This window comes from Somniosus microcephalus, chromosome 15 (assembly GCF_052327205.1).
Source record: "Somniosus microcephalus isolate GS21.2 chromosome 15, FLI_Smic_1.0, whole genome shotgun sequence".
Lineage (NCBI taxonomy): Eukaryota > Metazoa > Chordata > Chondrichthyes > Squaliformes > Somniosidae > Somniosus > Somniosus microcephalus.
In genome coordinates, this window is record NC_141001.1 from 7,720,168 (window position 1) to 7,928,646 (window position 208,479).

General features: G+C 50.8%; 1 protein-coding gene across 1 annotated transcript; it reads right to left on the minus strand.

Moving 5' to 3' along the window:
• Positions 1-21,134: 21,134 nt before the first annotated feature.
• On the minus strand, positions 21,135-200,515 carry LOC147106531 (uncharacterized). Its single transcript, XM_086007491.1, has 11 exons — positions 200,428-200,515; positions 199,182-199,289; positions 196,097-196,192; positions 194,562-194,660; positions 132,958-133,030; positions 129,841-130,077; positions 125,577-125,628; positions 32,257-32,453; positions 28,252-28,342; positions 23,243-23,419; positions 21,135-21,627 (listed from the first exon to the last, which is right to left on the minus strand). Exons 1-11 carry the CDS (start codon positions 200,443-200,445, stop codon positions 21,180-21,182), a joined length of 1,596 nt encoding a protein of 531 aa, XP_085863617.1. The 5' UTR covers positions 200,446-200,515; the 3' UTR covers positions 21,135-21,179.
• Between the last annotated feature and the right edge of the window lie 7,964 nt (positions 200,516-208,479).

Genomic DNA, 208,479 nt, shown 5'->3' on the forward strand with positions numbered 1-208,479 from the left:
CCCCGGTATTTCTGGGAGGTTATTTGTGTCCTCCTTTGTGAAGACAGAACCAAAATATGTATTTAGTTGGTCTGCCATTTCTTTGTTCCCCATTATAAATTCCCCCGATTCTGACTGCAAGGGACCTACGCTTGACTTCACCAATCTTTTTCTCTTCACATATCTATAAAAGCTTTTACAGTCAGTTTTTATGTTCCCTGCAAGCTTACTCTCATATTCTATTTTCCCTTTCTTAATTAATCTCTTTGTCCTCCTTTGTTGAATCCTGAACTGCTCCCAATCCTCAGGATTATTGCTTTTTCTGGCCAATTTGTATGTCCTCTCCTTGGATCTTATGCTATCCCTAATTTCCCTTGTTACCCACGGTTGAGTCACCTTTTTTGTTTTATTTTTATACCAAAATGGGATGAACAACTTCTGTAGTTCATCCATTCGGTCTTTGAATGTTTGCCATTGCCTATCCACCGTCAACCCTTTGAGTGCCATTCCCCAATCAATCCTACCCAACTCGCTCCTCAGACCATCGTAGGGGGGAGGAGGAGGGGGGGAGGGGGGGAGGGGGGAGGAGGAGGGAGGGGGAGGGAGGGAGGGGGAGGAGAGGAGAAGAAGAGGGGGAGGGGGGAAGAGGAGGGGGAGGAGAGGAGGGAAGAGGAGGAGGAGGGGGAGGAGAGGAGGGAAGAGGAGGAGGAGGGGGAGGAGGAGGAGGGGGGAAGAGGAGGAGGGGGGAAGAGGAGGAGGGGGAAGAGGAAAGGGGAAGAGGAGGAGGGAAGAGGAGGGGGGAGGAGGAGGGAAGAGGGGGAAGAGGAGGAGGGGGAAGAGGAGTGGGAGGAGGAGGGGGAAGAGGAGGAGAGGGGGAAGAGGAGGAGGAGGGGGGAAGAGGAGGAGGAGGGGGGGAGAGGAGAAGGGGGGAAGAGGAGGAGGAGGAGGGGGGAGGAGGAGGAGGGGGAGGAGGAGGGGGGGAAGAGGAGGAGGGGGAAGAGGAGGAGGGGGAAGAGGAGTGGGAGGAGGAGGGGGAAGAGGAGGAGGAGGGGGAAGAGGAGGAGGGGGGGAAGAGGAGGAGGAGGGGGGGAAGAGGAGGAGGAGGAGGGAAGAGGAGGGGGAAGAGGAGGAAGAGGAGGGGGAAGAGGAGGAAGAGGAGGGGGAAGAGGAGGAGGGGAAGAGGAGGAGGGGAAGAGGAGGAGGGGAAGAGGAGGAGGAGGAGGGGGAAGAGGAGGAGGGGGAAGAGGAGGAGGAGGGGGGGAGGAGGAGGGGAGGGAAGAGGAGGAGGAGGGGGGAAGAGGAGGAGGAGGGGGAAGAGGAGGAGGGGGAAGAGGAGGAGGAGGAGGGGGGAAGAGGAGGAGGAGGGGGGAAGAGGAGGAGGAGGGGAGGGAAGAGGAGGAGGGGAGGGGGGAAGAGGATGAGGAGGGGAGGGAAGAGGAGGAGGAGGAGGGGGAAGAGGAGGAGGAGGTGGGGGGGAAGAGGAGGAAGGGGGAAGAGGAGCAGGGGGGAGGGGGAGGGCAAGGAGGAGGAGGGGGGAAGAGGAAGAGGAGGAGGGGGTAGAGGAGGAGGGGGAAGAGGAGGAGGGGGAAGAGAGGGAGGGGAAGGAGGGGGGAAGAGGAGGAGGAGGCGGGGGAGGAGGAGGAGGGGGGAGGAGGAGGGGGGAAGAGGGGGAAGAGGAGGGGGGAGGGGGGAAGAGGAGGGGGAGGGGGGAAGAGGAGGAGGGGGAAGAGGAGGAGGGGGCGGGGGAGGGGGAAGAGGAGGATAGCAGAGGAGGGGGAGGGGGAAGAGGAGGAGGGGAGGGGGGAAGAGGAGGAGGGGGAGAGGGGAAGAGGAGGAGAGGGGAGGGGGGAAGAGGGGGAAGAGGAGGAGAGGGGAGGGGGAAGAGGGGGAAGAGGAGGAGGGGGGAGGGGGAAGAGGTGGAGGGGAAGAGGAGGAGGGGGAGAGGAGGGGGGAGGGGGAAGACGAGGGGGGAGGGGAAGAGGAGGGGGGAAGAGGGGGAGGAGGAGGGGGAGGAGGAGGGGGGATGGGGGAAGAGGAGGAGGGGGGAAGAGGGGGAGGGGAAGAGGAGGTGGAGGGGGAAAGAGGAGGAGGAGGGAGAGGAGGAGCGGGGAGGGGGAGGGGGAGGGGGAAAAGGAGGAGGGGGTAGGGGGAAGAGGAGGAGGGGGGAAGAGGAGGAGGGGAAGAGGGGGAAGAGGAGGAGGGGGACGGGAAGATGAGGAGGAGGGAAGAGGAGGAGGGAAGAGGAGGAGGGAAGAGGAGGAGGGGGAAGAGGAGGAGGAGGGGGAAGAGGAGGAGGGGGCAGGGGGAAGAGGAGGAGGGGAGGAGGAGGGGGGAAGAGGAGGAGGAAGAGGAGGGGGAAGAGGAGGGAAAGGAGGAGGAGGGGGGAAGAGGAGGTGGAGGGGGAGAGCAGGTGGAGGGGGGAGAGGAGGGGGGAAGAGGAGGAGGAGGAGGGGGAAGAGGAGGAGGGGGAGGAGGGGAAGAGGAGGAGGGGAGGAGGGGGAGGGGGAGGAGGGGAAGAGGAGGAGGTGGAGGGGGGAGGAGGGGGGTGAAGAGGAGGGGGAGGAGGGGAAGAGGAGGAGGTGGAGGGGGGAGGAGGGCGGTGAAGAGGAGGAGGTGGAGGGGGGAGGAGGAGGAGGTGGAGGGGGGAGGAGGGGGGTGAAGAGGAGGTGGAGGGGGGAGGAGGGGGGTGAAGAGGAGGGGGAGGAGGGGAAGAGGAGGAGGTGGAGGGGGGAGGAGGAGGAGGTGGAGGGGGGAGGAGGGGGGTGAAGAGGAGGAGGTGGAGGGGGGAGGAGGGGGGTGAAGAGGAGGAGGTGGAGGGGGGAGGAGGGGGGTGAAGAGGAGGAGGTGGAGGGGGGAGGAGGGGGGTGAAGAGGAGGAGGTGGAGGGGGGAGGAGGAGGAGGAGGTGGAGGGGGGAGGAGGGGGGTGAAGAGGAGGAGGAGGGGGAAGAGGAGGAGGGGGAAGAGGAGGAGGGGGAAGAGGAGGAGGGGGCAAGAGGAGGGGGAAGAGGAGGAGGGGGAAGAGGAGGAGGGGGAAGAGGAGGAGGGGGCAAGAGGAGGGGGAAGAGGAGGAGGAGAGGGGATGCTGTATGCCTCAGAGACATGGACCATGTACAGCAGGCACCTCAAAGCACTGGAGAGGTACCACCAACGCTGCCTCCGCAAGATCCTGCAAATCCATTGGCAGGATAGGCGCATCAACGTCAGTGTTCTTGCTCAGGCCAACATCCCCAGCATCGAAGCTCTGACCACGCTCAATCAGCTCCGATGGACGGGTCACATTGTCCGCATGCCCGATACGAGACTCCCAAAACAAGCGCTCTACTCGGAGCTCCGGCACGGCAAGAGAGCCCCAGGTGGGCAGAGGAAACGCTTCAAGGACACCCTCAAAGCCTCCTTGAAAAAGTGTAACATCCCCACCGGCACTTGGGAATCCCTGGCCCAAGACCGCTCAAAGTGGAGGAGAAGCATCCGGGAAGGCGCCGAACACCCCGAGTCTCTTCGCCAGGAGCAAGCGGAAGCCAAGCGCAGGCAGCGCAAGGAGCGCACGTTAACCCAAGCACCCCACCCACCCTCCCGCCCGCCCCTTCAACCACCGTTTGCCCCATCTGTGACAGAAACTGTAGATCCCGCATTGGACTCATCAGTCACCTGCAAACTTATTTTTAATGTGGAAGCAAGTCATCCTCGGTTCTGAGGGACTGCCTAAGAAGAAGAAGTACGACTGCAGCAAGACATCCTTGCTCCTGTACTCGAATCCTCTTGCTATGAAGGCCAACATACCATTTGCCTTCTTAACCGCCTTACCTTCAGCGACTGGTGCACAAGGACACCCAGGTCTCATTGCACTTCCCCTTTTACCAATCTATTGCCGTTCAGATAATAATCTGCCTTCCTGTTTTTGCCACCGAGCTGGATAACCTCGCATTTATCCACATTGGGCAGATGCATGGCAAATGCAGTATAATCACCCAACCTGTCCAAATCGTACTGGAGTTTCTCTGCATCCTCCTCACAGCACACACGCCCACCCAGCTTTGTGTTGTCTGCAAACTTGGAGATATTACATCTAGTTCCCTCGTCTAGATCATTTATATATATTGTGAATAGCTGGGGTCCTAGCACCGATCCCTGCGGTACCCCACTAGTCACTGCCTGCCACTCAGAAAAAGACCCGTTTATTCCAACTCTGCTTCCTGTCTGCCAACCAGTTCTCTATCCAAGACAGTACCTTACCCCCAATCCCATGTGCTTTAACTTTACACGCTAATCTCTTATGCGGGACCGTATCGAAAGCCTTCTGAAAGTCCAAATACACCACATCCACTGGTTCTCCCTTATCTATTCTACCAGTTACATCCTCAAAAAATTCCAGTAGATTAGTCAAGCATGATTTACCTTTTGTAAATCTATGTTGACTTTGTCCGATCCTGTCACTGTTTTCCAAGTGCTCTGCTATTACCTCTTTTATAATGGACTCTAGCATTTTCCCCACTACCGATGTCAGGCTTACCGGTCTATAACTCCCCATTTTCTCTCTACCACCTTTTTTGAATAGTGGGGTAACATTAGCTACCCTCCAATCCATGGGAACTGTTCCAGAGTCTATAGAATTTTGAGTTTAACAACTTCAGACCTTAACCACCACTCCCATTTTTCTTGGACAGCAGGTGCTGGCAATGTCGGATTGTTGTACCAGCGCTTCTGGGAATGGGAGAGGTAGTGGGTTGGTGTTTGGGGTGGGGATCCCCTATCGGAACATGGCCGCACCCCCAAGTTCCCCTTCAAGCCACACACCATCCTGACTTAGAAATATATCGCCAATCCTTCATCGTCGCTGGGCCAAAATCATGGAACCCCCTCCCTAACAGCACTGTGGGAGTACCTTCACCACACGGACTGCAGCGGTTCAAGAAGGTGGCTCACCACCACCTTCTCAAGGGCAACTGGGGATGGGCAATAAATGCCGGCTTTGCCAGCGACGCCCACATCCCATAAACAAATTTTTAAAAAGCAGTGATCATTTACCCAATTTAAGTATTGGAATGGTAACAAGTGATGAATTGTACCAGTTAACACACTGGACTGGTATCAGTGACTGTGGTTATGTTTTGCTGTGGGGCTGGTTATTCTTTCTGCTCAGTTATATATTGAGATAGTAACAAGGCAATTTTACCACAGTTACATATTTAGGTGGTGAATACAGAGTAAAACTCCCTCTACACTGTCCCATCAAACACTCCCAGGGCAGGTACAGCACAGGTTAGATACAGAGTAAAGCTCCCTCTACACTGTCCCATCAAACACTCCCAGGGCAGGTACAGCACGGGTTAGATACAGAGTAAAGCTCCCTCTACACTGTCCCATCAAACACTCCCGGGGCAGGTACAGCACAGGTTAGATACAGAGTAAAACTCCCTCTACACTGTCCCATCAAACACTCCCAGGGCAGGTACAGCACGGGTTAGATACAGAGTAAAGCTCCCTCTACACTGTCCCATCAAACACTCCCAGGGCAGGTACAGCACGGGTTAGATACAGAGTGAAGCTCCCTCTACACTGTCCCATCAAACACTCCCAGGGCAGGTACAGCACGGGTTAGATACAGAGTGAAGCTCCCTCTACACTGTCACATCAAACATTCCCAGGGCAGGTACAGCAGTTTGCAACTCACCTTTTAGTTTGACAGTTTATGCTAAATTAGAGATGTTTTGTGCTGTGCCCATTAGTAAGTGTATTGAGGCTGCCCAATGGGAGTCTTATAGCCAACAGAGGAGACTCTCATCCCAGCTGTGTGACTGAATTTAAACCAAGGTGCATGAAGTGGAAGGCCATATTCTGACCCAATATAGCGGCCAGTCCCCATCAACTTAAATAAGCACTCCCGCCTCTGAGTCAGTCAGTCGTGGGTTCAATTCCCAAACCAGAGAGCTGAGCAAAAAATCTAGACGGACACTTCAGTGCAGTAGTGAGGGAGAGCTACACTGTCGGAGGGACCGTCTTTTGGATAAGATGTTAAACTGAAACCCCATCTGGGTGTAAAAAATCCCATGGCACTATTTGAGGAAGAGAAGGGGCGTTCTCCCTGGTGTCCTGGCCAACATTTATCCCTCAACCACTCACTAAAACAGATTATCTGATAATTATCACATTTGGGATCTTGCTGTGTGCAAATTGGCTGCTGCGTTTCCTACATTGCAATAGTGACTACACTTCAAAAAGTACTTCATTGGCTGTGAAGCGCTTTGGGACATCCTGAGGTCCTGAAATGCGCTATTTAAATGCAAGCCAATTTTTTATCTGCAGTGTCTGTTTGGATTTGGGGCTAGCATAAAAAAGACCAAAGAAAAATAGGAAAGAATTTACAAAACGAATATATTGGCCCAGAAATTCAGGTCCCCACGGGTGACTACGCGCTGGGTACTCACACGTAGGCCCAACGAAAGTGCCGGTTTCGTGCATGCACTGCACATGCGTGGGAAACCGAAACTTCCGCTGCAGTTGTACAGGGCCTTGGTGAGACCACATCTTGAGTATTGTGTGCAGTTTTGGTCGCCTTATCTGAGGAAGGATGTTCTTGCCATGGAAGGAGTTCAGCGAAGATTCACCAGACTGATACCTGGGATGGCAGGAATGACGTATGAGGAGAGATTGGGACAATTGGGCTTGTACTCGCTGGAGTTTAGAAGAATGAGAGGGGATCTCATTGAAACTTAGAAAATTCTGACAGGACTGGACAGACTAGATGCAGGAAGGATATTCCCGATGGTCGGGGAGTCCAGAACCAGGGGTCACAGTCTAAGGATAAGGGGTAGGCCATTTAGGAAAGAAATGAGGAGGAATTTCTTCACCCAGAGAGTGGTAAACCTGTGGAATTCTCTACCACAGAGGGCAGTAGAGGCCAATTCAGTAAATATATTCAAGAAGGAGTTGGATATATTTCTTAAGGCTAAAGGGATCAAGGGATATGGGGAGAAGGCAGGGACAGGGTACTGAATTTGGATGATCAGCCATGATCGCATTGAATGGTGGAGCAGGCTCGAGGGGCCGAATGGTCTACTCCTGCTCCTATCTTCTATGTTTCTATGTTAAAGGAAGGGGTTCACAGGTTGAACACGTGCGCCGGAGAGGCAGCGCGTACGCCTGGAACTTACGTTTTTTTTGCAGCTTTCTCCGGGAGTTACACTTTTAAAAAGCAGTCGCAAGGCCTGCTTTTAACAAGGTAAGTGGTGAATTAAGTAAAATTAAAACATTTTTTCCACAGGTTTATTATTTTTAAATACTTTAAGGAAAGGTAAGTTTATTTTTAGCCCCGTTAGAAACTGTAATTAATTATTTCAAAAATTTAAATTATTGTTTAAAATTGTTACTTTATGTAATTTATAGTTATTTAAAAAAAAAAATTATTTGAAGTTTTAGTTATGTTTTGGGGCTAATTTGTTTTTATAGTTTAGGCAGCTCCTCCTGTCAACTTTATGAATGGGCATTTCCCTGCTACCATTGGCTCCCCATGGCCCACGTGGTCCCAGGGGACGCATCGAACTAACTGCGCCCCTGGGATACGCAAGCACTGCGCGCCGGCAGTTGGAGCAGGCCCAGGATCGGAATCCCACGCGGGCCCACAGCTCAACGCCGGCGCGCTAGGTAAGTGCAGGTCGGGGGCTTGCACCCGCGGGAAGCCCCCAACCCGAATTTCTGGGCCATTAGAAAGGTATTTATTTGAATCTTCCAATTGCACATTTCTGACAGCTTGTTGCTGTGAACAACCTCAGATTGACAAAGCAGTGCAGGCCCCAGGCCCCAGGGATACTGCAGGATGCTACTGCCTTTCTGTGGTTTTAAACTTTTAAACAACTGTAAAGCTCCATCGTTCTTCAAACTCTGTTTTCTGCCACATCAGCATGTTTAATGATTAAGTTGCCATTTTTGTGTTGAATTGTCAGCGAAGAGCTGAAGGACAGATTGGGACACTGCTGTGTCCCGGACCTGGCGAAGCTCTCTGCAACTCTTAGTCTGTACGGTTCGTTAGTGACTGACAGGGCAGGGTAGCACTGACCTCAATCCACTGGGACCACATAGTAACCTGAGTCAGTGCAGGATTCGGGGCTCAGTACCACATTTAATCAATACACGGATGGGAATTCAGTAAAGACATTGTCAATAAGGATGGGAATTCAGTACAGTCCCGGGACGGGGACAGTGATTCGGTGCAGGATACAGTCCCGGTATGGAGTCAGTGATTTGGTGCAGGATACAGTCTTGGTACGGAGTCAGTGATTTGGTGCAGGATACAGTCTTGGTACAGGGACAGTGATTCGGTGCAGGATACAGTCCCGGTACGGAGTCAGTGATTTGGTGCAGGATACAGTCTTGGTACAGGGACAGTGATTCGGTGCAGGATACAGTCCCGGTACGGAGTCAGTGATTCGGTGCAGGATACAGTCCCGGTACAGGGACAGTGATTCGGTGCAGGATACAGTCCCGGTACGGAGTCAGTGATTTGGTGCAGGATACAGTCTTGGTACAGGGACAGTGATTCGGTGCAGGATACAGTCTTGGTACGGAGTCAGTGATTTGGTGCAGGATACAGTCTTGGTACAGGGACAGTGATTCGGTGCAGGATACAGTCTTGGTATGGAGTCAGTGATTCGGTGCAGGATACAGTCCCGGTACAGGGACAGTGATTCGGTGCAGGATACAGTCCCGGTACGGAGTCAGTGATTCGGTGCAGGATACAGTCCCGGTACAGGGACAGTGATTCGGTGCAGGATACAGTCCCGGTACGGAGTCAGTGATTCGGTGCAGGATACAGTCCCGGTACGGCGGCAGGGATTCGGGCTTTCTTTCACAGGCTGGTGTCGGGAGCGGTGAGACCGGAGACCCAGTGAGTATTTAAACTCACTTTCGCGGGCTTTCTTTCACAGACTGGTGTCGGGAGCAGTGAGACCGGAGACCTAGTGAGTATTTAAACTCACTTTCGCGGGCTTTCTTACCAATCTCGCAGACTGGCGGCAGCGTTCCAGAGCCACGTCACGATAATCTACATCCTAGGGTACTTAAGGAAGTGGCCCTAGAGAAATAGTAGATGCTTTGCTGGTCATCTTCCAAAATTCTATAGACTGTGGAACAGTACCCATGGATTAGAGGGTAGCTAATGTTACCCCACTATTCAAAAAAGGTGGTAGAGAGAAAATGGGGAATTATAGACCGGTAAGCCTGACATCGGTAGTGGGGAAAATGCTAGAGTCCATTATAAAAGTTGTAATAGCAGAGCACTTGGAAAACAGTGACAGGATCGGACAAAGTCAACATGGATTTACAAAAGGTAAATCGTGCTTGACTAATCTACTGGAATTTTTTGAGGATGTAACTGGTAGAATAGATAAGGGAGAACCAGTGGATGTGGTGTATTTGGACTTTCAGAAGGCTTTCGATAAGGTCCCACATAAGAGATTAGCATGTAAAGCTAAAGCACATGGGATTGGGGGCAAGGTACTGACTTGGATAGAGAACTGGTTGGCAGCCAGGAAGCAAAGAGTTGGAATAAACGAGTCTTTTTCCGAGTGGCAGGCAGTGACTAGTGGGGTACCGCAGGGATCGGTGCTAGGACCCCAGCTATTCACAATATACAGGAAACTTTGTGCTATCCGGCACCCACGGGACTGAGCTGCTGCCGTTGCCTAAAAAGTGCCGTACTCTCCAGAGTTAATGTTGAGAGATACGAGATTCTTATCTCCGTATTTGACAACAAACACTGTTGCTTAGCAACAGCTTCTAAACACTCGGGTGTGGCCCTAAAGCTCTGTAGCTGAAGCTGTTGCTATAGCTACAGACCTTGCACAGCTTGACTGTTCAAACAAAGCAAAAAAAACAAACAAAAAGAATAAAAAACGGCTGCTGATTTTTGCCGGTGGCTCCAGATTGCCGGATAGCTCACCTCTGGATAGCACAAAGTTTCTTGTATATATTAATGATCTCGACAAGGGAACTAGATGTAATATCTCCAAGTTTGCAGACGACCATGTGTGCGGGAAATGCATCCAGCTGCAGCTACTTGCAGACCGCATTGCGGCGCTCGAGCTGCAGGTGGATGAATTTTGGAGCATGCGCGATGCTGAGAGGCTCGTGGATAGCACGTTTAGCGAGTTGTTCACACCTCAGGGCAGGGCAGCACAGGGGGTGACCATCAGGCGGAGCAACAAAGGCAGGCAGGTAGTGCAGGGAACCCCTGCGGGCATCCCCCTTTCAAACAAGTATACCGCTTTGGATACTGTTGAGGGGGATGACTCACCAGGGGAAGGCAGCAGCAGCCAACTTCCTGGCACTGGGGGTGCTCCTGCTGCCCAGGAAGGGGGGAAAAAGAGTGGGAGAGCAATAGTGGTAGGGGATTCTATAGTAAGGGGAACAGATAGGCGTTTCTGTGGCCGTAGACGTGAATCCAGGATGGTTTGTTGCCTCCCTGGTGCCAGGGTCGAGGATGTCACTGAGCGGCTGCAGGGCATTCTGGAGGGGGAGGGTGAACAGCCAATGGTCGTGGTCCACATTGGTACCAACGACATAGGTAAAAAGAGGGATGAGGTCCTGCATCAAGAATTTAGGGAGCTAGGTAACAGATTAAAGAGCAGGACCTCAAAGGTTGTAATCTCTGGATTACTCCCAGTGCCACGTGCTAGTAAGTATAGGAATGGGAGGATAGAGCAGATGAATGCGTGGCTAAAGAGTTGGTGTAGGGGGGAGGGTTTTACTTTCCTGGATCACTGGGCCTGCTTCTGGGAAAGGTGGGACTTGTACAAGTCGGACGGGTTGCACCTGAACCAGAGCGGGACAAATATCCTTGCGGGGAGGTTTGCTAGCACTGTTGGGGGGGGTTTAAACTAACTTGGCAGGGGGATGGGATACAGAGGGGAGCTGAAATAGGGGGGGATGTGCTGCCAATTATAGAGAAAAAAACAAGTCAGCTTGGTAGACAGGGCAAATATATAAGGGCAAGGCTGGATGGCATCTATTTTAATGCAAGGAGTCTTGCAAATAAGGTGGATGAACTGAAGGTGTTGATAAACACATGGGAGTATGATATTGTTGCTATCACGGAGACATGGTTGAGGGAAGGGCAAGACTGGCAGCTCAATATTCCGGGGTACAGAATCTTCAGGCGAGACAGAGGGGGAGGTATAAGAGGAGGGGGTGTCGCAATATTAATTAAGGAGTCAATTACTGCAGTAAGGAGGGATGATATATTAGCAGGGTCCTCTAATGAGGCCATATGGGTGGAGCTTAAAAACAAAAAGGGGGCAAGCACTTTGCTGGGAGTGTACTATAGGCCTCCAAACAGTCAGGGGGAGATAGAGGAACAGATATGTAGGCAAATCTCAGAGAAATGTGCAAATAATAGGGTAATAATAATGGGGGATTTCAACTTCCCCAATATTAACTGGGATAGTCAGAGTGTGAAAGGCTCAGAGGGTGTAGAATTCTTAAAGTGCATCCAGGAGAGCTTTTTGAGCCAGCATGTAGAAAGTCCTACAAGAGAGGGGGCGGTACTGGACCTAATTCTAGGGAATGTGGCCGGCCAAGTGGAAAAAGTGCTAGTAGGTGAGCACTTTGGTGATAGTGACCATAATATGGTAAGATTTAAGGTGGCCATGGAAAAGGACAGGGATGGGCCGGAAATAAAGGTTCTAAATTGGGGGAAGGCCGATTTTAATAGGATAAGGAAGGATCTGGCCAAAATGGACTGGGATCAGCTACTTGTAGGAAAATCCGCATCGGAGCAATGGGAGGCTTTCAGAAGGGAGATTGAGATCATACAATGGCAACATGTTCCCGTAAAGGTCAAGGGTGGTTCCAAAAACCACAGGGAACCTTGGATGTCAGGGGATATACGAGAATGGATTAGGAAAAAAAGGAGGGCTTTTGGTAGATACAAAAGGCTAAAGACGGAGGAAGCCCTAGAGGAGTACAAAAAGTGCAGGGGGATACTTAAAAAAGAAATTAGGAGATCAAGGAGGGGCCATGAAATAACACTGGCAAGCAAAATAAAGGAAAATCCGAAGATGTTTTATAAGTATATTAAGGGTAAGAGGATAACTAGGGAAAAAATAGGGCCCATTAGGGACAAAAGTGGCAATCTGTGTGTGGAGCCGGAAGATGTAGGAGGGGTTCTAAATGAATTTTTTGCATCTGTTTTCACTATGGAGAAGGACGATGTAGACATAGAAATAGGGCGGGGGGACTGTGATATGCTCGAACATATTAACATCGAGAGGGAGGAGGTATTGGCGGTTTTAGCTGGCCTAAAAATGGATAAATCCCCAGGCCCGGATGAAATGTATCCCAGGCTGCTGTGTGAGGCAAAGGAGGAGATTGCGGGGGCTCTAACACATATATTCAGGACCTCTCTGGCCACAGGGGATGTGCCAGAGGACTGGAGAACCGCTAATGTAGTACCATTATTCAAGAAGGGTAGTAGGGAAAAACCGGGGAACTACAGGCCAGTGAGCCTAACATCAGTGGTAGGAAAATTATTGGAAAAAATCCTGAGGGACAAAATTTGTCTCCACTTGGAGAGGCAAGGATTAATCAGGGATAGTCAACATGGCTTTGTCAAGGGAAGATCATGTCTGACTAATTTGATTGAATTTTTTGAGGGGGTGACTAGGTGTGTGGATGAGGGTAACGCAGTGGATGTGGTATACATGGATTTCAGTAAGGCCTTCGATAAAGTCCCGCACAGGAGACTGGTCAAGAAGGTAAGAGCCCATGGAATCCAGGGTGCCTTGGCACATTGGATACAAAACTGGCTTAGTGGCAGAAGGCAGAGGGTGATGGTCGAAGGTTGTTTTTGTGACTGGAAGCCTGTGGCCAGTGGGGTACCACAGGGATCGGTGCTGGGTCCCTTGCTGTTTGTGGTCTACATTAATGACTTGGATATGAATGTAAAGGGTATGATCAGTAAGTTCGCGGATGATACAAAAATTGGTAGGGTGGTAAATAGCGAGGAGGGTAGCCTCAGTCTGCAGGACGATATAGATGGGTTGGTCAGATGGGCGGAACAGTGGCAAATGGAATTTAACCCGGAAAAGTGCGAGGTGATGCACTTTGGGGGGACTAACAAGGCAAAGGAATACACAATGAATGGAAAGACCCTAGGCAAGACGGAGGGTCAGAGGGATCTGGGTGTGCAAGTACACAGATCCCTGAAGGCGGCGGAACAGGTGGATAAGGTGGTAAAAAAGGCATATGGGATACTTGCCTTCATTAGCCGAGGCATTGAATATAAGAGCAAGGAGGTTATGATGGAGCTGTATAAAACACTGGTTAGGCCACAGCTGGAATATTGTGTGCAGTTCTGGTCGCCACACTACAGGAAGGATGTGATCGCGTTAGAGAGGGTGCAGAGGAGGTTCACCAGGATGTTACCAGGGCTGGAGCGCTTCAGCTATGAAGAGAGACTGGGCAGGTTGGGTTTGTTTTCCTTGGAGCTGAGGAGGCTGAGGGGGGACATGATTGAGGTGTACAAAATTATGAGGGGCATAGATAGGATGGATGCTGAGGAGCTTTTTCCCTTAGTAGAGGGGTCAATAACTAGGGGGCATAGATTCAAGGTAAAGGGCGGGAGGTTTAGAGGGGATTTGAGAAAGAACTTTTTCACCCAGAGGGTGGTTGGAGTCTGGAACTCACTGCCTGAAAGGGTTGTGGAGGCAGAAACCCTCACAACATTTAAGAAGCATTTGGATGTGCACTTGAAATGCCATAGCATACAAGGCTACGGGCCAAATGCTGGAATACGGGATTAGATTAGACAGGGCTTGATGGCCGGCGCGGACACGATGGGCCGAAGGGCCTCTATCCGTGCTGTATTACTCTATGACTCTATGACACAAAGCTGGGTAGGCGTGTGTGCTGTGAGGAGTTTGACGAGAAACTCCAGTATGATTTGGACAGGTTGGGTGATTGGGCAGATGCAGTATAATGTGGATAAATGCGAGGTTATCCACTTTGGTGGCAAAAACAGGAAGGCAGATTATTATCTGAACGGCAATAGATTGGAGAAGGGGAAGTGCAACGAGACCTGGGTGTCCTTGTGCACCAGTCGCTGAAGGTAAGCATGCAGGTGCAGCAGGCGGTTAAGAAGGCAAATGGTATGTTGGCCTTCATAGCGAGAGGGTTTGAGTACAGGAACAAGGATGTCTTGCTGCAGTTGTACAGGGCCTTGGTGAGGCCACACCTTGAATATTGTGTGCAGTTTTGGTCGCCTTATCTGAGGAAGGATGTTCTTGCCATGGAGGGAGTTCAGCGAAGATTCACCAGACTGATACCTGGGATGGCAGGAATGACGTATGAGGAGAGATTGGGACGATTGGGCTTGTACTCGCTGGAGTTTAGAAGAATGAGAGGGGATCTCATTGAAACTTAGAAAATTCTGACAGGACTGGACAGACTAGATGCAGGAAGGATATTCCCGATGGTCGGGGAGTCCAGAACCAGGGGTCACAGTCTAAGGATAAGGGGTAGGCCATTTAGGAAAGAAATGAGGAGGAATTTCTTCACCCAGAGAGTGGTAAACCTGTGGAATTCTCTACCACAGAAGGCAGTAGAGGCCAATTCAGTAAATATATTCAAGAAGGAGTTGGATATATTTCTTAAGGCTAAAGGGATCAAGGGGTATGGGGAGAAAGCAGGGACAGGGTACTGAATTTGGATGATCAGCCATGATCGCATTGAATGGTGGAGCAGGCTCAAGGGGCCGAATGGCCTACTCCTGCTCCTATCTTCTATGTTTCTATGTTAAAGGAAGGGGTTCACAGGTTGAACACGTGCGCCGGAGAGGCAGCGCGTACGCCTGGAACTTACGATTTTTTTGCAGCTTTCTCCAGGAGTTACACTTTTAAAAAGCAGTCGCAAGGCCTGCTTTTAACAAGGTAAGTGGTGAATTAAGTAAAATTAAAACATTTTTTCCACAGGTTTATTATTTTTAAATACTTTAAAGAAAGGTAAGTTTATTTTTAGCCCCGTTAGAAACTGTAATTAATTATTTCAAAAATTTAAATTATTGTTTAAAGTTGTTACTTTATGTAATTTATAGTTATTTAAAAAAAAAATTATTTGAAGTTTTAGTTATGTTTTGGGGCTGATTTGTTTTTATAGTTTAGGCAGCTCCTCCTGTCAACTTTATGAATGGGCATTTCCCTGCTACCATTGGCTCCCCATGGCCCACGTGGTCCCAGGGGACGCATCGAACTAACTGCGCCCTGGGATACGCAAGCACTGCGCGCCAGCAGTTGGAGCAGGCCCAGGATCGGAATCCCACGCGGGCCCACAGCTCAACGCCGGCGCGCTAGGTAAGTGCAGGTCAGAGGCTTGCACCCGCGGGAAGCCCCCAACCCGAATTTCTGGGCCATTAGAAAGGTATTTATTTGAATCTTCCAATTGCACATTTCTGACAGCTTGTTGCTGTGAACAACCTCAGATTGACAAAGCAGTGCAGGCCCCAGGCCCCAGGGATACTGCAGGATGCTACTGCCTTTCTGTGGTTTTAAACTTTTAAACAACTGTAAAGCTCCATCGTTCTTCAAACTCTGTTTTCTGCCACATCAGCATGTTTAATGATTAAGTTGCCATTTTTGTGTTGAATTGTCAGCGAAGAGCTGAAGGACAGATTGGGACACTGCTGTGTCCCGGACCTGGCGAAGCTCTCTGCAACTCTTAGTCTGTACGGCTCGTTAGTGACTGACAGGGCAGGGTAGCACTGACCTCAATCCACTGGGACCACATAGTAACCTGAGTCAGTGCAGGATTCGGGGCTCAGTACCACATTTAATCAATACACGGATGGGAATTCAGTAAAGACATTGTCAATAAGGATGGGAATTCAGTACAGTCCCGGGACGGGGACAGTGATTCGGTGCAGGATACAGTCCCGGTACGGAGTCAGTGATTTGGTGCAGGATACAGTCTTGGTACAGGGACAGTGATTCGGTGCAGGATACAGTCCCGGTACAGGGACAGTGATTCGGTGCAGGATACAGTCCTGGTACGGAGTCAGTGATTCGGTGCAGGATACAGTCCCGGTACGGCGGCAGGGATTCGGGCTTTCTTTCACAGGCTGGTGTCGGGAACGGTGAGACCGGAGACCCAGTGAGTATTTAAACTCACTTTCGCGGGCTTTCTTACCAATCTCGCAGACTGGCGGCAGCGTTCCAGAGCCACGTCACGATAATCTACATCCTAGGGTACTTAAGGAAGTGGCCCTAGAGAAATAGTAGATGCTTTGCTGGTCATCTTCCAAAATTCTATAGACTGTGGAACAGTACCCATGGATTGGAGGGTAGCTAATGTTACCCCACTATTCAAAAAAGGTGGTAGAGAGAAAATGGGGAATTATAGACCGGTAAGCCTGACATCAGTAGTGGGGAAAATGCTAGAGTCCATTATAAAAGTTGTAATACTGTAGCAGAGCACTTGGAAAACAGTGACAGGATCGGACAAAGTCAACATGGATTTACAAAAGGTAAATCGTGCTTGACTAATCTACTGGAATTTTTTGAGGATGTAACTGGTAGAATAGGTAAGGGAGAACCAGTGGATGTGGTGTATTTGGACTTTCAGAAGGCTTTCGATAAGGTCCAACATAAGAGATTAGCGTGTAAAGCTAAAGCACATGGGATTGGGGGCAAGGTACTGACTTGGATAGAGAACTGGTTGGCAGCCAGGAAGCAAAGAGTTGGAATAAACGAGTCTTTTTCCGAGTGGCAGGCAGTGACTAGTGGGGTACCGCAGGGATCGGTGCTAGGACCCCAGCTATTCACAATATACAGGAAACTTTGTGCTATCCGGCACCCACGGGACTGAGCTGCTGCCGTTGCCTAAAAAGTGCCGTACTCTCCAGAGTTAATGTTGAGAGATACGAGATTCTTATCTCCGTATTTGACAACAAACACTGTTGCTTAGCAACAGCTTCTAAACACTCGGGTGTGGCCCTAAAGCTCTGTAGCTGAAGCTGTTGCTATAGCTACAGACCTTGCACAGCTTGACTGTTCAAACAAAGCAAAAAAAACAAACAAAAAGAATAAAAAACGGCTGCTGATTTTTGCTGGTGGTTCCAGATTGCCGGATAGCTCACCTCTGGATAGCACAAAGTTTCCTGTATATATTAATGATCTAGACAAGGGAACTAGATGTAATATCTCCAAGTTTGCAGATGACACAAAGCTGGGTAGGCGTGTGTGCTGTGAGGAGTTTGACGAGAAACTCCAGTATGATTTGGACAGGTTGGGTGATTGGGCAGATGCAGTATAATGTGGATAAATGCGAGGTTATCCACTTTGGTGGCAAAAACAGGAAGGCAGATTATTATCTGAACGGCAATAGATTGGAGAAGGGGAAGTGCAACGAGACCTGGGTGTCCTTGTGCACCAGTCGCTGAAGGTAAGCATGCAGGTGCAGCAGGCGGTTAAGAAGGCAAATGGTATGTTGGCCTTCATAGCGAGAGGGTTTGAGTACAGGAACAAGGATGTCTTGCTGCAGTTGAACAGGGCCTTGGTGAGGCCACACCTTGAATATTGTGTGCAGTTTTGGTCACCTTATCTGAGGAAGGATGTTCTTGCCATGGAGGGAGCGCAGCGAAGATTCACCAGACTGACACCTGGGATGGTAGGAATGACGTATGAGGAGAGATTGGGTCGATTGGGCTTATACTCGCTGGAGTTTAGAAGAATGAGAGGGGATCTCATTGAAACTTATAAAATTGTAACAGGACTAGACAGACTAGATGCAGGAAGGATGTTCCCGATGGTCGGGGAGTCCAGAACCAGGGGTCACAGTCTGAGGATAAGGGGTAAGTCATTTAGGACAGAAATGAGGAGGAATTTCTTCACCCAGAGAGTGGTGAACCTGTGGAATTCTCTACCACAGAAGGCAGTGGAGGCCAATTCATTAAATATATTCAAGAAGGAGTTAGATATATTTCTTAAGGCTAAAGGGATCAAGTGATATGGGAAGAAGGCAGGGACAGGGTACTGAATTTGGATGATCAGCTATGATTTCATTGAATGGCGGAGCAGGCTCGAGGGGCCGAATGGCCTACTCCTGCTCCTATCCTCTATGTTTCTATGAAGGCTTCCTCGAGGCGGCTACGGCTTAACACCTTGTTCAAGTTTAGCCTCTGAGGTGGCTGACGACCTAACACCTCCAACAGCTTGAGGGATGACCCAATGGAAGTGACCGCTGCAGCAGACTGCAGGAATCCACCCAATCCGGGACCACCGTACTGCCTCTCCGTCCGTCCGGTTGTTTCGTTCCGATCCGGGGCCATAGATCGCCCTCATCTGTCATGGGTTATATGTCTACTGTATCTATATCAATCACATGCAGTAATGTCTGATTATGCTTTAAACTGTAGCTCTTTAATAAAAAGTCTTACAACTCTTAAGATCCTTTGGGTAATGTGTGTGTGACCTGTGATCAAAATGTTACACTGTTAATGGGTCATTGAGATTGGCTGGGGCTGACCTACGGCAGACCCGTCAGCGCCCCACCCAGACAGGAAATGGCCAAAAGAAGAAGTTTACAGGAGGATGAAGTCATTTACAGTATAATATGCTGATCACCACCACTGCACAGGTATCATTCAAACACTCACCAGTACAACAATCAGTAAAAGAAAATATATAATCATTTTAAAATTGAATCTTTAAAATTTGCTCCTTCCTAAAATATACAACTGGAAATTTTCTTTTCCCTGAGGTTGAAGTTCCAGGGGTGGGGGTGCAGGTGAAGTGGAGGGTTCGTGCGGGGCGGGTGAAGCAGGCTGGGTGAAGTGGACTGGGTGTGGGTGAAGCTGGGTGTGGGTGAAGCTGGGTGTGGGTGAAGCGGGCTGGGTGTGGGTGAAGCGGGCTGGGTGTGGGTGAAGCTGGGTGGGTGTGTGTGAAGCTGGGTGCGGGTGAAGCGGGCTGGGTGTGGGTGAAGCTGGGTGGGTGTGTGTGAAGCTGGGTGCGGGTGAAGCGGGCTGGGTGTGGGTGAAGCTGGGTGGGTGTGGGTGAAGCGGGCTGGGTGTGGGTGAAGCGGGCTGGGTGTGGGTGAAGCTGGGTGGGTGTGTGTGAAGCTGGGTGGGTGTGTGTGAAGCTGGGTGTGGGTGAAGCTGGGTGTGGGTGAAGCTGGGTGTGGGTGAAGCTGGGTGTGGGTGAAGCTGGGTGTGGGTGAAGCGGGCTGGGTGTGGGTGAAGCTGGGTGCGGAGGAAGCTGGGTGTGGGTGAAGCTGGGTGCGGGTGAAGCTGGGTGAAATGGGCTGGGTGCGGGTGAAGCTGGGTGAAATGGGCTGGGTGCGGGTGAAGCTGGGTGAAATGGGCTGGGTGCGGGTGAAGCTGGGTGCGGGTGAAGCTGGGTGCAGGGGAAGCGGGTTGGGTGCGGGTGAAGCTGGGTGCGGGGGAAGCGGGCTGGGTGAAGCTGGGTGTGGGTGAAGCTGGGTGTGGGTGAAGCTGGGTGCGGGTGAAGCGGGCTGGGTGAAGCTGGATGTGGGTGAAGCTGGGTGCGGGGGAAGCAGGTTGGGTGTGGGTGAAGCTGGGTGTGGGTGAAGCTGGGTGTGGGTGAAGCTGGGTGTGGGGGAAGCGGGCTGGGTGAAGCTGGGTGTGGGTGAAGCTGGGTGCGGGTGAAGCTGGGTGTGGGTGAAGCTGGGTGTGGGTGAAGCTGGGTGTGGGGGAAGCGGGCTGGGTGAAGCTGGGTGTGGGTGAAGCTGGGTGTGGGGGAAGCGGGCTGGGTGAAGCTGGGTGTGGGTGAAGCTGGGTGTGGGTGAAGCTGGATGCGGGTGAAGCTGGGTGTGGGTGAAGCTGGGTGTGGGGGAAGCGGGCTGGGTGAAGCTGGGTGTGGGTGAAGCTGGGTGTGGGTGAAGCTGGATGCGGGTGAAGCTGGGTGTGGGTGAAGCTGGGTGTGGGTGAAACAGGTTGGGTGCGGGGGAAGCTGGGTGTGGGTGAAGCTGGGTGTGGGTGAAACAGGTTGGGTGCGGGGGAAGCTGGGTGTGGGTGAAGCTGGGTGCGGGTGAAGCTGGGTGTGGGTGAAGCTGGGTGCGGGTGAAGCTGGGTGCGGGGGAAGCTGGGTGTGGGTGAAACAGGTTGGGTGCGGGGGAAGCTGGGTGTGGGTGAAGCTGGGTGCGGGTGAAGCTGGGTGTGGGTGAAGCTGGGTGTGGGTGAAGCTGGGTGTGGGGGAAGCGGGCTGGGTGAAGCTGGGTGTGGGTGAAGCTGGGTGTGGGTGAAGCTGGGTGTGGGTGAAGCTGGGTGCGGGGGAAGCTGGGTGTGGGTGAAGCTGGGTGTGGGTGAAGCTGGGTGCGGGTGAAGCTGGGTGCGGGTGAAGCTGGGTGTGGGTGAAGCTGGGTGCGGGGGAAGCTGGGTGTGGGTGAAGCTGGGTGTGGGTGAAGCTGGGTGTGGGTGAAGCTGGGTGCGGGTGAAACAGGTTGGGTGCGGGGGAAGCTGGGTGCGGGTGAAGCGGGCTGGGTGAAGCTGGGTGTGGGTGAAGCTGGGTGCGGGTGAAACAGGTTGGGTGCGGGGGAAGCTGGGTGCGGGTGAAGCTGGATGCGGGTGAAACAGGTTGGGTGCGGGGGAAGCTGGGTGCGGGGGAAGCTGGATGAAGCGGGCTGGGTGTGTGTGAAGCTGGGTGCGGGGGAAGCTGGGTGAAGCGGGGTGGGTGTGTGTGAAGCTGGGTGCGGGGGAAGCTGGGTGCGGGGGAAGCTGGATGAAGCGGGCTGGGTGTGTGTGAAGCTGGGTGCGGGGGAAGCTGGGTGTGGGGGAAGCTGGATGAAGCGGGCTGGGTGTGTGTGAAGCTGGGTGTGGGGGAAGCTGGGTGAAGCGGGGTGGGTGTGTGTGAAGCTGGGTGTGGGGGAAGCTGGATGAAGCGGGGTGGGTGTGTGTGAAGCTGGGTGTGGGGGAAGCTGGATGAAGCTGGGTGCGGGGGAAGCTGGATGAAGCGGGCTGGGTGTGTGTGAAGCTGGGTGCGGGGGAAGCTGGGTGTGGGGGAAGCTGGATGAAGCGGGCTGGGTGTGTGTGAAGCTGGGTGTGGGGGAAGCTGGGTGAAGCGGGGTGGGTGTGTGTGAAGCTGGGTGTGGGGGAAGCTGGATGAAGCGGGGTGCGGGGGAAGCTGGGTGAAGCGGGGTGGGTGTGTGTGAAGCTGGGTGCGGGTGAGTTAACCCAGCCAGGTGACGAGACACGGTTTGTGTGGTTAATTGACGGTGCTGGTGTTTTGAGGCTTTGCACAGTGTGTGGGCTGCTCGCCCTCCTCCCACAGGCAGGCGGTGGACAGTTGGTGTTTGAGGGTTTCCACCAGTGAGTTCCGTTTGACCTTCCTCTGCATCTCGCGCTCCGAGTCCTTGCGCTGTGGTTCCCGGGAGTTCCTGTGCGGTGACCGCCCATGCCCATCTGTGCCACCTGCCATGGTGGAGTCCGGTGGCTGCCTCTCGCTTGCCGGTGCCCTGCTGGCCTGGTGCATTGCCACTGTTTTCCCGCTCACCGCTGTGGGTAGTGACAGCCTGTGGGCTTTTGACGAGATTTTCTGGAGTCTCTGTATCTTGTCTCTCTTGTGGTTCGCTGCGGTGTTGGTGCTTTGAGATGTGTGGGGCTCGGGTGGTGGCAGGATCTTATCGAGCCCCTCCTGAATATTGCCCACGCCTCTGTCAAGGTGACACATTTTGCACGTCATTATTGTACACTAAAAGCACTGTGGCCCGCATTTCTGATCAGTCACTTTAACACCGTGGCAACTCAACAGGTTAAAAGGTGAGTTGCAAAATGCAGGCTTTAGATCAGACGGTCCATTTTCCAGGCCAGTGACAACCATTCCCCGCCACCCCACCCCCCCAGCAACCCCTGCACCTCCCCCTCGGCACTTCCCCCTCTGCGCCTCCCCCCCGCCCCACCCCACCCCACCCCCCGCACCTCCCCCTCGGCACTTCCCCCTCCCCCCTGCACCACCCCACCCCCCCAGCACCTCCCCCACCCCCCCAGCAACCCCCGCACCTCCCCCATGGCACCTCCCCCCCACCCCCCGTCCGTCTCCCCCCCGCCCCACCCCACCCCACCCCCCGCACCTCCCCCTCGGCACTTCCCCCTCCCCCCTGCACCACCCCACCCCCCCAGCAACCCCCGCACCTCCCCCATGGCACCTCCCCCCACCCCCCGTCCACCTCCCCCCCGCCCCACCCCACCCCCCGCACCTCCACCTCGGCACTTCCCCCTCCCCCTGCCCCACCCCACCCCCCAGCAACCCCCGCACCTCCCCCCCACCCCCCCCGCCCCACCCCATCCCCCACCGCCTGTACTGCAACAGGCGTATGTTTCACAAGTGAAGGTCGTTGGCACTGGCCCTTCACTCGCCCGCATGTGCAGGAGGGGTGAGGGTGAGGCATGTCCATGGGAAGCTAGTTCTGTGATTGCCAGGCTCTTTAGTCATCCCTCTGTGGAAGTACAGTTTCTCACTTAGACATAAAATGGCTTCCTGGGCATAGAATAAAAACTTTAAATGGCCAACAGCATGATTCACTAATCATGTTTCAAGGGAATGAGACAATTTAGGAATGCTACATACGTACTCCTTATTCTGTGATAAGCTTAACAAGGAGCCTCATTTACCAAACAAACAGCCAAGGACATGATAAGGTAAACATTGGCCCACAGGCCCAGTTGGTACAGTGAGAGAACAGAAGGAACAGAGGGATCCCCTCTTCCCCTCCCCCAACCCAGACCAAGGGGGTATAACCTTAAAACTAGAGCTGGGCCATTCAGAGGTGATGACAGGAAACACTTCTTCACACACAGGGTAGTGGAAATCTGGAAAACTCTTCCCCAAAAAGCTGTTGAGGCTGGGGGGATGTGGGGGTCAATTGAACATTTCAAAACTAAAACTGATGGATTATTGTTACAGAGCCAAGGCGGGTAGATGGCGTTAAGATACAGATCAGCCATTAAATGGCGGAACAGGCTCGAGGGACTGAAAGGCCTCCTCCTGTTCCTATGTTCCTAATCAGGCATGGAAGGTGTAAGTCCATTCAGCGCACGCTGGCCTTGTTCCATCACTCCCCACGCCCCGCCACCTACTTTAGGCCCTGAGAAGAAAACTTTGCCAGAGCAAGGGGTTCAGAGGGTTAAGCTGTGCCTTGGCCCGTCTTGGGGGCATGACCGGGCAAGCCCTGCCCGCCCAGCCTGCCGTCCCACGGACACCAGCTGCCAGTACGGGTGGCTTCATTCTCGCCCGTGATCAATCAGCACCAACTTAATAAAACCACTTACCCCTTCTGCTCCAGCACAGTGTCCATGCTGACCAGTGAGTCTGTTGCCATGGTGAGCAGGCCTCCAAGCCCTCGCATTTCTCTGTTGTTGTCCTGTGCCCTGGATCCGCTGCTACTGCGGGCCCGCTGTGCTGTTTTGAGGGATTTGCTTACGTCAGGAGATGCTGCGAGATTCTTCCTGTACACAGAAGGTAGTCAAGTATTTTCAAAGTAAGTTCTGGAAGTGAGGAGAATGTTTTGGGCCAGAGGTCTTGGCTCGGGCCTAGTGAAGCATAGCACTATTCACCCGATCGTGTGGCCACTAGATTCTCCAAGTGACTGCCCAGCGGTACGAAACCATACACAAGCTGGAGTGTTTCAGAGGTTAAGGCTCCCTCTGCTAAATATATCTTCATCCTGAAGTGCGTATACATGCATTGTGCAGGTCTGGGGGAAAAGAGGAAACAGGTTCTGCTCCCAGGCCTCAGGGATAGCTTGGGGACAGTGACATCTCCCTGGTTGCCTCGTGGGGACATGCTCCCAGGTCTGGCTGCCGCGTGGGGACTTGCTCCCAGGCCTGGCTGCCTCGTGGGGACTTGCTCCCAGGCCTGGCTGCCTCGTGGGGACATGCTCCCAGGCCTGGCTGCCTCGTGGGGACATGCTCCCAGGTCTGGCTGCCTCGTGGGGACTTGCTCCCAGGTCTGGCTGCCTCGTGGGGACTTGCTCCCAGGTCTGGCTGCCTCGTGGGGACTTGCTCCCAGGTCTGGCTGCCTCGTGGGGACTTGCTCCCAGGTCTGGCTGCCTCGTGGGGACTTGCTCCCAGGTCTGGCTGCCTCGTGGGGACTTGCTCCCAGGTCTGGCTGCCGTGTGGGGACTTGCTCCCAGGCTTGGCTGCCTCGTGGGGACATGCTCCCAGGTCTGGCTGCCGTGTGGGGACATGCTCCCAGGCTTGGCTGCCTCGTGGGGACTTGCTCCCAGGTCTGGCTGCCGCGTGGGGACTTGCTCCCAGGCTTGGCTGCCTCGTGGGGACTTGCTCCCAGGCTTGGCTGCCTCGTGGGGACATGCTCCCAGGTCTGGCTGCCTCGTGGGGACTTGCTCCCAGGCTTGGCTGCCTCGTGGGGACTTGCTCCCAGGTCTGGCTGCCTCGTGGGGACTTGCTCCCAGGTCTGGCTGCCTCGTGGGGACTTGCTCCCAGGTCTGGCTGCCTCGTGGGGACTTGCTCCCAGGTCTGGCTGCCTCGTGGGGACATGCTCCCAGGTCTCACAGAGCGACACAGGGACAGCTCAAGGACAGTGAATTCTCCCTGAAGAGAAATTCCTAACCCTCCATTGGCAGCCACTCCGTAACCTCCTCCTCAGTGGGGACCCGTGGCGACAGGCTGGCCTGATACCAGGCTCATCACAAATTACTGCCCCAAACCAAATGGGGTAGCACAGCGTAACGAGTGGTCACTAAACTCAGCAGGATCCTGCTAACCCCTGGACCCTGGAACCCCAGCCTCACACAGAGACCGGTCTCTCTACCCCCGGAACCCCAGCCTCACACAGGGACCGGTCTCTCTACCCCCAGAACCCCAACCTCACACAGGGACCGGTCTCTCTACCCCCAGAACCCCAGCCTCACACAGGGACCGGTCTCTCTACCCCCAGAACCCCAGCCTCACACAGGGACCGGTCTCTCTACCCCCAGAACCCCAGCCTCACACAGGGACCGGTCTCTCTACCCCCAGAACCCCAGCCTCACACAGGGACCGGTCTCTCTACCCCCGGAACCCCAGCCTCACACAGGGACCGGTCTCTCTACCCCCAGAACCCCAGCCTCCCACAGGGACCGGTCTCTCTACCCCCAAAACCCCAGCCTCACACAGGGACCGGTCTCTCTACCCCCAGAACCCCAGCCTCACACAGGGACCGGTCTCTCTACCCCCAGAACCCCAGCCTCACACAGGGACCGGTCTCTCTACCCCCGGAACCCCAGCCTCACACAGGGACCGGTCTCTCTACCCCCGGAACCCCAGCCTCACACAGGGACCGGTCTCTCTACCCCTGGAACCCCAGGCTCACACAGGGACCGGTCTCTCTACCCCCAGAACCACAGCCTCACACAGAGACAGGTCTCTCTACCCCCAGAACCCCAGCCTCACACAGAGACCGGTCTCTCTACCCCCGGAACCCCAGCCTCACACAGGGACCGGTCTCTCTACCCCCAGAACCCCAGCCTCACACAGAGACAGGTCTCTCTACCCCCAGAACCCCAGCCTCACACAGAGACCGGTCTCTCTACCCCCGGAACCCCAGCCTCACACAGGGACCGGTCTCTCTATCCCCGGAACCCCAGCCTCACACAGGGACCGGCCTCTCTATCCCCGGAACCCCAGCCTCACACAGGGACCGGTCTCTCTATCCCCGGAACCCCAGCCTCACACAGAGACAGGTCTCTCTACCCCCAGAACCCCAGCCTCACACAGAGACCGGTCTCTCTACCCCCGGAACCCCAGCCTCACACAGAGACCGGTCTCTCTACCCCCAGAACCCCAGCCTCACACAGAGACCGGTCTCTCTACCCCCGGAACCCCAGCCTCACACAGAAACCGGTCTCTCTACCCCCGGAACCCCAGCCTCACACAGAGACCGGTCTCTCTACCCCCGGAACCCCAGCCTCACACAGGGACCGGTCTCTCTACCCCCTGGAACCCCAGCCTCACACAGGGACCGGTCTCTCTACCCCCGGAACCCCAGCCTCACACAGGGACCGGTCTCTCTATCCCCAGAACCCCAGCCTCACACAGGGACCGGTCTCTCTATCCCCGGAACCCCAGCCTCACACAGGGACCGGTCTCTCTACCCCCAGAACCCCAGCCTCACACAGAGACAGGTCTCTCTACCCCCGGAACCCCAGCCTCACACAGGGACCGGTCTCTCTATCCCCAGAACCCCAGCCTCACACAGGGACCGGTCTCTCTACCCCCAGAACCCCAGCCTCACACAGGGACCGGTCTCTCTACCCCCGGAACCCCAGCCTCACACAGAGACCGGTCTCTCTATCCCCAGAACCCCAGCCTCACACAGAGACCGGTCTCTCTATCCCCAGAACCCCAGCCTCACACAGGGACGGGATTCCCAGCCTCACACAGGGACAAGATTCCCAGCCTCACACAGGGATGGGATTCCCAGCCTCACACAGGGACAGGATTCCCAGCCTCACACAGGGACAAGATTCCCAGCCTCACACAGGGACGGGATTCCCAGCCTCACACAGGGATGGGATTCCCAGCCTCACACAGGGACAGGATTCCCAGCCTCACACAGGGACAGGATTCCCAGCCTCACACAGGGACGGGATTCCCAGCCTCACACAGGGACAGGATTCCCAGCCTCACACATGGACGGGATTCCCAGCCTCACACAGGGACAAGATTCCCAGCCTCACACAGGGACAGGATTCCCAGCCTCACACAGGGACAGGATTCCCAGCCTCACACAGGGACAAGATTCCCAGCCTCACACAGGGACAGGATTCCCAGCCTCACACAGGGACAGGATTCCCAGCCTCACACAGGGACAGGATTCCCAGCCTCACACAGGGACAGGATTCCCAGCCTCACACAGGGACAGGATTCCCAGCCTCACACAGGGACAGGATTCCCAGCCTCACACAGGGACAGGATTCCCAGCCTCACACAGGGACAAGATTCCCAGCCACACACAGGGACAGGATTCCCAGCCTCACACAGGGACAGGATTCCCAGCCTCACACAGGGACGGGATTCCCAGCCTCACACAGGGACAGGATTCCCAGCCTCACACAGGGACAGGATTCCCAGCCACACACAGGGACAGGATTCCCAGCCTCACACAGGGACAGGATTCCCAGCCTCACACAGGGACAGGATTCCCAGCCTCACACAGGGACAAGATTCCCAGCCTCACACAGGGACAAGATTCCCAGCCTCACACAGGGACAAGATTCCCAGCCTCACACAGGGACAAGATTCCCAGCCTCACACAGGGACGGGTATCCCAGCCTCACACAGGGACAGGATTCCCAGCCTCACACAGGGACAAGATTCCCAGCCACACACAGGGACAGGATTCCCAGCCTCACACATGGACGGGATTCCCAGCCTCACACAGGGACAGGATTCCCAGCCTCACACAGGGACAGGATTCCCAGCCTCACACATGGACGGGATTCCCAGCCTCACACAGGGACAGGATTCCCAGCCTCACACAGGGACAAGATTCCCAGCCTCACACATGGACGGGATTCCCAGCCTCACACAGGGACGGGATTCCCAGCCTCACACAGGGACAAGATTCCCAGCCTCACACAGGGACAGGATTCCCAGCCTCACACATGGACGGGATTCCCAGCCTCACACAGGGACAAGATTCCCAGCCTCACACATGGACGGGATTCCCAGCCTCACACAGGGACAGGATTCCCAGCCTCACACAGGGACAGGATTCCCAGCCTTACACTGGGACAGGATTCCCAGCCTCACACAGGGACAGGATTCCCAGCCTTACACTGGGATGGGTTTCCCAGCTTGGTTTCTATATTAACTGAACTACCTGATCAGCTTGGGCCGCTCTGGAGTAGCACTCTCACTTTTGAGCCAGAAGTTCATGGGTACAAGCCCCATTTCAGAGACTTGAGCACATAATCTATGCTGACACTCTAGTGCAGTACTGAGGGAGCGCTGCACTGCCAGAGGTACCATCTTTCGGATGAGACATTAAACTCTGAAGTCAATGGGAAGGAAAATCGGCCAGAGTGTACAATCAGCGGCTAATTCAATATCGTTCAATGTGCGCTATCGGCCAAAATTAAAATGACCCCCATTTCAACACTTCGAGATGCTTTTGGGAGAGAAGACTGAACTGAGCAGTCATCACAACCATGGAGGCTGTTGCAAAGGATCTCTGGGGGTAAAAGGTACTTCCCTGTCACACCCTGCGATGCTCTGTACTAGGAGAAGGGCCGGCAAGGGAATGGAAAATAATGCTTCCTCCTGGCCTGTCTGCTCACCTCGATGGTACATCTGTTGCCATACTCATCTCCTGTGTCTCATTGCTCTGTGCCAGAGAAGCTGTCTCCCCAACTCTCAGATACTCTCCAGCTAAGAAAAATATATTAGAAAGTAAGATATTTAAATAAAACTAATCAGGTCACAGATCAATAACAGAGAAAAAATTAAAACGCCTCAATTGCCTGTATTTTGGATCTGAACAGGTGCTGCACTCTGCTCCTGATAGTACCTGGTACAGGTGCTGCACTCTGCTCCTGATAATGACTGGTACAGGTGCTGCACTCCGCTCCTGATAGTACCTGGTACAGGTGCTGCACTCTGCTCCTGATAGTACCTGGTACAGGTGCTGCACTCTGCTCCTGATAGCACCTGGTACAGGCGCTACACTCTGCTCCTGATAGTACCTAGTACAGGTGCTGCACTCTGCTCCTGATAGTACCTGGTACAGGCGCTACACTCTGCTCCTGATAGTACCTGGTACAGGCGCTGCACTCTGCTCCTGATAGCACCTGGTACAGGTGCTGCACTCTGCTCCTGATAGCACCTGGTACAGGCGCTGCACTCTGCTCCTGATAGTACCTGGTACAGGTGCTGCACTCCGCTCCTGATAGTACCTGGTACAGGTGCTGCACTCTGCTCCTGATAGTACCTGGTACAGGTGCTGCACTCTGCTCCTGATAGTACCTGGTACAGGTGCTGCACTCTGCTCCTGATAGTACCTGGTACAGGTGCTGCACTCTGCTCCTGATAGTACCTGGTACAGGTGCTGCACTCTGCTCCTGATAGTACCTGGTACAGGTGCTGCACTCTGCTCCTGATAGTACCTGGTACAGGTGCTGCACTCTGCTCCTGATAGTACCTGGTACAGGTGCTGCACTCTGCTCCTGATAGTACCTGGTACAGGCGCTGCACTCTGCTCCTGATAGTACCTGGTACAGGTGCTGCACTCCGCTCCTGATAGTACCTGGTACAGGCGCTGCACACTGCTCCTGATAGTACCTGGTACAGGCGCTGCACTCTGCTCCTGATAGTACCTGGTACAGGTGCTGCACTCTGCTCCTGATAGTACCTGGTACAGGCACTACACTCTGCTCCTGATAGTACCTGGTACAGGTGCTGCACTCTCCTCCCGACAGTACCTGGTACAGGTGCTGCACTCTGCTCCTGATAGTACCTGGTACAGGTGCTGCACTCTGCTCCTGATAGTACCTGGTACAGGCGCTGCACTCTCCTCCTGACAGTACCTGGTACAGGTGCTGCACTCTCCTCCTGACAGTACCTGGTACAGGTGCTGCACTCTGCTCCTGATAGTACCTGGTACAGGTGCTGCACTCTCCTCCTGACAGTACCTGGTACAGGTGCTGCACTCTCCTCCTGACAGTACCTGGTACAGGTGCTGCACTCTCCTCCTGACAGTACCTGGTACAGGTGCTGCACTCTGCTCCTGACAGTACCTGGTACAGGTGCTGCACTCTGCTCCTGATAGTACCTGGTACAGGTGCTGCACTCTGCTCCTGATAGTACCTGGTACAGGTGCTGCACTCTGCACCTGACAGTACCTGGTACAGGTGCTGCACTCCGCTCCTGATAGTACCTGGTACAGGCGCTGCACTCTGCTCCTGATAGTACCTGGTACAGGTGCTGCACTCTGCTCCTGATAGTACCTGGTACAGGTGCTGCACTCTGCTCCTGATAGTACCTGGTACAGGTGCTGCACTCCGCTCCTGATAGTACCTGGTACAGGCGCTGCACTCTGCTCCTGATAGTACCTGGTACAGGCGCTACACTCTGCTCCTGATAGTACCTGGTACAGGTGCTGCACTCCGCTCCTGATAGTACCTGGTACAGGTGCTGCACTCTGCTCCTGATAGTACCTGGTACAGGTGCTGCACTCTGCTCCTGATTGTACCTGGTACAGGTGCTACACTCTGCTCCTGATAGTACCTGGTACAGGCGCTGCACTCTGCTCCTGATATTACCTGGTACAGGCGCTACACTCCGCTCCTGATAGTACCTGGTACAGGTGCTGCACTCTGCTCCTGATAGTACCTGGTACAGGTGCTGCACTCTGCTCCTGATAGTACCTGGTACAGGTGCTGCACTCTGCACCTGACAGTACCTGGTACAGGTGCTGCACTCCGCTCCTGATAGTACCTGGTACAGGCGCTGCACTCTGCTCCTGATAGTACCTGGTACAGGTGCTGCACTCTGCTCCTGATAGTACCTGGTACAGGTGCTGCACTCTGCTCCTGATAGTACCTGGTACAGGTGCTGCACTCCGCTCCTGATAGTACCTGGTACAGGCGCTGCACTCTGCTCCTGATAGTACCTGGTACAGGCGCTACACTCTGCTCCTGATAGTACCTGGTACAGGTGCTGCACTCTGCTCCTGATAGTACCTGGTACAGGTGCTGCACTCTGCTCCTGATAGTACCTGGTACAGGTGCTGCACTCTGCTCCTGATAGTACCTGGTACAGGTGCTACACTCTGCTCCTGATAGTACCTGGTACAGGCGCTGCACTCTGCTCCTGATAGTACCTGGTACAGGCGCTGCACTCTGCTCCTGATAGTACCTGGTACAGGTGCTGCACTCTGCTCCTGATAGTACCTGGTACAGGTGCTGCACTCTGCTCCTGATAGTACCTGGTACAGGTGCTGCACTCTGCTCCTGATAGTACCTGGTACAGGTGCTGCACTCTGCTCCTGATAGTACCTGGTACAGGTGCTGCACTCTGCACCTGACAGTACCTGGTACAGGTGCTGCACTCCGCTCCTGATAGTACCTGGTACAGGCGCTGCACTCTGCTCCTGATAGTACCTGGTACAGGTGCTGCACTCTGCTCCTGATAGTACCTGGTACAGATGCTGCACTCTGCTCCTGATAGTACCGGGTACAGGCGCTGCACTCTGCTCCTGATAGTACCTGGTACAGGTGCTGCACTCTGCTCCTGATAGTACCTGGTACAGGTGCTGCACTCTGCTCCTGACAGTACCTGGTACAGGTGCTGCACTCTGCTCCTGATAGTACCTGGTACAGGTGCTGCACTCTGCTCCTGACAGTACCTGGTACAGGTGCTGCACTCTGCTCCTGATAGTACCTGGTACAGGTGCTGCACTCCGCTCCTGATAGTACCTGGTACAGGCGCTGCACTCTGCTCCTGATAGTACCTGGTACAGGCGCTACACTCTGCTCCTGATAGTACCTGGTACAGGTGCTGCACTCCGCTCCTGATAGTACCTGGTACAGGTGCTGCACTCTGCTCCTGATAGTACCTGGTACAGGTGCTGCACTCTGCTCCTGATAGTACCTGGTACAGGTGCTACACTCTGCTCCTGATAGTACCTGGTACAGGCGCTGCACTCTGCTCCTGATAGTACCTGGTACAGGCGCTACACTCTGCTCCTGATAGTACCTGGTACAGGTGCTGCACTCTGCTCCTGATAGTACCTGGTACAGGCGCTGCACTCTGCTCCTGATAGTACCTGGTACAGGCGCTACACTCTGCTCCTGATAGTACCTGGTACAGGTGCTGCACTCTGCTCCTGATAGTACCTGGTACAGGTGCTGCACTCTGCTCCTGATAGTACCTGGTACAGGTGCTGCACTCTGCTCCTGATAGTACCTGGTACAGGTGCTGCACTCTGCTCCTGATAGTACCTGGTATAGGTGCTGCACTCTCCTCCTGATAGTACCTGGTACAGGTGCTGCACTCTGCTCCTGATAGTACCTGGTACAGGTGCTACCTCCTACCATGTCGGCCAGCTCACAGCCACATGAGCTGCATCACCTGCTGTTACATGAACTGAATGGTCAGACAGGTGAAACAAGCTGTGGATGCAAAGTGGGAGGTGCTCTCTACCTTAGTTATTTTACATATTCCAAACATCCGCTACGCCTCTAATTCCCTCATTACCCACAGCCCCACCATCACCCAAGCCCTCTGCTCTCTCATTCAATGACTGGCTCTCCTCTCCTTCATTCTATGAATCACAGCAACAGTACCTGTCTCTGCAGTTGAGTCTGGCTTGGGTTTTACTTCAGTCCTCAGTATGGGTGTAAATCCATCAGCAGCTGGACGTGGTACTTCAAGTGGTCTCAGTCCCTTTGGTCCGCCCACGAGAGGAGCCGCGGACCAAGAACTGAGGCGGCTGTTCGTTATCAGAGGCCTGGAGTTGGATGCTGACCATGTGCTCAGAGACCTGTGCAGGCAGAAGAGCAATGGTTACAATGACACTCCATGCTTAGAGCCACATGGGAATATCCCAGTCAGTGTCTGCACCCCGAGACATCCCAGTCAGTGTCTGCACCCCGAGACATCGCAGTCAGTGTCTGCACCCCGAGACATCCCAGTCAGTGTCTGCACCCGAGACATCCCAGTCAGTGTCTGCACCCCGGGACATCCCAGTCAGTGTCTGCACCCCGAGACATCCCAGTCAGTGTCCGCACCCCGAGACATCCCAGTCAGTGTCTGCACCCCAAGACATCCCAGTCAGTGTCTGCACCCCGAGACATCCCAGTCAGTGTCTGCACCCCGAGACATCCCAGTCAGTGTCTGCACCCCGAGACATCCCAGTCAGTGTCTGCACCCCGAGACATCCCAGTCAGTGTCTGCACCCCGAGACATCCCAGTCAGTGTCTGCACCCCGAGACATCCCAGTCAGTGTCTGCACCCCGGGACATCCCAGTCAGTGTCTGCACCCCGAGACATCCCAGTCAGTGTCTGCACCCTGGGACATCCCAGTCAGTGTCTGCACCCCGGGACATCCCAGTCAGTGTCTGCACCCCGGGACATCCCAGTCAGTGTCTGCACCCCGAGACATCCCAGTCAGTGTCTGCTCCCCGGGACATCCCAGTCAGTGTCTGCACCCTGAGACATCCCAGTCAGTGTCTGCACCCCGGGACATCCCAGTCAGTGTCTGCACCCCGGGACATCCCAGTCAGTGTCTGCACCCCCGGACATCCCAGTCAGTGTCTGCGCCCCGGGACATCCCAGTCAGTGTCTGCACCCCGGGACATCCCAGTCAGTGTCTGCACCCCGAGACATCCCAGTCAGTGTCTGCACCCCGAGACATCCCAGTCAGTGTCTGCACCCCGGGACATCCCAGTCAGTGTCTGCACCTCGAGGCATCCCAGTCAGTGTCTGCACCCCAGGACATCCCAGTCAGTGTCTGCACCCCAGGACATCCCAGTCAGTGTCTGCACCCCGGGACATCCCAGTCAGTGTCTGCACCCCGAGACATCCCAGTCAGTGTCTGCACCCCGGGACATCCCAGTCAGTGTCTGCACCCCGAGACATCCCAGTCAGTGTCTGCACCCCGAGACATCCCAGTCAGTGTCTGCACCCCGGGACATCCCAGTCAGTGTCTGCACCCCGAGACATCCCAGTCAGTGTCTGCACCCCGGGACATCCCAGTCAGTGTCTGCACCCCGAGACATCCCAGTCAGTGTCTGCACCCCGGGACATCCCAGTCAGTGTCTGCACCCCGGGACATCCCAGTCAGTGTCTGCACCCCGGGACATCCCAGTCAGTGTCTGCACCCCGAGACATCCCAGTCAGTGTCTGCACCCCGAGTCATCCCAGTCAGTGTCTGCACCCCGAGACATCCCAGTCAGTGTCTGCACCCCGGGACATCCCAGTCAGTGTCTGCACCCCGGGACATCCCAGTCAGTGTCTGCACCCCGAGACATCCCAGTCAGTGTCTGCACCCCGAGACATCCCAGTCAGTGTCTGCACCCCGAGACATCCCAGTCAGTGTCTGCACCCTGGGACATCCCAGTCAGTGTCTGCACCCCGGGACATCCCAGTCAGTGTCTGCACCCCGGGACATCCCAGTCAGTGTCTGCACCCCGGGACATCCCAGTCAGTGTCTGCACCCCGAGACACCCCAGTCAGTGTCTGCACCCCGAGACATCCCAGTCAGTGTCTGCACCCCGGGACATCCCAGTCAGTGTCTGCACCCCGAGACATCCCAGTCAGTGTCTGCACCCCTGGACATCCCAGTCAGTGTCTGCACCCCGGGACATCCCAGTCAGTGTCTGCACCCCGAGACATCCCAGTCAGTGTCCGCACCCCGGGACATCCCAGTCAGTGTCTGCACCCCGAGACATCCCAGTCAGTGTCTGCACCCCGGGACATCCCAGTCAGTGTCTGCACCCCGGGACATCCCAGTCAGTGTCTGCACCCCGAGTCATCCCAGTCAGTGTCTGCACCCCGAGACATCCCAGTCAGTGTCTGCACCCCGTGACATCCCAGTCAGTGTCTGCACCCCGGGACATCCCAGTCAGTGTCTGCACCCCGAGACATCCCAGTCAGTGTCTGCACCCCGAGACATCCCAGTCAGTGTCTGCACCCCGGGACATCCCAGTCAGTGTCTGCACCCCGGGACATCCCAGTCAGTGTCTGCACCCCAGGACATCCCAGACAGTGTCTGCACCCCGTGACATCCCAGTCAGTGTCTGCACCCCGAGACATCCCAGTCAGTGTCTGCACCCCGTGACATCCCAGTCAGTGTCTGCACCCCGAGACATCCCAGTCAGTGTCTGCACCCCGAGACATCCCAGTCAGTGTCTGCACCCCGGGACATCCCAGTCAGTGTCTGCACCCCGAGACATCCCAGTCAGTGTCTGCACCCCGGGACATCCCAGTCAGTGTCTGCAGCCCGGGACATCCCAGTCAGTGTCTGCACCCCGGGACATCCCAGTCAGTGTCTGCACCCCGTGACATCCCAGTCAGTGTCTGCACCCCAAGACATCCCAGTCAGTGTCTGCACCCCGAGACATCCCAGTCAGTGTCTGCACCCCGGGACATCCCAGTCAGTGTCTGCACCCTGGGACATCCCAGTCAGTGTCTGCACCCCGAGACATCCCAGTCAGTGTCTGCACCCCGAGACATCCCAGTCAGTGTCTGCACCCTGGAATATCCCAGTCAGTGTCTGCACCCCGAGACATCCCAGTCAGTGTCTGCACCCCGAGACATCCCAGTCAGTGTCTGCACCCCGGGACATCCCAGTCAGTGTCTGCACCCTGGGACATCCCAGTCAGTGTCTGCACCCCGAGACATCCCAGTCAGTGTCTGCACCCCGAGACATCCCAGTCAGTGTCTGCACCCCGGGACATCCCAGTCAGTGTCTGCACCCCGAGACATCCCAGTCAGTGTCTGCACCCCGAGACATCCCAGTCAGTGTCTGCACCCCGAGACATCCCAGTCAGTGTCTGCACCCCGGGACATCCCAGTCAGTGTCTGCACCCCGAGACATCCCAGTCAGTGTCTGCACCCCGAGACATCCCAGTCAGTGTCTGCACCCCGGGACATCCCAGTCAGTGTCTGCACCCCGGGACATCCCAGTCAGTGTCTGCACCCCAGGACATCCCAGTCATTGTCTGCACCCCGAGACATCCCAGTCAGTGTCTGCACCCCGGGACATCCCAGTCAGTGTCTGCACCCCTGGACATCCCAGTCAGTGTCTGCACCCCGAGACATCCCAGTCAGTGTCTGCACCCCGAGACATCCCAGTCAGTGTCTGCACCCCGAGACATCCCAGTCAGTGTCTGCACCCCGGGACATCCCAGTCAGTGTCTGCACCCCGGGACATCCCAGTCAGTGTCTGCACCCTGGGACATCCCAGTCAGTGTCTGCACCCCGGGACATCCCAGTCAGTGTCTGCACCCCGAGACATCCCAGTCAGTGTCTGCACCCCGAGACATCCCAGTCAGTGTCTGCACCCCGAGACATCCCAGTCAGTGTCTGCTCCCCGGGACATCCCAGTCAGTGTCTGCACCCCGGGACATCCCAGTCAGTGTCTGCTCCCCGGGACATCCCAGTCAGTGTCTGCACCCTGGGACATCCCAGTCAGTGTCTGCACCCCGGGACATCCCAGTCAGTGTCTGCACCCCGAGACATCCCAGTCAGCGTCTGCACCCCGAGACATCCCAGTCAGTGTCTGCTCCCCGGGACATCCCAGTCAGTGTCTGCTCCCCGGGACATCCCAGTCAGTGTCTGCACCCCGAGACATCCCAGTCAGTGTCTGCACCCCGAGACATCCCAGTCAGTGTCTGCACCCCGAGACATCCCAGTCAGTGTCTGCACCCCGAGACATCCCAGTCAGTGTCTGCACCCCGAGACATCCCAGTCAGTGTCTGCACCCCGAGACATCCCAGTCAGTGTCTGCACCCCGAGACATCCCAGTCAGTGTCTGCACCCCGAGACATCCCAGTCAGTGTCTGCATCCATAGAAACATAGAAAATTCGGAGCAGGAGTCGGCCATTCGGCCCTTCGAGCCTGCTCCACCATTCAATATGATCCTGGCTGATCCTCTATCTCAATACCATATTCCCGCTCTCTCCCCATACCCCTTGATGCCTTTGTGACTAGAAATCTACAGAGTGATCGAGTTATACAGCACAGAAAGAGGCCCTTCGGCCCATCGTGTCCGCGCCGGCCATCAAGCCCTGTCTATTCTAAACCCATTTTCCAACACTTGGTCCGTAGCCTTGTATGCTATGGCATTTCAAGTGTTCATATAAATGCTTCTTGAATGTTGTGAGGGTTCCTGCCTCTGCCACCCTTTCAGGCAGTGAGTTCCAGATTCCAACCCCCTCTGGGTGAGAGAGTTTTTCCTCAAATCCCCTCTAAACCTCCTGCCCCTTACCTTGAAACTATGCCCCCTGGTTATTGACCCCTCTACTAAGGGGAAAAGTTCCTTTCTATCCATCCTATCTATGCCCCTCATAATTTTGTACACCTCAATCAGGTCCCCCCTCAGCCTTCTCTGCTCCAAGGAAAACAACCCCAGCCTGTCCAGTCTCTCTTCATAGCTGAAGCGCTCCAGCCCAGGTAACATCCTGGTGAATCTCCTCTGCACCCTCTCTAATGCAATTACATCCTTCCTATAGTGTGGCGACCAGAACTGCACACAGTATTCCAGCTGTGGCCTGCCTAGCGTTTTGTACAGCTCCATCATAACCTCCCTGTTCTTATATTCTATGCCCCGGCTAATGAAGGCAAGTATCCCATATGCCTTTTGAACCACCTTATCTACCTGTCCTGCTGCCTTCAGGGATCTATATACATGCACACCAAGGTCCCTCTGATCCTCTGTCCTTCCTTGGATCCTACCATTCATTGTGTATTCCCTTGCCTTGTTAGTCCTCCCAAAATGCATCACCTCACACTTTTCAGGATTAAATTCCATTTGCCACTGTTCTGCCCATCTGACCAACCCGTCTATATCGCCCTGTAGCCTGAGGCTTCCCTCCTCGCTATTTACCACTCCACCAATTTTCGTGTCATCTGCGAACTTACTGATCATACCTCCTACATTCATATCTAAATCATTAATGTACACTACAAACAGCAAAGGACCCTGCACCGATCCCTGCGGTACACCACTGGACACAGGCTTCCAGTCACAAAAACAACCATCACCCTCTGCCTCCTGCCACTAAGCCAATTTTGGATCTAATGTGCCAAATTGCCCTGGATCCCATGGGCTCTTACCTTCTTGACCAGTCTCCCATGCGGGACTTTGCCAAAAGCCTTACTGAAGTCCATGTAGACTACATCAACTGCACTACCCTCATCCACACACCTAGTCACCCCCTCGAAAAATTCAATCAAATTGGTTAGACATGATCTCCCCTGACGAAGCCATACTGACTATCCTTGATTAATCCTTGCCTCTCCAAGTGGAGACTAATTCTGTCCCTCAGAATTTTTTCCAATAATTTCCTTATCACTGATGTTAGGCTCACTGGCCTGTAATTCCCTGGTTTATCCCTACTACCCTTCTTGAATAATGATACTATGTTAGCTGTCCTCCAGTCCTCTGGCACCTTCCCTGTGGCCAGAGAGGTTCTGAAAATTTGTGTCAGAGCCCCTGCAATCTCTTCCCTTGCCTCACATTGTAGCCTGGGATACATCTCGTCTGGGCCTGGGGATTTATCCACTTTTACGCCCGCTAAAACCGCTAGTACATCCTCCCTCTCAACACTAATTTGTTCAAGTATATCACAATCCCCCTGCCTGATTTCTATGCCTACATCGTCCTTCTCCATAGTGAACACTATCTATCTCCTTCTTAAATATATTCAGTGATTGGCCTCCACTGCCTTGTGTGGTAGAGAATTCCATAGGTTCACCACACTGAGTGAAGAAATTTCTCCTCATCTCAGTCCTAAATGTCTTACCCCTTATCCTGAGACTGTGACCCCTCGTTCTAGACCCCCCCCAGCCAGGGGAAACATCCTCCCTGCATCCAATCTGTCTAGCCCTGTCAGAATTTTATACATTTCAATGAGATCCCCTCTCATTCTTCTAAACTCTAGTGAATACAGGCCTAGTCGACCCAATCTCTCCTCATATGGCAGTCCTGCCATCCCAGGAATCAGTCTGGTGAACCTTCGCTGCACTCCCTCTATGGCAGGTATATCCTTTCTTAGGTAAGGAGACCAAAACTGCACACAGTACTCCAGGTGTGGTCTCACCAAGGCCCTGTACAACTGTAGTAAGACATCTTTGCTCCTGTACTCAAATCCTCTTGCAATGAAGGCCAACATACCATTTGCCTTCCTAACTGCTTGCTGCACCTGCATGTTTGCTTTCAGTGACTGGTGTACAAGGACACCCAGGTCCCTCTGTACATCAACATTTCCCAATCTATCACCATTTAAATAATACTCTACCTTTCTGTTTTTCCTACTGAAGTGGATAACTTCACATTTATCCAGAATAAAGCTCCCTCTACACTGTCCCATCAAACACTCCCAGGGCAGGTACAGCACGGGTTAGATACAGAGTAAAGCTCCCTCTACACTGTCCCATCAAACACTCCCAGGGCAGGTACAGCACGGGTTACAGAGTAAAGCTCCCTCTACACTGTCCCATCAAACACTCCCAGGGCAGGTACAGCACGGGTTCGATACAGAGTAAAGCTCCCTCTACACTGCCCCATCAAACATTCCCAGGGCAGGTACAGCTCAGGTTAGATACAGAGTAAAGCTCCCTCTACACTGTCCCATCAAACACTCCCAGGACAGGTACAGCATGGGTTAGATACAGAGTAACATAGGAAAATTAGGAACAGGAGGAAGCCATTCAGCCCCTCGAGCCTGCTCCGCCATTCAATTAGCTCATGGCTGATCTGTACCTCAACTCCATTTACCCACCTTAGCTCCATATCCCTTAATATCCTTACCTAACAAAAACTCCTGAACGGCCAAGCTCTAATTTTAAGATTATTTGGTCATGAAAGGTGCTAAATAAATGCAAGTCCTTTCTTTCTTTATATGTGACTCCAGTCCCACACCATACCTGGAGTACTGTGTGCAGTTTTGGTTTCCTTACCTAAGAAAGGATATACCTGCCATAGAGGGAGTGCAGCGAAGGTTCACCAGACTGATTCCTGGGATGGTAGGACTGTCGTATGAGGAGAGATTGGGTCGACTAGGCCTGTATTCACTGGAGTTTAGAAGAATGAGAGGGGATCTCATTGAAACGTATAAAATTCTGACCGGGCTAGTCAGACTGGATGCAGGGAGGATATTTCCCCTGGCTGGGGGGGGGTCTAGAACGAGGGGTCACAGTCTCAGGATACGGGGTAGGACATTTAGGACTGAGATGAGGAGAAATTTCTTCACTCAGAGGGTGGTGTCCTATCAAAATGCACACTCCATCTTCTATCCATAATTAAGATAACATACTTCTACCTCTGCAACATCACCTACCCTCAGCCTTAACATCCCCCATCCCTGTTGAAACCCTTATCCATGCTTCTATCCCCTCCAAACTCAACTTCTCTGGATCGCTCCTCTCAGGCCCCACCCTGCACAATCTCCAAGTTGTCCAGTACCTTGCCCTCACATGCTATTCTATAATGAGTCCTGCTCCCCACCCATACGATCCTCATATCCTCAACTCAAACCCCATCCCCCAGGGGACTGAATTCAGACATGAGTCCAGTGTCGGAAGGAGCAGAGAGCGGCGGTACAGTGAGTACTGAAACTAACTTTCACAGGCTTTTTTACAGAGGCTTACCAATCTCACAGACCGGCGGCGGCATTCCGGAGCCACGTCACGATTCAAAAAGTGACACGGGCAAGAGGAAGCAGCTGATTGGGTGAGTACAGCCAGGTGAGTATTTATACTACTCTATAGTTTGACAGTTAAGATTAATAGTTTATAAAACTTAGACGGTCTTAATTTTTGTGGTTATAGTTTCTAAGGTCTCTGTTGTGTATCGGGGAGTGCTAGTAACCAAGGGCCCTTGAGTATTTCATTTAATTGAAGTGTAATTAGTGGTATTGATTTGATTTAAATTAATTAAAATTAATTAAAGGGTAAGTCATGGCAGGACAGCTCGGCCCCGTGGCATGCTCCTCCTGCGCTATGTGGGAAATCAGAAGTGTCCCTGACGACCATGTGTGTGGGAAGTGTATCCAGCTGCAGCTACTGACAGACCACATTGCGGCGCTGGAGCTGCGAATGGATACATACTGGAGCATTCGCGATGCTGAGGACATCGTGGATAGCACGTTTAGGGAGTTGGTCACATCGCAGGTAAAGGCTGCACAGGCAGGAAGGGAATGGGTGACCACCAGGCAGAGTAGTAGGTGCAGGCAGGTAGTGCAGGGGTCCCCTGTGGCCATCCCCCTTTCAAACAGATATACCACTTTGGATATTATTGAGGGAGATGGCTTATCAGGGGAAGGCAGCAGCAGCCAACTTCCTGGCACCATGGGTGGTTCTGCTGCACAGGACGGGAGGAAAAAGACTGGGAGAGCTTTAGTGATAGGGGATTCTATTGTAAGGGGAATAGATAGGCGTTTCTGCAGCTGCAAATGAGACTTCAGGATGGTATGTTGCCTCCCTGGTGCAAGGGTCAAGGATGTCTCGGGGCGGCTGCAGGGCATTCTGGAGGGGGAGGGTGAACAACCAGTTGTCGTGGTGCATATAGGTACCAACGATATAGGTAAAAAATGGGATGAGATCCTAAAAGCTGAATATAGGGAGTTAGGAGGTAAATTAAAAAATAGGACCTTAAAGGTAGTAATCTCAGGATTGCTACCAGTGCCACGTGCTAGTCAGAGTAGAAATAGAAGGATATTTCAGATGAATACGTAGCTAGAGGAATGGTGCAAGAGGGAGGGATTCAAATTCCTGGGACATTGGAACCGGTTCTGGGGGAGGTGGGACCAGTACAAACTGGACAGGACCGATGTCCTAGGGTGCGTGTTTGCTAGTGCTGTTGGGGAGAGTTTAAACTAAAATGGCAGGGGGTTGGGAACCTGTGCAGGGAGACAGAGGAAAGGAAAGCAAGGATAGAAACAAAAGACAGGAAGGAGAAAAGCAAAAGTGGAAGGCAGAGAAATCAAGGGTGTAAATCACAGGGCTACAGTAAATACTAATTCTAAAAGGACTAAGAGTGTTAAAAAAACAAGCCTGAAGGCTTTGTGTCTTAATGCGAGGAGCATTCATAATAAGGTGGATGAATTAGCTGCGCAAATAGATGTAAACGGATATGATGCAATTGGAATTACGGAGACATGGCTCCAGGGTGACCAAGGCTGGGAATTCAACATCCAGGGGTATTCAATATTCAGGAAGGACAGGCAAAAAGGAAAAGGAGGTGGGGTAGCATTGCTGGTTAAAGATGAGATTAACACAATAGTAAGGAAGGATATTAGCTCTGATGATGTGGAATCTGTATGGGTAGAGCTGAGAAATACCATGGGGCAGAAAACGTTAGTGGGAGTTGTATACAGACCCCCAAACAGTAATGCTGAGGTTGGGGATGGCATTAAATGGGAAATTAGAGATGCGTGCAATAAGGGCACAGCAGTTATCATGGGTGACTTTAATCTACATAGAGATTGGGCTAACCAAATTAGTAACAATACTGTGGAGGAGGAATTCCTGGAGTGTATACGGGATGGTTTCCTGGCCCAATATGTCGAGGAACCAACTAGCGATCAGGCCATCTTAGACTGGGTGTTATGTAATGAGAAAGGATTAATTAGCAATGTTGTTGTGCGAGGCCCCTTGGGGAGAAGCGATCATAATATGATAGAAATCTTCATTAAGATGGAGAGTGAAGTAGTTGACTCAGAGACTAGGGTCCTGAATTTAAATAAAGGAAACTATGATGGTATGAGGCGTGAGTTGGCTAGGATGGATTGGGGAACATTACTTAAAGTGTTGATGGTGGATAGGCAATGGCAAACATTTAAAGATCGCATGGATGAACTACAGAATTTGTTCATCCCTGTTTGGCATAAAAATAAAACAAAAAAGGTGACTCAACCGAGGCTAACAAGGGAAATTAGGGATAGCATAAGATCCAAGGAGAGGACATATAAATTGGCCAGAAAAAGCAGCAAACCTGAGGATTGGGAGCAGTTTAGGATTCAGCAAAGGAGGACAAAGGGATTAATTAAGAGGGGGAAAATAGAATATGAGAGTAAGCTTGCGGGGAACATAAAAACTGACTGTAAAAGTTTCTATAGATATGTAAAGAGAAAAAGATTGGTGAAGTCAAGCGTAGGTCCCTTGCAGTCAGAATCAGGGGAATTTATAATGGGGAACAAAGAAATGGCAGACCAATTAAATACATACTTTGGTTCTGTCTTCAAAAAGGAGGACACAAATAATCTTCCAGCGATTTCGGGGAACATAGGGTCTAATGAGAGGGAGGAATTGAATGAAATCAGTATTTGTAGGGAAATGGCGTTAGGGAAATTGACGGGATTGAGGGCTGATAAATCCCCAGGGCCAGATAATCTACATCCTAGGGTACTTAAGGAAGTGGCCCTAGAAATCGTAGATGCTTTGCTGGTCATCTTCCAAAATTCTATAGACTCTGGAATAGTTCCCATGGATTGGAGGGTAGCTAATGTAACCACACTATTTAAAAAAGGTGGTAGAGAGAAAACGGGGAATTATAGACCGGTAAGCCTGACATCGGTAGCGGGGAAAATGCTAGAGTCCATTATAAAAGATGTAATAGCAGAGCACTTGGAAAGCAGTGACAGGATCGGACAAAGTCAACATGGACTTACAAAAGGTAAATCATGCTTGACTAATCTACTGGAATTTTTTGAGGATGTAACTGGTAGAGTAGATAAGGGAGAACCAGTGAATGTGGTATATTTGGACTTTCAGAAGGCTTTCGATAAGGTCCCGCAAAAGAGATTAGCATGCAAAGTTAAAGCACATGGGATTGGGGGCAAGTTACTGACTTGGATAGAGAACTGGTTGGCAGTCAGGAAGCAAAGAGTTGGAATAAACGGGTCTTTTTCCGAGTGGTAGGCAGTGACTAGTCGGGTACCGCAGGGATCAGTGCTAGGACCCCAGCTATTCACAATATATAATAATGATCTAGACGAGGGAACTAGATGTAATATCTCCAAGTTTGCAGACGACACAAAGCTGGGTGGGCGTGGGTGCTGTGAGGAGAAACTCCAGTATGATTTGGACAGGTTGGGTGATTGGGCAGATGCAGTATAATGTGGATAAATGCGAGGTTATCCACATTGGTGGCAAAAACAGGAAGGCACATTATTATCTGAACAGCAATAGATTGGGAAAAGGGGAAGTGCAACGAGACCTGGGTGTCCTTGTGCACCAGTCGCTGAAGGTAAGCATGCAGGTGCAGCAGGCGGTTAAGAAGGCAAATGGTATGTTGGCCTTCATAGCGAGAGGATTCGAGTACAGGAGCAAGGATGTCTAGCTGCAGTTGTACAGGGCCTTGGTGAGACCACACCTTGAGTATTGTGTGCAGTTTTGGTTGCCTTATCTGAGGAAGGATGTTCTTGCCATGGAGGGAGTGCAGCGAAGATTCACCAGACTGATACCTGGGATGGCAGGAATGATGTATGAAGAGAGATTGAATCGATTCGGCTTATATTCGCTAGAGTTTAGAAGAATGAGAGGGGATCTCATTGAAACTTATAAAATTCTAACAGGACTAGACAGACTAGGTGCAGGAAGGATGTTCCTGATGGCGGGGGAGTCCAGAACCGGGGGTCACAGTCTAAGGATAAGGGGTAAGTCATTTAGGACTGAGATGAGGAGAAATTTCTTCACCCAGAGAGTGGTGAACCTGTGGAATTCTCTACCACAGAAGGCAGTAGAGGCCAATTTATTAAATATATTCAAGAAAGAGTTAGATATATTTCTTAAGGCTAAAGGGATCAAGGGATATGGGGAGAAAACAGGGACAGGGTAATGAATTTGGATGATCAGCCGTGATCTCATTAAATGGCGGAGCAGGCTCGAGGGGCCGAATGGCCTACTCCTGCTCCTATCTTCTATGTCTATGTTTCTATGTTAACAAATTGCTCCATTGCCTTCCCATTCTATCTCTGCACCATCCTCCAACCCTCCATCGCAGCCTGTGCACTTTAGTTCTCCAACTCTGTCCTCCTCTCTCTCCGCTATCAGTGGTACAACCTTCAGCTGTATTGGCCCTACTCTCTGGGACTCACTCCTTATACTATGCTGCCTTGCTACCTCTCTCACCATCTTTTAAAGCCTGTTTAAAATGCAATTTTTGGATCATTTCTTTTACCTCTTCTACATCAACTCATCAGTTTCTTCTCTTTCAAGTGCGTTGGGATGTTCACTGCACTAAATGCAAGTATCTGGCAGGGAGGAGACTTTCACTCTCTCAGTTTGGGCAGGACTTAAATATAGGTCACAGAAGTTGAAGGCCAGTATCTGACCCACTGCACCAGCCCCCTTGAAATGAAGTGTCTGATTGAGGATAGCCAAGAGAGTTGGAGGGTGGCTTTTATTGTCAAGAGATGACTGGTCCTAACAGACAGGCCACCAGTGCAAAGTCACACTGCCTGCCCAAAGTGCACACAGTCACACCTACTCACCACCACCAACATACCACCATGGTGACCTCCCGAGCCTTGATCCCCACCCCGCTTCCCAGCCACCCCAGCCTTGCTGCTAGTTGCTCAGGCCTGGATTTTCCAGTGGATTTTATTTTAATGTTGCTATTGGTCGGAGCGCCTAGGCCCGAGCCACCCCCAGTCTTGTCTGTGTTGGGACCAGTCTCCTCCCCAGTTGCTTCCCCGTGTGCCATCCTCCTGGGCCGCTCCCCTTTAGAACTGGCCATGAGATTCTTTTCCAGCTCCCTGTGAGATGATGGGAAGTTTCTAATGGGAGTTTCCTCCAGACAAAACACAAAGTTCCCAGGCTCGGCCACACTGGGTTCGCTGATCTGTCAGTGCTGGTAGGGACACTTATAATAATCCTCAGTGACTTGGCGCGAGAGAGGGGAAGATCAGCTCTTAATCACGATCCAGGGTCCCCTGCGGGAAACATTTGTGGGACAGAGCAGGCTCAGCTGCGATGCCCTCCACAGTTAAATACCCCGCCATCACTCGCTAGTCTCACACAGGAGAAATGACGACTTGGGCAAGGTACTGGTGTGTGGCCATGGAACCTGACCCCACAGCAAGAGTCAGCACTCTCAGGGGTGAAAAGCAGAAAAAAGGGAAATAAAAGGTTTGTGGGTAACTGAAGAATTGGGGGCTAACTGAAGAATTAGGAGTAAGAGCAGTATGAAAGATCATAGCTAACTGAAGGATTGGGGCAATTGAAGCATTGGGGGCAATTGAAGCATTGGGGGTAACTGAAGCATTGGGGTAACTGAAGCATTGGAGTAACTGAAGCATTGGGGTAACTGAAGCATTGGGGTAACTGAAGCATTGGGGTAACTGAAGCATTGGGGTAACTGAAGCATTGGGGTAACTGAAGCATTGGAGTAACTGAAGCATTGGGGTAACTGAAGCATTTGGGTAACTGAAGCACTGGGGTAACTGAAGCATTGGGGGTAACTGAAGCATTGGGGGTAACTGAAGCATTGGGGGTAACCGAAGCATTGGGGTAAATGAAGCATTGGGGTAACTGAAGCATTGGAGTAACTGAAGCATTGGGGGTAACTGAAGCATTGGGGGTAACTGAAGCATTGGAGGCAACTGAAGCATTGGGGTAACTGAAGCATTGGGGGTAACTGAAGCATTGGGGTAACTGAAGCATTGGGGTAACTGAAGCATTGGGGGTAACTGAAGCATTGGGGTAACTGAAGCATGGGGGTAACTGAAGCATTGGAGTAACTGAAGCATTGGGGTAACTGAAGCATTGGGGTAACTGAAGCATTGGGGTAACTGAAGCATTGGGGTAACTGAAGCATTGGGGTAACTGAAGCATTGGGGTAACTGAAGCATTGGGGTAACTGAAGCATTGGGGTAACTGAAGCATTGGGGTAACTGAAGCATTGGAGTAACTGAAGCATTTGGGTAACTGAAGCATTGGGGTAACTGAAGCATTGGGGTAACTGAAGCATTGGGGGTAACTGAAGCATTGGGGTAACTGAAGCATTGGGGTAACTGAAGCATTGGGGGTAACTGAAGCATTGGGGTAACTGAAGCATGGGGGTAACTGAAGCATTGGAGTAACTGAAGCATTGGAGTAACTGAAGCATTGGGGTAACTGAAGCATTGGGGTAACTGAAGCATTGGGGTAACTGAAGCATTGGGGTAACTGAAGCATTGGGGTAACTGAAGCATTGGGGTAACTGAAGCATTGGGGTAACTGAAGCATTGGGGTAACTGAAGCATTGGAGTAACTGAAGCATTTGGGTAACTGAAGCACTGGGGTAACTGAAGCATTGGGGGTAACTGAAGCATTGGGGGTAACTGAAGCATTGGGGGTAACCGAAGCATTGGGGTAAATGAAGCATTGGGGTAACTGAAGCATTGGAGTAACTGAAGCATTGGGGGTAACTGAAGCATTGGGGGTAACTGAAGCATTGGAGGCAACTGAAGCATTGGGGTAACTGAAGCATTGGGGGTAACTGAAGCATTGGGGTAACTGAAGCATTGGGGTAACTGAAGCATTGGGGGTAACTGAAGCATTGGGGTAACTGAAGCATGGGGGTAACTGAAGCATTGGAGTAACTGAAGCATTGGGGTAACTGAAGCATTGGGGTAACTGAAGCATTGGGGTAACTGAAGCATTGGGGTAACTGAAGCATTGGGGTAACTGAAGCATTGGGGTAACTGAAGCATTGGGGTAACTGAAGCATTGGAGTAACTGAAGCATTTGGGTAACTGAAGCATTGGGGTAACTGAAGCATTGGGGTAACTGAAGCATTGGGGTAACTGAAGCATTTGGGTAACTGAAGCATTTGGGTAACTGAAGCATTGGAGTAACTGAAGCATTTGGGTAACTGAAGCATTGGGGTAACTGAAGTATTGGAGTAACTGAAGCATTTGGGGGTAACTGAAGCATTGGGGTAACTGAAGCATTGGAGTAACTGAAGCATTGGGGTAACTGAAGCACTGGGGTAACTGAAGCATTGGTGTAACTGAAGCATTGGTGTAACTGAAGCATTTGGGGGTAACTGAAGCATTGGAGTAACTGAAGCATTTGGGGGTAACTGAAGCATGGGGTAACTGAAGCATTGGGGGTAACTGAAGCATTGGTGTAACTGAAGCATTGGGGGCAACTGAAGCATTGGGGGTAATTGAAGCATTGGGGTGACTGAAGCATTGGGGATAACTGAAGCATTGGGGGTAACTGAAGCATTGGGGTAACTGAAGCATTGGGGTAACTGAAGCATTGGGGTAACTGAAGCATTGGGGTAACTGAAGCAATGGGGTAACTGAAGCATTGGGGTAACTGAAGCATTGGGGTAACTGAAGCATTGGGGTAACTGAAGCATTGGGGTAACTGAAGCATTGGGGTAACTGAAGCATTGGGGTAACTGAAGCATTGGGGATAACTGAAGCATTGGGGTAACTGAAGCATTGGGGTAACTGAAGCATTGGGGTAACTGAAGCATTTGGGCAACTGAAGCATTGGGGCAATTGAAGCATTGGGGTAACTGAAGCATTGGGGTAACTGAAGCATTTGGGCAACTGAAGCATTGGGGTAACTGAAGCTTTGGGCAACTGAAGCATGGGGGTAACTGAAGCATTGGAGTAACTGAAGCATTGGGGTAACTGAAGCATTGGGGTAACTGAAGCATTTGGGCAACTGAAGCATGGGGTAACTGAAGCTTTGGGCAACTGAAGCATGGGGGTAACTGAAGCATTGGGGTAACTGAAGCATTGGGGTAACTGAAGCATTGGGGTAACTGAAGCATTGGGGTAACTGAAGCATTGGGGTAACTGAAGCATTGGAGTAACTGAAGCATTGGAGTAACTGAAGCACTGGGGGCAATTGAAGCATTGGGGTAACAGAAGCATTGGAGTAACTGAAGCATTGGGGTAACTGAAGCATTGGGGTAACTGAAGCATTGGGGGTAACTGAAGCATTGGGGGTAACTGAAGCATTGCGGGTAACTGAAGCATTGGGGTAACTAAAGCATTGGAGTAACTGAAGCATTGTGGTAACTGAAGCATTGGGGTAACTGAAGCATTGGGGTAACTGAAGCATTGGGGGGTAACTGAAGCATTGGGGTAACTGAAGCATTGGGGTAACTGAAGCATTGGGCAACTGAAGCATTGGAGTAACTGAAGCATTGGAGTAACTGAAGCATAGGAGTAACTGAAGCATTGGGATAACTGAAGCATTGGGGTAACTGAAGCATTGGGGTAACAAGCATTGGGGTAATTAAGCATTTGGGGGTAACTGAAGCATTGGGGGGTAACTGAAGCATTGGGGTAACTGAAGCATTGGAGTAACTGAAGCATTGGGCTAACTGAAGCATTGGGGTAACTGAAGCTTTGGGTAACTGAAGCATTGGGGTAACTGAAGCATTGGGGGTAACTGAAGCATTGGAGTAACTGAAGCATTGGGGTAACTGAAGCATTGGGGTAACAAGCATTGGGGTAACTGAAGCTTTGGGTAACTGAAGCATTGGGGTAACTGAAGCATTGGAGTAACTGAAGCATTGGGGTAACTGAAGCATTGGGGTAACAAGCATTGGGGTAACTGAAGCATTGGGGTAACTGAAGCATTGGGGGTAACTGAAGCATTGGAGTAACTGAAGCATTGGGGGCAATTGAAGCATTGGGGTAACTGAAGCATTGGGGTAACTGAAGCATTGGGGGTAACTGAAGCATTGTGGTAACTGAAGCATTGTGGGTAACTGAAGCATTTGGGGTAACTGAAGCATTGGAGTAACTGAAGCATTGGAGTAACTGAAGCATTGGGGGTAACTGAAGCATTGGGGGTAACTGAAGCATTGGGGGTAACTGAAGCATTGGGGTAACTGAAGCATTGGGGTAACTGAAGCATTGGGGTAACAAGCATTGGGGTAACTGAAGCTTTGGGCAACTGAAGCATTGGGGTAACTGAAGCATTGGAGTAACTGAAGCATTGGGGTAACTGAAGCATTGGGGTAACAAGCATTGGGGTAACTGAAGCTTTGGGTAACTGAAGCATTGGGGTAACTGAAGCATTGGAGTAACTGAAGCATTGGGGTAACTGAAGCATTGGGGTAACAAGCATTGGGGTAACTGAAGCTTTGGGTAACTGAAGCATTGGGGTAACTGAAGCATTGGAGTAACTGAAGCATTGGGGGTAACTGAAGCATTGGGGGCAATTGAAGCATTGGGGTAACTGAAGCATTGGGGTAACTGAAGCATTGGGGGTAACTGAAGCATTGTGGTAACTGAAGCATTGTGGGTAACTGAAGCATTTGGGGTAACTGAATCATTGGAGTAACTGAAGCATTGGAGTAACAGAAGCATTGGGGGTAACTGAAGCATTGGGGTAACTGAAGCATTGGGGGTAACTGAAGCATTGGGGGTAACTGAAGCATTGGGGTAACTGAAGCATTGGAGTAACTGAAGCATTGGGGGTAACTGAATCGCAGAATCACAGAAACCCCACATTGCAGACAGAGGCCATTTCGGCCCATCGAGCCTGCACCGACACATATCCCACCCGATCCCCGTAACCCCACGTATTTAGTCCCCCTAACACTAAGGGTCAATTTTTTATCATAGCCAATCAACCTAACCCGCATATCTTTGGACTGTGGGAGGAAACCGGAGCACCCGGAGGAAACCCACGCAAACACGGGGAGAATGTGCAAACTCCACACAGACAGTCACCCGAGGCCGGATTCGAACCCGGGTCTCTGGCGCTGTGAGGCAACAGTGCTAACCACTATGCCACCATGCTGCATTGTGGTAACTGAAGCATTGGGGTAACTGAAGCATTGGAGTAACTGAAGCATTGGGGTAACTGAAGCATTGGGGTAACTGAAGCATTGGGGTAACTGAAGCATTGGGGTAACTGAAGCATTTGGGGGTAACTGAAGCATTGGGGTAACTGAAGCATTGGAGTAACTGAAGCATTGGAGTAATTGAAGCATTTGGGTAATTGAAGCATTGGGGTAACTGAAGCATTGGAGTAACTGAAGCATTGGAGTAACTGAAGCATTGAGGTAACTGAAGCATTGGAGTAACTGAAGCATTTGGGGGTAACTGAAGCATTTGGGGGTAACTGAAGCATTGGGGTAACTGAAGCATTGGCGTAACTGAAGCATTTGGGGGTAACTGAAGCATTGGGGTAACTGAAGCATTGGGGTAACTGAAGCATTGGGGTAACTGAAGTATTGGGGCAATTGAAGCATTGGGGTAACTGAAGGATTGCGTAACTGAAGCATTGGGGTAACTGAAGCATTGGGGTAACTGAAGCATTGGGGGTAACTGAAGCATTGGGCAACTGAAGCATTGGAGTAACTGAAGCATTGGGGTAACTGAAGCATTGGGGTAACTGAAGCATTGGGGGTAACTGAAGCATTGGAGCAACTGAAGCATTGGGGGCAATTGAAGCATTGGGGTAACTGAAGCATTGGGGTAACTGAAGCATTTGGGGTAACTGAATCATTGGAGTAACTAAAGCATTGGAGTAACTGAAGCATTGGGGGTAACTGAAGCATTGGGGTAACTGAAGCATTGGGGGTAACTGAAGCATTGGGGGTAACTGAAGCATTGGGGTAACTGAAGCATTGGGGGTAACTGAAGCATTGGGGTAACTGAAGCGTTGGGGTAACTGAAGCATTGGAGTAACTGAAGCTTTGGGGGTAACTGAATCACAGAATCACAGAAACCCCACAGTGCAGATAGAGGCCATTTCGGCCCATCGAGCCTGCACCGACACATATCCCACCCGATCCCCGTAACCCCACGTATTTAGTCCCCCTAACACTAAGGGTCAATTTTTCAATCATAGCCAATCAACCTAACCCGCACATCTTTGGACTGTGGGAGGAAACCGGAGCACCCGGAGGAAACCCACGCAAACACGGGGAGAATGTGCAAACTCCACACAGACAGTCACCCGAGGCCGGATTCGAACCCGGGTCTCTGGCGCTGTGAGGCAACAGTGCTAACCACAATGCCACCATGCTGCATTGTGGTAACTGAAGCATGGGGGTAACTGAAGCATTGGAGTAACTGAAGCATTGGGGTAACTGAAGCATTGGGGTAACTGAAGCATTGGGGTAACTGAAGCATTGGGGTAACTGAAGCATTGGAGTAACTGAAGCATTGGAGCAACTGAAGCATGGGTGTAACTTCAGCACTGGGGATAACTGAAGCATTGGAGTAACTGAAGCATTGGGGGTAACTGAAGCATTGGGGTAACTGAAGCATTGGAGTAACTGAAGCATTGTGGTAACTGAAGCATTGGGGTAACTGAAGCATTGGGGTAACTGAAGCATTGGGGTAAGTGAAGCATTGGAGTAACTGAAGCATTGGAGTAACTGAAGCATTGGGGTAACTGAAGCATTTGGGGGTAACTGAAGCATTGGGGTAACTGAAGCATTGGAGTAACTGAAGCATTGGAGTAACTGAAGCATTGGGGTAACAAGCATTGGGGTAACTGAAGATTTGGGTAACTGAAGCATTGAGGTAACTGAAGCATTGGGGTAACTGAAGCATTGGAGTAACTGAAGCATTGGGGATAACTGAAGCATTGGGGTAACTGAAGCATTTGGGGTAACTGAAGCATTTGGGGTAACTGAATCATTGGGGTAACTGAAGCATTGGGGTAACTGAAGCATTGGAGTAACTGAATCATTGGAGTAACTGAAGCATTGGAATAACTGAAGCATTGGGGGTGACTGAATCATTGGGGTAACTGAAGCATTGGAGTAACTGAAGCATTGGGGGTAACTGAATCATTGGAGTAACTGAAGCAATTGGGGGTAACTGAAGCATTGCGGGTCACTGAATCATTGGGGTAACTGAAGCATTGGAGTAACTGAAGCATTGGGGTAACTTAAGCATTGGGGTAACTGAAGCATTGGAGTAACTGAAGCATTGGTGTAACTGAAGCATTGGGGGTAACTGAATCATTGGAGTAACTGAAGCATTTGGGAAATTGAAGCATTGGGGTAACTGAAGCATTGGGGTAACTGAAGCATTGGAGTAACTGAAGCATTGGAGTAACTGAAGCATTGAGGTAACTGAAGCATTGGAGTAACTGAAGCATTTGGGGGTAACTGAAGCATTTGGGGGGAACTGAAGCATTGGGGTAACTGAAGCATTGGCGTAACTGAAGCATTTGGGGGTAACTGAAGCATTGGGGTAACTGAAGCATTGGGGTAACTGAAGCATTGGGGTAACTTAAGTATTGGGGGCAATTGAAGCATTGGGGTAACTGAAGGGTTGCGTAACTGAAGCATTAGGGTAACTGAAGCATTGGGGTAACTGAAGCATTGGGGTAACTGAAGCATTAGGGTAACTGAAGCATTAGGGGTAACTGAAGCATTGGGCAACTGAAGCATTGGAGTAACTGAAGCATTGGGGGTAACTGAAGCATTGGGGGAACTGAAGCATTGGGGTAACTGAAGCATTGGGGGTAACTGAAGCATTGGAGTAACTGAAGCATTGGGGGCAATTGAAGCATTGGGGTAACTGAAGCATTGGGGTAACTGAAGCATTGGGGTAACTGAAGCTTTGGGGTAACTGAAGCTTTGGGGTAACTGAAGCATTGGAGTAACTGAAGCATTGGAGTAACTGAAGCATTGGAGTAACTGAAGCATTGGAGTAACTGAAGCATTGGGGTAACAAGCATTGGGGTAACTGAAGCTTTGGGTAACTGAAGCATTGAGGTAACTGAAGCATTGGGGTAACTGAAGCATTGGAGAAACTGAAGCATTGGGGGTAACTGAAGCATTGGGGTAACTGAAGGATTTGGAATAACTGAAGCATTGGGGGTAACTGAATCATTGGGGTATGTGAAGCATTGGGGTAACTGAAGCATTGGAGTAACTGAATCATTGGAGTAACTGAAGCAATTGGGGGTAACTGAAGCATTGCGGGTAACCGAATCATTGGGGTAACTGAAGCATTGGAGTAACTGAAGCATTGGGGTAACTTAAGCATTGGGGTAACTGAAGCATTGGAGTAACTGGAGCATTGGGGTAACTGAAGCATTGGTGTAACTGAAGCATTGGGGGTAACTGAATCATTGGAGTAACTGAAGCATTGGAGTAACTGAAGCATTGGGGGGTAACTGAAGCATTGGAGTAACTGAAGCATTTGGGTAATTGAAGCATTGGGGTAAGTGAAGCATTGGGGTAACTGAAGCATTGGAGTAACTGAAGCATTGGAGTAACTGAAGCATTGGAGTAACTGAAGCATTGGAGTAACTGAAGCATTGGAGTAACTGAAGCATTGGAGTAACTGAAGCATTGGAGTAACTGAAGCATTGAGGTAACTGAAGCATTGGAGTAACTGGAGCATTTGGGGGTAACTGAAGCATTTGGGGGTAACTGAAGCATTGGGGTAACTGAAGCATTGGCGTAACTGAAGCATTTGGGGGTAACTGAAGCATTGGGGTAACTGAAGCATTGGGGTAACTGAAGCATTGGGGTAACTGAAGTATTGGGGGCAATTGAAGCATTGGGGTAACTGAAGGATTGCGTAACTGAAGCATTGGGGTAACTGAAGCATTGGGGTAACTGAAGCATTGGGGGTAACTGAAGCATTGGGCAACTGAAGCATTGGAGTAACTGAAGCATTGGAGTAACTGAAGCATTGGGGTAACTGAAGCATTGGGGTAACTGAAGCATTGGGGGTAACTGAAGCATTGGAGTAACTGAAGCATTGGGGGCAATTGAAGCATTGGGGTAACTGAAGCATTGGGGTAACTGAAGCTTTGGGGTAACTGAAGCATTGGAGTAACTGAAGCATTGTGGGTAACTGAAGCATTTGGGGTAACTGAATCATTGGAGTAACTGAAGCATTGGAGTAACTGAAGCATTGGGGGTAACTGAAGCATTGGGGTAACTGAAGCATTGGGGGTAACTGAAGCATTGGGGGTAACTGAAGCATTGGGGGTAACTGAAGCATTGGGGGTAACGGAAGCGTTGGGTAACTGAAGCATTGGAGTAACTGAAGCTTTGGGGGTAACTGAATCACAGAATCCCAGAAACCCCACAGTGCAGATAGAGGCCATTTCGGCCCATCGAGCCTGCACCGACACATATCCCACCCGATCCCCGTAACCCCACGTATTTAGTCCCCCTAACACTAAGGGTCAATTTTTTAATCATAGCCAATCAACCTAACCCGCACATCTTTGGACTGTGGGAGGAAACCGGAGCACCCGGAGGAAACCCACGCAAACACGGGGAGAATGTGCAAACTCCACACAGACAGTCACCCGAGGCCGGATTCGAACCCGGGTCTCTGGCGCTGTGAGGCAACAGTGCTAACCACTATGCCACCATGCTGCATTGTGGTAACTGAAGCATTGGGGTAACTGAAGCATTGGGGTAACTGAAGCATTGGAGCAACTGAAGCATGGGTGTAACTTCAGCACTGGGGGTAACTGAAGCATTGGAGTAACTGAAGCATTGGGGGTAACTGAAGCATTGGGGTAACTGAAGCATTGGAGTAACTGAAGCATTGTGGTAACTGAAGCATTGGGGTAACTGGAGCATTGGGGTAACTGAAGCATTGGGGTAACTGAAGCATTGGAGTAACTGAAGCATTGGAGTAACTGAAGCATTGGGGTAACTGAAGCATTGGGGTAACTGAAGCATTGGAGTAACTGAAGCATTGGAGTAACTGAAGCATTGGGGTAACAAGCATTGGGGTAACTGAAGCTTTGGGTAACTGAAGCATTGAGGTAACTGAAGCATTGGGGTAACTGAAGCATTGGAGTAACTGAAGCATTGGAGTAACTGAAGCATTGGGGATAACTGAAGCATTGGGGTAACTGAAGCATTTGGGGTAACTGAAGCATTTGGGTTAACTGAATCATTGGAGTAACTGAAGCATTGGGGTAACTGAAGCATTGGAGTAACTGAATCATTGGAGTAACTGAAGCATTGGAATAACTGAAGCATTGGGGGTAACTGAATCATTGGGGTAACTGAAGCATTGGTGTAACTGAAGCATTGGGGGTAACTGAATCATTGGAGTAACTGAAGCAATTGGGGGTAACTGAAGCATTGCGGGTAACTGAATCATTGGGGTAACTGAAGCATTGGAGTAACTGAAGCATTGGGGTAACTTAAGCATTGGGGTAACTGAAGCATTGGAGTAACTGAAGCATTGGTGTAACTGAAGCATTGGGGGTAACTGAATCATTGGAGTAACTGAAGCATTTGGGTAATTGAAGCATTGGGGTAACTGAAGCATTGGGGTAACTGAAGCATTGGAGTAACTGAAGCATTGGAGTAACTGAAGCATTGAGGTAACTGAAGCATTGGAGTAACTGAAGCATTTGGGGGTAACTGAAGCATTTGGGGGGAACTGAAGCATTGGGGTAACTGAAGCATTGGCGTAACTGAAGCATTTGGGGTAACTGAAACATTGGGGTAACTGAAGCATTGGGGTAACTGAAGCATTGGGGTAACTGAAGTATTGGGGGCAATTGAAGCATTGGGGTAACTGAAGGGTTGCGTAACTGAAGCATTGGGGTAACTGAAGCATTGGGGTAACTGAAGCATTGGGGTAACTGAAGCATTAGGGTAACTGAAGCATTAGGGGTAACTGAAGCATTGGGCAACTGAAGCATTGGAGTAACTGAAGCATTGGGGTAACTGAAGCATTGGGGGAACTGAAGCATTGGGGTAACTGAAGCATTGGGGGTAACTGAAGCATTGGAGTAACTGAAGCATTGGGGGCAATTGAAGCATTGGGGTAACTGAAGCATTGGGGTAACTGAAGCATTGGGGTAACTGAAGCTTTGGGGTAACTGAAGCATTGGAGTAACTGAAGCATTGGAGTAACTGAAGCATTGGAGTAACTGAAGCATTGGAGTAACTGAAGCATTGGAGTAACTGAAGCATTGGGGTAACTGAAGCATTGGGGTAACTGAAACATTGGGGTAACTGAAGCATTGGGGTAACTGAAGCATTGGGGGTAACTGAAGCATTGGGGGTAACTGAAGTATTGGGGGTAACTGAAGCATTGGGGTAACGGAAGCATTGGGGGTAACTGAAGCATTGGAGTAACTGAAGCATTGGGGGGTAACTGAAGCATTGGGGTAACAAGCATTGGGGGTAACTGAAGCATTGGGGTAACTGAAGCATTGGGGTAACTGAAGCATTGGGGGAACTGAAGCATTGGGGTAACTGAAGCATTGGAGTAACTGAAACATTGGGGGGTAACTGAAGCATTGGAGTAACTGAAACATTGGGGGGTAACTGAAGCATTGGAGTAACTGAAGCATTGGAGTAACTGAAGCATTGGGGGGTAACTGAAGCATTGGAGTAACTGAAACATTGGTGGGTAACTGAAGCATTGGAGTAACTGAAGCATTGGGGGCAATTGAAGCATTGGGGGGTAACTGAAGCATTGGGGTAACTGAAGCATTGGGGCATACTGAAGCATTGGGGTAGCTGAAGCATTTGGGGGTAACTGAAGCATTGGGGTAACTGAAGCATTTGGGGGTAACTGAAGCATTGGGGGTAACTGAAGCATTGGGTAACGGAAGCATTGGGGGTAACTGAAGCATTGGGGGTAACTGAAGCATTGGGTAACTGAAGCATTGGGGGTAACTGAATCATTGGGGTAACTGAAGCATTGGAGTAACTGAAGCATTGGGGGTAACTGAATCATCGGAGTAACTGAAGCAATTGGGGGTAACTGAAGCATTGCGGGTAACTGAATCATTGGGGTAACTGAAGCATTGGAGTAACTGAAGCATTGGGGTAACTGAAGCATTGGAGTAACTGAAGCATTGGGGTAACTGAAGCATTGGTGTAACTGAAGCATTGGGGGTAACTGAATCATTGGAGTAACTGAAGCATTGGAGTAACTGAAGCATTGAGGTAACTGAAGCATTGGAGTAACTGAAGCATTTGGGGGTAACTGAAGCATTTGGAGCTAACTGAAGCATTGGGGTAACTGAAGCATTGGGGTAACTGAAGCATTTAGGGGTAACTGAAGCATTGGGGTAACTGAAGCATTGGGGTAACTGAAGCATTGGGGTAACTGAAGCATTGGGGGTAACTGAAGCATTGGGGTAACTGAAGTATTGGGGGCAATTGAAGCATTGGGGTAACTGAAGGGTTGCGTAACTGAAGCATTGGGGTAACTGAAGCATTGGGGTAACTGAAGCATTAGGGTAACTGAAGCATTAGGGGTAACTGAAGCATTGGGGTAACTGAAGCATTGGGGTAACTGAAGCATTGGGGGTAACTGAAGCATTGGAGTAACTGAAGCTTTGGGGGCAATTGAAGCATTGGGGTAACTGAAGCATTGGGGTAACTGAAGCATTGGGGTAACTGAAGCTTTGGGGTAACTGAAGCATTGGAGTAACTGAAGCATTGGAGTCACGGAAGCATTGGAGTAACTGAAGCATTGGAGTAACTGAAGCATTGGAGTAACTGAGGCATTGGGGTAACTGAAGCATTGGGGTAACTGAAGCATTGGGGTAACTGAAACATTGGGGTAACTGAAGCATTGGGGTAACTGAAGCATTGGGGGTAACTGAAGCATTGGGGGTAGCTGAAGCATCTGGGGGTAACTGAAGCATTGGGGGTAACTGAAGCATTGGGGGTAACTGAAGCATTGGAGTAACTGAAGCATTGGGGGGTAACTGAAGCATTGGGGTAACTGAAGCATTGGGGGTAACTGAAGCATTGGGCAACTGAAGCATGGGGGTAACTGAAGCATTGGGGGTCACTGAAGCATTGGGGTAACTGAAGCATTGGAGTTACTGAAGCATTGGGGCAACTGAAGCATTGGTGTAACTGAAGCATCTAGGGGTAACTGAAGCATTGGGGGTACCTGAAGCATTGCGGTAACAAGCATTGGGTGTAACTGAAGCATTGGGGGTTACTGAAGCATTGGGGTAACTGAAGCATTGGGGTAACTGAAGCATTGGGGTAACTGAAGCATTGGAGTAATTGAAGCATTGGAGTAACTGAAACATTGGGGGGTAACTGAAGCATTGGAGTAACTGAAGCATTGGGGTAACTGAAGCATTGGGGTAACTGAAGTATTGGGGGCAATTGAAGCATTGGGGTAACTGAAGGATTGCGTAACTGAAGCATTGGGGTAACTGAAGCATTGGGGTAACTGAAGCATTGGGGGTAACTGAAGCATTGGGCAACTGAAGCATTGGAGTAACTGAAGCATTGGAGTAACTGAAGCATTGGGGTAACTGAAGCATTGGGGTAACTGAAGCATTGGGGGTAACTGAAGCATTGGAGTAACTGAAGCATTGGGGGCAATTGAAGCATTGGGGTAACTGAAGCATTGGGGTAACTGAAGCTTTGGGGTAACTGAAGCATTGGAGTAACTGAAGCATTGTGGGTAACTGAAGCATTTGGGGTAACTGAATCATTGGAGTAACTGAAGCATTGGAGTAACTGAAGCATTGGGGGTAACTGAAGCATTGGGGTAACTGAAGCATTGGGGGTAACTGAAGCATTGGGGGTAACTGAAGCATTGGGGGTAACTGAAGCATTGGGGGTAACGGAAGCGTTGGGTAACTGAAGCATTGGAGTAACTGAAGCTTTGGGGGTAACTGAATCACAGAATCCCAGAAACCCCACAGTGCAGATAGAGGCCATTTCGGCCCATCGAGCCTGCACCGACACATATCCCACCCGATCCCCGTAACCCCACGTATTTAGTCCCCCTAACACTAAGGGTCAATTTTTTAATCATAGCCAATCAACCTAACCCGCACATCTTTGGACTGTGGGAGGAAACCGGAGCACCCGGAGGAAACCCACGCAAACACGGGGAGAATGTGCAAACTCCACACAGACAGTCACCCGAGGCCGGATTCGAACCCGGGTCTCTGGCGCTGTGAGGCAACAGTGCTAACCACTATGCCACCATGCTGCATTGTGGTAACTGAAGCATTGGGGTAACTGAAGCATTGGGGTAACTGAAGCATTGGAGCAACTGAAGCATGGGTGTAACTTCAGCACTGGGGGTAACTGAAGCATTGGAGTAACTGAAGCATTGGGGGTAACTGAAGCATTGGGGTAACTGAAGCATTGGAGTAACTGAAGCATTGTGGTAACTGAAGCATTGGGGTAACTGGAGCATTGGGGTAACTGAAGCATTGGGGTAACTGAAGCATTGGAGTAACTGAAGCATTGGAGTAACTGAAGCATTGGGGTAACTGAAGCATTGGGGTAACTGAAGCATTGGAGTAACTGAAGCATTGGAGTAACTGAAGCATTGGGGTAACAAGCATTGGGGTAACTGAAGCTTTGGGTAACTGAAGCATTGAGGTAACTGAAGCATTGGGGTAACTGAAGCATTGGAGTAACTGAAGCATTGGAGTAACTGAAGCATTGGGGATAACTGAAGCATTGGGGTAACTGAAGCATTTGGGGTAACTGAAGCATTTGGGTTAACTGAATCATTGGAGTAACTGAAGCATTGGGGTAACTGAAGCATTGGAGTAACTGAATCATTGGAGTAACTGAAGCATTGGAATAACTGAAGCATTGGGGGTAACTGAATCATTGGGGTAACTGAAGCATTGGTGTAACTGAAGCATTGGGGGTAACTGAATCATTGGAGTAACTGAAGCAATTGGGGGTAACTGAAGCATTGCGGGTAACTGAATCATTGGGGTAACTGAAGCATTGGAGTAACTGAAGCATTGGGGTAACTTAAGCATTGGGGTAACTGAAGCATTGGAGTAACTGAAGCATTGGTGTAACTGAAGCATTGGGGGTAACTGAATCATTGGAGTAACTGAAGCATTTGGGTAATTGAAGCATTGGGGTAACTGAAGCATTGGGGTAACTGAAGCATTGGAGTAACTGAAGCATTGGAGTAACTGAAGCATTGAGGTAACTGAAGCATTGGAGTAACTGAAGCATTTGGGGGTAACTGAAGCATTTGGGGGGAACTGAAGCATTGGGGTAACTGAAGCATTGGCGTAACTGAAGCATTTGGGGTAACTGAAACATTGGGGTAACTGAAGCATTGGGGTAACTGAAGCATTGGGGTAACTGAAGTATTGGGGGCAATTGAAGCATTGGGGTAACTGAAGGGTTGCGTAACTGAAGCATTGGGGTAACTGAAGCATTGGGGTAACTGAAGCATTGGGGTAACTGAAGCATTAGGGTAACTGAAGCATTAGGGGTAACTGAAGCATTGGGCAACTGAAGCATTGGAGTAACTGAAGCATTGGGGTAACTGAAGCATTGGGGGAACTGAAGCATGGGGTAACTGAAGCATTGGGGGTAACTGAAGCATTGGAGTAACTGAAGCATTGGGGGCAATTGAAGCATTGGGGTAACTGAAGCATTGGGGTAACTGAAGCATTGGGGTAACTGAAGCTTTGGGGTAACTGAAGCATTGGAGTAACTGAAGCATTGGAGTAACTGAAGCATTGGAGTAACTGAAGCATTGGAGTAACTGAAGCATTGGGGTAACTGAAGCATTGGGGTAACTGAAACATTGGGGTAACTGAAGCATTGGGGTAACTGAAGCATTGGGGGGTAACTGAAGCATTGGGGTAACAAGCATTGGGGGTAACTGAAGCATTGGGGTAACTGAAGCATTGGGGTAACTGAAGCATTGGGGGAACTGAAGCATTGGGGTAACTGAAGCATTGGAGTAACTGAAACATTGGGGGGTAACTGAAGCATTGGAGTAACTGAAACATTGGGGGGTAACTGAAGCATTGGAGTAACTGAAGCATTGGAGTAACTGAAGCATTGGGGGGTAACTGAAGCATTGGAGTAACTGAAACATTGGTGGGTAACTGAAGCATTGGAGTAACTGAAGCATTGGGGGCAATTGAAGCATTGGGGGGTAACTGAAGCATTGGGGTAACTGAAGCATTGGGGCATACTGAAGCACTGGGGTAGCTGAAGCATTTGGGGGTAACTGAAGCATTGGGGTAACTGAAGCATTTGGGGGTAACTGAAGCATTGGGGGTAACTGAAGCATTGGGTAACGGAAGCATTGGGGGTAACTGAAGCATTGGGGGTAACTGAAGCATTGGGTAACTGAAGCATTGGGGGTAACTGAATCATTGGGGTAACTGAAGCATTGGAGTAACTGAAGCATTGGGGGTAACTGAATCATCGGAGTAACTGAAGCAATTGGGGGTAACTGAAGCATTGCGGGTAACTGAATCATTGGGGTAACTGAAGCATTGGAGTAACTGAAGCATTGGGGTAACTGAAGCATTGGAGTAACTGAAGCATTGGGGTAACTGAAGCATTGGTGTAACTGAAGCATTGGGGGTAACTGAATCATTGGAGTAACTGAAGCATTGGAGTAACTGAAGCATTGAGGTAACTGAAGCATTGGAGTAACTGAAGCATTTGGGGGTAACTGAAGCATTTGGAGCTAACTGAAGCATTGGGGTAACTGAAGCATTGGGGTAACTGAAGCATTTAGGGGTAACTGAAGCATTGGGGTAACTGAAGCATTGGGGTAACTGAAGCATTGGGGTAACTGAAGCATTTGGGGTAACTGAAGCATTGGGGTAACTGAAGTATTGGGGGCAATTGAAGCATTGGGGTAACTGAAGGGTTGCGTAACTGAAGCATTGGGGTAACTGAAGCATTGGGGTAACTGAAGCATTAGGGTAACTGAAGCATTAGGGGTAACTGAAGCATTGGGGTAACTGAAGCATTGGGGTAACTGAAGCATTGGGGGTAACTGAAGCATTGGAGTAACTGAAGCTTTGGGGGCAATTGAAGCATTGGGGTAACTGAAGCATTGGGGTAACTGAAGCATTGGGGTAACTGAAGCTTTGGGGTAACTGAAGCATTGGAGTAACTGAAGCATTGGAGTCACGGAAGCATTGGAGTAACTGAAGCATTGGAGTAACTGAAGCATTGGAGTAACTGAGGCATTGGGGTAACTGAAGCATTGGGGTAACTGAAGCATTGGGGTAACTGAAACATTGGGGTAACTGAAGCATTGGGGTAACTGAAGCATTGGGGGTAACTGAAGCATTGGGGGTAGCTGAAGCATCTGGGGGTAACTGAAGCATTGGGGGTAACTGAAGCATTGGGGGTAACTGAAGCATTGGAGTAACTGAAGCATTGGGGGGTAACTGAAGCATTGGGGTAACTGAAGCATTGGGGGTAACTGAAGCATTGGGCAACTGAAGCATGGGGGTAACTGAAGCATTGGGGGTCACTGAAGCATTGGGGTAACTGAAGCATTGGAGTTACTGAAGCATTGGGGCAACTGAAGCATTGGTGTAACTGAAGCATCTAGGGGTAACTGAAGCATTGGGGGTACCTGAAGCATTGCGGTAACAAGCATTGGGTGTAACTGAAGCATTGGGGGTTACTGAAGCATTGGGGTAACTGAAGCATTGGGGTAACTGAAGCATTGGGGTAACTGAAGCATTGGAGTAATTGAAGCATTGGAGTAACTGAAACATTGGGGGGTAACTGAAGCATTGGAGTAACTGAAGCATTGAGGTAACTGAAGCATTGGAGTAACTGAAGCATTTGGGGGTAACTGAAGCATTTGGAGCTAACTGAAGCATTGGGAGAACTGAAGCATTGGGGTAACTGAAGCATTTAGGGGTAACTGAAGCATTGGGGTAACTGAAGCATTGGGGTAACTGAAGCATTGGGGTAACTGAAGCATTGGGGGTAACTGAAGCATTGGGGTAACTGAAGTATTGGGGGCAATTGAAGCATTGGGGTAACTGAAGGGTTGCGTAACTGAAGCATTGGGGTAACTGAAGCATTGGGGTAACTGAAGCATTGGGGTAACTGAAGCATTAGGGTAACTGAAGCATTAGGGGTAACTGAAGCATTGGGGTAATTGAAGCATTGGGGTAACTGAAGCATTGGGGTAACTGAAGCATTGGGGTTACTGAAGCTTTGGGGTAACTGAAGCATTGGAGTAACTGAAGCATTGGAGTCACGGAAGCATTGGAGTAACTGAAGCATTGGAGTAACTGAAGCATTGGAGTAACTGAGGCATTGGGGTAACTGAAGCATTGGGGTAACTGAAGCATTGGGGTAACTGAAACATTGGGGGAACTGAAGCATTGGGGTAACTGAAGCATTGGGGGTAACTGAAGCATTGGGGTAGCTGAAGCATCTGGGGGTAACTGAAGCATTGGGGGTAACTGAAGCATTGGGAGTCACTGAAGCATTGGAGTAACTGAAGCATTGGGGGGTAACTGAAGCATTGGGGTAACTGAAGCATTGGGGGTAACTGAAGCATTGGGCAACTGAAGCATGGGGGTAACTGAAGCATTGGGGGTCACTGAAGCATTGGGGTAACTGAAGCATTGGAGTTACTGAAGCATTGGGGCAACTGAAGCATTGGGGTAACTGAAGCATCTAGGGGTAACTGAAGCATTGGGGGTACCTGAAGCATTGGGGTAACAAGCATTGGGGGTAACTGAAGCATTGGGGGTTACTGAAGCATTGGGGTAACTGAAGCATTGGGGTAACTGAAGCATTGGGGTAACTGAAGCATTGGAGTAATTGAAGCATTGGAGTAACTGAAACATTGGGGGGTTACTGAAGCATTGGAGTAACTGAAGCATTGGGGTAACTGAAGCATTGGGGGTAACTGAAGCATTGGATTAACTGAAGCATTGGGGTAACTGAAGCATTGGAGTAACTGAAGCATTGGGGTAACTGAAGCATTGGGGTAACTGAAGCATTGGAGTAACTGAAGCATTGGGGTAACTGAAGCATTGGGGGTAACTGAAGCATTGGGGTAACTGAAGCATTGGGGTAACTGAAGCATTGGGGGTAACTGAAGCATTGGGGTAACTGAAGCATTGGGGTAACTGAAGCATTGGGGTAACTGAAGCATTGGGGTAACTGAAGCATTGGGGGTAACTGAAGCATTGGGGGTAACTGAAGCATTGGGGTAACTGAAGCATTGGGGTAACTGAAGCATTGGGGTAACTGAAGCATTGGGGGGTAACTGAAGCATTGGGGGTAACTGAAGCATTGGGGGTAACTGAAGCATTGGGGTAACTGAAGCATTGGGGTAGCTGAAGCATTGGGGTAACTGAAGCATTGGGGTAACTGAAGCATTGGAGTAACTGAAGCATTGGGGTAACTGAAGCATTTGGGTAACTGAAGCATTGGGGTAACTGAAGCATTGGGGGTAACTGAAGCATTGGGGGTAACCGAAGCATTGGGGTAAATGAAGCATTGGGGTAACTGAAGCATTGGAGTAACTGAAGCATTGGGGGTAACTGAAGCATTGGAGGCAACTGAAGCATTGGGGTAACTGAAGCATTGGGGGTAACTGAAGCATTGGGGTAACTGAAGCATTGGGGTAACTGAAGCATTGGGGTAACTGAAGCATTGGGGTAACTGAAGCATTGGGGTAACTGAAGCATTGGGGGTAACTGAAGCATTGGGGTAACTGAAGCATTGGGGTAACTGAAGCATTGGGGTAACTGAAGTATTGGGGGCAATTGAAGCATTGGGGTAACTGAAGGATTGCGTAACTGAAGCATTGGGGTAACTGAAGCATTGGGGTAACTGAAGCATTGGGGGTAACTGAAGCATTGGGCAACTGAAGCATTGGAGTAACTGAAGCATTGGGGTAACTGAAGCATTGGGGTAACTGAAGCATTGGGGTAACTGAAGCATTGGGGGTAACTGAAGCATTGGAGCAACTGAAGCATTGGAGCAACTGAAGCATTGGGGGCAATTGAAGCATTGGGGTAACTGAAGCATTGGGGTAAGTGAAGCATTTGGGGTAACTGAATCATTGGAGTAACTAAAGCATTGGAGTAACTGAAGCATTGGGGGTAACTGAAGCATTGGGGTAACTGAAGCATTGGGGGTAACTGAAGCATTGGGGGTAACTGAAGCATTGGGGTAACTGAAGCATTGGGGGTAACTGAAGCATTGGGGTAACTGAAGCGTTGGGGTAACTGAAGCATTGGAGTAACTGAAGCTTTGGGGGTAACTGAATCACAGAATCACAGAAACCCCACAGTGCAGATAGAGGCCATTTCGGCCCATCGAGCCTGCACCGACACATATCCCACCCGATCCCCGTAACCCCACGTATTTAGTCCCCCTAACACTAAGTGTCAATTTTTAAATCATAGCCAATCAACCTAACCCGCACATCTTTGGACTGTGGGAGGAAACCGGAGCACCCGGAGGAAACCCACGCAAACACGGGGAGAATGTGCAAACTCCACACAGACAGTCACCCGAGGCCGGATTCGAACCCGGGTCTCTGGCGCTTTGAGGCAACAGTGCTAACCACAATGCCACCATGCTGCATTGTGGTAACTGAAGCATGGGGGTAACTGAAGCATTGGAGTAACTGAAGCATTGGGGTAACTGAAGCATTGGGGTAACTGAAGCATTGGGGTAACTGAAGCATTGGGGTAACTGAAGCATTGGAGTAACTGAAGCATTGGAGCAACTGAAGCATGGGTGTAACTTCAGCACTGGGGATAACTGAAGCATTGGAGTAACTGAAGCATTGGGGGTAACTGAAGCATTGGGGTAACTGAAGCATTGGAGTAACTGAAGCATTGTGGTAACTGAAGCATTGGGGTAACTGAAGCATTGGGGTAACTGAAGCATTGGGGTAAGTGAAGCATTGGAGTAACTGAAGCATTGGAGTAACTGAAGCATTGGGGTAACTGAAGCATTTGGGGGTAACTGAAGCATTGGGGTAACTGAAGCATTGGAGTAACTGAAGCATTGGAGTAACTGAAGCATTGGAGTAACTGAAGCATTGGGGGTAACTGAAGCATTGGGGGTAACTGAAGCATTGGGGGTAACTGAAGCATTGGGGTAACGGAAGCATTGGGGGTAACTGAAGCATTGGAGTAAGTGAAGCATTGGGGGGTAACTGAAGCATTGGGGTAACAAGCATTGGGGGTAACTGAAGCATTGGGGTAACTGAAGCATTGGGGTAACTGAAGCATTGGGGGAACTGAAGCATTGGGGTAACTGAAGCATTGGAGTAACTGAAACATTGGGGGGTAACTGAAGCATTGGAGTAACTGAAACATTGGGGGGTAACTGAAGCATTGGAGTAACTGAAGCATTGGAGTAACTGAAGCATTGGGGGGTAACTGAAGCATTGGAGTAACTGAAACATTGGTGGGTAACTGAAGCATTGGAGTAACTGAAGCATTGGGGGCAATTGAAGCATTGGGGGGTAACTGAAGCATTGGGGTAACTGAAGCATTGGGGCATACTGAAGCACTGGGGTAGCTGAAGCATTTGGGGGTAACTGAAGCATTGGGGTAACTGAAGCATTTGGGGGTAACTGAAGCATTGGGGGTAACTGAAGCATTGGGTAACGGAAGCATTGGGGGTAACTGAAGCATTGGGGGTAACTGAAGCATTGGGTAACTGAAGCATTGGGGGTAACTGAATCATTGGGGTAACTGAAGCATTGGAGTAACTGAAGCATTGGGGGTAACTGAATCATCGGAGTAACTGAAGCAATTGGGGGTAACTGAAGCATTGCGGGTAACTGAATCATTGGGGTAACTGAAGCATTGGAGTAACTGAAGCATTGGGGTAACTGAAGCATTGGAGTAACTGAAGCATTGGGGTAACTGAAGCATTGGTGTAACTGAAGCATTGGGGGTAACTGAATCATTGGAGTAACTGAAGCATTGGAGTAACTGAAGCATTGAGGTAACTGAAGCATTGGAGTAACTGAAGCATTTGGGGGTAACTGAAGCATTTGGAGCTAACTGAAGCATTGGGGTAACTGAAGCATTGGGGTAACTGAAGCATTTAGGGGTAACTGAAGCATTGGGGTAACTGAAGCATTGGGGTAACTGAAGCATTGGGGTAACTGAAGCATTGGGGGTAACTGAAGCATTGGGGTAACTGAAGTATTGGGGGCAATTGAAGCATTGGGGTAACTGAAGGGTTGCGTAACTGAAGCATTGGGGTAACTGAAGCATTGGGGTAACTGAAGCATTAGGGTAACTGAAGCATTAGGGGTAACTGAAGCATTGGGGTAACTGAAGCATTGGGGTAACTGAAGCATTGGGGGTAACTGAAGCATTGGAGTAACTGAAGCTTTGGGGGCAATTGAAGCATTGGGGTAACTGAAGCATTGGGGTAACTGAAGCATTGGGGTAACTGAAGCTTTGGGGTAACTGAAGCATTGGAGTAACTGAAGCATTGGAGTCACGGAAGCATTGGAGTAACTGAAGCATTGGAGTAACTGAAGCATTGGAGTAACTGAGGCATTGGGGTAACTGAAGCATTGGGGTAACTGAAGCATTGGGGTAACTGAAACATTGGGGTAACTGAAGCATTGGGGTAACTGAAGCATTGGGGGTAACTGAAGCATTGGGGGTAGCTGAAGCATCTGGGGGTAACTGAAGCATTGGGGGTAACTGAAGCATTGGGGGTAACTGAAGCATTGGAGTAACTGAAGCATTGGGGGGTAACTGAAGCATTGGGGTAACTGAAGCATTGGGGGTAACTGAAGCATTGGGCAACTGAAGCATGGGGGTAACTGAAGCATTGGGGGTCACTGAAGCATTGGGGTAACTGAAGCATTGGAGTTACTGAAGCATTGGGGCAACTGAAGCATTGGTGTAACTGAAGCATCTAGGGGTAACTGAAGCATTGGGGGTACCTGAAGCATTGCGGTAACAAGCATTGGGTGTAACTGAAGCATTGGGGGTTACTGAAGCATTGGGGTAACTGAAGCATTGGGGTAACTGAAGCATTGGGGTAACTGAAGCATTGGAGTAATTGAAGCATTGGAGTAACTGAAACATTGGGGGGTAACTGAAGCATTGGAGTAACTGAAGCATTGAGGTAACTGAAGCATTGGAGTAACTGAAGCATTTGGGGGTAACTGAAGCATTTGGAGCTAACTGAAGCATTGGGGTAACTGAAGCATTGGGGTAACTGAAGCATTTAGGGGTAACTGAAGCATTGGGGTAACTGAAGCATTGGGGTAACTGAAGCATTGGGGTAACTGAAGCATTGGGGGTAACTGAAGCATTGGGGTAACTGAAGTATTGGGGGCAATTGAAGCATTGGGGTAACTGAAGGGTTGCGTAACTGAAGCATTGGGGTAACTGAAGCATTGGGGTAACTGAAGCATTGGGGTAACTGAAGCATTAGGGTAACTGAAGCATTAGGGGTAACTGAAGCATTGGGGTAATTGAAGCATTGGGGTAACTGAAGCATTGGGGGTAACTGAAGCATTGGAGTAACTGAAGCTTTGGGGGCAATTGAAGCATTGGGGTAACTGAAGCATTGGGGTAACTGAAGCATTGGGGTTACTGAAGCTTTGGGGTAACTGAAGCATTGGAGTAACTGAAGCATTGGAGTCACGGAAGCATTGGAGTAACTGAAGCATTGGAGTAACTGAAGCATTGGAGTAACTGAGGCATTGGGGTAACTGAAGCATTGGGGTAACTGAAGCATTGGGGTAACTGAAACATTGGGGGAACTGAAGCATTGGGGTAACTGAAGCATTGGGGGTAACTGAAGCATTGGGGTAGCTGAAGCATCTGGGGGTAACTGAAGCATTGGGGGTAACTGAAGCATTGGGGGTCACTGAAGCATTGGAGTAACTGAAGCATTGGGGGGTAACTGAAGCATTGGGGTAACTGAAGCATTGGGGGTAACTGAAGCATTGGGCAACTGAAGCATGGGGGTAACTGAAGCATTGGGGGTCACTGAAGCATTGGGGTAACTGAAGCATTGGAGTTACTGAAGCATTGGGGCAACTGAAGCATTGGGGTAACTGAAGCATCTAGGGGTAACTGAAGCATTGGGGGTACCTGAAGCATTGGGGTAACAAGCATTGGGGGTAACTGAAGCATTGGGGGTTACTGAAGCATTGGGGTAACTGAAGCATTGGGGTAACTGAAGCATTGGGGTAACTGAAGCATTGGGGTAACTGAAGCATTGGAGTAATTGAAGCATTGGAGTAACTGAAACATTGGGGGGTTACTGAAGCATTGGAGTAACTGAAGCATTGGGGTAACTGAAGCATTGGGGGTAACTGAAGCATTGGATTAACTGAAGCATTGGGGTAACTGAAGCATTGGAGTAACTGAAGCATTGGGGTAACTGAAGCATTGGAGTAACTGAAGCATTGGGGTAACTGAAGCATTGGGGTAACTGAAGCATTGGGGTAACTGAAGCATTGGGGTAACTGAAGCATTGGGGGTAACTGAAGCATTGGGGTAACTGAAGCATTGGGGTAACTGAAGCATTGGGGTAACTGAAGCATTGGGGTAACTGAAGCATTGGGGGTAACTGAAGCATTGGGGGTAACTGAAGCATTGGGGTAACTGAAGCATTGGGGTAACTGAAGCATTGGGGTAACTGAAGCATTGGGGGGTAACTGAAGCATTGGGGGTAACTGAAGCATTGGGGTAACTGAAGCATTGGGGTAGCTGAAGCATTGGGGTAACTGAAGCATTGGGGTAACTGAAGCATTGGAGTAACTGAAGCATTGGGGTAACTGAAGCATTTGGGTAACTGAAGCATTGGGGGTAACTGAAGCATTGGGGGTAACTGAAGCATTGGGGGTAACCGAAGCATTGGGGTAAATGAAGCATTGGGGTAACTGAAGCATTGGAGTAACTGAAGCATTGGGGGTAACTGAAGCATTGGAGGCAACTGAAGCATTGGGGTAACTGAAGCATTGGGGGTAACTGAAGCATTGGGGTAACTGAAGCATTGGGGTAACTGAAGCATTGGGGTAACTGAAGCATTGGGGTAACTGAAGCATTGGGGTAACTGAAGCATTGGGGGTAACTGAAGCATTGGGGTAACTGAAGCATTGGGGTAACTGAAGCATTGGGGTAACTGAAGTATTGGGGGCAATTGAAGCATTGGGGTAACTGAAGGATTGCGTAACTGAAGCATTGGGGTAACTGAAGCATTGGGGTAACTGAAGCATTGGGGGTAACTGAAGCATTGGGCAACTGAAGCATTGGAGTAACTGAAGCATTGGGGTAACTGAAGCATTGGGGTAACTGAAGCATTGGGGGTAACTGAAGCATTGGAGCAACTGAAGCATTGGGGGCAATTGAAGCATTGGGGTAACTGAAGCATTGGGGTAAGTGAAGCATTTGGGGTAACTGAATCATTGGAGTAACTAAAGCATTGGAGTAACTGAAGCATTGGGGGTAACTGAAGCATTGGGGTAACTGAAGCATTGGGGGTAACTGAAGCATTGGGGGTAACTGAAGCATTGGGGTTACTGAAGCATTGGGGGTAACTGAAGCATTGGGGTAACTGAAGCGTTGGGGTAACTGAAGCATTGGAGTAACTGAAGCTTTGGGGGTAACTGAATCACAGAATCACAGAAACCCCACAGTGCAGATAGAGGCCATTTCGGCCCATCGAGCCTGCACCGACACATATCCCACCCGATCCCCGTAACCCCACGTATTTAGTCCCCCTAACACTAAGGGTCAATTTTTTAATCATAGCCAATCAACCTAACCCGCACATCTTTGGACTGTGGGAGGAAACCGGAGCACCCGGAGGAAACCCACGCAAACACGGGGAGAATGTGCAAACTCCACACAGACAGTCACCCGAGGCCGGATTCGAACCCGGGTCTCTGGCGCTTTGAGGCAACAGTGCTAACCACAATGCCACCATGCTGCATTGTGGTAACTGAAGCATGGGGGTAACTGAAGCATTGGAGTAACTGAAGCATTGGGGTAACTGAAGCATTGGGGTAACTGAAGCATTGGGGTAACTGAAGCATTGGGGTAACTGAAGCATTGGAGTAACTGAAGCATTGGAGCAACTGAAGCATGGGTGTAACTTCAGCACTGGGGATAACTGAAGCATTGGAGTAACTGAAGCATTGGGGGTAACTGAAGCATTGGGGTAACTGAAGCATTGGAGTAACTGAAGCATTGTGGTAACTGAAGCATTGGGGTAACTGAAGCATTGGGGTAACTGAAGCATTGGGGTAAGTGAAGCATTGGAGTAACTGAAGCATTGGAGTAACTGAAGCATTGGGGTAACTGAAGCATTTGGGGGTAACTGAAGCATTGGGGTAACTGAAGCATTGGAGTAACTGAAGCATTGGAGTAACTGAAGCATTGGGGTAACAAGCATTGGGGTAACTGAAGATTTGGGTAACTGAAGCATTGAGGTAACTGAAGCATTGGGGTAACTGAAGCATTGGAGTAACTGAAGGATTGGGGATAACTGAAGCATTGGGGTAACTGAAGCATTTGGGGTAACTGAAGCATTTGGGGTAACTGAATCATTGGGGTAACTGAAGCATTGGGGTAACTGAAGCATTGGAGTAACTGAATCATTGGAGTAACTGAAGCATTGGAATAACTGAAGCATTGGGGGTGACTGAATCATTGGGGTAACTGAAGCATTGGAGTAACTGAAGCATTGGGGGTAACTGAATCATTGGAGTAACTGAAGCAATTGGGGGTAACTGAAGCATTGCGGGTCACTGAATCATTGGGGTAACTGAAGCATTGGAGTAACTGAAGCATTGGGGTAACTTAAGCATTGGGGTAACTGAAGCATTGGAGTAACTGAAGCATTGGTGTAACTGAAGCATTGGGGGTAACTGAATCATTGGAGTAACTGAAGCATTTGGGAAATTGAAGCATTGGGGTAACTGAAGCATTGGGGTAACTGAAGCATTGGAGTAACTGAAGCATTGGAGTAACTGAAGCATTGAGGTAACTGAAGCATTGGAGTAACTGAAGCATTTGGGGGTAACTGAAGCATTTGGGGGGAACTGAAGCATTGGGGTAACTGAAGCATTGGCGTAACTGAAGCATTTGGGGGTAACTGAAGCATTGGGGTAACTGAAGCATTGGGGTAACTGAAGCATTGGGGTAACTTAAGTATTGGGGCAATTGAAGCATTGGGGTAACTGAAGGGTTGCGTAACTGAAGCATTAGGGTAACTGAAGCATTGGGGTAACTGAAGCATTGGGGTAACTGAAGCATTAGGGTAACTGAAGCATTAGGGGTAACTGAAGCATTGGGCAACTGAAGCATTGGAGTAACTGAAGCATTGGGGGTAACTGAAGCATTGGGGGAACTGAAGCATTGGGGGAACTGAAGCATTGGGGGTAACTGAAGCATTGGAGTAACTGAAGCATTGGGGGCAATTGAAGCATTGGGGTAACTGAAGCATTGGGGTAACTGAAGCATTGGGGTAACTGAAGCTTTGGGGTAACTGAAGCATTGGAGTAACTGAAGCATTGGAGTAACTGAAGCATTGGAGTAACTGAAGCATTGGAGTAACTGAAGCATTGGGGTAACAAGCATTGGGGTAACTGAAGCTTTGGGTAACTGAAGCATTGAGGTAACTGAAGCATTGGGGTAACTGAAGCATTGGAGAAACTGAAGCATTGGGGGTAACTGAAGCATTGGGGTAACTGAAGGATTTGGAATAACTGAAGCATTGGGGGTAACTGAATCATTGGGGTATGTGAAGCATTGGGGTAACTGAAGCATTGGAGTAACTGAATCATTGGAGTAACTGAAGCAATTGGGGGTAACTGAAGCATTGCGGGTAACCGAATCATTGGGGTAACTGAAGCATTGGAGTAACTGAAGCATTGGGGTAACTTAAGCATTGGGGTAACTGAAGCATTGGAGTAACTGGAGCATTGGGGTAACTGAAGCATTGGTGTAACTGAAGCATTGGGGGTAACTGAATCATTGGAGTAACTGAAGCATTGGAGTAACTGAAGCATTGGGGGGTAACTGAAGCATTGGAGTAACTGAAGCATTTGGGTAATTGAAGCATTGGGGTAACTGAAGCATTGGGGTAACTGAAGCATTGGAGTAACTGAAGCATTGGAGTAACTGAAGCATTGGAGTAACTGAAGCATTGGAGTAACTGAAGCATTGAGGTAACTGAAGCATTGGAGTAACTGGAGCATTTGGGGGTAACTGAAGCATTTGGGGGTAACTGAAGCATTGGGGTAACTGAAGCATTGGCGTAACTGAAGCATTTGGGGGTAACTGAAGCATTGGGGTAACTGAAGCATTGGGGTAACTGAAGCATTGGGGTAACTGAAGTATTGGGGGCAATTGAAGCATTGGGGTAACTGAAGGATTGCGTAACTGAAGCATTGGGGTAACTGAAGCATTGGGGTAACTGAAGCATTGGGGGTAACTGAAGCATTGGGCAACTGAAGCATTGGAGTAACTGAAGCATTGGGGTAACTGAAGCATTGGGGGTAACTGAAGCATTGGAGTAACTGAAGCATTGGGGGCAATTGAAGCATTGGGGTAACTGAAGCATTGGGGTAACTGAAGCTTTGGGGTAACTGAAGCATTGGAGTAACTGAAGCATTATGGGTAACTGAAGCATTTGGGGTAACTGAATCATTGGAGTAACTGAAGCATTGGAGTAACTGAAGCATTGGGGGTAACTGAAGCATTGGGGTAACTGAAGCATTGGGGGTAACTGAAGCATTGGGGGTAACTGAAGCATTGGGGGTAACTGAAGCATTGGGGGTAACGGAAGCGTTGGGGTAACTGAAGCATTGGAGTAACTGAAGCTTTGGGGGTAACTGAATCACAGAATCACAGAAACCCCACAGTGCAGATAGAGGCCATTTCGGCCCATCGAGCCTGCACCGACACATATCCCACCCGATCCCCGTAACCCCACGTATTTAGTCCCCCTAACACTAAGGGTCAATTTTTTAATCATAGCCAATCAACCTAACCCGCACATCTTTGGACTGTGGGAGGAAACCGGAGCACCCGGAGGAAACCCACGCAAACACGGGGAGAATGTGCAAACTCCACACAGACAGTCACCCGAGGCCGGATTCGAACCCGGGTCTCTGGCGCTGTGAGGCAACAGTGCTAACCACTATGCCACCATGCTGCATTGTGGTAACTGAAGCATTGGGGTAACTGAAGCATTGGGGTAACTGAAGCATTGGAGCAACTGAAGCATGGGTGTAACTTCAGCACTGGGGGTAACTGAAGCATTGGAGTAACTGAAGCATTGGGGGTAACTGAAGCATTGGGGTAACTGAAGCATTGGAGTAACTGAAGCATTGTGGTAACTGAAGCATTGGGGTAACTGGAGCATTGGGGTAACTGAAGCATTGGGGTAACTGAAGCATTGGAGTAACTGAAGCATTGGAGTAACTGAAGCATTGGGGTAACTGAAGCATTGGGGTAACTGAAGCATTGGAGTAACTGAAGCATTGGAGTAACTGAAGCATTGGGGTAACAAGCATTGGGGTAACTGAAGCTTTGGGTAACTGAAGCATTGAGGTAACTGAAGCATTGGGGTAACTGAAGCATTGGAGTAACTGAAGCATTGGGGTAACTTAAGCATTGGGGTAACTGAAGCATTGGAGTAACTGAAGCATTGGTGTAACTGAAGCATTGGGGGTAACTGAATCATTGGAGTAACTGAAGCATTTGGGTAATTGAAGCATTGGGGTAACTGAAGCATTGGGGTAACTGAAGCATTGGAGTAACTGAAGCATTGGAGTAACTGAAGCATTGAGGTAACTGAAGCATTGGAGTAACCGAAGCATTTGGGGGTAACTGAAGCATTTGGGGGGAACTGAAGCATTGGGGTAACTGAAGCATTGGCGTAACTGAAGCATTTGGGATAACTGAAACATTGGGGTAACTGAAGCATTGGGGTAACTGAAGCATTGGGGTAACTGAAGTATTGGGGGCAATTGAAGCATTGGGGTAACTGAAGGGTTGCGTAACTGAAGCATTGGGGTAACTGAAGCATTGGGGTAACTGAAGCATTGGGGTAACTGAAGCATTAGGGTAACTGAAGCATTAGGGGTAACTGAAGCATTGGGCAACTGAAGCATTGGAGTAACTGAAGCATTGGGGTAACTGAAGCATTGGGGGAACTGAAGCATTGGGGTAACTGAAGCATTGGGGGTAACTGAAGCATTGGAGTAACTGAAGCATTGGGGGCAATTGAAGCATTGGGGTAACTGAAGCATTGGGGTAACTGAAGCATTGGGGTAACTGAAGCTTTGGGGTAACTGAAGCATTGGAGTAACTGAAGCATTGGAGTAACTGAAGCATTGGAGTAACTGAAGCATTGGAGTAACTGAAGCATTGGAGTAACTGAAGCATTGGGGTAACTGAAGCATTGGGGTAACTGAAACATTGGGGTAACTGAAGCATTGGGGTAACTGAAGCATTGGGGGTAACTGAAGCATTGGGGGTAACTGAAGCATTGGGGGTAACTGAAGCATTGGGGTAACGGAAGCATTGGGGGTAACTGAAGCATTGGAGTAACTGAAGCATTGGGGGGTAACTGAAGCATTGGGGTAACTGACGCATTGGGGGTAACTGAGGCATTGGGCAACTGAAGCATGGCGGTAACTGAAGCATTGGGGGTAACTGAAGCATTGGAGTTACTGAAGCATTGGGGGCAACTGAAGCATTGGGGTAACTGAAGCATCTAGGGGTAACTGAAGCATTGGGGATAACTGAAGCATTGGGGTAACAAGCATTGGGGGTAACTGAAGCATTGGGGTAACTGAAGCATTGGGGTAACTGAAGCATTGGGGGAACTGAAGCATTGGGGTAACTGAAGCATTGGAGTAACTGAAACATTGGGGGGTAACTGAAGCATTGGAGTAACTGAAACATTGGGGGGTAACTGAAGCATTGGAGTAACTGAAGCATTGGAGTAACTGAAGCATTGGGGGGTAACTTAAACATTGGAGTAACTGAAACATTGGTGGGTAACTGAAGCATTGGAGTAACTGAAGCATTGGGGGCAATTGAAGCATTGGGGGGTAACTGAAGCATTGGGGTAACTGAAGCATTTGGGGCATACTGAAGCATTGGGGTAGCTGAAGCATTTGGGGGTAACTGAAGCATTGGGGTAACTGAAGCATTTGGGGGTAACTGAAGCATTGGGGGTAACTGAAGCATTGGGTAACGGAAGCATTGGGGGTAACTGAAGCATTGGGGGTAACTGAAGCATTGGGTAACTGAAGCATTGGGGGTAACTGAATCATTGGGGTAACTGAAGCATTGGAGTAACTGAAGCATTGGGGGCAACTGAATCATCGGAGTAACTGAAGCAATTGGGGGTAACTGAAGCATTGCGGGTAACTGAATCATTGGGGTAACTGAAGCATTGGAGTAACTGAAGCATTGGGGTAACTGAAGCATTGGAGTAACTGAAGCATTGGGGTAACTGAAGCATTGGTGTAACTGAAGCATTGGGGGTAACTGAATCATTGGAGTAACTGAAGCATTGGAGTAACTGAAGCATTGAGGTAACTGAAGCATTGGAGTAACTGAAGCATTTGGGGGTAACTGAAGCATTGGGCTAACTGAAGCATTTAGGGGTAACTGAAGCATTGGGGTAACTGAAGCATTGGGGTAACTGAAGCATTGGGGGTAACTGAAGCATTGGGGTAACTGAAGTATTGGGGGCAATTGAAGCATTGGGGTAACTGAAGGGTTGCGTAACTGAAGCATTGGGGTAACTAAAGCATTGGGGTAACTGAAGCATTAGGGTAACTGAAGCATTAGGTGTAACTGAAGCATTGGGGTAACTGAAGCATTGGGGGTAACTGAAGCATTGGAGTAACTGAAGCTTTGGGGGCAATTGAAGCATTGGGGTAACTGAAGCATTGGGGTAACTGAAGCATTGGGGTAACTGAAGCTTTGGGGTAACTGAAGCATTGGAGTAACTGAAGCATTGGAGTCACGGAAGCATTGGAGTAACTGAAGCATTGGAGTAACTGAAGCATTGGAGTAACTGAGGCATTGGGGTAACTGAAGCATTGGGGTAACTGAAGCATTGGGGTAACTGAAACATTGGGGTAACTGAAGCATTGGGGTAACTGAAGCATTGGGGGTAACTGAAGCATTGGGGGTAGCTGAAGCATCTGGGGGTAACTGAAACATTGGGGGTAACTGAAGCACTGGGGGTAACTGAAGCATTGGAGTAACTGAAGCATTGGGGGGTAACTGAAGCATTGGGGTAACTGAAGCATTGGGGGTAACTGAAGCATTGGGCAACTGAAGCATGGGGGTAACTGAAGCATTGGGGGTCACTGAAGCATTGGGGTAACTGAAGCATTGGAGTTACTGAAGCATTGGGGCAACTGAAGCATTGGTGTAACTGAAGCATCTAGGGGTAACTGAAGCATTGGGGGTACCTGAAGCATTGCGGTAACAAGCATTGGGTGTAACTGAAGCATTGGGGGTTACTGAAGCATTGGGGTAACTGAAGCATTGGGGTAACTGAAGCATTGGGGTAACTGAAGCATTGGAGTAATTGAAGCATTGGAGTAACTGAAACATTGGGGGGTAACTGAAGCATTGGAGTAACTGAAGCATTGAGGTAACTGAAGCATTGGGCTACTGAAGCATGGGGGTAACTGAAGCATTGGGGGTCACTGAAGCATTGGGGTAACTGAAGCATTGGAGTTACTGAAGCATTGGGGCAACTGAAGCATTGGTGTAACTGAAGCATCTAGGGGTAACTGAAGCATTGGGGGTACCTGAAGCATTGCGGTAACAAGCATTGGGTGTAACTGAAGCATTGGGGGTTACTGAAGCATTGGGGTAACTGAAGCATTGGGGTAACTGAAGCATTGGGGTAACTGAAGCATTGGAGTAATTGAAGCATTGGAGTAACTGAAACATTGGGGGGTAACTGAAGCATTGGGGTAACTGAAGCATTGAGGTAACTGAAGCATTGGAGTAACTGAAGCATTTGGGGGTAACTGAAGCATTTGGGGGTAACTGAAGCATTTAGAGCTAACTGAAGCATTGGGGTAACTGAAGCATTGGGGTAACTGAAGCATTTAGGGGTAACTGAAGCATTGGGGTAACTGAAGCATTGGGGTAACTGAAGCATTGGGGTAACTGAAGCATTGGGGGTAACTGAAGCATTGGGGTAACTGAAGTATTGGGGGCAATTGAAGCATTGGGGTAACTGAAGGGTTGCGTAAGTGAAGCATTGGGGTAACTGAAGCATTGGGGTAACTGAAGCATTGGGGTAACTGAAGTATTAGGGGTAACTGAAGCATTGGGGTAACTGAAGCATTGGGGTAACTGAAGCATTGGGGGTAACTGAAGCATTGGAGTAACTGAAGCTTTGGGGGCAATTGAAGCATTGGGGTAACTGAAGCATTGGGGTAACTGAAGCATTGGGGTTACTGAAGCTTTGGGGTAACTGAAGCATTGGAGTAACTGAAGCATTGGAGTCACGGAAGCATTGGAGTAACTGAAGCATTGGAGTAATTGAAGCATTGGAGTAACTGAGGCATTGGGGTAACTGAAGCATTGGGGTAACTGAAGCATTGGGGTAACTGAAACATTGGGGGAACTGAAGCATTGGGGTAACTGAAGCATTGGGGGTAACTGAAGCATTGGGGTAGCTGAAGCATCTGGGGGTAACTGAAGCATTGGGGGTAACTGAAGCATTGGGAGTCACTGAAGCATTGGAGTAACTGAAGCATTGGGGGGTAACTGAAGCATTGGGGTAACTGAAGCATTGGGGGTAACTGAAGCATTGGGGAACTGAAGCATGGGGGTAACTGAAGCATTGGGGGTCACTGAAGCATTGGGGTAACTGAAGCATTGGAGTTACTGAAGCATTGGGGCAACTGAAGCATTGGGGTAACTGAAGCATCTAGGGGTAACTGAAGCATTGGGGGTACCTGAAGCATTGGGGTAACAAGCATTGGGGGTAACTGAAGCATTGGGGGTTACTGAAGCATTGGGGTAACTGAAGCATTGGGGTAACTGAAGCATTGGGGTAACTGAAGCATTGGAGTAATTGAAGCATTGGAGTAACTGAAACATTGGGGGGTAACTGAAGCATTGGAGTAACTGAAGCATTGGGGTAACTGAAGCATTGGGGGTAACTGAAGCATTGGATTAACTGAAGCATTGGGGTAACTGAAGCATTGGAGTAACTGAAGCATTGGGGTAACTGAAGCATTGGGGTAACTGAAGCATTGGAGTAACTGAAGCATTGGGGTAACTGAAGCATTGGGGGTAACTGAAGCATTGGGGTAACTGAAGCATTGGGGTAACTGAAGCATTGGGGGTAACTGAAGCATTGGGGTAACTGAAGCATTGGAGTAACTGAAGCATTGGGGTAACTGAAGCATTGGAGTAACTGAAGCATTGGGGTAACTGAAGCATTGGTGTAACTGAAGCATTGGGGGTAACTGAATCATTGGAGTAACTGAAGCATTGGAGTAACTGAAGCATTGAGGTAACTGAAGCATTGGAGTAACTGAAGCATTTGGGGGTAACTGAAGCATTGGGGTAACTGAAGCATTTAGGGGTAACTGAAGCATTGGGGTAACTGAAGCATTGGGGTAACTGAAGCATTTGGGTAACTGAAGCATTGGGGGTAACTGAAGCATTGGGGTAACTGAAGTATTGGGGGCAATTGAAGCATTGGGGTAACTGAAGGGTTGCGTAACTGAAGCATTGGGGTAACTAAAGCATTGGGGTAACTGAAGCATTAGGGTAACTGAAGCATTAGGTGTAACTGAAGCATTGGGGTAACTGAAGCATTGGGGTAACTGAAGCATTGGGGGTAACTGAAGCATTGGAGTAACTGAAGCTTTGGGGGCAATTGAAGCATTGGGGTAACTGAAGCATTGGGGTAACTGAAGCATTGGGGTAACTGAAGCTTTGGGGTAACTGAAGCATTGGAGTAACTGAAGCATTGGAGTCACGGAAGCATTGGAGTAACTGAAGCATTGGAGTAACTGAAGCATTGGAGTAACTGAGGCATTGGGGTAACTGAAGCATTGGGGTAACTGAAGCATTGGGGTAACTGAAACATTGGGGTAACTGAAGCATTGGGGTAACTGAAGCATTGGGGGTAACTGAAGCATTGGGGGTAGCTGAAGCATCTGGGGGTAACTGAAGCATTGGGGGTAACTGAAGCATTGGGGGTAACTGAAGCATTGGAGTAACTGAAGCATTGGGGGGTAACTGAAGCATTGGGGTAACTGAAGCATTGGGGGTAACTGAAGCATTGGGCAACTGAAGCATGGGGGTAACTGAAGCATTGGGGGTCACTGAAGCATTGGGGTAACTGAAGCATTGGAGTTACTGAAGCATTGGGGCAACTGAAGCATTGGTGTAACTGAAGCATCTAGGGGTAACTGAAGCATTGGGGGTACCTGAAGCATTGCGGTAACAAGCATTGGGTGTAACTGAAGCATTGGGGGTAACTGAAGCATTGGGGTAACTGAAGCATTGGGGTAACTGAAGCTTTGGGGTAACTGAAGCATTGGGGTAACTGAAGCATTGGAGTAATTGAAGCATTGGAGTAACTGAAACATTGGGGGGTAACTGAAGCATTGGAGTAACTGAAGCATTGAGGTAACTGAAGCATTGGGCTACTGAAGCATGGGGGTAACTGAAGCATTGGGGGTCACTGAAGCATTGGGGTAACTGAAGCATTGGAGTTACTGAAGCATTGGGGCAACTGAAGCATTGGTGTAACTGAAGCATCTAGGGGTAACTGAAGCATTGGGGGTACCTGAAGCATTGCGGTAACAAGCATTGGGTGTAACTGAAGCATTGGGGGTTACTGAAGCATTGGGGTAACTGAAGCATTGGGGTAACTGAAGCATTGGGGTAACTGAAGCATTGGAGTAATTGAAGCATTGGAGTAACTGAAACATTGGGGGGTAACTGAAGCATTGGGGTAACTGAAGCATTGAGGTAACTGAAGCATTGGAGTAACTGAAGCATTTGGGGGTAACTGAAGCATTTGGGGGTAACTGAAGCATTTGGAGCTAACTGAAGCATTGGGGTAACTGAAGCATTGGGGTAACTGAAGCATTTAGGGGTAACTGAAGCATTGGGGTAACTGAAGCATTGGGGTAACTGAAGCATTGGGGTAACTGAAGCATTGGGGGTAACTGAAGCATTGGGGTAACTGAAGTATTGGGGGCAATTGAAGCATTGGGGTAACTGAAGGGTTGCGTAAGTGAAGCATTGGGCTAACTGAAGCATTGGGGTAACTGAAGCATTGGGGTAACTGAAGCATTAGGGGTAACTGAAGCATTGGGGTAACTGAAGCATTGGGGTAACTGAAGCATTGGGGGTAACTGAAGCATTGGAGTAACTGAAGCTTTGGGGGCAATTGAAGCATTGGGGTAACTGAAGCATTGGGGTAACTGAAGCATTGGGGTTACTGAAGCTTTGGGGTAACTGAAGCATTGGAGTAACTGAAGCATTGGAGTCACGGAAGCATTGGAGTAACTGAAGCATTGGAGCAATTGAAGGATTGGAGTAACTGAGGCATTGGGGTAACTGAAGCATTGGGGTAACTGAAGCATTGGGGTAACTGAAACATTGGGGGAACTGAAGCATTGGGGTAACTGAAGCATTGGGGGTAACTGAAGCATTGGGGTAGCTGAAGCATCTGGGGGTAACTGAAGCATTGGGGGTAACTGAAGCATTGGGGGTCACTGAAGCATTGGAGTAACTGAAGCATTGGGGGGTAACTGAAGCATTGGGGTAACTGAAGCATTGGGGGTAACTGAAGCATTGGGGAACTGAAGCATGGGGGTAACTGAAGCATTGGGGGTCACTGAAGCATTGGGGTAACTGAAGCATTGGAGTTACTGAAGCATTGGGGCAACTGAAGCATTGGGGTAACTGAAGCATCTAGGGGTAACTGAAGCATTGGGGGTACCTGAAGCATTGGGGTAACAAGCATTGGGGGTAACTGAAGCATTGGGGGTTACTGAAGCATTGGGGTAACTGAAGCATTGGGGTAACTGAAGCATTGGGGTAACTGAAGCATTGGAGTAATTGAAGCATTGGAGTAACTGAAACATTGGGGGGTAACTGAAGCATTGGAGTAACTGAAGCATTGGGGTAACTGAAGCATTGGGGGTAACTGAAGCATTGGATTAACTGAAGCATTGGGGTAACTGAAGCATTGGAGTAACTGAAGCATTGGGGTAACTGAAGCATTGGGGTAACTGAAGCATTGGAGTAACTGAAGCATTGGGGTAACTGAAGCATTGGGGGTAACTGAAGCATTGGGGTAACTGAAGCATTGGGGTAACTGAAGCATTGGGGGTAACTGAAGCATTGGGGTAACTGAAGCATTGGGGGCAACTGAAGCATTGGGGGTAACTGAAGCATTGGGCAACTGAAGCATTGGGGGCAATTGAAGCATTGGGGTAACTGAAGCATTGGGGATAACTGAAGCATTGTGGGTAACTGAAGCATTGGGGTAACTGAAGCATTGGGGGGTAACTGAAGCATTGGGGTAACTGAAGCATTGGGGTAGCTGAAGCATTGGGGTAACTGAAGCATTGGGGTAACTGAAGCATTGGAGTAACTGAAGCATTGGGGTAACTGAAGCATTTGGGTAACTGAAGCATTGGGGTAACTGAAGCATTGGGGGTAACTGAAGCATTGGGGGTAACTGAAGCATTGGGGGTAACCGAAGCATTGGGGTAAATGAAGCATTGGGGTAACTGAAGCATTGGAGTGACTGAAGCATTGGGGGTAACTGAAGCATTGGAGGCAACTGAAGCATTGGGGTAACTGAAGCATTGGGGGTAACTGAAGCATTGGGGTAACTGAAGCATTGGGGTAACTGAAGCATTGGGGTAACTGAAGCATTGGGGGTAACTGAAGCATTGGGGTAACTGAAGCATTGGGGTAACTGAAGCATTGGGGTAACTGAAGCATTGGTGTAACTGAAGCATTGGAGTAACTGAAGCATTTGGGTAACTGAAGCATTGGGGTAACTGAAGCATTGGGGTAACTGAAGCATTGGGGTAACTGAAGCATTTGGGTAACTGAAGCATTTGGGTAACTGAAGCATTGGAGTAACTGAAGCATTTGGGTAACTGAAGCATTGGTGGGTAACTGAAGCATTGGGGGGTAACTGAAGCATTGGGGGTAACTGAAGCATTAGGGGTAACTGAAGCATTGGGGTAACTGAAGCATTGGGGTAACTGAAGCATTGGGGTAACTGAAGCATTGGGGTAACTGAAGCATTGGGGTAACTGAAGCATTGGGGGTAACTGAAGCATTGGGGGTAACTGAAGCATTGGGGGTAACTGAAGCATTGGGGTAACTGAAGCATTGGGGTAACTGAAGCATTGGGGTAACTGAAGCATTGGGGGTAACTGAAGCATTGGGGGTAACTGAAGCATTGGGGGTAACTGAAGCATTGGGGTAGCTGAAGCATTGGGGTAGCTGAAGCATTGGGGTAACTGAAGCATTGGAGTAACTGAAGCATTGGAGTAACTGAAGCATTGGGGTAACTGAAGCATTTGGGTAACTGAAGCATTGGGGTAACTGAAGCATTGGGGGTAACTGAAGCATTGGGGGTAACTGAAGCATTGGGGGTAACCGAAGCATTGGGGTAAATGAAGCATTGGGGTAACTGAAGCATTGGAGTAACTGAAGCATTGGGGGTAACTGAAGCATTGGAGTAACTGAAGCATTGGGGGTAACTGAAGCATTGGGCAACTGAAGCATTGGGGGCAATTGAAGCATTGGGGTAACTGAAGCATTGGGGATAACTGAAGCATTGTGGTTAACTGAAGCATTGGGGTAACTGAAGCATTGGGGTAACTGAAGCATTGGGGGTAACTGAAGCATTGGGGGTAACTGAAGCATTGGGGGTAACTGAAGCATTGGGGTAACTGAAGCATTGGGGTAACTGAAGCATTGGGGTAACTGAAGCATTGGGGTAACTGAAGCATTGGGGGTAACTGAAGCATTGGGGTAACTGAAGCATTGGGGTAACTGAAGCATTGGGGGTAACTGAAGCATTGGGGTAACTGAAGCATTGGGGGCAACTGAAGCATTGGGGGTAACTGAAGCATTGGGCAACTGAAGCATTGGGGGCAATTGAAGCATTGGGGTAACTGAAGCATTGGGGATAACTGAAGCATTGTGGGTAACTGAAGCATTGGGGTAACTGAAGCATTGGGGGGTAACTGAAGCATTGGGGTAACTGAAGCATTGGGGTAGCTGAAGCATTGGGGTAACTGAAGCATTGGGGTAACTGAAGCATTGGAGTAACTGAAGCATTGGGGTAACTGAAGCATTTGGGTAACTGAAGCATTGGGGTAACTGAAGCATTGGGGGTAACTGAAGCATTGGGGGTAACTGAAGCATTGGGGGTAACCGAAGCATTGGGGTAAATGAAGCATTGGGGTAACTGAAGCATTGGAGTGACTGAAGCATTGGGGGTAACTGAAGCATTGGAGGCAACTGAAGCATTGGGGTAACTGAAGCATTGGGGGTAACTGAAGCATTGGGGTAACTGAAGCATTGGGGTAACTGAAGCATTGGGGTAACTGAAGCATTGGGGGTAACTGAAGCATTGGGGTAACTGAAGCATTGGGGTAACTGAAGCATTGGGGTAACTGAAGCATTGGTGTAACTGAAGCATTGGAGTAACTGAAGCATTTGGGTAACTGAAGCATTGGGGTAACTGAAGCATTGGGGTAACTGAAGCATTTGGGTAACTGAAGCATTGGGGGGTAACTGAAGCATTGGGGGGTAACTGAAGCATTGGGGGTAACTGAAGCATTGGGGGTAACTGAAGCATTGGGGTAACTGAAGCATTGGGGTAACTGAAGCATTGGGGTAACTGAAGCATTGGGGTAACTGAAGCATTGGGGTAACTGAAGCATTGGGGTAACTGAAGCATTGGGGTAACTGAAGCATTGGGGGTAACTGAAGCATTGGGGGTAACTGAAGCATTGGGGTAACTGAAGCATTGGGGTAACTGAAGCATTGGGGTAACTGAAGCATTGGGGGTAACTGAAGCATTGGGGGTAACTGAAGCATTGGGGGTAACTGAAGCATTGGGGTAGCTGAAGCATTGGGGTAGCTGAAGCATTGGGGTAACTGAAGCATTGGGGTAACTGAAGCATTGGAGTAACTGAAGCATTGGGGTAACTGAAGCATTTGGGTAACTGAAGCATTGGGGTAACTGAAGCATTGGGGGTAACTGAAGCATTGGGGGTAACTGAAGCATTGGGGGTAACCGAAGCATTGGGGTAAATGAAGCATTGGGGTAACTGAAGCATTGGAGTAACTGAAGCATTGGGGGTAACTGAAGCATTGGAGGCAACTGAAGCATTGGGGTAACTGAAGCATTGGGGGTAACTGAAGCATTGGGGTAACTGAAGCATTGGGGTAACTGAAGCATTGGGGGTAACTGAAGCATTGGGGTAACTGAAGCATTGGGGTAACTGAAGCATTGGGGTAACTGAAGCATTGGGGTAACTGAAGCATTGGAGTAACTGAAGCATTTGGGTAACTGAAGCATTGGGGTAACTGAAGCATTGGGGTAACTGAAGCATTGGGGTAACTGAAGCATTGGGGTAACTGAAGCATTTGGGTAACTGAAGCATTTGGGTAACTGAAGCATTGGAGTAACTGAAGCATTGGAGTAACTGAAGCATTGGGGTAACTGAAGCATTGGGGTAACTGAAGCCTTGGGGTAACTGAAGCATTGGGGTAACTGAAGCATTGGGGGCAATTGAAGCATTGGGGTAACTGAAGCATTGGAGTAACTGAAGCATTGGGGTAACTGAAGCATTGGGGTAACTGAAGCATTGGGGTAACTGAAGCATTGGGGTAACTGAAGCATTGGGGGTAACTGAAGCATTGGGGGTAACTGAAGCATCTGGGGGTAACTGAAGCATTGCGGGTAACTGAAGCATTGGGGAAACTAAAGCATTGGAGTAACTGAAGCATTGTGGTAACTGAAGCATTGGGGTAACTGAAGCATTGGGGGGTAACTGAAGCATTGGGGTAACTGAAGCATTGGGGTAACTGAAGCATTGGGCAACTGAAGCATTGGAGTAACTGAAGCATTGGAGTAACTGAAGCATTGGGGTAACTGAAGCATTGGGGTAACTGAAGCCTTGGGGTAACTGAAGCATTGGGGTAACTGAAGCATTGGGGGGTAACTGAAGCATTGGGGGTAACTGAAGCATTGGGGGTAACTGAAGCATTGGGGTAACTGAAGCATTGGGGTAACTGAAGCATTGGGGTAACTGAAGCATTGGAGTAACTGAAGCATTGGGGTAACTGAAGCATTTGGGTAACTGAAGCATTGGGGTAACTGAAGCATTGGGGTAACTGAAGCACTGGGGGTAACTGAAGCATTGGGGTAACTGAAGCATTGGGGTAACCGAAGCATTGGGGTAACTGAAGCATTGGGGTAACCGAAGCATTGGGGTAACCGAAGCATTGGGGTAACTGAAGCATTGGAGTAACTGAAGCATTTGGGTAACTGAAGCATTGGGGTAACTGAAGCATTGGGGTAACTGAAGCATTGGGGTAACTGAAGCATTGGGGTAACTGAAGCATTGGGGTAACTGAAGCATTTGGGGGTAACTGAAGCATTGGAGTAACTGAAGCATTTGGGGGTAACTGAAGCATGGGGTAACTGAAGCATTGGGGGTAACTGAAGCATTGGTGTAACTGAAGCATTGGGGGCAACTGAAGCATTGGGGGTAACTGAAGCATTGGGCAACTGAAGCATTGGGGGCAATTGAAGCATTGGGGTAACTGAAGCATTGGGGATAACTGAAGCATTGTGGTTAACTGAAGCATTGGGGTAACTGAAGCATTGGGGTAACTGAAGCATTGGGGTTACTGAAGCATTGGGGTAGCTGAAGCATTGGGGTAACTGAAGCATTGGGGTAACTGAAGCATTGGAGTAACTGAAGCATTGGGGTAACTGAAGCATTTGGGTAACTCAAGCATTGGGGTAACTGAAGCATTGGGGGTAACTGAAGCATTGGGGGTAACTGAAGCATTGGGGGTAACCGAAGCATTGGGGTAAATGAAGCATTGGGGTAACTGAAGCATTGGAGTAACTGAAGCATTGGGGGTAACTGAAGCATTGGAGGCAACTGAAGCATTGGGGGTAACTGAAGCATTGGGGTAACTGAAGCATTGGGGTAACTGAAGCATTGGGGTAACTGAAGCATTGGGGGTAACTGAAGCATTGGGGTAACTGAAGCATTGGGGTAACTGAAGCATTGGGGTAACTGAAGCATTGGGGTAACTGAAGCATTGGAGTAACTGAAGCATTTGGGTAACTGAAGCATTGGGGTAACTGAAGCATTGGGGTAACTGAAGCATTGGGGTAACTGAAGCATTTGCGTAACTGAAGCATTTGGGTAACTGAAGCATTGGAGTAACTGAAGCATTTGGGTAACTGAAGCATTGGTGGGTAACTGAAGCATTGGGGGGTAACTGAAGCATTGGGGGTAACTGAAGCATTGGGGGTAACTGAAGCATTGGGGTAACTGAAGCATTGGGGTAACTGAAGCATTGGGGTAACTGAAGCATTGGGGTAACTGAAGCATTGGGGTAACTGAAGCATTGGGGTAACTGAAGCATTGGGGTAACTGAAGCATTGGGGTAACTGAAGCATTGGGGTAACTGAAGCATTGGGGGTAACTGAAGCATTGGGGTAACTGAAGCATTGGGGTAACTGAAGCATTGGGGTAACTGAAGCATTGGGGTAACTGAAGCATTGGGGGTAACTGAAGCATTGGGGGTAACTGAAGCATTGGGGTAGCTGAAGCATTGGGGTAGCTGAAGCATTGGGGTAACTGAAGCATTGGGGTAACTGAAGCATTGGAGTAACTGAAGCATTGGGGTAACTGAAGCATTGGGGTAACTGAAGCATTGGGGTAACTGAAGCATTGGGGGTAACTGAAGCATTGGGGGTAACTGAAGCATTGGGGGTAACCGAAGCATTGGGGTAAATGAAGCAATGGGGTAACTGAAGCATTGGAGTAGCTGAAGCATTGGGGGTAACTGAAGCATTGGAGGCAACTGAAGCATTGGGGTAACTGAAGCATTGGGGGTAACTGAAGCATTGGGGTAACTGAAGCATTGGGGTAACTGAAGCATTGGGGGTAACTGAAGCATTGGGGTAACTGAAGCATTGGGGTAACTGAAGCATTGGGGTAACTGAAGCATTGGAGTAACTGAAGCATTTGGGTAACTGAAGCATTGGGGTAACTGAAGCATTGGGGTAACTGAAGCATTGGGGTAACTGAAGCATTGGGGTAACTGAAGCATTGGGGTAACTGAAGCATTTGGGTAACTGAAGCATTTGGGTAACTGAAGCAATGGAGTAACTGAAGCATTTGGGTAACTGAAGCATTGGGGTAACTGAAGCATTGGAGTAACTGAAGCATTTGGGGGTAACTGAAGCATTGGGGTAACTGAAGCATTGGGGTAACTGAAGCATTGGGGTAACTGAAGCATTGGGGTAACTGAAGCATTGGGGTAACTGAAGCATTGGAGTAACTGAAGCATTTGGGTAACTGAAGCATTGGGGTAACTGAAGCATTGGAGTAACTGAAGCATTGGGGTAACTGAAGCATTGGGGTAACTGAAGCATTGGCGTAACTGAAGCATTGGGGTAACTGAAGCATTTGGGGGTAACTGAAGCATTGGAGTAACTGAAGCATTGGGGGGTAACTGAAGCATGTGAGTAACTGAAGCTTTGGGGGCAATTGAAGTATTGGGGTAACTGAAGCATTGGGGTAACTGAAGCATTGGGGTAACTGAAGCATTGGGGTAACTGAAGCTTTGGGGTAACTGAAGCATTGGGGTAACTGAGGCATTGGGGTAACTGAAGCATTGGGGTAACGGAAGCATTGGGGTAACTGAAACATTGGGGTAACTGAAGCATTGGGGTAACTGAAGCATTGGAGTAACTGAAGCATTGGAGTAACTGAGGCATTGGGGTAACTGAAGCATTGGGGTAACGGAAGCATTGGGGTAACTGAAACATTGGGGTAACTGAAGCATTGGGGTAACTGAAGCATTGGGGGTAACTGAAGCATTGGGGGTAACTGAAGCATCTGGGGGTAACTGAAGCATTGGGGTAACTGAAGCATTGGGGGTAACTGAAGCATTGGAGTAACTGAAGCATTGGGGGGTAACTGAAGCATTGGGGTAAATGAAGCATTGGGGGTCACTGAAGCATTGGGGTAACTGAAGCATTGGAGTTACTGAAGCATTGGGGCAACTGAAGCATTGGGGTAACTGAAGCATCTGGGGGTAACTGAAGCATTGGGGGTACCTGAAGCATTGGGGTAACAAGCATTGGGGGTAACTGAAGCATTGGGGGTTACTGAAGCATTGGGGTAACTGAAGCATTGGGGTAACTGAAGCATTGGGGTAACTGAAGCATTGGAGTAATTGAAGCATTGGAGTAACTGAAACATTGGGGGGTAACTGAAGCATTGGAGTAACTGAAGCATTGGGGTAACTGAAGCATTGGGGTAACTGAAGCATTGGGGGTAACTGAAGCATTGGGGTAACTGAAGCATTGGGGTAACTGAAGCATTGGAGTAACTGAAGCATTGGGGTAACTGAAGCATTGGGGTAACTGAAGCATTGGGGTAACTGAAGCATTGGAGTAACTGAAGCATTGGGGTAACTGAAGCATTGGGGGTAACTGAAGCATTGGGGTAACTGAAGCATTGGGGTAACTGAAGCATTGGGGGTAACTGAAGCATTGGGGTAACTGAAGCATTGGGGTAACTGAAGCATTTCGGCAACTGAAGCATGGGGTAACTGAAGCTTTGGGCAACTGAAGCATGGGGGTAACTGAAGCATGGGGGTAACTGAAGCATTGGGGTAACTGAAGCATTGGGGTAACTGAAGCATTGGGGTAACTGAAGCATTGGGGTAACTGAAGCATTGGGGTAACTGAAGCATTGGAGTAACTGAAGCATTGGAGTAACTGAAGCATTGGGGGCAATTGAAGCATTGGGGTAACTGAAGCATTGGAGTAACTGAAGCATTGGGGTAACTGAAGCATTGGGGTAACTGAAGCATTGGGGTAACTGAAGCATTGGGGTAACTGAAGCATTGGGGGTAACTGAAGCATTGGGGGTAACTGAAGCATCTGGGGGTAACTGAAGCATTGCGGGTAACTGAAGCATTGGGGAAACTAAAGCATTGGAGTAACTGAAGCATTGGGGTAACTGAAGCATTGGGGGGTAACTGAAGCATTGGGGTAACTGAAGCATTGGGGTAACTGAAGCATTGGGCAACTGAAGCATTGGAGTAACTGAAGCATTGGAGTAACTGAAGCATTGGGGTAACTGAAGCATTGGGGTAACTGAAGCCTTGGGGTAACTGAAGCATTGGGGTAACTGAAGCATTGGGGGGTAACTGAAGCATTGGGGGTAACTGAAGCATTGGGGGTAACTGAAGCATTGGGGTAACTGAAGCATTGGGGTAACTGAAGCATTGGGGTAACTGAAGCATTGGAGTAACTGAAGCATTGGGGTAACTGAAGCATTTGGGTAACTGAAGCATTGGGGTAACTGAAGCATTGGGGTAACTGAAGCATTGGGGGTAACTGAAGCATTGGGGTAACTGAAGCATTGGGGTAACCGAAGCATTGGGGTAACTGAAGCATTGGGGTAACCGAAGCATTGGGGTAACCGAAGCATTGGGGTAACTGAAGCATTGGAGTAACTGAAGCATTTGGGTAACTGAAGCATTGGGGTAACTGAAGCATTGGGGTAACTGAAGCATTGGGGTAACTGAAGCATTGGGGTAACTGAAGCATTTGGGGGTAACTGAAGCATTGGAGTAACTGAAGCATTTGGGGGTAACTGAAGCATGGGGTAACTGAAGCATTGGGGGTAACTGAAGCATTGGGGGTAACTGAAGCATTGGTGTAACTGAAGCATTGGGGGCAACTGAAGCATTGGGGGTAACTGAAGCATTGGGCAACTGAAGCATTGGGGGCAATTGAAGCATTGGGGTAACTGAAGCACTGGGGATAACTGAAGCATTGTGGGTAACTGAAGCATTGGGGTAACTGAAGCATTGGGGTAACTGAAGCATTGGGGGGTAACTGAAGCATTGGGGGTAACTGAAGCATTGGGGGTAACTGAAGCATTGGGGTAACTGAAGCATTGGGGTAACTGAAGCATTGGGGTAACTGAAGCATTTGGGGGTAACTGAAGCATTGGAGTAACTGAAGCATTGGGGGGTAACTGAAGCATGTGAGTAACTGAAGCTTTGGGGGCAATTGAAGTATTGAGGTAACTGAAGCATTGGGGTAACTGAAGCATTGGGGTAACTGAAGCATTGGGGTAACTGAAGCTTTGGGGTAACTGAAGCATTGGAGTAACTGAAGCATTGGAGTCACTAAAGCATTGGAGTAACTGAAGCATTGGAGTAACTGAAGCATTGGAGTAACTGAGGCATTGGGGTAACTGAAGCATTGGGGTAACGGAAGCATTGGGGTAACTGAAACATTGGGGTAACTGAAGCATTGGGGTAACTGAAGCATTGGGGGTAACTGAAGCATTGGGGGTAACTGAAGCATCTGGGGGTAACTGAAGCATTGGGGTAACTGAAGCATTGGGGGTAACTGAAGCATTGGAGTAACTGAAGCATTGGGGGGTAACTGAAGCATTGGGGTAAATGAAGCATTGGGGGTAACTGAAGCATTGGGCAACTGAAGCATGGGGGTAACTGAAGCATTGGGGGTCACTGAAGCATTGGGGTAACTGAAGCATTGGAGTTACTGAAGCATTGGGGCAACTGAAGCATTGGGGTAACTGAAGCATCTGGGGGTAACTGAAGCATTGGGGGTACCTGAAGCATTGGGGTAACAAGCATTGGGGGTAACTGAAGCATTGGGGGTTACTGAAGCATTGGGGTAACTGAAGCATTGGGGTAACTGAAGCATTGGGGTAATTGAAGCATTGGAGTAACTGAAACATTGGGGGGTAACTGAAGCATTGGAGTAACTGAAGCATTGGGGTAACTGAAGCATTGGGGTAACTGAAGCATTGGGGGTAACTGAAGCATTGGGGTAACTGAAGCATTGGGGTAACTGAAGCATTGGAGTAACTGAAGCATTGGGGTAACTGAAGCATTGGGGTAACTGAAGCATTGGAGTAACTGAAGCATTGGGGTAACTGAAGCATTGGGGGTAACTGAAGCATTGGGGTAACTGAAGCATTGGGGTAACTGAAGCATTGGGGGTAACTGAAGCATTGGGGTAACTGAAGCATTGGGGTAACTGAAGCATTTCGGCAACTGAAGCATGGGGTAACTGAAGCTTTGGGCAACTGAAGCATGGGGGTAACTGAAGCATGGGGGTAACTGAAGCATTGGGGTAACTGAAGCATTGGGGTAACTGAAGCATTGGGGTAACTGAGGCATTGGGGTAACTGAAGCATTGGGGTAACTGAAGCATTGGAGTAACTGAAGCATTGGAGTAACTGAAGCATTGGGGGCAATTGAAGCATTGGGGTAACTGAAGCATTGGAGTAACTGAAGCATTGGGGTAACTGAAGCATTGGGGTAACTGAAGCATTGCGGTAACTGAAGCATTGGGGTAACTGAAGCATTGGGGGTAACTGAAGCATTGGGGGTAACTGAAGCATCTGGGGGTAACTGAAGCATTGCGGGTAACTGAAGCATTGGGGAAACTAAAGCATTGGAGTAACTGAAGCATTGTGGTAACTGAAGCATTGGGGTAACTGAAGCATTGGGGGGTAACTGAAGCATTGGGGTAACTGAAGCATTGGGGTAACTGAAGCATTGGGCAACTGAAGCATTGGAGTAACTGAAGCATTGGAGTAACTGAAGCATTGGGGTAACTGAAGCATTGGGGTAACTGAAGCCTTGGGGTAACTGAAGCATTGGGGTAACTGAAGCATTGGGGGGTAACTGAAGCATTGGGGGTAACTGAAGCATTGGGGGTAACTGAAGCATTGGGGTAACTGAAGCATTGGGGTAACTGAAGCATTGGGGTAACTGAAGCATTGGAGTAACTGAAGCATTGGGGTAACTGAAGCATTTGGGTAACTGAAGCATTGGGGTAACTGAAGCATTGGGGTAACTGAAGCATTGGGGGTAACTGAAGCATTGGGGTAACTGAAGCATTGGGGTAACCGAAGCATTGGGGTAACTGAAGCATTGGGGTAACCGAAGCATTGGGGTAACCGAAGCATTGGGGTAACTGAAGCATTGGAGTAACTGAAGCATTTGGGTAACTGAAGCATTGGGGTAACTGAAGCATTGGGGTAACTGAAGCATTGGGGTAACTGAAGCATTGGGGTAACTGAAGCATTGGGGTAACTGAAGCATTTGGGGGTAACTGAAGCATTGGAGTAACTGAAGCATTTGGGGGTAACTGAAGCATGGGGTAACTGAAGCATTGGGGGTAACTGAAGCATTGGTGTAACTGAAGCATTGGGGGCAACTGAAGCATTGGGGGTAACTGAAGCATTGGGCAACTGAAGCATTGGGGGCAATTGAAGCATTGGGGTAACTGAAGCACTGGGGATAACTGAAGCATTGTGGGTAACTGAAGCATTGGGGTAACTGAAGCATTGGGGTAACTGAAGCATTGGGGGGTAACTGAAGCATTGGGGGTAACTGAAGCATTGGGGGTAACTGAAGCATTGGGGTAACTGAAGCATTGGGGTAACTGAAGCATTGGGGTAACTGAAGCATTGGAGTAACTGAAGCATTGGGGTAACTGAAGCATTTGGGTAACTGAAGCATTGGGGTAACTGAAGCATTGGGGTAACTGAAGCATTGGGGGTAACTGAAGCATTGGGGGTAACTGAAGCATTGGGTGTAACCGAAGCATTGGGGTAAATGAAGCATTGGGGTAACTGAAGCATTGGAGTAACTGAAGCATTGGAGGTAACTGAAGCATTGGAGGCAACTGAAGCATTGGGGTAACTGAAGCATTGGGGGTAACTGAAGCATTGGGGTAACTGAAGCATTGGGGTAACTGAAGCATTGGGGTAACTGAAGCATTGGGGTAACTGAAGCATTGGGGGTAACTGAAGCATTGGGGTAACTGAAGCATTGGGGTAACTGAAGCATTGGGGTAACCGAAGCATTGGGGTAACTGAAGCATTGGGGTAACTGAAGCATTGGAGTAACTGAAGCATTTGGGTAACTGAAGCATTGGGGTAACTGAAGCATTGGGGTAACTGAAGCATTGGGGTAACTGAAGCATTGGGGTAATTGAAGCATTGGGGTAACTGAAGCATTTGGGGGTAACTGAAGCATTGGAGTAACTGAAGCATTTGGGGGTAACTGAAGCATGGGGTAACTGAAGCATTGGGGGTAACTGAAGCATTGGTGTAACTGAAGCATTGGGGGCAACTGAAGCATTGGGGGTAACTGAAGCATTGGGCAACTGAAGCATTGGGGGCAATTGAAGCATTGGGGTAACTGAAGCATTGGGGATAACTGAAGCATTGGGGGTAACTGAAGCATTGGGGTAACTGAAGCATTGGGGTAACTGAAGCATTGGGGTAACTGAAGCATTGGGGATAACTGAAGCATTGGGGGTAACTGAAGCATTGGGGTAACTGAAGCATTGGGGTAACTGAAGCATTGGGGATAACTGAAGCATTGGGGTAACTGAAGCATTGGGGTAACTGAAGCATGGGGTAACTGAAGCTTTGGGCAACTGAAGCATGGGGGTAACTGAAGCATTGGGGTAACTGAAGCATTGGGGGAACTGAAGCATTGGTTTAACTGAAGCATTGGGGTAACTGAAGCATTGGGGTAACTGAAGCATTGGAGTAACTGAAGCATTGGAGTAACTGAAGCATTGGGGGCAATTGAAGCATTGGGGTAACTGAAGCATTGGAGTAACTGAAGCATTGGGGTAACTGAAGCATTGGGGTAACTGAAGCATTGGGGTAACTGAAGCATTGGGGTAACTGAAGCATTGGGGGTAACTGAAGCATTGGGGGTAACTGAAGCATCTGGGGGTAACTGAAGCATTGCGGGTAACTGAAGCATTGGGGAAACTAAAGCATTGGTGTAACTGAAGCATTGTGGTAACCGAAGCATTGGGGTAACCGAAGCATTGGAGTAACTGAAGCATTTGGGTAACTGAAGTATTGGGGTAACTGAAGCATTGCGGTAACTGAAGCATTGGGGTAACTGAAGCATTGGGGTAACTGAAGCATTGGGGTAACTGAAGCATTTGGGGGTAACTGAAGCATTGGAGTAACTGAAGCATTTGGTGGTAACTGAAGCATGGGGTAACTGAAGCATTGGGGGTAACTGAAGCATTGGTGTAACTGAAGCATTGGGGGCAACTGAAGCATTGGGGGTAACTGAAGCATTGGGCAACTGAAGCATTGGGGGCAATTGAAGCATTGGGGTAACTGAAGCATTGGGGATAACTGAAGCATTGTGGGTAACTGAAGCATTGGGGTAACTGAAGCATTGGGGTAACTGAAGCATTGGGGATAACTGAAGGATTGGGGGTAACTGAAGCATTGGGGTAACTGAAGCATTGGGGTAACTGAAGCATTGGGGTAACTGAAGCATTGGGGTAACTGAAGCATTTGGGCAACTGAAGCATTGGGGCAATTGAAGCATTGGGGTAACTGAAGCATTGGGGTAACTGAAGCATTGGGGCAACTGAAGCATTGGGGTAACTGAAGCTTTGGGCAACTGAAGCATGGGGGTAACTGAAGCATTGGGGTAACTGAAGCATTGGGGTAACTGAAGCATTTCGGCAACTGAAGCATGGGGTAACTGAAGCTTTGGGCAACTGAAGCATGGGGGTAACTGAAGCATTGGGGTAACTGAAGCATTGGGGTAACTGAAGCATTGGGGTAACTGAAGCATTGGGGTAACTGAAGCATTGGGGTAACTGAAGCATTGGAGTAACTGAAGCATTGGGGGCAATTGAAGCATTGGGGTAACTGAAGCATTGGAGTAACTGAAGCATTGGGGTAACTGAAGCATTGGGGTAACTGAAGCATTGGGGTAACTGAAGCATTGGGGTAACTGAAGCATTGGGGTAACTGAAGCATTGGGGGTAACTGAAGCATTGCGGGTAACTGAAGCATTGGGGAAACTAAAGCATTGGAGTAACTGAAGCATTGTGGTAACTGAAGCATTGGGGTAACTGAAGCATTGGGGGGTAACTGAAGCATTGGGGTAACTGAAGCATTGGGGTAACTGAAGCATTGGGGTAACTGAAGCATTGGGCAACTGAAGCATTGGAGTAACTGAAGCATTGGAGTAACTGAAGCATTGGGGTAACTGAAGCCTTGGGGTAACTGAAGCATTGGGGTAACTGAAGCATTGGGGGGTAACTGAAGCATTGGGGGTAACTGAAGCATTGGGGGTAACTGAAACATTGGGGTAACTGAAGCATTGGGGTAACTGAAGCATTGGGGTAACTGAAGCATTGGAGTAACTGAAGCATTGGGGTAACTGAAGCATTGGGGTAACTGAAGCATTGGGGGTAACTGAAGCATTGGGGTAACTGAAGCATTGGGGTAACTGAAGCATTGGGGTAACCGAAGCATTGGGGTAACCGAAGCATTGGGGTAAGCGAAGCATTGGGGTAACCGAAGCATTGGAGTAACTGAAGCATTTGGGTAACTGAAGCATTGGGGTAACTGAAGCATTGGGGTAACTGAAGCATTGGGGTAACTGAAGCATTGGGGTAACTGAAGCATTGGGGTAACTGAAGCATTGGGGTAACTGAAGAATTTGGGGGTAACTGAAGCATGGGGTAACTGAAGCATTGGGGGTAACTGAAGCATTGGTGTAACTGAAGCATTGGGGGCAACTGAAGCATTGGGGGTAACTGAAGCATTGGGCAACTGAAGCATTGGGGGCAATTGAAGCATTGGGGTAACTGAAGCATTGGGGATAACTGAAGCATTGTGGGTAACTGAAGCATTGGGGTAACTGAAGCATTGGGGTAACTGAAGCATTGGGGATAACTGAAGGATTGGGGATAACTGAAGGATTGGGGGTAACTGAAGCATTGGGGTAACTGAAGCATTGGGGTAACTGAAGCATTGGGGATAACTGAAGCATTGGGGTAACTGAAGCATTGGGGTAACTGAAGCATTGGGGTAACTGAAGCATTTGGGCAACTGAAGCATTGGGGCAATTGAAGCATTGGGGTAACTGAAGCATTGGGGTAACTGAAGCATTTGGGCAACTGAAGCATTGGGGTAACTGAAGCTTTGGGCAACTGAAGCATGGGGGTAACTGAAGCATTGGAGTAACTGAAGCATTGGGGTAACTGAAGCATTGGGGTAACTGAAGCATTTCGGCAACTGAAGCATGGGGTAACTGAAGCTTTGGGCAACTGAAGCATGGGGGTAACTGAAGCATTGGGGTAACTGAAGCATTGGGGTAACTGAAGCATTGGGGTAACTGAAGCATTGGGGTAACTGAAGCATTGGGGTAACTGAAGCATTGGAGTAACTGAAGCATTGGAGTAACTGAAGCATTGGGGGCAATTGAAGCATTGGGGTAACTGAAGCATTGGAGTAACTGAAGCATTGGGGTAACTGAAGCATTGGGGTAACTGAAGCATTGGGGTAACTGAAGCATTGGGGTAACTGAAGCATTGGGGGTAACTGAAGCATTGGGCGTAACTGAAGCATCTGGGGGTAACTGAAGCATTGCGGGTAACTGAAGCATTGGGGAAACTAAAGCATTGGAGTAACTGAAGCATTGTGGTAACTGAAGCATTGGAGTAACTGAAGCATTGGGGGGTAACTGAAGCATTGGGGTAACTGAAGCATTGGGGTAACTGAAGCATTGGGCAACTGAAGCATTGGAGTAACTGAAGCATTGGAGTAACTGAAGCATTGGGGTAACTGAAGCCTTGGGGTAACTGAAGCCTTGGGGTAACTGAAGCATTGGGGGGTAACTGAAGCATTGGGGGTAACTGAAGCATTGGGGGTAACTGAAGCATTGGGGTAACTGAAGCATTGGGGTAACTGAAGCATTGGGGTAACTGAAGCATTGGAGTAACTGAAGCATTGGGGTAACTGAAGCATTTGGGTAACTGAAGCATTGGGGTAACTGAAGCATTGGGGGTAACTGAAGCATTGGGGGTAACTGAAGCATTGGGGGTAACCGAAGCATTGGGGTAAATGAAGCATTGGGGTAACTGAAGCATTGGAGTAACTGAAGCATTGGGGGTAACTGAAGCATTGGAGGCAACTGAAGCATTGGGGTAACTGAAGCATTGGGGGTAACTGAAGCATTGGGGTAACTGAAGCATTGGGGTAACTGAAGCATTGGGGGTAACTGAAGCATTGGGGTAACTGAAGCATTGGGGTAACTGAAGCATTGGGGTAACTGAAGCATTTGTGTAACTGAAGCATTGGGGTAACTGAAGCATTGGGGTAACTGAAGCATTGGGGTAACTGAAGCATTTGGGTAACTGAAGCATTTGGGTAACTGAAGCATTGGAGTAACTGAAGCATTTGGGTAACTGAAGCATTGGGGTAACTGAAGCATTGGAGTAACTGAAGCATTTGGGGGTAACTGAAGCATTGGGGTAACTGAAGCATTGGAGTAACTGAAGCATTGGGGTAACTGAAGCATTGGGGTAACTGAAGCATTGGGGTAACTGAAGCATTTGGGGGTAACTGAAGCATTGGAGTAACTGAAGCATTGGGGGTAACTGAAGCATTGGGGTAACTGAAGCATTGGGGTAACTGAAGCATTGGGGTAACTGAAGCATTGGAGTAACTGAAGCATTGGGGTAACTGAAGCATTGGGGTAACTGAAGCATTGGGGTAACTGAAGCATTTGGGTAACTGAAGCATTTCGGTAACTGAAGCATTGGAGTAACTGAAGCATTTGGGTAACTGAAGCATTGGGGTAACTGAAGCATTGGAGTAACTGAAGCATTGGGGTAACTGAAGCATTGGGGTAACTGAAGCATTGGCGTAACTGAAGCATTGGGGTAACTGAAGCATTGGGGTAACTGAAGCATTGGGGTAACTGAAGCATTGGGGTAACTGAAGCATTGGGGTAACTGAAGCATTGGGGGTAACTGAAGCATTGGGGGTAACTGAAGCATTGGGGGTAACTGAAGCATTGGGGGTAACTGAAGCATTGGGGTAACTGAAGCATTGGGGTAACTGAAGCATTGGGGTAACTGAAGCATTGGGGGGTAACTGAAGCATTGGGGGTAACTGAAGCATTGGGGGTAACTGAAGCATTGGGTTAACTGAAGCATTGGGGTAACTGAAGCATTGGGGTAACTGAAGCATTGGAGTAACTGAAGCATTGGGGTAACTGAAGCATTTGGGTAACTGAAGCATTGGGGTAACTGAAGCATTGGGGGTAACTGATGCATTGTGGGTAACTGAAGCATTGGGGGTAACCGAAGCATTGGGGTAAATGAAGCATTGGGGTAACTGAAGCATTGGAGTAACTGAAGCATTGGGGGTGACTGAAGCATTGGAGGCAACTGAAGCATTGGGGTAACTGAAGCATTGGGGGTAACTGAAGCATTGGGGTAACTGAAGCATTGGGGTAACTGAAGCATTGGGGGTAACTGAAGCATTGGGGTAACTGAAGCATTGGGGTAACTGAAGCATTGGGGTAACTGAAGCATTGGAGTAACTGAAGCATTGGGGGCAACTGAAGCATTGGGGGTAACTGAAGCATTGGACAACTGAAGCATTGGGGGCAATTGAAGCATTGGGGTAACTGAAGCATTGGGGATAACTGAAGCATTGGGGGTATCTGAAGCATTGGGGTAGCTGAAGCATTGGGGTAACTGAAGCATTGGGGTAACTGAAGCATTGGGGATAACTGAAGCATTGGGGGTAACTGAAGCATTGGGGTAACTGAAGCATTGGGGTAACTGAAGCATTGGGGATAACTGAAGCATTGGGGTAACTGAAGCATTGGGGTAACTGAAGCATTGGGGTAACTGAAGCATTTGGGCAACTGAAGCATTGGGGCAATTGAAGCATTGGGGTAACTGAAGCATTGGGGTAACTGAAGCATTTGGGCAACTGAAGCATTGGGGTAACTGAAGCTTTGGGCAACTGAAGCATGGGGGTAACTGAAGCATTGGAGTAACTGAAGCATTGGGGTAACTGAAGCATTGGGGTAACTGAAGCATTTGGGCAACTGAAGCATGGGGTAACTGAAGCTTTGGGCAACTGAAGCATGGGGGTAACTGAAGCATTGGGGTAACTGAAGCATTGGGGTAACTGAAGCATTGGGGTAACTGAAGCATTGGGGTAACTGAAGCATTGGAGTAACTGAAGCATTGGAGTAACTGAAGCATTGGGGCAATTGAAGCATTGGGGTAACTGAAGCATTGGAGTAACTGAAGCATTGGGGTAACTGAAGCATTGGGGTAACTGAAGCATTGGGGTAACTGAAGCATTGGGGGTAACTGAAGCATTGGGGGTAACTGAAGCATCTGGGGGTAACTGAAGCATTGCGGGTAACTGAAGCATTGGGGTAACTAAAGCATTGGAGTAACTGAAGCATTGTGGTAACTGAAGCATTGGGGTAACTGAAGCATTGGGGGGTAACTGAAGCATTGGGGTAACTGAAGCATTGGGTTAACTGAAGCATTGGAGTAACTGAAGCATTGGAGTAACTGAAGCATTGGAGTAACTGAAGCATTGGGGTAACTGAAGCATGGGGTAACAAGCATTGGGGTAATTAAGCATTTGGGGGTAACTGAAGCATTGGGGGGTAACTGAAGCATTGGGGTAACTGAAGCATTGGAGTCACTGAAGCATTGGGGTAACTGAAGCATTGGGGGTAACTGAAGCATTGGAGTAACTGAAGCATTGGGGTAACTGAAGCATTGGGGGTAACTGAAGCATTGGAGTAACTGAAGCATTGGGGTAACTGAAGCATTGGGGTAACAAGCATTGGGGTAACTGAAGCTTTGGGTAACTGAAGCATTGGGGTAACTGAAGCATTGGAGTAACTGAAGCATTGGGGGTAACTGAATCACAGAATCACAGAAACCCCACAGTGCAGATAGAGGCCATTTCGGCCCATCGAGCCTGCACCGACACATATCCCACCCGATCCCCGTATCCCCACGTATTTAGTCCCCCTAAGGGTCAATTTTTTATCCTAGCCAATCAACCTAACCCGCACATCTTTGGACTGTGGGAGGAAACCGGAGCACCCGGAGGAAACCCACGCAAACACGGGGAGAATGTGCAAACTCCACACAGACAGTCACCCGAGGCCGGATTCGAACCCGGGTCTCTGGCGCTGTGAGGCAACAGTGCTAACCACTATGCCACCATGCTGCATTGTGGTAACTGAAGCATTGGGGTAACTGAAGCATTGGAGTAACTGAAGCATTGGGGTAACTGAAGCATTGGGGTAACTGAAGCATTGGGGTAACTGAAGCATTGGGGTAACTGAAGCATTGGGGTAACTGAAGCATTGGGGTAACTGAAGCATTGGGGTAACAAGCATTGGGGTAATTAAGCATTTGGGGGTAACTGAAGCATTGGGGGGTAACTGAAGCATTGGGGTAACTGAAGCATTGGAGTAACTGAAGCATTGGCGTAACTGAAGCATTGGGGTAACAAGCATTGGGGTAACTGAAGCTTTGGGTAACTGAAGCATTGGCGTAACTGAAGCATTGGGGTAACTGAAGCATTGGAGTAACTGAAGCATTGGGGTAACTGAAGCATTGGGGTAACAAGCATTGGGGTAACTGAAGCTTTGGGTAACTGAAGCATTGGGGTAACTGAAGCATTGGGGGTAACTGAAGCATTGGGGGTAACTGAAGCATTGGGGTAACTGAAGCATTGGGGTAACTGAAGCATTGGGGGTAACTGAAGCATTGTGGTAACAGAAGCATTGTGGGTAACTGAAGCATTTGGGGTAACTGAATCATTGGAGTAACTGAAGCATTGGAGTAACTGAAGCATTGGGGGTAACTGAAGCATTGGGGTAACTGAAGCATTGGGGGTAACTGAAGCATTGGGGTAACTGAAGCATTGGGGGTAACTGAAGCATTGGGGGTAACTGAAGCATTGGGGTAACTGAAGCATTGGGGGTAACTGAAGAATTGGGGGTAGCTGAAGCATTGGGGTAATTGAAGCATTGGAGTAACTGAAGCATTGGGGGTAAATGAATCACAGAATCACAGAAACCCCACAGTGCAGATAGAGGCCATTTCGGCCCATCGAGCCTGCACCGACACATATCCCACCCGATCCCCGTAACCCCACGTATTTAGTCCCCCTAACACTAAGGGTCAATTTTTTATCCTAGCCAATCAACCTAACCCGCACAGCTTTGGACTGTGGGAGGAAACCGGAGCACCCGGAGGAAACCCACGCAAACACGGGGAGAATGTGCAAACTCCACACAGACAGTCACCCGAGGCCGGATTCGAACCCGGGTCTCTGGCGCTGTGAGGCAACAGTGCTAACCACTATGCCACCATGCTGCATTGTGGTAACTGAAGCATTGGGGTAACTGAAGCATTGGAGTAACTGAAGCATTGGGGTAACTGAAGCATTGGGGTAACTGAAGCATTGGGGTAACTGAAGCATTGGGGTAACTGAAGCATTGGAGTAACTGAAGCATTGGGGTAACTGAAGCATTGGGGTAACAAGCATTGGGGTAATTAAGCATTTGGGGGTAACTGAAGCATTGGGGGGTAACTGAAGCATTGGGGTAACTGAAGCATTGGAGTAACTGAAGCATTGGGGTAACTGAAGCATTGGGGTAACAAGCATTGGGGTAACTGAAGCTTTGGGTAACTGAAGCATTGGGGTAACTGAAGCATTGGGGGTAACTGAAGCATTGGAGTAACTGAAGCATTGGGGTAACTGAAGCATTGGGGTAACAAGCATTGGGGTAACTGAAGCTTTGGGTAACTGAAGCATTGGGGTAACTGAAGCATTGGGGTAACTGAAGCATTGGAGTAACTGAAGCATTGGGGGTAACTGAAGCATTGGGGGCAATTGAAGCATTGGGGTAACTGAAGCATTGGGGTAACTGAAGCATTGGGGGGAAACTGAAGCATTGTGGTAACTGAAGCATTGTGGGTAACTGAAGCATTTGGGGTAACTGAATCATTGGAGTAACTGAAGCATTGGAGTAACTGAAGCATTGGGGGTAACTGAAGCATTGGGGTAACTGAAGCATTGGGGGTAACTGAAGCATTGGGGGTAACTGAAGCATTGGGGTAACTGAAGCATTGGGGGTAACTGAAGCATTGGGGTAACTGAAGCATTGGAGTAACTGAAGCATTGGGGGTAACTGAATCACAGAATCACAGAAACCCCAGAGTGCAGATAGAGGCCATTTCGGCCCATCGAGCCTGCACCGACACATATCCCACCCGATCCCCGTAACCCCACGTATTTAGTCCCCCTAACACTAAGGGTCAATTTTTTATCATAGCCAATCAACCTAACCTGCACATCTTTGGACTGTGGGAGGAAACCGGAGCACCCGGAGGAAACCCACGCAAACACGGGGAGAATGTGCAAACTCCACACAGACAGTCACCCGAGGCCGGATTCGAACCCGGGTCTCTGGCGCTGTGAGGCAACAGTGCTAATCACTATGCCACCATGCTGCATTGTGGTAACTGAAGCATTGGGGTAACTGAAGCATTGGAGTAACTGAAGCATTGAGGTAACTGAAGCATTGGGGTAACTGAAGCATTGGGGTAACTGAAGCATTGGGGTAACTGAAGCATTGGGGTAACTGAAGCATTGGGGTAACTGAAGCATTGGAGTAACTGAAGCATGGGTGTAACTTCAGCACTGGGGGTAACTGAAGCATTGGAGTAACTGAAGCATTGGGGGTAACTGAAGCATTGGGGTAACTGAAGCATTGGAGTAACTGAAGCATTGTGGTAACTGAAGCATTGTGGTAACTGAAGCATTGTGGTAAATGAAGCATTGGGGCAACTGAAGCATTGGAGTAACTGAAGCATTGGAGTAACTGAAGCATTGGGGTAACTGAAGCATTTGGGGGTAACTGAAGCATTGGGGTAACTGAAGCATTGGAGTAACTGAAGCATTGGAGTAACTGAAGCATTGGGGTAACAAGCATTGGGGTAACTGAAGCGTTGGGTAACTGAAGCATTGAGGTAACTGAAGCATTGGGGTAACTGAAGCATTGGAGTAACTGAAGCATTGGGGGTAACTGAAGCATTGTGGTAACTGAAGCATTGTGGGTAACTGAAGCATTTGGGGTAACTGAATCATTGGGGTAACTGAAGCATTGGGGTAACTGAAGCAATGGAGAAACTGAATCATTGGATTAACTGAAACATTGGAGTAACTGAAGCATTGGGGGTAACTGAATCATTGGGGTAACTCAAGCATTGGAGTAACTGAAGCATTGGGGGTAACTGAATCATTGGAGTAACTGAAGCAATTGGGGTAACTGAAGCATTGGAGTAACTGAAGCATTGGGGTAACTTAAGCATTGGGGTAGCTGAAGCATTGGAGTAACTGAAGCATTGGGGTAACTGAAGCATTGGTGTAACTGAAGCATTGGGGGTAACTGAATCATTGGAGTAACTGAAGCATTGGAGTAACTGAAGCATTGGGGGGTAACTGAAGCATTGGAGTAACTGAAGCATTTGGGTAATTGAAGCATTGGGGTAACTGAAGCATTGGAGTAACTGAAGCATTGGAGTAACTGAAGCATTGAGGTAACTGAAGCATTGGAGTAACTGAAGCATTTGGGGGTAACTGAAGCATTTGGGGTTAACTGAAGCATTGGGGTAACTGAAGCATTGGCGTAACTGAAGCATTTGGGGGTAACTGAAGCATTGGGGTAACTGAAGTATTGCGTAACTGAAGCATTGGGGTAACTGAAGCATTGGGGTAACTGAAGCATTGGGGTAACTGAAGCATTAGGGTAACTGAAGCATTGGGGGTAACTGAAGCATTGGGCAACTGAAGCATTGGAGTAACTGAAGCATTGGGGGTAACTGAAGCATTGGGGTAACTGAAGCATTGGGGTAACTGAAGCATTGGGGGTAACTGAAGCATTGGAGTAACTGAAGCATTGGGGGCAATTGAAGCATTGGGGTAACTGAAGCATTGGGGTAACTGAAGCTTTGGGGTAACTGAAGCATTGGAGTAACTGAAGCATTGGAGTAACTGAAGCATTGGAGCAACTGAAGCATTGGAGTAACTGAAGCATTGGGGTAACTGAAGCATTGGGGTAACTGAAGCATTGGGGTAACTGAAGCATTGGGGTAACTGAAACATTGGGGTAACTGAAGCATTGGGGTAACTGAAGCATTGGGGTAACTGAAGCATTGGGGGTAACTGAAGCATTGTGGTAACTGAAGCATTGTGGGTAACTGAAGCATTTGGGGTAACTGAATCATTGGAGTAACTGAAGCATTGGAGTAACTGAAGCATTGGGGGTAACTGAAGCATTGGGGTAACTGAAGCATTGGGGGTAACTGAAGCATTGGGGTAACTGAAGCATTGGGGTAACTGAAGCATTGGGGTAACTGAAGCATTGGGGGTAACTGAAGCATTGGGGTTACTGAAGCATTGGAGTAACTGAAGCATTGGGGGTAACTGAATCACAGAATCACAGAAACCCCAGAGTGCAGATAGAGGCCATTTCGGCCCATCGAGCCTGCACCGACACATATCCCACCCGATCCCCGTAACCCCACGTATTTAGTCCCCCTAACACTAAGGGTCAATTTTTTATCATAGCCAATCAACCTAACCTGCACATCTTTGGACTGTGGGAGGAAACCGGAGCACCCGGAGGAAACCCACGCAAACACGGGGAGAATGTGCAAACTCCACACAGACAGTCACCCGAGGCCGGATTCGAACCCGGGTCTCTGGCGCTGTGAGGCAACAGTGCTAACCACTATGCCACCATGCTGCATTGTGGTAACTGAAGCATTGGGGTAACTGAAGCATTGGAGTAACTGAAGCATTGGGGTAACTGAAGCATTGGGGTAACTGAAGCATTGGGGTAACTGAAGCATTGGGGTAACTGAAGCATTGGGGTAACTGAAGCATTGGGGTAACTGAAGCATTGGAGTAACTGAAGCATGGGTGTAACTTCAGCACTGGGGGTAACTGAAGCATTGGAGTAACTGAAGCATTGGGGGTAACTGAAGCATTGGGGTAACTGAAGCATTGGGGTAACTGAAGCATTGTGGTAACTGAAGCATTGTGGTAACTGAAGCATTGTGGTAACTGAAGCATTGGGGTAACTGAAGCATTGGAGTAACTGAAGCATTGGAGTAACTGAAGCATTGGGGTAACTGAAGCATTTGCGGGTAACTGAAGCATTGGGGTAACTGAAGCATTGGAGTAACTGAAGCATTGGAGTAACTGAAGCATTGGGGTAACAAGCATTGGGGTAACTGAAGCTTTGGGTAACTGAAGCATTGAGGTAACTGAAGCATTGGGGTAACTGAAGCATTGGAGTAACTGAAGCATTGGAGTAACTGAAGCATTGGGGGTAACTGAAGCATTGTGGTAACTGAAGCATTGTGGGTAACTGAAGCATTTGGGGTAACTGAATCATTGGGGTAACTGAAGCATTGGGGTAACTGAAGCATTGGAGAAACTGAATCATTGGAGTAACTGAAGCATTGGAGTAACTGAAGCATTGGGGGTAACTGAATCATTGGGGTAACTCAAGCATTGGAGTAACTGAAGCATTGGGGGTAACTGAATCATTGGAGTAACTGAAGCAATTGGGGTCACTGAAGCATTGGAGTAACTGAAGCATTGGGGTAACTGAAGCATTGGGGTAGCTGAAGCATTGGAGTAACTGAAGCATTGGGGTAACTGAAGCATTGGTGTAACTGAAGCATTGGGGGTAACTGAATCATTGGAGTAACTGAAGCATTGGAGTAACTGAAGCATTGGGGGTAACTGAAGCATTGGAGTAACTGAAGCATTTGGGTAATTGAAGCATTGGGGTAACTGAAGCATTGGGGTAACTGAAGCATTGGAGTAACTGAAGCATTGGAGTAACTGAAGCATTGAGGTAACTGAAGCATTGGAGTAACTGAAGCATTTGGGGGTAACTGAAGCATTTGGGGTAAACTGAAGCATTGGGGTAACCGAAGCATTGGCGTAACTGAAGCATTTGGGGGTAACTGAAGCATTGGGGTAACTGAAGCATTGGGGTAACTGAAGCATTGGGGTAACTGAAGTATTGCGTAACTGAAGCATTGGGGTAACTGAAGCATTGGGGTAACTGAAGCATTGGGGTAACTGAAGCATTAGGGTAACTGAAGCATTGGGGGTAACTGAAGCATTGGGCAACTGAAGCATTGGAGTAACTGAAGCATTGGGGGTAACTGAAGCATTGGGGTAACTGAAGCATTGGGGTAACTGAAGCATTGGGGGTAACTGAAGCATTGGAGTAACTGAAGCATTGGGGGCAATTGAAGCATTGGGGTAACTGAAGCATTGGGGTAACTGAAGCATTGGGGTAACTGAAGCTTTGGGCTAACTGAAGCATTGGAGTAACTGAAGCATTGGAGTAACTGAAGCATTGGAGTAACTGAAGCATTGGAGTAACTGAAGCATTGGAGTAACTGAAGCATTGGGGTAACTGAAGCATTGGGGTAACTGAAGCATTGGGGTAACTGAAGCATTGGGGTAACTGAAACATTGGGGTAACTGAAGCATTGGGGGTAACTGAAGCATTGGGGGTAACTGAAGCATTGGGGGTAACTGAAGCATTGGGGTAACTGAAGCATTGGGGGTAACTGAAGCATTGGAGTAACTGAAGCATTGGGGGGTAACTGAAGCATTGGGGGGTAACTGAAGCATTGGGGTAACTGAAGCATTGGGGGTAACTGAAGCATTGGGCAACTGAAGCATGGCGGTTACTGAAGCATTGGGGGTAACTGAAGCATTGGGGTAACTGAAGCATTGGAGTTACTGAAGCATTGGGGTAACTGAAGCATCTAGGGGTAACTGAAGCATTGGGGATAACTGAAGCATTGGGGTAACAAGCATTAGAGGTAACTGAAGCATTGGGGGTTACTGAAGCATTGGGGTAACTGAAGCATTGGGGTTACTGAAGCATTGGGGTAACTGAAGCATTGGAGTAACTGAAGCATTGGAGTAACTGAAACATTGGGGGGTAACTGAAGCATTGGAGTAACTGAAGCATTGAAGTAACTGAAACATTGGGGGGTAACTGAAGCATTGGAGTAACTGAAGCATTGGAGTAACTGAAGCATTGGGGGGTAACTGAAGCATTGGAGTAACTGAAGCATTGGGGGTAACTGAATCATTGGGGTAACTGAAGCATTGGAGTAACTGAAGCATTGGGGGTAACTGAATCATTGGAGTAACTGAAGCAATTGGGGTAACTGAAGCATTGGAGTAACTGAAGCATTGGGGTAACTTAAGCATTGGGGTAACTGAAGCATTGGAGTAACTGAAGCATTGGGGTAACTGAAGCATTGGGGGTAACTGAATCATTGGAGTAACTGAAGCATTGGAGTAACTGAAGCATTGGGGGGTAACTGAAGCATTGGAGTAACTGAAGCATTTGGGTAATTGAAGCATTGGGGTAACTGAAGCATTGGGGTAACTGAAGCATTGGAGTAACTGAAGCATTGAGGTAACTGAAGCATTGGAGTAACTGAAGCATTTGGGGGTAACTGAAGCATTTGGGGGTAACTGAAGCATTGGGGTAACTGAAGCATTGGCATAACTGAAGCATTTGGGGGTAACTGAAGCATTGGGGTAACTGAAGCATTGGGGTAACTGAAGCATTGGGGTAACTGAAGCATTGGGGTAACTGAAGCAATGGGGTAACTGAAGCATTGGGGTAACTGAAGCATTGGGGTAACTGAAGCATTGGGGTAACTGAAGCATTTGGGGGTAACTGAAGCATTGGGGTAGCTGAAGCATTTGGGGGTAACTGAAGCATTGGGGTAACTGAAGCATTTGGGGGTAACTGAAGCATTGGGGGTAGCTGAAGCATTGGGTAACTGAAGCATTGGGGGTAACTGAAGCATTGGGGGTAACTGAAGCATTGGGTAACTGAAGCATTGGGGGTAACTGAATCATCGGAGTAACTGAAGCAATTGGGGGTAACTGAAGCATTGTGGTAACTGAAGCATTGGGGTAACTGAAGCATTGGGGTAACTGAAGCAATGGGGGTAACTGAAGCATTGGGGTAACTGAAGCATTGGGGTAACTGAAGCATTGGGGTAACTGAAGCATTGGGCAACTGAAGCATTGGAGTAACTGAAGCATTGGAGTAACTGAAGCATTGGAGTAACTGAAGCATTGGGGTAACTGAAGCATTGGGGTAACAAGCATTGGGGTAATTAAGCATTTGGGGGTAACTGAAGCATTGGGGGGTAACTGAAGCATTGGGGTAACTGAAGCATTGGGGTAACTGAAGCATTGGAGTAACTGAAGCATTGGAGTAACTGAAACATTGGGGGGTAACTGAAGCATTGGAGTCACTGAAGCATTGAAGTAACTGAGACATTGAGGGGTAACTGAAGCATTGGAGTAACTGAAGCATTGGAGTAACTGAAGCATTGGGGGGTAACTGAAGCATTGGAGTAACTGAAACATTGGGGGGTAACTGAAGCATTGGAGTAACTGAAGCATTGGGGGCAATTGAAGCATTGGGGGGTAACTGAAGCATTGGGGTAACTGAAGCATTTGGGGGTAACTGAAGCATTGGGGTAGCTGCAGCATTTGGGGGTAACTGAAGCATTGGGGTAACTGAAGCATTTGGGGGTAACTGAAGCATTGGGGGTAACTGAAGCATTGGGTAACTGAAGCATTGGGGGTAACTGAAGCATTGGGGGTAACTGAAGCATTGGGTAACTGAAGCATTGGGGGTAACTGAATCATTGGGGTAACTGAAGCATTGGAGTAACTGAAGCATTGGGGGTAACTGAATCATCGGAGTAACTGAAGCAAGGGGGGTAACTGAAGCATTGCGGGTAACTGAATCATTGGGGTAACTGAAGCATTGGAGTAACTGAAGCATTGGAGTAACTGAAGCATTAGAGTAACTGAAGCATTGGGGTAACTGAAGCATTGGTGTAACTGAAGCATTGGGGGTAACTGAATCATTGGAGTAACTGAAGCATTGGAGTAACTGAAGCATTGGGGGGTAACTGAAGCATTGGAGTAACTGAAGCATTTAGGTAATTGAAGCATTGGGGTAACTGAAGCATTGGGGTAACTGAAGCATTGGAGTAACTGAAGCATTGGAGTAACTGAAGCATTTGGGGGTAACTGAAGCATTTGGAGGTAACTGAAGCATTGGGGTAACTGAAGCATTGGGGTAACTGAAGCATTTGGGGGTAACTGAAGCATTGGGGTAACTGAAGCATTGGGGTAACTGAAGCATTGGGGTAACTGAAGCATTGGGGGTAACTGAAGCATTGGAGTAACTGAAGTATTGGGGGCAATTGAAGCATTGGGGTAACTGAAGGATTGTGTAACTGAAGCATTGGGGGCAATTGAAGCATTGGGGGAACTGAAGCATTGGGGTAACTGAAGCATTGGGGGTAACTGAAGCATTGGAGTAACTGAAGCATTGGGGGGTAACTGAAGCATTGGAGTAACTGAAGCATTGGGGGCAATTGAAGCATTGGGGGGTAACTGAAGCATTGGGGTAACTGAAGCATTTGGGGGTAACTGAAGCATTGGGGTAGCTGAAGCATTTGGGGGTAACTGAAGCATTGGGGTAACTGAAGCATTTGGGGGTAACTGAAGCATTGGGGGTAACTGAAGCATTGGGTAACTGAAGCATTGGGGGTAACTGAAGCATTGGGGGTAACTGAAGCATTGGGTAACTGAAGCATTGGGGGTAACTGAATCATTGGGGTAACTGAAGCATTGGAGTAACTGAAGCATTGGGGTAACTGAAGCATTGGGGGTAACTGAAGCATTGGGGGTAACTGAAGCATTGGGGGTAACTGAAGCATTGGGGTAACTGAAGCATTGGGGGTAACTGAAGCATTGAAGTAACTGAAGCATTGGGGTAACTGAAGCATTGGGGTAACAAGCATTGGGGTAACTGAAGCTTTGGGTAACTGAAGCATTGGGGTAACTGAAGCATTGGAGTAACTGAAGCATTGGAGTAACTGAAGCATTGGGGTAACTGAAGCATTGGGGTAACTGAAGCATTGGGGTAACTGAAGCATTGGGGTAACTGAAGCTTTGGGTAACTGAAGCATTGGGGTAACTGAAGCATTGGAGTAACTGAAGCATTGGGGGTAACTGAAGCATTGGGGGCAATTGAAGCATGGGGTAACTGAAGCATTGGGGGTAACTGAAGCATTGGAGTAACTGAAGCATTGGGGTAACTGAAGCATTGGGGTAACTGAAGCATTGGGGTAACAAGCATTGGGGTAATTCAGCATTTGGGGGTAACTGAAGCATTGGGGGGTAACTGAAGCATTGGGGTAACTGAAGCATTGGAGCAACTGAAGCATTGGGGTAACTGAAGCATTGGGGTAACAAGCATTGGGGTAACTGAAGCTTTGGGTAACTGAATCATTGGGGTAACTGAAGCATTGGAGTAACTGAAGCATTGGGGGTAACTGAAGCATTGGGGGCAATTGAAGCATTGGGGTAACTGAAGCATTGGGGTAACTGAAGCATTGGGGGTAACTGAAGCATTGTGGTAACTAAAGCATTGTGGGTAACTGAAGCATTTGGGGTAACTGAATCATTGGAGTAACTGAAGCATTGGAGTAACTGAAGCATTGGGGGTAACTGAAGCATTGGGGTAACTGAAGCATTGGAGTAACTGAAGCATTGTGGTAACTGAAGCATTGTGGTAACTGAAGCATTGTGGTAACTGAAGCATTGGGGTAACTGAAGCATTGGAGTAACTGAAGCATTGGAGTAACTGAAGCATTGGGGTAACTGAAGCATTTGGGGGTAACTGAAGCATTGGGGTAACTGAAGCATTGGAGTAACTGAAGCATTGGAGTAACTGAAGCATTGGGGTAACAAGCATTGGGGTAACTGAAGCTTTGGGTAACTGAAGCATTGAGGTAACTGAAGCATTGTGGTAACTGAAGCATTGGAGTAACTGAAGCATTGGGGGTAACTGAAGCATTGTGGTAACTGAATCATTGGGGTAACTGAAGCATTGGGGTAACTGAAGCATTGGAGAAACTGAATCATTGGAGTAACTGAAGCATTGGAGTAACTGAAGCATTGGGGGGTAACTGAATCATTGGGGTAACTCAAGCATTGGAGTAACTGAAGCACTGGGGGTAACTGAATCATTGGAGTAACTGTAGCAATTGGGGTAACTGAAGCATTGGAGTAACTGAAGCATTGGGGTAACTTAAGCATTGGGGTAGCTGAAGCATTGGAGTAACTGAAGCATTGGGGTAACTGAAGCATTGGTGTAACTGAAGCATTGGGGTAACTGAAGCATTGCAGTAACTGAAGCATTGGAGTAACTGAAGCATTGGAGTAACTGAAGCATTGGAGTAACTGAAGCATTGGAGTAACTGAAGCATTGGAGTAACTGAAGCATTGGGGTAACTGAAGCATTGGGGTAACTGAAGCATTGGAGTAACTGAAGCATTGGAGTAACTGAAACATTGGGGGGTAACTGAAGCATTGGAGTAACTGAAGCATTGAAGTAACTGAAACATTGGGGGGTAACTGAAGCATTGGAGTAACTGAAGCATTGGTGGGTAACTGAAGCATTGGAGTAACTGAAGCATTGGGGGTAACTGAATCATTGGGGTAACTGAAGCATTGGAGTAACTGAAGCATTGGGGGTAACTGAATCATTGGAGTAACTGAAGCAATTGGGGTAACTGAAGCATTGGAGTAACTGAAGCATTGGGGTAACTTAAGCATTGGGGTAACTGAAGCATTGGAGTAACTGAAGCATTGGGGTAACTGAAGCATTGGTGTAACTGAAGCATTGGGGGTAACTGAATCATTGGAGTAACTGAAGCATTGGAGTAACTGAAGCATTGGGGGGTAACTGAAGCATTGGAGTAACTGAAGCATTTGGGTAATTGAAGCATTGGGGTAACTGAAGCATTGGGGTAACTGAAGCATTGGAGTAACTGAAGCATTGGAGTAACTGAAGCATTGAGGTAACTGAAGCATTGGAGTAACTGAAGCATTTGGGGGTAACTGAAGCATTTGGGGGTAACTGAAGTATTGGGGTAACTGAAGCATTGGCGTAACTGAAGCATTTGGGGGTAACTGAAGCATTGGGGTAACTGAAGCATTGGGGTAACTGAAGCATTGGGGTAACTGAAGTATTGGGGGCAATTGAAGCATTGGGGTAACTGAAGGATTGCGTAACTGAAGCATTGGGGTAACTGAAGCATTGGGGTAACTGAAGCATTCGGGTAACTGAAGCATTAGGGTAACTGAAGCATTGGGGGTAACTGAAGCATTGGGCAACTGAAGCATTGGAGTAACTGAAGCATTGGGGGTAACTGAAGCATTGGGGTAACTGAAGCATTGGGGTAACTGAAGCATTGGGGGTAACTGAAGCATTGGAGTAACTGAAGCATTGGGGTAACTGAAGCATTGGGGTAACTGAAGCATTGGGGTAACTGAAGCATTGGAGTAACTGAAGCATTGGAGTAACTGAAGCATTGGAGTAACTGAAGCATTGCGGTAACTGAAGCATTGGGGTAACTGAAACATTGGGGTAACTGAAGCATTGGGGGTAACTGAAGCATTGGGGGTAACTGAAGCATTGGGGGTAACTGAAGCATTGGGGTAACTGAAGCATTGGGGGTAACTGAAGCATTGGAGTAACTGAAGCATTGGGGGGTAACTGAAGCATTGGGGGGTAACTGAAGCATTGGGGTAACTGAAGCATTGGGGGTAACTGAAGCATTGGGCAACTGAAGCATGGCGGTAACTGAAGCATTGGGGGTAACTGAAGCATTGGGGTAACTGAAGCATTGGAGTTACTGAAGCATTGGGGTAACTGAAACATCTAGGGGTAACTGAAGCATTGGGGATAACTGAAGCATTGTGGTAACAAGCATTGGGGGTAACTGAAGCATTGGGGGTTACTGAAGCATTGGGGTAACTGAAGCATTGGGGTTACTGAAGCATTGGGGTAACTGAAGCATTGGAGTAACTGAAGCATTGGAGTAACTGAAACATTGGGGGGGTAACTGAAGCATTGGAGTAACTGAAGCATTGAAGTAACTGAAACATTGGGGGGTAACTGAAGCATTGGAGTAACTGAAGCATTGGAGTAACTGAAGCATTGGGGGTAACTGAAGCATTGGAGTAACTGAAACATTGGGGGGTAACTGAAGCATTGGAGTAACTGAAGCATTGGGGGCAATTGAAGCATTGGGGGGTAACTGAAGCATTGGGGTAACTGAAGCATTTGGGGGTAACTGAAGCATTGGGGTAGCTGAAGCATTTGGGGGTAACTGAAGCATTGGGGTAACTGAAGCATTTGGGGGTAACTGAAGCATTGGGGGTAACTGAAGCATTGGGTAACTGAAGCATTGGTGGTAACTGAAGCATTGGGGGGAACTGAAGCATTGGGTAACTGAAGCATTGGGGGTAACTGAATCATTGGGGTAACTGAAGCGTTGGAGTAACTGAAGCATTGGGGGTAACTGAATCATCGGAGTAACTGAAGCAATTGGGGGTAACTGAAGCATTGCGGGTAACTGAATCATTGGGGTAACTGAAGCATTGGAGTAACTGAAGCATTGGGGTAACTGAAGCATTGGAGTAACTGAAGCATTGGGGTAACTGAAGCACTGGGGTAACTGAAGCATTGGTGTAACTGAAGCATTGGGGTAACTGAATCATTGGAGTAACTGAAGCATTGGAGTAACTGAAGCATTGGGGGGTAACTGAAGCATTGGAGTAACTGAAGCATTTGGGTAATTGAAGCATTGGGGTAACTGAAGCATTGGGGTAACTGAAGCATTGGAGTAACTGAAGCATTGGGGGTAACTGAATCATCGGAGTAACTGAAGCAATTGGGGGTAACTGAAGCATTGCGGGTAACTGAATCATTGGGGTAACTGAAGCATTGGAGTAACTGAAGCATTGGGGTAACTGAAGCATTGGAGTAACTGAAGCATTGGGGTAACTGAAGCATTGGTGTAACTGAAGCATTGGGGGTAACTGAATCATTGGAGTAACTGAAGCACTGGAGTAACTGAAGCATTGGGGGGTAACTGAAGCATTGGAGTAACTGAAGCATTTGGGTAATTGAAGCATTGGGGTAACTGAAGCATTGGGGTAACTGAAGCATTGGAGTAACTGAAGCATTGAGGTAACTGAAGCATTGGAGTAACTGAAGCATTTGGAGGTAACTGAAGCATTGGGGTAACTGAAGCATTGGGGTAACTGAAGCATTTGGGGGTAACTGAAGCATTGGGTTAACTGAAGCATTGGGGTAACTGAAGCATTGGGGTAACTGAAGCATTGGAGTAACTGAAGTATTGGGGGCAATTGAAGCATTGGGGTAACTGAAGGATTGCGTAACTGAAGCATTGGAGTAACTGAAGCATTGGGGTAACTGAAGCATTGGGGGTAACTGAAGCATTGGGGTAACTGAAGCATTGGGGTAACTGAAGCATTGGGGGTAACTGAAGCATTGGAGTAACTGAAGCATTGGGGGCAATTGAAGCATTGGGGTAACTGAAGCATTGGGGTAACTGAAGCATTGGGGTAACTGAAGCTTTGGGGTAACTGAAGCATTGGGGGGTAACTGAAGCATTGGAGTAACTGAAACATTGGGGGGTAACTGAAGCATTGGAGTAACTGAAGCATTGGGGGCAACTGAAGCATTGGGGGGTAACTGAAGCATTGGAGTAACTGAAGCATTTGGGGGTAACTGAAGCATTGGGGTAGCTGAAGCATTTGGGGGTAACTGAAGCATTGGGGTAACTGAAGCATTTGGGGGTAACTGAAGCATTGGGGGTAACTGAAGCATTGGGTAACTGAAGCATTGGGGGTAACTGAAGCATTGGGGGTAACTGAATCATCGGAGTAACTGAAGCAATTGGGGGTAACTGAAGCATTGCGGGTAACTGAATCATTGGGGTAACTGAAGCATTGGAGTAACTGAAGCATTGGGGTAACTGAAGCATTGGAGTAACTGAAGCATTGGGGTAACTGAAGCATTGGTGTAACTGAAGCATTGGGGGTAACTGAATCATTGGAGTAACTGAAGCATTGGAGTAACTGAAGCATTGGGGGGTAACTGAAGCATTGCAGTAACTGAAGCATTTGGGTAATTGAAGCATTGGGGTAACTTAAGCATTGGGGTAACTGAAGCATTGGAGTAACTGAAGCATTGAGGTAACTGAAGCATTGGAGTAACTGAAGCATTTGGGGGTAACTGAAGCATATGGAGGTAACTGAAGCATTGGGGTAACTGAAGCATTGGGGTAACTGAAGCATTTGGGGGACCTGAAGCATTGGGGTAACTGAAGCATTGGGGTTACTGAAGCATTGGGGTAACTGAAGCATTGGGGGTAACTGAAGCATTGGAGTAACTGAAGTATTGGGGGCAATTGAAGCATTGGGGTAACTGAACGATTGCGTAACTGAAGCATTGGGGTAACTGAAGCATTGGGGTAACTGAAGCATTGGGGTAACTGAAGCATTAGGGTAACTGAAGCATTGGGGGTAACTGAAGCATTGGGGTAACTGAAGCATTGGGGTAACTGAAGCATTGGGGGTAACTGAAGCATTGGAGTAACTGAAGCATTGGGGGCAATTGAAGCATTGGGGTAACTGAAGCATTGGGGTAACTGAAGCATTGGGGTAACTGAAGCTTTGGGGTAACTGAAGCATTGGAGTAACTGAAGCATTGGAGTAACTGAAGCATTGGAGTAACTAAAGCATTGGAGTAACTGAAGCATTGGAGTAACTGAAGCATTGGGGTAACTGAAGCATTGGGGTAACTGAAGCATTGGGTAACTGAAGCATTGGGGGTAACTGAAGCATTGGGGGTAACTGAATCATCGGAGTAACTGAAGCAATTGGGGGTAACTGAAGCATTGCGGGTAACTGAATCATTGGGGTAACTGAAGCATTGGAGTAACTGAAGCATTGGGGTAACTGAAGCATTGGAGTAACTGAAGCATTGGGGTAACTGAAGCATTGGTGTAACTGAAGCATTGGGGGTAACTGAATCATTGGAGTAACTGAAGCATTGGAGTAACTGAAGCATTGGGGGGTAACTGAAGCATTGCAGTAACTGAAGCATTTGGGTAATTGAAGCATTGGGGTAACTTAAGCATTGGGGTAACTGAAGCATTGGAGTAACTGAAGCATTGAGGTAACTGAAGCATTGGAGTAACTGAAGCATTTGGTGGTAACTGAAGCATATGGAGGTAACTGAAGCATTGGGGTAACTGAAGCATTGGGGTAACTGAAGCATTTGGGGGTAACTGAAGCATTGGGGTAACTGAAGCATTGGGGTTACTGAAGCATTGGGGTAACTGAAGCATTGGGGGTAACTGAAGCATTGGAGTAACTGAAGTATTGGGGGCAATTGAAGCATTGGGGTAACTGAACGATTGCGTAACTGAAGCATTGGGGTAACTGAAGCATTGGGGTAACTGAAGCATTGGGGTAACTGAAGCATTAGGGTAACTGAAGCATTGGGGGTAACTGAAGCATTGGGGTAACTGAAGCATTGGGGTAACTGAAGCATTGGGGGTAACTGAAGCATTGGAGTAACTGAAGCATTGGGGGCAATTGAAGCATTGGGGTAACTGAAGCATTGGGGTAACTGAAGCATTGGGGTAACTGAAGCTTTGGGGTAACTGAAGCATTGGAGTAACTGAAGCATTGGAGTAACTGAAGCATTGGAGTAACTAAAGCATTGGAGTAACTGAAGCATTGGAGTAACTGAAGCATTGGGGTAACTGAAGCATTGGGGTAACTGAAGCATTGGGGGTAACTGAAGCATTGGGGGTAACTGAAGCATTGGGGTAACTGAAGCATTGGGTAACTGAAGCATTGGGGGTAACTGAAGCATTCGGGGTAACTGAAGCATTGGGGTAACTGAAGCATTGGGGTAACTGAAGCATTGGGGGTAACTGAAGCATTGGGGGTAACTGAGGCATTGTGGGTAACTGAAGCATGGGGGTAACTGAAGCATGGGGGTAACTGAAGCATTGGGGTAACTGAAGCATTGGGGGTAACTGAAGCATTTGGGGTAACTGAAGCATTGGGGGTAACTGAAGTATTGGAGTAACTGAAGTATTGGGGGCAATTGAAGCATTGGGGTAACTGAAGGATTGTGTAACTGAAGCATTGGGGTAACTGAAGCATTGGGGTAACTGAAGCATTAGGGTAACTGAAGCATTGGGGGTAACTGAAGCATTGGGGTAACTGAAGCATTGGGGTAACTGAAGCATTGGGGTAACTGAAGCATTTGGGGGTAACTGAAGCATTGGGGTAGCTGAAGCATTGGGGTAACTGAAGCATTTGGGGGTAACTGAAGCATTGGGGGTAACTGAAGCATTGGGTAACTGAAGCATTGGGGGTAACTGAATCATTGGGGTAACTGAAGCATTGGAGTAACTGAAGCATTGGGGGTAACTGAATCATCGGAGTAACTGAAGCAATTGGGGGTAACTGAAGCATTGTGGTAACTGAAGCATTGGGGTAACTGAAGCATTGGGGTAGCTGAAGCATTGGGGGTAACTGAAGCATTGGGGTAACTGAAGCATTGGGGTAACTGAAGCATTGGGGTAACTGAAGCATTGGGCAACTGAAGCATTGGAGTAACTGAAGCATTGGAGTAACTGAAGCACTGGAGTAACTGAAGCATTGGGGTAACTGAAGCATTGGGGTAACAAGCATTGGGGTAATTAAGCATTTGGGGGTAACTGAAGTATTGGGGGGTAACTGAAGCATTGGGGTAACTGAAGCATTGGGGTAACTGAAGCATTGGAGTAACTGAAGCATTGGAGTAACTGAAACATTGGGGGGTAACTGAAGCATTGGAGTCACTGAAGCATTGAAGTAACTGAAACATTGGGGGGTAACTGAAGCATTGGGGTAACTGAAGCATTGGAGTAACTGAAGCATTGGGGTAACTGAAGCATTGGGGTAACTGAAGCATTGGGGTAACTGAAGCATTGGAGTAACTGAAGCATTGGAGTAACTGAAGCATTGGAGTAACTGAAGCATGGGTGTAACTTCAGCACTGGGGGTAACTGAAGCATTGGAGTAACTGAAGCATTGGGGGTAACTGAAGCATTGGGGTAACTGAAGCATTGGAGTAACTGAAGCATTGTGGTAACTGAAGCATTGGGGTAACTGAAGCATTGTGGTAACTGAAGCATTGGGGTAACTGAAGCATTGGAGTAACTGAAGCATTGGAGTAACTGAAGCATTGGGGTAACTGAAGCATTTGGGGGTAGCTGAAGCATTGGGGGTAACTGAAGCATTGGACTAACTGAAGCATTGGGCAACTGAAGCATTGGAGTAACTGAAGCATTGGAGTAACTGAAGCACTGGAGTAACTGAAGCATTGGGGTAACTGAAGCATTGGGGTAACAAGCATTGGGGTAATTAAGCATTTGGGGGTAACTGAAGTATTGGGGGGTAACTGAAGCATTGGGGTAACTGAAGCATTGGGGTAACTGAAGCATTGGAGTAACTGAAGCATTGGAGTAACTGAAACATTGGGGGGTAACTGAAGCATTGGGGTAACTGAAGCATTGGAGTAACTGAAGCATTGGGGTAACTGAAGCATTGGGGTAACTGAAGCATTGGGGTAACTGAAGCATTGGGGTAACTGAAGCATTGGGGTAACTGAAGCATTGGAGTAACTGAAGCATTGGAGTAACTGAAGCATTGGAGTAACTGAAGCATGGGTGTAACTTCAGCACTGGGGGTAACTGAAGCATTGGAGTAACTGAAGCATTGGGGGTAACTGAAGCATTGGGGTAACTGAAGCATTGGAGTAACTGAAGCATTGTGGTAACTGAAGCATTGGGGTAACTGAAGCATTGGGGTAACAAGCATTGGGGTAATTAAGCATTTGGGGGTAACTGAAGTATTGGGGGGTAACTGAAGCATTGGGGTAACTGAAGCATTGGGGTAACTGAAGCATTGGAGTAACTGAAGCATTGGAGTAACTGAAACATTGGGGGGTAACTGAAGCATTGGAGTCACTGAAGCATTGAAGTAACTGAAACATTGGGGGGTAACTGAAGCATTGGGGTAACTGAAGCATTGGAGTAACTGAAGCATTGGGGTAACTGAAGCATTGGGGTAACTGAAGCATTGGGGTAACTGAAGCATTGGGGTAACTGAAGCATTGGGGTAACTGAAGCATTGGAGTAACTGAAGCATTGGAGTAACTGAAGCATTGGAGTAACTGAAGCATGGGTGTAACTTCAGCACTGGGGGTAACTGAAGCATTGGAGTAACTGAAGCATTGGGGGTAACTGAAGCATTGGGGTAACTGAAGCATTGGAGTAACTGAAGCATTGAGGTAACTGAAGCATTGGGGTAACTGAAGCATTGTGGTAACTGAAGCATTGGAGTAACTGAAGCATTGGAGTAACTGATGCATTGGGGTAACTGAAGCATTTGGGGGTAACTGAAGCATTGGGGAAACTGAAGCATTGGAGTAACTGAAGCATTGGAGTAACTGAAGCATTGGGGTAACCAGCATTGGGGTAACTGAAGCTTTGGGTAACTGAAGCATTGAGGTAACTGAAGCATTGGGGTAACTGAAGAATTGGAGTAACTGAAGCATTGGGGGTAACTGAATCATTGGAGTAACTGAAGCAATTGGGGGTAACTGAAGCATTGCGGGTAACTGAATCATTGGGGTAACTGAAGCATTGGAGTAACTGAAGCATTGGGGTAACTTAAGCATTGGGGTAACTGAAGCATTGGAGTAACTGAAGCATTGGGGTAACTGAAGCATTGGTGTAACTGAAGCATTGGGGGTAACTGAATCATTGGAGTAACTGAAGCATTGGAGTAACTGAAGCATTGGGGGGTAAGTGAAGCATTGGAGTCACTGAAGCATTTGGGTAATTGAAGCATTGGGGTAACTGAAGCATTGGGGTAACTGAAGCATTGGAGTAACTGAAGCATTGGAGTAACTGAAGCATTGAGGTAACTGAAGCATTGGAGTAACTGAAGCATTTGGGGGTAACTGAAGCATTTGGGGGTAACTGAAGCATTGGGGTAACTGAAGCATTGGCGTAACTGAAGCATTTGGGGGTAACTGAAGCATTGGGGTAACTGAAGCATTGGGGTAACTGAAGCATTGGGGTAACTGAAGCATTGGGGTAACTGAAGCATTGGGGTAACTGAAGTATTGGGGGCAATTGAAGCATTGGGGTAACTGAAGGATTGCGTAACTGAAGCATTGGGGTAACTGAAGCTTTGGGGTAACTGAAGCATTGGGGTAACTGAAGCATTAGGGTCACTGAAGCATTGGGGGTAACTGCAGCATTGGGCAACTGAAGCATTGGGGGTCACTGAAGCATTGGGGTAACTGAAGCATTGGGGTAACTGAAGCATTGGGGTAACTGAAGCTTTGGGGTAACTGAAGCATTGGAGTAACTGAAGCATTGGAGTAACTGAAGCATTGGGGTAACTGAAGCATTGTGGCTAACTGAAGCATTTGGGGTAACTGAATCATTGGGGTAACTGAAGCATTGGGGTAACTGAAGCATTGGAGAAACTGAAGCATTGGAGTAACTGAAGCATTGGAGTAACTGAAGCATTGGGGGTAACTGAATCATTGGGGTAACTGAAGCATTGGAGTAACTGAAGCATTGGGGTAACTGAAGCATTGGGGGTAACTGAAGCATTGGGCAACTGAAGCATGGCAGTAACTGAAGCATTGGGGGTAACTGAAGCATTGGGGTAACTGAAGCATTGGAGTTACTGAAGCATTGGGGGCAACTGAAGCATTGGGGTAACTGAAGCATCTAGGGGTAACTGAAGCATTGGGGATAACTGAAGCATTGGGGTGACAAGCATTTGGGATAACTGGAGCATTGGGGGTTACTGAAGCATTGGGGTAACTGAAGCATTGGGGTAACTGAAGCATTGGGGTAACTGAAGCATTGGAGTAACTGAAGCATTGGAGTAACTGAAACATTGGGGGGTAACTGAAGCATTGGAGTAGCTGAAGCATTGGAGTAACTGAAACATTGGGGGGTAACTGAAGCATTGGAGTAACTGAAGCATTGGAGTAACTGAAGCATTGGGGGGTAACTGAAGCATTGGAGTAACTGAAACATTGGGGGGTAACTGAAGCATTGGAGTAACTGAAGAATTGGGGGCAATTGAAGCATTGGGGGGTAACTGAAGCATTGGGGTAACTGAAGCATTTGGGGGTAACTGAAGCATTGGGGTAGCTGAAGCATTTGGGGGTAACTGAAGCATTGGGGTCACTGAAGCATTTGGGGGTAACTGAAGCATTGGGGGTAACTGAAGCATTGGGTAACTGAAGCATTGGGGGTAACTGAAGCATTGGGGGTAACTGAAGCATTGGGTAACTGAAGCATTGGGGGTAACTGAATCATTGGGGTAACTGAAGCATTGGAGTAACTGAAGCATTGGGGGTAACTGAATCATCGGAGTAACTGAAGCAATTGGGGGTAACTGAAGCATTGCGGGTAACTGAATCATTGGGGTAACTGAAGCATTGGATTAACTGAAGCATTGGGGTAACTGAAGCATTGGAGTAACTGAAGCATTGGGGTAACTGAAGCATTGGTGTAACTGAAGCATTGGGGGTAACTGAATCATTGGAGTAACTGAAGCACTGGAGTAACTGAAGCATTGCGGGGTAACTGAAGCATTGGAGTAACTGAAGCATTTGGGTAATTGAAGCATTGGGGTAACTGAAGCATTGGGGTAACTGAAGCATTGGAGTAACTGAAGCATTGAGGTAACTGAAGCATTGGAGTAACTGAAGCATTTGGAGGTAACTGAAGCATTGGGGTAACTGAAGCATTGGGGTAACTGAAGCATTTGGGGGTAACTGAAGCATTGGGTTCACTGAAGCATTGGGGTAACTGAAGCATTGGGGTAACTGAAGCATTGGGGGTAACTGAAGCATTGGAGTAACTGAAGTATTGGGGGCAATTGAAGCATTGGGGTAACTGAAGGATTGCGTAACTGAAGCATTGGAGTAACTGAAGCATTGGGGTAACTGAAGCATTGGGGGCAACTGAAGCATTGGGGTAACTGAAGCATTGGGGTAACTGAAGCATTGGGGTAACTGAAGCATTGGAGTAACTGAAGCATTGGGGGCAATTGATGCATTGGGGTAACTGAAGCATTGGGGTAACTGAAGCATTGGGGTAACTGAAGCATTGGGGTAACTGAAGCTTTGGGGTAACTGAAGCATTGGGGGGTAACTGAAGCATTGGAGTAACTGAAACATTGGGGGGTAACTGAAGCATTGGAGTAACTGAAGCATTGGGGGCAACTGAAGCATTGGGGGGTAACTGAAGCATTGGGGTAACTGAAGCATTTGGGGGTAACTGAAGCATTGGGGTAGCTGAAGCATTTGGGGGTAACTGAAGCATTGGGGTAACTGAAGCATTTGGGGGTAACTGAAGCATTTGGGGTAACTGAAGGATTGGGTAACTGAAGCATTGGGGGTAACTGAAGCATTGGGGGTAACTGAAGCATTGGGGGTAACTGAAGCATTGGGTAACTGAAGCATTGGGTAACTGAAGCATTGGGGGTAACTGAATCATTGGGGTAACTGAAGCATTGGAGTAACTGAAGCATTGGGGGTAACTGAATCATCGGAGTAACTGAAGCAATTGGGGGTAACTGAAGCATTGTGGTAACTGAAGCATTGGTGTAACTGAAGCATTGGGGGTAACTGAAGCATTGGGTAACTGAAGCATTGGGGGTAACTGAAGCATTGGGGGTAACTGAAGCATTGGGGGTCACTGAAGCATTGGGTAACTGAAGCATTGGGGGTAACTGAATCATTGGGGTAACTGAAGCATTGGAGTAACTGAAGCATTGGGGGTAACTGAATCAGCGGAGTAACTGAAGCAATTGGGGGTAACTGAAGCATTGCGGGTAACTGAATCATTGGGGTAACTGAAGCATTGGAGTAACTGAAGCATTGGGGTAACTGAAGCATTGGAGTAACTGAAGCATTGGGGTAACTGAAGCATTGGTGTAACTGAAGCATTGGGGGTAACTGAATCATTGGAGTAACTGAAGCATTGGAGTAACTGAAGCATTGGGGGGTAACTGAAGCATTGGAGTAACTGAAGCATTGGGGGTAACTGAATCATTGGAGTAACTGAAGCATTGGAGTAACTGAAGCATTGGGGGGTAATTGAAGCATTGGGGTAACTGAAGCATTGGGGTAACTGAAGGACCAGGAGTAGTGGAAGGATTGGGGGTAATAGAAGCATGCAGGTAACTGAAGGATCCAGGGTAATAGAAGGGTCAAAGGAGTAACTGCAGGATTGGGGTTGTAGAAAGATCAAAGGGGTAACTGCCGGACCAGGTGATAATTGAAGGAACAGTAGGTAACTGTAGGATCTGGAGGGTAAAAAAAAGAATTGGAGTGTAACTGTGTGGTCACAGTGGTAATAGCGGGATCGGAGCTAACAGAAAAGTAGCTGCGGGATAAGCAGGTTAACTGACAGACAGAGGGTGCTGGTGAGAGATCACACAAAATACATACACACAGAATATATACATATCACACACAATACACACAACAACAACTTGTATTTATATAGCACCTTTAACATATTAAAACGTCCCATTGCGCTTCACAGGAGCGTAATCAGACACAATTTGACACCGAGCCACAGGAGGAGATATTAGGACAGATGACCAAAGCTTGGTCAAAGAGATAGGTTTTAAGGAGCATTTTAAACAAGGGAGAGAGGTAGAAAGGTAGAGAGGTTTATGGAGGGAATTCCTGAGCTTAAGGCCAGGCAGCTGAAGGCACGGCCGCCAATGGTGGAATGATTAAAATCGGGGATGCGCAAGAGGCCTGAATTGGAGGAGCGCAGAGGTCTCGGAGGGTTGTCGGGCTGGAGCAGGTTACAGAGATAGGGACAGGTAAGGCCATGGAGGGATTTGAAAACCAAGGAATGAGAATGTACACAAACACAATATATGTACACACACACACACACACATACATACAGATACCTACCGTTGGGGGGTTGCTCCAGTTGCGGAGGGAGAAAAGGTCAAGGACAAGCCACCTAGGGAAAGAGAAGAGGTTACTGATCACAGGCATCTCTGTATATGACGAAGGAAGAATAATCTGCCCTATTACTTGGTTCGTTTTGGTGATAAGGAGCCTTAATCTACATTTTGTTTTCTCTGGATATTAAATGGATAGCTTGGAGTCCATGATTGGGGAGAGTGCACATGGGCTGTGGAAGGAGATTGAATGGGTGGGTGGAGTCCATGATAGGGGAGAGTGTACATGGGCTGTGGGAGGAGATTGAATGGGTGGGTGGAGTCCAGGATAGGGGAGAGTGTACATGGGCTGTGGGAGGAGATTGAATGGGTGGGTGGAGTCCATGATAGGGGAGAGTGAACATGGGCTGTGGGAGGAGATTGAATGGGTGGGTGGAGTCCATGATAGGGGAGAGTGAACATCAAATCAAATCAAATCAACTTTTATTGTCATTGTTAGTGCACAAGTGCAGTACAACGAAATGTAGGCTTGCGGCTCCCGAGAGTGTACATTTGGATTAAGACATTTAAACATTCAACATACATTTGGCTTGTAGTATATTAACATAAACATAACCATAATAAAGTGCATTGGCAGATGTGCAGGCTTTAGAGTTTATTTGTGGAGTTCAGTAGGATGACAGCCCTGGGAAAGAAGCTGTTCCTAAATCTGGTCGTACGGGTGCGAATGCATCTGTAGCGTCTCCCAGATGGCAGGAGGGTGAGCAGACTGTGGCTGGGGTGGGTAGGGTCTTTGATGATGGACCGTGACCTCCGTAGACAGCGTTTCTGGTATATGTGCTCTATGGTCGGTAGCCACGGGCTGTGGGAGGAGACTGAATGGGTGGGTGGAGTCCATGATAGGGGAGAGTGTACATGGGCTGTGGGAGAAGATTTAATGTGTGGGTAGAGTCCATAATGGGGGAGAGTCTACATGGGCTGTGGAAGGAGATTGAATGGGTGGGTAGAGACCATGATACGGAGGATGTACAGGGGTGTGGAAGGAGATTTTTATTTATTTTATTCATTCATGGTATGTGGGCATCGCTGGCAAGACCATAATTTATTGCCCAGTCCTAGTTGCCCTTGAGAAAGCGGTGGTGGACCACCTTCTTAAACCGCTGCCTCTGTGTGGTGAAGGTGCTCCCACAGTGCTGTTAGGTAGGGAGTTCCAGAAATTTGACCCAGTAACGATGAAGGATCGGCGATATATTTCCAAGTCAGGATCGTGTGTGACTTGGAGGGGGACTTGCAGGTGATGGTGTTCCCATGCGCCTGCTGCCCTTGTCCTTCTAGGTGGTAGAGGTCGCCGGTTTGGGAGGTGCTGCCGAAGAAGCATTGGCGAGTTGCTGCAGTGCATCTTGTAGATGGTACACACTGCAGCCACGGTACGCCGGTGGTGGAGGAAGTGAATGTTTAAGGTGGTGGATGGGGTACCAATCAAGCGGGCTGCTTTGTCCTGGATGGTATTGAGCTTCTTGAGTGCTGTTGGAGCTGCACTCATCCAGGCAGCTGGAGGGTATCCTATCACATTCCTGGCTTGTGCTTTGTAGGTAGTGGAAGGGCTTTGGGGAGTCAGGAGGTGAGTCACTCGCCACAGAATACCTAGCCTCTAACCTGCTCTTGTTGCCACAATATTTATGTAGCTGGTCCAGTTAAGTTTCTGGTCCATGGTAGCCCCCAGGATGTTGATGGTGGGGAATTCGACGATGGTAATGCCATTGAATGTCAAGGGAAGGTGGTTAGACTCTCTTTATTGGAGATAGTTATTGCCTGGCACTTGTGTGGCATGAATGTTACTTGCCACTTTTCAACCCAAGCCTGGATGTTGTCCAGGTCTTGCTGCATGTGGGCACGGACTGCTTCATTATCTGAAGAATTGCAAATGGAACTGAACACTGTGCAATCGTCAGTGAACATCCCCACTTCTGACCTTATGATGGAGGGAAGGTCAATGATTAAGCAGCTGAAGATGGTTGGGCCTAGGACACTGCCCTGAGGAATTCGTGCAGTGTTGTCGTGAGGCTGAGATGATTGGCCTCCAACAACCACAACCATCTTCCTTTCTGCTAGGTATGACTCCAGCCAGTGGAGAGTTGGAGGAGATTGAATGGATGGGTAGAGTCCAGGATAGGGGAGAGTGTACATGGGCTGTGGGAGGAGATTGAATGGGTGGGTGGAGTCCATGATAGGGGAGAGTGTACATGGGCTGTGGGAGGAGATTGAATGGGTGGGTAGAGTCCATGATAGGGAAGAGTGTACATGGGCTGTGGGAGGAGATTGAATGGGTGGGTAGAGTCCATGATAGGGGAGAGTGTACATGGGCTGTGGGAGGAGATTGAATGGGTGGGTAGAGTCCAGGATAGGGGAGAGTGTACATGGGCTGTGGGAGGAGATTGAATGGGTGGGTAGAGTCCATGAGAGGGGAGAGTGTACATGGGCTGTGGGAGGAGATTGAATGGGTGGGTAGAGTCCAGGATAGGGGAGAGTGTACTGGATCTGTAATGGGTGGGTGGAGTCTATGTTAGGAGAGAATATACAGAAGGAGATTAAATGGGTGGGTGGAGACCATGAGAGGGGAGAGTGAACATGGGCTGTGGGAGGAGATTGAATGGATGGGTAGAGTCCATGATAGCGGAGAGTGTACATGGGCTGTGGGAGGAGATTGAATGGGTGGATAGAGTCCAGGATAGGGGAGAGTGTACATGGGCTGTGGGAGGAGACGAAATGGGTGGATAGGGTCCAGGATAGGGGAGAGTGTACATGGGCTGTGGGAGGAGACTGAATGGGTGGATAGAGTCCAGGATAGGGGAGAGTGTACATGGGCTGTGGGAGGAGATTGAATGGGTGGGTAGAGTCCAGGATAGGGGAGAGTGTACATGGGCTGTGGGAGGAGATTGAATGGGTGGATAGAGTCCAGGATAGGGGAGAGTGTAAATGGGCTGTGGGAGGAGATTGAATGGGTGGATAGAGTCCAGGATAGGGGAGAGTGTACATGGGCTGTGGGAGGAGATTGAATGGGTGGGTGGAGTCCATGATAGGGGAGAGTGTACATGGGCTGTGGGAGGAGATTGAATGGGTGGGTAGAGTCCATGATAGGGAAGAGTGTACATGGGCTGTGGGAGGAGATTGAATGGGTGGGTAGAGTCCATGATAGGGGAGAGTGTACATGGGCTGTGGGAGGAGATTGAATGGGTGGGTAGAGTCCAGGATAGGGGAGAGTGTACATGGGCTGTGGGAGGAGATTGAATGGGTGGGTAGAGTCCATGAGAGGGGAGAGTGTACATGGGCTGTGGGAGGAGATTGAATGGGTGGGTAGAGTCCAGGATAGGGGAGAGTGTACTGGATCTGTAATGGGTGGGTGGAGTCTATGTTAGGAGAGAATATACAGAAGGAGATTAAATGGGTGGGTGGAGACCATGAGAGGGGAGAGTGAACATGGGCTGTGGGAGGAGATTGAATGGATGGGTAGAGTCCATGATAGCGGAAAGTGTACATGGGCTGTGGGAGGAGATTGAATGGGTGGATAGAGTCCAGGATAGGGGAGAGTGTACATGGGCTGTGGGAGGAGACGAAATGGGTGGATAGGGTCCAGGATAGGGGAGAGTGTACATGGGCTGTGGGAGGAGATTGAATGGGTGGGTAGAGTCCAGGATAGGGGAGAGTGTACATGGGCTGTGGGAGGAGATTGAATGGGTGGATAGAGTCCAGGATAGGGGAGAGTGTACATGGGCTGTGGGAGGAGATTGAATGGGTGGGTAGAGTCCATGATAGGGGAGAGTGTACATGGGCTGTGGGAGGAGATTGAATGGGTGGATAGAGTCCAGGATAGGGGAGAGTGTACACGGGCTGTGGGAGGAGATTGAATGGGTGGGTGGAGTCCATGATAGCGGAGAGTGTACATGGGCTGTGGGAGGAGATTAAATGGGTTGGTAGAGTCAGTTAAAGAGTAGAGTGTACATAGACTGTGGAAGGAGATTGATCTCTTCAGAACACTTTAATATTTAGCAACAGCAAAAGAGCCAGAACAGACCCGTGTGGATCTCCATTTATCACTGCTTTATAGGCAGAACTTGTATCCATTGAACGTCACTTCTGTGTGGCGTGCCAACCTATGATTCACCACTGAGGGTCGCCAGCAGTCTAGTGATTACTGAACAGCCCAGAGAGGTGTGAGGAGTGCTCTGCAGCACATGTATGGACACTCCCGCTCACACAAAGCGCTTTCTTACCTATTTTCCAGCTGTGCTCACTCAAACACCGCTGCAACACGTCTGTGCACTCCAGCTCGGCATCGAAAGGAAGCGGGTGCTGCTTGATGGGGGGACTGGCCTCCTGCTGTCGCTCCCGAGACTGCTGCTGGTCTATGATGCTCATCGGGAGGGCATGGCGATGGGACACAGCTCGCCGCTGCGAGGTCATGGGGGCGAGTCGACTGCCACTGCACCCGTTGTCCCATGCAAACTGGTCTGAGAGAGAAAGTGAGAGTTACCTCGCAGCCTGGCAGGCAACTGACTGGGCTCATACGGCGAGCAAGTGGACCGGGTCTGAAACTGATAGTTATTGCACCCAAGGGGCAAAATTCTTTCCGAGTGGTAAAAACTGATCAATATTAATGATTTATTCTCACAACGTATCTCCAGAAGTAAGGAACACATCACAGTACAGCCACGTGCTAAATTACCACTTTATTAAATTAAATGACAGATCTCCTTTACTGGACAACAGTCTCTAAATTGCTGCTGTACTTGGCCAATGCACAGCTGCAAGGGAGAGGTATTTGAGGAGAGGCAAAAATGCCTTCACACAGAGTCGGAGGCAGAACAGCTGTAAGCAAAATCTGAAACAAAAGTGCTGGAAATCGTCAGGTCAAGCAGCATCTGTGGAGAAACAGAAGTCATTCAGTTGATGTTTCTGCTCCAAGACTCTTCCTCGGCACTGCGAGTCCCACGGAGACCTGAAATGTCACCTGAATGATCTCGCTTTCTCCACAGATGTTGCCTGACGTGCTGACTATTTCCAGCTATATTTGTTCTGCACTTTACAGATGGAATAGCAGAATGGGTGTTTAACTGTGCATTAAATCAATGGGCTGGGTTTCTCTACCATTTCCTTGCTGGGATGACAAGTGAAAGTTTGCTTTTAAAATGTTGCAATGCTCGTTTATTTCGCAACATGTTCAGAGTACAGTAGTTGGGCCAGTTGAACCGCTTTCATTATATGCACCAGACAGAAAACAAGAAAAGTTTAACTTAAAGGCGGGAACTCCTAGAAGGACTGTACTGTACCATTATTTGTTCAGGGAAGCAAGGTCTGATGGAAATTCTTTAATATAGATTTTGTATCTAAACAGGAGCTATTTGATGACAAGAAGTACTATTGCAAAGGTGCTTACTGAAGGAAGGATGCAAGAAAGGTTAATATTTGTTTAAGCAGTTTAATTCTCTCAACTAAAACCAACCCTACACTCTAGCCTGACGGAGTAATCTGTTTATTCACAGTGGGTTTCTCTGTCTAAGCTGTTAGAATTTATATAATTTTACTAAAAGCTTTGTATCTCGAGCCAGGCAGGAAGTGGGAAGGATTTTGAAGGCGGATTACATAAAAAGCTTTGGCTTTTTGAGAAAAAAGGAATTTCAATAATTGCAGTGGTCAACTCAATCCCAGTAATTCCGGGCCCAACGCGCGAGTACGGACGGGGTACTCACGCGTGGGCCCGATGGAAGTGCCGGTTTTCAGCATGCGCGGGAAACCGGCATTTCCTGTCCTCTGAACCAAGGGGTTCAAAGGTCGAACGCGTGCGTGCAGGAGTCTGCGCGTGCGCGCTGAAATTCCTTTTTCCCCACAGGTTTGCGCGTGTGTAAGGGCCTCAAAGGAGACGTAAGGACTTCATTCTTTAAGGTAAGTGGTCTATTACTTAAAATTATAACATTTTTTCCACAGCTTTATTGTTTTTAAGGACTTTACAGTAAGGTAAGTGTAGTTTTAGACCCGATTTTTAAAAAAATTATTTTTTTCAAAAATTTGATTAATTGTTTAAAATAGTTTTTTTTCAAGTTATTTATAGTTTATTTAATTATTGGGATGTTTTTTTAAATTTTATTTAAAGTTAAACTAGTCTTTTGGGCGCCCGTACTTTTCATGAGTTTGACAGTTCTTACTATCAAACTCATGAATGAAGTTTCCCCTCCCCTGATTGGCTGCAGAGTGCTCACCTGATCCCAGCCGGCACATCGCACTAACTACGCCGCTGGATCAGGCAAGCACATCGCGCCGAGATCTGAACCGGGCCAGTGACAGGAATTCCAAGCAGGCCCAGGCTTCAGATGTCGGCGCGCCGGGTGAGTGCACATCGGGGGCTTGCACGCGCGGCAAGCCCCCGAACCTAATTTCTGGGATTTCACTTCGGTGACTTGTTTTTAAGCACACTCGCTTGACTCATGGGCTTAACAGAAGGAGGGAGGCACATAGACAGGGAGGAAGGAAAGGTAATGGGTGGAGAAACACAACCTGATGGAAAGTCAAAATGCCTAATCTCTCAAAATGCTTTTTACTCTGTATCTAACCTTGGGAATGATTGATGGGACAGTGTAGAGGGAGCTTTACTCTGTATCCAACCCATGCTGTACCTGTCCTGGGAGTGTTTGATGAGACGGTGTAGAGGGAGCTTTACTCTGTATCTAACCCATGCTGTGCCTGCCCTGGGAGTGTTTGATGGGACAGTGTAGAGGGAGCTTTACTCTGTATCTAACCCGTGCTGTACCTGTCCTGGGAGTGTTTGATGGGACAGTGTAGAGGGAGCTTTACTCTGTATCCAACCCGTGCTGTACCTGTCCTGGGAGTGTTTGATGAGACGGTGTAGAGGGAGCTTTACTCTGTATCTAACCCATGCTGTGCCTGCCCTGGGAGTGTTTGATGGGACAGTGTAGAGGGAGCTTTACTCTGTATCTAACCCGTGCTGTACCTGCCCTGGGAGTGTTTGATGGGGCAGTGTAGAGGGAGATTTACTCTGTATCTAATCCGTGCTGTACCTGCCCTGGGAGTGTTTGATGGGACACTGCAGAGGGAGCTTTACTGTATCGAACCCGTGCTGTACCTGCCCTGGGAGTGCTGGTCTCAGATACTGAGTGTTGTGTTGGAAAATATTCCATTCTCCAGTAGTATACCTCACTTCAATGGAGCATGAGATTCCCATAAAGACAAGAATTGTCCCATTATATGAGAGGAGCAAAGATCCCCCTGATCCCATTCAGTCAGGGCGTTACCAGTCTGAGTTAAGGATTTAACAAGGATTCCTGCACTGTGGGGCACTCCCGTTCAATGCTGGAGCCTAGACCTCGAAACCGTACCATATTTTTGTCCCGGAGTAGTGACAGGCCCCCTGCGCAGGTAAGCTGTGGACATCACCTCGAGCCAAGCAGCCTGGAATGGAAGACAAACAGCCATCAAAGGAGGGGCTTGGTAACAGCAACTTACTTTATCGTACAAAGAATGACTTGCATTTATATAGCGCCTTTCACGACCTCAGGATGTCCCAAAGCGCTTTACAGCCAATGAAGTACTTTTATTGAAGTGTAGTCACTGTTCTAATGTAGGAAGTGTGGCAGCCAATTTACACACAGCAAGCTCCCACAAACAGCAATGTGATAATGACCAGATAATCTGTTTTTGGGACGTTGATTGATGGATAAATATTGGCCAGGACACCAGGGATGACTCCCCTGCTCTTCTTCGAAATAGTGCATGGGATCTTTTACGCCCATCCGAGAGAGCAGACGGTGCCTTGGTTTAACGTCTCATCCGAAAGACGGCATCTCTGACACTCCCTCGGTACTGAACTAAAGTGTTAGTCTAGATTTTGTGCTCAAGTCTCTGGATTGTCATTTGAACCCACATCCTTCTGACTCAAGCAAGAGTGATATCAGAGAGTCACGGCTGACACAAGACATCCCAAAGGTTTAAGAGGGTAATAGTAAAGAGGACCGGAACACCAAGCCAGGGGACAGAGGTGACTGAAGGTTGGGTCGAAAAGAGAGGTTTAGAGAAGGTTTCTAAAGAAGGAGAGCGAAACAGAGGCGGAGGGGGTTGGGAGTGTTCCAGAGAGGACAGTCGAAGAGGCTAAAGGCTCTGCCGCCAATGGTAGGAGAAAGGGTGGGGGATGCACCGAAGGTCAGAATCAGGTGATCAAGAGATGCAGGAGTTGATGCAAAGGGAGGTAGGAAGGAACAAGGTCAGGGAGGAATTTGAAGATGAGGACAAGACTTTTAAGTTGGTTGTTTTGTGGGACAGGGAGCCAGTGTAGGTCAGTAAGAGGGGAGTGAAGGACGAGTGGGCCTATATTGTGGGACAGGACAGGCTTGGACATCAGATCCTGTGGAGGGCGGAGGCTAGTGGAGTAGTCGAGCCAAACACTGACAGAAATATGGTTATGGGTTTCAGTAGATTGAGGTGGGGGGGGGGCGGTGTGGTGGCGTTGTTGGGGTCAGGTGGAGTGATTGAGAGAATGTCAGCTATGAAGCTTCATTAAGGGTTAAACACAATGCAAAGGCTCTGCACAGTTTTTTTGGCCTGAGCGGGAGGCAAGGGGGTGGGGGGGCAGCGACGGTGGGGGGCAGCGACGGTGGGGGGGCAGCGACGGTGGGGGGGCATCGACGGTGGGGGGGCAGCGACGGTGGTGGGCACCAAGAATGATGACTTTGGCCCCCCCCCCGACGTTCAGCTGAAGGTGGTCGTGGCACTACAAGGACTTGATGTTGGACAGACTGCCTGACAGCACGGAGATGGTTATGGGATGGAATGGTAGAGATGGGTGTCAATGCAGACGACAGCCAATCCCTCCCTGTGCCTGCAGATGATGTCACCGAGGGATAGCGTGAGACGAGGAAAAGGAGGGGGCCCAGAACGAATATCGGGCGAGGGGATGCTGGAGTTGATGGTGTGCAAGAGGGAGGAGCAGCCATTGCTGGAGATGGACTGGAGCTGTTCAGACCGGGAGAAATGGAATCACACAAAGAGGAGAAGGAACAACAGAATGCCTTGTTCTTGACGATGGAGAGGGTGATCTCAGTGCTGTAAGGCGGGCGGAAGCTGGATTCAAGGGTCTTGAATAGGGAATCTCGCCAGAGATGGGCTGAAGCTAGGAGGCGATGACACACTTAAGAATGAGAGAGAAAAGGGAGGTTAGATATGGGGCATTAGTTAGAGAGGGCAGTTTGGTCAAAGGATGGTGCCTGGGTAAAGAGAACTATTCACACCATCAGCTAGCATGCATTTCAGCAGCGGCAATTGAGTGATCAGGAACGGAGCCGGAGGAGATGTGCGGGGTAGGTTGATTGGCTATGATAAATTGACCCTTAGTGTTAGGGGGATTAAATACGTGGGGTTACGGGGATAGGGTGGGATACGTGTTGGTGTAGGGGTTACGGGGATCGGGTGGGATATGTGTCGGTGCAGGCTCGATGGGCCGAAATGGCCTCTATCTGCACTGTGGGGTTTCTGTGATTTCTGTGATTTCTGACAGGGTGGAAGGGGCAGGAGTCAGTCTGTACCCCAGTCCCCATTCACTGGGAGTCAGTCTGTACCCAAGTCCCCATTCACTGTCAGTCTGTACCCCAGTCCCCATTCACTGGGAGTCTGTACCCCAGTCCCCATTCACTGTCAGTCTGTACCCCAGTCCCCATTCGCTGTCAGTCTGTACCCCAGTCCCCATTCACTGTCAGTCTGTACCCCAGTCCCCATTCACTGTCAGTCTGTACCCCAGTCCCCATTCACTGTCAGTCTGTACCCTAGTCCCCATTCACTGTCAGTCTGTACCCCAGTCCCCATTCACTGTCAGTCTGTACCCCAGTCCCCATTCGCTGTGAGTCTGTACCCCAGTCCCCATTCACTGTTAGTCTGTACCCCAGTCCCCATTCACTGTCAGTCTGTACCCAAGTCCCCATTCACTGTCAGTCTGTACCCCATTCCCCGTCAGTCTGTACCCCATTCCCCATTCACTGTCAGTCTGTGCCCCATTCCCCGTCAGGCTGTACCCGAGTCCCCATTCACTGTCAGTCTGTACCCCAGTTCCCATTCAGTGTCAGTCTGTACCCCAGTCCCCATTCACTGACAATCTGTACCCCAGTCCCCATTCATTTTCAGTCTGTACCTCAGTCCCCATTTGCTGTCAGTCTGTACCCCAGTCCCCATTCACTGTCAGTCTGTACCGCAGTCTCCATTCGCTGTCAGTCTGTACCCCAGTCCCCATTCACTGTCAGTCTGTACCCCAGTCCCCATTCGCTGTCAGTCTGTACCCCAGTCCCCATTCACTGTCAGTCTGTACCGCAGTCTCCATTCACTGTCAGTCTGTGCCCCAGTCTCCATTCGCTGTCAGTCTGTACCCCAGTCCCCATTCACTGTCAGTCTGTACCCCAGTCTCCCTTCACTGTCAATCTGTACCTCAGTTCCCATTCACTGTCAGTCTGTACCCCAGTCCCCATTCACTGGGAGTCAGTCTGTACCCCAGTTCCCATTCACGGTCAGTCTGTACCCCAGTCCAATTTCACTGGGAGACAGTCTGTACCCCAGTCCCCATTCACTTTCAGTCTGTACCCCAGTCTCCATTCGCTGTCAGTCTGTACCCCAGTTCCCATTCACTGTCAGTCTGTACCCAAGTCCCCATTCACGGTCAGTCTGTACCTCAGTTCCCATTCACTGTCAGTCTGTACCCCAGTCCCCTTTCACTGTCAGTCTGTACCCCAGTCCCCATTCAATGTCAGTCTGTACCCCAGGCCCAATTCACTGTCAGTCTGTACCCCAGTCCTCATTCACGGGCAGTCTACCCCAGTCCCCATTCACTGTCAGTCTGTACCCCAGTCGCCATTCACTGTCAGTCTGTACCCCAGTCCCCATTCAATGTCAGTCTGTACCCCAGGCCCAATTCACTGTCAGTCTGTACCCCAGTCCTCATTCACGGGCAGTCTACCCCAGTCCCCATTCACTGTCAGTCTGTACCCCAGTCCCCATTCACTCTCATTCTGTAACCCAGTCCCCATTCACTGTCAGTCTGTACCCCAGTTCACATTCACGGTCAGTCTGTACCCCAGTCCGCATTCACTGGGAGTCATTCTGTATCCCAGTCCCCATTTGCTGTCAGTCTGTACCCCAGTCTCCATTTACTGTCAGTCTGTACCCCAGTCTCCATTCACTGGGAGTCATTCTGTAACCCAGTCCCCATTCACTGTCAGTCTGTACCCCAGTCCCCATTCACTGGGAGTCAGTCTGTACCCCAGTCCCCATTTGCTGTCAGTCTGTACCCCAGTCTCCATTTACTGTCAGTCTGTACCCCAGTCTCCATTCACTGTCAGTCTGTACCCCAGTCTCCATTCGCTGTCAGTCTGCACCTCAGTCCCCATTCGCTAGGAGTCAGCCTGTACCCGAGACCCCATTCACTGTCAGTCTGTACGCCAGTCCCCATTCACTGTCAGTCTGTAACCCAGTCCCCATTCCCGAGGAGTCAGTCTGTACCCCCATCCCCATTCACGGTCAGTCTGTACCCCAGTCCCCATTCACTAGGAGTCAGTTTGTACCCCAGTCCCCATTCACTGTCAACGCTGTACCCCAGTCCCCATTCACTGTCAACGCTGTACCCCAGTCCCCATTCACTGTCAGTCTCTACCCCTGTCCCCATTCACTAGGAGTCAGTTTGTACCCCAGTCCCCATTCACTGTCAGTCTGTATCCCAGTCCCCTTCATGGTCCGTCTGTACCCCAGTCCCCATTCACTGTCAGTCTGTACCCCAGTCCCCATTTACTTTCAGTCTGTACCCCAGTCCCCATTCACTGGGAGTCGGTCTGTACCCCAGTCCCCATTTACTGTCAGTCTGTACCCCAGTCCTCATTTACTGTCAGTCTGTACCCCAGTCCCCATTCACTGGGCGTCTGTACCCCAGTCCCCATTCACTGGGAGTCTGTACCCCAGTCCCCATTCACGGTCAGTCTGTACCCCAGCCCCATTCACTGTCAGTCTGTACCCCAGTCCCCATTCACTGTCAGTCTGTACCCACGTCCCCATTCACTGTCAGTCTGTACCCCATTCCCCGTCAGTTTGTACCCCATTCCCCATTCACTGTCAGTCTGTACCCCAGTCCCCATTCACTGTCAGTCTGTACCCCAGTCGCCATTCACTGTCAGTCTGTACGCCAGTACCCACTCACTGTCAGCCTGTACCCCAGTACCCACTCACTGTCAGCCTGTACCCGAGACCCCATTCACTGGGAGTCAGTCTGTACCCCAGTCCCCATTCACTCTCAGCCTGTACCCCAGTCCCCATTCACTTTCAGTCTGTACGCCAGTCCCCATTCATTGGGAGTCAGTCTGTACCCCAGTCCGCATTCATTGTCAGTCTGTACCCCAGTATTCATTCACTGTCAGTCTGTACCCCAGACCCCATTCACTGTCAGTCTGTGCCCCAATCCCCATTCACTGTCAGTCTGTACCCCAGTCCCCATTCACTTTCAGTGTGTACCCCAGTCCCCATTCACTAGGAGTCAGTTTGTACCCCAGTCCCCATTAACAGTCAGTCTGTACTCCTGTCTCCATTCACTGTCAGTCAATACCCCATTCCCCACTCACTGTCAGTCTGTACCCCATCCCCATTCACTGTCAGTCTGTACCTCAGTCCCCATTCACTGGGAGTCAGTCTGTACCCAAATCCGCATTCACTGACAATCTGTACCCCAGTCCCCATTCACTATCTGCCTGTACCCCAGTCTCCATTCACTGTCAGTCTGTACCCCAGTCCCCATTCACTGTCAGTCTGTACCCCAGTCCCCATTCACTGTCAGTCTGTACCTCAGTCCGCATTCACGGGTTGTCTGTACCCCAGTCCCCATTGACGGTCAGTCTGTACCCCAGTCCCAATTCACTGTCAGTCTGTACCTCAGTCCCCATTCACTGTCAGTCTGTACCCCATTCCCCATTATTTTGTACCCCATTCCCCATTCACTGTCAGTCTGTACCCCAGTCCCCATTCACTGTCAGTCTGTACCCCAGTTCCCATTCACGGTCAGTCTGTACCCCAGTCCCCATTCACTTTCAGTCTGTACCCCAGTCTCCATTCATTGTCAGTCTGTACCCCAGTCCCCAATCCCTAGGAGTTAGCCTGTACCCGAGACCCCATTCACTGTCAGTCTGTAACCCAGTCCCCATTCCCTAGGAGTCAGTTTGTACCCCAGTCCCCATTCACTAGGAGTCGGGTTGTACCCCAGTCACCTTTCACTGTCAGTCTGTACCCCAGTCACCTTTCACTGTCAGTCTGTACCCCTGTCCCCATTCACTGGGAGCCAGTCTGTACCCCAGTCCCCATTCACTAGGAGTCGGGTTGTACCCCAGTCCCCATTCACTGTCAGTCTGTACCCCAGTCCCCATTCACTGGGAGTCAGTCTGTTACCCCAGTCCCCATTCACTTTCAGTCTGTACCCCAGTCCCCATTCATGGTCCGTCTGTACCACAGTCCCCATTCACTGTCAGTCTGTACCCGAGTCCCCATTCACTGTCAGTCTGTACCCCAGTCCCCATTCACTGTCAGTCTGTACCCCAGTCCCCATTCACTGTCAGTCTGTAACCCAGTCCCCATTCACTGTCAGTCTGTACCCCAGTCCCCATTCACTGTCAGTCTGTACCCCAGTCCCCATTCAATGTCAGTCTGTACCCCTGGCCCAATTCACTGTCAGTCTGTAACCCAGTCTCCATTCACTGTCAGTCTGTACCCCAGTCCCCATTTGCTGTCAGTCTGTACCCCAGTCTCCATTTACTGTCAGTCTGTACCCCAGTCTCCATTCACTGTCAGTCTGTACCCCAGTCTCCATTCACTGCCAGTCTGTACGCCAGTCCCCATTCACTAGGAGTCAGTTTGTACCCCAGTCCCCATTCGCTGTCAGTCTGTACCCCAGTCCCCATTTACTTTCAGTCTGTACCCCAGTCCCCATTCACTGGGAGTCAGTTTGTACCCCAGTCCCCATTCGCTGTCAGTCTGTACCCCAGTCCCCATTTACTTTCAGTCTGTACCCCAGTCCCCATTCACTGGGAGTCAGTTTGTACCCCAGTCCCCATTCGCTGTCAGTCTGTACCTCAGTCCCCATTCACTGGGCGTCTGTACCCCAGTCCCCATTCACGGTCAGTCTGTACCCCAGCCCCATTCACTGTCAGTCTGTACCCCAGTCCCCATTCACTGTCAGTCTGTACCCACGTCCCCATTCACTGTCAGTCTGTACCCCATTCCCCGTCAGTTTGTACCCCATTCCCCATTCCCCATTCACTGTCAGTCTGTACCCCAGTCCCCATTCACTGTCAGCCTGTACCCCAGTACCCACTCACTGTCAGCCTGTACCCGAGACCCCATTCACTGGGAGTCAGTCTGTACCCCAGTCCCCATTCACTCTCAGCCTGTACCCCAGTCCCCATTCACTTTCAGTCTGTACGCCAGTCCCCATTCACTGTCAGTCTGTACCCCAGTCCCCATTCACTGTCAGTCTGTACCTCAGTCCCCATTCATTGGGAGTCACTCTGTACCCCAGTCCGCATTCATTGTCAGTCTGTACCCCAGTATTCATTCACTGTCAGTCTGTGCCCCAGTCCCCATTCACTTTCAGTGTGTACCCCAGTCCCCATTCACTAGGAGTCAGTTTGTACCCCAGTCCCCATTCACTGTCAGTCTGTACCCCAGTCCCCATTCACTGTCAGTCTGTACCCCAGACCCCATTCACTTTCAGTGTGTACCCCAGTCCCCATTCACTAGGAGTCAGTTTGTACCCCAGTCCCCATTCACTGTCAGTCTGTACCCCAGTCCCCATTCACTGTCAGTCTGTACCCCAGACCCCATTCACTGTCAGTCTGTACCCCAGTCACCTTTCACTGTCAGTCTGTACCCCTGTCCCCATTCACTGGGAGCCAGTCTGTACCCCAGTCCCCATTCACTGTCAGTCTGTACCCCAGTCCCCATTCACTGTCAGTCTGTACCCCAGTCACCTTTCACTGTCAGTCTGTACCCCAGTCACCTTTCACTGTCAGTCTGTACCCCTTTCCCCATTCACTGGGAGCCAGTCTGTACCCCAGTCCCCATTCACTGTCAGTCTGTACCCCAGTCCCCATTCACTGGGAGCCAGTCTGTACCCCAGTCCCCATTCACTGTCAGTCTCTACCCCTGTCCCCATTCACTCGGAGTCAGTTTGTACCCCAGTCCCCATTCGCTGTCAGTCTGTATCCCAGTCCCCTTCATGGTCCGTCTGCACCCCAGTCCCCATTCACTGTTAGTCTGTACCCCAGTCCCCATTCACTGGGAGTCAGTTTGTACCCCAGTCCCCATTCGCTGTCAGTTTGTACCTCAGTCCCCATTCACTGGGAGTCGGTCTGTACCCCAGTCCCCATTTACTGTCAGTCTGTACCCCAGTCCTCATTTACTGTCAGTCTGTACCCCAGTCCCCATTCACGGTCAGTCTGTACCCCAGCCCCATTCACTGTCAGTCTGTACCCCATTCCCCATTCACTGTCAGTCTGTACGCCAGTACCCACTCACTGTAAGCCTGTACCCCAGTACCCACTCACTGTCAGCCTGTACCCGAGACCCCATTCACTGGGAGTCAGTCTGTACCCCAGTCCCCATTCACTTTCAGTCTGTACGCCAGTCCCCATTCACTGTCAGTCTGTACCTCAGTCCCCATTCATTGGGCGTCAGTCAGTACCCCAGTCCCCATTCACTACGAGGCAGTTTGTACCCCAGTCCCCATTAACTGTCAGTCTGTACCCCTGTCTCCATTCACTACGAGTCAGTCAATACCCCATTCCCCACTCACTGTCAGTCTGTACCTCAGTCCCCATTCACTGGGAGTCAGCCTGTACCCAAATCCGCATTCACTGACAATCTGTACCCCAGTCCCCATTCACTGTCTGCCTGTACCCCAGTCTCCATTCGCTGTCAGTCGGTACCCCAGTCTCCATTCGCTGTCAGTCTGTACCCCAGTCCCCATTCACTGTCAGTCTGTACCCCAGTCCCCATTCACTGTCAGTCTGTACCCCAGACCCCATTCACTGGGAGTCAGTCTGTACCCAAATCCGCATTCACTGACAATCTGTACCCCAGTCCCCATTCACCGTCTGCCTGTACCCCAGTCTCCATTCGCTGTCAGTCGGTACCCCAGTCTCCAATCGCTGTCAGTCTGTACCCCAGTCCCCATTCGCTGTCAGTCTGTACACCAGTCCCCATTTACTGTCAGTCTGTACCTCAGTCCGCATTCACGGGTTGTCTGTACCCCAGTCCCCATTGACGGTCAGTCTGTACCCCAGTCCCAATTCACTGTCAGTCTGTACCTCAGTCCCCATTCACTGTCAGTCTGTACCCCATTCCCCGTCATTTTGTACCCCATTCCCCATTCACTCTCAGTCTGTACCCCAGTCCCCATTCACTGTCAGTCTGTACCCCAGTTCCCATTCACGGTCAGTCTGTACCCCAGTCCCCATTCACTTTCAGTCTGTACGCCAGTCCCCATTCACTGTCAGTCTCTACCTCAGTCCCCATTCACTGGGAGTCAGTCTGTACCCCAGTCTCCATTCATTGTCAGTCTGTACCCCAGTCCCCAATCCCTAGGGGTTAGCCTGTACCCGAGACCCCATTCACTGTCAGTCTGTAACCCAGTCCCCATTCCCTAGGAGTCAGTTTGTACCCCAGTCCCCATTCTCTGTCAGTCTGCACCCGAGCCCCCATTCACTGTCAGTCTGTATCCCAGTCCCCATTCACTGTCATTCGGTACCCCAGTCCCCATTCACTGTCAGTCTGTACCCCAGTCACCTTTCACTGTCAGTCTGTACCCCAGTCACCTTTCACTGTCAGTCTCTACCTCAGTCCCCATTCACTGGGAGTCAGTCTGTACCCCAGTCTCCATTCATTGTCAGTCTGTACCCCAGTCCCCAATCCCTAGGGGTTAGCCTGTACCCGAGACCCCATTCACTGTCAGTCTGTAACCCAGTCACCTTTCACTGTCAGTCTGTACCCCAGTCACCTTTCACTGTCAGTCTGTACCCCAGTCACCTTTCACTGTCAGTCTGTACCCCAGTCACCATTCACTGTCAGTCTGTACCCCAGTCCCCATTCACTTTCAGTCTGTACCCCAGTCCCCATTCATGGTCCGTCTGTACCCGAGTCCCCATTCACTGTCAGTCTGTACCCCAGTCCCCATTCACTGTCAGTCTGTACCCCAGTCCCCATTCACTGTCAGTCTGTACCCCAGTCCCCATTCAATGTCAGTCTGTACCCCAGGCCCAATTCACTGTCAGTCTGTACCCCAGTCCTCATTCACAGGCAGTCTACCCCAGTCCCCATTCACTGTCAGTCTGTAACCCAGTCCCCATTCACTGTCATTCTGTAACCCAGTCCCCATTCACTGTCAGTCTGTACCCCAGTCCCCATTCACTGGGAGTCAGTCTGTACCCCAGTCCCCATTCACTGTCAGTCTGTAACCCAGTCTCCATTCACTGTCAGTCTGTACCCCAGTCCCCATTTGCTGTCAGTCTGTACCCCAGTCTCCATTTACTGTCAGTCTGTACCCCAGTCTCCATTCACTGTCAGTCTGTACCCCAGTCTCCATTCACTGCCAGTCTGTACGCCAGTCCCCATTCACTAGGAGTCAGTTTGTACCCCAGTCCCCATTCGCTGTCAGTCTGTACCCCAGTCCCCATTTACTTTCAGTCTGTACCCCAGTCCCCATTCACTGGGAGTCAGTTTGTACCCCAGTCCCCATTCGCTGTCAGTCTGTACCCCAGTCCCCATTTACTTTCAGTCTGTACCCCAGTCCCCATTCACTGGGAGTCAGTTTGTACCCCAGTCCCCATTCGCTGTCAGTCTGTACCTCAGTCCCCATTCACTGGGCGTCTGTACCCCAGTCCCCATTCACGGTCAGTCTGTACCCCAGCCCCATTCACTGTCAGTCTGTACCCCAGTCCCCGTCAGTCTGTACCCCAGTCCCCATTCACTGTCAGTCTGTACCCCAGTCGCCATTCACTGTCAGTCTGTACGCCAGTACCCACTCACTGTCAGCCTGTACCCCAGTACCCACTCACTGTCAGCCTGTACCCGAGACCCCATTCACTGGGAGTCAGTCTGTACCCCAGTCCCCATTCACTCTCAGCCTGTACCCCAGTCCCCATTCACTTTCAGTCTGTACGCCAGTCCCCATTCACTGTCAGTCTGTACCTCAGTCCCCATTCATTGGGAGTCAGTCTGTACCCCAGTCCGCATTCATTGTCAGTCTGTACCCCAGTATTCATTCACTGTCAGTCTGTACCCCAGACCCCATTCACTGTCAGTCTGTGCCCCAGTCCCCATTCACTGTCAGTCTGTACCCCAGTCCCCATTCACTTTCAGTGTGTACCCCAGTCCCCATTCACTAGGAGTCAGTTTGTACCCCAGTCCCCATTCACTGTCAGTCTGTACCCCAGTCCCCATTCACTGTCAGTCTGTACCCCAGACCCCATTCACTGTCAGTCTGTACCCCAGTCACCTTTCACTGTCAGTCTGTACCCCTGTCCCCATTCACTGGGAGCCAGTCTGTACCCCAGTCCCCATTCACTGTCAGTCTGTACCCCAGTCCCCATTCACTGTCAGTCTGTACCCCAGTCACCATTCACTGTCAGCCTGTACCCCTGTCCCCATTCACTGGGAGCCAGTCTGTACCCCAGTCCCCATTCACTGTCAGTCTCTACCCCTGTCCCCATTCACTAGGAGTCAGTTTGTACCCCAGTCCCCATTCGCTGTCAGTCTGTATCCCAGTCCCCTTCATGGTCCGTCTGCACCCCAGTCCCCATTCACTGTTAGTCTGTACCTCAGTCCCCATTCACTGGGAGTTGGTCTGTACCCCAGTCCCCATTTACTGTCAGTCTGTACCCCAGTCCTCATTTACTGTCAGTCTGTACCCCAGTCCCCATTCACTGGGCGTCTGTACCCAGTCCCCATTCACTGGGAGTCTGTACCCCAGTCCCCATTCACGGTCAGTCTGTACCCCAGTCCCCATTCACGGTCAGTCTGTACCCCAGTCCCCATTCACTGTCAGTCTGTACCCCAGCCCCATTCACTGTCAGTCTGTACCCCATTCCCCATTCACTGTCAGTCTGTACGCCAGTACCCACTCACTGTCAGCCTGTACCCCAGTACCCACTCACTGTCAGCCTGTACCCCAGTACCCACTCACTGTCAGCCTGTACCCGAGACCCCATTCACTGGGAGTCAGTCTGTACCCCAGTCCCCATTCACTTTCAGTCTGTACGCCAGTCCCCATTCACTGTCAGTCTGTACCTCAGTCCCCATTCATTGGGCGTCTGTCAGTACCCCAGTCCCCATTCACTTTCAGTGTGTACCCCAGTCCCCATTCCCTAGGAGTCAGTCAGTACCCCAGTCCCCATTCACGGTCAGTCTGTACCCCAGTCCCCATTCACTAGGAGTCACTTTGTACCCCAGTCCCCATTCACTGTCAGTCTGTATCCCAGTCCCCATTCACTGTCATTCGGTACCCCAGTCCCCATTCACTGTCAGTCTGTACGCCAGTCCCCATTCACTAGGAGTCAGTTTGTACCCCAGTCCCCATTCACTGTCAGTCTGTACCCCAGTCCCCATTCACTGGGAGTCAGTCTGTTACCCCAGTCCCCATTCACTTTCAGTCTGTACCCCAGTCCCCATTCACTGTCAGTCTGTACCTCAGTCCCCATTCACTGGGAGTCAGTCTGTACCCAAATCCGCATTCACTGACAATCTGTACCCCAGTCCCCATTCACTGTCTGCCTGTACCCCAGTCTCCATTCGCTGTCAGACGGTACCCCAGTCTCCATTCGCTGTCAGTCTGTACCCCAGTCCCCATTCACTGTCAGTCTGTACCCCAGTCCCCATTCACTGTCAGTCTGTACCCCAGACCCCATTCACTGGGAGTCAGTCTGTACCCAAATCCGCATTCACTGACAATCTGTACCCCAGTCCCCATTCACTGTCTGCCTGTACCCCAGTCTCCATTCGCTGTCAGTCGGTACCCCAGTCTCCATTCGCTGTCAGTCTGTACCCCAGTCCCCATTCACTGTCAGTCTGTACCCCAGTCCCCATTTACTGTCAGTCTGTACCTCAGTCCGCATTCACGGGTTGTCTGTACCCCAGTCCCCATTGACGGTCCGTCTGTACCCCAGTCCCCATTCACTGTCAGTCTGTACCCCAGTCCCCATTCACTGTCAGTCTGTACCCCAGTTCCCATTCACGGTCAGTCTGTACCCCAGTCCCCATTCACTTTCAGTCTGTACGCCAGTCCCCATTCACTGTCAGTCTCGACCTCAGTCCCCATTCACTGGGAGTCAGTCTGTACCCCAGTCTCCATTCACTGTCAGTCTGTACCCCAGTCCCCATTCACTGTCAGTCTGTACCCCATTCCCCGTCAGTCTGTACCCCAGTCTCCATTCGCTGTCAGTCGGTACCCCAGTCTCCATTCGCTGTCAGTCTGTACCCCAGTCCCCATTCACTGTCAGTCTGTACCCCAGTCCCCATTCACTGTCAGTCTGTACCCCAGACCCCATTCACTGTCAGTCTGTACCCCAGTCCCCATTTACTGTCAGTCTGTACCTCAGTCCGCATTCACGGGTTGTCTGTACCCCAGTCCCCATTGACGGTCAGTCTGTACCCCAGTCCCCATTCACTGTCAGTCTGTACGTCAGTCCCCATTCACTGTCAGTCTGTACCCCATTCCCCGTCATTTTGTACCCCATTCCCCATTCACTGTCAGTCTGTACCCCAGTCCCCATTCACTGTCAGTCTGTACCCCAGTCCCCATTCACTGTCAGTCTGTACCCCAGTTCCCATTCACGGTCAGTCTGTACCCCAGTCCCCATTCACTAGGAGTCACTTTGTACCCCAGTCCCCATTCACTGTCAGTCTGTATCCCAGTCCCCATTCACTGTCATTCGGTACCCCAGTCCCCATTCACTGTCAGTCTGTACCCCAGTCCCCATTCACTGTCAGACTGTACCCCAGTCCCCATTCACTGTCAGTCTGTACCCCTTTCCCCATTCACTGGGAGCCAGTCTGTACCCCAGTCCCCATTCACTAGGAGTCAGTTTGTACCCCAGTCCCCATTCACTGTCAGTCTGTACCCCAGTCCCCATTCACTGGGAGTCAGTCTGTTACCCCAGTCCCCATTCACTTTCAGTCTGTACCCCAGTCCCCATTCATGGTCCGTCTGTACCCCATTCACTTTCAGTCTGTACCCCAGTCCCCATTCACTGGGAGTCAGTTTGTACCCCAGTCCCCATTCACTGTCAGTCTGTACCCCAGTCCCCATTCACTGGGAGTCAGTCTGTTACCCCAGTCCCCATTCACTTTCCGTCTGTACCCCAGTCCCCATTCATGGTCCGTCTGTACCCCATTCACTTTCAGTCTGTACCCCAGTCCCCATTCACTGGGAGTCAGTTTGTACCGCAGTCCCCATTCACTGTCATTCTGTACCCCAGTCTCCATTCACTGTCAGTCTGTACCCCAGTCCCCATTCACTGTCAATCTGCACCCCAGTCCCCATTCACTGGGAGTCGGTCTGTACCCAAGTCCCCATTCACTGGGCGTCTGTACCCCAGTCCCCATTCACTGGGCGTCTGTACCCCAGTCCCCATTCACTGGGAGTCTGTACCCCAGTACCCATTCACGGTCAGTCTGTACCCAAGTCCCCATTCACTGTCAGTCTGTACGCCAGTCCCCATTCACTGTCAGTCTGTACCCCAGTCCCCATTCACTGTCAGTCTGTACCCCAGTCCCCATTCACTTTCAGTCTGTACGCCAGTCCCCATTCACTGTCAGTCTGTACCCCAGTCCCCATTCGCTGTCTGTCTGTACCGCAGTCTCCAGTCACTGGAGGCCAGTACCCCAGTCCCCATTCACTGTCAGTCTGTACCTCAGTCCCCATTCATTGGGAGTCAGTCTGTACCCCAGTCCGCATTCATTGTCAGTCTGTACCCCAGTCCCCATTCACTGGGAGTCAATCTGTACCCCAGTCCCCATTCACTTTCAGTCTGTATCCCAGTCCCCATTCACTGTCAGTCTGTATCCCAGTCCCCATTCATGGTCAGACTGTACCCCAGTCCCCACTCACTCTCAGTCTGTACCCCAGTCCCCATTCACTGTCAGTCTGTACCCCAGTCCACATTTACTGTCAGTCTGTACCCCAGTCCCCGTTCACTGGGCATCTGTACCCCATTCACTGTCAGTCTGTACCCCAGTCCCCATTCACTGTCAGTCTGTACCCCAGTCCCCATTCACTGTCAGTCTGTACCCCAGTCCCCATTCACTGCCTGTCTGTACCCCAGTTCCCATTCACGGTCAGTCTGTACCCCAGTCCCCATTCACTAGGAGTCAGTTTGTACCCCAGTCTCCATTCACTGTCAACGCTGTACCCCAGTCCCCATTCACTGGGAGCCAGTCTGTACCCCAGTCCCCATTCACTGTCAGTCTGTACCCCAGTCCCCATTCACTGGGAGTCAGTCTGTACCCCAGTCCCCATTCACTGTCAGTCTGTACCCCAGTCCCCATTCACTGGGAGTCAGTCTGTACCCCAGTCCCCATTCACTGGGAGTCAGTCTGCACCCCAGTCCTCATTCACTGTCAGTGTGTACCCCAGTCCCCATTCACTGTCAGTCTGTACCCCAGTCCCCATTCACTGTCAGTCTGTACCCCAGTCCCCATTCACTGGGAGTCAGTCTGTACCCCAGTCCGCATTCACTGTCAGTCTGTACCCCAGTCCCCATTCATGGTCAGTCTGTTCCCCAGTCTCCATTCACTGTCAGTCTGTACCCAAGTCTCCATTCACGGTCAGTCTGTACCCCAGTCCCCATTCACTGGGAGTCGGTCTGTACCCCAGTCCCCATTCACTGGGCGTCTGTACCCCAGTCCCCATTCACTGGGAGTCTGTACCCCAGTACCCATTCACGGTCAGTCTGTACCCCAGTCCCCATTCACTGTCAGTCTGTACCCCAGTCCCCATTCACTGTCATTCTGTACCCCAGTCCCCATTCACGGTCAGTCTGTACCCCAGTCCCCATTCACTGTCAGTCTGTACCGCAGTCCCCATTCACTGGGAGTCAGTCAGTACCCCAGTCCCCATTCAGTGTCGGTCTGTGTCCCAGTCTCCATTCACTGTCACTCTGTACCCCAGTCCCCATTCACTGTCTGCCTGTACCCCAGTCTCCATTCGCTATCAGTCGGTACCCCAGTCTCCATTCGCTGTCAGTCTGTACCCCAGTCCCCATTCACTCAGTCTGTACCCCAGTACCCATTCACTGTCAGTCTGCACCTCAGTCCCCATTCACTGGGAGTCAGTCTGTACCCCAGTCGCCATTTACTGTCAGTCTGTACCTCAGTCTGCATTCACGGGTTGTCTGTACCCCAGTCCCCATTCACTGGGAGTCTGTACCCCAGTCCCCATTGACGGTCAGTCTGTACCCCAGTCCCCATTCACTGTCAGTCTGTACCCAAGTCCCCATTCACTGTCAGTCTGTACCCCATTCCCCGTCATTTTGTACCCCATTCCCCATTCACTGTCAGTCTGTACGCCAGTCCCCATTCACTGGGAGTCAGTCTGTAACCCAGTCCCCATTCCCAAGGAGTCAGTCTGTACCCCAGTCCCCATTCACGGTCAGTCTGTACCCCAGTCCCCATTCACTGTCAGTCTGTACCCCAGTCCCCATTCACTTTCAGTCTGTACCCCAGTCCCCATTCACTAGGAGTCAGTTTGTACCCCAGTCCCCATTAACTGTCAGTCTGTACCCCTGTCTCCATTCACTGTCAGTCAATGCCCCATTCCCCATTCACTGTCAGTCTGTACCCCAGTCCCCATTCACTTTCAGTCTGTACCCCAGTCCCCATTCACTTTCAGTCTGTACGCCAGTCCCCATTCACTGTCAGTCTGTACCCCAGTCCCCATTCGCTGTCTGTCTGTACCTCAGTCCCCATTCATTGGGACTCAGTCTGTACCCCAGTCCGCATTCATTGTCAGTCTGTACCCCAGTCCCCATTCACTGGGAGTCAATCTGTACCCCAGTCCCCATTCACTTTCAGTCTGTATCCCAGTCCCCATTCACTGTCAGTCTGTATCCCAGTCCCCATTCACTGTCAGTCTGTACCCCAGTCCCCGTTCACTGGGCATCTGTACACCAATCCCCATTCACTGTCAGTCTGTACCCCAGTCCCCATTCACTGTCAGTCTGTACCCCAGTCCCCATTCACTGCTTGTCTGTACCTCAGTCCCCATTCACTGGGAGTCAGTCTGTACCCAAATCCGCATTCACTGACAATCTGTACCCCAGTCCCCATTCACTGTCTGCCTGTACCCCAGTCTCCATTCGCTGTCAGTCTGTACCCCAGTCCCCATTCACTGTCAGTCTGTACCCCAGTCCCCATTCACTGGGAGTCAGTCTGTACCCCAGTCCCCATTTACTGTCAGTCTGTACCTCAGTCCGCATTCACGGGTTGTCTGTACCCCAGTCCCCATTGACGGTCAGTCTGTACCTCAGTCCCCATTCACTGTCAGTCTGTACCCCATTCCCCATTCACTGTCAGTCTGTACCCCAGTCCCCATTCACTGTCAGTCTGTACCCCAGTCCCCATTCACTGTCAGTCTGTACCCCAGTTCCCATTCACGGTCAGTCTGTACCCCAGTCCCCATTCACTTTCAGCCTGTACCCCAGTCCCCATTCACTGGGAGTCAGTTTGTACCGCAGTCCCCATTCACTGTCAATCTGCACCCCAGTCCCCATTCACTGTCAGTCTGTACCTCAGTCCCCATTCACTGTCAGTCTGTACCTCAGTCCCCATTCACTGTCAATCTGCACCCCAGTCCCCATTCACTGTCAGTCTGTACCTCAGTCCCCATTCACTGGGAGTCGGTCTGTACCCAAGTCCCCATTCACTGGGCGTCTGTACCCCAGTCCCCATTCACTGGGCGTCTGTACCCCAGTCCCCATTCACTGGGAGTCTGTACCCCAGTACCCATTCACGGTCAGTCTGTACCCCAGTCCCCATTCACTGTCATTCTGTACCCCAGTTCCCATTCACTGTCAGTCTGTACCCCAGTCCCCATTCACTGTCAGTCTGTACCCCAGTCCCCATTCACTTTCAGTCTGTACGCCAGTCCCCATTCACTGTCAGTCTGTACCCCAGTCCCCATTCATTGGGAGTCAGTCTGTACCCCAGTCCCCATTCACTTTCAGTCTGTATCCCAGTCCCCATTCATGGTCAGTCTGTACCCCAGTCCCCACTCACTCTCAGTCTGTACCCCAGTCCCCATTCACTGTCAGTCTGTACCCCAGTCCACATTTACTGTCAGTCTGTACCCCTGTCCCCGTTCACTGGGCATCTGTACCCCATTCCCCATTCACTGTCAGTCTGTACCCCAGTCCCCATTCACTGTCAGTCTGTACCCCAGTTCCCATTCACTAGGAGTCAGTTTGTACCCCAGTCTCCATTCACTGTCAGTCTGTACCCCAGTCCCCATTCACTGTCAGTCTGTACCCCAGTCCCCATTCACTGTCAGTCTGTACCCCAGTCCCCATTCACTGGGAGTCAGTCTGTACCCCAGTCCCCATTCACTGTCAGTCTGTACCCCAGTCCCCATTCACTGTCAGTCTGTACCCCAGTCCCCATTCACTGTCAGTCTGTACCCCAGTCCCCATTCACTGTCAGTCTGTACCCCAGTCCCCATTCACTGTCAGTCTGTACCCCAGTCCCCATTCACTGTCAGTCTGTACCCCAGTCCCCATTCACTGTCAGTCTGTACCCCAGTCCCCATTCACTGGGAGTCAGTCTGTACCCCAGTCCCCATTCACTGGGAGTCAGTCTGTACCCCAGTCTCCATTCACTGTCAGTGTGTATCCCAGTCCCCATTCACTGTCAGTCTGTACCCCAGTCCCCATTCACTGTCAGTCTGTACCCCAGTCCCCATTCACTGGGAGTCAGTCTGTACCCCAGTCCGCATTCACGGTCAGTCTGTACCCCAGTCCCCATTCACTGTCAGTCTGTACCCCAGTCTCCATTCACTGTCAGTCTGTACCCCAGTCCCCATTCACTTTCAGTGTGTACCCCAGTCCCCATTCACTAGGAGTCAGTTTGTACCCCAGTCCCCATTCACTGTCAGTCTGTACCCCTGTCTCCATTCACTGTCAGTCAATACCCCATTCCCCACTCACTGTCAGTCTGTACCCCATCCCCATTCACTGTCAGTCTGTACCTCAGTCCCCATTCACTGGGAGTCAGTCTGTACCCAAATCCGCATTCACTGACAATCTGTACCCCAGTCCCCATTCACTGTCTGCCTGTACCCCAGTCTCCATTCGCTGTCAGTCGGTACCCCAGTCTCCATTCGCTGTCAGTCTGTACCCCAGTCCCCATTCACTGTCAGTCTGTACCCCAGTCCCCATTCACTGTCAGTCTGTACCCCAGACCCCATTCACTGGGAGTCAGTCTGTACCCCAGTCCCCATTTACTGTCAGTCTGTACCTCAGTCCGCATTCACGGGTTGTCTGTACCCCAGTCCCCATTGACGGTCAGTCTGTACCTCAGTCCCCATTCACTGTCAGTCTGTACCCCATTCCCCGTCATTTTGTACCCCATTCCCCATTCACTGTCAGTCTGTACCCCAGTCCCCATTCGCTGTCAGTCTGTACCCCAGTCCCCATTCACTGTCAGTCTGTACCCCAGTTCCCATTCACGGTCAGTCTGTACCCCAGTCCCCATTCACTTTCAGTCTCTACGCCAGTCCCCATTCACTGGGAGTCAGTCTGTACCCCAGTCTCCATTCACTGTCAGTCTGTAACCCAGTCCCCATTCCCTAGGAGTCAGTCAGTACCCCAGTCCCCATTCACGGTCAGTCTGTACCCCAGTCCCCATTCACTAGGAGTCACTTTGTACCCCAGTCCCCATTCACTGTCATTCGGTACCCCAGTCCCCATTCACTGTCAGTCTGTACCCCAGTCCCCATTCACTGTCAGTCTGTACCCCTTTCCCCATTCACTGGGAGCCAGTCTGTGCCCCAGTCCCCATTCACTGTCAGTCTGTACCCCAGTCCCCATTCACCAGGAGTCAGTTTGTACCCCAGTCCCCATTCACTGTCAGTCTGTACCCCAGTCCCCATTCACTGGGAGTCAGTCTGTTACCCCAGTCCCCATTCACTTTCAGTCTGTACCCCAGTCCCCATTCATGGTCCGTCTGTACCCCAGTCCCCATTCACTTTCAGTCTGTACCCCAGTCCCCATTCACTGGGAGTCAGTTTGTACCGCAGTCCCCATTCACTGTCATTCTGTACCCCAGTCTCCATTCACTGTCAATCTGCACCCCAGTCCCCATTCACTGTCAGTCTGTACCTCAGTCCCCATTCACTGGGAGTCGGTCTGTACCCCAGTCCCCATTCACTGGGCGTCTGTACCCCAGTCCCCATTCACTGGGCGTCTGTACCCCAGTCCCCATTCACTGGGAGTCTGTACCCCAGTACCCATTCACGGTCAGTCTGTACCCCAGTCCCCATTCACTGTCAGTCTGTACCTCAGTTCCCATTCACTGTCAGTCTGTACCCAAGTCCCCATTCACTGTCAGTCTGTACCCCAGTCCCCATTCACTGTCATTCTGTACCCCAGTTCCCATTCACTGTCAGTCTGTACCCCAGTCCCCATTCACTTTCAGTCTGTACCCCAGTCCCCATTCACTTTCAGTCTGTACGCCAGTCCCCATTCACTGTCAGTCTGTACCCCAGTCCCCATTCGCTGTCTGTCTGTACCTCAGTCCCCATTCATTGGGACTCAGTCTGTACCCCAGTCCGCATTCATTGTCAGTCTGTACCCCAGTCCCCATTCACTGGGAGTCAATCTGTACCCCAGTCCCCATTCACTTTCAGTCTGTATCCCAGTCCCCATTCACTGTCAGTCTGTATCCCAGTCCCCATTCATGGTCAGTCTGTACCCCAGTCCCCACTCACTCTCAGTCTGTACCCCAGTCCCCATTCACTGTCAGTCTGTACCCCAGTCCCCGTTCACTGGGCATCTGTACACCATTCCCCATTCACTGTCAGTCTGTACCCCAGTCCCCATTCACTGCCTGTCTGTACCCCAGTTCCCATTCACTAGGAGTCAGTTTGTACCCCAGTCTCCATTCACTGTCAGTCTGTACCCCAGTCCCCATTCACTGTCAGTCTGTACCCCAGTCCCCATTCACTGTCAACGCTGTACCCCAGTCCCCATTCACTGGGAGCCAGTCTGTACCCCAGTCCCCATTCACTGGGAGTCAGTCTGTACCCCAGTCCCCATTCACTGGGAGTCAGTCTGTACCCCAGTCCGCATTCATGGTCAGTCTGTTCCCCAGTCTCCATTCACTGTCAGTCTGTACCCAAGTGTCCATTCGCTGTCGGTCTGTACCCCGTCCCCATTCACTGTCAATCTGCACCCCAGTCCCCATTCACTGTCAGTCTGTACCTCAGTCCCCATTCACTGGGAGTCGGTCTGTACCCCAGTCCCCATTCACTGGGCGTCTGTACCCCAGTCCCCATTCACTGGGAGTCTGTACCCCAGTCCCCATTCACTTTCAGTCTGTACCCCAGTCCCCATTCGCTGTCTGTCTGTACCGCAGTCCCCATTCATTGGGAGTCAGTCTGTACTCCAGTCCGCATTGATTGTCAGTCTGTACCCCAGTCCCCATTCACTGGGAGTCAATCTGTACCCCAGTCCCCATTCACTTTCAGTCTGTATCCCAGTCCCCATTCACTGTCAATCTGTACCCCAGTCCACATTTACTGTCAGTCTGTACCCCAGTCCCCGTTCACTGGGCATCTGTACCCTATTCCCCATTCACTGTCAGTCTGTACCCCAGTCCCCATTCACTGTCAGTCTGTACCCCAGTTCCCATTCACGGTCAGTCTGTACCCCAGTCCCCATTCACAAGGAGTCAGTTTGTACCCCAGTCCCCATTCACTGGGAGTCAGTCTGTACCCCAGTCCCCATTCATTGTCAGTCTGTACCCCAGTTCCCATTCACGGTCAGTCTGTACCCCAGTCCCCATTCACAAGGAGTCAGTTTGTACCCCAGTCTCCATTCACTGGGAGTCAGTCTGTACCCCAGTCCCCATTCACTGTCAGTCTGTACCCCAGTCCCCATTCACTGTCAGTCTGTACCCCAGTCCCCATTCACTGTCAGTCTGTACCCCAGTCCCCATTCACTGGGAGTCAGTCTGTACCCCAGTCCGCATTCACAGTCAGTCTGTACCCCAGTCTCCATTCACTGTCAGTCTGTACCCCAGTCCCCATTCACTGGGAGTCAGTCTGTACCCCAGTCCCCATTCACTGTCAGTCTGTACCCCAGTCCCCATTCACTGGGAGTCAGTCTGTACCCCAGTCCGCATTCACTGTCAGTCTGTACCCCAGTCCCCATTCACTTTCAGTGTGTACCCCAGTCCCCATTCACTAGGAGTCAGTTTGTACCCCAGTCCCCATTAACTGTCAGTCTGTACCCCTGTCTCCATTCACTGTCAGTCAATACCCCATTCCCCACTCACTGTCAGTCTGTACCCCATCCCCATTCACTGTCAGTCTGTACCTCAGTCCCCATTCACTGGGAGTCAGTCTGTACCCAAATCCGCATTCACTGACAATCTGTACCCCAGTCCCCATTCACTGTCTGCCTGTACCCCAGTCTCCATTCGCTGTCAGTCGGTACCCCAGTCTCCATTCGCTGTCAGTCTGTACCCCAGTCCCCATTCACTGTCAGTCTGTACCTCAGTCCCCATTCATTGGGAGTCAGTTTGTACCCCAGTCCGCATTCACTGTCAGTCTGTACCCCAGTCTCCATTCACTGTCAGTCTGTACCCCAGTCCCCATTCACTGGGAGTCAATCTGTACCCCAGTCCCCATTCACTTTCAGTCTGTACCCCAGTCCCCATTCACTCTCAGTCTGTACCCCAGTCCCCATTCACTGTCAGTCTGTACCCCAGTCCCCATTCACTGTCAGTCTGTACCTCAGTCCCCATTCACTGGGAGTCTGTACCTCAGTCCCCATTCACTGTCAGTCTGTACCCCAGTCCCCATTCACTGTCAGTCTGTACCCCAGTCCCCATTCACTTTCAGTCTGTACCCCAGTCCCCATTCACTCTCAGTCTGTACCCCAGTCCCCATTTACTGTCAGTCTGTACCCCAGTCCACATTTACTGTCAGTCTGTACCCCAGTCCCCATTCACTGGGCATCTGTACCCCATTCCCCATTCACTGTCAGTCTGTACCCCAGTCCCCATTCACTGTCAGTCTGTACCCGAGTCCCCATTCACTGTCAGTCTGTACCCCAGTCCCCATTCAGTGTCAGCCTGTACCCGAGTCCCCATTCACTGCCAGTCTGTACCCCAGTCCCCATTCACTGTCAGTCTGTAAACCAGTCCCCATTCACTGTCATTCTGTAACCCAGTCCCCATTCACTGCCAGTCTGTACCCCAGTTCCCATTCACTGGGAGTCAGTCTGTACCCCAGTCCCCATTTACTGTCAGTCTGTACCCCAGTCCCCATTCACTTTCAGTCTGTACGCCAGTCCCCATTCACTGTCAATCTGTACCCCAGTCCCCATTCGCTGTCTGTCTGTACCGCAGTCACCTTTCACTGTCAGTCTGTACCCCAGTCCCCATTCACTAGGAGTCAGTTTGTACCCCAGTCCCCATTCACTTTCAGTCTGTACCCCAGTCCCCATTCACTGTCATTCTGTACCCCAGTCTCCATTCACTGTCAGTCTGTACCGCAGTCCCCATTCGCTGTCAGTCTGTACCCCAGTCCCCATTCACTGTCAATCTGCACCCCAGTCCCCATTCACTGTCAATCTGCACCCCAGTCCCCATTCACTGTCAGTCTGTACCTCAGTCCCCATTCACTGGGAGTCGGTCTGTACCCCAGTCCCCATTTACTGTCAGTCTGTACCCCAGTCCCCATTTACTGTCAGTCTGTACCCCAGTCCCCATTCACTGGGCGTCTGTACCCCAGTCCCCATTCACTGGGAGTCTGTACCCCAGTACCCATTCACGGTCAGTCTGTACCCCAGTCCCCATTCACTGTCAGTCTGTACCTCAGTTCCCATTCACTGTCAGTCTGTACCCCAGTCCCCATTCACTGTCAGTCTGTACCCAAGTCCCCATTCACTGTCAGTCTGTACCCCAGTCTCCATTCACTGTCAGTCTGTACCCCAGTCCCCATTCACTTTCAGTCTGTACGCCAGTCCCCATTCACTGTCAGTCTGTACCCCAGTCCCCATTCGCTGTCTGTCTGTACCGCAGTCTCCAGTGACTGGGGGTCAGTACCCCAGTCCCCATTCACTGTCAGTCTGTACCCCAGTCCCCATTCACTGTCAGTCTGTACCCCAGTCCCCATTCGCTGTCTGTCTGTACCGCAGTCTCCAGTGACTGGGGGTCAGTACCCCAGTCCCCATTCACTGTCAGTCTGTACCCCAGTCCGCATTCACAGTCAGTCTGTACCCCAGTCCCCATTCACTGGGAGTCAGTCTGTACCCCAGTCCCCATTCACTGGGAGTCAGTCTGTACCCCAGTCCGCATTCACTTTCAGTGTGTACCCCAGTCCCCATTCACTAGGAGTCAGTTTGTACCCCAGTCCCCATTAACTGTCAGTCTGTACCCCTGTCTCCATTCACTGTCAGTCAATACCCCATTCCCCACTCACTGTCAGTCTGTACCCCATCCCCATTCACTGTCAGTCTGTACCTCAGTCCCCATTCACTGGGAGTCAGTCTGTACCCAAATCCGCATTCACTGACAATCTGTACCCCAGTCCCCATTCACTGTCTGCCTGTACCCCAGTCTCCATTCGCTGTCAGTCTGTACCCCAGTCCCCATTCACTGTCAGTCTGTACCTCAGTCCCCATTCATTGGGAGTCAGTTTGTACCCCAGTCCGCATTCACTGTCAGTCTGTACCCCAGTCTCCATTCACTGTCAGTCTGTACCCCAGTCTCCATTCACTGTCAGTCTGTACCCCAGTCCCCATTCACTGGGAGTCAATCTGTACCCCATTCCCCATTCACTGTCAGTCTGTACCCCAGTCCCCATTCACTGTCAGTCTGTACCCCAGTCCCCATTCAGTGTCAGCCTGTACCCGAGTCCCCATTCACTGCCAGTCTGTACCCCAGTCCCCATTCACTGTCAGTCTGTAAACCAGTCCCCATTCACTGTCATTCTGTAACCCAGTCCCCATTCACTGCCAGTCTGTACCCCAGTCCCCATTTACTGTCAGTCTGTACCCCAGTCCCCATTCACTTTCAGTCTGTACGCCAGTCCCCATTCACTGTCAATCTGTACCCCAGTCCCCATTCGCTGTCTGTCTGTACCGCAGTCTCCAGTCACTGGGTGTCAGTACCCCAGTCCCCATTCACTGTCAGTCTGTACCCCAGTCACCTTTCACTGTCAGTCTGTACCCCAGTCCCCATTCACTAGGAGTCAGTCTGTACCCCAGTCCCCATTCACTTTCAGTCTGTACCCCAGTCCCCATTCACTGTCAGTCTGTACCCCAGTCCCCATTCACTTTCAGTCTGTACCCCAGTCCCCATTCACTGTCATTCTGTACCCCAGTCTCCATTCACTGTCAGTCTGCACCGCAGTCCCCATTCGCTGTCAATCTGCACCCCAGTCCCCATTCACTGTCAATCTGCACCCCAGTCCCCATTCACTGTCAGTCTGTACCTCAGTCCCCATTCACTGGGAGTCGGTCTGTACCCCAGTCCCCATTTACTGTCAGTCTGTACCACAGTCCACATTTACTGTCAGTCTGTACCCCAGTCCCCATTCACTGGGCGTCTGTACCCCAGTCCCCATTCACTGGGAGTCTGTACCCCAGTACCCATTCACGGTCAGTCTGTACCCCAGTCCCCATTCACTGTCAGTCTGTACCCAAGTCCCCATTCACTGTCAGTCTGTACCCCAGTCTCCATTCACTGTCAGTCTGTACCCCAGTCCCCATTCACTGTCAGTCTGTACCCAAGTCCCCATTCACTGCCAGTCTGTACCCCAGTTCCCATTCACGCTCAGTCTGTACCCCAGTCCGCATTCACTGGGAGTCAGTCTGTACCCCAGTACCCATTTACTGTCAGTCGGTACCCCATCCCCATTCGCTGTCTGTCTGTACCGCAGTCTCCAGTGACTGGGGGTCAGTACCCCAGTCCCCATTCACTGTCAGTCTGTACCTCAGTCCCCATTCATTGGGAGTCAGTCTGTACCCCAGTCCCCATTCACTGTCAGTCTGTACCCCAGTCCCCATTCACTGGGAGTCAATCTGTACCCCAGTCCTCATTTACTTTCAGTCTGTACCCCAGTCCCCATTCATGGTCAGTCTGTACCCCAGTCCCCATTCATTGGGAGTCAGTCTGTACCCCAGTCCCCATTCACTGGGAGTCAGTCTGTACCCCAGTCCCCATTCACTGTCAGTCTGTACCCCAGTCCCCATTCACTGTCAGCCTGTACCCCAGTCCCCATTCACTGTCAGTCTGTACCCAAGTCCCCATTCACTGTCAGTCTGTAGCCCATTCCCCGTCAGTTTGTACCCCATTCCCCATTCACTGTCTGTCTGTACGCGAGTCCCCATTCACTGTCAGTCTGTACCCCAGTTCCCATTCACTGTCAGTCTGTAGCCCATTCCCCGTCAGTCTGTACCCCAGTCCCCATTCACTGTCTGTCTGTACGCGAGTCCCCATTCACTGTCAGTGAATGGGAACTGGGGTACAGAATGACAGTGAATGGGGACTCGCGTACAGACTGTCATTCTGTAACCCAGTCCCCATTCACTGCCAGTCTGTACCCCAGTTCCCATGCACGGTCAGCCTGTACCCCAGTCCCCATTCACTGGGAGTCAGTCTGTACCCCAGTCCCCATTCACTGCCAGTCTGTACCCCAGTCCCCATTCACTTTCAGTCTGTACGCCAGTCCCCATTCACTGTCAGTCTGTACCCCACTCCCCATTCGCTGTCAGTCTGTACCGCTGTCTCCAGTCACTGGGGGTCAGCACCTCAGTCCCCATTCACTGTCAGTCTGTACCCCAGTCTCCATTCACTGTCAGTCTGTACCCCAGTCCGCATTCACGGTAAGTCTGTACCCCAGTCCCCATTCACGGTCAGTCTGTACCCCAGTCCGCATTCATTGTCAGTCTGTACCCCACTCTCCATTCACGGTCAGTCTGTAACCCAGTCCCCTTTCACTAGGAGTCAGTCTGTACCCCAGTCCCCATTCACTGGGCGTCAGTACCCCAGTCCCCATTCACTGTCAGTCTGTACCCCAGTCCCCATTCACTGTCAGTTTGTACCCCAGTCCCCATTCACTGTCAGTCTGTACCCCAGTCCCCATTCACTGTCAGTCTGTACCTCAGTCCCCATTCATTGGGAGTCAGTCTGTACCCCAGTCCGCATTCATTGTCAGTCTGTACCCCAGTATTCATTCACTGTCAGTCAATACCCCAGTCCCCATTCACTGTCAGTCTGTACCCCAGTCCCCATTCACTTTCAGTGTGTACCCCAGTCCCCATTCACGAGGAGTCAGTTTGTACCCCAGTCCCCATTAACTGTCAGTCTGTACCCCTGTCTCCATTCACTGTCAGTCAATACCCCATTCCCCACTCACTGTCAGTCTGTACCCAAATCCGCATTCACTGACAATCTGTACCCCAGTCCCCATTCACTGTCTGCCTGTACCCCAGTCTCCATTCGCTGTCAGTCGGTACCCCAGTCTCCATTCGCTGTCAGTCTGTACCGCAGTCTCCAGTCACTGGGGGCCAGTACCCCAGTCCCCATTCACTGTCAGTCTATACCTCAGTCCCCATTCATTGGGAGTCAGTCTGTACCCCAGTCCCCATTCACTGTCAGTCTGTACCTCAGTCCCCATTCACTGGGAGTCAGTCTGTACCCCAGTCCCCATTTACTGTCAAGTCTGTACCCCAGTCCACATTTACTGTCGGTCTGTACCCCAGTCCCCATTCACTGGGCATCTGTACCCCATTCCCCATTCACTGTCAGTCTGTACCCCAGTCCCCATTCACTGTCAGTCTGTACCCCAGTCCCCATTCACTGTCAGTCTGTACCCCAGTCCCCATTCACTGGGAGTCAGTCTGTACCCCAGTCTCCATTCACTGTCAGTCTGTACCCCAGTCTCCATTCACTGTCAGTCTGTACCCCAGTCTCCATTCACTGTCAGTCTGTTCCCCAGTCTCCATTCACTGTCAGTCTGTACCCCAGTCCCCATTCACTGTCAGTCTGTAACCCAGTCCCCATTCCCTAGGAGTCAGTCTGTACCCCAGTCCCCATTCACTAGGAGTCAGTTTGTACCCCAGTCCCCATTCACTGTCAGTCTGTACCCCAGTCCCCATTTACTGTCAGTCTGTATCCCAGTCCCCATTCACGGTCAGTCTGTACCCCAGTCCCCATTCGCTGTCAGTCGGTACCCCAGTACCCATTCACTGTCAGTCTGTACCCCAGTCCCCATTCACTGGGAGTCTGTACCCCAGTCCCCATTGACGGTCAGTCTGTACCCCAGTCCCCATTCACTGTCAGCCTGTACCCGAGACCCCATTCACTGTCAGTCTGTAACCCAGTCCCCATTCCCTAGGAGTCAGTCTGTACCCCAGTCCCCATTCACGGTCAGTCTGCACCCCAGTTCCCATTCACTGTCATTCGGTACCCCAGTCCCCATTCACTGTCAGTCTGTACCCCAGTCACCTTTCACTGTCAGTCTGTACCCCAGTCACCTTTCACTGTCAGTCTGTACCCCTGTCCCCATTCACTGGGAGCCAGTCTGTACCCCAGTCCCCATTCACTGTCAGTCTGTACCCCAGTCCCCATTCACTATGTGTCAGTCTGTACCCCAGTCCCCATTCATGGTCCGTCTGTACCACAGTCCCCATTCACTGTCAGTCTGTACCCCAGTCCCCATTCACTTTCAGTCTGCACCCCAGTCCCCATTCATGGTCCGTCTGTACCACAGTCCCCATTCACTGTCAGTCTGTACCCCAGTCCCCATTCACTGTCAATCTGTACCCCAGTCCCCATTTACTGTCAGTCTGTACCCCAGTCCCCATTCACTGGGCGTCTGTACCCCAGTCCCCATTCACTGGGAGTCTGTACCCCAGTACCCATTCACGGTCAGTCTGTACCCCAGTCCCCATTCACTGTCAGTCTGTACCTCAGTTCCCATTCACTGGGAGTCAGTCTGCACCCCAGTCCCCATTTACTGTCGGTCTGTACCCCAGTCCCCATTCACTTTCAGTCTGTACCCCAGTCCCCATTCACTGTCATTCTGTACCCCAGTTCCCATTCACGGTCAGTCTGTACTGGTGGGGTAGCATTGCTGGTAAAGGAGGGGATTAATGCAATGGAAAGGAAGGATATTAACTCGGATGAAACGGAATCTGTATGGGTAGAAATGAGAAATAGCAAGGGGAGGAAAACGTTAGTGGGTGTGATATATAGGCCTCCAAATAGTAATATGGAGGTGAGGGAAGGCATAAAAAGGGAAATTAGAGAAGCGTGCGATAAGAGCACAGCTGTCATCATGGGTGACTTTAATTTACATATTGATTGGACTACCCAAACTAGTAAAAATTCTGAGGAGGAGGAATTCCTGGAATGTTTTCGGGACGGTTATCTGGACCAATATGTCGAGGAGCCGACTCGAGATCAGGCCATTTTAGACTGGGTATTGTGCAATGAGAAGGGACTTATCAGCAATCTTCTTGTACGAGGCCCCTTGGGTCAGAGCGATCATAATATGATCGAGCTCTCAGTCGAGATGGAGAGTGAGGAAATTGAATCAGAGACTAAGGTCCAGAACTTAAATAAAGGGAATTACGAGGGTATGAGACGGGAATTGGGTAAGATTGATTGGGTGGTGTTTCTGGGGGGATTGACAGTGGATAGACAATGGCAAGCATTCAAAGATAGAATGGAAGAATTCCAGAACATGTTTATACCGGTTTGGCACAAAAATAAACCTAAAAAGGTGACTCAACCGTGGATAACGAGGGAAATTAGGGACAGCATAAAATCAAAAAAAAGGGCCTATCAACTGGCAAAAAAAAGCACCAGACCGGAAGATTGGGGGCAGTACAAGATACAGCAAAAGAGGACAAAGGGATTAATCAGGAAGGGGAAAATAGAATACGAAAGTAAACTTGCAGCAAACATAAAGACAGACTGCAAAAGCTTTTATCGGTATATCAGGAGGAAAAGACTGGTAAAATCCCAAGTCGGTCCCTTGCAGTCTGATTCGGGAGAACATATAATGGAGAATAAGGAAATGGCAGACCAATTAAACTCATACTTTGGTTCTGTATTCACAAAGGAGGACACGAATAACCTCCCAGGAATATCGGCAAACATAGGGACTAATGAGAGGGAGGAGCTGACAGAAATTAGTATATCTAGGGATATGGTGCTGGGTAAGTTGAGGGGACTGAAGGCCGACAAATCCCCGGGGCCTGATAAACTACATCCTAGGGTACTTAAGGAGGTGGCCCTGGAGATAGCAGATGCACTAAGGATCATCTTCCGGAACTCCATTGACTCGGGAACAGTACCCGTGGATTGGAGGGTAGCTAATGTTACCCCAATATTTAAAAAGGGGGGTAGAGAGAAAGCAGGGAATTATAGACCAGTAAGCCTTACATCGGTTGTGGGCAGAATGCTAGAGTCCATTATTAAGGATAAAATAGCGGAGCACTTGACAAATGGGGAAAGGATCGGACAGAGTCAACATGGATTTACAAAGGGTAAATCGTGTTTGACTAATCTGCTGGAATTTTTTGAGGAAGTAACTGGTAAAATAGATGGGGGAGAGCCAGTGGATGTGGTGTACCTTGACTTCCAGAAAGCCTTCGATAAGGTTCCACACAAAAGATTATCATGCAAAATTAAGGCTCATGGGATTGGGGGCAAAGTATTAACGTGGATAGAGAACTGGCTGGCGGATAGAAAACAGAGAGTTGGAATAAACGGCTCGTTTTCGGAGTGGCAGGCAGTGACCAGCGGGGTGCCGCAAGGATCTGTCCTGGGACCCCAGCTGTTCACAATATATATAAATGATCTGGATCAGGGAATTGGATGCAATATTTCCAAATTCGCTGACGACACTAAACTAGGAGGAGGGGTGGGCTCTGATGAGGATGTCAGGAGGCTACAGTGCGATTTGGACAGGTTGGGGGAATGGGCGGATATGTGGCAGATGCACTATAATGTGGATAAATGCGAGGTTATCCACTTTGGGGGTAAAAACAGGAGGGTAGATTATTATCTAAATGGCAATAGATTGGGAGATGGGGAAGTGCAGAGGGACCTGGGTGTTCTTGTGCACCAGTCACTGAAGGAGAGCATGCAGGTGCAACAGGCGATTAAGAAGGCAAATGGTATGTTGGCCTTCATGTCAAGGGGGTTCGAGTATAGGAATAGGGATACCTTACTACAGCTGTACAAGGTGCTGGTGAGACCGCATCTGGAGTATTGTGTACAGTTTTGGTCGCCCCATCTGCGGAAGGATGTTCTTGCCATGGAAAGAGTGCAACGGCGATTCACCAGGCTGATACCTGGAATGGTGGGAATGACCTACGAAGAGAGATTAAATAGTTTGGGCTTGTACTCACTGGAGTTTAGAAGATTGAGAGGGGATCTCATCGAAACATATAAAATTATGGCAGGCCTGGACAGGCTGAATTCAGAGAGAATGTTTCCAATGGCCGGGGAGCACAGAACCAGGGGCCACAGTCTAAAAATAGCGGGCAAATCATTTAAAACAGAGATGAGGAAGAATTTCTTCACTCAAAGAGTGGTGAGCCTGTGGAATTCCCTGCCACAGAGGGCTGCGAAGGCTAATTCAATAAATATTTTCAAGAGAGAATTGGATATATTTCTGAAGGCTAAGGGGATTAAGGGTTACGGAGAAAAGGCGGGGACGGGGTACTGAACTGGTAAGATCAGCTATGATCTCAGACGAAGATCAGCCATGATCTCATTGAATGGCGGAGCAGGCTCGAAGGGCCGAATGGCCTACTCCTGTTCCTATCTCTATGTTTCTATGTACCCCAGTTCCCATTCACGGTCAGTCTGTACCCCAGTCCCCATTCACTGGGAGTCAGTCTGTAACCCAGTCCCCATTCGCTGTCAGTCTGTACCCCAGTCCCCATTCGCTGTCAGACTGTACCCCAGTCCCCATTCACTAGGAGTCAGTTTGTACCCCAGTCCCCATTCACTGTCAGTCTGTACCCCAGTCCCCATTCACTAGGAGTCAGTTTGTACCCCAGTCCCCATTCACTGTCAGTCTGTACGCCAGTCCCCATTCACTGTCAATCTGTACCTCAGTCCCCATTCACTGGGAGTCAGTCTGTTCCCGAGTCCCCATTCACTGTTAGTCTGTACCCCAGTCCCCATTCACTGTCAGTCTGTACCCCAGTCCCCATTCACTGGGAGTCAGTCTGTACCCGAGTCCCCATTCAGTGTCAGTCTGTACCCCAGTCCCCATTCACTAGGAGTCAGTTTGTACCCCAGTCCCCATTCACTGTCAGTCTGTACCCCAGTCCCCATTCACTAGGAGTCAGTTTGTACCCGAGTCCCCATTCACTGTCAGTCTGTACCCGAGTCCCCAGTCACTGGGGGTCAGTACCCGAGTCCCCATTCACTGTCAGTATGTATCCCAGTCCCCATTCAGTGTCAGTCTGTACCCCAGTCCCCATTCACTGTCAGTCTGTACCTCAGTCCCCATTCACTGGGAGGCAGTCTGTACCCCAGTCTCCATTCACTGTCAGTCTGCACCCCAGTCCCCATTCACTGTCAGTCTGTACCCCAGTCTCCATTCCCTAGGAGTCAGTCTGTACCCCAGTCCCCATTCACAGTCAGTCTGTACCCCAGTCCCCATTCACTAGGAGTCAGTTTGTACCCCAGTCCCCATTCACTGTCAGTCTGTACCCCAGTCCCGACTCACTGTCAGTCTGTACCCCGTCCCCATTCACTGTCAGTCTGTGCCCCAGTCCCCGTTCACTGTCAGTCTGTACCCCAGTCCCCATTCACTGTCAGTCTGTACCCCAGTCCCCAGTCACTGGGGGTCAGTACCCCAGTCCCCATTCACTGTCAGTCTGTACCCCAGTCCCCATTCACTGTCAGTCTGTACCCCAGTCCCCATTCACTGGGAGTCAGTCAGTACCCCAGTCCCCATTCACTGTCAGTCTGTGTCCCAGTCCCCATTCACTGTCAGTCTGTACCCCAGTCTCCAATCACTGTCAGTCTGTACCCAAGTCTCCATTCGCTGTCGGTCTGTACCCCGTCCCCATTCACTGTCAGTCTGTACCCCAGTCCCCATTCACTGCCACTCTGTATTCCAGTCTCCATTCACTGTCAGTCTGTAACCCAGTCCCCATTCCCGAGGAGTCAGTTTGTACCCCAGTCCCCATTCACTGTCAGTCTGTACCCCAGTCCCCATTCACTGTCAGTCTGTACCCCAGTCCCCATTCACTGTCAGTCTGTACCCCAGTCCCCATTCACTGTCAGCCTGTATCCCAGTCCCCATTCACTGTCATTCTGTACCCCAGTCCCCATTCACTGTCAAAGTTGTACCCCAGTGCCCATTCACTGTCACTCTGTACCCCAGTCCCCATTCACTGTCAGTCTGTACCCCAGTCCCCATTCACTGTCAGTCTGTACCCCAGTCCCCATTCACTGTCAACGCTGTACCCCAGTCCCCATTCACTGTCAGTCTGTACCCCAGTCCCCATTCACTAGGAGTCAGTTTGTACCCCAGTCCCCATTCACTAGGAGTCAGTTTGTACCCCAGTCCCCATTCACTGTCATTCTGTACCCCAGTCCCCATTCACTGTCAAAGTTGTACCCCAGTGCCCATTCACTGTCACTCTGTACCCCAGTCCCCATTCACTGTCAGTCTGTACCCCAGTCCCCATTCACTGTCAGTCTGTAACCCAGCCCCCATTCACTGTCAGTCTGTACCCCAGTCCCCATTCACTGTCAGTCTGTACCTCAGTCCCCATTCACTGGGAGTCAGTCTGTTCCCGAGTCCCCATTCACTGTTAGTCTGTACCCCAGTCCCCATTCACTGTCAGTCTGTACCCCAGTCCCCATTCACTGGGAGTCAGTCTGTACCCGAGTCCCCATTCAGTGTCAGTCTGTACCCCAGTCCCCATTCACTGTCAGTCTGTACCCCAGTCTCCATTCACTAGGAGTCAGTTTGTACCCCAGTCCCCATTCACTGTCAGTCTGTACCCGAGTCCCCAGTCACTGGGGGTCAGTACCCGAGTCCCCATTCACTGTCAGTATGTATCCCAGTCCCCATTCAGTGTCAGTCTGTACTTCAGTCCCCATTCACTGGGAGGCAGTCTGTACCCCAGTCCCCATTCACTGTCAGTCTGTACACCAGTCCCCATTCACTGTCAGTCTGTACTCCAGTTTCCATTCACTGTCAGTCTGTAACCCAGTCCCCATTCCCTAGGAGTCAGTCTGTACCCCAGTCCCCATTCACAGTCAGTCTGTACCCCAGTCCCCATTCACTAGGAGTCAGTTTGTACCCCAGTCCCCATTCACTGTCAGTCTGTACCCCAGTCCCCATTCACTGTCAGTCTGTACCCCGTCCCCATTCACTGTCAGTCTGTGCCCCAGTCCCCGTTCACTGTCAGTCTGTACCCCAGTCCCCATTCACTGTCAGTCTGTACCCCAGTCCCCATTCACTGTCAGTCTGTACCCCAGTCCCCAGTCACTGGGGGTCAGTACCCCAGTCCCCATTCACTGGGAGTCAGTCAGTACCCCAGTCCCCATTCAGTGTCAGTCTGTGTCCCAGTCCCCATTCACTGTCAGTCTGTATCCCAGTCTCCAATCACTGTCAGTCTGTACCCCAGCCTCCATTCACTGTCAGTCTGTACCCAAGTCTCCATTCGCTGTCGGTCTGTACCCCGTCCCCATTCACTGTCAGTCTGTACCCCAGTCCCCATTCACTGTCAGTCTGTACCCCAGTCCCCATTCACTGTCAGTCTGTATCCCAGTCCCCATTCACTGTCATTCTGTACCCCAGTCCACATTCACTGTCAATGTTGTACCCCAGTCACCATTCACTGTCAGTCTGTACCCCAGTCACCATTCACTGTCAGTCTGTACCCCAGTCCGCATTCACTGGGAGTCAGTCTGTGTCCCAGTCCCCATTCACTGTCAGTCTGTACCCCAGTCCCCATTCACTGTCAGTCTGTACCCCAGTCCCCATTCACTGTCAGTCTGTACCCCAGTCCCCATTCACTGTCAGTCTGTACCCCAGTCTCCATTCACTGTCAGTCTGTACCCCAGTCTCCATTCACTGTCAGTCTGTACCCCAGTCTCCATTCACTGTCAATCTGTACCCCAGTCTCCATTCACTGTCAGTCTGTACCCCAGTCTCCATTCACTGTCAGTCTGTACCCCAGTCTCCATTCACTGTCAGTCTGTACCCCAGTCACCATTCACTGTCAGTCTGTACCCCAGTCCCCATTCACTGTCAATCTGTACTCCAGTCTAAATTCACTGTCAGTCTGTAACCCAGTCCCCTTTCCGTAGGAGTCAGCCTGTACCCGAGACCCCATTCACTCTCAGTCTGTACCCCAGTCCCCATTCACTGTCAGTCTGTAACCCAGTCCCCATTCCCAAGGAGTCAGTCTGTACCCCAGTCCCCATTCACTAGGAGTCAGTCTGTACCCCAGTCCCCATTCACTGTCAGTCTGTACCCCAGTCCCCATTCACTGTCAAAGTTGTACCCCAGTCCCCATTCACTGTCAGGCCGTACCCCATTCACCATTCACTGTCAGTCTGTACCCCTGTCCCCATTCACTGGGAGCCAGTCTGTACCCCAGTCCCCATTCAGTGTCAGTCTGTACCCCAGTTCCCATTCACGGTCAGTCTGTACCCCAGTTCCCATTCACGGTCAGTCTTTACCCCAGTCCCCATTCACTGGGAGTCAGTCTTTACCCCAGGTCCCCATTCACTGTCTGTTTGCAACCCAGTCCCCATTCACTAGGACTCAGTCTGTAACCAGTCCCCATTCACGGCCAGTCTGTACCCCAGTCCCCATTCACTGTCAGTCTGTACCCCAGTACGCACTCACTGTCAGCCTGTACCGCAGTACCCATTCACTGTCAGTCTGTACCGCATTTCCCATTCACTGTCAGTCTGTACCCCAGTCCCCATTCACTGTCAGTCTGTACCCCAGTCCCCATTCACTGGGAGTCAGTCTGTACCCCAGTCCCCATTCACTGTCAGTCTGTACCCCAGTCCCCATTCACTGGGAGTCAGTCTGTACCCCAGTCCCCATTCACTGTCAGTCTGTACCCCAGGCCCCATTCACGGTCAGTCTGTACCCCAGTCCCCATTCACTGTCAGTCTGTACCCCAGTCCCCATTCACTGTCAGTCTGTAACCCAGTCCCCATTCCCTAGGAGTCAGTTTGTACCCCAGTCCCCATTCACTGTCAGTCTGTACCCCAGTCCCCATTCACTGTCAGTCTGTATCCCAGTCCCCATTCACTGGGAGTCAGTCAGTACCCCAGTCCCCATTCAGTGTCAGTCTGTGTCCCAGTCCCCATTCACAGTCAGTCTGTACCCCAGTCTCCATTCACAGTCAGTCTGTACCCCAGTCTCCATTCGCTGTCGGTCTGTACCCCGTCCCCATTCACTGTCAGTCTGTACCCCAGTCCACATTCACTGTCAATGTTGTACCCCAGTCACCATTCACTGTCAGTCTGTACCCCAGTCACCATTCACTGTCAGTCTGTACCCCAGTCCGCATTCACTGTCAGTCTGTACCCCAGTCCCCATTCACTGTCAGTCTGTACCCCAGTCTCCATTCACTGTCAGTCTGTACCCCAGTCCCCATTCAGTGTCAGTCTGTACCCCAGTCTCCATTCACTGTCAGTCTGTACCCCAGTCTCCATTCACTGTCAGTCTGTACCCCAGTCTCCATTCACTGTCAGTCTGTACCCCAGTCTCCATTCACTGTCTGTCTGTACCCCAGTCTCCATTCACTGTCAGTCTGTACCCCAGTCCCCATTCACTGTCAGTCTGTACCCCAGTCCCCATTCATTGGGAGTCAGTCTGTACCCCAGTCCGCATTCATTGTCAGTCTGTACCCCAGTCTCCATTCACTGTCAGTCTGTATCCCAGTCCCCATTCACTGTCAGTCTGTACCTCAGTCCCCATTCACTGGGAGTCAGTCTGTACCCCAGTCCCCATTTACTGTCAAGTCTGTACCCCAGTCCACATTTACTGTCGGTCTGTACCCCAGTCCCCATTCACTGGGCATCTGTACCCCATTCCCCATTCACTGTCAGTCTGTACCCCAGTCCCCATTCACTGTCAGTCTGTACCCCAGTCCCCATTCACTGTCAGTCTGCACCCCAGTCCCCATTCACTGGGAGTCAGTCTGTACCCCAGTCTCCATTCACTGTCAGTCTGTACCCCAGTCTCCATTCACTGTCAGTCTGTTCCCCAGTCTCCATTCACTGTCAGTCTGTACACCAGTCCCCATTAACTGTCAGTCTGTAACCCAGTCCCCATTCCCTAGGAGTCAGTCTGTACCCCAGTCCCCATTCACTAGGAGTCAGTTTGTACCCCAGTCCCCATTCACTGTCAGTCTGTACCCCAGTCCCCATTCACTGTCAGTCTGTATCCCAGTCCCCATTCACGGTCAGTCTGTACCCCAGTCCCCATTCGCTGTCAGTCGGTACCCCAGTACCCATTCACTGTCAGTCTGTACCTCAGTCCGCATTCACGGGTTGTCTGTACCCCAGTCCCCATTCACTGGGAGTCTGTACCCCAGTCCCCATTGACGGTCAGTCTGTACCCTAGTCCCCATTCACTGTCAGCCTGTACCCGAGACCCCATTCACTGTCAGTCTGTACCCCAGTCCCCATTCACGGTCAGTCTGCACCCCAGTCCCCATTCACTGTCATTCGGTACCCCAGTCCCCATTCACTGTCAGTCTGTACCCCAGTCACCTTTCACTGTCAGTCTGTACCCCTGTCCCCATTCACTGGGAGCCAGTCTGTACCCCAGTCCCCATTCACTGTCAGTCTGTACCCCAGTTCCCATTCACTGTCAGTCTGTACCCCAGTCCCCATTCACTATGTGTCAGTCTGTACCCCAGTCCCCATTCATGGTCCGTCTGTACCACAGTCCCCATTCACTGTCAGTCTGTACCCCAGTCCCCATTTACTTTCAGTCTGCACCCCAGTCCCCATTCATGGTCCGTCTGTACCACAGTCCCCATTCACTGTCAGTCTGTACCCCAGTCCCCATTCACTGTCAATCTGCACCCCAGTCCCCATTCACTGTCAATCTGCACCCCAGTCCCCATTCACTGTCAGTCTGTACCTCAGTCCCCATTTACTGTCAGTCTGTACCCCAGTCCCCATTTACTGTCAGTCTGTGCCCCAGTCCCCATTCACTGGGCGTCTGTACCCCAGTCCCCATTCACTGGGAGTCTGTACCCCAGTACCCATTCACGGTCAGTCTGTACCCCAGTCCCCATTCACTGTCAGTCTGTACCCCAGTACCCATTCACGGTCAGTCTGTACCTCAGTTCCCATTCACTGTCAGTCTGTACCCCAGTCCCCATTCACTGTCAGTCTGTACCTCAGTTCCCATTCACTGTCAGTCTGTACCCCAGTCCCCATTCACTGTCAGTCTGTACCCCAGTCCCCATTCACTGTCAGTCTGTACCCCAGTCCCCATTCACTGGGAGTCAGTCTGCACCCCAGTCCCCATTTACTGTCGGTCTGTACCCCAGTCCCCATTCACTGTCAGTCTGTACCCCAGTCCCCATTCACTGGGAGTCAGTCTGCACCCCAGTCCCCATTTACTGTCAGTCTGTACCCCAGTTCCCATTCACGGTCAGTCTGTACCCCAGTCCCCATTCACTGGGAGTCAGTCTGTAACGCAGTCCCCATTCGCTGTCAGTCTGTACCCCAGTCCCCATTCACTGTCAGTCTGTACCCCAGTCCCCATTCGCTGTCAGACTGTACCCCAGTCCCCATTCACTAGGAGTCAGTCTGTACCCCAGTCCCCATTCACTGTCAGTCTGTACCCCAGTCCCCATTCACTGTCAACGCTGTACCCCAGTCCCCATTCACTGTCAGTCTGTACCCCAGTCCCCATTCACTAGGAGTCAGTTTGTACCCCAGTCCCCATTCACTGTCAGTCTGTACCCCAGTCCCCATTCACTGTCAGTCTGTAACCCAGCCCCCATTCACTGTCAGTCTGTACCCCAGTCCCCATTCACTGTCAATCTGTACCTCAGTCCCAATTCACTGGGAGTCAGTCTGTTCCCGAGTCCTCATTCACTGTTAGTCTGTACCCCAGTCCCCATTCACTGTCAGTCTGTACCCCAGTCCCCATTCACTGGGAGTCAGTCTGTACCCGAGTCCCCATTCAGTGTCAGTCTGTACCCCAGTCCCCATTCACTAGGAGTCAGTTTGTACCCCAGTCCCCATTCACTGTCAGTCTGTACCCCAGTCCCCATTCACTAGGAGTCAGTTTGTACCCGAGTCCCCATTCACTGTCAGTCTGTACCCGAGTCCCCAGTCACTGGGGGTCAGTACCCGAGTCCCCATTCACTGTCAGTATGTATCCCAGTCCCCATTCAGTGTCAGTCTGTACCCCAGTCCCCATTCACTGTCAGTCTGTACTTCAGTCCCCATTCACTGGGAGGCAGTCTGTACCCCAGTCTCCATTCACTGTCAGTCTGTACACCAGTCCCCATTCACTGTCAGTCTGCACCCCAGTCCCCATTCACTGTCAGTCTGTACCCCAGTCTCCATTCCCTAGGAGTCAGTCTGTACCCCAGTCCCCATTCACAGTCAGTCTGTACCCCAGTCCCCATTCACTAGGAGTCAGTTTGTACCCCAGTCCCCATTCACTGTCAGTCTGTACCCCAGTCCCGACTCACTGTCAGTCTGTACCCCGTCCCCATTCACTGTCAGTCTGTACCCCAGTCCCCATTCACTGTCAGTCTGTACCCCAGTCCCCAGTCACTGGGGGTCAGTACCCCAGTCCCCATTCACTGTCAGTCTGTACCCCAGTCCCCATTCACTGTCAGTCTGTACCCCAGTCCCCATTCACTGGGAGTCAGTCAGTACCCCAGTCCCCATTCACTGTCAGTCTGTGTCCCAGTCCCCATTCACTGTCAGTCTGTACCCCAGTCTCCAATCACTGTCAGTCTGTACCCCAGCCTCCATTCACTGTCGGTCTGTACCCCGTCCCCATTCACTGTCAGTCTGTACCCCAGTCCCCATTCACTGCCACTCTGTATTCCAGTCTCCATTCACTGTCAGTCTGTAACCCAGTCCCCATTCCCTAGGAGTCAGTTTGTACCCCAGTCCCCATTCACTGTCAGTCTGTACCCCAGTCCCCATTCACTGTCAGTCTGTATCCCAGTCCCCATTCACTGTCATTCTGTACTCCAGTCTAAATTCACTGTCAGTCTGTAACCCAGTCCCCTTTCCGTAGGAGTCAGCCTGTACTCGAGACCCCATTCACTGTCAGTCTGTACCCCAGTCCCCATTCCCAAGGAGTCAGTCTGTACCCAAGTCCCCATTCACTGTCAGTCTGTACCCCAGTCCCCATTCACTGTCAGCCTGTATCCCAGTCCCCATTCACTGTCATTCTGTACCCCAGTCCCCATTCACTGTCAAAGTTGTACCCCAGTGCCCATTCACTGTCACTCTGTACCCCAGTCCCCATTCACTGTCAGTCTGTACCCCAGTCCCCATTCACTAGGAGTCAGTTTGTACCCCAGTCGCCATTCACTGTCAGTCTGTACCCCAGTCCCCATTCACTGTCAGTCTGTACCCCAGTCCCCATTCACTGTCAGTCTGTAACCCAGCCCCCATTCACTGTCAGTCTGTACCTCAGTCCCCATTCACTGGGAGTCAGTCTGTTCCCGAGTCCCCATTCACTGTTAGTCTGTACCCCAGTCCCCATTCACTGTCAGTCTGTACCCCAGTCCCCATTCACTGGGAGTCAGTCTGTACCCGAGTCCCCATTCAGTGTCAGTCTGTACCCCAGTCCACATTCACTGTCAGTCTGTACCCCAGTCTCCATTCACTGTCAGTCTGTACCCCAGTCCCCATTCACTAGGAGTCAGTTTGTACCCCAGTCCCCATTCACTGTCAGTCTGTACCCGAGTCCCCATTCACTGTCAGTCTGTACCCGAGTCCCCAGTCACTGGGGGTCAGTACCCGAGTCCCCATTCACTGTCAGTATGTATCCCAGTCCCCATTCAGTGTCAGTCTGTACCCCAGTCCCCATTCACTGTCAGTCTGTACTTCAGTCCCCATTCACTGGGAGGCAGTCTGTACCCCAGTCTCCATTCACTGTCAGTCTGTACCCCAGTCCCCATTCACTGTCAGTCTGTACTTCAGTCCCCATTCACTGGGAGGCAGTCTGTACCCCAGTCCCCATTCACAGTCAGTCTGTACCCCAGTCCCCATTCACTGTCAGTCTGTACCCCAGTCTCCAATCACTGTCAGTCTGTACCCCAGCCTCCATTCACTGTCAGTCTGTACTTCAGTCCCCATTCACTGGGAGGCAGTCTGTACCCAAGTCTCCATTCGCTGTCGGTCTGTACCCCGTCCCCATTCACTGTCAGTCTGTACCCCAGTCCCCATTCACTGTCAGTCTGTATCCCAGTCCCCATTCACTGTCATTCTGTACCCCAGTCCACATTCACTGTCAATGTTGTACCCCAGTCACCATTCACTGTCAGTCTGTACCCCAGTCACCATTCACTGTCAGTCTGTACCCCAGTCCGCATTCACTGGGAGTCAGTCTGTGTCCCAGTCCCCATTCACTGTCAGTCTGTACCCCAGTCCCCATTCACTGTCAGTCTGTACCCCAGTCTCCATTCACTGTCAGTCTGTACCCCAGTCTCCATTCACTGTCAGTCTGTACCCCAGTCTCCATTCACTGTCAGTCTGTACCCCAGTCACCATTCACTGTCAATCTGTACCCCAGTCTCCATTCACTGTCAGTCTGTACCCCAGTCTCCATTCACTGTCAGTCTGTACCCCAGTCACCATTCACTGTCAGTCTGTACCCCAGTCCCCATTCACTGTCAATCTGTACTCCAGTCTAAATTCACTGTCAGTCTGTAACCCAGTCCCCTTTCCGTAGGAGTCAGCCTGTACCCGAGACCCCATTCACTCTCAGTCTGTACCCCAGTCCCCATTCACTGTCAGTCTGTAACCCAGTCCCCATTCCCAAGGAGTCAGTCTGTACCCCAGTCCCCATTCACGAGGAGTCAGTCTGTACCCCAGTCCCCATTCACTGTCAGTCTGTACCCCAGTCCCCATTCACTGTCAAAGTTGTACCCCAGTCCCCATTCACTGTCAGGCCGTACCCCATTCACCATTCACTGTCAGTCTGTACCCCTGTCCCCATTCACTGGGAGCCAGTCTGTACCCCAGTCCCCATTCAGTGTCAGTCTGTACCCCAGTTCCCATTCACGGTCAGTCTGTACCCCAGTTCCCATTCACGGTCAGTCTTTACCCCAGTCCCCATTCACTGGGAGTCAGTCTTTACCCCAGGTCCCCATTCACTGTCTGTTTGCAACCCAGTCCCCATTCACTAGGACTCAGTCTGTAACCAGTCCCCATTCACGGCCAGTCTGTACCCCAGTCCCCATTCACTGTCAGTCTGTACCCCAGTACGCACTCACTGTCAGCCTGTACCCCAGTCCCCATTCACTGGGAGTCAGTCTGTACCCCAGTCCCCATTCACTGTCAGTCTGTACCCCAGGCCCCATTCACGGTCAGTCTGTACCCCAGTCCCCATTCACTGTCTGTCAGTACCCCAGTCCCCATTCACTGTCAGTCTGTAACCCAGTCCCCATTCCCTAGGAGTCAGTCTGTACCCCAGTCCCCATTCACAGTCAGTCTGTACCCCAGTCCCCATTCACTAGGAGTCAGTTTGTACCCCAGTCCCCATTCACTGTCAGTCTGTACCCCAGTCCCCATTCACTGGGAGTCAGTCAGTACCCCAGTCCCCATTCAGTGTCAGTCTGTGTCCCAGTCCCCATTCACAGTCAGTCTGTACCCCAGTCTCCATTCGCTGTCGGTCTGTACCCCGTCCCCATTCACTGTCAGTCTGTACCCCAGTCCACATTCACTGTCAATGTTGTACCCCAGTCCCCATTCACTGTCAGTCTGTACCCCAGTCCGCAGTCACTGGGAGTCAGTCAGTACCCCAGTCCCCATTCAGTGTCAGTCTGTACCCCAGTCTCCATTCACTGTCAGTCTGTACCCCAGTCTCCATTCACTGTCAGTCTGTACCCCAGTCCCCATTCACTGTCAATCTGTACTCCAGTCTAAATTCACTGTCAGTCTGTAACCCAGTCCCCTTTCCGTAGGAGTCAGCCTGTACCCGAGACCCCATTCACTCTCAGTCTGTAACCCAGTCCCCATTCCCAAGGAGTCAGTCTGTACCCCAGTCCCCATTCACTGTCAGTCTGTACCCCAGTCCCCATTCAGTCAGTCTGTATCCCAGTCCCCATTCATTGTCAGGCTGTACCCCAGTGCCCATTCACTGTCAGTCTGTACCCCTGTCCCCATTCACTGGGAGCCAGTCTGTACCCCAGTCCCCATTCAGTGTCAGTCTGTACCCTAGTCCCCATTCACTGTCAGTCTGTACCCCAGTTCCCATTCACGGTCAGTCTGTACCCCAGTTCCCATTCACGGTCAGTCTGTACCCCAGTCCCCATTCACTGGGAGTCAGTCTTCACCCCAGGTCCCCATTCACGGTCAGTCTGTACCCCAGTCCCCATTCACTGGGAGTCAGTCTTTACCCCAGGTCCCCATTCACGGCCAGTCTGTACCCCAGTCCCCATTCACTGGGAATCAGTTTGTACCCCATCCCCATTCACTGTCACTCTGTACCTCAGCCCCCATTCACTGTCAGTCTGTATCCCAGTCCCCATTCACGGTCAGTCTGTACCCCAGTCCCCATTCACTGGGAGTCAGTTTGTACCGCAGTCCCCATTCACAGTCAGTCTGTACCCCAGTCCCCATTCACTAGGAGTCAGTTTGTACCCCAGTCCCCGTCAGTCTGTACCCCAGTCCCCATTCACTGTCAGTCTGTACCCCAGTCCCCATTTACTGGGAGTCAGTCAGTACCCCAGTCCCCATTCAGTGTCAGTCTGTGTCCCAGTCCCCATTCACAGTCAGTCTGTACCCCAGTCTCCATTCACTGTCAGTCTGTACCCCAGTCTCCATTCACGGTCAGTCTGTACCCCAGTCTCCATTCACTGTCAGTCTGTACCCCAGTCTCCATTCGCTGTCGGTCTGTACCCCATCCCCATTCACTGTCAGTCTGTACCCCAGTCCCCATTCACTGTCATTCTGTACCCCAGTCCACATTCACTGTCAACGTTGTACCCCAGTCCCCATTCACTGTCAGACTGTACCCCAGTCACCATTCACTGTCAGTCTGTACCCCAGTCACCATTCACTGTCAGTCTGTACCCCAGTCCGCATTCACTGGGAGTCAGTCTGTACCCCAGTCCCCATTCACTGTCAGTCTGTACCCCAGTCCCCAGTCACTGGGGGTCAGTACCCCAGTCCCCATTCACTGCCAGTCTGTACCCCAGTCCCCATTCACTGGGAGTCAGTCAGTACCCCAGTCCCCATTCAGTGTCGGTCTGTGTCCCAGTCTCCATTCACTGTCACTCTGTACCCCAGTCCCCATTCACTGTCAGTCTGTACCCCAGTCTCCATTCACTGTCAGTCTGTACCCCAGTCTCCATTCGCTGTCAATCTGTACCCCAGTCCCCTTTCCGTAGGAGTCAGCCTGTACCCGAGACCCCATTCACTCTCAGTCTGTACCCCAGTCCCCATTCACTGTCAGTCTCTACCCCAGTCCCCATTCACTGTCAGTCTGTACCCCAGTCCCCATTCACTGTCAGTCTGTACCCCAGTCCCCATTCACTGTCAGTCTGTACCCCAGTCCCCATTCACTGTCAGTCTGTACCCCAGTCCCCATTCACTGTCAGTCTGTACCCCAGACCCCATTCACTGTCAGTCTGTAACGCAGTCCCCATTCACTGTCAGTCTGTACCCCAGTCCCCATTCACTGGGAGTCAGTCTGTGCCCCAGTCCCCATTCACTGTCAGTCTGTACCCCAGTCCCCATTCACTTTCAGTCTGTACCCCTGTCCCCATTCACTGGGAGTCAGTCAGTATTCCAGTCCCCATTCAGTGTCAGTCTGTACCCCAGTCTCCATTCACTGTCAGTCTGTACCCCAGTCCCCATTCACTGTCAGTCTGTACACCAGTCCCCATTCACTGTCAGTCTGTACCCAAGTCTCCATTCGCTGTCGGTCTGTACTCCGTCCCCATTCACTGTCAGTCTGTACCCCAGTCCCCATTCACTGTCACTCTGTACTCCAGTCCCCATTCACTGTCAGTCTGTAACCCAGTCCCCATTCCCTAGGAGTCCGTCTGTACCCCAGTCCCCATTCACTATCAACGCTGTACCCTAGTCCCCATTCACTAGCAGTCAGTACCCCAGTCCCCACTCACTGTCAGTCTGTACCCCGTCCCCATTCACTGTCAGTCTGTATCCCAGTCCCCATTCACTGTCATTCTGTACACCAGTCCACATTCACTGTCAGTCTGTACCCCAGTCACCATTCACTGTCAGTCTGTACCCCAGTCCCCATTCACTGGGAGTCAGTCAGTACCCCAGTACCCATTCAGTGTCAGTCTGTACCCCAGTCCCCATTCACTGTCAGTCTGTACCCCTGTCCCCATTCACTGGGAGCCAGTCTGTACCCAAGTCCCCATTCACTGTCAGTCTGTACCCCAGTCCCCATTCACTGTCAGTCTGTACCCCAGTCCCCATTCACTAGGAGTCAGTCTGTACCCAGTCCCCATACACGGTCAGTCTGTACCCCAGTCCCCATTCACTAGGAGTCAGTTTGTACCCCATCCCCATTCAGTGTCAGTCTGTTCCTCATTCCCCATTCACTGTCAGTCTGTTCCTCAGTCCCCATTCACTGGGAGTCAGTCTGTACCCCAGTCTCCATTCACTGTCAGTCTGTACCCCAGTCTCCATTCACTGTCAGTCTGTACCCCAGTCCCCATTCACTGTCAATCTGTACCCCAGTCCCCATTCACTGTCAGTCTGTACCCCTGTCCCCATTCACTGGGAGCCAGTCTGTACCCCAGTCCCCATTCACTGTCAGTCTGTACCCCAGTTCCCATTCAGTGTCAGTCTGTACCCTAGTCCCCATTCACTGTCAGTCTGTACCCCAGTTCCCATTCACGGTCAGTCTGTACCCCAGTTCCCATTCACGGTCAGTCTGTACCCCAGTCCCCATTCACTGGGAGTCAGTCTTTACCCCAGGTCCCCATTCACGGCCAGTCTGTACCCCAGTCCCCATTCACTAGGAATCAGTTTGTACCCCATCCCCATTCACTGTCACTCTGTACCTCAGTCCCCATTCACTGTCAGTCTGTACCCCATTTCCCATTCACTGTCAGTCTGTACCCCAGTCCCCATTCACTGGGAGTCAGTCTGTACCCCAGTTCCCATTCACTGTCAGTTTGTACCCCAGTCCCCATTCACTGGGAGTCAGTCTGTACCCTAGTCCCCATTCACAGTCAGTCTGTACCCCAGTCCCCATTCCCTAGGAGTCAGTCTGTACCCTAGTCCCCATTCACTTTCAGTCTATACCCCTGTCCCCATTCACTGTCAGTCTGTACCCCAGTCCCCATTCACTGTCAGTCTGTAACCCAGTCCCCATTCCCTAGGAGTCAGTCTGTACCCTAGTCCCCATTCACAGTCAGTCTGTACCCCAGTCCCCATTCACTAGGAGTCAGTTTGTACCCCAGTCCCCATTCACTGTCAGTCTGCACCCCAGTCCCCGTCAGTCTGTACCCCAGTCCCCATTCACTGTCAGTCTGTACCCCAGTCCCCATTTACTGGGAGTCAGTCAGTCCCCCAGTCCCCATTCAGTGTCAGTCTGTGTCCCAGTCCCCATTCACAGTCAGTCTGTACCCCAGTCTCCATTCACAGTCAGTCTGTACCCCAGTCTCCATTCACGGTCAGTCTGTACCCCAGTCTCCATTCACTGTCAATCTGTACTCCAGCCTAAATTCACTGTCAGTCTGTAACCCAGTCCCCATTCACTGTCAGTCTGTACCCCAGTCTCCATTCGCTGTCAATCTGTACCCCAGTCCCCTTTCCGTAGGAGTCAGCCTGTACCCGAGACCCCATTCACTCTCAGTCTGTACCCCAGTCCCCATTCACTGTCAGTCTCTACCCCAGTCCCCATTCACTGTCAGTCTGTACCCCAGTCCCCATTCACTGTCAGTCTGTACCCCAGTCCCCATTCACTGTCAGTCTGTACCCCAGTCCCCATTCACTGTCAGTCTGTACCCCAGACCCCATTCACTGTCAGTCTGTAACGCAGTCCCCATTCACTGTCAGTCTGTACCCCAGTCCCCATTCACTGGGAGTCAGTCTGTGCCCCAGTCCCCATTCACTGTCAGTCTGTACCCCAGTCCCCATTCACTGTCAGTCTGTACCCCAGTCTCCATTCACGGTCAGTCTGTACCCCAGTCTCCATTCACTGTCAATCTGTACTCCAGCCTAAATTCACTGTCAGTCTGTAACCCAGTCCCCATTCACTGTCAGTCTGTACCCCAGTCTCCATTCGCTGTCAATCTGTACCCCAGTCCCCTTTCCGTAGGAGTCAGCCTGTACCCGAGACCCCATTCACTCTCAGTCTGTACCCCAGTCCCCATTCACTGTCAGTCTCTACCCCAGTCCCCATTCACTGTCAGTCTGTACCCCAGTCCCCATTCACTGTCAGTCTGTACCCCAGTCCCCATTCACTGTCAGTCTGTACCCCAGTCCCCATTCACTGTCAGTCTGTACCCCAGACCCCATTCACTGTCAGTCTGTAACGCAGTCCCCATTCACTGTCAGTCTGTACCCCAGTCCCCATTCACTGGGAGTCAGTCTGTGCCCCAGTCCCCATTCACTGTCAGTCTGTACCCCAGTCCCCATTCACTTTCAGTCTGTACCCCTGTCCCCATTCACTGGGAGTCAGTCAGTATTCCAGTCCCCATTCAGTGTCAGTCTGTACCCCAGTCTCCATTCACTGTCAGTCTGTACCCCAGTCCCCATTCACTGTCAGTCTGTACACCAGTCCCCATTCACTGTCAGTCTGTACCCAAGTCTCCATTCGCTGTCGGTCTGTACTCCGTCCCCATTCACTGTCAGTCTGTACCCCAGTCCCCATTCACTGTCACTCTGTACTCCAGTCCCCATTCACTGTCAGTCTGTAACCCAGTCCCCATTCCCTAGGAGTCCGTCTGTACCCCAGTCCCCATTCACTATCAACGCTGTACCCTAGTCCCCATTCACTAGCGGTCAGTACCCCAGTCCCCACTCACTGTCAGTCTGTACCCCGTCCCCATTCACTGTCAGTCTGTATCCCAGTCCCCATTCACTGTCATTCTGTACACCAGTCCACATTCACTGTCAGTCTGTACCCCAGTCACCATTCACTGTCAGTCTGTACCCCAGTCCCCATTCACTGGGAGTCAGTCAGTACCCCAGTACCCATTCAGTGTCAGTCTGTACCCCAGTCCCCATTCACTGTCAGTCTGTACCCCTGTCCCCATTCACTGGGAGCCAGTCTGTACCCAAGTCCCCATTCACTGTCAGTCTGTACCCCAGTCCCCATTCACTGTCAGTCTGTACCCCAGTCCCCATTCACTAGGAGTCAGTCTGTACCCAGTCCCCATACACGGTCAGTCTGTACCCCAGTCCCCATTCACTAGGAGTCAGTTTGTACCCCATCCCCATTCAGTGTCAGTCTGTTCCTCATTCCCCATTCACTGTCAGTCTGTTCCTCAGTCCCCATTCACTGGGAGTCAGTCTGTACCCCAGTCTCCATTCACTGTCAGTCTGTACCCCAGTCTCCATTCACTGTCAGTCTGTACCCCAGTCCCCATTCACTGTCAATCTGTACCCCAGTCCCCATTCACTGTCAGTCTGTACCCCTGTCCCCATTCACTGGGAGCCAGTCTGTACCCCAGTCCCCATTCACTGTCAGTCTGTACCCCAGTTCCCATTCAGTGTCAGTCTGTACCCTAGTCCCCATTCACTGTCAGTCTGTACCCCAGTTCCCATTCACGGTCAGTCTGTACCCCAGTTCCCATTCACGGTCAGTCTGTACCCCAGTCCCCATTCACTGGGAGTCAGTCTTTACCCCAGGTCCCCATTCACGGCCAGTCTGTACCCCAGTCCCCATTCACTAGGAATCAGTTTGTACCCCATCCCCATTCACTGTCACTCTGTACCTCAGTCCCCATTCACTGTCAGTCTGTACCCCATTTCCCATTCACTGTCAGTCTGTACCCCAGTCCCCATTCACTGGGAGTCAGTCTGTACCCCAGTTCCCATTCACTGTCAGTTTGTACCCCAGTCCCCATTCACTGGGAGTCAGTCTGTACCCTAGTCCCCATTCACAGTCAGTCTGTACCCCAGTCCCCATTCCCTAGGAGTCAGTCTGTACCCTAGTCCCCATTCACTTTCAGTCTATACCCCTGTCCCCATTCACTGTCAGTCTGTACCCCAGTCCCCATTCACTGTCAGTCTGTAACCCAGTCCCCATTCCCTAGGAGTCAGTCTGTACCCTAGTCCCCATTCACAGTCAGTCTGTACCCCAGTCCCCATTCACTAGGAGTCAGTTTGTACCCCAGTCCCCATTCACTGTCAGTCTGCACCCCAGTCCCCGTCAGTCTGTACCCCAGTCCCCATTCACTGTCAGTCTGTACCCCAGTCCCCATTTACTGGGAGTCAGTCAGTCCCCCAGTCCCCATTCAGTGTCAGTCTGTGTCCCAGTCCCCATTCACAGTCAGTCTGTACCCCAGTCTCCATTCACAGTCAGTCTGTACCCCAGTCTCCATTCACGGTCAGTCTGTACCCCAGTCTCCATTCACTGTCAATCTGTACTCCAGCCTAAATTCACTGTCAGTCTGTAACCCAGTCCCCATTCCCAAGGAGTCAGTCTGTGCCCCAGTCCCCATTCACTGGGAGTCAGTCAGTATTCCAGTCCCCATTCAGTGTCAGTCTGTACCCCAGTCTCCATTCACTGTCAGTCTGTACCCCAGTCCCCATTCACTGTCAGTCTGTACACCAGTCCCCATTCACTGTCACTCTGTACTCCAGTCCCCATTCACTGTCAGTCTGTAACCCAGTCCCCATTCCCTAGGAGTCAGTCTGTACCCCAGTCCCCATTCACTGTCAGTCTGTACCCCGTCCCCATTCACTGTCAGTCTGTACCCCAGTCACCATTCACTGTCAGTCTGTACCCCAGTCCCCATTCACTGGGAGCCAGTCTGTACCCAAGTCCCCATTCACTGTCATTCTGTAACCCAGTCCCCATTCACTAGGAGTCAGTTTGTACCCCATCCCCATTCACTGTCAGTCTGTACCCCAGTCCCCATTCACTGTCAGTCTGTACCCCTGTCCCCATTCACTGGGAGCCAGTCTGTACCCAAGTCCCCATTCACCGTCAGTTTGTACCCCATTCCCCATTCACTGTCAGTCTGTACCCCAGTCCCCATTCACTGTCAGTCTGTACCCCAGTCCCCATTCACTGTCAGTCTGTACCCCAGTCCCCATCCACTGTAAGTCTGTACCCCAGTACCCATTCAGTGTCAGTCTGTACCCCAGTCCCCATTCACTAGGAGTCAGTCTGTACCCAGTCCCCATTCACGGTCAGTCTGTACCCCAGTCCCCATTCACTGTAAGTCTGTACCCCAGTACCCACTCACTGTCAGCCTGTAGCCCAGTACCCACTCACTGTCAGCCTGTACCCGAGTCCCCATTCACTGTCAGTCTGTACCCCAGTCCCCATTCAGTGTCAGTCTGTACCCCAGTCCGCATTCACTGTTAGTCTGTAACCCAGTCTCCATTTACTGTCAGTCTGTACCCCAGTCTCCATTCACTGTCAGTCTGCACCCCAGTCCCGATTCCCTAGGAGTCAACCTGTACCCGAGACCCCATTCACTGTCAGTCTGTACCCCAGTCCCTATTCCCTTGGAGTCAGTCTGTACCCCAGTCCCCATTCACTGGGAGCCAGTCTGTACCCCAGTTCCCATTCACTGTCAGTCTGTACCGTAGTCCCCATTCACTGGGAGTCTGTACCGTAGTCCCCATTCACTGGGAGTCAGTCTGTACCCGAGTCCCCATTCACTGTCAGTCTGTACCCCCGACCCCATTCACTGTCAGTCTGTACCCCAGTACCCATTTACTGTCAGTCTGTACCCCAGTCCCCATTCACTGGGCGTCTGTACCCCAGTCCCCATTCACTGGGAGTCTGTACCCCAGTCCCCATTCACGGTCAGTCTGTACCCCAGTCCCCATTCACTGTCAGTCAGTAACCCAGTCCCCATTCACTGTCAGTCTGTACCCCAGTCCCCATTCACTGTCAGTCTGTACCCCAGTCCCCATTCCCTAGGAGTCAGTTTGTACCCCAGTCCCCATTCACTGGGCGTCTGTACCCCAGTCCCCATTCACTGGGAGTCTGTACCCCAGTCCCCATTCACGGTCAGTCTGTACCCCAATCCCCATTCACTGTCAACGCTATACCCCAGTCCCCATTGACTGTCAGGCTGTACCCCAGTCCCCATTCACTGTCAGTCTGTAACCCAGTCCCCATTCACTTTCAGTCTGTACGCCAGTCCCCATTCACTGTCAGTCTGTAACCCAGTCCCCATTCACTTTCAGTCCGTACGCCAGTCCCCATTCACTGTCAGTCTGTACCCCAGTCCCCATTCACTGTCAGTCTGTAACCCAGTCCCCATTCACTTTCAGTCTGTACGCCAGTCCCCATTCACTGTCAGTCTGTACCCCAGTCCCCATTCACTGTCAGTCTGTACCTCAGTCCCCACTCAGTGCCAGTCTGTACCCCAGTCCCCATTCACTGTCAGTCTGTACCCCATTCCCCATTCACTGTCAGTCTGTACCCCAGTCCCCATTCACTGTCAGTCTGTACCCCAGTCTCCATTCACTGTCAGTCTGTAACCCAGTCTCCATTCACTGTCAGTCTGTACCCCAGTCTCCATTCGCTGTCGGTCTGTACCCAAGTCCCCATTCATTGTCAGTCTGTACCCCAGTCCCCATTCATTGTCAATCTGTATCCCAGTCCCTATTCACGGTCAGTCTGTACCCCAGTCCCCATTCACTGGGAGTCAGTCTGTACCCCAGTACCCACTCACTGTCAGCCTGTACCCGAGACCCCATTCACTGTCCGTCTGTACCCCAGTCCCCATTCCCTAGGAATCAGTCTGTACCCCAGTCCCGATTCATGGTCAGTCTGTACCCCAGTCCCCATTCACTAGGAGTCAGTTTGTACCCCAGTCCCCATTCACTGTCAACGCTATACCCCAGTCCCCATTCAATGTCAGGCTGTACCCCAGTCCCCATTCACTGTCAGTCTGTACCCCAGTCACCGTTCACTGTCAGTCTGTACCCCAGTCACCGTTCACCGTCAGTCTGTACCCCTGTCCCCATTCACTGGGAGTCAGCCTGTACCCCAGTCCCCATTCACTGGGAGTCAGTCTGTATCCCAGTCCCCATTCACGGTCAGTCTGTACCCCAGTCCCCATTCACTGGGAGTCCGTTTGTACCGCAGTCCCCATTCACTGTCTGTCTGTACCCCAATTCCCATTCACGGTCAGTCTGTATCCCAGTCCCCATTCACTGTCAGTCTGTACCCCAGTTCCCATTCACGGTCAGTCTGTATCCCAGTCCCCATTCACTGGGAGTCAGTCTGTACCCCAGTCCCCATTCACTGTCAGTCTGTAACCCAGTCCCCATTCACTTTCAGTCTGTACGCCAGTCCCCATTCACTGTCAGTCTGTACCCCAGTCCCCATTCACTGGGAGTCAGTCTGTACCCGAGTCTCCACTCACTGTCAGTCTGTACCCCAGTCTCCATTCACTGTCAGTCTGTACCCCAGTCTCCATTCACTGTCAGTCTGTACCCCAGTCTCCATTCACTGTCAGTCTGTACCCCAGTCCCCATTCACTGTCAATCTGCACCCCAGTCCCCATTCCCTAGGAGTCAGCCTGTACCCGAGACCCCATTCACTGTCAGTCTGTACCCCAGTCCCCATTCACTGTCAGTCTGTACCCCAGTTCCCATTCACGGTCAGTCTGTACCCCAGTCCCCAGTCACTGGGGGTCAGTACCCCAGTCCCCATTCACTGGGAGTCAGTCTGTACCCCAGTCCCCATTCACTGTCAGTCTGTACCCCATTCCCCATTCACTGTCAGTCTGTACCCCAGTCCCCATTCACTGGGAGTCAGTCTGTACCCCAGTCCCCATTCACTATCAGTCTGTACCCCAGTCCCCATTCACTGGGAGTCAGTCTGTACCCCAGTCCGCATTAACTGTCAGTCTGTACCCCAGTCTCCATTCACTGTCAGTCTGTACCCCAGTCTCCATTCACTGTCAGTCTGTACCCCAGTCCCCATTCACTAAGTCTGTACCCCAGTCCCCATTCACTGTCAATCTGTACCCAAGTCCCCATTCATTGTCAGTCTGTACCCCAGTCCCCATTCATTGTCAATCTGTACTCCAGTCTCCATTCACTGTCAATCTGCACCCCATTCCCCATTCCCTAGGAGTCAGCCTGTACCCGAGACCCCATTCACTGTCAGTGTGTACCCCAGTCCCCATTCCCTAGGAGTCAGTGTGTACCCCAGTCCCCATTCCCTAGGAGTCAGTCTGTACCCCAGTCCCCATTCACTGTCAGTCTGTACACCAGTCCCCAGTCACGGTCAGTCTGTACCCCAGTCCCCAGTCACTGGGGGTCAGTACCCCAGTCCCCATTCTTTGTCAGTCTGTATCCCAGTCCCCATTCACTGGGAGTCAGTCTGTACCCCATTCCCCATTCACTGTCAGTCTGTACCCCAGTCCCCATTCACTGTCAATCTGCACCCCAGTCCCCATTCCCTAGTAGTCAGCCTGTACCCGAGACCCCATTCACTGTCAGTCTGTACCACAGTCCCCATTCACTGTCAGTCTGCAACGCAGTCGCCATTCCCTAGGAGCCAGTCTGTACCCCAGTCCCCATTCACGGTCAGTCTGCACCCCAGTCCCCATTCACTGTCAGTCTGTACCCCAGTCCCCATTCACTGTCAGTCTGTACCCCAGTCCCCATTCACTGGCAGTCTGTACCCCAGTCCCCATTCACTAGGAGTCAGTTTGTACCCCAGTCCCCATTCACTGTCAGTCTGTACCCCAGTCCCGACTCACTGTCAGTCTGTACCCCTGTCCCCATTCACTGGGAGCCAGTCTGTACCCAAGTCCCCATTCACTGTCAGTCTGTACCCCAGTCCCCATTCACTGTCAGTCTGTACCCCAGTCCCCATTCACTAGGAGTCAGTCTGTACCCAGTCCCCATACACGGTCAGTCTGTACCCCAGTCCCCATTCACTAGGAGTCAGTTTGTACCCCATCCCCATTCAGTGTCAGTCTGTTCCTCATTCCCCATTCACTGTCAGTCTGTTCCTCAGTCCCCATTCACTGGGAGTCAGTCTGTACCCCAGTCTCCATTCACTGTCAGTCTGTACCCCAGTCTCCATTCACTGTCAGTCTGTACCCCAGTCCCCATTCACTGTCAATCTGTACCCCAGTCCCCATTCACTGTCAGTCTGTACCCCTGTCCCCATTCACTGGGAGCCAGTCTGTACCCCAGTCCCCATTCACTGTCAGTCTGTACCCCAGTTCCCATTCAGTGTCAGTCTGTACCCTAGTCCCCATTCACTGTCAGTCTGTACCCCAGTTCCCATTCACGGTCAGTCTGTACCCCAGTTCCCATTCACGGTCAGTCTGTACCCCAGTCCCCATTCACTGGGAGTCAGTCTTTACCCCAGGTCCCCATTCACGGCCAGTCTGTACCCCAGTCCCCATTCACTAGGAATCAGTTTGTACCCCATCCCCATTCACTGTCACTCTGTACCTCAGTCCCCATTCACTGTCAGTCTGTACCCCATTTCCCATTCACTGTCAGTCTGTACCCCAGTCCCCATTCACTGGGAGTCAGTCTGTACCCCAGTTCCCATTCACTGTCAGTTTGTACCCCAGTCCCCATTCACTGGGAGTCAGTCTGTACCCTAGTCCCCATTCACAGTCAGTCTGTACCCCAGTCCCCATTCCCTAGGAGTCAGTCTGTACCCTAGTCCCCATTCACTGTCAGTCTGTACCTCAGTCCCCACTCAGTGCCAGTCTGTACCCCAGTCCCCATTCACTGTCAGTCTGTACCCCATTCCCCATTCACTGTCAGTCTGTAACCCAGTCCCCATTCACTTTCAGTCTGTACGCCAGTCCCCATTCACTGTCAGTCTGTACCCCAGTCCCCATTCACTGTCAGTCTGTACCTCAGTCCCCACTCAGTGCCAGTCTGTACCCCAGTCCCCATTCACTGTCAGTCTGTACCCCATTCCCCATTCACTGTCAGTCTGTACCCCAGTCCCCATTCACTGTCAGTCTGTACCCCAGTCTCCATTCACTGTCAGTCTGTAACCCAGTCTCCATTCACTGTCAGTCTGTACCCCAGTCTCCATTCGCTGTCGGTCTGTACCCAAGTCCCCATTCATTGTCAGTCTGTACCCCAGTCCCCATTCATTGTCAATCTGTATCCCAGTCCCTATTCACGGTCAGTCTGTACCCCAGTCCCCATTCACTGGGAGTCAGTCTGTACCCCAGTACCCACTCACTGTCAGCCTGTACCCGAGACCCCATTCACTGTCCGTCTGTACCCCAGTCCCCATTCCCTAGGAATCAGTCTGTACCCCAGTCCCGATTCATGGTCAGTCTGTACCCCAGTCCCCATTCACTAGGAGTCAGTTTGTACCCCAGTCCCCATTCACTGTCAACGCTATACCCCAGTCCCCATTCAATGTCAGGCTGTACCCCAGTCCCCATTCACTGTCAGTCTGTACCCCAGTCACCGTTCACTGTCAGTCTGTACCCCAGTCACCGTTCACCGTCAGTCTGTACCCCTGTCCCCATTCACTGGGAGTCAGCCTGTACCCCAGTCCCCATTCACTGGGAGTCAGTCTGTATCCCAGTCCCCATTCACGGTCAGTCTGTACCCCAGTCCCCATTCACTGGGAGTCCGTTTGTACCGCAGTCCCCATTCACTGTCTGTCTGTACCCCAATTCCCATTCACGGTCAGTCTGTATCCCAGTCCCCATTCACTGTCAGTCTGTACCCCAGTTCCCATTCACGGTCAGTCTGTATCCCAGTCCCCATTCACTGGGAGTCAGTCTGTACCCCAGTCCCCATTCACTGTCAGTCTGTAACCCAGTCCCCATTCACTTTCAGTCTGTACGCCAGTCCCCATTCACTGTCAGTCTGTACCCCAGTCCCCATTCACTGGGAGTCAGTCTGTACCCGAGTCTCCACTCACTGTCAGTCTGTACCCCAGTCTCCATTCACTGTCAGTCTGTACCCCAGTCTCCATTCACTGTCAGTCTGTACCCCAGTCTCCATTCACTGTCAGTCTGTACCCCAGTCCCCATTCACTGTCAATCTGCACCCCAGTCCCCATTCCCTAGGAGTCAGCCTGTACCCGAGACCCCATTCACTGTCAGTCTGTACCCCAGTCCCCATTCACTGTCAGTCTGTACCCCAGTTCCCATTCACGGTCAGTCTGTACCCCAGTCCCCAGTCACTGGGGGTCAGTACCCCAGTCCCCATTCACTGGGAGTCAGTCTGTACCCCAGTCCCCATTCACTGTCAGTCTGTACCCCATTCCCCATTCACTGTCAGTCTGTACCCCAGTCCCCATTCACTGGGAGTCAGTCTGTACCCCAGTCCCCATTCACTATCAGTCTGTACCCCAGTCCCCATTCACTGGGAGTCAGTCTGTACCCCAGTCCGCATTAACTGTCAGTCTGTACCCCAGTCTCCATTCACTGTCAGTCTGTACCCCAGTCTCCATTCACTGTCAGTCTGTACCCCAGTCCCCATTCACTAAGTCTGTACCCCAGTCCCCATTCACTGTCAATCTGTACCCAAGTCCCCATTCATTGTCAGTCTGTACCCCAGTCCCCATTCATTGTCAATCTGTACTCCAGTCTCCATTCACTGTCAATCTGCACCCCATTCCCCATTCCCTAGGAGTCAGCCTGTACCCGAGACCCCATTCACTGTCAGTGTGTACCCCAGTCCCCATTCCCTAGGAGTCAGTGTGTACCCCAGTCCCCATTCCCTAGGAGTCAGTCTGTACCCCAGTCCCCATTCACTGTCAGTCTGTACACCAGTCCCCAGTCACGGTCAGTCTGTACCCCAGTCCCCAGTCACTGGGGGTCAGTACCCCAGTCCCCATTCTTTGTCAGTCTGTATCCCAGTCCCCATTCACTGGGAGTCAGTCTGTACCCCATTCCCCATTCACTGTCAGTCTGTACCCCAGTCCCCATTCACTGTCAATCTGCACCCCAGTCCCCATTCCCTAGTAGTCAGCCTGTACCCGAGACCCCATTCACTGTCAGTCTGTACCACAGTCCCCATTCACTGTCAGTCTGCAACGCAGTCGCCATTCCCTAGGAGCCAGTCTGTACCCCAGTCCCCATTCACGGTCAGTCTGCACCCCAGTCCCCATTCACTGTCAGTCTGTACCCCAGTCCCCATTCACTGTCAGTCTGTACCCCAGTCCCCATTCACTGGCAGTCTGTACCCCAGTCCCCATTCACTAGGAGTCAGTTTGTACCCCAGTCCCCATTCACTGTCAACGCTGTACCCCAGTCCCCATTCACTGTCAGTCTGTACCCCAGTCTCCATTCACTGGGAGTCAGTCTGTACCCCAGTCCCCATTCACTGTCAGTCTGTACCCCAGTCCCCTTTCACTGTCAGTCTGTACCCCAGTCCCCATTCACTGTCAGTCTGTACCCCAGTCCCCTTTCACTGTCAGTCTGTACCCCAGTCCCCTTTCACTGTCAGTCTGTACCCCAGTTCCCATTCACGGTCAGTCTGTACCCCAGTCCCCATTCACTGGGAGTCAGGCTGTACCCCAGTCCCCATTCACTGTCGGTCTGTACCCAAGTCCCCATTCGCTGTCAGTCTGTACCCCAGTCCCCATTCACTGGGAGTCTGTAGCCCAGTCCCCATTCACGGTCAGTCTGTACCCCAGTCCGCATTCCCTATCAGTCTGTACCACAGTCCCCATTCGCTGTCAGTCTCTACTCCAGTCCCCATTCAAATTCAAATTCAAATCGCTTTATTGGCATGATAAGGTACATCTTATGTTGCCAAAGCATCAAAATACATTCATGGTAGAACACATAAACGCAGTTCTATTCATACAGTGTATAAACAGGTATATCCCTGAGTGTATAAATATACATTCGCCTTGTTTATATATACTCTTTTCTTAGTTTACTGGTTGTCCCTCTGTTCATGGCAAGCTGTAACATAGTGTGCCGCCAGTGTTACACAGCTTCTCTTCTCCCCCAGTAGGTATGGTAGTTTTTGGTTGTCACTCAGATTTCTGAATTCAGGGCATATTTGTGAGAATTTTTGGTAGAAATTCTCCCTGATGCCCTGATATTTTCCACAGGCTGTGAGGAAGTGCACCTCTGTCTCCACTACTCCCTGACTGCAGTGAGAGCATATCCTGTCTTCTCTTGGCAGCCTGGTCTGCCTTTTTCGATCGCTAGGCTATGTTCACTAAGTCTGTACCTTGTCAAGGTTCTTCTCAGTTTGTTATCCTTTACCATGGTCAGGTAATCAGCTATGTTGTATTGTCTGTTTAGGGCCAAGTAGCAATTGAGTTCACTGGAAGTCAGTCTGTACCCCATTCACCATTCACTGTCAGTCTGTACCCCGGTCCCCATTCACTGGGAGTCAGTCTGTACCCCAGTCCCCATTCACTATCAGTCTATACCCCAGTCCCCATTCACGGTCAGTCTGTACCCCAGTCCCCATTCGCTGCAAGTCTGTACCCCAGTCCCCATTCACTATCAGTCTGTACCCCAGTCCCCATTCACTGTCAGTCTGTACCCCAGTCCCCATTCACTGTCAGTCTGTACCCCAGTCCCCATTCACTGGGTGTCACTCTGTACCCCAGTCCCCATTCACTGTCAGTCTGTACCGCAGTCCCCATTCACGGTCAGTCGGTACCCCAGTCCCCATTCGCTGTCAGTCTGTACCCCAGTCCCCATTCGCTGTCAGTCTGTACCCCAGACCCATTCACTGTCAGTCTGTACCCCAGTCCCCATTCACTGGGTGTCACTCTGTACCCCAGTCCCCATTCACTGTCAGTCTGTACCGCAGTCCCCATTCACGGTCAGTCGGTACCCCAGTCCCCATTCGCTGTCAGTTTGTACCCCAGTCCCCATTCACTGTCAGTCTGTACCCCAGACCCATTCGCTGTCAGTCTGTACCCCAGTCCCCATTCGCTGGGAGCCAGTCTGTACCCCAGTCCACATTCACTGTCAGTCTGTACCCCAGTCCCCATTCGCTGTCAGTCTTTACACCAGTCCACATTCCCTGTCAGTCTGTACCCCAGTCCCCATTCACTGGGAGTCAGTCTGTACCCCAGTCCCCATTCACTGTCAGTCTGTACCCCAGTCCCCATTCACTGTCAGTCTGTACCCCAGTCCCCATTCACTGTCAGTCTGTACCCCAGTCCCCATTCACTGTCAGTCTGTACCCCAGTCCCCATTCGCTGTCAGTCTTTACACCAGTCCACATTCCCTGTCAGTCTGTACCCCAGTCCCCATTCACTGGGAGTCAGTCTGTACCCCAGTCCCCATTCACTGTCAGTCTGTACCCCAGTCCCCATTCACTGTCAGTCTGTACCCCAGTCCCCATTCACTGTCAGTCTGTACCTCAGTTCCCAGTCACTGTCAGTCTCTACCCCAGTCCGCATTCACTGTCAGTCTGTACCCCAGTCCCCATTCACTGTCAGTCTGTACCCCAGTCCCCATTCACTGTCAACTGTACCCCAGTCCCCATTCACGGTCAGTCTGTACCCCAGTCCCCATTCACTGGGTGTCAGTCTGTACCCCAGTCCACATTCACTGTCAGTCTGTACCCCAGTCCACATTCACTGTCAGTCTGTACCCCAGTCCCCATTCACTGTCAACTGTACCCCAGTCCCCATTCACGGTCAGTCTGTACCCCAGTCCCCATTCACTGTCAGTCTGTACCTCAGTTCCCAGTCACTGTCAGTCTCTACCCCAGTCCGCATTCACTGTCAGTCTGTACCCCAGTCCCCATTCACTGTCAGTCTGTACCCCAGTCCCCATTCACTGGGTGTCAGTCTGTACCCCAGTCCCCATTCACTGTCATTCTGTACCGCAGTCCCCATTCACTGTCAACTGTACCCCAGTCCCCATTCACTGGGAGTCAGTCTGTACGCCATTCCCCATTCACTGTCAGACTGTACCCCAGTCCCCATTCACTGGGAGTCAGTCTGTACGCCATTCCCCATTCACTGTCAGACTGTACCCCAGTCCCCATTCACTGGGAGTCAGTCTGTACGCCATTCCCCATTCACTGTCAGACTGTACCCCAGTCCCCATTCACTAGGAGTCAGTCTGTACGCCATTCCCCATTCACTGTCAGACTGTACCCCAGTCCCCATTCACTGGGAGTCAGTCTGTACCCCAGTCCCCATTCACTATCAGTCTGTACCCCAGTCCCCATTCACTGGTAGTCAGTCTGTACCCCAGTCCACATTCACTGTCAGTCTATACCCCAGTCCCCATTCACTGACAGTCTGTACCCCAGTCCCCATTCACTATCAGTCTGTACCCCAGTCCCCATTCACTGGTAGTCAGTCTGTACCCCAGTCAGCATTCACTGTCAGTCTGTACCCCAGTCAGCATTCACTGTCAGTCTGTACCCCAGTCACCATTCACTGGTAGTCAGTCTGTACCCCAGTCCACATTCACTGTCAGTCTGTACCGCAGTCCCCATTCACTGGGAGTCAGTCTGCACCCCAGTCCCCATTCACTTTCAGTCTGTATGCCAGTCCCCATTCACTGTCAGTCTGTAACCCAGTCCCCATTCACTGTCAGTCTGTACCCGAGTCCCCATTCACTAGGAGTCAGTATGTACCCCAGTCCCCATTCACTTTCAGTCTGTACCCCAGTCCCCATTCACTATCAGTCTGTACCCCAGTCCCCATTCACTGTCAGTCTGTACCCCAGTCCCCATTCACTGGGAGTCAGTCTCTACCCCAGTCCCCATTCACTGTCAGTCTGTACCCCAGTCCCTATTCACTTTCAGTCTATACCCCAGTCCCCATTCACTGTCCGTCTGTACCCCAGTCCCCATTCGCTGTCAGTCTGTACCCCAGTCCCCATTCACTTGCAGTCTGTACCCCAGTCACTGTCCGTCTGTACCCCAGTCCCCATTCACTGTCAGTCTGTACCCGAGTCCCCATTCATTGTCAGTCTGTACCCGAGTCCCCATTCACTGGGAGTCTGTACCCCAGTCCCCACTCACTGTCAGTCTGTACCCCAGTCCCCACTCACTGTCAGTCTGTACCCCAGTCCCCACTCACTGTCAGTCTGTACCCCAGTCCCCATTCACTGTCAGTCTGTACCCGAGTCCCCATTCACTGTCAGTCTGTACCCCAGTCCCCATTCACTGTCAGTCTGTACCCCAGTCCCCATTCACTGTCAGTCTGTACCCCAGTCCCCATTCGCTGGGAGTCAGTCTGTACCCCAGTCCCCATTCGCTGTCAGTCTGTACCCCAGTCCCCATTCGCTGTCAGTCTGTACCCCAGTCCCCATTCACTGGGAGTCAGTCTGGGTTTTTGTACAGGAGATGGGGGTTTGAACCAGACAGCGGCTAGCAGGAGATTTGAAAGAGTCACCTTTTTGATGTTCATGTCACATATAATGGAGTGTCCACTCGTGTACTGAGGCATCCAGGGACGTGGTGCTGGAATCTGCTCCTTATGTGTGTGTTGCAGCTGGACCCAGGAATAACGTGTGGACAGGGAAAAGATGCGTTAGCAAGCCATGACCCCAGTAAGGCATCACATTCCCTGTGGAAAACAGTAATCACCCACAATACCCCCCCACCACCTCTGCAAACCTCCTCGCCCCGCTCCGTCTCACCTCCCACTTCGACACCCCCACTCATGCACTGGGTCATCGCATGTGGCCATCCGACATCGGAGTTCCCTTTCACAGACAGACCTCATCTCCTTTCTCAGATGTATCCCCAGCCGCCCTCCCCCCAACTGCTCGAACCCTTTCACTGTCACCTGCCCCTGAAGAATTATCACCGACTCCATGTCACCAGTCCTTTGGACTCCCGCTCAGCAGTACCACAAACCCCCGAGTGACATTTGATCCCCACTATCTCCCGCCCCCACCCAGAAACACCAGCTGCCCCCGGGGAAACACAGGCCAAATGTTCATGTGCGAGTAGAGGTCTGATCCAGTAGCAAGCAGATCTCCACCAGCTCCAGCTCCACGCGCTCAGCGAGATCATCTCTCTCCATCCCTCTGCACTCCCTTTAGCCGCCCCTTGTTCAGCCACTTCACTCCTGCCCTATATCACTCCACCCTCCTCGAATCCTCTTTTTGTTGATGCATTCGCCCTCTTCCCTGGCCTCTCTCAGTTTAAACCCTTTATCCTACTGCTTGGCACTGCTTCTTTCCAATTGACTCCAGCATTAATACCTTTTTGGGGAGAGTTCCAGATTTGCACTGTCCTTTGTGTGAAGAAGTGCTTCCTGACATCACCCCTGAAAAGGTTATGCCATGTTGTTCTGGATTCCAACCGCGCCCCCCCCTGCCCAACCAGGGGAAATAGTTTCTCTCTGCTCAACAAATCCCTTTATCCGCTTAAATACTACAATTGGAGATCTCTTAATCCATTACATTCAACGGAATACAGGCCTAGTCGATACAACCTGCCATGGGGCGAGGGGGAAGATGGCCAGGATCTGGCGGGGGTGGGACACAACCAATCTCTCCGCTGTGGGCAGGCAGGAACCAGAGACACACTGTGATACCGGTGTCCGCCAAACCTTGAGCTGTCCGACCCACTGACCCCTACATATTGCATCAGGGCAGCAGGGGACACCAATCTAGCATCACTGCTTGTCCTGTTTGGTCCCCTGTAACTCTCGGCCTGTCCTGGTGAGTGGGGCTCCTCCGGGTTCTGAGGCACAAACGGTACCTCCATCGTGGGCGACCACCAGCTATGCATGCACGGGTTCGCTCACTCAATCACTGCTACTGTGCATGGGGAACAATGCCCCCTGTCCTGGGCGTATATGGAGAGCTGGGGTCAAGGTCAGAGGGCAGGGCTCGGCGCTCACACCGGGGATTAGCTTCAGAGTCCAGTGATGGCCGTAATTTAGGCAAAGGTACTCGCTGCATCTGGTCACCGTACCTTTGCCACTGTGTTCTTTGCTTTGCCAGTTTTGTCAGAGATCCCTCGGAATTCGCTTTGCTTGGTCCCTTTCTCGACTGGAGCCTGAGCAGTGTGCTGCGTGAGGGAGAGAGAGAGAGACAGCGTCACACCCCAAGAGAAGGGGAAAGATAAAAGAGCAGGTCAGGCGGAGAAAATCAACAAGCCCCAGAACCGCCGAGCCAGTCCAGGGCCAATGGATGGCAGACAGAAAACATTTGTCAGACTAGACAGTCAAAACCTCACTCCCTTGACCATAACACCGCTCGCTCACACCCCCCATAACATCACTTAGTCCCCCAAAAACACCGCTCGCTCACACACCCCATAACATCACTCAGTCCCCAATAACACCGCTCGCTCACCCCGCCATAACATCACTCAGTCCCCAATAACACCGCTCGCTCACCCCCCATAACATCACTCAGTCCCAAATAACACCGCGCTGACCATGGTGACCGCACTGACCATGGTGACCGTGTTGACCACACTAACCGCACTGACCATGACCGCACTGACCATGGTGACCGCGCTGACCGTGGTGACCGCGGTGACCGCGGTGACCACGCTGACCGCGTTGACCACGCTGACCATGGTGATCGCGCTGACCATGGTGACCGCGTTGACCACACTAACCGCACTGACCATGGTGACCGCGCTGACCACACTAACCGCACTGACCATGGCGACCGCGCTGAACATGGTGACTGCGCTGACCATGGTGACTGCGCTGACCATGGTGACCGCGTTGACGACACTAACCGCACTGACCATGGTGACCGCGGTGACCGCGCTGACCATGGTGACCGTGTTGACGACACTAACCGCACTGACCATGGTGACCGCGCTCACCATGGTGACCGCGGTGACCGCATTGACCGCGGTGACCGAGCTGACCATGGTGACTTCGTTGACCACGGTGACCGCGTTGACCACACTAACCGCACTGACCACGGTGACCGCGCTGACCACGGTGACCGCGCTGACCACGGTGACCGCGCTGACCACGGTGACCGCGCTGACCACGGTGACCGCGGTGACCGCGGTGACCGCACTGACTGCGTTGACCGTGGTGACCGTGGTGACCTCGCTGACCGCGGTGCCCACGCTGACCGCGCTGACCATGGTGACCGCGTTGACCACACTAACTGCACTGACCATGGTGACCGCGCTGACCATGGTGGCCACGTTGACCACACTAACTGCACTGACCATGGTGACCGCGCTCACCATGGTGACCGCGGTGACCGCGCTGACCATGGTGACCGTGCTGACCATGGTCACCGCACTGACCATGGTGACCGCGTTGACGACACTAACCACACTGACCATGGTGACCGCGGTGACCATGGTGACCGCGCTGACCATGGTCACCGCGCTGACCATGGTCACCGCGCTGACCATGGTGACCGCGTTGACGACACTAACCACACTGACCATGGTGACCGCGGTGACCATGGTGACCGCGCTGACCGCATTGACCGTGGTGACCGCGCTGACCATGGTGACCGCATTGACCATGGTGACCGAACTGACCATGGTGACCGCGCTGACCATGGTGACCGCGTTGACCATGGTGACCGAGCTGACCATGGTGCCTTCGTTGACCATGGTGACCGCACTGACCGCGGTGACCGCGCTGACCGCGGTGACCGCGTTGACCACACTAACCGCACTGACCACGCTGACCATGGTGACCGCGCTGAAAATGGTGACCGCGCTGACCATGGTGACCACGGTGACCGCGCTGACCATGGTGACTGCGCTGACCGCATTGACCGTGGTGACCGCGCTGACCATGGTGACCGCGGTGACCATGGAGACCGCGTTGACCACACTACCCGCACTGACCATGGTGACCGCGCTGACCATGGTGACCGCGCTGACCATGGTGACCGCGCTGACCATGGTGACCGCGGTGACTGCAGTGACCATGGTGACCGTGCTGACCATGGTGATCGCGCTGACCATGGTGACCGTGCTGACCATGGTGACCGCGTTGACCACACTAACCGCACTGACCATGGTGACCGCGTTGACCACACTAACCGCACTGACCACGGTGACCGCGCTGACCATGGCGACCACGTTGACCACACTAACCGCACTGACCATGGTGACCGCACTGACCATGGTGACCGCGGTGACCGCTCTGACTGCGGTGACCGCACTGACCATGGTGACCGCGCTGAGCATGGTGACCGCGCTGACCATGGTGACCGCGTTGACGACACTAACTGCACTGACCATGGTGACCGCGCTCACCATGGTGACTGTGCTGACCGCATTGACCATGGTGACCGCGCTGACCATGGTAACCGCGCTGACCGCGCTGTCCATGGTGACCGCGCTGACCGTGGTGACCGCGCTGACCGTGGTGACCGCGCTGACCATGGTGACCGTGCTCACCATGGTGACCGCGGTGACCGCGCTGACCATGGTGACCGCGCTGACCATGGTGACCGCGCTGACCATGGTGACCGCATTGACCACACTAACCGCACTGACCACGGTGACCGCGCTCACCACGGTGACCGCACTGACCGTGATGACCGCGCTGACCGCGGTGACTGCACTGACCACGCTGACCATGGTGACCGCGTTGACCACACTAACCGCACTGACCATGGTGACCGCGCTCACCACGGTGACCGCACTGACCGCACTGACCGTGATGACCGCGCTGACCATGGTGATCGCGCTGACCATGGTGACCGCGGTGAACGCGCTGACCATGGTGACTGCGCTGACCGCATTGACCGTGGTGACCGTGGTGACCGCGGTGACCTCGCTGACCACGGTGACCTCGCTGACCACGCTGACCGCGCTGACCGCGGTGACCGCGCTGACCATGGTGACCGCACTGACCATGGTGACCGCGTTGACCACGCTGACCATGGTGACCGTGCTGACCATGGTGACCGCACTGACCATGGAGACCGTGTTGACCACACTAACCACGCTGACCATGGTGACCGCGCTGACCATGGTGACCGCGCTGACCATGGTGACCGCGTTGACCACACTAACCGCACTGACCATGGTGCCCCTGACTGATGTTACTCACCGTCTGGTGCCCGAGCTGAGCCGGCAGAGACGGTCCGTTCAGGAGCTGACGCTGGCGCCGTCTGTTTCTTTCTTTTCTGGTCCTCAGTCGTTTCTTTTTCTGGCGAGACTGAGCAAAGGGAGCAGAGTAAAGATGGAGTGCGATCGCGGATCCAAGCAGAGCAGCTGGCGGTGTGTTGGGGTGAACGGGGTGCAGAGCTCACAGCCAGCCCTACTCTCACAGTGGGCCAGGACACTGGGCTTGGATTACCAGCAGCATAAACTGCTCCAGAGGGGCTTGTTCACCCAAACCTACATTGTAAGCTGGTGACCCTCACCCCCCCGTGATCCCTGGAGAAGACGAGTGCGGCAATAACCACACCCTGCCCAATCTCCATATTTGCGGAAGGGAAAGGGGAAGGAGTTGCTTTTATACAGCCCTTGCACAAACTCAGGACGTCCCAAAGCGCTTTATAGCCAATGAAGTACTTTTCAAGAGCGGTCGCTGTTGCAGTGTAGGAAACTCGGCACCCAAATTGCGCACAGCAAGATCCTACAAACAGCAATGCGATAATGACCAGATAATCAGTCTTAGTGATGCTAATTGAGAGATAAACATTGGCCAGGACACCAGCAGAACTTTCCTGCTCTTCTTCCAATAGTGCCATGGGATCTCTTACACCCACCAGTTACGCTAGCATTGGGCTGGGGTAAGGGAGCGTGTGTAAATGCTGCAGAGAGTCAGCTGCAATAGGAACAGGAGGAGGTCATTCAGCCCCTCGGGCCTGCCCGCCATGCAATTGGATCTCGGTGATCTGTACCTGGACTTTACCAAACGTTGCTCCATATCCCTTGATAACCTAGCCTAGCAAACATCTGTCTTCAAAGCTGAGATTGTCCCGCAGCATCCACAGCCTTTTGGGGGAGAGAGTTCCAGATTTCCATTAAACTTTGCATGAAAAATTGCTTCTTGATTTCACTGAATGGCCGAGCTCTAATTTAAAGTTATGGCCCCTTGTTCTGGACTCCCCACCAGAGGGAATAGTTCCTCTCTATTGACACGATCGAATCCTTTTAACATTTTAAACACCTTGATCAGTTCATCCCTCAATCTTCTTACACACTTGAACCACTGGGATGTGGGGATGGAGAGCTGCGGTTGATACTTTAACAGGCACCTCCCCACACACAACACCCGGGACAGGATAAAACGACAAGCATCGAACACAAATTGGAATAAGTAAGACAATCTCTCCCACCCCACTAACCTTTTTCGCCAGGCTCATTAAATGTGCTGGTGGCCCGTCCGACTCAGAGCTGTCTGATCCACTGGTGCTGCTCAAAAAAACAGAGAAACATCAACAGGACTCGGTGAGAGAAATATTCCCACAGGAGCCATCCTCCCCAGGCCCCTACCAACATTGATCCAGTCACCCAAACACGCCCCCCCCCCCCTCCACCACACACACACCATCCACTGTACACAGACACACAGCACCCTCCACTAGTGTACACAGACACACCGTGACGTAAATCTGTTACCAAGCCCGACTCCTCAGTAAACGGACACAGAAGTAGCGTTATCTTAAGCCACAATCTATTCCCCGCCAGAGTGCCTGAGCAGCCTGTGATATTGTGCAGTGTGACAAAGGGGTGTTTCTGAGCAGGGCTAAGGTGTCTGAGGAGGGCGAAGGTCTCCCAAGATCCATGCTTGATAACTTGTCCCTTTTTAAGACTCTCATTCCCCCCCCACCCACCACATGTATTGACCCTTCCTTTCCTGGCTTGTGCAGAAGTTGCATAGGCAGCGGTTGCCCTCTGGTCCTTTGCCTAGGCTTCCATTCACCATGTGGGAGCTTTGGTACGGTGCAGGCAGGGCCATCACTGCCGTGCCCGATCCAGTGCTCAGACACATGGACACTGACACACATTCAGTGGTCAAATTCCCTCTCCCTGCCTGAAGGCCGCTGAGGCCCATCATAGTGCTCCTGTTGGTCCTTCCATTGAGATCAACTACCTCGGCACAGAGTCTGGGACACGTCGCAACATATATGAAAAGAGAAAAACAGAGGGCTCCTCTCTGAGCCTCATCACCGGCACAAAATCTCCTCAACACATGTTTTTTTGGGGTCTTTACTCAAGATATGTGGCTGCGGTTCAGTGTTTCTGACCCTACCCTGCGCTAAGCCCTTACTCCCTACCACCCAGAGTGTGCCATTAACTGCCCCAGATCTCCGTGTGTGAGGTGAGCCCAGAGCTCAATCAGAAAACCATCGTCACTGCATTTTGTCTGACTGGCTGTGTCACACTCTCTCATGTGACCTTTCCTGACTTCAGAATGTGATAGAATGAAAGGGTCACTGGACTGTGCCTTATGCTGCAAGCTGCCAGCAGATTTATTAGACAGTCAACAGATAAATTAACAGAAGTAAAGGTGCACTGTAGATTTACTCCAGTTACAGGTTGAACTATCCCTCCCTAGTGTAGTGTATGTACCTTTAAGGGGAGAACTACTTTCACAGCTCCTGTATACTGTAGTACCGGCAGTGACCACACCTGTATATAAACCCTGAGTAGGGATCTGTACGTTTAGTTTTAGAGTAACCCTCATCCAGTAAATACCTGTTGATTGTTCCCTGCAGTCTCGTGTCTAGTTATTGAAGGACACACAACATCAAAATACACGGATCTAACATTGGCGACGAGGCAGATTCGAACCTACCTGCAACTCTGCATTACCTCCCAGGGATTCGCTCCTGGAGAACAGTGCAAGAAAGTTGAGGCCAGAAGCATGGACGTCGACCACGAGCAACCGCCCAGTCATCCAGCAGAGATTTGAGCATCGCAGGGGAGGCTGTTGAGAGCTGGGCTTGGTTCTCCATTCACAGTGGTCCAGCGAAACGGGCTGGCAACAGGTACGGCGCAGACCCTTCCCGGACAGCGGCGGCTAGAGCCGACCGACGGCACAGAAAAGGCCGAGCAGCGTCGACGGGAGAAGAGAGAGGGTAGAGCGCACAGGGCGCCGCCGGTGTTCAGGACCGAGCGGCGTCGACGGGAGAAGAGAGAGGGTAGAGCGCACAGGGCGCAGCCGGTGTTCAGGACCGAGTGGCGTCGACGGGAGAAGAGAGAGGGGTAGAGCGCACAGGGCGCAGCCGGTGTTCAGGACTGAACGGCGTCGACGGGAGAAGAGAGAGGGTAGAGCGCACAGGGCGCAGCCGGTGTTCAGGACCGAGCGGCGTCGACGGGAGAAGAGAGAGAGGCGCGAAGAAAAACGTGCAGAGCGCAGCCGGTGTTCAAGGGACGAGCAGCGTCAGTGGGGAAGAAAGGGAAACGCACAGAGCGCAGCCGGTGTTCAAGGGCCGAGCAGCCGCAGCGGAGAAGAAGGGAGAGCGCGGGAAACGCCATTTTGAGCCGCAGCGGAGAAGAAGGGAGAGCGCGGGAAAACGCCATTTTGAGCTGCAAGAAGAAGGGAAAGCGCAGGAAAATGCCATTTTGAGCCAGTCTAACCACACCCAGGGATGCCGAAGAGTGGCAGTATCACAGCGTTCGACAATGAAGTCGAAGATTGGACGACATATGTCGAACGCATAGAAGTGTACTGCAAGGCGAATGAAGTGCCAGATGAGAGGAAAGCGCTGGTATTGTTGAATTCCATGGGTGCAAAAATGTATGGCTTACTGCGAAACCTAGTAACCCCAGAGAAGCCAGTGGAAAAGGATTTTGGAAACATAGTGTCAATCCTACAGAACCACTTAAACCCCACACCGCTGCTGATAGCAGAAAGATTTAAGTTTCACAAAAGGAACCAGCATAAAGATGAAAGTAATGCTGAGTATTTAACGGAACTGCGCAAGCTATCGAAACACTGCCAGTTTGGAACGGGACTAGCAGATACTTTAAGGGACAAGTTTGTGTGTGGGCTTCAAAGTGAAGGAACCCAGAAACGGCTTCTATCAGAAAAGGATCTTACGCTGGACAAGGCTTTCAGCATGGCAGTATCACACGAAGCAGCCGCACGGGGCGCTGCAGAGATACAACGGAGACCGCAAGAGTATGGCACAAATGAAATGTCATACGGAACAGTGAAGTGCTATCGCTGCGGCAGAACAACACACGACCATAATGATTGCTGGTTTAAGGACAAAGTGTGCAGACAGTGTGGAAAAGTAGGACACATAACAAGAGTCTGCAGGTTGGGAAAGAAAACCAGCAGCAAGAAATCTCCACAGGAGAAGTACAAGAAGGTACATAAGGTGACGGAGAGTAGTTCAGACGAACAGAAAAGTGATACAGACTCCGGAAGCAAGGAGCTGGGTTGTCTGAAACTACATAAGGTGATCCAAACGGAGGATCCCCAAACTATCTGGGTCACGCTCAAGATAGCTGGAGTCCAAGTGAAAATGGAATTGGACACAGGATCAGCCCTAACAGTCATAAACCGAAGGGACTACAAGCGGCTATTCTCACATATACATTTGAGAGACACAGAGATTGTCTTGAAGACGTACACGGGGCAAAAAGTCTACCCCAAAGGAAAAATAAGGGTGAACGTTGTATATAACGGTAAGGAAACACCAAAAATGGACCTATATGTATTGCCAGATGGAGGACCACCATGACTAGGACGTGAATGGATCCGGAAGATACAGCTAGATTGGCATTCCATACAAGCACTGACTGTAGATGCCAAAAAGGATGACGACGCCACACCTGGACGACTGTCAAAAATGCTAACTGACGCACAAGAAGTGTTCCAGGAGGGACTTGGAACACTAAAAGGCATAACAGCGACGATCAAAATAGAGGAAAATGCAAGCCCAAAGTTTTTTAAGGCCAGACCGGTGCCTTATGCGATCCGCCCAGCCGTCGAAGCAGAGCTGGAAGGTTTGCAACGTTCAGGAGTACTGTCCAAAGTGGACTGGAGCGAGTGGGCCACACCCATCGTTCCTGTAATGAAGAGGTCGTTGAGTAATACGCCTGGGGAACCAAAGAAAGTTCGCATCTGTGGGGACTTTAAGGTGACAGTGAACCCAATCCTTCACACGGTACAATATTCGCTTCCGCGGATTAAAGATATTTTCGCCTCGCTATCTGGAGGGAAACACTTCACTAAGATTGATCTGGCCCAGGCGTACCTGCAAATGGAGGTAGAAGAAGCCTCGAAACAGTACCTCACGATCAACACTCATAAAGGTCTCTACCAATACAACCGGCTGGTGTTCGGGGTAGTATCAGCTCCGGCTATTTGGCAAAGGGCAATGGATCAAGTCCTGCAAGGGATTCCAGGGACCAAGTGTTATTTGGACGACATCCTGGTCACGGGTGAAAATGACAGTGCTCACCTTGCCAACCTGGAGCAGGTGCTCACTAGATTGAAGGAATAAGGGCTCCGAGCAAATCGCCACAAATGCGAGTTTTTCCAGAAGCAGATCTCGTATTGTGGCCACGTTATTGATGAAGAGGGGTTACATAAGTCCCCTGAAAAGATTGAGGCAGTAGTCAAGGCTCCAGCACCAGAAAATGTGTCACAACTGAGGTCGTTCCTCGGGCTGGTGAACTACTACCATAAGTTCTTGCCGAATTTGTCTACAGTACTACACCCACTGAACACCCTACTGCAAACGGGGGTACCATGGAAGTGGAATGACGAATGTAAACGAGCTTTCCAGAAGTGCAAAGAATTGATCACATCAAAAGAGGTGTTGGCTCATTTCAACCCAGCGCTACCAATTCAGTTGGCGTGTGATGCATCACCCTATGGCATTGGAGCGGTGCTGTCGCACAAGTTCCCGGACGGCTCGGAGAGGCCGGTAGCCTTTGCGTCTCGGTCACTAACCTCAGCCGAGCGTAACCACGCCCAGATTGACAGGGAGGCCCTCAGCCTAGTGTGGGGAGTGAAGAAGTTCAATCACTATCTGCACGGGCAGAAGTTCACCTTGCTGACTGACCACCAACCACTTGTCTCCATCTTTAATCCAAAGAATGGCGTTCCGGTGATGACTGCGCAACGGCTACAAAGATGGTCCCTTTTTCTAGGGGCGAACCAATATGAAATCGAGTATAAGGGCACGAAACAGCATGGAAACGCTGATGGGCTATCACGCCTGCCACTGCCTACTGCGGAGGAAGCACCAGCAGTGGACCCTGTCGAAATATTTTATTCGACTATAATTGAACGCTTGCCAGTAACTAACGCTGATATAGAGAAGGAGACCCGAAATGACCCGACACTGTCTCGGGTATATGACTTGACGGTGAAGGGATGGCCAACACATGGTGACTCACTGTTGCCAGCATTCTCATCCAGAAGAGAACAGCTGTCAGTATGCCAGGGGACCTTGATGTGTGGATCCCGAGTGGTAATTCCACCCAAGTTAAGGGAGAGAGTGCTAAATGAGCTTCACGAAGGCCATCTGGGAGGGGTGAAAATGAAAAGCCTTGCTAGGGCTTATGTGTGGTGGCCGGGGATCGATCAGCAAATTGAGGACCTGACAAAGAGCTGTTCAGGATGCCAGAAGGTCCAAAATGCACCACCACAGGCCCTTCTATACCCATGGGAGTGGCCCTCATCTCCATGGCAACGGGTGCATATTGATTTTGCTGGTCCATTCATGGACTCAATGTTTCTAATAGCCGTGGATGCGCACTCGAAATGGCCTGAGGTGATCAAAGTGTCGTCCACCACCACGGAGAAAACTATTGCAGTCCTACGGACCATATTTGCCAGGAACGGCTTGCCAGAGCAGATTTGCTCTGATAACGGACCACAGTTTGTGTCCGAAGAGTTTCGAAGATTCATGAAAAGGAATGGGGTAAGGCATTACACATCCGCCCCGTATCATCCAGCCACAAATGGATTGGCTGAGAGGTTCATACAAACCTTTAAGAAAGCAGTAAGGGCCATGTGCGATGACAACATTCCACTGCAGCATAAGGTGGACAATTTCCTGTTAGCCTACAGAAATGCGACACGTAGTCACCAACCAGACCCCGGCCATGATGTTCTTTAACCGAAGGTTGAGATCTCGTCTGGATTTGCTCAGACCAAATGTACGAAGAGATGTTGAGAATAAGCAATTCCAGCACATCAATGAGAAGCCGACAAGGAGCTTTAATGTAGGGCAACCAGTCTTGGCCCGCGACTACCGAACAGAGAAATGGCAACCAGGAACGATATGCACACGGCAGGGGCCACTAATGTACACAGTGGATGTTGGGGAGAACATTGTGAGACGCCATGTCGACCAGATCCTAGAGTCACAGGAACGAGTCAACCCCATGTCTCACGCACCTGGTGATGAACCCAACATACAGGTAGCATCTACCCCAGAAACAGTAGCATCGGAAGCTGATGAACCAACTGACGACAGGGGGCCTCCGTACCAAGAACAAGACACTCAGGAAAGGCACTATCCAGAAAGGATCAGGAAGCCGCCCCAAAGACTAAATTTATAAATGGACTATTTGCAGTTAATGTGCATGTTAAAAGTGTTAATTGTTAAATGAATGTTATGGTACTGTCAATCTAAAAGGGGAGGAATTGTAGTGTATGTACCTTTAAGGGGAGAACTACTTTTTACAGCTCCTGTATACTGTAGTACTGGCAGTGACCACACCTGTATATAAACCCTGAGTAGGGATCTGTATGTTTAGTTTTAGAGTAACCCTCATCCAGTAAATACCTGTTGATTGTTCCCTGCAGTCTCGTGTCCAGTTATTGAAGGACACACAACATCAAAATACACGGATCTAACACCTAGGATGGGGGGGGGATTGTCCTATGAGGAGAGATTAAGTAGACCAGGCCTATATTCTCTAGAGTTTTGAAGAATGAGAGGTGATCTCATTGAAACATACAAAATTCTTACAGGGCTCGACAGGGTAGATGCAGGGAGGATGTTTCCCCTGGCTGGGGAGTCCAGAACCAGGGGTCACAGTCTCAGAATAAGGGGTCGGCCATTTAGGACAGAGATGAGGAGAAATTTCTTCACTCAAAGGGTGTTGAATCTTTGGAATTCTCTATCCCAGAGGGCTGTGGAGGCTCAGTCGTTGGGTATATTCAAGACAGAGATCAATAGACTTGAATATTAAGGGAATCAAGGGATATGGGGATAGTGCAGAAACGTGGAGATGAGGTAGATCAGCCATGATCTTATTGAATGGCGGAGCAGGCTCCAGAGGCCGAATGGCCTAATCCTGATCCTATTTCTTACTTTCTATCTTCTGATGAAAATAAGAACATAACAAACAGTCACGACTGCTGCTCTGTGACCCAGACTGGCCTCGAGGCTCCTCTCCACGTGGCCAGCACCTGTAGAGTCTCTCTGACCTGCACATCTCTATCTGATGGCTTCAGACAGACTACCCAAGACAGCCTGAGAAATACTTTTTTTAAAAATGACCAAGACAAACAAATTTAAATATGTAAACAAAAGCAAGATACTGCAGATGCTGGAAATCTGAAATAAAAACAGAAAATGCTGGAAATACTCAGCAGGTCAGGCAGCATCTGTAGAGAGAGAAACAGAGTTAGCGTTTCAGGTCGATCCCACGCCATCCGCTGCCCCTCCCCCACCCCCACCATGTCCTCTGCCCCTTCCCCACCCTGTCCTCTGCCCCTCCCCCACCCCCATCCTGTCCTCTGCCCCTCCCCCACCCCCACCCCCACCATGTCCTCTGCCCACCCCCACCATGTCCGCTGCCCCTCCCCCACCATGTCCTCTGCCCCTTCCCCACCCTGTCCTCTGCCCCTCCCCCACCCCCACCCTGTCCTCTGCCCCACCCCCACCCTGTCCGCTGCCCCTCCCCCACCCCCACCATGTCCTCTGCCCACCCCCACCATGTCCTCTGCCCACCCCCACCCTGTCCTCTGCCCCTCCCCACCCCCACCCCCACCATGTCCTCTGCCCCACCCCCCACCCTGTCCGCTGCCCCTCCCCCACCCCCACCATGTCCTCTGCCCTTCCCCACCCTGTCCTCTGCCCCTCCCCACCCCCACCCTGTCCGCTGCCCCTCCCCACCCCCACCATGTCCTCTGCCCCACCCCCCACCCTGTCCGCTGCCCCTCCCCCACCCCCACCATGTCCTCTGCCCTTCCCCACCCTGTCCTCTGCCCCTCCCCACCCCCACCCTGTCCGCTGCCCCTCCCCCACCCCCACCATGTCCTCTGCCCTTCCCCACCCTGTCCTCTGCCCCTCCCCACCCCCACCCTGTCTGCTGCCCCTCCCCCACCCCCACCATGTCCTCTGCCCCTCCCCACCCCCACCCTGTCCGCTGCCCCTCCCCCACCCCGACCGTGTCCACTGCCCCTCCCCTCTCCG

Bases quoted from the DNA above. Each gene is read 5' to 3' on its own strand.
- LOC147106531 (XM_086007491.1), bottom strand. The intron at 194,661-196,096 runs GTACGGTGACCA...TCCTGGGTCCAG, and splicing joins CAAAGAACACAGTGGCAAAG to CTGCAACACACACATAAGGA. The intron at 125,629-129,840 runs GTAAGAAAGCGC...CTCTTTCCCTAG, and splicing joins TGAGCACAGCTGGAAAATAG to GTGGCTTGTCCTTGACCTTT.